General features: G+C 42.7%; 10 protein-coding genes across 15 annotated transcripts in view; 4 read left to right on the top strand and 6 right to left on the bottom strand.

Annotated features, from left to right (window-relative positions):
• The window catches only part of LOC106565441 (timeless circadian clock), a 26441-nt gene extending 2921 nt beyond the window's left edge, over positions 1-23520 (bottom strand). Inside the window, exons 1-24 of the mRNA XM_014132582.3 lie at positions 23355-23520; positions 14997-15134; positions 14583-14736; positions 12470-12584; positions 9625-9687; positions 9379-9480; positions 8905-9060; positions 8517-8650; positions 8086-8173; positions 7707-7883; positions 6380-6597; positions 6130-6233; positions 5842-6011; positions 5422-5547; positions 4859-5010; positions 4483-4580; positions 3393-3510; positions 2973-3174; positions 2380-2525; positions 2192-2274; positions 856-979; positions 587-669; positions 189-349; positions 1-47 (exon numbers count right to left, since the gene is read on the bottom strand). The exon at positions 1-47 is cut by the window's left edge and continues 170 nt beyond it. Coding sequence (XP_013988057.1) covers positions 1-47; positions 189-349; positions 587-669; positions 856-979; positions 2192-2274; positions 2380-2525; positions 2973-3174; positions 3393-3510; positions 4483-4580; positions 4859-5010; positions 5422-5547; positions 5842-6011; positions 6130-6233; positions 6380-6597; positions 7707-7883; positions 8086-8173; positions 8517-8650; positions 8905-9060; positions 9379-9480; positions 9625-9687; positions 12470-12584; positions 14583-14736; positions 14997-15093 — 2918 coding nt within the window. The 5' untranslated portion in view covers positions 15094-15134; positions 23355-23520. The remainder of the gene's footprint in view (positions 48-188; positions 350-586; positions 670-855; positions 980-2191; positions 2275-2379; positions 2526-2972; positions 3175-3392; positions 3511-4482; positions 4581-4858; positions 5011-5421; positions 5548-5841; positions 6012-6129; positions 6234-6379; positions 6598-7706; positions 7884-8085; positions 8174-8516; positions 8651-8904; positions 9061-9378; positions 9481-9624; positions 9688-12469; positions 12585-14582; positions 14737-14996; positions 15135-23354) is intronic.
• Positions 23521-30046: 6526 nt separating this feature from the next.
• Positions 30047-36937, bottom strand: LOC106565440 (plasticin). The gene is made up of 9 exons (XM_014132581.3): positions 36234-36937; positions 33699-33759; positions 32790-32885; positions 32483-32647; positions 32108-32233; positions 31548-31768; positions 31411-31460; positions 31155-31228; positions 30047-30998 (listed from the first exon to the last, which is right to left on the bottom strand). Exons 1-9 carry the CDS (start codon positions 36797-36799, stop codon positions 30900-30902), a joined length of 1458 nt encoding a protein of 485 aa, XP_013988056.1. The 5' UTR covers positions 36800-36937; the 3' UTR covers positions 30047-30899.
• Positions 36938-44876: 7939 nt separating this feature from the next.
• On the bottom strand, positions 44877-48145 carry LOC145850192 (tubulin alpha-1C chain). Its single transcript, XM_014132578.3, has 4 exons — positions 47995-48145; positions 46306-46528; positions 46073-46221; positions 44877-45969 (listed from the first exon to the last, which is right to left on the bottom strand). Exons 1-4 carry the CDS (start codon positions 47995-47997, stop codon positions 44995-44997), a joined length of 1350 nt encoding a protein of 449 aa, XP_013988053.1. The 5' UTR covers positions 47998-48145; the 3' UTR covers positions 44877-44994.
• A 5726-nt stretch (positions 48146-53871) lies between these two features.
• On the bottom strand, positions 53872-57267 carry LOC106565438 (tubulin alpha chain). Its single transcript, XM_014132577.3, has 4 exons — positions 57111-57267; positions 55794-56016; positions 55386-55534; positions 53872-55282 (listed from the first exon to the last, which is right to left on the bottom strand). The coding sequence occupies exons 1-4, from the start codon at positions 57111-57113 to the stop codon at positions 54302-54304; spliced, it is 1356 nt and encodes a 451-aa protein (XP_013988052.1). The 5' UTR covers positions 57114-57267; the 3' UTR covers positions 53872-54301.
• A 3639-nt stretch (positions 57268-60906) lies between these two features.
• On the top strand, positions 60907-77154 carry LOC106565439 (tubulin alpha chain). Its single transcript, XM_014132580.3, has 4 exons — positions 60907-61041; positions 75310-75532; positions 75623-75771; positions 75881-77154. The coding sequence occupies exons 1-4, from the start codon at positions 61039-61041 to the stop codon at positions 76859-76861; spliced, it is 1356 nt and encodes a 451-aa protein (XP_013988055.1). The 5' UTR covers positions 60907-61038; the 3' UTR covers positions 76862-77154.
• A 7899-nt stretch (positions 77155-85053) lies between these two features.
• LOC106565496 (melanocyte protein PMEL) lies at positions 85054-92510 on the bottom strand. The gene is made up of 12 exons (XM_014132714.3): positions 92380-92510; positions 89002-89097; positions 88755-88901; positions 88473-88619; positions 88061-88222; positions 87602-87907; positions 86699-87460; positions 86412-86591; positions 86215-86317; positions 85891-86096; positions 85670-85760; positions 85054-85434 (listed from the first exon to the last, which is right to left on the bottom strand). Exons 1-12 carry the CDS (start codon positions 92435-92437, stop codon positions 85272-85274), a joined length of 2421 nt encoding a protein of 806 aa, XP_013988189.3. The 5' UTR covers positions 92438-92510; the 3' UTR covers positions 85054-85271.
• Positions 92511-113883: 21373 nt separating this feature from the next.
• Positions 113884-130553, top strand: LOC106565437 (cyclin-dependent kinase 2). Of its 2 annotated transcripts, XM_045691601.2 has the most exons (8): positions 113884-114298; positions 118744-118827; positions 120767-120844; positions 120939-121056; positions 121277-121447; positions 121628-121729; positions 121823-122026; positions 130058-130553. In XM_045691601.2, exons 1-8 carry the CDS (start codon positions 114183-114185, stop codon positions 130160-130162), a joined length of 978 nt encoding a protein of 325 aa, XP_045547557.1. In that variant the 5' UTR covers positions 113884-114182; the 3' UTR covers positions 130163-130553. The 2 variants fall into 2 exon arrangements, with proteins under 2 accessions (XP_045547557.1, XP_013988051.1); XM_014132576.3 differs by lacking the exon at positions 118744-118827 and having other exon boundaries at positions 113887-114298.
• Positions 130554-138866: 8313 nt separating this feature from the next.
• sarnp (SAP domain containing ribonucleoprotein) lies at positions 138867-203455 on the top strand. 3 transcript variants are annotated; one of them, XM_014132575.2, is made up of 11 exons: positions 138867-138972; positions 145064-145163; positions 145634-145671; positions 145805-145878; positions 146233-146284; positions 154282-154355; positions 163011-163048; positions 163136-163164; positions 169925-169993; positions 201427-201513; positions 202540-203455. In XM_014132575.2, exons 1-11 carry the CDS (start codon positions 138940-138942, stop codon positions 202579-202581), a joined length of 636 nt encoding a protein of 211 aa, XP_013988050.1. In that variant the 5' UTR covers positions 138867-138939; the 3' UTR covers positions 202582-203455. The 3 variants fall into 3 exon arrangements, with proteins under 3 accessions (XP_013988050.1, XP_013988048.1, XP_045547556.1); XM_014132573.3 differs by having other exon boundaries at positions 145631-145671; XM_045691600.2 differs by lacking the exon at positions 169925-169993 and having other exon boundaries at positions 145631-145671.
• Positions 203456-204936: 1481 nt separating this feature from the next.
• LOC106565435 (growth/differentiation factor 11) lies at positions 204937-259525 on the bottom strand. Of its 2 annotated transcripts, none has more exons than XM_014132571.3 (3): positions 258744-259525; positions 214408-214781; positions 204937-209145 (listed from the first exon to the last, which is right to left on the bottom strand). In XM_014132571.3, the coding sequence occupies exons 1-3, from the start codon at positions 259156-259158 to the stop codon at positions 208765-208767; spliced, it is 1170 nt and encodes a 389-aa protein (XP_013988046.2). In that variant the 5' UTR covers positions 259159-259525; the 3' UTR covers positions 204937-208764. The 2 variants fall into 2 exon arrangements, with proteins under 2 accessions (XP_013988046.2, XP_013988047.2); XM_014132572.3 differs by having other exon boundaries at positions 204937-209142.
• Positions 259526-264682: 5157 nt separating this feature from the next.
• Positions 264683-279580, top strand: LOC106565433 (uncharacterized). Of its 2 annotated transcripts, XM_014132569.3 has the most exons (6): positions 264683-264966; positions 267070-267144; positions 269480-269521; positions 270108-270269; positions 272548-272631; positions 275648-279580. In XM_014132569.3, exons 1-6 carry the CDS (start codon positions 264868-264870, stop codon positions 276311-276313), a joined length of 1128 nt encoding a protein of 375 aa, XP_013988044.1. In that variant the 5' UTR covers positions 264683-264867; the 3' UTR covers positions 276314-279580. The 2 variants fall into 2 exon arrangements, with proteins under 2 accessions (XP_013988044.1, XP_013988045.1); XM_014132570.3 differs by lacking the exon at positions 267070-267144 and having other exon boundaries at positions 264713-264966.
• The last annotated feature ends 8778 nt before the right edge of the window (positions 279581-288358 follow it).

Raw genomic sequence — 288358 nt, 5'->3', positions numbered from 1 at the left:
TCTTCGGTTAGACCTCCAGTGAGGTCAGCCAGGAACTCTTCTTCAGTCTAACAGATTACACACCAATACTTTAATAATAGTGGTGCTAGTTTTATGACATTTCTAGATCGCCAACCTATTCTATAATACTGGACACCCAGTATTACAATAAGAGACCAAAAATAAAAGGTTAAATAAATTCCCGTCACCATTCCCATCGCGGCGCTCTTCCCCGGAGCGTTAGGGTTGCGCCGTCTCTTCTTGTGGAGTTCCCGTCGGTCGGAGACCAGGCCCATGCTGAGCAACTTATCCACCAGGCGGGCCCGGGAACGTTTAGCCGTCACCTTTTTCAGGATGTTCCCCAGCACATCTACGGAAATTTAACAACCACTCAGAACTGGGTTCAAACGATATCTGAATTCAAAATACTTCAGCTTGGCTTTATTGAACTTGTCTGGCACAATGGAATCAATAGAACCGTCACAAAACAGCAAACTCTGAAAGCTTTCCAACACAGGTCTGCAACCATTATCACCACGGAGACAAAAAAATACGGCAACTGTTATCACCATGGTAACATGGTATAGCGTGGGAATAAAGAACGTACCATCGGAGTCTCTGAACTCCTCAAACAGCATCTGTAGCTCTTCTTCCTGCTCCTCTGTCCACAGAACAATACGAGTGCCTTTCCTTCAGGGATGTCAAATCAGAAGCTATAGGTCAGGCTGTGTCCTTTCCATAATCTAACTAGCACTGACCTGTAAACAGTACGTTACATCCACGGACATTAATATGGAATAGGTTCTCTATGGTAAAAGCTATCAGGTGACAGGATGCAGGCTAGATATGAAGCCCCCTTGAATGACACTGACTGACCTCTGTTTCTTCAGGTCTTTTACACTGTCCACCAGTCCCATCGCCACCAACTGGGCCACCACCTGCCGACGCGTAAGGGTGGTGTTGCTAAGCAACGGCAGCAGAGTCTCAACAATGTCTGGCACTGTGATAGAGCGAGAGTCAAAGGTTCAGAGACAATACGGGACAAGCATTCATGAACATACAGTACCAGTCAAAAGTTTAGACTCAATCATTCCAGGGTTTTTCTTTATTTTTACTATTTTCTACATTGTAGAATAATAGTGAAAACATCGAAACTATGAAATAGCACATGGATTTATGTAGTAACCCCCCAAAAAAGTGTTAAACAAATCAAAATATATTTTATATTTGAGATTCTTCAAAGTAGCCACCCTTTAACTTGATGACAGCTTTGCACACTCCTGGCATTCTCTCAACCAGCTTCAATTAACAGGTGTGCCTTGTTAAAAGTTAATTTGTGGAATTTCTTTTAATGCGTTTGAGCCAATCAGTTGTGTTGTGACAAGGTAGCGGTGGTATACAGAAGATAGCCCTACTTAGTAAAAGACCAAGTCCATATTACGGCAAGAACAGCTCAAATAAGCAAAGAGAAACGACAGTCCATCATAACTTCAGGACATGAAGGTTGGTCAATGTGGAAAATATAAAGAACTTTGAACGTTTCTTCAAGTGCAGTCACAAAAACCATCAAGCACTATGATGAAACTGGCTCTCATGAGGACCACCACAGGAAAGGAAGACCCAGAGTTACCTTTGCTGCAGAGGATAAGTTCATTAGAGTTACCAGACTCAGAAATTGCAGCCCAAATAAAATCTTCAGAGTTCAAGTAACAGACACATCTCAACATCAACTATTCAGAGGAGACTGCGTGAATCAGGCCTTTATGTTTCAATTGCTGCAAAGAAACCACTGCCAACCACCAATAAGAAGAAGAGACTTGCTTGGGCCAAGAAACATGAGCAATGGATCTTAAACCGATGGAAATCTGTCCTTTGGTCTGATTCCAGGTGACTACCTCATGAAGCTGGTTGAGAGAATGCCAAGTGTGTTCAAAGCTGTCATCAAGGCAAAGTACTTTGAATCTCAAATATATTTTGGTTTGTTCAACACTTTTTTGGTTACTACATGATTCCATATGCGTTATTTCATAGTTTTGATTCTACAATGTAGAAAATTGTAAAAATAAAGAAAAACCCTTGAATGTGTAAGTGTGTCCAAACCTTTGACTGGTACTGTATGTATGGGATGGCTACGCCATAAAACACCAGATAGATGAAAGGATTGGTGATAAAAGGACAGGAAATGAAGAGGGGAGTGATGTCCTTTGTTTACCTTCAGAGTCGCGGTGCTCCACGTAGAGTGTTCGCAGCTCATCCTCTTCCTCTGGCGTCCATTTTGCTTTCTTAGACCCCTCTCTGAGACGAGCATGAGAACAAAAAATGACTTAAAAATGGACACCTTGAAAAGCATTAAGTAATGGAACACACAGACACTTATTTAATTGACACCCAGGCACACACCCTTCGCCAGGCTTGCTGTAGCCCTCTGTCATCTCACGTACAGCTCCCACACTCTTCCAGAAGAGCAGCTCTACAAAGGCCTTGTTGTTTTTAGCCGCCAGGGCAAAGAAACGGTTCAGCACAAACTTAGCAAAGGTCACCAGCTCCTGTAGGAGGAAGAGAAAAATATTGGAACATGTAAATGGATTAGATTCCATGTGCCTTGGATACAGGATTCTATATCCGAAGGGACTTGATATCAATGAATGTAATTTGAGTTGCATGTGAGTATCTCCGGTAAAGATTCAGATCTTCATTAGCCCGAAGCTGGTCCGCTCGCTTACAAATGCACTCGTCTTTTCAGTTCATCGGTTCATGAATCAACTTCAAAACGGCATCACACTCGTTCCTCCCCTACGTGTGAGATTACACTAGAGAGCTCCCAGGGTGGCACCCATCTACCCCAGTGTTTTGGTGGTTCAGGTTCATTTATTAGTCACAAAACAGACCGAACCAGAGAGGGACTACCTGAACTTGTCTAATAAACACTATTTTTTGTTTTCTGTTGCAACATTTTGCTACGGTGTTCCCTAACGAACGGGACCCTGGTGTACCTTATAGGCAGTGGCGACCGGGTCTCCTAGGATCTTGTTGAAGAGGCAGAAGACAGAAAGCTGGAAGAGCAGGGCGTCCATCTTAAGGTCGACGGCCAGGCGGTGCAGCATGCGCGTGATGCAGTGGTTGGTGTGGGGGGAGTTCTGGGAGTAAGACCGGAGCAGGAGCAGGTAGGGACGTACGATGTTGGGGTTGGCAAACCTGGTAGGCAGGGCACATTGGGCAGTGAAGAGTTAAAACGGTCAGTGTTATCACAGGGCAAATGGAGTGTCTGGGGCTTATTCATTACAGTTTTAACATGTTCTGTTTTATAAAAAATAAAATCACTTGTTCTTCACATTCAGGAGACTGACACGGAGGCCCTGGTGATGCAAATCTGAGATCACGTGCACTGTAAACACTGAATTTGCGTCCCTCACCTCTTGATGAAGTCCAGGAAGTTGAACTCTGTCTCAGACACGCGTACAGACTCCAGCTCTTCCTCCTCCTCCAACTCTCCATCCTCCTCCTCCATCCCAGGTTCAGGGGGAGGTGGCCCTCAAAACAAAACAACAGTGTTTCTTATGTACTTTATTTTTGTAGATATTAATGCATCTGCTACTATACACGTCAGATTAAATCATATTGATCCCATATTTGATAAATTACCACAGACCAGTGATGTAGTGAAGTCACCAAACCTCGAGTCCAAGTCGAGTCCCAAGTACCGAGTGTTTGAGTGTACCGAGTCCTTTATACTCAAGTCACTTGGTAGTACTAAAAGCTGCAGTCCATCCATTTTTAAAGGTAGATTTTGTTACATTGTTGCACATTTGTAAGGCTAACTACACAATACAGCTATATAACATTTACCGCTGTAGCTAGTATGTTTAATTATACAATACAGATATATAACATTTACCGCTGTAGCTAGTATGTTTAATTATACAATACAGCTATATAACATTTACCGCTGTAGCTAGTATGTTTAATTATACAATACAGCTATATAACATTTAACGCTGTAGCTAGTATGTTTAATTATACAATACAGATATATAACATTTACCGCTGTAGCTAGTATGTTTAATTATACAATACAGCTATATAACATTTACCGCTGTAGCTAGTATGTTTAATTATACAATACAGCTATATAACATTTAACGCTGTAGCTAGTATGTTTAATTATACAATACAGATATATAACATTTACCGCTGTAGCTAGTATGTTTAATTATACAATACAGATATATAACATTTACCGCTGTAGCTAGTATGTTTAATTATACAATACAGATATATAACATTTACCGCTGTAGCTAGTATGTTTAATTATAAAAGAGAGATTTTCTGACAAAGTCCCCACTGGTCGAGTCCTAGTCGAGTTACTTGTCGTGAAAATTGTGAATCAAGTCCGAGCCCTGGACTCGAGTACCACAACAGTGCCACAACAGTGCCACAACAGCGCCACAACAGCGCCACAACAGTGCCACAACAGCACCACAACAGCGCCACAGAGACACTCACTGGGCAGGTTGGCAATGAGGATCTGTTTGAGGAGCTCCAGCTCCTCCTCTGGCTCCACATCAGCTGAACCAAACACATCTCCCTCTGGCCACACCTCCCTATGATAGACATAGAAATATAGAAAGAGAATGACAACCATCATTTTTGTTATTGCAAAGTGAATGGCCCAAAAAGTAGTCTCGGATCAAGATGCTGTTTTGACTATTGGTGGATCGACCCATGTGGATGTAGGGCACTTTGAGTTTAAGAAAAGCACTACCAAATGTAAAATTAAAAAAGAATAATAATATTGTAGTGTTCGATGGCAGATGCATCTATAACCGACTTTCCCAAAAGAAGTCTATGGGAGCAGAGTCAGATTGAGTGTGTGACTGACCTCGCGGCTCGTAGCAGGCCCAGAGCCTCAGGGCCCCGCCTGTTGAGCAGGGCATCCTGGACACGCACCATGGCCTCAGTCCTCTGCTCCTCCAGGGGAGTCTCAGACGCGGCGTCAAATGGCACAGCGCCCTCTGTCAGAGCCTCCGACAGCTGCAGCCATACAGACAGACCCAGATTTAGCACTCATACTGACAGCAACACACTAGGGCTGCATCTCAATAGATTAAACAGTCTTCCTCTACTTGTCTCCTGTCCTCCATCTGCACTGATCTACACATACGATAGGGGAAAGCCATATGACATTTGCTTTCACCAGTGAATATTATGTAGGAATCGAGACAAGGAGAGGAAGCCACTTTAGACGACTGAGATGCACCCATGAACTCTTCCCTAGCTGTCTGTTAACAGTGCAATGCTACAACATGAAGCCATGAAAGCACCCAGCAACAATCTGCCTCAGTAAATGGAATGGAGTCTGGTGGTGAGTAGACGAGACAAGCTAGCTGCTCCATGTGTTAACTGTTCCCTGGCTGATCGCTAAGGCTGATCCCCAACAGTGACCTGAAAGCCAGTGGCCCTCAGCTCCTCTGCCACGGCCCCCCACGTCTCCTCCAGTGCCTCGGGGGTGGTCTCTGCTGCAGTCGGATTCTTCCGGCCCTTAGACTTCTTACGCTTCACACGCTTCTTCTGCAGGAGGAGGGAAGCAGAGTTGGATAACAGAAAATAAATCATATGAAGCGGAACTGAATCGACATGTAGCCAGATACCCATGTGTATCTTTGTCGGTCATTTATTTTGTAAATAACGAACTGCAGGGCTGCCATTTGATGCATGTTCAAGTCAACAATAATCCGTTTTCAGAAATATATTTGACGAAAGAAAGTTCAGCAACTTCACTATTTGACAAAATATCACCTTGCACTTATTCCTTTCACCCCTGTAGCGGCCCCTATCTGTCTGTGAGTAGAGAGTGAGGCTCACCTGCACCACCAGGTTGTTGCGTCCCTTGCAGAAGCGCTCCAGCATGCGCAGGAAGAGGTGGGTGGACTCCACCAGGTCCCTGAGGAATGTGCGCGGCTGCTTGGTCTCATCAAACTTCCTCAGCAGGGTCAAGAAGATCTCTCTGTACTCCATCAGGTAGAAAATGTTACCTGTAGGGGGAGACAGAGGATTTAGATGTTTAGTTTAGAAAAATAATGAAAGAGGAAACAAAGAAGAGAAAACGACGAGAGGTGGAGAGAAGAGAGGAAGAGCGGAGAAGCGACTCACTCTTGATGACGTTCGCGCTCTGTCTGATGTTCTCGTCTCGGGAGCGGTCCATCTCGTTCACCGTCAGCAGCAGCTCCTGGTACGCCTTCAGAGCCAGGTGCATCCTGGAAGAAACATGCAAAAATGTATTTCATACACGTTCAAGGTCAGAGATACACAGAAATGTACAAGCCATGTGGGCTCCATATGGTCCACGATGATAACATTGGAATGGCTCCCTTAAAACAATAACCCAGCTTGCCACACCTACCTACGGGACCAGGACGTTGCCTCCTTGCGGTCGGTGAGCATCATCTCGTAGTAATTGGTGATGTTGCGCTCAATGAAGTGGAAGGCACGGATGGACATTGTCTCGGAGACCAGGTCGGCACGGAAACCGTTGCCGCGGTTAAAGGCCATGAAGAAGCTGAGAGCCCATAGGTAGTAGGTCTCGTCGTGCTGCTGCGCCTGTTCCCTGATCAGTCCCTCCTGTGGAACCAGACAGAGAGACCAGCTGTGAGTGATGTAGCAAACTGCACTGAGCTCAGATCTGTTTGCATAGATAGGACTGAGAGTCTAATGTGACCGCTGTGGCTAAACAGGCCTCAAACCACAAGTGTGAAGAACTTTATTCAATCAAAATGTGGTAACTGAGTTTCTGGGAAAAAGGTTTTAAAAAACTACATTATTTCACCATCCAAACACACCTTCTCGCTGTGCAGGAAGAATGTTGCTTTTGACTGGGCCAGGAACCCAGTAACTCAATTTGGAATTAACTGGATTCACAATGTTACACAGCAACTTCCAGGAAAATATGGTTATTTTCAATCTTTCAGAATTACAGTCAGAGTCCCTGTCTACCAATAATCTCTCCTTCCTGAAGTAGGCACTTGTTCACTTCCCTTCAAGGATAAAAAAGAAAGACAGACTGGTATATGGGAACTCCCTCTATGCCAGTCTTATTCAAACTTTAAGCGGGGATGGAATTTAACAAGAATTTCTCGCCCCCCCCCAAAATGAAATTACATTTCTTTAATATAAAAATTATTTTAAAAATATCTATTTTTCCACTGACAAATAACATTCAATTCATTTTTATCTAAAAGAAACCAATAAATACATTTACTCAAAATTGTATTTATTTTCTTTAAAGGTACAATATGCAGAAATCGCTCCTGAATATCTTTTCAAGAACCCCAATGATTGTATTTTCAGCTGTTTGAAGCTGGTGTACAAAACAGAAAGTAAGATCCAAAAACATTTACGAATGGGAAGCATAGAAGTAGAGCACATAAAACAGATCTACCGCGTCAAACTTGCTTTCAACAAGAATGCCAGATTGGTCCAGTCACCCAGAAAGTTACATATCGCAGCTTTAAATCTTGGCGACCCCACTGACCCAGACTTTGAGTACAACTGCTCTAGGCCAGGCCAACACCAATCCAATGCTTTTAAATATGAGGAGTAATGAACGAGTACACACTTCAGGAGGAAGGCGAGATTATTGTGACGCACACCCTATATTGGGCAGTACACCCCCTCCAGTGTGATAGTCTTTTTTTTGGCCATCATGCAGTGTTGTGACCCCTTCTCCTCACCTTGACCAGGTACATGAGGCGATTGTAGCAGTTCTCCAGGAAGTCCACACAGAACTCGCGCAGGAAGAGACGCACGTTGAGGGCCGAGCGGCGTTTGCCCTCCGAGTCTCGAGCGTGCTGCTTCCGCTTGGGGACACGTCTCACCGCCTTGCCTTCATCGTGGGTGTAGTTCTTGAACTAGGACCAAAGACACGTAAGAAGGGACCGGTAGGATAACGAGTAAGGACAGATTTAACTACTTGACATTTCAGCTTGGAAATGCAAATGTTGTTTTTTCCATTCGTTAAAATAGCTTTGACCTTTATCTAGGAAACCTGCTTCAAATGCCAACTCCCTGGTAATACAATTTTGGGGCACTGCTCTAGGATTTCGCACTCACGTTGTGAAGGCCTCGGTGGTAGATCACATCTTTCTCGCCAATGGACTTCAGTCCCTGAACCACATACGAGCCTCCAAAGCGAGAGTGTCTGAAGGAGAGGGAAAGGCATCAGACAATTCTGAAAGTATTTTTTACCTGGCATCTCTCCAGAGCAGTGGAGGCTGCTGAGGGGAGGACGGCTCATAATAATGGCAGGAATGGAGGAAATGGAATAGCGTCAAACACAAGGAAACCATGTATTTGATTCCATTCCACTTATTCCGCTCCAGCCATTATCACAAGCCTGTCCTCCCTAATTAAGGTGCCACCAACCTCCTGTGCTCTAGAGCATATCACACTCTCTTCAACTGCTCTGAGGTCAGTTTGTATCCAATCTACCTCTGAAGAGCATGTCTCGCTGAGAAAAACTGCCCTGAGATCATTGTAGTTACCGGGTTCCTCTCTGGAGGGTGCGGCTGCGTTTCTCCGCTTGCTCTTTCTGTCGTAGTGCCTCCAGCTCCTGGGCATCTCTCTGTTTCTCCTGAGCTGAACGAGCCTGACCCGCACTCACCAGGAGTTCCGGCGTCTGCAGGTAGGGAGAACATAGAATCAGAATCAATAGAATCAATAGAATGGACCCTTTCATTAAAAGTAATATTCTGTGGGGTGTGTATCGGCAGCCATATTGGATGTAGCAGAAGCTGGGATGTTTGATTCATTCTAAGCCATTTAGATCATAATGCATAAGATTACACAGACAGGTACCTAGTCCTAGATCAGCAATCCTACTCTGCGACACGTTATGGATATGGGCCCAGGTGTCTCCCTCTCTGGTCTCACCTGGTCTCTGAACATGAGGGAGATGACCTCCAGCACATGCATGCTCCACTGCTGCTCGCTCTGTGCAGAGGCCAGGAACTTGATCAGGTCGTCCAGACCACTCATGTGGATGGCCCACAGCAACTTGTCATGCACACTGGCATCATCATCCACGTTCTACAGCCATACCAGAGGAGAAAGGAGGGAGGAAGCAGAAAAGGATAGGAGATGGGGAGGAGATAGAGAGAGGAAAAAAGGGGAGAGGTAGGTAGAGAGAGAGAGAAGATACAAGAGAAAGAAAGATGGGGAGTAGTGAAAGGTAGGAAAACAGAAAAGACAGTGAGAAAAAGAGAGAGTTCAATACAGTGAGAGATTGACAGATGAACCAAGGCAAAAAAAATTGAATTCAAATAAAATAAAAAAACTCAGCAGGGGCTGCTGCCTGGGAAAGTACCGAACGGGGTCACAGCACGACCTGACACAGTGAACTCTGACCTTCTCCTCGTAGGGGTCAGCGGGGACATGCAGTACATTCCTGACCAGCAGCAGAATCCTCTCAATCAGCAGGTTGTCCTCCTCCTGCCTCTGGTCCCAGTCCTGACCGACACAGAGACAGATAAAGGGAGAGAGAATAATTTAACGAAGGGCCACTGTTTCTCACTCTTTTGTTTTGGAAAAGACCAGGATTATTTGTGGAGGACTCCATTCTGTGGTGTTGTAGTCTGAAAGTACAACACTCACCAGTTGCAGCAGGGTGTACAGGGTCTCACTCAGAACTCCAAACACCTTTTCATTGGCAAAAGCCTGAGGAAAGGGAGAGACAAGGAGACGAGTCAACCATACAGATCATACTGCTACATACAATCATACCGTATTCCTCCCTCTTCCCCCTTAGAGTGGGCTCAAATAGATCATCACAGAGGATGTGTTCCAAATGGCCCCAATAGAGCTCTGGTAAAAGGTAGTGCACTATAAAAGGGAATACAGTATATCTCTGGGTGTCAGAGATATATTAAATGCAACATGAAACTATTTTTAAGATTTTACTGAGTTACAGTTCATATAAGGAAATCAATCAATTGAAATAAATTCATCAGGCCCTAATCTATGAATTTCACATGACGGGGCAGGGGTGCAGCACCTTGCCAGCCAGGCCTATCCCCTGGGGAGCCAGGCCCAGCCAACCACAAAAGGGCTTTATTACAGACATAATCCTCAGCAGCTCCCCAACCCCCCTCAGACGATCCTGCAGGTGAAGAAGCTGGATGTGGAGGTCCTGGGCTGGCATGGTTACACGTGGTCTGCGGTTGTGAGGCCGGTTGGCAGTACTGCCAAATTCTCTAAAACGACGTTGGAGGCAGCTCATGTTTCATGAGTTGAAATAAATAAAAAAAATTCAGTAATGTTCCATGCGCACAAAATTATTATTTTCAAATTTTGTGCACAAATGTGTTTACATACCTATTTGGAAGCCTTTCTCCTTTGCCAAGATAATCCATCTACCTGACAGGTGTGGCATATCAAGAAGCTGATTAAACAGCATGATCATTACACAGGTGCACCTTGTGCTGAGGACAATGAAAGGCCACTTTAAAATGTGCAGTTTTGTCACACAACACAATGCCACAGATGTCTCAAGTTGAGGGAGTAGGCAATTGGTATGCTGACCTCAGGAACATCCAACAGAGCTGTGGCCAAGGATTTGAATGTTCATTTCCCAACCAATAAACCACCTCGAACTTCGTTTTAGAGAATTTGTCAGTACGTCCAACCGGCCTCACAACCACAAGCCACGTGTATGGCGTTGTGTGGGAGTGTCCCACGGTGGTGGTGGGGTTATGGTATGGGCAGGCATAAACTACGGACAATGAACACAATTGCATTTTATCGATGGCAATTTGAACGCATTGTTGTGCATTAATCCACCGCCATCACCTCATGTTTCAGCATGATAATGCACGACCCCATATCGCAAAGATTTGTACACAATTCCTAAAAGCTGAAAATGTCCCAGTTCTTTCATGGCCTGCATACTCACCAGACATGTCAGCCATTGAGCATGTTTGGGATGCTCTGGATTGACGTGTAAACGACAGCGTGTTCTAGTTCCCGCCAATCTTTTATTTTACCGTTATTTAACTAGGCAAGACAGTTAAGAACAAATTATTATTTACAATGACAGCCTACCGAGGAACAGTGGGTTAACTGACTCGTTCAAGGGCAGAATGACAGATCTTGACCTTGTCAGCTCAGGGATTTAATCCAGCAACCTTTCGGTTACTGGCCCAACGCTCTAACCACTAGGCTACCTGCTGCCCCAATGGCTGTGTCCCAAGTGACACCCTATAATGGCTCGGGTTATATGGGCCAAAAATCATCTCTATTTTTTTTTTTTTTTTTTTTTTTTTTTTTACTTTTGGGTGATTCACAATATATACCAAAAAAAGGTCAATTATACACTGCATTTCAAACAGTCAGGAATAATCTAATGAATTCAGGGCTTGTAAAATTATACGTAGCCTAAATATAAGCCTTCAACCATAAAACCACTAATAATTTAATTATTTTATAAAAAATAGTTTAACCTGCTTTTTTGCAATAGTCATTGATCTGGCTTTCAAGTCTATGAAAATACCCTTTTTGTTACAAATGTAACCAGACCCACGCACAATGCACATCCACTAATACTGACTAACTTCTGGTAGCAGACACTATAGATAAATAACAGGTCTCATAAACAATCTCTCCAACCAAGCCCCCTGCTAGTGAGTAGCCAGCTAATCTTTAGATTTAAAGTCTAGCCTTTTTTAATCTATATGCTTGCTTTCAAGGTAGAACAGTTGAACTGTTATGAATACACCCTCCTGTCCATCTCCAACTGTTGGAACAACACAGCCTGTTGACTTTGTTAACATGTTGAAATCAAGTGGTCTACCTGGATAAGAAAATGCTTATTTCTCAGAATGAGAACGTGTAAGCCAGTTACTTAAACAAATGCGTATTTCTATGCTCCTTGCACATTGTATAAAATAAAGATTAGACAGCTATGCTGAATTTAAATACAAACGCAACATGCAACAATGTTCAAAGATTTTACGCTGTTACAGTTAATATAAGGAAATCAGTCCATTGAAATAAATTCATTAGGCCCTAGTCTATGGATTTCACATGGCTGGGAATACAGATATGCATTTGGTTTTTTTAAAGTAGGGGCATGGATCAGGCAAAACCAGTCAGTATCTGCTGACCATTTGCATCATGCAGTGCAACATCTCCTTCGCATAGAGCTGATCAGGCTGTTGATTGTGGCCTGTGGAATGTTGTCCCTCTCCTCTTCAATGACTGTGCGAAGTTGCTGGAGATCGGGGTGGCAGGTGGTTAGTGGTTAGGGCGTTGGGCCAGTAACCGAAAGGTTGCTAGATCGAATCCCAGAGGTAAAAATCTACAAGGTAAAAATCGGTCCTGCCCCTGAACAAGTTAACCCACTGTTCCTAGGCCGTCATTGTAAATAAGAATTTGTTCTTAACCGACTTGCCTAGTTAAATAAAGGTAAAATAAATTAAAAAAATTTAAAAAACACGCCTACCTCCTTATAGGCCTGTAAATAGGATACCACTTCCAGGAAGTGATGTCTGACAGTGGGGTCATCTGGGACTTTCCCGAAGCAAAGCAGTGCAGGTTGGGTAAGGTTGACCATAAGCCTGTAAGGGAACAGAGACGGCATCAGAACCACACTCCAACCAAAACATGATCCAACATTCATCCAGGCTTCTAACAACCTGTTTAGGGATGAACTACATTACACATGTTCTAGCTATTTAACTTCATGTACCTGATGCAGGCCTGTACTGAGGGTGTGTGCTGCGTAGTGTACCTGATGCAGGCCTGTACTGAGGGTGTGTGCCGCGTAGTGTACCTGATGCAGGCCTGTACTGAGGGTGTGTGCTGCGTAGTGTACCTGATGCAGGCCTGTACTGAGGGTGTGTGCCGCGTAGTGTACCTGATGCAGGCCTGTACTGAGGGTGTGTGCTGCGTAGTGTACCTGATGCAGGCCTGTACTGAGGGTGTGTGCTGCGTAGTGTACCTGATGCAGGCCTGTACTGAGGGTGTGTGCCGCGTAGTGTACCTGATGCAGGCCTGTACTGAGGGTGTGTGCCGCGTAGTGTACCTGATGCAGGCCTGTAGTGAGGGTGTGTGCTGCGTAGTGTACCTGATGCAGGCCTGTACTGACGGTGTGTGCCGCGTAGTGTACCTGATGCAGGCCTGTACTGAGGGTGTGTGCCGCGTAGTGTACCTGATGCAGGCCTGTACTGAGGGTGTGTGCCGCGTAGTGTACCTGATGCAGGCCTGTACTGAGGGTGTGTGCCGCGTAGTGTACCTGATGCAGGCCTGTACTGAGGGTGTGTGCTGCGTAGTGTACCTGATGCAGTATTGAGGGTGTGTGCCGCGTAGTGTACCTGATGCAGGCCTGTACTGAGGGTGTGTGCCGCGTAGTGTACCTGATGCAGTATTGAGGGTGTGTGCTGCGTAGTGTACCTGATGCAGGCCTGTACTGAGGGTGTGTGCCGCGTAGTGTACCTGATGCAGGCCTGTACTGAGGGTGTGTGCTGCGTAGTGTACCTGATGCAGTATTGAGGGTGTGTGCCGCGTAGTGTACCTGATGCAGGCCTGTACTGAGGGTGTGTGCCGCGTAGTGTACCTGATGCAGTATTGAGGGTGTGTGCTGCGTAGTGTACCTGATGCAGGCCTGTACTGAGGGTGTGTGCTGCGTAGTGTACCTGATGCAGGCCTGTACTGAGGGTGTGTGCTGCGTAGTGTACCTGATGCAGGCCTGTACTGAGGGTGTGTGCTGCGTAGTGTACCTGATGCAGTATTTAGGGTGTGTGCTGCGTAGTGTACCTGATGCAGGCCTGTACTGAGGGTGTGTGCTGCGTAGTGTACCTGATGCAGGCCTGTACTGAGGGTGTGTGCTGCGTAGTGTACCTGATGCAGGCCTGTACTGAGGGTGTGTGCTGCGTAGTGTACCTGATGCAGGCCTGTACTGAGGGTGTGTGCTGCGTAGTGTACCTGATGCAGGCCTGTACTGAGGGTGTGTGCTGCGTAGTGTACCTGATGCAGGCCTGTACTGAGGGTGTGAGCTGCGTAGTGTACCAGATGCAGGCCTGTACTGAGGGTGTGTGCCGCGTAGTGTACCTGATGCAGGCCTGTACTGAGGGTGTGTGCCGCGTAGTGTACCTGATGCAGGCCTGTACTGAGGGTGTGTGCCGCGTAGTGTACCTGATGCAGGCCTGTACTGAGGGTGTGTGCTGCGTAGTGTACCTGATGCAGGCCTGTACTGAGGGTGTGTGCTGCGTAGTGTACCTGATGCAGGCCTGTACTGAGGGTGTGTGCTGCGTAGTGTACCTGATGCAGTATTGAGGGTGTGTGCTGCGTAGTGTACCTGATGCAGTATTGAGGGTGTGTGCTGCGTAGTGTACCTGATGCAGTATTGAGGGTGTGTGCTGCGTAGTGTACCTGATGCAGTATTGAGGGTGTGTGCTGCGTAGTGTACCTGATGCAGTATTGAGGGTGTGTGCTGCGTAGTGTACCTGATGCAGTATTGAGGGTGTGTGCTGCGTAGTGTACCTGATGCAGTATTGAGGGTGTGTGCTGTGTAGTGTACCTGATGCAGTATTGAGGGTGTGTGCTGTGTAGTGTACCTGATGCAGGCGTCGAACAGGGCCTTGTCCTGGCTGTGCTGGGTGATTATAGGCAGCAGGTCGTTCTGGAGGATTTGGCCCGCCCCCAGCTGCTGACGGGTGTCCCGCGTGTCATCCTCATGCCGCAGGTACCGGATCAGGTCCTTCACACTCTCTACAGGAACACACACACACAGGGTCAGAGGTTAGAGTGCGTATAAAAGCCCTATACATTAATTACATTACTTATTGAGTGCAGTTCGACCTAGGTCAGATTATTACAAGTAACTTAAGTTGCTTTGACAGTAAATATATTGTAAATCCTCCCTAAACACAGTAGTTCATGTCAAGACTGGGTCCTAGTACACAGTACTACCTTAGGCACTGGGTTTATAGCCCAGGAAGTGTTGTTAGCCAGTGTGTGTAGCAGTTCACCTAGACAGTCAGGTTCTCTGTGGTAGGTGTCTCCTTCCAGGTACCCGAGGGCACTGCACGTTGCTAAAAGCTCACAGTTCATCACGTACAAGTCCATACACCACCTGCCTGGCAGGGGAGGAAGAGGTGATGCTCAACCTGACACACAGCAACCAGGAAATAGAGAGAGAGAGATTTATAATGAGGTGGGGAAGGAAGAAGGCTTATAATATATAGTTCTGGGAAGATTAAAAAAAGTATACACAACACGAAACAAAAATTACTATAATGAATATTGTATGGCAAAACAACAAAAACTACACTGAATAATACACCTGTAGGCTAAAAATCAACTGGATTACATAAGAAAAAGCGAGGTGTTTAGACGTCAGTTCATAGGTCGTTCAAACGTGTAGGAGACCGAGACAGTAAGACATTGTTATACGGCCTTTACCCGTCTACACACTAGAAACAATTCAGTTCAACCGGTATTAGAAAGTCACAGCCGCAAGGAATAATCAACACAAGTGCTAGTGCTTTTCTTGGTATATTACTAACCAATAACAAGTCTGGAATTGCAATCTGCATTTTGTTCAGTGTGAGAGACTAAGAACAGATTGAATAACAAGAGGACATCTGTGCTGCTTGGCTGTATGTCTCAGTTACTCCCTCTCAAACACACACCTGCCCGCACAAAAACACACACCTTTCCTGTGGCAAGATCCAAGTGGACAGTCTTGAGTTGAAAGGCATACTCTCAAATCACACTTACGGACAACTCCAGAGCTATCTGGTCCAGGATTAGCCCAGAGTACAGGACCTAGTGACATTAACCATCTGGAACTCATCTGGCCAGCAGGTCAGTGACTTCAGGTAAACAGAACAGTAACATCATTAGGAAATGGTGTGGATGAGAAGCAGCCTTTTGTTTTGTACACAGAACAGCTCATGCATCCCTGCTCTCCTCTGAATTGTGAGAGGGGCTATGGCCATTTTACAGAGAGATTTTCTTTCAGCCTCTGGCTAACCTGGTTATGTAGGCAAACTGAAAATGGAAATGTAACTGAAAAAGCTATGAACCATGAACAGTGCAACAATTTCTCACAGTTCCACCTTTTTACCGCTACACGGGCATACAAAGAACTACTCCACTTGAAATGAGATTCCCATCAGCTCCTCTCGGCTTCTTCACACACCTAGTACTGCTACAGGCCATAGTAAACACACATGAACCCGATTGACCCGCTCTTATGAGACTGCCAGTAAGAACCTCCGTTCCTCTAAGCACAGTGAGACGAGGGGCAACCCAGGGGAGAACGACTGACCCCTCTCATCGAAGCTACGGGAAGTTTAAACAGGATCCCCCATTATAATGAATGGAAAAATATTGCAATATTTGTGGTCAATCTTCGTGTAAATAAAAATCGAAGACAATCATGGTACCAATTATTGCTTCTTACACCAGATGTGTGTCCTTGAACGTATTATCTTTAAATCACACACAGAAGTAGTTAAGGATAATTTAGTTGCTAAAGGCAGCCAGAAGTAGCCGGGTCGGCATTCACCTTCAGTTACTCAATGAGAGGGGGCAGCACTGAGCTAGCCTGCAACGTCACTTACTGGGCATGTTATGTCTCCGTGAGACGCCATCTTAACCTGCTTCATTTGGCTTCAATGCACTATTGAGGGTTTACATAGGAATGAATGGTGTCACGTGATCGGTGGCTTTGTCCATTCATACAGCACAGAGTATACAAAACATTAAGAACACCTGCTTTTTCCATGGCATAGCCTGACCAGGTTAAACCAGGTGAAAGCTTATCTCCCTTATTGATGTCACTTGTTAAATCCACTTTAAAAATCAGTGTAGATGAAGGGGAGGAGACAGGTTAAAGAACGATTATCAAGCCTTGAGACATGGATTGTGTATGTGTGCCATTCAGGGGGTGAATGGGCAAGATAAAATGTAAGTGCCTTTGAACAGGGTATGGTAGAAGGTGCACCGGTTTGTGTCAAGAACAGCAATGCTGCTGGGGTTTTTCACACTCAACAGTTTCCTGTGTGTATCAAGAATGGTCCACTACCCAAAGGACATCCAGCCAACTATACACTGTGGGAAGTATTGGAGTCAATATGGGCCAGCATACTGGGGGATTCCATGCACTATTAGGAAGGTGTTATGTTTGGTATACTCAGTGTATATACATACAGTTATTGGGGCAACACCATGTCACCCATCTACGATGTAATCACTTGTTCAAATTCAAAATGCAATGTTAAAACCCCATAATAGGCTATATTTGTGTGTGTGGGGGGGGGGCACATACACAACACTAGAAGATCTAGCCCACAATTTCCATATAAATCAATATGGGGAAATGAATCTGGTTCTAACTCAAATCTGTAAACAAAAGCCTCTGAAAGCCATCATCTCCAAGAAGCAGTAACGGTTTACTTCACATAGCCTAAATGTTCTCAGGTGTGGGTGAACCTAGAATTCCACACTTCAAGTCATTCTAGCAAGCCAAGTTCATTCTTCCATACATTGAGTACCAATGCATATTTAAATGTTTCCATTTGCCTACAATCTCACTTCTTGGAACATGAATAGTGTGGACTTAGGCTAAATTGTTTCGGTTAAATGTAGGATACATGTCCATGCGAGCTGTCTAAAGCTGTAATAACCTATCCCAAAAAGTGAATTTAGGATTTTAAAAACACAACATTACCGAAATGTACAGTGCATTCGGAAAATATTACATTACAGCCTTATTCTAAAATTGATTAAATTACAATTTTTCCTCATCAAGGCAAAGATCTGGGTCTTAGTGCTAGAGGTGTCAATACAGACCCTGGTTCGATCTCAGGCTGTATCACAACCGGACGTGATCGGGAGTCCCATAGGGCGGCGCACAATTGGCCCAGCATCGTCCGGGTAAGGGGAGGGTTTGGCCGGGTAAGGGGAGGGTTTGGCCGGGTAAGGGGAGGGTTTGGCCGGGGTAGGCCTTCATTGTAAATAACAATTTGTTCTTAAACTGACTTGCCTAGTAAAATATAAATAAATTAAATAAAAACTACAACAGCCCCCCCACACAGATCAGAAAGCAGACACACGGCCTTCTCAATGAGCAGCAAGACATTTAAGCAGCCTATGAAAGCCCCCCCGTTTTTAAACTCTTCAGAAAATATATGAGCTGTAGTTCTAGTCTAGCTACAAGAATGTGGGCATTCGACACTTTCCTTAGTGCAGAAGAAAGCAAATGCTAGCCTTTAGCCCAACACAGACCTCTAGTCACTCTACCACCATCTTATCAAACCCTTATATCTGCAGCAATCTCACTGATGTGCCAACCTGATACAACACAAGGAACTAGATGGTAACGTGACATTAGAGGTCGACCGATTAATCGGAATGGCCGATTAATTAGGGCCGATTTCAAATGTTCATAACAATCGGTAGTCTGTATTTTTGGCCACCGATTTGTCAGATTTTTTTTTTTTAACTAGGCAAGTCAGATTAAGAACACATTCTTATTTTCAATGACGGCCTAGGAACGGGGGTTAACTGCCTTGTTCAGGGGGGATTCGGGGATTCGTTTTTGCAACCTTACGGTTACTAGTCCAACGCTCTAACGACCTGCCTTACATTGCACTCCACTCTGACTACCTGTTACGCGAGGGCAGCAAGAAGCCAAGGTAAGTTGGTAGCTAGCATTAAACTTATCTTATAAAAAAACTATCAATCTTAACATAATCCCTGGTTAACTACACATGGTTGATATTACTAGTTTATCTAACGTGTCCTGCGTTGCATATAATCGATGCGGTGCCTGTTAATTTCTCATCGAATCACAGCCTACTTCGACAAACGGGTGATGATTTAACAAACGCATTTGCGAAAAAAGCACTGTCGTTGCACCAATGTACCTAACCATAAACATCAATGCCTTTCTTTAAAATCAATACACATGTATATATTTTTAAACCTGCATATTTAGTTAATATTGCCTGCTAACATGAATTTCTTATAACTAGGGAAGTGACGTTGTGTCACTTCTCTTGTGTTCCGTGCAAGCAGTCAGGGTATATGCAGCAGTTTGGGCCGCCTGGCTCATTGCGGACTGTGTGAAGTCCATTTATTCCTAACAAAGGCCGTAATTAATTTGCCAGAATTGAACATAATTATGACATAACATTGAAGGATGTGCAATGTAACAGGAATATTTAGACTTAGGGATGCCACCCGTTAGATAAAATACGGAACGGTTCCGTATTTCACTGAAATAATACACGTTTCGTTTTCGAAATGATCGTTTCCGGATTCGACCATATTAATGACCAAAGGCTCGTATTTCTGTGTGTTATTATGTTATAATTAAGTCTATGATTTGATATTTGATAGAGCAGTCTGAGCGATGGTAGGCAGCAGCAGGCTCGTAAGCATTCATTCAAACAGCACCTTCGTGCGTTTTGCCAGCAGCTCTTCGCAATGCTTCAAGCATTGCGCTGTTGATGACTTCAAGCCTATCAACCCCCGAGATTAGGGTGGTGTAACCGATGTGAAATGGCTAGCTAGTTAGCAGGTGCGCACTAATAGCGTTTCAAACGTCACTCGCTCTGAGACTTGGGAGTGGTTGTTCCCCTTGCTCTACATGGGTAACGCTGCTTCGAGGGTGGCTGTTGTCGATGTGTTCCTGGTTCGAGCCCAGGTAGGAGCGAGGAGAGGGACGGAAGCTATACTGTTACACTGGCAATACTAAAGTGCCTATAAGAACATCCAATAGTCAAAGGTATATGAAATACAAATCGTATAGAGAGAAATAGTCCTATAATTCCTATAATAACTACAACCTAAAACTTCTTACCTGGGAAAATTGAAGACTTATGTTAAAAGGAACCACCAGCTTTCATATGTTCTCATGTTCTGAGCAAGGAACTTAAACGTTAGCTTTTTTACATGGCACATATTGCACTTTTACTTTCTTCTCCAACACTTTGTTTTTGCATTATTTAAACCAAATTGAACATGTTTCATTATTTATTTGAGGCTAAATTGATAGTATTTATGTATTATATTAAGTTAAAATAAGTGTTCATTCAGTATTGTTGTAATTGTCATTATTACAATTAAATAAATAATAATAAATGACCTTTTTTTTTAAAAAACAAATCGGCCGATTAATCGGTATCGGCTTTTTTTTGGGGGGGGGGGGGGGGGGTTCTCCAATAATCAGTATAGGCGTTGAAAAATCATAATCGGCCGACCTCTACTTGACATGAAGAAAAATTGGTGGGACTTGCTTTAACTCTTTACAAGTATTTTTATGGTAGTGGAAGAAGTTTAAAAATGTTTTACTTAAGCAAAGAAGTTAAATATAGTCAAATAATTTGTCTGATTACTTTGAATAGCGGGGCAATTAGATCATATATTTCATCACAAATAACTACTCACTACTACACTTTTATACACTCCTACTAGAATACCACAGTATTTGCAAACTGTAATAATAGAGTACAGTAGACGAGGCATTGTTGAAGTTTAAAATACATTTAAAACCTTCTATACCAAGCATTTATCCCTTACCATACATTAATTTATTAATCAAAATGATAAAGCTGTTAAAAGAAAGTTATGACTTGAATCGATAAATAGCACAGATAAATAAATAAAGTAAGGACACAGGGATGGAAGACCTAATGGATGGAGAGATGAAGGGATAAAAAGGAGGTTAAATTAGGCTGGACACATGACACTTTTAACAATGCTTTTTTTCTGATAAAAACTAGTTCATTGCATCTGCCGTAGAGCCCAGTTTCATAATATTACCATATGTCCCAGCTGCTTGCCGTAGTTTTGAAGTAATCCCGGGGATGACCAGTGAAATATACCTGCTGGAGCGCGTGCTACGGGTGGGTGCTGCTATGGTGACCAGTGAGCTGAGATAAGGCGGGGCTTTACCTAGTAAAGACTTATAGATGACCTGGAGCCTGTGGGTTTGCCGATGAATATGAAGCGAGGGCCAGCCAACAATAGCATACAGGTCGCAGTGGTGGGTAGTATATGGGGCTTTGGTGACAAAACGGACGGCACTGTGATAGACTACATCCAATTTGCTGAGTAGAGTGTGGAAGGCTATTTTGTAAATGACATCACCGAAGTTAAGGATCGGTAGGAGAGTTAGTTTTACGAGGGTGTTTGGCAGCATGAGTGAAGGATGCTTTGTTGTGAAATAGGAAGCCGATTCTAGATTTAATTTTGGATTGGAGATGCTTAATGCGAGTCTGGAAGGAGAGTTTACAGTTTAACCAGACACCTAGGAATTTGTAGTTGTCCACATATTCTAAGTCAGAACCGTAGTGATGCTAGACGGGCGGGTGGGCAGCAATCGGTTGAAGAGCATGCATTTAGTTTTACTAGCATTTAAGAGCAGTTGGAGGCCACGGAAGGAGAGTTGTATGGCATTGAACCTCGTCTGGAGGTTTGTTAACACGGTGTCCAAAGAAGGGCCAGAAGTATACAGAATGGTGTCATCTGCGTAGAGGTGGATCAGAGAATCACCAGCAGCAAAAGCGACATCATTGATGTTACAGAGAAAAGAGTCAGCCTGAGAATTGAACCCCGGGGTAGGGGTAGCCAGGTGGAAAGCACGGCCAGCCATAGAAAAATTATCGACAAACCAGAGGAAAAAAATACCGAGACCCTGGTAACGAGACCCTGGTAACGAGACCCTGGTCATATAACTATGACTGGCCAGAAACTAGTGCTGTGCGACAGGCATTTACGAAACAGAACCAAGCTGTGAGAAGTTACACAAGGGAGACCTGACTTGGATTGAGCAAGGTCATAAGAGACCACTCAACTAGGTCACAAAAGGCAATTTATTGGTGCATTAACGGTTTGAAATCATTAAAAAAAAGAATTGCTTATTTTCTGGCCCAAGACTATTCTGCACTGCAATCAAATGAAGTCATTAACTTTAAAATGGAGATGACTGGCTATGTAACAGCCTAACTATTTACGACAAGGCTTTGATGTACACACCCTGATGGGACCTAACACTTGAGGCAAACGACTAGGCAGCCTAAATTATTTTCATTTGATGTTATCCTTTTGATAGCATTATTCAGTCAAGACATAAGGGCTCCAACGCAAATGCATATATTTTGCCAACCAGCTGACAATGTGCGAGTCTGTTTTCCAAACAACATATTTACTTTTGGAACTTGGCAGTATGAGTCTAAAGATTGGCAGGCCCATGGATAGTGATAGACCCCTGCTAAAACGATAATAATATCAGACACTTAATAATATTATAATAACGCTGCAATGTATTGAAGTACTATTTCTGCTGACAGCAAAGTCGTCACTAGCTAGTTAAGACAGCCACAAAGTGATAAACCCCGCCTATTTATTTATTTTGTATCCGATTTTAAACCATAACCACACTTCCCACCTGGACATTTCTACAACTCAGTCATATTAAATCAAATAATTGTGTATTAAATCAGAGTACAAGTCAAAAAAAATGTATTAGTAAAAAAACGGCAAAAACAGGGACAGCATTTAGTCACCCGATTCAATTCCAATCAGTCAATATAATCGACAACTGTCATCAGAAATCGACGCGATATGAATCAGACAGCGGGGCGCCGCCTGACCCACTAGTTGGTCAGAAGGTCCAAATCAACGTTTCATATCGAGGTGTAGATGTAGTGTAGATCGAATTGCACTCAAGAAATCTTCTTCCCTACTATGGGTCATTTTAGCGGGCTATTCCGGGGTAAAAACACTTTAAAATCCATTAAGTACCTTTGACGAAGGGAAAGGACATCAGAAGATAGTCTAGTTTTTAGTTACAGCACAATAAAAAAAAAAGCATCATTACAGCCTACTCGGAAATTACGATATGAAACGTTGATTTGAACCTTCTGACCAACTAGTGGGTCAGGCAGCGCCCCACTGTCTGTTTTATATCGACTGATTGGTTCTGTATGGGGTGACTTAGCTTCTGAATGTAGGATGATCACAGAATAGCAGTTGTACTTGTAACTGGATGCAACACACATTCAGTGTTTAGTAAACGACTCCTGGCGGGAAGATACAAGCACACAAGTTTGTATAAACTGGACAGGTATGACTTGACCAGCGTGGCTGCCAGGGAACTTTAGCAAAATGAAGCAAATGTTAACGCATTTCACTCCACTGTTATGGAAGATTAAACATGTATGACACGCACACATTATAACATTATTTATAAGTGATTATTAAAAAACAAGCAATTCCATCGTTTGCCGATGCGGTGTTTGCTAAGCTAGCAAAAAATACTAACGTTCGTTTACACAATCGTTCAATCACACAAAGTTGGCAACTATACATACCAGACCGTGGTGATGGTAAAATGGACCTTTGTGTTCTGACTACAGTTATTCCTATATTTCTATAGATATTAGCTAAGTAATGAAAAAGCAATTTTCACAATAAGAAAAGTCCACGCACTGTCCAGTTTAGCGCCTAAACGATTCTAGACGGATGTTCTTCTTCTTCTATGAGGTTTAACGGCGGTTGGCATCCCATTTGCTGCATTACCGCCACCTACTAGACTGGAGTACAACTCCCTTATACTTTGCTTTAAAATAAAAATGTAATAAATAAATACCCTACCGTTTAACAATTTCAAAATTATATAAAATAAAATTAATACCACCCTACTCCACTAACTAAATGTATTTAATCCTACCTCATGCCATCATCCTGAAAGGATGGGACATCACCACTTAACACACCCTGTAAGTCTTCTGATGTCAAGTCTCGCACACCAAAATACCTCTCTGCTACCACCACAACCTACATTTTCTGCGACTTCCGTTCCATCCCTGCAGTACAGTTGATAACCATTGCTATAAATGCCAAAAATCCAATCTTACTGAAACTTATAACTTTTTGGTCTATTCCCCCCCCCCCCCCCCCCTATTCTCCACCCCCTCCAGGTGTGGCCCATCTTCCCCACTTATCCTCTGTGTTTTCGTTCTGTCTGTGCCAGTTCAAGTCAACCAGTGGTTTGTTTCTGCACCTGGGTTTCCACAGTTGTGCGGTTTCTCAGGCGACTGGTTTTTGACCCTTGCCTGTCCTGACCCTGTACCCGTCTGAGCCTGCCTGCACCTCTCCTCCACCTCTGGATTACCGACCTCTGCCTGACCTCAGCCTGCCTGCACCTCTGCTCCACCTCTGGATTACTGACCTGAGCCTGCCTGCCATCCTGTACCTTGGCCTCTCCTCTGGATTATTGATCCCTGCCTGCCTTGACCTGTCGTTTACCTGCCCCTGTTGTTACAATAAACATTGTTACTTCACAGTCTGCACTTGGGTCTTACCTTGATTCCTGATGAACTTAGGTGCACACACAGGTCGAGAGACACATTTGAGGTGACAGACCGTGACATTAATTACCGCCTTGCACACTCTTGCCTGCATCTAACTGATATAGGGTGTAATCATTAGTCCAACAGTATTGGACAAATAAAGGTATGTTTATCTCTGTTTTGTTCCGTTTAAGAAAAGTTAACAGAATTGGTGGAATGAATACACCCCTGATCACGAGTAAACACAGTTCACTCTCATAACAGCCACGTTGTATTCCTTCTGTTCGCTTCGTTTGTGGACTTCAATGCACAACACATCAGCTGCATGTGAACAGGCGAAAAAACCTTTCCACACACAGCCTACATCGTTGTCACCATATTAGCTAAATAAAAGTCACCGCTACAATCATGCAGTAAAGGTAGTGTACACTCAGTAAGTGGTTACACCGGTGGGCCCCGGACAATAAATTAGTAAAACTAAAAGCTTACCATGACTTGGAAGAGTTGTGTTGGAAAGTCATAGCCAGCTAGATAACATAGCATCCCTCTGTTTGAGCAGGGTGTTTCAGTAGGCTTAACTAACTAGCTGTATTTGCTAGCTAAGTAAGTGAAACTGGAAAAAAATTACTCTCTAGCTCTATTTCTTTCTTGCTTCTTCATTTTGTAAGAAATTAATTTGTTCAAAACTGTTCAACTATTGTCTTTCTCTTTGAGTCAACTACTCATCACATTTTATACACTTTAGTGCTAGCTAGCTGTAGCTTGTGCTTTCAGTACTAGATTATTTCTCTTATCCCTTGATTGGGTGGACTACATGTCAGTTCATGCTGCAAGAGCTCTGATAGGCTGGAGGACGTCCTCCGGATGTTTATTTTTATTTTTTATTTAACCTTTATTTAACTAGGCAAGTCAGTAAAGAACAAATTATTATTTACAATGACACCCTACCCCAGCAAAACCCTAACGACACTGGGTCAATTGAGCGCCGCCCTATGGGACTCCCAGTCATGACCGGTTGTGATACAGTCTGGAATCGAACCAGGGTCTGCAGTGACGCCTCTAACACTGAGATGCAGTGCCTTAGACCATTGCATCACTCGGGAGCCCATAAGTTGTCATAATTACTGTGTAAGTCTATGGATGGGGGTGAGAAACATGAGCCTCCTAGGTTTTGTGTTGATGTCAATGTACCCAGAGGAGGATGGACGATAGCTGTCCTCCGGCTATACCATGGTGTTACCCTACAGAGTGCTGTTGAGGCTAATCAGTTATTTGGTGACGTGATTATATTTAGTATAGTTTTATCTAAAAAGGATAACTTTCTTATGTTTTACAATATACATTTTTATGAAATTCACTACGGAGGATGGTCCTCCCCTTTGCTCCTCTGAGGAGCCTCCACTGGTCAATCTTGGTGGGACAAACTAAACTCTTTTTAAGATGCATGCCAGCAATGTCACTACACAACACAATAAACAATACATTAATTGCACTATAAGGGTGACAACAAAACAAAAAACAACCCTCACAATATCAATTGGAATTACATGGGTCTATTACTGAACCTTTTGTTGAAAACTAATATTTCAATGGGAAGAGACTGTCACTGGCAAACATAGTTACAGACCCAACCACATTATACAGTATAGTATCCTCTCCTGGTCAAGAAAAGCAAATTAGCTAATTTATGCAGCAGCATACAATACATTTTTGGACTCAGTGTTGTTGTGCTGTGCTCACTTGAACAGGAAGGCGATGCAGCGGTCCTTCTTGTGGGCAAATTTTGGCATCAAAGGTGCTTTCAAGACAACTGGGAACTCGAAAAAAAAACAAGGTCGTCAGTGATCTTCAGGTCGGAGCTCTAGAAAGAGGCCGAGTTCCCGGTTTGGAATTCCGAGTTGGATGACCGTTCAAGATATATTTTCCCAGTCGGAGCTCATTTTTTTCCAGAGTTCCCAGTTGTCTTGAACTGAAGTCTGAGATTTCCCAGTTCCAAGTTTTCAGTTGTTTTGAAGGTGGCAGAAGTCATGCTGGACACGTGTCCAAGTTGTGGCTAAAAGACGACATTAATAACATACAGCTGGCGGGTTATGCACTCTATCGGCAGGATAGAAAAGCAGCCTCCCTCTGGTAAGACACGGGGTGGTGGCCTATGTATATTTGTAAACAACAACTGGTGCACAATATCTCAAATCAAATCAAATGTTATTAGTCACATGTGCCGAATACAACAGGTGCAGACCTTACAGTGAAATGCTTACTTACGAGCCCTTAACCAACAATGCCGTTTAAAAAAATATGAGTAAGAATAAGAAATAAAAGTAACAAGTAATTAAAGAGCAGCAGTAAAATAACAATAGCGAGACTATATGCAGGGGGGTACCAGTACAGAGTCAATGTGCGGGGGCACCGGTTAGTTGAGGTAATACGTACATGTAGATAGAGTTATTAAAGTGACAATGCATAGATGATAACAACAGAGAGTAGCAGCGGTGTAAAAGAGGGGGGGGGGGGGCAATGCAAATAGTCTGGGTAGCCATTTGACTAGATGTTCAGGAGTCTTATGGCTTGGGGGTAGAAGCTGTTTAGAAGCCTCTTGGACCTGGACTTGGTGCCCCGGTACTGCTTGCCGTGCGGTAGCGGAGAGAACAGTTTATGACTAGGGTGGCTGGAGTCTTTGAATTTTTAGGGTCTTCCTCTGATAACGCCTGGTGTAGAGGTCCTGTATGTCAGGAATGTTGACCTGTTTAAAGGTCTTAATCATATTGGCTGCGGAGAGCTTGATCACACAGTCTTCCGGAACAGCTGGTGCTCTCATGTATGTTTCAGTGTTATTTGCCTCGAAGCGAGCATAGAAGTAGTTTACCTCGTCTGGTAGGCTCGTGTCACTGGACAGCTCTCGGCTGTGCTTCCCTTTGTAGTCTGTAATGGTTTGCAAGCCTTGCCACATCCGACGAGTGTCAGAGACGGTGTAGTACGGTTCGATCTTAGTCCTGTATTGACGCTTTGCCTGTTTGATGGTTCGCTGGAAGGCATAGTGGGATTTATTATAAGCTTCCAGGTTAGAGTCCCGCTCCTTGAAAATGGAGAAGTGGCTTCTGTCTGGCCACTCTACCATGAAGACCTGATTGGTGGAATTCTGCAGAGATGGTTGTCCTTCTGACCATTGGGTTCTTGGTCACCTCCCTGACCAAGGTCCTTCTTCCCCGATTCCTCAGTTTGGCCAGGCGGCCAGCTCTAGGAAGAGTCTTGGTGGTTCCAATCTTCTTCTATTTAAGAATGATGGAGGCCACTGTGTTCTTGGGGACCTCGACACGATCCTGTCTCGGAGCTCTACGGACAATTCCTTTGACATCATGGCTTGGTTTTTGCTCTGACATGCGCTGTCAATTGTGGGACCCTATATAGACAGGTATGTGCCTTTCCAAATCATGTCCAATCAATTGAACTTACCACAATTGGATCACGCTGTAGAAACATCTCAACGATGATCAATGGAATCTTGATATATCTGAGCTCATTTTCGAGCCTCATAGCATGAGATCTGAATACTTATGTAAATTATGTATTTCTGTTTTTATTTTTAATACATTTGCAAAAAATTCTAAAAACCTGTTTTCGCTTTGTCATCATGGGGTATTCTGTGTAGATTGATGAAGATTTGTATTTATTTAATACATTTTAGAATAAGGCTGTAATGTAACAAAATGTGGAAAAAGTCAAGTGGTCTGAATACTTTCCGAATCAACTGTATCCTTTTGAGCTTGGAAAAGAGGCCATTTCAGTCCGATGCTTTAAATCCTTAAACCCAGACTTGGACCACACACCCTCTCCACCGAACAGCAGGCAGGCGAAGCAAAATAGTGATTGCTTTGCAACGCTTGCAGTTAGCCACTGATTACTTCCAAACCACTCACTGTTGAATACGCGATTTTTGACTTGTTGTGTAATGTTTATGTCCAATGGCCGATGAGCACCGATACGTTTATCTATAATTTATTTTCATATGACAAGGATTGAAAAGGATTTGCCAGTAGACTGTTGACGTGATTCATGATGATGACTGCTTGTCTAGCTTGCTAGCTAAGATTTTGAAAGTAACATGATCAGTCCAATCAAAGCTACGGTAGATATAATGTGATTTGACGTCATTTTATCTGTGGCCAATGACGTTGAGCCTTCTTAGATGGACACTTCTAATGTAAATATATGGCAGCACCCAAGGGGACTTGAACTGTCTAGCTCTCCCTGTAGATTCTGCGGTGACCTAGTGTCCCCATGAGTGACAGAACACTGAACCAATCACAGCGCAACTAAAGAAGATTACCAATGCCTACGCTCGGTATATTCCGCTGGCTGCCCCTCTAACCACAGAAACTACTGAGCTAGGCTGAAACAGCTGCCTTTTGGAGCTGCCTTACTCAAGAAAGAGAACGTTTGTATGCAGCATTATTAAGTAAATTTTTTTTACATTGTTTGCAAACTGGTATGTGACATGAATGAATGCCAAAATAACACGCAAAACAGGCAACAACAAAAAAATATACAGTACCAGTCAAATGTTTGGACACACCTACTCATTCAAGGGTTTTTCTTTATTTTTACTATTTTCCACATTGTAGAATAATAGTGAAGACATCAAAATGATAAAATATCACATATGGAATCATGTTGTAACCAAAAAAGTGTTAAACAAATCTAAATCTATTTTATATTTGAGATTCTTCAAAGTAGCCACCCTATGCCTTGATGACAGCTTTGCACACTCTTGGCATTCTCTCAAAATAGCTCTACATAATACTGAAATGCACAGCTGTTGGTTTCTTCCAAGAATCACAATCAAGTTCAGCGTGACCACCGCCGATGCAGCGCTCGTGAATCGTAGCCTTCACTGCTGTTAAATGGTAAATCATGCACTTTAGTGTCATCAGTGGCTGCTAAGAAATAGTTGTCTAGTCCCTCACGCGAATTAGTTTACACCTACTATTGACATTTCTGGACCAATTAGCATAACATCAAAACAAACATTAGGGAATGATTTGTTACATAGACATGTAAAATAGATCATCCACACTTGCATTGCATGTCAACAGGTCAGCCTACAGGTATAATATGCTCTTGTTTTGCAGAAAAAATGTATATTGTCAATGTCTGAGATTAGATTTTTTTTCAAATAATTTGCATAAACATGATATCAGATTACACATGTCAAGCCTTATAAGTGACAACAACCAGGTGGACCTGTTTAGAGTATGTAATGAACGGAAATTGACTATTTCAGTCTGTAGTTGTATTTTGGTCTTTTAAACAGTTGCCCTGTTTAAAAGATAAGTACATTAAGAGATTTCCATTGGGAGCAATGACCAGCCTCTGCATTACTCACCGGAAGTTGCTTGGCTGCATTTTGTCCCACAAGGTGCCAGTCTCCATGGTGACTAACTTGTAACTGATCTATATTTTCTATTTTAAAATAGTACACTTCACACAAAAGAGCACTGGAAATCAGATTTCTTAGTTATTATGAAGTATTACTGTGTAATAAATCAAGTTAATGTTGAACTCATTTCTGCTGTATAATAGTTGTTGATTGATATGTTTCACTTATGCAAATACACATTCATTGCAATTGTCAACCTTATCTCCATTTTATACAGGATTTTGTAGTAGTATGAGAGTATACAATACAAATGAATAAAGATAAACTCCATAGCTCTGTTCCAGATTACTTTATTAGCATTTTCATTTTCTTTTTTTTCTATTGCTGTCAAAAACACACATTCTCATATAATCGCATAGCACATTTCCCTTCTATTTTGAGGTGAGTGTAATGTGAGCAGAGTATGTAGTGCTGCTACTGTGGCCTTTGACTGTTCTGTATGTATCTATAATCAATCCTATTGGTGGTCCCTCTCTGGCAGGATATTTTACATTGAGAGTTCCATGACACTATACAAAGACCCTCTCCTTTTTAAATTGTACTGATTGTTGTCCACTGTCTCTCAAAGCTAAATCAAATAATGTCCTTCGACTGGAGAGAGTACCGTGTCAGAGATGTTTATTTTTTTGTGGATGATCACAAAAAACCTTTTGCTTTGTTTTTGCCACTTTCCATTTACCCATTTTATTGAATGATAAGTTCAGCTACAATTTTTTTTAAAAATATAATTTAACTGTAAATCAAGGCCTCAAGTGGTGTATTGATAAAAAGGTTAAATTTACTGAAGTCTGTGTTCATGCACTGCGTGATAGGACTATCGTGTCTGTGTATGCTCATGTATGGCTGTCTTTGTTTTGTATTTTTTCTTCAATGAGGAATGATCGGTTATTGAAACTAGCACCATGATCACATCCTGTGACTAAGTTTGCTATCTAAAAGAGATTTCATCAACTTTTAACATTGCACAAATATATACTACAGGCTCTCTGCTCTACAGAAAAATTGGATCTTAAAGGGTGAAAGGTGAGCAGCAATTATGGAGTATGTAGCTTTTAACACATTTTTTTCTTATTTTGTATTGTATTGCTACATCTGAATCTGGAACAGGTGATTGGTACCTAACTATTCTAGTCATCGTGGTCATCCCTGCCATGATCCCTGTCATTACTATCATGGTTGCCATCCCTCTCACTCCTCTCCTTCTCCTTCTTTGATTCCTTCACCACCTGGAGGAAGAGAAGAAGAGAAACAGACCTCAGTCAAATTCCACCACTTCCTGCAAATGCTTTCTCGTGAAATTTCACTGTATAATGAATATCAAGGTGGACATGGAAAGTATGGAACACATTTTCTTGATACCAGGGAATATTTGGAATGTTTACCTCTCCATCACGAGTCTCCACTGTCTTAATCACCACAGGCTTCCTGCTAGGGGTGTCTGGGGTATGGTCATAGCCTATGAGGGGATAAGCCAGATTTAGTGACATAGATACTGTGCATGATCATTTATATACATATCATAGATTCTGGATATGTTAAATATAAAGATAATATTGGCAAGTATATGTGTATTTGCATGGAGAGGGAAATAAATTGAGAGATAAAGACTAGTATTATTGGCAATATGATGGAACTCACCCCTATCACCACTACGGCCATACTGGGAGGGATGCATGGGAACAGTAATCCTAAAGAGAAATGAAGCAATAGGTTAGCTCAAGAATGTGTTCATAATCAGCTGCGAGTAAGGATGTCCTAACCCTTATCCTCCTCACCTGCTCTCCTCTCCCTCCAGCAGCTTGCGGTAAGTGGCGATTTCTATGTCCAGGGCCATCTTGACGTTGAGCAGGTCCTGGTACTCCCTCAGGTGTCGGGCCATCTCGTCCTTCAGGTGGTGGATCTCCTCCTCGTGGCGGACCACGTTGTCCTGGTAGTTATTGGCCTCCACGCCAAACTGGTCCTCCATCTCACGCATCTGCCTCAGCAGAGCCTCGTTCTGAAAAATACACACATACATACAGTGAGGGCAGGAGGAAATGGGGGGATTTTATTAAAAGAGTATCTTGCATCTTCAGGATGCCCAGCCCACATGGGCTTATAAAATACTGTATTCCATCCCTGGGGGAAGATTGTGGGAGATTTTTGGGGGGGAGGAAATTATAAGGGATTTTGCTCACTCGCATCATCCTCTACTTACATGCATGACCCACTTGGGTGATTCATGGCTGGCAGTCATTTTGGGTTAAGCCTGAGATCATTGTACTGTTGTTGCTCACTCAGCCAGTGTAAATTGGGGTTGATTACAGACAAATAGGCAAGTTCTATGAGGCCTCACCGTGCTCTTCAGTGCATCAATCTCACAGCTGAGGGACTGCATCTGCCTCCTGTGCTCGTTTTGCTCTTGCTTGGCCTGCCTCATAGCATCAGTGTTACGCTTGGCAGAGTCTGTCAGGTCAGCAAACTGCAGGAGCACAGAACAAACACACAAATAAGAACAGGTGTTACTCTGTGTGTGTGCATTCGTGTGTGTGTGCATGCGTGTGTGCGTGTGTGCGTGTGTGCGTGTGTGTGTGTGTGTGTGTGTGTGTGTGTGTGTGTGTGTGTGTGTGTGTGTGTGTGTGTGTGTGTGTGTGTGTGTGGTGTGTGTGTGTGTGTGTGTGTGAGATTAGGTAGTTCAATTTTGTGTGTGTGTCCATTGTTCCCCCCTCACCTTGGACTTGTACCACTCCTCAGACTCATGCATGTTCTTGGAGGCGATGTTCTCGTACTGGGCCCTGATGTCCTTGAGGGCAGCGGTCAGGTCAGGCCTGGCGGTCTGGTCCACCTCCATCTTCATCTGCTGGGTCTGGAAACTCACCTGCACCTCCTCGATCTCCTGAGAAGACCGCAGAGCAAGTGAGAGGTTCATTGGAAAAAAAGTCCTCTAAATAGCAGGTTGAATCCAAAAAGGTATGATGATGCATGGATCATCATAAAGACCATGATTTGTGGTCGACCATCTCAGCAGCTGCATCTACCTCATCATGTAGTTTCTTGAGGAACTCAATCTCATCCATCAGAGACTCGATCTTCCTCTCCAGCTCCAGGCGAGACAAAGTGGCGTCATCCACATCCTGGTTTCAGATCAAACTGTTATTAGTAAGTATTTCCTCAACCCCCAAACAGGTTAAATAAATCTTATCGGCTTGATCAGATAATCTAACAGTGAGTGGGATGCATATAGTATTATATCAACAATGCAATGCCATCAATATTGTGTTTTGTCATACGTATCTTACTTTGTATTCATTAGCGCACACTGTTAAAACCGTACAACATTTTCTTTTGAATGAAAACAAGCATTTCTTATTAGAGTAGTTCAGATTAGTCCCTCGCCGTTTCGGTCTGTTTGTTTCCATTTGGTTCCTACAGATGTAGGATCTTAATTTGATCCACCTGTTGCAGGGGAACTTGCCTGCAATGCAGGACATTTAAAACTTGTAGTGTATTTGAGATTTAAAAGGCTTCTGAAGTTTGTAATTTCCACTTTGAAATTTTGGACTTGAAAAATGCATCGACCCCTACAAAAATGTCCATTAATTCGAATTCACATAATAATTCACATTTCCTGTTGATGCAGGATTATTTTCCTGATGTAGCAAGCTGGCTCAAATTAAGATCCTACATCTGTAGTGAAAACCCATGATTTCACGATTCTCAGAGTTGTAGTGTAATCATAATAATCAGCCAAACAGAAGATGTCACTGTTATGCAGGGCTATGAGGAAAGGGAAGCTTTGGGTTGGGCTCTGACATCACAACCGGCGAGCCAAATGTGATTATCTAGGCTGAGTGATTCAATCAGACTTTTACCGTCAACTATTGACTCGCTGCCCAATATATTGATTTAGTGTACATTGTGATGGTTTGAGTCTAGGGTGTGTTTACCTTGCGGAAGACAAGCAGGTTGCTCTCAGCCTCAGCTCTCTTCTGATTCTCCTCATCCAGTCTGTAAGAAGAAAATACTTATTACAATCATACATAGGCCCATGGAAATTTATGTTGTAGATTCATATGATCTATTTATGGAACCTCCACCTTAGAGTACATAACTGAATGGAAATTAAATACACAACACAATCATTAAATACACTATGTGACATCATATATTGCAGAACTTTGTAGTTAATAAACACACATTACCCTCTGTAACTCGTTATGGCACTTCAGAACTAATTTTATATCGTTCACAATACTTGGGTTATAGTCTAGGTTTCGTCCAGCACTGGACAAAGGAAGCTGAAGCCTTGGGACAGGACGAAACACAGTGCTAATTGCATAAGTGCTATCTGATTGTTTGTCCCAAATTGCACGCTATTCCCTACATAGGGCTCTGGTCAAAAGTTGTGCACTATAGGGAATAGGGTGCCATTTGGGATGCAGGACCTAGTATGTCTGGCTGGGAGTCATAGGTCTCCTCAGAAAGAAGCATCAGCTGGCAAAAAGCCTCTGGATCAATTTGGTAATTCACTGTCCTGTAAAAGGATTTGGGAGCGTATCCAATGGGGTCAGCAGCTGCTACATCCAACAAATTTGGCTAATTACCACTTCTTGGAGGTCATCTGGACACACCCTGTCTTAAGCCTGACAGCTCTGGGCCTTCTGCCACCAAAGTCTATACTACGTAAGCCTAATAGTATACTGACTGGTCTGACTAAGCCTTCCCTTTCCCAAATGTCAAATATACTTAACGTTTTATTAGCAGATTTCAACCGTAAAGATATAAAGCCTGGTTGAATAGATATTCGATTAGGTTAAAACAGTTTGATAAATCTTTTGGTTTGGTATTAGTCATCATAGGACAGGGTCATAGAACACAGTGTCCCTTCCACTATAGTGATGAGTCATCAAAATGATATCATAATTCCAATGATATCATTCAGTGCACACCATGTCCACTCTGTATCTAACATGGAATCACAGCAGGCTCGCTGGGGATTGGCTGTCTCTGTGGTCAGTCACTTGATTGCTTGGCGTGTGCATGTGTGTGTGTGTGTGGGGGGGGGGGTTACTGCATGTGTGGGGCTTGCTGCCTCACCTCATCTTTAATTCATGCCATGTCGCAGGGGTCCTTTTTTCCTAATGGGGTCCCAGGCATCGTCCCATCACCACAGGGGGACACTGAACATCCCCTAATGGAGCCACTCTCATTGAGTCACATTGATTTTTCCAGATGCTATTTTTCTCCCCACCTACACCTCCCCCTCTTCCTCCCCTACTGCCTCTTCACTCTCTCATCCCCCTCCCTACATCTTTCCTGGCTACATAGTGTTCAGTCTATCCATCCTCCTCTTCTGTCATCTCTCTCCCCCTCTCTGGGGCAGGGAAGGGACATGGGGAGTGTTTGTGCATTTACATGTAGTTAGTGGGTGTCTACAGAAATTGTAACTCAAATGGGGGAAAAAAACTGTTTCCCATAACTGATTGTCTGGTTCTTCTCAAGATTGAGTTTGAAAGAAGAATATTGTGGTTTGGTTTGAAAGGGCTGATGGAACAGCAGTGTAATTTTAAATTAAATGTGTTATTGTCTATATTTACATTCCATGAATTCAGGAAGTTTCATCTTCCGTTTAATGACATTTGTTTGATTTAATAAAACATATTTTATTAAATAATCTGCCTCAACAGTTGCTGAGATGTCCATTGAAAGTTTGTAAATACTGTATAAATGGTCATGTAGAAATGTTCTAATACTGTAGTGCCTTGTTTTCCTTGGTGTCCCATTCATTGCTTGGTTATGATATGCTGAAGCACTTCATCTTGTTTTATGTTGGATCCTTCCTGTCCAATGCCATTACATTTAGCGTGTTTGAGCGCACACACACATACACACACACACACTGCAGTAATGCACAGAGTGCGGTAGTATGCTGCGGTGCTTTTGTGTTCATCCTTCCAAAGTGCCACACCCCAGCCAGCCCACCACTGCTGGTCTGGAGTTTTTGGTTGGAGCCCAAAGACCCCCGGTCCTGTATCAGTGTTTAAAATACAGCCTATACATATTGTGGTGTTATGGTATGTTTAAAGATTAGGGGTGGTGATGGGAGGGTGGTGGTGGTGTGAAAGTCAGACTGTACACAGTCACACACCCTGTCCCCTTCCCGACAGGCTCTGCCCAGAACGTATCTATCAACATCAGAGTCCAAAAAATTGCTAGTCTGCCAAATTCCTGAAATACACTCTCAATCGTTACACCCCCCTTTTCAAACACCACTACCTCCCAAAATCTCTCTACATCACTCATGAACTTCCCAAACAACCGCCCGCCCCTACTTCTTGCTCTCAAAATCTATCTACAGTACGTCACCCATGCACCCATGCACTACCCAAACATCCTACAACCCTCCCTTACCTTAACCCTCACTCCCCAAACATCTTTCACACCCCACCCCTCCCTCCCACTCTCTCCCCCATGTCACCCACCTCTGTTTGATAAGGTTCATGTCTTCGGCCAGGTTGTCCCTCTCCACCTGGTACTGGTCCCTCTCCTTTCCCACGTGGTCCAGCTGGGTCCTCAGCTCCCTCAGCTCCTCCTGGAAGAGCTCGGTGGCCCGGTTGGGCTGTCCCTCCTGCTGCTGACCCTTGAACTGGCTCAGCTCCTGCTGCAACCCGCTGTTCTGCTGCTCCAGGTAGTGCACCTTGTCGATGAAGCTGGCGAAGCGGTCATTGAGGTCCTGCAGCTCCACCTTCTCATTGCTGCGGGTGGCCAGGAACTCGGCGTTGACCGCGTCGGCCAGCTGAAAGTCCACCTTTTCGTAGGTGAGACGTGGCGGCTGGGTGCTGGAGCGCTGCCGCTGCTGGTGGTGGTGGTTGGAGGAGCGAGAGGGTACCACGGGCGACATGGAGCGCATGTAGTGCCCGCTGGACATTGGCATGCGGGAGTATGAAGGCGAATAGGAGGACATCGAGATGGGGTTGGGGCCCCCGAATGTGCGACGGTAGGAGGTGGAGGCGCGTCCTGAAAGGTGGTTCATTGAAGGTTGGCTCATGGTTGATATTTGGCGGCCTGTAATTTTGCTAACTATCTATTTCGAACTATCTATCTCGCCTTACTGTTTCTGTTTGGTGGAGCCGAAGGTGCCTGGGAGCAGGGAGTGAAGCAACAGGATGTCCGACTGAGGAGTGCTGGGGCTTTTATACACACGAGCTGGACATCCCATCTGCCTCACCCCCATCCCCCGCTGCCTCTCTGCAAACACCCCCTCCTCAGCCACACCCTACTTCCCTCCCTCCTAGTCTCCAGAGCCCCTGCCTCCTTCCTCTATCCATCACTCCTCAACATACATGCAGTCTTATGCCACTCCCCGGTCCACAGTAGCAGGCCCTCTTCCCCCTATGTTTTCTCTCTCTATCTCTTCCATCTGCCCCTCCCTTTTGTCCATAGCAGGAGGCCAAACTGTTTCCTACGTTAATGCCTTTATCTCTAAAGATGTCCCCATCGCCAAGCCCACCTCCCCCTCCTCACCTTGACAGCTGATATATCCTTTGTAGGATGCTGTGTCTGCTCCCTGCTTTCTTTGTTTTTAAATCATCTCCTCTGGTTGCTTTGTCCCACTCCTTGTAACTCTATCATCTGTCTTCTCTTTCACTGTTAATATCCTTCATTTATCTGTAATGGTACAGTAGATGTACATAAGTGATATCATCAGCATCAATTATGTAAGACATTGGAAAGTTTTTCAACAAAGTACTTTGTCCAAATAAATCCCAAAACAGACATTTGTTTTATTAATCAGGTTCTTATATCACAAAGCTCATTTGGTTAAGACTGCAGAGCTGAATTTATTTCCTCTTTCTGTCTCTTTCCCTTTATTTCCGCGGTAATGGAATATTATATTGATATTCTGGCAGGCAAGGGCTATGACTGTGAATTGAATCCTGCATGAAAGACTGGTTTAGAGTGATCTCTGTTTGAATCCTGAGGGGTGAGATCTGCTCAAAAGCTCAGCAGATTTCAGAACAACACTTTGTTCTGCTCTTATATTTAAGATCCAGTCATGTCCTCTGAGCTCAGACACAATGACAATGTAAATGTAGTATTTTCATATTTTTGTGGGTGTTTTGTTCAAACTGAGACAAAGGGTTTTTGAAAAAATGTATATTGGTTGACCAGTCTAACTTTTATTGTAACAAAATTAAGGAAATACATAATGCTTATTTTGCAGTACATGGGTAGGCTCTGGACTGAGTAAGCCTTGAGAATCTGAGGGAGAAGCAGCAGGTTTCCAAGGTGATAGACTTCTTCATGTGTTTCTCATGAGTCCAGGGTGTGCTGCTGCAGGACAGAGAATTAGTGGTCTGGTGACAAAGAATTTAGAAAGTGACTAGGAGGAATGCTAGGAGTCCGGTAAGGTGTCATTAGCAAAAAACAACCCCCACTAGTGACAAGGATTCTAAGAAAATAAGTCAAAATTGACATTCCAAACAATTTAGTCATATTCAAAATATACAGAAGCATAATATGTTGATAATGAGTGAAATAATAACTTCTTACTGTATTGAAAATTGTATACTACAGTGCCTATTGCTCAGTTGTTGCTCAGTGTTATTGTACTGCAGTGCATAGCCTCAAAGCAACATGTAAAAAAGTACACTGTGAAGTTCCAGGAAGCCAAAATGCATTTTACTGCAAATTAGTTGCCATCTCTGTATGTTGGGTTGTGTGGGTTAGTGTGCATGTGCACGGAAGACAGCGGCGTACCTGAACTAATTAGCGATTTGCGTCTCTGAACACCTGTCTGTAAAGGGAACACGGACGCCACAAATGGTGTACTGAAAATATTGTCAGGTGCAACTGTGTTAAAACCGGTTAAAACAGTGTACAGTGAGGGTATATTTTTCATTTGTGAAATTATTTTAATGTGATGTGAAAGTAGAAGGCTTTATGTTTCTAGAACCGTACCGCAATTGAGAGTCGATTCACGTTTAGATGGATTATTTGGCTGTTTTGACTGCCAGAGCCAATTCGCCTCTAAACAGAACATGTAAGGTCCTGGTCTATAAGAAGTAACGTTAGGCTCCTTTAGTCCATAGGTGGGCAAGCGAAAGACATTCTACCAATCCATTTTAATGTTGAAGCAATGCAGAGCATGCACCTTGTCTACTGTGGGAGGTTTTCCCTCTCTTTACAGTACATCCCTACCTCAAGGTATCTCTCTCTCTCCCTCCCCCTCTCCTTCTCCCTCCTGCTCTGTGATTTGTTCCCTCCCATTCCTCTTCCATTCATTTTGAGATCCAAAGACACAACTATATTTTTGCTCCCAATTATTCAACAATTTCTTTAAAACATTTCATCCATCAAAGTCTCTCTCTCTATATGTATGGCTGCATGAGTGCAGCAGTACAGCACTTGGCCAGCTGCTACCCATGTCTGGCTTTCTTGGTAATTCATTTCCTGTGTGATGGGCCTTGCACCATGATCTAATCAACCTGCCTTATAGTAAAGAACCTAGTCTTTCGCTCCCTCTCTCTCTCTCCCTGCTTCTGTCTTTCCTTAATGGAAGATTACACACTGCAATTCTTCACTGTTCCTTTTTTCCCGATAAAGGCCAATACTCTCAAATGGCAACTGATCAGGTTTCCCATGACCTGAGTCTTTATCCCCTCCCTTCACACACACACCTCAAAGCTATCGTATCTCTCTGTAAAATCTAGGACACAATCACCTTCTGATGTACAGATATCATATTTCCTGTATTAGTGCTTCCTCCCAGCAGACATACCAAGCAGCATCCATTTCAAAGACATGAGTGAGTTTAGCAGCTCGTAATTAAAGCAACCATGACATGCTTCATTTTTCACTTGGCTACAGCTGCAGTTAACCATCTATCAGCACCGATATACACAGGTCAGACCAGGTAGGTAATGACCGTGTGAAATGTGCATGAAACACATCGTGCCGACAGAGGGTCACCTCGCTTCTAGTCCTTAGGAAACTTTTGCAGTATTTTGGTTTTTATGCATTATTTCTTACATTGTCAGCCCAAAAAATCTTAAGTGTTATTACATACAGCCGGGAAGAACTATAGGATATCAGAGCGACATCAACTTACCAGCACTACGACCAAGAATACGACTTTCCCGAAGCGGATCCTTTGTTCGAACCACCCAAGGCATTCCAACTGATTCCAGAGGCTGACCCAAAACAATGTCACCGCAGAAGAGCTAGATGGAGTGGCCTTCTGGTCAGACTTCGGAGGTGAGCACACCACCCACCGCTTCCGAGTATATTACTCACTAATGTCCAGATTCTAGACAACAAGGTAGACGACATTAGGGCAAGTGTTGCTTTCCAGAGAGATAAAAGGGATTGTAACATACTCTGTTTCACGGAAACATGGCTATATGGGGACATGCTGTCAGAGTCGGTACAGCCACCGGGATTATTTGTGCGTTGCGCCGACAGGAATAGACATCTCTCAGGGAAGAAGAAGGGCGGAGGTCTATGTTTCATAATTAACGACTCATGGTGTAATTGTAAAAACATACAGGAACTCAAGTCCTTTTGTTCACCTGACCTAGAATTCCTCACAATCAAATGCCGACCATATTATCTCCCAAGAGAATTCTCAGCGGTTATTGTCAGTCGTGTATATCCAAATTTCTTCAGCCTTCTTCACCACACTGTCTGTATGGGTGGACCATTTCAGTTTGGCCGTGATGTGTACGCAGAGGAACTAAAAACTTTCCACCTTCTCCACTGCTGTCCCATCGATGTCGATGGGGGGGTGCTCTCTCTGCTGTTTTCTGAAGTCCACGATCATCTCCTTTGTTTGTTGACGTTGAGTCAGAGGTTGTTTTCCTGACATCACATTCCGAGTGCCCTCACCTCCCCCCTATAGGCTGTCTCATCGTTGTTGGTGATCAAGCCTACTACTGTTGTGTCGTCTGCAAACTTGATGATCGAGTTGGAGGCGTGCATGGCCACGCAGTCATGGGTGAACAGGGAATACAGGAGGGGGCTGAGCACTCACCCTTGTGGGGCCCCAGTGTTGAGGATCAGCGAAGTGGAGATGTTGTTTCCTACCTTCACCACCTGGGGTCAGCCCATCAGGAAGTCCAGGACCCGATCACACAGGGCAGGGCTGAGACCCAGGGCCTCAAACTTAATGATGAGCTTGGAGGGTACTATGGTGTTGAATACTGAGCTGTAGTCAATGAACAGCATTCTTACATAGGTATTCCTCTTGTCCAGATGTGATGGCGATTGTATCGTCTGTGGACCTATTGGGGCGGTATGCAAATTGCAGTGGGTCTAGGTGATATGATCCTTGACTAGTCTTTCAAAGCACTTCAAACTGGAAACTGGAAACCACATATCATTAGACTGCATTTATTGTAGTTGGGGATTTTAACAAAGCAAATTTGAGAAAAAGGCTACCGAAATTCTATCAGCATATTGATTGTAGTACCCGGACTGGCAAAACACTGGATCACTGCTACTCTAACTTCTGCAATGCATACAAGGCCCTCCCCGGCCCTCCGTTCGGCAAATCTGACCACGACTCCATTTTGCTCCTCCCCTCCTATAGGCAGAAACTCAAACAGGATGTACCTGTGACAAGGACTATTCAACACTGGTCCGACCAATCAGAATCCATGCTTCAACATTGTTTTGATCACGCAGACTGGGACATGTTCCGGGTAGCCTCAGAGAATAATATAGATTGATACGCTGATTCGATGAGTGAGTTTACAAGGAAGTGCATAGGAGATGTTGTACCCACTGTGACTATTAAAACCTACCTTAACCAGAAACCGTGGATAGATGGCGGCATTCATGCCAAACTGAAAGCGCGAACCACTGCATTTAACCATGGAAAGATGACCGGGAATATGTGTAGTTATTCCCTTTGTAAGGCAATCATACAAGCGAAATGTCAGTATAGGGACAAAGTGGAGTCGCAATTCAACGGCTCAGACATGAGACGTATGCGGCAGGGTCTACAGACAATCACGGACTACAAAAAGAATATCAGCCACGACATCTTGTTCCATACAAACGAAACACCTTCTTTGTCCGCTTTGAGGATAATACAGTGCCACCGATGCGGCCCGCTACCAAGGACTGTGGGCTCCCCTTCTCCATGGCCGACGTGAGTAAGACATTTAAACATGCTAACCCTCGCAAGCCCGCCGGCCCAGACGGCATCCCTAGTCGCGTCCTCAGAGCATGCGCAGATCAGCTAGCTGGTGTGTTTACGGACATATTCAATCTCTTCCTATCCCAGTCTGCTGTCCCCACTTGTTTCAAGATGGCCACCATTGTTCCTGTACCCAAGAAGACAAAGGTAACTGAACTGAATGACTATCGCCCCGTAGCACTCACTTCTGTCATCATGAAGTTCTTTGCGAGACTAGTCAAGGATCATATCACCTCCACTTTACCTGTCACCTAGACCCACTGTAATTTGCTTACCGCGGAATACTGTACCTATGTAAGAATGCTGTTCATTGACTACAGCTCAGTATTCAACATCATAATACCGTCCAAGCTCATCATTAAGCTTGAGGCCCTGGGTCTCAACCCTGCCCTGTGTGATTGGGTCCTGGACTCCCTGACGGGCCGCCTCCAGGTGGTGAAGGAAGGAAACAACATCTCCACTTCGCTGATCCTCAACACTGGGGCCCCACAAGGGTGCGTGCTCAGCCCCCTCCTGTATTCCCTGTTCACCCATGACTGCGTGGCCATGCACGCCTCCAACTCGATCATCAAGTTTGCAGACGACACAACAGTAGTAGGCTTGATCACCAACAACGACGAGACAGCCTATAGGGAGGAGGTGAGGGCACTCGAAGTGTGGTGTCAGGAAAACAACCTCTGACTCAACGTCAACAAAACAAAGGAGATGATCGTGGACTTCAGAAAACAGCAGAGGGAGCACCCCCCATCCACATCGATGGGACAGCAGTGGTAAAGGTGGAAAGTTTTAAGTTCCTCTGCGTACACATCACGGACAAACTGAAATGGTCCACCCACACAGACAGTGTGGTGAAGAAGGGTGAAGAAATTTGGCCAAAACCCTCACAAACTTTTACAGATGTACAATTGAGAGCATCCTGTCTGGCTGGATCACCGCATGGTACGGCAACTGCACCGCCCACAACCGCATGGCTCTCTAGATGGTGGTGCGGTCTGCACAACGCATCACCGGGGGCAAATTACCTGCCCTCCAGGACACCAACAGCACCCGATGTCACAAGAAGGCCAAAAAGAGCCACTGCCTGTTCACCCCGATACCATCCAGAAGGCGAGGTCAGTACAGGTGCATCAAAGCTGGGACCGAGGACTGAAAAATAGCTTCTATCTCAAGGCCATCAGACTGTTAAACAGCCATCACTAACACAGAGAGGCTGCTGTCAACATACAGACTCCAATCATTGGCCACTTTAATAAATGGAACACTAGTCACTTTATTAATGCCACTTTAATAATGAGGTTTACATATCTTGCATTACTCATCGGATATGTATATACTGTATTTTATACCATCTATTGCATCTTGCCTAATCCGCTTGGTCATTGCTCATCCATATATTTATATGTACATATTGTTATTCCATCCCTTTACTTAGATTTGTGTGTATTAGGTAGTTGTTGTGGAATTGTTAGATTACTTGTTGATATTGCTGAAGTCGGAACTAGAAGCGCAAGCATTTCGCTACACTCGCCATAACATCTGCTAACCATGTGTGTGATCAATACCATTTGATTTGGCATGAGGCAACATGCTCTGTATGTTATCATTCTCCTCCTGCTTATCTAACCTCAACAGTCAAGCTCTAAGTTAATGATCTGCAAGTAAGAACAAAAATGATAAATAAAAGTATAATTCATAAAGTAATTGTGTTATAATAGTACCCTAAACCATTCATAAGAAAATGCCATGCTAGGGAGACGCCATTGTATTCTATTATTTTGTCATACATAGACTACTCAATATTTGTACATAATGGAGCTGTTGTCTGGAATGTTAAAAAAATGTGGTCTCAGACTTTGGACACATAGCCGCGGGAAGTTGTTTTGGGGGTAGGTGTACTCTGTCCTCATCTCTGGCATTACAGCCGAGCCAAAGGCCAGGAAAATATCAGCCCATACCTCTATTCAATTCATGATACTTAGAGGATTATTTATTCAGACCCAGACCACTTCCACAAAATACTATTTAAATATTCCAAATCTCAAGGTTTCCAAAATAATTGTGCATGCAGTAGACACTGCAACCTTTACTCTGCACTGAAGACCTTCTATTCAAAGTTCAGGCCTACTTCCTCATTTTACCTCAGCAGTCAATTGCCTGTAAAAGATGAATAGGAAATGCTGTTGTAGCTTATTTTGAACATGTTCACTTCTCACACAGGGAGTTGATGACACTGGTATGAATGTAATACGATGCTACTTTTATAGCTCTGAAGTACAGGTCAGAGGTCTTTAATATTAAACACTGCTAGTAATTCCGAGGACAACTATTTGTAATTGAAGGGTATGTGGATACCATCCAAAAGGCTATATCAAAGTGCCCCTAACTGACAAATTGAGGAAAGGTAGCTAATATACCCACACACACCACATATATACACAGCCTAAGCGCACAATTGATGACAGACAAACTTCCTCTAAACCAAACCAGAATGCTTCAAATGCTCAATCAAGAACAGAGTGGTTTTGCTGAAGAGGATCAAAAGACTGTTGTCCCACATTTCTATTCACCAGTGTTTTAAGTTCTATTCCAACTATACATTTACATTTTAGTCATTTAGCAGACGCTCTTATCCAGAGCGACTTACAGTAGTGAATACATACTTTGATTTTTTTGTACTGGCCCCCCGTGGGAATCGAACCCACAACCCTGGCGTTGCACACACCATGCTTGACCAACTGAGCCACAGGGAAGGCCTCTATATTTGCATAGATTTTATGAAACAGTCCCGATGTTCAGCCTCATTCAGAGCAAGCTGTGATATCCAACAGAACAATCATAGTGAATGCTGTTTTATGAGACATTTTATGTCTATGCCATGTTATTTGATTTTGTATGCAGGGTAATGAACCACAAACAAATTGAATCATTGAAATTGCCTTTTATTGCAATAAAGAGCAAGATTTAAAAGTCAAGGTTACAAAGGGACAGAAAAACATTGTTCCATGAGGAATGTGTTGAGACAGGCTGAAATTGCCTGATACTTAGTACTCTTCTCCCTCATCCTCTCCTTCCACGCTATCTGCTCCCACCTCCTCATAATCTTTCTCCAGGGCAGCCATGTCTTCCCTGGCCTCAGAGAACTCCCCCTCCTCCATACCCTCACCTACGTACCAGTGCACAAATGCACGCTTGGCATACATCAGGTCAAACTTGTGGTCAAGCCGGGCCCAGGCCTCAGCCACCGCAGTGGTGTTACTAAGCATGCACACTGCCCTCTGGACCTTGGCCAGATCTCCACCAGGTACCACAGTTGGGGGCTGGTAGTTGATACCAACCTTGAAACCAGTTGGGCACCAGTCTACAAACTGGATGGAGCGTTTTGTTTTGATGGTGGCAATGGCAGCGTTAACGTCTTTGGGCACAACGTCGCCACGGTACAGCAGACAGCAGGCCATGTACTTGCCGTGACGTGGGTCACATTTCACCATCTGATTACATGGCTCAAAACAGGCATTTGTGATCTCTGAAACAGTCAGCTGCTCATGGTAAGCCTTCTCTGCTGAGATCACTGGGGCATAGGTGGCCAGGGGGAAGTGGATACGGGGATAGGGCACCAAGTTGGTCTGGAACTCTGTCAGATCAACATTGAGGGCACCATCGAATCGGAGGGAAGCAGTGATTGAGGACACAATCTGGCTGATCAACCTGTTCAGGTTGGTGTAGGAAGGACGCTCGATATCGAGGTTCCTACGGCAGATGTCATAGATAGCCTCATTGTCTACCATGAAAGCACAGTCAGAGTGCTCCAGGGTGGTGTGGGTGGTCAGGATTGAGTTGTAGGGCTCAACAACAGCTGTGGACACCTGGGGAGCTGGGTAGATGGAGAACTCAAGCTTGGACTTCTTGCCATAGTCAACAGACAGGCGTTCCATCAACAGGGAAGTGAAACCGGAACCGGTGCCACCTCCAAAGCTGTGGAAGACTAGGAAGCCCTGGAGGCCAGTGCACTGGTCAGCCTGGAGAGAAGGACGAGAGACGTTTCACATTCATTGTTAATTGATTAAAGTAAGCAGGCTGTACCATGTACAATAAGACATCACTAAAGGTTGAGATTCTCACCAGTTTGCGGATCCTGTCCAGAACCAAGTCGATGATCTCTTTGCCGATGGTGTAATGCCCACGGGCGTAGTTGTTGGCTGCATCCTCCTTCCCAGTGATCAGCTGCTCAGGGTGGAAGAGCTGGCGGTAAGTTCCAGATCGAACCTCATCTGGAGAAAGATCAGTTCACTTTTCTGAAGACTAAGGAGATACACATGTTAACAGAACCTCATTGCGTCAAGACAGTATCTTACCAATGACAGTGGGCTCCAGATCCACAAACACAGCCCTAGGGACATGCTTGCCAGCTCCAGTCTCACTGAAGAAAGTGTTGAAGGAGTCGTCACCTCCTCCAATGGTCTTGTCACTGGGCATCTTGCCATCTGGTTGGATCCCATGCTCAAGACAGTACAGCTCCCAGCATGCATTGCCGATCTGGACGCCAGCCTGGCCCACATGGACCGAGATGCACTCACGCTGTGGGAGAATGAACAATCACGTAAAATTGAGTGCTCAGATATTAGTAGTCTTTCCTAAAGATGAGTTCCAGTTATTTAAAAAGCCTTTTAATGAGGAAGCCATTTTGGCTGTATGGGCTTGTGTACCTGTATGTTTAAGTTATGCATAGCTTTGGATCTAGTACAAGCACACCCTGGTCACCTGACTAAGTGATTATATGCGGCTATGAGGGAGACAGACCTGCTCATGTTGGTGCTGCAGAGAAAGCACATGACTACAGGCAGCAGCTTTTGGAGTTGAGTAAGTCTATTCATGGCCCTAAATTATTGAGGGGTTTAGCCTTTTCTAAACGTAATCAAGATTTAGACAGAAATGTAAGGATACACTTCCAGACCATTAAAATACATTTGGGTGATTATTAGTGTATAATTTAGGCTACTACATGTCAATGACTCATTTTATAGATGTATATTTAAATCAATGTGGCCAAATCAAACCATGAGAAAGAATTGACAGGATTTACGTGTTACATCTGTGTTATTGGCTATGGCACTGTCATTCGGTGCTCATGACAATGGGAGCGATTTTAGCTGTCGACTGTGGTAATCCTCGATGTAACGTTACTGAAAATCAGCATGGCAAGGATTAGCCATGTATGGGGCGGCAGAAAATCCCTGATATGACACAATTGACACTAGCCTACTCTGAAGAATGGAGTTGTTTTTCTCAGCGACCCGATTTTTTGGGGGTTTCTCTCGATTGAGCCAAATAGGCTATGCCATTGAATGGGCAACTCCCCTTTCAAACAAAACGAAATGGCGTCGTCTAAAATAAAGTGTACAGGTATATGCCTCTGGAGTTTAAGGGACTACAATAGACTATTATTCTATAGAAGGTCCTGCCCCTCGAAATTCCACCGGCGACAGGCTATAAAAAAATATCTGCTATAAATCACGATCAAGTCATCTCGATGGTGTGTCAGATCATTTCCGATTTTACTGCTTTTGCATTGTAGACTAGTTATGAATATGACCACGACACATGTTCACTACAAACGCGTGCCACTTTCAGCAATGCAACAAAGCAAGAATAGCCTACTATGGTCAAGGAGCGAGGGGGAGAGGAGGAAAGGACTAAACGCCGCCCTACATAAGGAATCAAAGACCTCAATCTGTGGCGCAGTCCTAGAATTGACAGTCACCGTACGTGTTAAAAGGGTTACATTTGAAGCCTAACAAATGAAATCGTATTATGGCATTTTCAAATGTAGACCATTTGTGTCACATCGAATAATGTCTGTCACTGTGGGAAAAAATTAAATCATACAAAATATAAATTTGTTAGACAATAAAAGATATAGGCAACAAGTATTTATTGTGTCATGTTTTATTGATAATCCATCATCTAGTTTTATTACGCGAGCATGACACCACATTTAAAGAAGTCTACATTACAATTCTCGTCATTTTCATATTCAAACTTACCATGTCTAAGATGAGGAGTTTTATAAGAGCAGTAAAGATAAAATAAGAACCCGTAGATTAAAGACCAACTCTCACAGACGGACCTTTAGGAGTCTAATGTGAGAAGTTTCAGTAATGAGTCAGGGTGGGGCTTTATATAAGCTACTGATTATGACGGTCCGCCACATTTGGGCGGGCTTTAGACTGAAATTTACCGCCCACCTGGGAAAAAAATAGGCGTTTTTGCTCGTTCTATTGGACCATTTCAACATGTAGGCCTACGTGAATGGTGAGGACCACGGAAGAAGGAAATGGCGTGAAAGAGTGTTACCTACGACCAACCATATCATGTCTAAATGGATCCATCTTTTGTCAAATTTACTTCAAAAGTTTTTCTGCTATTTTTGCATTTTAGCTAACCATAACCTTTTTCCTAACCTTAACCTAATTGTCCTAACATGCCATGTTAATTCACCTAACCTGCTGCTTAAGCTCTTCTAAACCTGCTACGAAAAGTAAATTCTGACAAAAGCTGGATATGCTCCAGCCATGATCCTACAACCAAAGTACAATGCCGTGAAGATAAGCAAATTCCCACAGCAAGAGTGAGGTTTTACAACTATTTTGATAGCCGATTACTTTGAAAATGATAACAATGTAGACCTAACCTTTGACACCATCTTTTTCTGTCATCTTTAGGTTTTTTATTCGCCCTAGGCTATATGATTTTGCTTTAGATTTAATCATAATTCTTGAGTTGATTGATATAGGCCTATTGCAGCTGAGAATCTTTCTACATTGACTTTGTAACTGTAATTTGGAGGACACATCTGTCATTTTACTGGTCTCAAGGAAGCACTTCTCCCTCTTCTTAAAAACTTTGCTGGGTCATTAAAGAGGGCTATTGCACAAGGTTATTATAGTTTGGGTTTTACATATTAGTTTTAATTTATTTTTGTTTTTCTATTTTAATTTGGAGTTTAGTTTCAGTTAGTTTTCAGACCTGATTAGCTACTTTTTTATTTAGTTTCAGTTATATACAAATATTTATATTTTGTTTTTGTATTATTTAGTTTTAGTGTTATGGACAGAAAGCATACATGGAGCCAGGCTAGGAGCCATTTGTGTTATATAGTTTGTTGTGTATATTTTGGGATGTCACTTCTTGCAGCCTGGGGGCAGTAATACATAATGTGAAGGGTTATAGGTTTTGTTAGGTTTAAAGGTGCAATCAGCAGTTGCTTCATCCATTTTTGGACTTATAAATTAATGATATGTACCCATTGATTCTTGAAGAATATAACTTATAAATGCCTCATGAGCTTAGTTCAACTGTCGTTACCCATTAGAACCCAACATATAAGCTTTTTTTACTCCAACGTTTATAAACAAAGTAAATATAAACAAATATTGTAAAGCCTCAAAACATGGGTGAAACTATAATTCTGGATATCATGGATGGTCAGTCTTTGCATCCATAGCTCTGTCTATGAATTTTAGAGCAGCTACATTTCCCCAGCTCCATCTTTCAGCTTTTTACCAAAACTGCTGATTGGCCCTTTACATTATAAAGTCAATCTCAAAATATCTCAATATCTCAATATGACTTGGATTTAAAAGGAATAGCGCTGAAACGGGTCAAAAAAATATGGTGAAAGGTAACTCTCACCCATGTTTACACCAATCCAATGCTTTTTCACCTCAGTAGGACATGTAAGAATAATCAAGTTATCTACTAGCCGATTCTTCACTGTAAGCTAGTGATGGCTGATAGTGATGTAGTCTCGGATATCCCAGACCTTGGAGCATCGTAAACTAGGCAAGCAACCCGTCTGTCTAGACAGCATAGACTGTAAAAAGAATAGACGGAGCCATCGATGATGTCACCTCATATTTTCCTATGTGAAGTCTTAGTGGCACATTTGAAGATCAGTGTCGCCATCTTGCTTCATGGAGGCGTTTTTGGAAACATTGCATGCACAGTTTGAGCTACTCTAGGACGTGATGTTGCAAGCCTGCTTAGTGCTGCTCCCTCTCATTGAGTATCTCAAGTTGAGGGCCGACCGGGGTACTGCAGGCTGCAAATGATCCTTATAACTTCAAGGACATACTTCTGGTGAAATAGAAGCAAGTATTGATACCATGATTGTGTTCAGATTATTTTTTTATATCCATTAATATTGACCACGATCTTGCTTTTGGAAAACATTGCCTGCAGTACCCCGGTAGGCCTTGAACTTGACGTCCTCACTTAGAGGGGGCAGTTGTTCTCCCCTGGTCAAGAGCGACTAATAGTGATGCACAAACTAAGTCTATTTCAAACATCACCATCTCCTGGCAGCATTTACCCACCAGATTCATTAGCTTGAAAACACCATTTGAAAACCCCATTCGATTTTTGAACATAATTCAGGATGTTTTAAATTTTATTCGAGTTAGTTTTAAAGTCAAGGATAATAGTTTTAGTATAGTTTTAGTTTTTCAAATGGGTTTGTGAATTATTATATTTCAGTTTACTAAATAGATTTTTTTTCATGATTAGTTTCAGTTTACTATAATAACCTTGCTATTGCATGGACAGTGGAGTGGAGTATTTCTGGTACAGTGTAGGCTTACTCAGGAAACAGCAGACACTAGAACCATATCGAACCACAGGAGGGAGCCAGAGTTTTTGATTATGAATCTCATCATAGATATTGTTTATAAAGTCTTGCAGCAGTCCATAGAGAATGATAGAGGCCTCTAGTGGCCAAATATTAGCATGGGCAGTGCCATTGAGGGCTTCCAACATTTTAATGTAGTCAACTGGGTGGGACTTCCAACTTCATTGGCTAATCCCACCTGGTGACCATTGGCTGATCCCACCATGACATGTTGGAGGCATGGGGCAGTAGGTAGCCTAGTGTTTTTTAATATTTATTTAACTAGGCAAGTCAGTTAAGAACAAATTCTTATTTTCAATGACAGCCTAGGAACAGTGGGTTAACTTCCTTGTTCAGGGGCAGAAGAACAGATTTTTTACCTTGTCATCTCGGTGATTCGATCTTGCAACCTTTCGGTTACTAGTCCAACGCTCTAACCACTAGGCTACCTGCCGCCCCTTAAGAGTGTTAAAAGGTTTTAAGAGTGTTGGCCCAGTAACCAAACGGTTGATGTGCCCATGAGTAATGCACTTAACCCTAATTGCTCCTGTAAGTCGCTCTGGGTAAGAGCATTTGCTAAATGACAAAACAAATGTTGTTGTCCTGTTGGAAAGTTAACCTTCGCCCCAGTCTGAGGTCTTGAGAGCTCTGGAGCAGGTTTTCATCAAGGATCTCTGTACTTTGCTCCGTTCGTCTTTGCCTCAATCCTGACTAGTCTCCCAGTCCCTGCCACTGAAAAACATTCCCACAGCATAATTCTACCACCACCATGCTTCACCGTAGGGATGGTGCCAGGTGACGCTTGGCATTCAGGCCAAAGAGTTCAATCTTGGTTTCATCAGACCAGAGAATCTTGTTTCTCATGGTCTAAGAGTCTTTAGGTACCTTTTGGCAAACTCCAAGCAGGGTGTAAGGTGCCTTTTACTGAGGATTGGCTTCCGTCTTGCCGCTACCATAAAGGCCTGATTGGTGGGGTGCTGAAGAGATTGTTATACTTCTGGAATGTTCTCCCATCTCCACAGAGGAACTCAAGAGCTCTGTCAGAGTGACCATCGAGTTCTTGGTCACCTCCCTGACCAAGGCCCTTCTCCCCCAATTGCTCAGTTTGGCCGGGCGGCCAGCTCTAGGAAAAGTCTTGGTGGTTCCAAACTTCTTCCATTTAAGAATGATGGAGGCCACTGTGTTCTTGGGGACCTTCAATGCTGCAGAAATGCTGCAGAAAACCACTTTATTTTAAGAATGTGAAATGTCAGAATAATAGTAGAGAGAATGATTTATTTCAGCTTTTATTTCTTTCATCACATTCCCAGTGACTCAGAAGTTTACATACACTCAATTAGTATTTGGTAGCATTGCCTTTAAATTGTTTAGCTTGGGTCAAACGTTACGGGTAGCCTCCCACAAGCTTCCCACAATAAATTGGGTGAATTTTGGCCCATTCCTCCTGACAGAGCTGGTGTCACTGAGTCGGGTTTGTAGGCCTCCTTGCTCGCACGCGCTTTTTCAGTTCTGCCCACACATTTTCTACAGGATTGAGGTCAGGGCTTTGTGTTGGCCACTCCAATACCTTGACTTTGTTGTCCTTAAGCCATTTTGCCACAACTTTGGAAGTATGCTTGGGGTCAACGTCCATATGGAAAACCCATTTGTGACCAAGCTGTAACTTCCTGACTGATGTCTTGAGATGTTGCTTCAATATATCCACATAATTGTCCTTCCTCATGATGCCATCTATTTTGTGAAGTGCACCAGTCCCTCCTGCAGCAAAGCACCCCCACAACATGATGCTGCCACCCCCGTGCTTCATGGTTGGGATGGTGTTCTTTGGCTTGCAAGCGTCCCCCTTTTTCCTCCAAACATAACGATGGTCATTATGGCCAAACAGTTCTATTTTTGTTTCATCAGCCCAGAGGACATTTCTCCAAAAAGTACGGTCTTTGTCCCCATGTGCAGTTGCAAACCGTAGTCTGGCTTTATTATGGCGGTTTTGGAGCAGTGGCTTCTTCCTTGCTTAGCGGCCTTTCAGGTTATGGCGATATAGGACTCGTTTTACTGTGGATATAGATACTTTTGTACCTGTTTCCTCTAGCATCTTCAAAGGTCTTTTGCTGTTGTTCTGGGATTGATTTGCACTTTTCGGACCAAAGTACGTTCATCTCTAGGAGACAGAACGTGTCTCCTTCCTGAGCGGTATGACGGCTGCGTGGTCCCATGGTGTTTATACTTGCGTACTATTGTTTGTTCAGATGAACGTGGTACCTTCAGGCGTTTGGAAATTGCTCCGAAGGATGAACCAGACTTGTGGAGGTCTACAAATTTTCTTCTGAGGTCTTGGCTGATTTCTTTTGATTTTCCCATAATGTCAAGCAAAGAGTTACTGAGTTTGAAGGTAGGCCTTGAAATACATCCACAGGTACACCTCCAATTGACTCAAATGATGTCAATTAGCCTATCAGAATCTTCTAAAGCCATGACATAATTTTCTGGAATTTCCCAAGCTGTTTAAATGCACAGTCAACTTAGTGTATGTAAACTTCTGACCCACTGGAATAGTGATACAGTGAATTATACGTGAAAAAAATCTGTCTGTAAACAATTGTTGGAACAATTACTTGTGTCATGCACAAAGTAGATGTCCTAACCGACTTGCCAAAACTATAGTTTGTTAACAAGAAATTTGCGGAGTGGTTGAAAAACGAGTTTTAATGACTCCAACCTAATTGTATGTAAACATCCGACTTCAACTGTATGTAAATAAGGTATGTCTGTTTTTATCTTTGTAATAAATTTGCAACAATTTCTAAAAAACAGTTTTCACTTTGTCATTATGGGGTATTGTGTGTAGATTACTGAGATTTTTTATTTATTTAATCCTTTTTAGAACAAGGCTGTAACGTAACAAAACGTGGAAAAAGTAAAGCGATTTGAATACTTTCTGAAGGCACTTTACAAAAATTATAGTCTATCTATCGCTATCTACCAGTCCAACTACATTAGCAAACTGCTGAGGATAACAATATGTAAAATTGCCTGCTGAAGAATATAACATTACAAATGTTTCATCAATATGAAAACTGAGCTTTGCCACATACTGCATAGACAGAGACAGACATGCTTAGTCTTGATAAAAGTAATGTTTGCAAAATAAGTATTTTACTTGGGTATATAAACCTACTGATATCAATTTACTCTGTGGTCACTTATCTGTATGTGACTTAATTGTTACAGGATGTCATAACAGAGACAGAGAACAACCTTTATTGATGATAATTTTATTAGGATCTCGCTACAAAAGCACAGATTAAGCAAGGACATCAGCCTTTGTGAGTGAGCATATTTTAAGCCTTGTAGACTACACTTTACCATCCTGCTACTTCATTAAATTGGTTGTTCAAGGCAGAATCATACACTCTTAGAAAAAAAAGTGCTATCTAGAACTTAAAAGGGTTCTTTGGCTGTCCCTGTAGAACCCTTTGAAGAACCCTTTTTGGTTCACGTTTGAACCCTTTTGGAACTCAAAAGGGTTTTACCTGGAACCAAAAATGATTCACCTGGAAGCAAGAAGGGCTATCCTATGGGGACGGTCGAAGAACCCTTTTGGAACCCTTTTTCTAAGAGTGTAGTGGAAACAATTCAGTCATTCTCAGCTCTGGGTCACATAGGAATGTATGAATTTGGCATAGTATTTAATACTCCTCTCCCTCCTCCTCTCCCTCTCCCTCAATGGAGTCGACACCCACCTCCTCATAATCTTTCTCCAGGGCAGCCATGTCTTCCCTGGCCTCAGAGAACTCCCCCTCCTCCATACCCTCACCTACGTACCAATGCACGAAAGCACGCTTGGCATACATCAGGTCAAACTTGTGGTCAAGGCGGGCCCAGGCCTCTGCAATAGCAGTGGTGTTACTAAGCATGCACACTGCCCTCTGAACCTTGGCCAGATCTCCACCAGGTACCACAGTTGGGGGCTGGTAGTTGATACCAACCTTGAAACCAGTTGGGCACCAGTCTACAAACTGGATGGAGCGTTTTGTTTTGATGGTGGCAATGGCAGCGTTAACGTCTTTGGGCACAACGTCGCCACGGTACAGCAGACAGCAGGCCATGTACTTGCCGTGACGTGGGTCACATTTCACCATCTGATTACATGGCTCAAAGCAAGCATTGGTGATCTCAGACACAGAGAGCTGCTCATGGTAAGCCCTCTCTGCTGAGATCACTGGGGCATAGGTGGCCAGGGGGAAGTGGATACGGGGATAGGGCACCAAGTTGGTCTGGAACTCTGTCAGATCAACATTTAGGGCACCATCGAATCGGAGGGAAGCAGTGATGGAGGACACAATCTGGCCAATCAACCTGTTAAGATTGGTGTAGGAGGGACGCTCAATATCAAGGTTCCTACGGCAGATGTCATAGATAGCCTCATTGTCTACCATGAAAGCACAGTCAGAATGCTCCAGGGTTGTGTGGGTGGTCAGGATGGCGTTGTAGGGCTCAACAACAGCTGTGGACACCTGGGGAGCTGGGTAGATGGAGAACTCAAGCTTGGACTTCTTGCCATAGTCAACAGACAGGCGTTCCATCAACAGGGAAGTGAAACCGGAACCGGTGCCACCTCCAAAGCTATGGAAGACTAGGAAGCCCTGGAGGCCAGTGCACTGGTCAGCCTGGAGAGGAGGAGAGATGTTTCAGATCATTATGGTTGGACAACGACAAGAAATATAAAGGATGTACAATAAGGCATCACTAGAGGTTACTGGAGATTGTCACCAGTTTGCGAGTCCTGTCCAGAACCATGTCTATGATCTCTTTGCCGATGGTGTAATGCCCACGGGCGTAGTTGTTGGCTGCATCCTCCTTCCCAGTGATCAGCTGCTCAGGATGGAAGAGCTGGCGGTAAGTTCCTGTGCGCACCTCATCTGGAACAAAGAAAGAGCTTTTATCTGAAGAAGTCAAGAATGATACACACAAAAAAATGGTTCTATGTGATAATTAAAATGTAGGGCTGGCGGCTGATTATAATATTTGTTCTTTTTGTGCAGCCGTGAGTGAGAGTGTCATTCCAGATTATCTAATCTGTTGTGTTATGCTATTATGTATTTGGCACTATATAGAACCATTTGTTTTTAGTGTGTTGCACAGTGTCATGATCATTGTTTCAAGACAAAGTGATCTTACCAATGACAGTGGGCTCCAGATCCACAAAAACAGCCCTAGGGACATGCTTGCCAGCTCCAGTCTCACTGAAGAAGGTGTTGAAGGAGTCGTCTCCTCCTCCAATGGTCTTGTCACTGGGCATCTGACCATCAGGCTGGATCCCGTGCTCCAGACAGTAGAGTTCCCAGCATGCATTGCCCATCTGGACTCCAGCTTGACCCACGTGTACTGAGATACATTCACGCTGGTTCAAAAAATGTAAAAGTATATAATTAATTTAAAAAATAAATGTAATTTAGGCAAGTGTCCTAACTTCTCATAATCACATTCCAAGAAATGTATAGTAAATTACAACTAGACCATTAAAAAAAAAAGTCATAATGAGACCTTTGGAGTCTAGATGCTTTTGCGCCGGTTTCCCAGACAGTCCTGGACTAAAAAGGTATTACAATGGAGATTCTCCATTGACCATGCTCTGTAATCCAGCACTAGGTTTATCTGAGTCCGGGAAACCTGCCCTTGATGTCTGAATGAGTCACTCTCAATATGCTAGCCTAGCACCTGCTACAAGGGTCATAACTGCTGATATAATTTAAAAAATGCATTTTTGAAATACCAAGTCAGATTTGGTCCCATTCTGCACAGACAAAAACATGCTGATAGACTAAAAATAAATGTACAGTGTGCTAAATGTTGTGGCAGATGCTAGCCTACCTCACTGAGTGCAATATGAATAATTCATGTGAACATTCTGAATTTCAGTAAAGGCTACACTATAAAACATATTTACCTTACATGTATTTCATTTTTCAATAACAGGCTATTTATCTAAATTAGACATAACAGTCTATTATAATTATATTGCACATAGGCATAATTAAACTGTTTGGATTTGGCCAACACATGCTTCAGCTTTTATATGACTGAATTCACACCATTTCCAAATTTCCTTAGGGAGTGGCTTGCTTTGTGTGGCAGAGCAGTCTATTACAATTTGCGTGTCTGTTTCTAAATTAGCCTACACTTGTTTTAATATAGATGCCATTTACGATGTTCCTATAAAAAAACGTGGGTTTGAACACTGCAAACCATTTTTCAACAAAACTGAACATCAACACCAACTCTCTAGGCTACTACTAAACGCGCGTTTAAGAATAATAGAACATTCTCGATCTACAAGACCCGTGCATTCTTTCTAGCCACCCACCCATAATCAAAATGTAATTGCAAATGTACCCTAATCACTGTCTCATTGTATACCCAATTGTAAAAAAAAATTAAAAGAATAATAATGATACAATACAAATGTTTTTTTATAGAATGAAATGAACGGCTCACCATTTTGATTGCTTTATGAGGAAAGGTATGATAGAGGCGCCAGAAAGATGAACAGTGTCTCTTCTCTAGACAGCCTCAATCTCTAGACTGGCCACTGCGGGAGGAGGCGGAGGCGGTGATTTCTCATTCAATGAACCAGACAGCGACACACAGCCACAGCCCAGATTCGCTGACAAAAGACAAAGCATGTTTGCAGATAATTACGTTGTTTTTAGTTTTATTACTATATTATTATCATTTTGAAGTCGAAATGAAATATGTAGGCCTAATAAACATTGTGGATCGAATTTAGCTCAATGAGAGTGAGAAAGTGACAATTGGCGTTGACCAGTCTATGGTGACTGTAAATGATTTATTTATGTGAATATGATTATTTTCAACCGTTATTAGAGTGTCTTTTGTTGGATGACACTGGAGGCCTACATGAGATACTGTAAATCCCATGTAAAAAATAAAGAAATTAAGACAGGCTTGAGTAAGGTGCAGAATGGTCAAATCTAACCCCTTCAAAACAAACACACGCACACGCACACATTGCGCCACATGCACTTTATTTTGTAAGTCAATTAATTATTTAGTCCCAAATCTCTTTGAGCTTTGGGTGCTGAACTAAATTCTGTGCCAACAATACAGCCTTGTTATAAAATGTAGAGCAGAATATCTAGCAGCACGTTAGACATATCGCCTCTGTCATTAGATGCCATTCAAATACAAATGAAATGTATTGAGATGGAGAGGATGCAAACCAGTATGAAATCTCACAAAAGACAGCATGTTCATTCAAGTGCATGAAAAGACTTTCATGCCAATTTAAAATAAAATGGAAAAAAGGTTACCAAAATAGGATTCCATCAAAATAAAATTAAAAAAAATTAAAAGATGAGAGGTTGTAGATGCTTGACAGAAATGTTCAGAGGCCAGACTCTAAAAAGGAGTTAATTCATGTATTAAATTAGAGTATGACTTTGGCTGCACCAACCTCCTCCTTCTAACCCCGCTTCCCCCCTAGTCTGCCTGGCCAGACCTCCGCCCCTCTTTGTTCAAGATTTTGCTGCAGTGACGTCACTCCTCTGCAGTGAATCATGTGACTGATGTGTCACTGTGGTTAGTTACCAGCAAACACATGGCCCCTCAGCTGTCTGCCCTCTCCTCTCCCTGTGAATACCCCTCAAAACACACACACGCACACGCACACGCACACGCACACGCACACTCACACACACTGTGAATACCCCTCGACACTCACACACACACAGTCATCATTTCAATAATATCGGACTTAGGGCGATGGGATAAAGTAAGAGATGAGGGCTGTGTTTGAAAGAGACAGCTGCATCAGATTCTCCTGACTGCCCCTCCCTGCCCGTCTGCCTGACTTGCATCCCATCCCAAATCAACAATCACAGACAGATGGACCACTTATACTTTCCTTCCCTTTAGGATTGGCCGAAACATGGATGAAACCTCGTAAAAAAAATATCAAGATGTTGAGCATGAATGAGTAAATAGTCTAACTGTGTTCTTAGTGTATGTTAGCAGGTGCATACCCATCTTATTTATGGTCAGGAAGAATGCTGTTATGAAGAAACAAATGACAAATATTTTATTTTACTCCTGAAACACAAGTAGACCTATCCCATGAATCTATTGCTGCTACAAGCCTTTGATGATAATCCATGGAAGAATATGACAGGAAAAGTTGAATTTGAATCAATATCCCCATTATGTGTATGAATGCTGAACAAAGAGAAAATGCATTTAGGCCTAAATAGAACAGAAGTCAAACCACATGGCTATATAAAAAAACTAACCAAAACCAAAGTGCTGATTTTTATTTATTTAATTTCACCTTTATTTAACCAGGTAGGCTAGTTGAGAACAAGTTCTCATTTGCAACTGCGACCTGGCCAAGATAAAGCAAACGAGTTCAACACATACAACAACACAGAGTTACACATGGAATAAACAAACATACAATCAATAATACAGTAGAAAAATCTATAAACAGCATGTGCAAATGAGGTAGGATAAGAGAGGTAAGGCAATAAATAGGCCATGGTGGCAGAGTAATTACAGTATAGCAAATAAACTCTGGAATGGTAGGGTGATGATGATGAATGTGTGTTAGTGATTGTTATACATGGTTTGTGTGTGGGGCTCTGCAGGGTGTGTGGCAGACAGTTGGGCCATTGGTAACATGTGCTAGTAGAACCTGAATGTTGAATGTGATTCTCTCTAATAGATCAGCAGGGATCCAGGAGCTGGGTTTCCCTTGATTGCGTTTACTCATGTACTTATCTCTGCAGCAAGATGATTTTAATACTCTACAAAATGAGTCATGCAAGTCTCTAATGGAAGATATTTGAACATCTCAAGTACATGGGATTAAGTCCCATAATCAGTTGCTTAAGTAGGCATACAATACTTATTTGATGTTTGATTGCCGCCATCGATAAAAGACAGAACTGTGCAGTCGTCTTCATCAACCTGGCCAAGGCTTTCGACTCTGTCAATCACCGTATTCTTATCGGCAGAGTCAATAGCCTTGGTTTCTCTAATGACTGCCTCGCCTGGTTCACCAACTACTTCTCAGACAGAGTTCAGTGTGTCAAATCGGAGGGCCTGCTGTCCTGACCTCTGGCAGTCTCTATGGGGGTACCACAGGGTTCAATTCTCGGGCCGACTCTTTTCTCTGTGTATATCAACGATGTCGCTCTTGCTGCGGGTGATTCCCTGATCCACCTCTACGCAGATGACACCATTCTGTATACATCCGGCCCTTCTTTGGACACCGTGTTAACTAACCTCCAAACGAGCTTCAATGCCATACAACACTCCTTCCGTGGCCTCCAACTGCTCTTAAACGCTAGTAAAACCAAATGCATGTTTTTCAACCGTTCGCTGCCTGCACCCGCCCGCCCGTCTAGCATCACTACTCTGGACGGTTCTGATGCTGTGGTTCAAATTTTACTGACTCTAACAAACTAAGAAAGAACTCTGTCATATCACAATAGGCCTACATTTATATGCTGACCGTACTCCAAATGGCACTCGACGGCGAGTGGGTAATCCGCCTCTATCAGTCCTATTAGCCAACTAGCAATCATTGGATAACAAAATGGATGAGCTCCGATTGAGACTATCCTATCAACGGGACATTAAAAACGGTAATATCTTATGTTTCACCGATTCATTGCTGAACGTCGACATGGATAACCAACAGCTGGCTGGGTTTTCCGTGCATCAGTAAGATTGAACAGCTGCCCCCTGTAAGACAAGGAGTGGCGGTCTGTGTCTATTTGTCAATAACAGCTGGTCTCTATGTTTTGCTCGCCTGAGGTAGAGCATATCATGATAAGCTGTAGACCACACTATTTACCAAGAGAGTTTTCATCTATATTTTTCATAGCTGTCTATTTACCACCACAAATCGATGCTGGCTTTAAGACCGCACTCAACAACCTGTATAAGGCTATAAGCAAACAAGAAAATGCTCATCCAGAGGTGGCGCTCCTAGGACCCAGGACTTTAATGCAGGGAAACTTAAATCCATTTTAAATCCATAATGCAGCGAAGCTTAAATACAATTTGATTTGAACTCTTGTTAAAACAACAAACAGGACCAATGCAACTGTTTTCACAAGGTAGGGGGAAATGTACAGTGTTACGTGCTGCATCTCTCCCACCATAGGCCTCACGCCAAGGCCTGCGGTCTTGATCCTCTCCTCTTCCTAATTTATTAATGTATTCATGTATGCTGGATCAGCCCTCCTTGCGATACTACAAATATTAGCGCGCCACGATGTTTGAGTTCAGTTACTACATCGACTCTTAGCTGTCGCATAAAGTAACTTCTCTCTCATCCGAAGACTAAATTGTAGAAACTTTCTTTTGACATATTCCTCTAAAATTCCTCTCCGTCAGTAAAATGGTGAGTACAGTTTACCACAGAAATGTTGAAAGTAGTCTATTGATTTCTTTATGTGGTGTGTGCATCTCTCATTCTACTGATGGTGGTGCTATAGCTACTCATCAATTCCTAACATCTTGTTGCATAATATGTATATGGCTACATTCATATTGTGGCTGGAATTACATTTTATGGCTTAAATCAGTGGTCACTGATTTATTTGACTACCGGAATATGATAGATAGGCTATGCTTCAGACTGTCGAGGAAATACCTTATTGCCCATGGAACCCTATTTTCAATTGTAGGTTTATTACGAAATTATATAGTGAAGGTATATCTTATATAGTGGAGGTGTATCTCATGTCGACTCAATGAAAAAAAAAACATTACATTGTCGCTTTGCTGGAAAATGAAAGCTCATGTGATTGAGGTGAATTGATGCCCGTAACCATTGGCGGCGGGCTACGGATGGAGGACGATAAATAAACTTTGGTTCCAATTAACCCCTATTATCTTATACTTAATTGTCATTTGAATATAATTTGCTATCATAAAATACTGCCACGTTCAAGTTTGACTACCGAATATCTCAATTTGCGTTTAACAAACCTGAGATAGAAATTAGAACATTCCAGATCTCTTTTAATCGCAACCTCTTCTGCCTTGATGGAATTCGGCGTTTTCATGGTCGTGTGACGTGCCCACCTTGAAATGTGTTACGCTCATAAGAGCTTTATTCTAATAGTTAGCATTTTCACCCGTTTTGCCTGTTTAGTAGCTAGTAAGAATACTGTAGCCTATTAATGAGTCTATAATATGCGTTATATAAGCGACTCTTATCTTTGGTGCCTTAGCGCATATGGACGTTTAGGCATTCTGTTGGCATCTCCATCAAATGTATTATGCATAGCCGCGGGAATTTGTTTGTTTGGGGGTGGAGGGTGCTGCTATATTGGTCAGCTAATACAGGACTAATAAAGGCCCAGTGCACTACTTTTGTGAAATGTTTTAAACTAAATGTATTTGAGTCTGATAATTATCTGCACAAAACAGTTCATCTGATAATACTTGTGTAATATAAAAATACTTGCTTGATATATGTTTTCCAGTTTGTTGAAATACTTTGCAAATCCAAATAATTTATATTTGAAAACAGAAACGGTCTATTCATTCCTTTTAATTAGACACTCTTATCCAGAGCAACTTACAGTAGTGTGTGCATACATTTTCATACTGGTCCCCCGTGTGAATTGAACCCACAACCCTAGCATTGCAAGTGCCATGCTCTACCAACTGAGCCACATCATCACATTTCATCATCACATCATCACTTGATGTCTCAATGTACTCAATTACTGTATTTAGCAATGTTTTTCTTCATGGACATGGAAAGTCTACAGGTACAAACATACAGTGCATTCAGAAAGTATTCAGACCCCTTGACTTTTTCCACATTTTGTTACGTTACAGCCTTATTCTATAATTGATTAAATTGTTTTTCCCCTCATCAATCTACACACAATAACTCATAACGGCAAAGCAAAAACAGGTTTGTAGAAATGTTTGCAAATTTATTTCAAAACCCCCCCGTAAATATCACATTTACTTAAGTATTCAGACCCTTTACTCAGTACTTTGTTGAAGCACCTTTGGCAGTGATTACAGCCTCGAGTCTCCTTGGGTATGAAGCTACAAGCTTGGCACACGGTATTTGGGGAGTTTCTCCCATTCTTCTCTGCAGATCCACTCAAGTTCTGTCTGGTTGGATGGGGAGCGTCGCTGCACAGCTAATTTTCAGGTCTCTCAAGAGATGTTCGATCGGGTTCAAGTTCGGGCTCTGGCTGGGTCACTCAAGGACATTCAGAGACTTGTCCCAAAGCTACTCCTCCGTTATATTTGCTTTGTTCTTCGCCCCAGTCTGACATCGTGAGCGCTCTGGAGCAGGTTTTCATCAAGGATCTCTCTGTACTTTGTGCCGTTCATCTTTCTCTTGATCCTGACTAGTCTCACTGTCCCTGCCACTGAAAAAAATCCCCACAGTATGATGCTGTCACCACCATGCTTGTAGGGATGGTGCCAGGTTTCCTCCAGACATGGCGCTTGGCTTTCAGGCCAATGAGTTCAATCTTGGTTTCATCAGACCAGCGAATCTTGTTTCTCATGGTCTGAGAGTCCTTTAGGTGCCTTTTGGCAAACTCCAAGAGGAATGTCATGTGCCTTTTACTGAGGAATGGCTTCCTTCTGGCCACTCTACCATAAAGGCCTGATTGGTGGAGTGCTGCAAAGATGGTTGTCCTTCTGGAAGGTTCTCCCATCTCCTCAGAGGAACTCTGGAGCTCTGTCAGAGTGACCATTGGGTTCTTGGTCACCTCCCTGACCAAGGCCCATCTCCCCTGGTTGCTCAGTTTGGCCGGGCAGCCAGCTCTAGGAAGAGTCTTGGTGGTTCCAAACTTCTTTCATTTAAGAATGATGGAGGCTACTGTGTTCTTGGGGACCTTCAATACTGAAAAAATGTTTTGGTATCCTTCTCCAGATCGGTGCCTCGTCATAATCCTGTCTCTGAGCTCTACGGACAATTCCTTTGACCTCATGTCCTGTTTTTTTCTCTGACATGCACTGTCAACTGTGGGACCTTATATAGGCAGGTATGTGCCTTTCCAAATCATGTCCAATCAATCACAGGTGGACTCCAATAAAGTTGTAGAAACATCTGAAGCATGATCAATGGAAACAGGATGCACCTGAGCTCAATTTTGAGTGTCATAGCATAGGGTCTTATGTACATCGGTATTTCTGTTTTTTATTTGTAATACATTTGCAAAAATGTTTCTAAACCTGGTTTCACTTTGTCATTATGGGGTATTGTGTGTAGATTGATGATGATTTAATCAATTTTAGAATAAGGCTGAAACGTAACAAAATGTGGAAAAAGGGAAGGGGACTGAATACTTTCTGAATGCACTGTAGGTGACCAGCCTATAATACAGTAATGTACATTTACATTAAGTGGTTTGTAAGGATGTTAAATTAATACTGCACAAAAAGTGGTTGTTTTCCATGTTATTTGATCAAGAAAAATATTTAATTCGATTTGGATGTTTTAGGTCTTTGCCCTTAACTTGTAAATGTTTGAGGACAGGGTTTTGTTCTTTCAGGAGCCATTAAAATGACAATCGCAGAGAAACGGACAGGGCCACAGCTCTTACAATTCCAGCTATTGAGTCCTACAAGATACTGTTCTTAATTATACAACTACCTATTTTGCCAAAGCCGAGATCCTGAAGAATTTTTTTTGCCTGTGCTACAGATGTCTATATCGCCGCTAATACCAGTAAAGGCCCTCTTGCGGAAAAATATTTTTTCAACGTATTTTTATTTTTTAAATATATATATTTTTTTAATTCAGATTTTTCAGAGGGTGCTGCAGCACCATCAGCACCCCTACATCCCGCTGTGTCATTATCGGGGTGGCAGGTAGCCTAGCGGTTAGAGCGTTGAACTAATAACCGAAAGGTTGCAAGATCAAATCTCTGAGCGGGCAAGGTAAAAAAATCTGCCGTTCTGCCCCTGAACAAGGCAGTTAACCCACTGTTCCTAGGCTGTCATTGAAAATAAGAATTTGTTCTTAACTGACTTGCCTAGTTAAATAAAAAAAACTGTGCATCCTTCAAGAAATAGGCCTACAAGGCAAAATGAATTAAGTAGACATAAAGTGGATAACATTGACAAAATGTACCCAATGGTTCTAACATAGGAACAAACCAACCCATTACAGTTTCATCCATATTGAAGTTCCAATGGCCATCTTAGATGATCTAACTCTTTCTTTTTGGAGGAAAGTATATACACTATAATATTCATAGGAAAAAAGCAGACTCGGGTGAACCGCGTTCAACACTGAAAGCTGGTGGGGAGCTGCGTCATCCCTAATCTCTGCCGGTGCGTATGGTCTCCAGGATGAGACCTGACAGGGGGAAGGATAAGATCTTTGTCTGAAGTGGTCTTATGCAGATGGATTTGTGTTTAAACCATTGTAACCAGCTGCACCCTTGTCTTTCCATGTTCATGTTTAGTTTAGCCTTCCTGGCAGCTGCTTTCCTACCAGAGACAAGCACATTTGATATAACAGTCACCGCTTCAAGTGTACTCGCTGCACATAAAGGCTACTATTCCTATAATGGCATTACTGTTAAGTCTATGCACTGTAGAATCTGTATAGTCTTCCATTTTGCAACATGAGATGTCCATGATTTGCCCTGAGGGTTGGTGAAAATAAAGCGCCATAGCTTTTGAGCATCACTGGGCAAGTGTACCTCATAGACAAATCTAAATCGAAATGACGTAAATGTAAATCGTTATTTTTTAATGGAAAGTGCACAAACTACCCCCTCCTGTGCAAAACCTCAAACGGTTTCCTGCTAGGGCCAAGTTGCTTAGCAACGGAAATATGCAAGCAAATCCCTTGGTAACAGCAGGGTGAAGCTGGGGCGAAGAAGGGAGGGGGGAAGGGGAGGAGAGAGAGGGCGGAGGTGGGGGGATGGTTGCGTGATTCGTCCTGGTCATGCTGCAGCTTTTGGTCCTCTTGCTCTCCCTCTCCCTCTCTCACCTCCTGCAGACTGCAGTTCAGGGCGGTCCCTCTTCATGGCATAATTCCCACTTTTCCAAATCCATTTGTGCACTCAGAACAGAGGGGATGATTGTGTGGAATAGCTGCAGTGCTGCAGTGTGGGAAAAAATGCAGCCTAACTGTATTTCATCCCAGCCCCAAGCAAATCAAATCAAATGTTATTTTTCACATGCGCTGAATACAACTGGTGTAGCCATTACATGAAAGAATTGCTTACGATCCCTTCCCAATAATGCAGAGTTTACAAATAATAATAGTAACAGAAGAGTAATAAAATAAAAGGTGAAAGAATGGAGCTACTATATACAGGGAGTACCAGTACCAGATCACTGTGGAGCTATATACAGGGAGTACCAGTACCAGATCACTGTGGAGCTATATACAGGGATGTACCAGTACCAGATCAATGTGGAGCTATATACAGGGAGTACCAGTACCAGAGCAATGTGGAGCTATATACAGGGAGTACCAGTACCAGATCAATGTGGAGCTATATACAGGGAGTACCAGTACCAGATCAATGTGGAGCTATATACAGGGAGTACCAGTACCAGATCAATGTGGAGCTATATACAGGGATGTACCAGTACCAGATCAATGTGGAGCTATATACAGGGAGTACCAGTACCAGATCAATGTGGAGCTATATACAGGGAGTACCAGTACCAGATCAATGTGGAGCTATATACAGGGAGTACCAGTACCAGATCAATGTGGAGCTATATACAGGGAGTACCAGTACCAGATCAATGTGGAGCTATATACAGGGAGTACCAGTACCAGATCAATGTGGAGCTATATACAGGGAGTACCAGTACCAGATCAATGTGGAGCTATATACAGGGAGTACCAGTACCAGATCAATGTGGAGCTATATACAGGGAGTACCAGTACCAGATCAATGTGGAGCTATATACAGGGAGTACCAGTACCAGATCAATGTGGAGCTATATACAGGGAGTACCAGTACCAGATCAATGTGGAGCTATATACAGGGAGGACCAGTACCAGGTCAATGTGGAGCTATATACAGGGAGTACCAGTACCAGATCAATGTGGAGCTATATACAGGGAGGACCAGTACCAGATCAATGTGGAGCTATATACAGGGAGTACCAGTACCAGATCAATGTGGAGCTATATACAGGGAGTACCAGTACCAGATCAATGTGGAGCTATATACAGGGAGGACCAGTACCAGGTCAATGTGGAGCTATATACAGGGAGTACCAGTACCAGATCAATGTGGAGCTATATACAGGGAGTACCAGTACCAGATCAATGTGGAGCTATATACAGGGAGGACCAGTACCAGGTCAATGTGGAGCTATATACAGGGAGTACCAGTACCAGATCAATGTGGAGCTATATACAGGGAGTACCAGTACCAGATCAATGTGGAGCTATATACAGGGAGTACCAGTACCAGATCAATGTGGAGCTATATACAGGGAGGACCAGTACCAGGTCAATGTGGAGCTATATACAGGGAGTACCAGTACCAGATCAATGTGGAGCTATATACAGGGAGGACCAGTACCAGGTCAATGTGGAGCTATATACAGGGAGTACCAGTACCAGATCAATGTGGAGCTATATACAGGGAGTACCAGTACCAGATCAATGTGGAGCTATATACAGGGAGGACCAGTACCAGGTCAATGTGGAGCTATATACAGGGAGTACCAGTACCAGATCAATGTGGAGCTATATACAGGGAGTACCAGTACCAGATCAATGTGGAGCTATATACAGGGAGGACCAGTACCAGGTCAATGTGGAGCTATATACAGGGAGTACCAGTACCAGATCAATGTGGAGCTATATACAGGGAGTACCAGTACCAGATCAATGTGGAGCTATATACAGGGAGTACCAGTACCAGATCAATGTGGAGCTATATACAGGGAGTACCAGTACCAGATCAATGTGGAGCTATATACAGGGAGTACCAGTACCAGATCAATGTGGAGCTATATACAGGGAGGACCAGTACCAGGTCAATGTGGAGCTATATACAGGGAGTACCAGTACCAGATCAATGTGGAGCTATATACAGGGAGTACCAGTACCAGATCAATGTGGAGCTATATACAGGGAGTACCAGTACCAGATCAATGTGGAGCTATATACAGGGAGTACCAGTACCAGATCAATGTGGAGCTATATACAGGGAGTACCAGTACCAGATCAATGTGGAGCTATATACAGGGAGTACCAGTACCAGATCAATGTGGAGCTATATACAGGGAGTACCAGTACCAGATCAATGTGGAGCTATATACAGGGAGTACCAGTACCAGATCAATGTGGAGCTATATACAGGGAGTACCAGTACCAGATCAATGTGGAGCTATATACAGGGAGTACCAGTACCAGATCAATGTGGAGCTATATACAGGGAGTACCAGTACCAGATCAATGTGGAGCTATATACAGGGAGTACCAGTACCAGATCAATGTGGAGCTATATACAGGGAGTACCAGTACCAGATCAATGTGGAGCTATATACAGGGAGTACCAGTACCAGATCAATGTGGAGCTATATACAGGGAGTACCAGTACCAGATCAATGTGGAGCTATATACAGGGAGTACCAGTACCAGATCAATGTGGAGCTATATACAGGGAGTACCAGTACCAGATCAATGTGGAGCTATATACAGGGAGTACCAGTACCAGATCAATGTGGAGCTATATACAGGGAGTACCAGTACCAGATCAATGTGGAGCTATATACAGGGAGTACCAGTACCAGATCAATGTGGAGCTATATACAGGGAGTACCAGTACCAGATCAATGTGGAGCTATATACAGGGAGTACCAGTACCAGATCAATGTGGAGCTATATACAGGGAGTACCAGTACCAGATCAATGTGGAGCTATATACAGGGAGTACCAGTACCAGATCAATGTGGAGCTATATACAGGGAGTACCAGTACCAGATCAATGTGGAGCTATATACAGGGATTACCAGTACCAGATCAATGTGGAGCTATATACAGGGAGTACCAGATCAATGTGGAGCTATATACAGGGATTACCAGTACCAGATCAATGTGGAGCTATATACAGGGAGTACCAGTACCAGATCAATGTGGAGCTATATACAGGGATTACCAGTACCAGATCAATGTGGAGCTATATACAGAGAGTACCAGCACCAGATCAATGTGGAGCTATATACAGGGAGTACCAGATCAATGTGGAGCTATATACAGGGAGTACCAGTACCAGATCAATGTGGAGCTATATACAGGGAGTACCAGCACCAGATCAATGTGGAGCTATATACAGGGAGTACCAGTACCAGATCAATGTGGAGCTATATACAGGGAGTACCAGTACCAGATCAATGTGGAGCTATATACAGGGAGTACCAGTACCAGATCAATGTGGAGCTATATACAGGGAGTACCAGTACCAGATCAATGTGGAGCTATATACAGAGAGTACCAGTACCAGATCAATGTGGAGCTATATACAGGGAGTACCAGTACCAGATCAATGTGGAGCTATATACAGGGAGTACCAGTACCAGATCAATGTGGAGCTATATACAGGGAGTACCAGTACCAGATCAATGTGGAGCTATATACAGGGAGTACCAGTACCAGATCAATGTGGAGCTATATACAGGGAGTACCAGTACCAGATCAATGTGGAGCTATATACAGGGAGTACCAGTACCAGATCAATGTGGAGCTATATACAGGGAGTACCAGCACCAGATCAATGTGGAGCTATATACAGGGATTACCAGTACCAGATCAATGTGGAGCTATATACAGGGAGTACCAGCACCAGATCAATGTGGAGCTATATACAGGGAGTACCAGTACCAGATCAATGTGGAGCTATATACAGGGAGTACCAGTACCAGATCAATGTGGAGCTATATACAGGGAGTACCAGTACCAGATCAATGTGGAGCTATATACAGGGAGTACCAGTACCAGATCAATGTGGAGCTATATACAGGGAGTACCAGTACCAGATCAATGTGGAGCTATATACAGGGAGTACCAGTACCAGATCAATGTGGAGCTATATACAGGGAGTACCAGTACCAGATCAATGTGGAGCTATATACAGGGAGTACCAGATCAATGTGGAGCTATATACAGGGAGTACCAGTACCAGATCAATGTGGAGCTATATACAGGGATTACCAGTACCAGATCAATGTGGAGCTATATACAGGGAGTACCAGTACCAGATCAATGTGGAGCTATATACAGGGAGTACCAGTACCAGATCAATGTGGAGCTATATACAGGGAGTACCAGTACCAGATCAATGTGGAGCTATATACAGGGAGTACCAGTACCAGATCAATGTGGAGCTATATACAGGGATTACCAGTACCAGATCAATGTGGAGCTATATACAGGGAGTACCAGTACCAGATCAATGTGGAGCTATATACAGGGAGTACCAGCACCAGATCAATGTGGAGCTATATACAGGGAGTACCAGTACCAGATCAATGTGGAGCTATATACAGGGAGTACCAGCACCAGATCAATGTGGAGCTATATACAGGGAGTACCAGTACCAGATCAATGTGGAGCTATATACAGGGAGTACCAGTACCAGATCAATGTGGAGCTATATACAGGGATTACCAGTACCAGATCAATGTGGAGCTATATACAGGGAGTACCAGTACCAGATCAATGTGGAGCTATATACAGGGAGGACCAGTACCAGATCAATGTGGAGATATATACAGGGAGTACCAGCACCAGATCAATGTGGAGCTATATACAGGGAGTACCAGATCAATGTGGAGCTATATACAGGGAGTACCAGTACCAGATCAATGTGGAGCTATATACAGGGATTACCAGTACCAGATCAATGTGGAGCTATATACAGGGATTACCAGTACCAGATCAATGTGGAGCTATATACAGGGAGTACCAGCACCAGATCAATGTGGAGCTATATACAGGGAGTACCAGCACCAGATCAATGTGGAGCTATATACAGGGATTACCAGTACCAGATCAATGTGGAGCTATATACAGGGAGTACCAGCACCAGATCAATGTGGAGCTATATACAGGGAGTACCAGCACCAGATCAATGTGGAGCTATATACAGGGAGTACCAGTACCAGATCAATGTGGAGCTATATACAGGGAGTACCAGTACCAGATCAATGTGGAGATATATACAGGGAGTACCAGATCAATGTGGAGCTATATACAGAGAGTACCAGTACCAGATCAATGTGGAGCTATATACAGGGGGTACCAGTACCAGGTCAATGTGGAGCTATATACAGGGAGTACCAGTACCAGATCAATGTGGAGCTATATACAGGGAGTACCACTACCAGATCAATGTGGAGCTATATACAGGGAGGACCAGTACCAGATCAATGTGGAGATATATACAGGGAGTACCAGCACCAGATCAATGTGGAGCTATATACAGGGAGTACCAGATCAATGTGGAGCTATATACAGGGGGTACTAGTACCAGATCAATGTGGAGCTATATACAGGGAGTACCAGCACCAGATCAATGTGGAGCTATATACAGGGAGTACCAGATCAATGTGGAGCTATATACAGGAAGTACCAGTACCAGATCAATGTGGAGCTATATACAGGGAGTACCAGATCAATGTGGAGCTATATACAGGGAGTACCAGTACCAGATCAATGTGGAGCTATATACAGGGAGTACCAGATCAATGTGGAGCTATATACAGGGAGTACCAGTACCAGATCAATGTGGAGCTATATACAGGGAGTACCAGTACCAGATCAATGTGGAGCTATATACAGGGAGTACCAGTACCAGATCAATGTGGAGCTATATACAGGGAGTACCAGATCAATGTGGAGCTATATACAGGGAGTACCAGATCAATGTGGAGCTATATACAGGGAGTACCAGTAGCAGATCAATGTGGAGCTATATGCAGGGAGTACCAGATCAATGTGGAGCTATATACAGGGAGTACCAGTACCAGATCAATGTGGAGCTATATACAGAGAGTACCAGTACCAGATCAATGTGGAGCTATATACACTGAGTACCAGCACCAGATCAATGTGCAGAGGTACGAGATATTTGAGGTAGATACTGTGTGTACATTCTTTATATTTTTTAAATGTATTTAACCTTTATTTAACTAGGCAAGTCAGTTAAGAACAAATTCTTATTTCCAACGACGGCCAACCAAAAGACAAAAGGTCGCCTTGCTGGTACGGGGGCCTGGGATTAAAAATACAAATAAATACAATATAAATATAGGACAAAACACACATCACAACAAGAGAGACAACACTACATACAGATAGACCTAAGACAACAGCATAGCAAGGCAGCAACACATGACAACACAGCATGGTAGCAACACAACATAACAACAACATGGTAGCAACACAAAACATGGTACAATCATTATTGGGCACAGACAACAGCACAAAGGGCAAGAAGGTAGAGACAACAATACATCACACAAAGCAGCCCCAACTGTCAGTAAGAGTGTCCATGATTGAGTCTTTGAATGGAGAGATTGAGATAAAACTGTCCAGTTTGAGTGTTTGTTACGGCACATTCCAGTCGCTAGCTGCAGCGAACTGAGGGATGTGTGTGCTTTGGGGACCTTTAACAGAATGTGACTGGCAGAACGGGTGTTGTATGTGGAGGATGAGGGCTGCAGTAGATATCTCAGATATGGGGGAGTGAGGCCTAAGAGCGTTTTATAAATAAGAGCGTTTTATAAATGCGACGGGTATACAGAGATGACCAGTTTACAGAGGAGTATAGAGTGCAGTGATGTGTCCTATAAGGAGCATTGGTGGCAAATCTGATGGCCGAATGGTAAAGAACATCTAGCCGCACGAGAGCACTCTTACCTGCCAATCTATAAATTATGGCTCCGTAATCTAGCATGGGTAGGATGGTCATCTGAATCAGGGTTAGTTTGGCAGCTGGGGTGAAAGAGAAGCGATTACGATAGAGGAAACCAAGTCTAGTTTTAACTTTAGCCTGCAGCTTTGATATGTGCTGAGAGAAGGACAGTGCACTGTCTAGCCATACTCCCAAGTACTTGTATGAGGTGACTACCTCAAGCTCTAAACCCTCAGAGGTAGTAATAACACCTGTGGGAAGGGGGACATTCTTCTTACCAAACCACATGACCTTTGTTTTGGATGTGTTCAGAACAAGGTTAAGGGTAGAGAAAGCTTGTTGGACACTAAGAAAGCTTTGTTGTAGAGCTTTTAACAAAATCCGGGGAGGGGCCAGCTGAGTATAAGTCTGTATCATCTGCATATAAATGGATGAGAGAGCTTCCTACTGCCTGAGCTATGTTGTTGATGTAAATTGAGAAGAGCATGGGGCCTAGGATCGAGCCTTGGTGTACTCCCTTGGTGACAGGCAGTGGCTGAGACAGCAGATTTTCTGACTTTATACACTGCACTCTTTGAGAGAAGTAGTTAGCAAACCAGGCCAAAGACCCCTTAGAGACACCAATACTCCTTAGCCAGCCCACAAGAATGGAATGGTCTACCGTATCAAAAGCTTTGGCCAAGTCAATAAAAATAGCAGCACAATATTGCTTAGAATCAAGGGCAATGGTGACATCATTGAGGACCTTTAAGGTTGCAGTGACACATCCATAACCTGAGTGGAAACCAGATTGCATACCTGAGAGAATACTATAGACATCAAGAAAGCCAGTCAGTTGATTATTGACAAGTTTTTCTAACACTTTTGATAAACAGGGCAAAATAGAAATTGGCCTATAACAGTTAGGATCTGCTTGATCTCCCCCTTTAAATAAAGGACGAACCGTGGCTGCCTTCCAAGCAATGGGAACCTCCCCAGAAAGGAGAGACAGGTTATAAAGGTTGGAGATAGGCTTGGCGATGATAGAGGCAGCAACCTTAAAGAAGAAAGGGTCTAAACCATGTGACCCAGATGTTTTTTGGGGGTCAAGTTTAAGGAGCTCTTTTAGCATCTCGGACTCAGTGACCGCCTACAGGGAGAAACTTTGTAGCGGGGCAGGGGAAAAAGAGGGAGAAGCATCGGGGATAGTCGCATTAGAAGGGGTGGGAGATGAGGAAATGTTGGACGGGCAAGGAGGCATGGCTGAGTCAATAGGATTCCTGACTTAATGAACTGGTGATTAAAGAGCTCAGCCATGTGCTTCTTGTCAGTTACAACCACATCATCAACATTAAGGGACATGGGCAGCTGTGAGGAGGAGGGTTTATTCTCCAGGTCTTTATCTGTTTTCCAGAATTTCTTGGGGTTAGACCCATAGAGAGAGAACTGCTCCTTAAAGTAACTAACTTTGGCCTTCCAGATAGCCTGAGTGCACTTATTTCTCATTTGCCTGAATGATAGCCAGTCAGCCTGAGTATGCGTGTGCCGAGCCTTTCGCCAAATGCAATTCTTAAGGTGGAGTAACTGAAAGATCACAGTTGAACCAGGGGCTGAACCTGTTTTTAATTCTCATTTTCTTTATGGGGGCGTGTTTGTTAACAATACCACTGAAAATATCAAAAAAGAAGGTCCAAGCGTCTTCAACAGAGGGGATCAAGCTGATTCTATACCATTAAAGTAGCAAGCATCTACCCTACATGAAGGCAGGGTAAAGTGACAAATCATCAGGATAGATAATAATATGAGTAAAATAAAGGACAGAGTAGCAGCAGCAAATGATGAGTGTAAAAGTGTGTGTCTGTATGTGTGTGTATGCGTATGTAGTGTATGTGAATGTGTATATAGTCTAGTGAGTATGTGTAGGGTCAGGGCAGATAGTTTGGGCAACCATAAATGGACTATTTAGCAGTCTTATGGCTTGGGAGTAGATGCTGTCTCGGAGCCTGTTGGTCCAAGAGACTATTTTACATTTTTTAATTTTAAACCTTTATTTAACTAGGCAAGCCAGTTAAGAACAGATTCTTGTTTACAATGATGGTCTAGGAACAGTGGGTTAACTGCCTTATTCAGGGGCAGAACGACAAGTTTTTACCTTGTCAGCTTGGGGATTTGATCTAGCAATCTTTCAGTTACTGGCCCAACGCTCTAGGCTACCTGCCGCCCCGATGATCCGGTAGTGTTTGCCGGACAGTAGCAGAGTGAACAGTCTATGGCTTGGATGGCTGGAGTTTTGGCAATTTTTCGGGCCTTCATCTGACACCCCATGATATAGAGATCCCGGATGGCAGGGATGATGTACTGGGCTGTCCGCAACACCCTCTCCTTTGCAGTCGAGGGCGGTGCATTTGCCATACCAAGTGGGGATGCAGCCAGTCAAGTTGCTCTCGATGGTGCAGCTGTAGAACTTCACAAATCTTTTCAGCCTCCTGAGGGGGAAGAAGCTCTACCATGCCCTCTTCAAGACTGTGCGGGTGTGTGTGGACCATGTTAAGTCCTTAGTGATGTGCATTCAATCATGGGGGAAAATGTAGCACAATAGAGTTTGCCCTTCAGATGAAAAGAGTGCAAGAATCTGATTTGCATTGGATTAGATATAATGGAGACCGGATGCCATTTTGAATGTGTGCCCTCTTTCCATTGGCTCTCCTCTCATAAATGCACATGCCAATGCATTGGTGACATCGTTGGACATGTCCTTACAGTGTGATCCAATTAAATTGCGCTCTCTTCTCTTTCTCAAGCGTGAGTGTATCTCCATCCATGTGGGTCAGGCTGGTGTCCAGATTGGCAATGCCTGCTGGGAGCTCTATTGTCTGGAGCATGGGATCCAGCCAGATGGTCAGATGCCCAGTGACAAGACCATTGGAGGAGGAGACGACTCCTTCAACACCTTCTTCAGTGAGACTGGAGCTGGCAAGCATGTCCCAAGGGCTGTTTTTGTGGATCTGGAGCCCACTGTCATTGGTACGATCTCTTTGTCTTCAAACAATGATGATGACACTATGGTATCTCCTTAGTCTTGAGCCCTCAGCTTACAGGTCTTTCTTTTTCCAGATGAGGTGCGAACTGGAACTTACCGCCAGCTCTTCCATCCTGAGCAGCTGATCACTGGGAAGGAGGATGCAGCCAACAACTACGCCCGTGGGCATTACACCATCGGCAAAGAGATCATAGACTTGGTTTTGGACAGGACTCGCAAACTGGTGAGAACTTACATATGATGTCGTATTAACATACACTCTACCCACATCTCTGTAAATTCTGTGTCTTTATCCCTCCATAATGATCTGAAACACCTCTCCTTCTCTCCAGGCTGACCAGTGCACTGGCCTCCAGGGCTTCCTAGTCTTCCATAGCTTTGGAGGTGGCACCGGTTCTGGTTTCACTTCCCTGTTGATGGAACGCCTGTCTGTTGACTATGGCAAGAAGTCCAAGCTTGAGTTCTCCATCTACCCAGCTCCCCAGGTGTCCACAGCTGTTGTTGAGCCCTACAACGCCATCCTGACCACCCACACAACCCTGGAGCATTCTGACTGTGCTTTCATGGTAGACAATGAGGCCATATATGACATCTGCCGTAGGAACCTCGATATCGAGCGTCCCACCTACACTAATCTTAACCGGTTGATCAGCCAGATTGTGTCCTCCATCACTGCTTCCCTCCGATTCGATGGTGCCCTCAATGTTGATCTGACAGAGTTCCAGACCAACTTGGTGCCCTATCCCCGTATCCACTTCCCCCTGGCCACCTATGCCCCAGTGATCTCAGCAGAGAGGGCTTACCATGAGCAGCTCTCTGTGTCTGAGATCACCAATGCTTGCTTTGAGCCATGTAATCAGATGGTGAAATGTGACCCACGTCACGGCAAGTACATGGCCTGCTGTCTGCTGTACCGTGGCGACGTTGTGCCCAAAGACGTTAACGCTGCCATTGCCACCATCAAAACAAAACGCTCCATCCAGTTTGTAGACTGGTGCCCAACTGGTTTCAAGGTTGGTATCAACTACCAGCCCCCAACTGTGGTACCTGGTGGAGATCTGGCCAAGGTCCAGAGGGCAGTGTGCATGCTTAGTAACACCACTGCTATTGCAGAGGCCTGGGCCCGCCTTGACCACAAGTTTGACCTGATGTATGCCAAGCGTGCTTTCGTGCACTGGTACGTAGGTGAGGGTATGGAGGAGGGGGAGTTCTCTGAGGCCAGGGAAGACATGGCTGCCCTGGAGAAAGATTATGAGGAGGTGGGTGTCGACTCCATTGAGGGAGAGGGAGAGGAGGAGGGAGAGGAGTATTAAAGTGAAGTGACTTGATTCACCCTAGTCATATCGCTAGCATGCTTATCACTGGTCAGAAGTTTACATGGCTCAGCTTTCCTTATTAGCGTTGGAAATGGCTTGCAAACACAGTCACACATCATAGATATTCATGCACTCCATTGGCACCGAAGGTTGTTAATGGAATTTGCTGTGGTTGTGTTCAGGGAATGTCATTGTGTTGCAATGGTTTTACTTTTGACGGTTTTATGTTATTTTACACTGCAGCGGTCTGTCCTCTTTTGTCTGTTATATACAATAAATTACTGGAGGAGTTTTGCTTCTTGTCTTTCTTTCTTAATTAATTAATTTGGTTTTTTCTTCACTCACTAAAATTTACCATAGTTTCTCAAGAAGGAATCATTTGATTGTTGCAGGGTAATAACAATGTAGGTAGTAGGTACACATTGTTACGTAGTTCTACAACTACCTGTTTGTGTAATTACACATTGACAATTTATATGTTTATATTTAGCTGAACCTGACCCTAAAATTATTGTTTTATATCCGTGTGCAAATCTTTCAAAGTGCATGTTGCAAGAAGACATAACTATGTAACAATGTGTACCTAAAACACTGTAATTACATTAGGAAATGAACATGGTAATTAACATAACACTTAATGAAAAGTGGTGCAACTTGCTTTCCAGTAGTGCTAATAGCCTACAATATAGCACAACCATCTGCATTCAAATATAGATTTTATTCTTCAGGCATATCTATCTGCAGCAACATTATGCTATTTTCTAGCAACTTTACAAAATATTTTATGCAGAATCCTGAGAAATGTCACCTGAATCAAAACAATCAAGAATGAAATGAACATTTGAATGCAGTAGAGTTGTGCATTTCTTTTTTTATTGACAACTGGTCTCCAGTGGCGAAGCGCAAATTCGGGGCCCGCCCGCAAGGTCCAAGCAAGGGACTTTGTCATGGGGCAGAGAGAAAAATTAAGTTTTATTGCTAATATCTTTGTCACGTCCTGACCAGTAATAGGGGTTATTTGTTATTGTAGTTTGGTCAGGACGTGGCTGGGGGTGTTTGTTTTATGTGGTTCGGGCTATGTATTTAGGTAGAGGGGTGTTTGGTTTATGTTGTCCGGGGTTTGTTAGTCTATGTTCTATGTTAGTGTATTTCTATGTTCTGTCTAGTCTATTGTAGTTCTATGTTTAGTTAATTGGGGTTGGACCTTCAATTGGAGGCAGCTGGTTATTGTTGCCTCTGACTGAAGGTCCTATAATTAGGAGTTTGTTTTTCCATGGGATTTTGTGGGAGATTGTTGCTGTGTATAGCTTTGTGCCTTACCGGCCTGGGCTTTGTCGTCGTGTTTTTGGGATACGTTTTGGTTTTCCTTCTTTGTCCTTTAATAAAAGATGAGTATACATTTTCCCGCTGCATCTTGGTCTAAACCCTACGACAATCTTGCATTTTACACATTTTGCCATGAGGCTGAGAACATGTTGCTGTTTTAAGCTCAGGGATTCTTGAGACAGGACAATCTCAACTTTACTTCCACAAATATTAACAACATTTGAAATATATACAGTACCAGTCTAAAGTTTGGACACACCTACTCATTCCAGGGTTTTTCTTTATTTTTACTACAGTATTTTCTACATTGTAGAATAACTATGAACTAACACATATGGAACACTGACTGACCTCTGTTTCTTCATGTCTTTTACACTGTACACCAGTCCCATCGCCACCAACTGGGCCACCACACGCCGATGCACATGGGTGGCGTTGCTAAGCAACGGCAGCAGAGTCTCAACAATGTCTGGCATTGTGATAGAGCGAGAGTCAAAGGTTCAGAGACAATATGGGACAAGCATTCATAAACATACAGTACCAGTCAAAAGTTTGGACACACCTACTCATTCCAGGGTTTTTCTTTATTTTTAATAATTTCTGCATTGTTGAATAATAAGGAAGACATCAAAACTATGAAATAAAGTGAAAAACAAATCTAAATATATGTTATATTTCAGATTCTTCAAAGTAGCCACCCTTCGCCTTGATGACTGAGGCTCCTGAGCGGTACAGTGGTCTAAGGCACTGCATCGCAGTGCTAGAGGTGTCACTACAGGCCCTGGTTCGATCCTGGACTGTATCACAATCGGCCGTGATCGGGAGTCCCATAGCTATGCACACAATTCGCCCAGCGTCGTCCGGGTTAGGGCAGGGTTTGGCCGGGGTTGGCCATCATTGTAAATAGGAATTTGTTCTAAACTGACTTGCCTAGTTAAATAAAAAAATGACAGCTTTGCACACTCTTGGCATTCTCTCAACCAGCTTCATGAGGTAGTCACCTGGAATGCATTTCAATTAACAGGTGTGTCTTGTTAAAAGTTAAGTTTCAGAATTTTACAGAAGATAGCCCTATTTGGAGAAGACCAAGTCCATATTATGGCAAGAACAGCTCAAATAAGAAAAGAGAAACGACAGTCCATCATTACTTTAAGACACATTTCTTCAAGTGCAGTCGCAAAAACCATCAAGCGCTATGATGAAACTGGCTCTCATGAGGACCGCCACAGGAAAGGAAGACCCAGAGTTACCTCTGCTGCAGAGAATAAGTTAGAGTTACCAGCCTCTTGAATTGCAGCCGAAATAAATGCTTCACAGATTTCAAGTAACAGACACATCTCAACGTCAACTGTTCACAGGAGACTGTAAATCAGGCCTTCATGGTCAAATTGCTGCAAAGAAACCACTACTAAAGGACACCAATGAGAAGAAGAGACTTGCTTTGGCTAAGAAACACTAGCAATGGACATTAGACCGGTGGAAATCTGGAATTTGATTTTGTTGAGTCCAAATTTGAGATTTTTGGTTCCAACTGCCGTGTCTTTCTGAGACGCAGAGTAGGTGAATGGATGGTACCAACCGTGAAGCATGGAGGAGGACATGTGATGGTGGAGGTGGTTTGCTGGTGACACTGTCAGTAATGTATTTAGAATTCAAGGCACACCTAACCAGCATGGCTACGACAGCGTTCTGCAGCGATAAGCCATCCCATCTGGTTTGCACTTAGTGGTACTATAATTTGTTTTTCAACAGGCCAATGACTCAACACACCTCCAGGCTGTGTAAAGGCTATTTGACCAAGAAGGAGAGGGCTGCATCAGATGACCTGGCCTCCACAATCACTCGACTTCAACCCAATTGAGATGGTTTGGGATGAGTTGGACTGCAGAGTGAAGGAAAAGCAGCCAACAAGTGCTCAGCATATGTGAACTTCATTTACTGTCCACAAATGTTTAAAGGCCTTGATTGTTTCATTCTAACATTAGATTATTAAAATATGTAATGCAAATCTCTAAACTTCTTTTTGTTTTGTTTTATAGCACTAATGCTCCAGGGTTAATTTGGTTACCGTTTGGCATGTTTTTCTAGATGTGGAACATTAAACAACGTTTATAAAGCAAACATTAACCATTAGGTCTAGCACAACAAATACTTCAATTGTTTAAGCATATTTACATTTACATTTACATTTACATTTAAGTCATTTAGCAGACGCTCTTATCCAGAGCGACTTACAAAATGGTGCATTCACCTTATGATATCCAGTGGAACAACCACTTCACAATAGTGCATCTAAATCTTTTAGGGGGGGGGGGGGGGGGGGGGGTTAGAAGGATTACTTTATCCTATCCTAGGTATTCCTTAAAGAGGTGGGGTTTCAGGTGTCTCCGGAAGGTGGTGATTGACTCCGCTGTCCTGGCGTCGTGAGGGAGCTTGTTCCACCATTGGGGTGCCAGAGCAGCAAACAGTTTTGACTGGGCTGAGCGGGAACTGTGCTTCCTCAGAGGTAGGGGGGCCAGCAGGCCAGTGGTGGATGAACGCAGTGCCCTTGTTTGGGTGTAGGGCCTGATCAGAGCCTGAAGGTATGGAGGTGCCGTTCCCTTCACAGCTCCGTAGGCAATCATCATGGTCTTGTAGCGGATGCGAGCTTCAACTGGAAGCCAGTGGAGAGAGCGGAGGAGCGGGTATGTTATGTTACAGAACAGTGAAAAAAAATGTTTTCTTCACAATATTGCAGAAAAAAAATATCTTAAGGGGGTTAGCCATCAGTGACAGTTGAAAATCCCCAATAAAAACATAGCCATTCGATCAGATATTTCAGCCCTCTGACAGGGTTGATAAATAAAAAAGAATAATTCTTCACGTAAATGGTATACACAGCAGCAACTTCGTTTTTTTCTCAGTTGCTTTATGACTCTAAAACCTAATTAAATGTAACATATTTGAACCACATTTTTTCACTGTTCTCTAACATATGCTTAAACAATTGAAGTATTTGCTGTGCTAGACGTAATGGATAGTGTTCGCTTTATAAATGTTGTTTAAAAAAGATCTTAAAGGGGTTAGCCATCAGTGACAGTTGAAAATCCCCCCCAAAAAACATAACCATTCGATCAGATATTTCAACACTCTGACAGAGTTGACAAAAATGTTTTCTTCTTCTTCATTCAAGTGGTATACACAGCAGCAACTTTTTTTTCTCAATTGCTTTATGATTCTAAAACCTAATTAAATGTAACATATTTGAACCAAAATGTGTATTCTGTCAGGCAGATGGAGTTTACAGTTTATGGTTGTGAACTTGTGACCATGGTGATTCCAATATTGTTTGTTTAAATCTATCAAAGGTAGAGAACTTTCCAGACCATGAGTGGTCTTGTTGCATTACATGTAATGAGGACAGGAATAAGGGGTCGTTATGGTATACAGTGCTTTCAGAAAGTATTCATACCCCTTCACTTATTCCACATTTTGTTGTTAAAGCCCGAATTCAAATAAAATAAAATACATTCTCACCCATCTACACACAAGACCCCATAATGACAAAGTGAGAACATGTTTTAGAATTTTTCTGCTAATTTATTGACAATGAAATTAAGAAATATCTCACTTACATAAGTATTCACACACCTGAGTCAATACTTTGCAGAAGCAACCTTTGGCGTTGATTACATCTGTGAGTCTTTTTGGTTAAGTCTCTAAGAGCTTTGCACACCTGGATTGTACAACATTTTGCCCATTATTCTTAAAAAAATTATTGAAGCTCTGTCAAGTTAATTGTTGATCATTGCTAGACAATTCTTGAAATAGATTTTTCAAGCCGATTTAAGTAAAAACTGTAACTAAGCCACTCAGTAACATTCAATGTCATCTTGGTAAGCAACTCCAGTGTAGATTTGGCCTTGTGTTTTAGGTTATTTTCCTGCTGAAAGGTGACTTCGTCTCCCAGTGTCTGTTGGAAAGCAGACTGAACCAGATTATCCTGTAGGATTTTGCCTGTGCTGATAGCTGTTTTCTGTTTATTTTTATCCCAAAAAACTCCCCAGTCCGTGCCGATGACAAGTATACCCATAACATGATGCAGCCACCACCATGCTTGAAAATATGAAGAGTGGTACTCAGTGATGTGTTGTGTTGGATTTGCCTCAACATAACACTTTTAATTCAGGACAAAAAGTACATTTATTTGCAACATTTTTTGCAGTATTACATTAGTGCCTTGTTGCAAACAGGATCCATGTTTTGGAATATTTGTATTATGTACAGGCTTGCTTCTTTTCACTCTGTCAATTAGGTTAGTATTGTATAGTAACTACAATGTTGTTGATCCATCCTCAGTTTTCTCATATCACAACCATTAAACTCTAACTATTTTAAAATCACCATTGGCCTCATGGTGAAATCCCTGAGCAACTTCCTTCCTCTCAGGGCGGGGAAGGATGCCTATATCTTTGTTGTGACTGGGTGTATTGATACACTGTCCAAAGCCTAATTAATAACGTCACCATGCTCAAAGGGATATTTAGCGTCTGCTTTTACATTTACATTTAAGTCATTTAGCAGACGCTCTTATCCAGAGCGACTTACAAAATGGTGCATTCACCTTATGATATCCAGTGGAACAACCACTTTACAATAGTGCATCTAAATCTTTTAAGGGGGGGTTAGAAGGATTACTTTATCCTATCCCAGGTATTCCTTAAAGAGGTGGGGTTTCAGGTGTCTCCGGAAGGTGGTGATTGACTCCGCTGTCCTGGCGTCGTGAGGGAGCTTGTTCCACCATTGGGGTGCCAGAGCATTTACATTTTTTTTTAGACATCTACCAATCGGTGCCCTTCTTTGCGAGGCATTGAAAACCTCCCTGGTCTTCGTGGTTGAATCTGTGTTTGAAATTCACTACTACCTTACAGATAATTGTATGTGTGTGGGGTACAGAGATGAGGTAGCTTTCAAAAAACATTTTAACCACTATTATTGAACACGGAATGAGTACCTGGAACTTATTATGCAATATGTTAAGCACATTTTTACTCCTGGACTTATTTGGGTTTGCTATAACAAAGGAGTTGAATACTTATTGACTCAATACAGTTCAGCTGTCATGTCCTGACCATAGAGAGCTCGTATTTTTCTATGGTAGAGTAGGTCAGGGGCGTGACTGGGGGGTTTTGTCGAGTTTATTTAGTTCTATGTTTGGTTCTAGTTTCTTTTTTCTACGTTGGTTTTTTTGTCTAGTTTACATTTTCTATGTTGTGTTCTAGGTTCTTTTTTCTATGTTAGGGTTTTGTCTAGTTTACATTTTCTATGTTGTGTTCTAGGTTATTCTTTCTAGGTTGGGGTTTTCGTATGATTCCCAATTAGAGGCAGCTGGTCATCGTTGTCTCTAATTGGGGATCATATTTAAGTTGTTGTTTTTCCCACTAGTGTTTGTGGGATATTATTTTGAGTTTATGCATGTAGCACCGCTTCGTCACGGTTTGTAGTTTTTGTTTATTGTCTGTCTTGCATAGTTTCACATAGAAATAAAGATGGGGAACGATACGCATGCTGCGCCTTGGTCTCTTTCATACGACAACAGTGACATCAGCTTGACATTTTTTTTAATAAATGTCTAAAATAAAATACTTCCACTTTGACATTATGGGGTATTGTGTGTAGATCAGTGACACATAATCTCAATTTAATACATTTTAAATTCAGACATCTTTTTGGAATCACAGTTTTGATATAGATATACTTTAGTCACAGAGGGCTATTGCTAGAAAACTACAGAAGATAATTTTTCTGTTAAAATCCATAATGGACAGTTTTTAGAACACTTTTTTGGAGAATTTGAAATTGGGATCCTTTGCTCCGGACAAGGGCATTTCCAGGAATAAAGCCTACATGGAAATTAATAATATTGAAACTTTCAAGGAAAGTTTTGCTGTCAGACAAGGATAGTCCCGAAATTCAAGAATCCCTGAGATAATTTCCTTTATAATTTCCTGCTATTCTTTTTTTAAATCTGAAAAATATAACATAAAAGCAATAGCTTGTAATTTATATTTAATGAGCGTTCTGAGAAAAACAATCTTACCTTGGACAGCAACTGGTTTACAATAAGAAGAGGACGCTTCAGTATTGAATGTGATGACAATTAGAGCTCTATTCAGTCTTGAGATAATTTTCCTTAACTTACTTGGACTTAACCTAATTCCTTTCAATGCCTATATTTTCCTTAGACTTCAATCAATTCCTTTTAATGTTACAGTATTTCTACCAAGACACCCTGTGACCAAACCTCTGTGCTACTTCAGGAATGGGTTCCTTCTCTTTATTCGTGGCTATGTAATGATAAAACCCATAATAGTTAAATGTTGAATAGACTTTACATTTCAACAATAAGCCACTTACATATATATATATAAAATAAACCACTCAACCGTAAGGGCATGGAGGACAAAATCAAGGATGCAAGATTAGTTAGGACTAGGAACGTTATAATTGTGAGGTATAGCTGAAAATTCTTACGCCACTGAAATTTAAATACTTCCTTTTGAGGTGACACTAAATATGTTATAAAAACAAAAGTGCTGCGATGTTATTGGCAATTCAAATTAGACCAGTTAGCAAAGCAAATTAATATGTTGGAAGCTTAAAAGACTTATGATTACATTCTAAAGAAGAGTGCGTAACAAGTACACAAAAAGTACAGCATAAATTATAAAAATTTTGACAACTTTAATCCGTTTTTCTTTTTCTTAAATAAAAAAGTATGTGGGTCAAAATAAATATAATATTTTGTCACAAGTAATGCAATGCCAGAAACAAACGTTAATTTTGCCTTTGGGGGTTTCTTTTTTGTTCTATGTTGAAAAACATTAGCAATACATGATGGTTTTTATTAAATTTGCTTTCAGTGTAACAATACAGAATACAACTGCTTTATATTGCTTGTTCTTGTTGCAGTTTGCCTCCGCATTAGGGTGGCTGAGTGTCTGAGTCTGTAAGTGTACAGTATGTGTCTTTATGGGTACACATGCATGCTGAGTGGATGTGTGTGTCTCAGGGATATTTACATGCATGGGTGTGTGCTGTATCAGTGCAGATGGTTCTGAGAGTTCTGAAGCAGTGGGCTTCTTTCTCCTGGTGTCTGTCGGCTCAGAAGATTCCACAGCAGCATCGGCACAGACGTGATTCCAGAGCTGCCCATGCTGCCACCTGTGGAGTCCTCCCTCAGTGGGCGATACTGCTTAAACCGCCTGGTTGGAAAACACAAGTTAGCTGACATTCATTGTAGAGTTTAAAAAAAATAAGATGTGATTTATATAAAAGACTGCACATAATAATAGCATGGGATCTTTTTTTTATAGGACCACTATGGGTCAATCATTTTTGTGGATCAAAAATCAAGTATCAATTTGGAGAAACCAGGAAGTGTGTGACTTTCATTGCATCATGCAACGTTTACGGTGGTTAGAACTGTCTTTCACTCACTTGTAGGTAAAAGCAATGGCACCAACGACACAGACAAGGACCATGACACCCAGAACCGCGGCCACAGTGCCTGCTGTGGAGGAGTTGGAGCCTGCAACCACAACACACAGTATGAGGAAGGTATGGTACAGTACACTCCGCAGATCAGTGAAATGTAATATAAAACCGTTTTTTGAAATTCATAAAGCTTTATGTACGGTTGTTCATTAAATTTCACTCACCCACTGTCACACTGACTTTAGCACTTGCCACAGCCAGACTAACATCATTTGTCAGGGACACATTGATGCAGAACACTCCAGATTCGTTGAAAAACTGGCGAAGTATCATCTGACAATCTGGGGAGGGTGTCACGTTGTTACAAACGGTCTCCACAGGCGTGATGCAGTCTGCGTCCGAGATAATGGTACACACTTCATTGGGCAGGCTAAGTAAAGAGAAGGTGGAGATATGAAGTGCAGGGGATGGCAATGTTCAAAATGCTAATTTCAATAGAATGTGCACGGTCCCTTGGGTCGTGTCTCCACTGCTGGCTGGCTACTCACCTCCCCTGGCAGGTGATGGTCAGGTCCACAGCATTCTGCACCACCTCAGTGGCCAGAGACACCACGTTGGCCACCTGGGTGATCTCCACACTCTCAATACCCTCTGAGAAATGAGATCAACCGTCACCTGCATTTTACATCTCAGCTGCGACTGTATTGAAAACACGTCAACAGTATCTGGACATATGTGGACTTACGGACGACATCCACTGAGGTCGAGAAGGAGCCGTAGCGGTAGATCATACAGTTGTCAGTTGCTGTAAGTTCCGGAACCTGCCTTTTAGCCACAACAAGAACCACCTGTGTCTCTGTGCCTGACTCTATCTCAGCCTCTGCTGCTACCTCACTCTCCACTGGAGCAGTCACTGCTGCTGGCACTGAAGAAAACAAAGACACAGTAAGTTATTAATATTATGAAAAGACATTATTGACTAAGTGTTTTTGTTTATATATAGAATGAGTAAGTAACTAAGTAAGTGATCACCGGCAGTGTCGTCAGCTGCAACCTCATTCACAGTCTCTACGACCTCTGCCTCTAGCGCTGCCTCGGACTCAAGAGCACGTTCAGCTGGCACCACCTCCACCACAGCGGCAGCCTCTGTCTCGGCAGGAACAATGACGTTAGCAGCAGGGGCCACCATCTCAGCCTGGGCCACCTCTGTAGCAGCCACAACCTCCACTCCAGTATCGGCAACCAAGGCCTCCTCCGCCGTGGCGGCAACGGTGGCTACGACTGGGATCTCTGGGAGGACTGTGGCCACCAGGCCCACTATGGCCTCCTCTCCAACTGGAGCTACTGAAGCAGCAGCGTCGATGACGGGAACATCTGCGGCCGTAGCCTCTACCACTTCAGTTGCTGGAGCGACGGGGACAGTTGCGGCTCCCTCCACAGCCAGGACAGCGGCGGGGTCCTCAACGGCTGGAGCAGCCATGTCTTCTGCTGTGGCATCGGCTTCTACTGCAGGGACAGCGGCATTGTCCTCTGTTGCCGGGACAACAGCTGGATCTTCTGCTGCTGGGACAACGGTGGCATCCTCTGCCGCAGGGGCCACTGAGGCAACCACCTCGACTCCCTCTGAGGCTGTGCCTTCGGCAGTGGTTTCGGCTGCATCTGTGTCATCGGCTCCAACTGCATCTGCATCCTCTGCAGGGGCAACGTCAGAGGCGAGTAGATCCAGGGCGATGTCAGCTGGAGCTGCCCCTGGGGTAGAGACCACCACAACCATGGCAGGGGCTCCGGCTAACACTGGTTGAAAACACAAAAACAACACATTTTACTTACAACTGTTACGTATGTCATATGCACAGAATATGAATTGACTTTGGTAAAGGAAATATTGGATCTGATAAATGGATGCGCTGTAAAATAGAAAATAATGTCTCTCACCAGTGGGGTTAGCAGTGGTGGGGTCTGCAGGTGTGTCACAGCCGTTGGGGATGCTTGCCAACAGGACCACCTGAGGCCTGTAGGTGCCAGCGGTGAGGTACATGTGTGTGACCTGGCGCTCCCTGGAGATAAGGGTGCCGCTGTTGTCACCAAAGTCCCAGTTAAAGGTGACGTCTGAGGTGCTGAGGTACTGGCTGGGGTCGTGGAGGCTGATGCTGAAGACAATGGCCTGGTTCTGGATGAAGCTCTGGTCAGCCTGGTTCACATCGTTAATTTGGGTTAGCGACACCGTGAAGGGGATCTGGTCTGGGGAGGCACAAGGCAAAACATGTCAAGTTAATGTTGTGAAAGATTGTGAGACTAAATTCAAAGTCAAATTAGGGTTAATTGATTTGCTGTTTAAAATAATACTTTGTGCATTTAAATTTGGCAAGTGTCTCCTCTTAAACAGCTGCCCACCTGTGATGGAGAAGGTTGTGGAGGCGTAGCCCAGAGGGATGAACTTGTCCTTGCCACGGCAGTGGTAGATGACTACCTCCATGTTGTAAGAGCCTAGGGGCACATTGTCTGTGCCGATGGTGAGAGAAGAGGAGGGCCCACCTGCCACCTGCCAGTAACGTCCTGGGATACAAAGCAGCAGTAGTTAGAAAACACAGCAACGGTTATACAACTTAACTGAATGGCCTGATGATCAAACCTACAGTTGACAAAGCTCAGAGGAACAGCAGCCGCTTTACTACTCCTTTCAACCCTCAAAGGAATGATTTCACAGCGCACACTGCGCACAGCTTTGTCAATACCAGAAAGCATTGAGTTATTGTGTTAGCACTTTCTCACATCAATGTCTGTAAATGAAAGAGCTTGTTTTTACCCCATGTCTTCCACACAAACACGTAGTGGGGTTTCCTGTCTGCTGTCCCAGTGAAGGGGGTGCCATCAGGGAAGACACCACTGTACTCTCCTGAAGGATCAGAGACCTGGTCGGGGTACACAGCCTGGCCCTGACGGTACTGTGTTCCTGTAGGAGAAGAGGATCACACCCAGTGTAACATAAAAGGTTAGGAACACTAGAAAAAGACTGTAGGCCTATACGACAAACAAAAAAAACTGTGGGGTCGATGGTATAGCGGTTGAATTTGAAAGGAGAGCTCACCATTGACAGTGCAGTTACGCACCCACACCACCTGTCCATCAGGACGTGCTGTCTGGTTTGATGGGAGGCGAAGGTCGATGTTAAAGGTTGTCTTTGAGCCAGTTAGGGTGGGTGCATCGTTTTTCACATCAAATGTAACTTCGCCACCTGGTGACAGACAGTGATAAATGCATCAATAGAAAGAGGTAAATGTTTCAATAGAAGTTGATTGGTCTATAAAAAAATGTGCAGTAAAGTGAGAACCCACCAGTCCAACAGTCTCTGTATCGGGAGTCCCCATCTTTCCACACGGGATACATTTGTGAGTTCCATGAGCGGTAGCGTGTGAAATGTGTTTTACGCTCTGAAAAAAGAAAGGGTTGAAGTTTTAGGGTACTTTTTCTTTCGTTCTCCTAATTGAAACAATGTTTTTGTTGATCACACTTTGACATACAGTACCAGTCAAAAGTTTGGACACACGTACTCATTCAAGGGTTTTTCTTTATTTTGACTATTTTCTACATTGTAGATTAATAGTGAAGACATGAAAACTATGAAATAACACACATGGAATCATGTAGTAACCAAAAAAGTGTTAATCAAATAAAAATATATTTGATAATAGATATTCTTCAAAGTAGCCACCCTTTGCCTTGATGACAGCTTTGCACACTCTTGGCATTCTCTCAACCAGCTTCATGAGAAATGCTTTTCCAACAGTCTTGAAGGAGTTCCCACATTTGCTGAGCACTTGTTGGCTGCTTTTCCTTCACTCTGAGGTCCAACTCATCCCAAACCATCTCAATTGGGTTGAGGTCGAGTGGTTGTGGATGCCAGGTCATCTGATGCAGCACTCCATCACTCGCCTTGGTAAAATATCCCTTGCACAGCCTGCAGGTGTGTTTTGGGTCATTGTCCACAGACAGCGTCACCAGCAAAGCATCCCCACACCGTCACACCTCCTCCTCCATGCTTCACGGTGGGAACTACACATGTGGAGATCATCCATTCACCTACTCTGCGTCTCACAAAGACACGGCAGTTGGAACCAAAAATCTCAAATCTGGACTCAAAAAGGACAGATTTCCACCGGTTTAAGGTCCATTGCTCGTGTTTCTTGGCCCAAGCACATCTCTTCTTATTATTGGTTTTCTTTAGTAGTGGTTTCTTTGCAGCAATTCGACCATGAAGGCCTGATTCATGCAGTCTCCTCTGAACAGTTGATGTTGAGATGTGTCTGTTACTTGAACTCTGTGAAGCATTTATTTTGGCTGCAATCTGAGGTGTAGTTAATTGCCGATTTCTGAGGCTGGTAACTCTAATGAACTTATCCTCTGCAGCAGAGGTAACTCTGGGTCTTCCTTTCCTGTGGCGGTCCTCATGAGAGCCAGTTTCATCATAGCACTTGATGGTTTTTGTGACTGCACTTGAAGAAACGTGTCTTAAAGTCTTTCTCTTTGCTTATTTGAGCTGTTCTTGCCATAATATGGACTTGGTCTTTTACCAAATAGGGCTATCTTCTGTATACCACCCCTACCTTGTCACAACACAACTGATTGGCTCAAATGCAATAAGGAAAGAAATTCCACAAATTAATCAAGACACACCTGTTAAGGCACTACCTCATGAAGCTGGTTGAGAGAATGCCAAGTGTGAAAAGTTGTCATCATGGCTACTTTGAAGAATCTCAAATATATTTTGATTTGTTTAACACTTTTTTGGTTACTACATGATTTAATATGTGCCATTTCATAGTTTTGATGTCTTCACTATTATTCTACAATGTAGAAAATAGCAGAAATAAAGAGCAAGGTGGAGGTTCCAGGCGAGTCACACGGCCCCTGCAATCCCCGTCAATCCCTTTCATGTGACTGTCAATTGAGCACAGGCAGCCGTAATCCCAAATGCTGGAAGGAGGAGACCCTCTGTGGAGTTCAGACATCAGGGCGGGCTCACTCTGCTACCGCTGTGTGTGTATTTGTGTGTGCATGTCACACATACGAGTGTGTGCGCACGCTAGTGTGTGTTATATGACTGAAATCGTGATTATGTATCATAAGGTGCAAGTTCAGGATTTAGGAAACCGCAACAACTACATTATCTTCTGTTATTATGAGCCCCTTGTATTCCCCTTGGCATATACAGTACTATCATATTCAGCTTCAACAATCCCAGGAATGCATCTTCTAAAATAACTCACTCATAATGACAAGCCATAATATCATTATCATGTGCAGTCATTAATCACATAGTCACACTTCAAACTGATTGCTAATGAAAAGATCGATATCTCCTACCAAGTGAATTACAGCTTGTGGTTTGGTTTGGATATCCATTAAATGCAACACATTGGTAGATAACACTTTGAACCTCATGATTGATAGTGAAACACCAACTTTAGTACTAATGTTTCCTCAGGGAAAAAATATAGTTATTCTGTTCTATTGTTGAGAGCTGAGAAAATGTTCACCTTACTATTGAAACTACAGGATGCACAGAAGAGTTTTAGGGTTTGGAGACCAACTTGGCATGTGATTGCGCTATTCTTGATTACAAGCATGTAATCTGTGGCCCACCCTGTCAGTAGTTAATAGACATGCTATCCTACTGTATATTACAGAGTGGCGGAATTCTTGCTAATGTGAGATTAATGTAGACAAGGCACGGCAAAAACATTTTTTTCGGTCTACAGAATTTCACATTTGATTAATCCCTAAATGTACTTCCAAAATGAATAGCATGATGAGCTCATGTCGAAGCTTAAAAATTAATGTGAATTGACTCAGGATCTTCTTAATTAAATTCTCCACAGTTTAAAGTTGAACTGCTCAAAATTGTGTTATTTACAAGATTATACCGGTATACTACACTCTTTGAAAATGTTGTAATTTCAGACACTGGTGGTCCTGTATATTCATCAAGTATTGAAACGTTTTACTATATGCAGATATTTTTTGAGTATATATGCAGTATATTGAGGAGGCAGTAATGCATAGATTATTATTAATCCATTTCAATGGCAATACAAAATACAAAGTTCAGGCATTAGAGCTGTTTCTATAAAGACCCTCAGAATAAAGGAAACCAGAGAAAAAACTACGTTCAAGATATGAGGGAGATCACTTACTCACTATTATTTATGTTTGTTGAGCTTGTCCAAGTACCATTAGCGTGTAAACAACCATATAATGAATTGTTATTGTTTCTCATTAATAATATGATGATTGACAGATCCTCAGACAAGTTATATCATATGTATTGATTAGTCAAATGCAATTAGTTTATATTTTGGGGAAATATAGAACAAACATTTCACTACTAGAAGGGAATGTTTGCACAAATGACATTGCTCAGTGAATACATGGGGAGGCAGCGTAGCCTAGTGGTTAGAGCTTTGGACTAGTAACCGAAAGGTTGCAAGTTTGAATCCCCAAGGCAGTTAACCCACTGTTCCTAGGCTGTCATTGAAAATAAGAATTTGTTCTTAACTGACTTGCCTAGCTAAATAAAGGTAAAATAAAACTTAGCAATACTCAGTGAGATTATTTCAATTCATTCTACCTCAGCCCCATCTCCTGTCCAACACTGCACATAACTCAAGAAAGAGGGGATGGAGTAATTTAGAAAGTAATCCATATATACTCACTTGCTTCTAAAGCTGCTGATGAGATAGCCAACACCAGTACTGCTAGTAAAGTCCTCATTGTGCGTGGTTGTGTGTCCTTTCTCTGCCCAGTTCCTTATCCTAGTCTTAAGAACCCAACAACACACCCAGAGAGACTTGTGGTAGGATTCTGATTCCCTATAAAAGAGTCTTGGACCCTTAATTACCATAAACTTGCCTCTCACCTCTGATCATAGGGAGGCTACAAACCAGCCCCTCCCACTATCATCAACTGTGTGAAGAGACTTTGTTAGCAATGCTATTATGTTTTCAAATGTTTTATTGGATAATTACAGTAGCTAAAAAGGATGAACCTTAATGTAGTGTTACCATCAATCCCCCAAAAATATTTCTACATGTATTTTATTTCACCTTTATTTAACCAGGTAGGCAAGTTGAGAACAAGTTCTCATTTACAATTGCGACCTGGCCAAAATAAAGCAAAGCAGTTTGACACATACAACAACACAGTGTTACACATGGAGTAAAACAAACATACAGTCAATAATACAGTAGAAAAATACGTCTATATACAATGTGAGCAAATGAGGTGAGATAAGGGAAGTAAAGGCAAAAAAGGCCATGGTGGCGAAGTACATACAATATAGCAAGTGAACTGAACATGTCAGAATGTATTTTAAAAAAAAAATGCTATCTTTGCACTGGTGCTTGAAAGAAAGATGAGGCATAAAGCTCTTTCATTTCTTTTGAAGAATTTAGGAAATGATCCGATTTCGGACATACAATTGTCTCCAACAAGTACAGAGTGATACTTTTCCCATCTTCATAAGACAGTGGGAACCTTATGGAATTAATGGCTTAGTGGTTGTGGTAGAAAAACTCAATAAATCAAAGTTTATTGGTCGTCTACATAGATTTGCCGATTTTACATTTTGGTCATTTAGCAGACGCTCTTATCCAGAACAACTTACAGGAGCAATTTGGGTTAAGTGCCTTGCTCAAGGGCACGTCCACAGATTTTTCACCCATTAGGCTTGGGGATTCGAACCAGTGATCTTTTGATTACTGTCCCAACGCTCTTAACCTACCAGATGTTATCGCAGGTGCAGCAACATGCTTATGTTTCTAGCTCCAACAGTGCAGTAACATCTAGCAATACAATACATACATAATCCATGAGGATGAGCCATGGCTAGAATAGAGTATATACATATAAAGTGGGTAAAACAGTTTCTCGGTCCCGGCTTTGATACATCTGTATGGTCTCCATCTGCTAGATGGCAGCTGGGTGAACAGAGTGTGCAAAGCTGTCAAGGAAAAGGGTGACTACTTTGAAAAATCTCAAATATATTTTGATTTGTTTAACACTTTTTTGGTTGCTACATGATTCCATATGTGTTATTTCAGTTTTGATGTCTTCAGTATTATTTTACAACGTAGAAAATAGTAAAAATAAAGAGAAACCCTTGAATGAGTAGGTGTGTCCAAACTTTTGACTGGTACTGTATATGCCTAGAAGTATGCTTTGTAATGCTTTTTAATACTTGTAACATAAGCTTTATGCCTTGTATGCGGAGAGGTGAGGTTCTAATCAGGCTCGGGCAGCAAGCAAACCATCCACCAATTCCGATTATTTTAAAGTAGACAAAAGGGACTGTAACAAACTCTGTTTAAGAAAATCATGATTCTCTGCAGATATATTGTCCCCGTCCATACAGCCAGCGGGGTTCTCCATACATCGTGCGCACAGAAAGAACTCTCCGGGAAAAACAAAGGTTGAGGGGTATGTCTCATGATTAACAACTCATGGTGTGAATGTAGTAACGTACAGGAACTCAAGTCCTTTTTCTCTCCCGATCTGGAATACCTCACCATCAAATGCAGACAGCATTACCTCCTGAGATAATTGTCTTTGGTTATTGTCACTGCCATGTACATTGCCGTCAAGCCGACACTGTGACGGCTCTAAATGAACTACACTGGACTTTGCACAAACTGGAAACCGCATATCCTGAGGCCGCATTTATTGTTGCTGGGGAATTTAAAAAAGGAAATCTGAGGAAAACGCTCTCTAAATTCTACCAACACATGTGCTACACGTGGAGCTACACGTGGAGAGAACACGCTTGACCATTGTTACTCTCCATTCCGGTATGGCTACAAGGCCCTCTCCCGGCCCCCTTTTGGCAAATCAGATCACGCCTCCATCCTGCTCCTATAGGCAGAAACTTAAACAGGAATCAACCATGGTAAAGACTGTTCAATGTTGTTCTGACCAATCGGAATGTGTGCTTTAGGATTGTTTTGATCACGGGGACTGGGAAATGTTCTTGGTCGCCTCTGGAATAGTATTGACGTACACACTAACTGGTTTTGTAAAGAAGTGCATAGAGGATGTTGTTCCTACTGTGACGATTAGAACTCACCCAAACAAAAAAACTGTGGATGGATGGCATCATTCACACAAAACTGAATGCGAAAACTACCACATTTAATCACACCAAGGTGACTGGGAACATGTACGTATACAAACAGATCAGTTATGACCTCGGTAAGCCAATCAAAGAGGCAAAACAACAGTACAGGGACAAAGTGGAGTCGCAATTCAACGGCTCAGACACAAGACACATTTGTGGCAGGGACTCCAGAAAATCACGGATTATAAAAGGAAAGCCAGCCATGTCACGGACACCGATGCCTCACTCTCGGACAAGCAAAACACCTTCTTCGCCGGCTTTGAGGAAAACACAGAGACGACGAGCTAGCCCATCACCGCTCACGAGGACAGTATGCTCCCAATCTCTGTGGCCAAAGCGAGTAAGACATTCAAGTGTGTTAACCATCTGGCTTGCAATGCTGCCGGGCCAGACGGCATCCCAAGCCACATCCTAAGAGCATGTGCAGACCAGCTGGCTGGAGTGTTTATGGACATATTCAATCTTTCCCTATCCCAGTCTGTTGTCCCCACTTGCATCAAGATATCCACCATTGTTCCTGTACCCAAGAAAGTGAAGCTAACTGAACTAAATGCCCATCGCCCGCTAGCACTCACTTCTGTCATCAAGAAGTGTTGAGAGGCTAGTTAAGGGCAATATCACCTACACCTTACCTGACACACTACAATTTGCATACTGTTGCAACAGATCCACGGACAACGCAATTGCCATTGCACTGCAAACTGCCCTATCCCACCTGGACAAGATGAATACCTATGTGAGAATCCTGTTCATTGACTACAGCTCAGCCTTCAACACCATAGTGCCCTCCAAGCTCATCACTAAGCTCAGGGTCCTGGGTCTGAAGCCCTCCCTGTGCAACTGGGTCCTTGACTTCCTGACGGGCCAACCCCAGGTGGTGAAGGTAAGCAACAACACCTCTGCCACACTAATTCTCAACACGGGGGCCCCACAGGGGTGTGTTCTCAGCCCTCTCCCGTACATCCATGACTGCATGGCTATGCACGTCTCCAACTCAATATCAAGTTTGCTGATGACAACAGTGGCAGGCCTGATTACCAACAACGCTGAGACAGCCTACAGTGAGGAGGTGAGATCCCTGATGAACCTCTCCCTCAACAAAACAAAGGAGCTGATCGTGGACTACAAGAGAGAGCAGAGAGAGCACGCCCCCATACACATCGATGGGCAACAGTGTAGAGGGTCAAAAGCTTCAAATTCCTCGGCGTGCACATCACTGAGGACCTGAAATGGTCCCTCCACACAGACACCGTGGTGAAGAAGGGGTAACAGCATGTTACAGAATGTTCAACCTCAGCATGTTCAACAGCATGTTCAAGCTCAGGAGGCTGAATACATTTGGCTTGGCCCCTAACACCCTCACAAAAACCTACAGATGCAACATCAAGAGCATTCTGTCGGACTGTATCACCACCTGGTACAGCAACTGCACCGTCCGCAACCGCAGGGCTCTCCAGAGGGTGGTGTGGTCAGCCTAACGCATTACCGGGTGCACACTGCCTGCCCTCCAGGACATCTACAGCACCCAGTGTCACAGGAAGGTCAAGAATATCATCAAGGACCAAAGCCACCCGAGCCACAGCCTGTTCACCCTGCTACAATCTAGCAGGCAAAGACAGTACAGGTAGTATCAAAGCTGGGACAGAGAGAATTAAAAAGCATCTATCTCCAAGCCTTCCGACTGTTGAACAGTCATCACTAGCTGGCATCTGCCCGGTACCCTGCCTTGCACTTTAGACACTGTCACTAGCCGGCTACCACCCGGTATTCTACCCTGGACCTTAGAGACTGCTGCCCTATATACATGTATATTGATCACTGGTCACTTTAATAATGTTTACATAATTTGTATTGTTCTGAAATCGTTTCTGAAGTTAGGAACAGATAAGATTAGCATTCCTGCAACATTATTCTGGAGAAATGTTATTTACATTTACATTTACATTTTAGTCATTTAGCAGACGCTCTTATCCAGAGCGACTTACAGTAGTGAATGCATACATTTCATACATTTCATTTCATTATTTTATTTTTTTGGTACTTTTTTGTCCTTAAACGTCTTTGCTCTGCGAAAGAAGCAGAGAATACAGAAAATGTTATGCCAACATTTAATGATAGAAGAGAAGCTGCATATATCTAACTAGACAAGTTGAATAAAAAATAGCTTACGAAAATGTTGGAAATTGTAAGCAGAAACATATCTAAAAATCTGGCAAAAGAAATCCTGTACCCCGTCAAAGAAAATCATTCTGCCCTCTGACTTGAGCCTGCAGTGCATTTTCTATATTTGCGGGTTAGGGTTGGTTGCAGGCCTCAGATTTTCACTTTATCACATATAGTCGGGCGGTTGCTGATGGGTTATTACCAATTTTGGGCAGGTGCGAGTGAACAAACAGCTGACTACGTACAGTTGACTACTACAGCGTCCCCCTTGGGCCAATCAGTGTAATTTTGCAAATGGCAGATCTCTATGTCAAGACGCATTATTCACCCAAATTTCATAGAAAGTGGGCCTGTGGTGTCAGATATCATGTGGGTTAGCTAGACTCATATCCCTGAGCATGTGTGCCAAATTTCATCACTGAATCAAACAGATCAAAGAGATAAACATATGCCCGTTATAGCGCCACCGTGAGGTCCATATGAATGTTCTTGCATATGTTTAGTCTTGACACTGTTTACAACATGTGAACCAAATTTTGTTACAATACGAATATCCATTTATGCGCCAGACCACGCCCACGGCAAAGTGATATTGGTCAATATTGTTTTAGGTACTAGTCTGGAAAATATTGTGTTGAGAGACCTTTGTCCATACATACCACATATGTGATTCAAAACGGCGCCGGAGAAGACGGCTGACGTATTACGTGCTCCTAACCGATTGTGTTTTATGTTCGGTTTTTGCAACTTATTTTTAAACTTATTTTGTACATAATGTTGCTGCTACCGTCTCTTATGACCGAAAATAACTTCTGGACATCAGAACAGCGATTACTCACAATGAACTGGCAGAAGCTTTTTTTCCCTTTAACGAGTCCGACGTGAAGGACATACTCCTTTCCCGGGAACACGCCCAAATCCCTGTCATATGTGTGAAAAAAAAAAAAAAAAAAAAAAAAAGAGGACGAAGGTCGGGCTGCCTTCTGAGAATTCGTAGGCGATCGAATAAACCCCACCTGCCTTCTGTTCTACTAGCTAATGTGCAATCATTCGAAAATAAAATCGATGACCGACGAGGAAGATTAAACTACCAACGGGGCATTAAAAACTGTAATATCTTATGCTTCACGGAGTCGTGGCTGAACGATGACATTATCAAAATACAGCGTATAACCAGCCAGCTGTATCGGCAGGATTGAACAGTAGCATCTGGTAAAACAAGGGGTGCGGACTTTGCATACACATAAACAACAGCTGGTGCACGATATCTAAGGAAGTCTCTAGGTTTTAATCGCCTGAGGTAGAGTATCTCATGATAAGCTGTAGACCACACTACTTACCTAGAGAGTTTTCATCTGTATTTTTCTTAGCTGTCTATATACTACCACAGACCGATGCTGGCACTAAGACCGCACTCAATGAGCGGTATTCCACCATAAGCAAACAGGAAAATGCTCATTCTGAAGCGGCGCCCCTAGTGGCCCGGGGACTTTAATGCAGGGAAACTAAAATCTGTTTCACCAAATTTCAAATCAGGATGTTTAATGTGCAACCAGAGGGAGAAAAAAAACTAACTCTAGACCACCTTTACTCCACACACAGAGACCCGTACAAAGCTCTCCCTCGCCCTCCATTTGGCAAATCTGACCATAATTCTAACCTCCTGATTCCTGCTTACAAGCAAAAACTAGAGCAGGAGCACAAGTGACTCGGTCAATAAAAAAGTGGTCAGATGAAGCAGATGCTAAGCTACAGGATTGTTTTGCTAGCACAGACTGGAATATGTTCCGGGATTTTTCCTATGGCATTGAGGAGTACACCACATCAGTCACTGGCTTCATCAATAAGTGCATCGATGATGTCGTCCCCACAGTGACCGTACGTACATACCCCAACCAGAAGCCATGGATTACAGGCAACAGCCACACTGAGCTAAAGGCTAGAGCTGCCACTTTCAAGGAGCGGGACTCTAACCAGGAAGCTTATAAGAAATCCCGCTATGCCCTCTGACGAACCATCAAACAGGCAAAGTGTCAATACAGGACTAAGATCGAAATGTACTACACCGGCTCCGACGCTTGTCGGATGTGGCAGGGTTTGCAAACCATTACAGACTATAAAGCGAAGCACAGCCGAGAGCTGCCCAGTGACACGAGCCTACCAGACAAGTTAAATTACTTCTATCTTCGCTTCGAGGTAAAAACACTAACATGCATGAGAGCACCAGCTGTTCCCGATGACTGTGTGATCACGCTCTCCGCAGCCGATGTGAGTAAGACCTTTAAACAGATCAACATTCACAAAGCCGCAGGGCCAGACAGATTACCAGGACGTGTACTGCGAGCATGCGCTAACCAAGTGGCAAGTGTCTTCACTGACATTGTCAACCTCTCCCTGTCGGAGTCTGTAATACCAACATGTTTCAAGCAGACCACCATAGTCCCTGTGCCCAAGAACACTAAGGTAACCTTCCTAAATTACTACCGACGTGTAGCACTCACATCGGTAGCCATAAAGTGATTTGAAAGTCTGGTCATGGCTCACATCAACACCATTATCCCAGAAACCCTAGACCCACTCCAATTTGCATACCACACTAACAGATCCACAGATGATGCAATCTCTATTGCACGCCACACTGCCCTTTCCCACCTGGACAAAAAGAACACCTATGTGAGAATGCTATTCATTGACTACAGCTCAGTGTTCAACACCATATTGCCCTCAAAGCTCATCAATAAGCTAAGGACCCTGGGACTTAACACCTCCCTCTGCAACTGGATCCTGGACTTCCTGACGTGCCACCCCCAGGTGGTAAGGGTTGGTAACAACACATCCGCCATGCTGATCCTCAACACAGGGGCCCCTCAGGGGTGCGTGCTCAGTCCCCTCCTGTACTCCCTGTTCACCCATGACTGCACGGCCAGCCACGACTCCAACACTATATTTAAGTTTGCCGATGACACAACAGTGGTAGGCCTGATCACCAATGAAACAGCCAACAAACTAACATGGTCCAAGCACACCAAGACAGTCGTGAAGAAGGCATGACAAAACCTATTCACAGCCTATAAGGAGGAGGTCAGAGACCTGGCCGTGTGGTGCCAGGACAACAAACTCTCCCTCAACGTGATCAAGACAAAGGAGATGATTGTGGACTACTGGAAAAGGAGGACCAAGCACGCCCCCATTCTCATCGACGGGGCTGTAGTGGAGCAGGTTGAGAGTTTCAAGTACCTTGGTGTCCACATTACCAACAAACTAACATGGTCCAAGCACACCAAGACAGTCGTGAAGAGGGCACAACAAAACCTATTCCCCCTCAGGAGACTGAAAAGATTTGGCATGGGTCCTCAGATCCTCAAAAGGTTCAACAGCTGCTCCATCGAGAGCATTCTGACTGGTTGCATCACTGCCTGGTATGGCAACTGCTCGGCCTCCGACCGCAAGGCACTACAGAGGATAGTGCGCACGGCCCAGTACATCACTGGGGCCAAGCTTCCTGCCATCCAGGACCTCTATACCAGGCGGTATCAGAGGAAGGCACTAAAAATTGTCAAAGACTCCAGCCACTTTAGTCATAGACTGTTCTCTCTGCTACCGCATGGCAAGTGGTATGGGAGCGCCAAGTCTAGGTCCAAAAGGCTTCTAAACAGCTTCTACCCCCAAGCCATAAGACTCCTGAACATCTAATCAAATGGCTATCCAGACTATTGGTACCCCCTGTATAGTCGCGCTATTGTTATTGTACTGCTGCTCTTTAACTACTTGTTACTTTTATTTCTTATTCTTATTTTTTAAACGGCATTGTTGGTTAGGGGCTTTTAAGTACATTTCACTAAGATCTACAACTGTTGTATTCAGTGCATGTGACTAATAACATTTGATTTGATACCAAGTTGATACCAGATTGGTCATTCAGTGCCAGAAGAGTAGCGTTTTAAGTGTTTTCCACAAAATTCTAAATGGCCGAAAATCCTTAACAAATGTTCTCCTTGTGAGGAGGATTATTTGATCTCTGAAAATGTAAACTAATTGTGTATTCACTTTATATGTACATACTGTATTCTCGACATACAGTGCCTTCAGAAAGTATTCATACTCCTTGACTTCTTCCACATTTTGTTGTATTACAGCCTGAATTCATTTTTATACACCAAATACAAACACACACATACGAACAACAACTACATCTCTTTTGCCCAGACTCACATGCTCACACCAGCATCCCTAGTGCCTGTATTATTGTTTGCTGCATTATTGTTTGCCACATGGTCTGAAACTGCACCATTTTGTTTCTCTCCGTAGTCCACGCACTTTCAATATTTAAATAATAAATAAATAGATTTTTCCATTGTGTTAATGATGGCGGATTGATTGATTTCCACGTTTTTTGTATTTGTTTTTTCAAGATGAGTGATGAGGTATCTCACTGCCAGTGGTGGAAAAAGTACACAATTGTCATACTTGAGTAAACATAAAGATACCTTAATAGAAAATGACTCAAGTAAAAGTGAAAGTCACCCAGTAAAATACTACAGTAAAAGTCTAAAAGTATTTGGTTTTAAATATAGTATCAAAAGTAAATGTAATTGCTAAAATATAGTTCAGTATCAAAAGTAATAGTATAAATAATTTATATTAAGCTAACTAGACAGCACAAATCGTGTTTTTGACATTTACGGATAGCCAGGGAGACACACCAACACTCAGACATAATTTACAAACAAAGTATTTGTGTTTAATGAGTATACCAGATCATAGTCAGTAGACATGACCAGGGGTGTTCTCCTGATAAGTGTGTGAATTGGACTATTTTCCTGTCCTGCTAAGCATTCAAAATGGAAGGAGAACTTTTGGGGGTCAGGGCAAATGTATGGAGTAAAAAGTACATTATTTTTATTAGGAATGTAGTGAAGTAAAAGTAAACAGTGTGAAAAATATATATGAAATGAGTAAAGCAGTATGTAAACATTATTAGAGTGACCAGTGATTTCATGTCTATGTATATAGGGCAGTAGTCTCTAAAGGTGCAGGGTTGAGTAACCAGGTGGTAGCCGGCTAGTGATGGCTATTTAACAGTCTGATGGCATTGAGATAGAAGCTTTTTTCAGTCTCTCGGTCCCAGGTTTGATGCACCTGTACTGACCTCGCCTTCTGGATAATAGCGGGGTGAAAAGGCCGTGGCTTTGGTGGTTGATGTCCTTGATGATCTTTTTGGCCTTCCTGTGACATCGGGTGCTGTAGTGATATGTTGGGCAGACCGGACCACCCTCTGGAGAGCCCTGCGGTTGCGGGTGGTGCAGTTGCCGTACCAGGCGGTGATACAGCCCGACAGGATGCTCTCAACTGTGCATCTGTACAAGTTTGTGAGGGTTTTGGCACTGTTGCACCTTCTTCACCACACTGTCTGTGTGTGTGGACCATTTCAGATTGTCAGTGATGTGTACGCCGATGAACTTGAAGGTTTCCACCTTCTCCACTGCTGTCCCGTCAATGTGGATAGGGGAGTGCTCCCTCTGCTTTTTCCTGAAATCCATGATCAGCTCCTTTGTTTTGTTGACGATAAGGGAGAGGTTGTTTTCCTTGCGCCACTCCGCCAGGGCCCTCACCTCCTCCTTGTAGGCTGTCTCGCCATTGTTGGTAACCAGGCCTACTATGGTTATGTCATCTGCAAACTTGATGATTGAGTTGGAGACTTATGTGGCCACGCAGTCATAGGTGAACAGGGAGTACAAGAGGGGGCTGAGCACGCACCCTTGTGGGACCCTGTGTTGAGGATCAATGAAGAGGAGGTGTTTTCTACCTTCACCACCTGGGGGAGGCCCGTCAGGAAGTCCAGGACCCAGTTGCACAGGCTGGGGTTCAGAACCAGGGGCCCAAGCTTGATGATGAGCTTGGAGGGTACTATGGTGTTGAAGGCTGAGCTATGGTCCAGATGGGATAGGGCAATGTGCAATGCAATTGCAATTGCATCGTCTGTGGATGTTTTGGGGCGGTAAGCAAATTGAAGTGGGTCTAGGGTGTCAGGTAAGGTAGAGGTGATATGATCCTTAACTAGCCTCTCAAAGCACTTCAGATGACAGAAGTGAGTGCTCCCGGGCGATAGTCATTTAAATCAGTTACCTTCACTTTCTTGGGTACAGGTACAATGGTGGACATCTTGAAGCATGTGGGGACAGCAGACTGAGATAGGAAGAGATTGAATATGTCCGTAAACACTCCAGCCAGCTGGTCTGTGCATGCTCTGAGGACGCGGCTAGGAATAACGCCTGGGCCGGCAGCCTTGCGAGGGTTAACACGCTTAAATGTCTTACTCACGTCGGCCACGGAGAACGAGAGCCCACAGTCCTTGAGAGCGGACCGTGTCGATGGCACTGTGTTATCCTCAAAGCGGGTGAAGACGTCGGTGGCTGGTTTTCCCTTTATAATCCGGATCGTCTGTAGACCCTGCCACATACGTATCGTGTCTGAGCCGTTGAATTGCGACTGCAATTTGTCTCTTTACTGACGTTTTGCCTGTTTGATTGCCTTACGGAGGGAATAACTACACTGTTTGTATTTCCAGTCACCTTGCCATGGTTAAATGCAGAGGTTCACGCTTTCAGTTTAGGGTGAATGCTGCCATATAGCCACAGTTTCTTGATTACATCAAGCTTATGACTCTACAAACTTGTTGGATGCACTTGCTGTTTGTTTTGGTTGTGTTTCAGAGTATTTTGTGCCCAATATAAATGAATGCTAAATAATGTGTCATTTTGGAGTCACTATATTGTAAATAATAATAGAATGTTTCTAAACAATTCTATATTAATGTGTATGCTGCCATGATTACGGATAATCCTGAATGAATCATTAATGATGAATGAGAAAGAAATCGGTAACAGAATCCCCTCCCCAAAAAACTAATCAGTCACGAAATGTCTGCTGTTGAATTGGCTACAAAGGGAAATCATAGTGGTCACAAACTACAGTTGGGTCACCTGCTACTGTCCTCCCTTCCACTGGCATACTGTTATGTTCAGCTGATAACTGTTTTCTGTCTTTTTCTGTCGTTTGGTGGTTGAAGCAAAAGTGTGAAGTCTGGACAATACTCCCTCTCTCTTCTCTGTCTCTCCAATTAATGTCACATCTCCTGGCACTTGCTGACACCTTACCATGAGCCCCCGCTCTTTCCCTTTACTGTAACCAGAATCCTCACCCACTGAGCACCAACCGACACCAGACGTCCATGGACGTTGAAATTTGGTCAATCTGCCCTGGATTTGATTTCAACATCCACAGACGTTGTTTTTTTCCCCAGTCTGGACCAGCGTTGATTTCAACATCCACAGACGTCTGAACTAGCCTTAATTTGTCCAAAACATAGACATCCATGATTGGTTCAAATTTGGTCCGGCCGGACCAAATCTGATCCAATCCCAGACGTCTATGTTTCACAAGTTTGGATAGCACAGTACAGTAAAGAAAAATAGAGAATAGTTTAGTACAGTAGGCCGTCATTGTAAATAAGAATTTGTTCTTAACTGACTTGCCTAGTTAAATAAATGGTAATATTAAATTTAAAAAATACAGTACAGTCCTGTACAGTATAATATAGTGGAGTAGAGTTCAGTACAGTACACAGTAGAGCACACTAGAGTTGAGTACACTATAATGTACAGTACTGAACTATAGGCTACTGTTCCGTGCTGTGTTCTAATGTGTTATACTTTGATGTCCAAACTTGTGAAACGTAGACGTTTATGATTGGTCTGGAGACCAAATTGTCTTGTTTGGAACTCATTAAAATAATAGGCAGTGTGTAGAATAATACATAAATATACAAAGGATATTGCATATTTCTACCTTTGTGTGCCTATTTAGGGTACATCACCATGAAGAGAACGACATTCATATCCATAATTATGCATTTCTGTGTAGTATAGATCAGGGACCCATGATGAACTTATGTTTCCGCAATTTTGTTATAGGGTGTAAATCCACTTCACTTACTGTAGTTCAATAACCAAAAGCATTTTTTTCAAATTCAAGTGTCATGTCATAGCTGACACCCCATTATTTCTGCAGACATCATTGAATCTTAATTCAGAGCAGATATTTAACAACGTTTTTGGAAAATATGGTCACATTTACCGAAATTCTGTTATCAAACTTTGCATCTGCACAGTTCTTCCAGTAAATGTGTTTTTGTCAAATGTTCTGTGTAAATTGTTAAAAGTAGTTATTGTGCATAGGGTTGTATGGTTTGTTAAACTTTGAAAGCAATGGTTTTTGTTTGGCATACATTATAAGTGAAAGACCTAAATCCTTTACCATGGAATTGCCCTATAGCCTGTGAGCAGGCAGGAAGTTCTTTGCTGATGTTGTCTTATGGAGTTGCAAAGGTCAAAGGTCACTATAAGAACTTGAGAATTGAATCAAGGTGTGTGTCCCAATAATCTCTCATTTCTACCGAAGTGTACACTTCATGATTTTGAAGGGAAATAACTGGTATATGGAAACTATGCCTACACCAATCCAATGCTATTAAATGTGTGGGCAGTAGTGAACAACTGTACACTTCAGAAAGAAGAAGCGATTACTGGGACGCACCCTTGATGTGAAGTCATAGTTATGTATTGGCGTTCGTTACTCCCCCCTCCCAGGAAGGGCCATAAAGAAACAGACTTCTCGATTTCTTCTGTACTCTTATGTTACTAATTTGACCCTTTCAGGTTTAATCTCTTACTTTTTGCATAATGTGTTTGTTCTAATATTGCAATTTCCATGCATAAGTTGAGACTTGTTCCTTTGATGATTTGCCCTACACTTGTTTTAAAGACAATTTTCAGCCAGGTTCCATGACTCCACCATATGCTCGAACGTCGCTCTAACTTCACTTAATTAACTTTTTTCATTAATATCACTTTTCAAATATAAGCACCATCTATCATATTCTGACAGATTTCGAACAAATGTAATTTAATGTACTATACGTAATGTCTGTTCCTTATAGGGATGCCTGGAAGAATTGGCTTAGCTGCAATCCTGCCAGCCCTGACGTCCGACCTTACAGCTGTGCGTGCATGGGAATCACAAGATGAGTGTGTGGGGATGGCAAATCAATAGCATCCTTTTACTCCCCTCTTTCCCCATATTCTCCTTTCAGTGCCATAGGCCTCATACCAAGTCAAATTATCTATGCTCGTAGCAATCCAAATACGCTGGGAAACACTTGTGCCTGCTTTTTAACGCCTCTTCCGCATTCCAGAACGATTCAGTCAAACAGACTAAGACATTATTGAACTAATGGGGTAGAAATAAAGGTCTTAATGGTTCAAAATACCACAACTTTGACCAGTGTGACGGTTCGTGTGGGAAAACATAGTATCATGACGACCTTTGATTGACAAGAACAATTACCTAGCTTTCTAGGAGCAGTGGTAATGTGTCTGGGTCTGGACCCCCAAATCACGTCTCTCAACTTCGTGCTACTCCCATTGTTTCGGTACAGTATTATCAAAAGTTTTAAAGGTTGAATGAATATAAAAAATAAAAAAAATCATTCAGAAAAATACTGAATGTAGTCAAATCAAATTTTATTGGTCACATACACATGGTTAGCAGATGTTAAATCTCTCTGGGGTATGTGGGAGTGACCGTCCCACCTGCGGGACACACTATTCAACAGCCAGTGAAATAGCAGGGCGCCAAATTCAAAACAACAAAAATCTCATAATTCAAATTTCTCAAACATACAACTATTATATCCCATTTTAAAAGATACACTTCTCGTTAATCCAACCACATTGTTCGATTTCAAAAAGGCTTTACGGCGAAAGCATAGCATTAGATTATGTTAGCACATCACCTTGACAAGAAAAATCACACAGCCATTTTCCAAGCAAGGAGAGGCGTCACAAAAACCAGAAATATAGCTAAAATTAAGCACTAACCTTTGATGATTTTCATCAGATGGCACTCATAGGACTTCATGTTACACAATACATGTATGTTTTGCTCGATAAAGTTCATATTTATATCCAAAACCCTCATTTTACATTGGCCCGTAATGTTCAGAAATGTTTTTCCTCCAAAAACTTCCGGTGAATGAGCACATCAATTTATAGAAATACTCATCATAAACGTTGATAAAATATTAAACTGTTTTTCAAAGAATTATAGATAAACATATCCTTAATGCAACCGCTGTGACAGACTTCAAAAAAGCTTCACGGGGAAAGCACACTTTGCAATAATCTGAGTACAGCGCTCAGTAAAGAACATCAGGCAATACAGATACCCGCCATTTTGGAGTCATCTAAAATCATAAATAGCATTATAAATATTCACTTACCTTTGATGATCTTCATCAGAATGCACTCCCAGGAATCCCAGGTCCACAATAAATGTTGTTTTGTTCGATAAAGTCCATAATTTATGTCCAAATACCTCCTTTTTGTTAGCGCGTTCAGTAAGCTACTCCAAATGTAGGAAGTGCGTCGAAAATGTCACGACGAAAAGTAAAAAAAAGTTATATTTACGTTCGTAGAAACATGTCAAATGATGTATAGCATCAATCTTTAGGGCCTTTTTAACATAAATCTTCAATAATATTCCAACCGGACGATTCCAATGTCTTCAAAAATGTAATGGAACACAGCTACCTCTCACGTGAACGCGCGCCACTGAACTCATGTCATTCTCTCAGTGATCTGACTCTTGTTTGCTCGCTGTTCATTGTAGAAGCCTGAAACAACGTTCTAAAGACTGTTGACATCTAGTGGAAGCCTTAGGAAGTGCAAAATGAACCCTAAGTCACTGTATAGGCAATAGGCAATCAATTAAAAAAACTACAACCCTCAGATTTCCCACTTCCTGGTTGGATTTTTTCTCAGGTATTTGCCTGCCATATGAGTTCTGTTATACTCACAGACATCATTCAAACAGTTTTGGAAACTTCAGAGTGTTTTCTATCCAAATAATATGCATATCCTACCTTCTGAGCCTGAGTAGCAGGCAGTTTAATTTGGGCACGCCTTTCATCCGGACGTCAAAATACTGCCCCCTACCCTAGCGAAGTTAATGCGCGTGTAGCGAAAAGCTTGTGCTTCTAGTTCCGACCATGCAGTAATATCTAACAAGTAATCTAACAATCTAACAACTAAACACCATGAAACAAAATAACATGCATGCAACTCAGTATATACTTAAAACTAGGAAAATATTTCAACAAATGTTTCAGTTGATGTATGGACACACAAAGGCAGGGTTCTGTGGAGGCCTCTGCAGCCACAAGTCCTTTTTTATTTTTTTATTAACTTGAGGTGCATTCAATGGTAAGTCTGTGTGTAGCTGACAGAGACATATGATCTTGCCATTCCAATTGCCTTAGGTTGGTGGTGAGATTGTTCAAGCTACACAACATGTGACCACTCATGTGCTAACAACATTGCTCACTAAAGCACACAGAGCACCTGACCGACCACACTGCACAGCACTGAAAGATACCAACACAGAACACTGGCTTAGACAAAGCCCACACAAACCTGATTGAAACTAGCTGGACGGTTATAGTGAGAGAAAAAAATGTTTTCCTCAAATTGAGATTTATGTAAAAGAATGTTTCTGGAGACACATTAAATTGAAGAGTAATTCAACTGTTCCCTTTCAGTCAGTCAACTTGGTACAACACACATATGGGGACTTCGTGCACTAGCTCCCTCCACTGAAGAACATTAGAATCACGCCTGACAAGGCCAATGAACACAGTGCCTCACCGGAATAGTGATAAACCCAAGGCACGGATTAATTCCTTCAATTCCTCCGCTATTCATTTCGATCTGAACAGAACATTTTCACGCATTCTTTAAAATAAACATGGAAATGCGAAATCTAACTGTCCCACTTAAGGAGGGCCTGCCCATCCTTCTGGGCATTGTGTGTTCAAGCCTGGTAAAAGGTTTTGTGAGTTTCCTTCTGAATTTGTTAGTTATTCTTCTGCCGGTTTAGCCTGGCTAACTGAATGATGCTGCGTTTAGACGAGGGACACAAAAACCATCATACCAGCCAGCATAGCGGGACAAGAAAGCAAGAAAGATGGTTACAGCAAAAGCAAGCCAGCACAACGGTATGTGGCACTATGGTGATTTCAGTAAACAATCAGCGCAAATCAACATCTGGAAGAAAACAACGTTACGGCATACGACAAAAGTAGAAATATTTTAACTTTGGCGGTAAGTCCCGTCTACCGTGGCGGCATTCACCGCCAGCCTCAACGGCATATACCGTCATGCTCTCATTATAAACAATGACATCCAGCTTGTCGTCCACCGTGTACCATGTAAACGCGGTATGAGTAAGATGGCTAACGCAACCAAAATGACAAAGGCTAACAAGCTGGGTTCGGGTTCAAAGACCATGAGCAAATAAATTAAAAGATACTAAAGTTTTGCTTTCTGGTATGTCTCGGCCACCCCTGCTCAGGTCAGCTTGTGTGCGGGATGAAGGGACAGTGCCAGTAACAGCGGCTGGCACTGTTCCCCTAGTCCATGGTGCACACAGGTTCCCTTGGAAAACATGTGGAATTCTTATGACTTCCTCTCACGGGTGCCCGTACCTTGGCTGAGTCAGTTACGGAACCCGGGGCTGAATTATCAATTTTGATCCGATAAAATGTCTTGTCACAGTACCGTTTGCTAGCCGATGTCACCCATGCGGCTTCTCAGTCTTGATAAACCATTAGACGAGGGGTGTCTGTTTGTGTGACCAACTTTGTCGGTTTTGCTAATCCGGCTTGTGGTAGAGCACTTTCTAAGCAGCGTCTCTCCCACTGGCTTGTGGAGGCTATTTCTCAGGCATATGACAGCAAAAGGCAAAAATGACCGAATTGTGTACGCGCCCACTCCACCATGGGTCTGGCAGCTTCTTGGGCATTGCTTAAAGGGTTGCCTGTAGGAGATATTTGTGCTGCAGCGAGTTGGGTATCACCATACACTTTTGTGATGTTTTATCGCTCGGATGTCACTGCCCTAAGTGTAGCCCACAGTGTGCTTACAGCTGGGGCAGGAGTGGGTCATTAGGCAGCACGCAGATTACACAATACCCAGGTACTGCAGGTTTTCCTGTCAGGTTAGGACTTTGGGTGGTCTGCCGTGGGCCATTTCATTTGGTGTCTGCTGGGGTCAGCTTGGGGCGACCCCAGTAGACACCATAGCTGTGTTGTATCGTGTTGACCGACTGAAAGGAAACGTGCAGTTATGACTATAACTACGGCTCCCTAAAGGAGGGAAACAAGGTACAACACCTGGTCGGGTCTGGGCTTGGTGAAGAGCAGAGCTGAATTAAAGGAATTAATACGTGCCTCAGGTTTATCACCTGTGGAAAGCGGAGATTCTGGTGAGGCACAGTGTTCATTGGCCTTGTCAGGCGTGATTCTAATCTTCTTCAGTAGAGGGTGCCAGAGCATGAACTCCCCATCGCTGTGTTGTACCTCATTTCCTTCCTTCAGGCAATAATAGTTATAGTCATAACTGTACGTTTCTAACATGGCTTCCTTCAGTTACAGTATTACCATTTACACACACACACGACTTGATGCCATTGAAATGAAGGCAACAAATGATTCATTCTCGTCACATGAAATGTAACTATAGGTAGCTCTCGAGAACCCAAAAGGGGCATCACAGATTCCTGTTCTGTTCTCAGCTGAAGGTATGGACCAAATCTGGCTCCATGTGAACTACAATCCTGACACTCTGTTTAAAAGTTTGGAAATATAAATAATCCTTACCTGCAATATGATATTGGATACATAAAGCCCTCTACTTTCACATCACATCAAAATAATGTAACACTGTTGCAACTGACAGTACTTTTTAGTTGCAACACCATTTTGTCCTTCTTCCGTTACACACAGGTGTTTGGAGATGCTTCGATAGCTAATTAGAACAGGTGGTCGCCTCTGTCTTCTGTAAACAAGCACTGTAACATGGTAATTGTCCCAGACTAGCTACAGAATTATAACAGGATATGTGATGCTCCACTACCTGCTACAGTTTAGCTAGTGTAAAGCCTCGGAAGGAATTTTTCGAACCTCTTCTTGGCGCTACTTTCTTCCTTTTTGATTCAGAAGAAAAGTGTCTCTTCTAATAGTCTATGTCCAGTTGCAGGTGGTTCTCCAAAAACTAGAGAATATATAAATCCACAATTTGCACCGAGTGAGGAGTTTCCTCAACATTTTACTTGCCAGACATCTTGCATTTCTCAATATAGAAGTAGATGACAAAGCGTTACACAGTGTGATCAAAACAAAGATCTTCACACATGCAAGAGGCATTTCTCAGTCGATACAAAACGTGGATGTAATATCTTTCTGAATATTCTCAGTTTTTTGGAGAACCACCTGCAACTGGACATTTAGAAGAGACAGGTAAGTTAAAAAATTCATCCCAGCAGTTTACATTAGCTAAGCTAAAACGGGTAATGGAGCATCACATATCCCGTTACAATGCTGTAGCTAGGCCCAGATTTAGTTCTGGGATACATATTACCCGGACAAACTCCAGGTCTTGACTGTCCTATCTCTCTCTCTCTCTCACACACACACACACACACACACACACACACACACACACACACACACACACACACACACACACACACACACACAACAAAAGGTTGGTCCACTCTGGGAGCAGAGTGGAAGACTGATAAACCTCTGAAAAATGTCAGGAATTTTAACATAATCAGGATCAAGTCAACAGGAAAAAGTGTTCGACTTTCCAAAAGTCCAAAAGTAACAACCTAATGTTGTGTTAGATATTTTTATCTACTTACGTTCTTGTGAACATTGCAAGTTTTGAACTTCTATTTGCTATTTATGGCCTGTAGGCCTCATTGACCTGAGCTCATACAACTAGTTTTTGAGTAAAAAATACATAATGTATGGATTATTTTCACTATAACAAATACTCAGATGAAACATAGTGCTATTTATCACAGACTACTTTTGTGTCAAAGTTTAACAAGGACTCTCTCCTCCTTACCAGTGTCATGATCAAAGATATGATCAAGAGCCTCACATATAGTATATCGTTTGGTCATTGTGCTGCCACAGAATGAATTGTGAGCAAGGCCTCAAAAAAGCTTTATATACCAGAGCTGCGAGAAAAGTTCTACATATTATTGAAACAATGCTGCAATTGTTTGTGAGAATGCCAACAGGTGTGGTTCCCATGGGGAAAGATTATATTGGGGAAAGGTTCCCGTGGGGGTTGCCATGGAAGCCAAGAAGGGGAGTGAGGTATGTGTGTGCTCAAACACACACATGCATGTGGGGGTCTGGGAGAGGAAGTGTGTCCATCTAATGAATGGGCATGTGCCTGAACTCAATTTTATACACTAATTGTAGTCTCACCCATTCATTTCTAATGACCGGAGCACCACAGGTGTACAAAAGTTAAACAAAACACCCAAAATGTAACAAAAATCATCAAAATGTATTTTGTGTGTTCAGATGCCCTGTGTGGACAAAGTCATGGAACCTTATGACAATCAGATTAAATGAAGTACTTTGGGAGGCGCACAATTGCTCCAGCATCATCCGGGTTAGGGTTTGGCCGAGGTAGGCCGTCATTGTAAATAAGAATGTATTCTTAACTGACTTGCCTAGTTAAATAAAAAATAAAAAATTGTGAACAACCACACTTAGGCTTCTACTTCCAGCTCATACAATCTATATAAATTGTATAGGCACAGTCTATTTTACAATAGTTATATTTTGTTTGTTTTTACTCCTGTCCTTCCTCTAACCTCAACCCCTCCCATCTATTTCTTTCACAAAAGTTAACAACCTACATACGTTTTACGGACACAGTTAGTTATCTTGTTGTTATTATTCCCAACCTTCAGCTCCATTCAACCCCTCCCATCTATATCTTAACACCATCCATATTGGATTTTCATTTGCCATATATTTTTCAACTGTGCTGTGATGTTTCACAAAAGTTCTGAACCTTTCTATTCTCATAATTTCTACAGGTTGTAAATTTATTTTATTTTTTTTGCTAAAAGTATTATTATATTATCGATCGATTGACTATGACTTTTCAGATCACCCAGTAGTGCTATCTGCAGAGTTTGTATGAAAGTCTTAATGAGATAATAATGAACCAACACTGTCACGCACCACCCTGTGAAGTTCATAATTTATTTCATCTGTAGCATAATAAACTGTACTGTTTTCCCGAGTCATAGTGGGAGGACCACACACCATATGACTGCAAGTTTAGTTCGATATGATGGTTGTTATATCAATATAAAGGCGTTTCCACTGCCATTTCTTGCATAATTAATTTTACCGGCACAAAAAAGATCCCATCTGGTTAAATGAACAAATTCATTATCTGTCGGCATTTATAAAATTGTACCAAAACGTCCTGTTTCCATCACAGCTGTCGTGATTTTTTTGCATGTGGTATGACTTTACTGAAACCTGAGAGAGCAAGAGGAGGGAGGGTCATTCAATCATTATTTACCGTTTCAAATGGAATGATGACATACGCATCAGCCAAATGCAGGACAGACAGAGTTTACAGGCTTCAAATAAGAGTATATTGTTAGCTACTTAATTGAAATCAATAATTTACAAATATCTGGAGGGAAGATCAACATTTGAATATCAAGGCGGGCGATTATAAGCGCCTCAAATTTGAACCTTTCACAAAAACGCGACTGCCAGAGAAGGTTTTCTAAAGCTAAAATCCATGTTCCAACCATTCTGCGTTTGTTTCTGTGCTGAATGGGCGTGTCAGTCGTATTTTTTATTTTTTTAACCATTGGGCTGTCAGTGATTGGTCGTATATTGAAAAGGTTCGCGTCTCTGTCGTTTTTCCGGGGCGTGGCATACACAACGCGGGACCTGTTACTTTTGGTTTGAGGGGAAAGTGTTACTACTATAGAGTTAATACACCCGGCTCAATTGATCCCTTTTATTTATTGTGGGATATATATATATATATATTTTTTACAGTCTATGGATAATCCTGATGTGTTCCTGCTACAAGTTGTTTTCCCCCCTCCCACAGAATTGACTTAGTTCGCATGCTTACGTTAGTTTGAAGTTGAGCCTAACGTTAACGGTTTTCTTTGTTTTAAAAAACACAACGGTTTGAATCGTTAGCCAAACAGAACTCGTGTGACATGGAATTATTTCAGAAAGTGGAAAAGATTGGAGAAGGGACGTACGGGGTGGTGTACAAGGCAAAGAACAAAGTCACGGGAGAGACTGTTGCCCTCAAGAAAATCAGACTAGACACGTAAGTGGTGTCTGACAGAAAATTAGCTGGCTACCTAAGTGTCGTTAGCCATCTAACGTTAAGTGTAGCCCGGTCAAGCAGCTGACTGACTCCTCACAGTAACATTAGTCCCGATGTGACTGCTTTCAATTTCCACAGTTGCTTGCTAGCTAACCTTGTTAACTATGTCAATACCTTAGCTAGTCATTCGACCTGAATTGATAACCAGTGAGTCTTGAAAGTAGGTAACGTAAGTATAGTTTATAACTAGCGAACAATAAGCTAGCTAGTTGCCTGGAAACCCGACGTTACATTTGCATTGAATTCTACATCGGGCTGAACTTTGCGTTTGAATCAGGGTTCTACTAGCCAGAACGTTGAGTAAAAGGATATTAACATAGCTACTTTACCGGTTGATCTTTTTGGCGGTAGGAATGTGAGTCAAACGTCGAGTTTCCAGGCTGGCTAACTATATAGCTTTGTATGACAAACAAGTAAGTCACTGTATTGACAACTACTGGCACTGCTATAAAATGGCATTGGTCACATTTAAAAAAAAAATGTTTGCCTTTATTTAACTAGGAAAGTCAGTTAAGAACAAATTCGTATTTACAATGACGGTCTACCAAAAGGCCTCCTGCGGGGACAGGGGCCTGGGATTAAAAAAATAAATACAATATAAATGGACACCTGGACATCTCATAAAAAGATTCAGCCAAAGATGATTCAGCAAGCTAGAAGCAGGAAGGAATCATGTTATAATATTTTTTAAATGTCAAATTACAATCAAACTAGAATATTGGATTTCTAGTAAAAATATATTTCATTTGTGGACAGATTTCAAATATGAGTTTTTCTGTATATAACATTTACCAGAGAGAATGAAGAAATTAACGACTAATTCAGTAGTTTGTTTTCATTAAATAATATCTGTCATTGAAAATACATGGGTCTTATTTGGTATTTTATTAGGATCCCCATTAGCTGTTGCAAAAGCAGCAGCTACTCTTCCTGGGGTCCACACGAAATATGACATAATACAGAACATCAATAGACAAGGACAGAACTACATACATTTAAAAAAAAGCCACACAATGCATACACACAAACTATCTAGGTCAAATAGGGGAGTGGTGTGTCTTGATGTGTTGCTTTATCTGTTTTTTTGAAACCAGGTTTGGTGTTTGAGCAATATGAGATGGAAGTTCCATGCAATAAGGGCTCTATATAATACTGTACGCATTCTTGAATTGTTCTGGATTTGGGGACTGTGAAAAGACCCCTGGTGGTATGTCTGGTCTTATTAATTAAATAAAATATGTAATTATCTCGCTCCAAAATAACTGTCACACTCAATGTATAATAGTTTTCCCTTATCACAGAAGAGGCATATGTCCTTGAATTTAGGCAAGTTATTGCAATCCTATTGGAATCACATATATACTGAACAAAAATATAAATGCAACATGCAACAATTTCAAATAAAATCTGAGTTACAGTTCATATGAGGAAATCAGTCAATTGAAATGAATTCATTGGGCCCTAATCTAGCTATGGGCCTCCAGATTTCATCACGGGGCCTCCCGAGTGGCACAGCGGTCTAAGGCACTGCATCACAGTTGTTGGGGCGTCACTACAGATCCGGATTCGATCCCAGGCTGTGTCGCAGCGGTCCGCGACCGGGAGACCCATGAGGCGGCGCACAATGGGCCCAGCGTCGTCCGGGTTAGGGGAGGGTTTGGCCGGCCGGGATGACCTTGTCCCATCACACTCTAGCGACTCTTGTGGTGGGCCCGGCCGCATGCATGCTGACACTGTCGCCAGTTGTACGGTGTTTCCCCCGACACATTGGTGCGGCTGGCTTCCGGGTTAAGCGAGTAATGTCTCAAGAAGCAGTGCGGCCTGGCAGGGTCGTCTTTCGGAGGACGATCTTCCCCTCTCCTGAGTCTGTACGGGAGTTGCAGTGATGGGACAAGACTGTAACTACCAATTGGATATCATGAAATTGGGGAGAAAAAGTAATACAAATAAGAATACAGCATTTTTATGCATTCAAATTGCCATTGATAAAGAGTAATTGTGTTCGTTGTCTGTAGCTTATGCCTGCCCATACGATAACCCCACTGCCACCATGGGGCAGTTGACATCGGCAAACCGCTTTCCCACATGACGCCATACACATGGTCTGCGGTTGTGATGCACTGCCAAACTCTCTAAAACGACATTGGAGGCGGCTTATGGTAGAGAAATTAACATTCAATCCTCTGGCAACAGCTCTGGTGGACATTCCTGCAGTCACCATGCCAATTGCAAGCGCTCTCAACTTGAGACATCCATGGCAGTGTTGTGACAACTGCACATTTTAGTGGCCTTTTATTGTCCCTAGCAGAAGCTGTACCTGTGTAATGATCATGCTGTGTAATCAGCTTCTTGATATGCCACACCTGTCAGGTGGATGGATTATCTTGGCAAAGGAGAAATGCTCACTAACAGGGATGTAAACAAATTTGTGAACAATTTGAGAGAAATGCGCTTCTGTGGGTATGGAACATGTCTGGTATCTTTTATTTCAGCTCATGAAACATGGGACCAACACTTTACATGTTGTGTTAATATTTTTGTTCAGTGTAGATGCATGTAAAAGGGGAGGTATTAGCTGTGCACCATGTGTGACGCACCTGGCTTTCCCACTGTCAGCAGCCAGTATACACATTACACAATCTTGGATGGGCATCTTCTTCAGAGTTTAACAGCGGTTGGCAACCAATATGTTGCATTACTGCCGCCAACTGGATTATATTATAAATCCATTATACTTTGTGATACAAAAGAGGAAAAACAAAAAGGACACCCTTCCAACTAACGGCGTACAATGGCGGCGAGCTTTAAACCACTTCAGCCGGCGCTTGGCATTGCGCATGGTGATCTTAGGCTTGTGTGCGGCTGCTTGGCAATGGAAACCCATTTCATGAAGCTCCCGACGAATAGGTCCTTTGCTGATGTTGCTTCCAAAGACGGTTTGAAACTCGATAGTGAGTGTTGCAACTGAGGACAGATGATTTTTATGCGCTACGTGCTTCAGCACTTGGCGGTCCTGTTCTGTGAACTTGTGTGGCCTACCACTACGCGGCTGAGCCGTTGTTGCTCCTAGACCTTTCCACTTCACAATAACAGCACTTACGGTTGCCCGGGGTATAAATTTGATGAATTGACTTGTTTTGGAAAGGTGGCATCCTATGACAGTGCCACATTTTAAGTCACTTAACTCTTCAGTAAGGCCATTATACTGCCAATGTTTGTCTATAGAGATTGCATGGCTGTGTGCTCGATTTTATACCTGTCAGGAACGTGTGTGGCTGAAATAGCTGAATCCACTAATTTGAAGGGGTGTCCACCAGGGGCGGAAATCGCGGGGGGGACGGGGGGGGACACGACCCCCCCCCCCCCCATCCTGGGAAAAATATGATTTGTCCCCCCCAATATATCACTGAAACATAACTATGTAATTTAAATAATATTAATAATACGCAATGAAAGCAATTGTGCTGAATATAGACACTTAATAGCGCGTTTTTACGTTTTCCTCACAATGGTTTGATCCACTGGCAAGGTAACAGAGGGGTCGTATCTACTGTCTGAAAGGCACTCAATGAACGTAACAGACGTGAGGTTAATCCAGTCAATAGCGCACACACACTAGCTGAATATGCAGAGCTAGCGCACAAATATTAACTATTAAGCTAGCTAGTACCTATTCCATTTATGTGGCCTCGTCAAAGATGGAATCTTTGCTATCGTCAATTTATTCCGAGATCAGCATGCAGATGATGTAAGTTAGTGCTTCAAAGTCCCTGTGATAAGGTTAGCGATAAACTGAAGTCCAAACTGAACAGAACTACACTCTCTTCTACCATTGTCTTAAATATATTTAATGGTCTCGTTGCAAAAGCTAAATTGTCGCAAGGGAACTTTTATTTATTTATTTTATTTAACCCGGGTAGCAAAGATTATAGCAAACACCACTGAAACTGAATTGGTGCTCGCTAGCTTTGCAAATTCAGCTATTGTTGGAAGCCAGCCAATATGAAACAAACTATTAAAATTACAAAAGGTTGCAGCATATGTTGTGTAAATGGTGAACTCATACAGCTGTCAACTCTTGTCATTTTAATCCATTTCACATTTGCTAGCTACCTTTTAGATCGAAGCCCAAATAGAATGATAAAAGATAAGATGATAGAAGCCCATCTCCTACTGTAAATAACCTACACACTGTGTGTGTGTGTAGCCAGCCAGCCAGGTAGAAAAATGGCAGAAAAATAAAAGACGGACATCAGAGTATTTTTCAGTACACCAAAACGCAAAGTAAGAACCCTAGTAGCCTAATATCTCAAAGACTAGTTGATAAAATGTTCATAAGAAAGAAATGAAATTCTAATGGAAATGTTTCACAATGATGTCATTAGGCAGAGCAGGCAACAGATGGCACACAGACAGCAGAGTTGGGGACAGATATGCAGGGACAGACTCGCAGAGACAGGGAGTCTCAGGTAAGTTTGTTGAGTCTTTGTTTGGCAACATTATGAAAGGTTCTCCATTTTTTTGACTTGTAAAATAGGAACATAATTGGAAAATGCCATGGATACCCCCACTCTCAACTTAAACTGGTGACTGAACTAAGATTTGTTAAAGGCAATGGTATTGCTGTTGTGAGTAGTTGTGTAGTTTTGGGTACCGGTAGTTAGGAGTATGGCAAACACCTTATTTCTTTGGTTCCTCAATATACATTTACCATATTACAATGTAGGCTATGTGTTACAGCACTACTTTTGGTGTCCCCCTCAGGAATTGCTCTTGAGAAAATTTCATGTAATTGTCCCCCCCAAAGTTGATATCAGATTTTCGCCCCTGGTTTCCACATACCTTTGTGTACACATCTATTATACAGTGCATTTGAAAAATGTTCAGATTCCATTTTCCACATTTTGTTACGTTACAGCCTTATTCTAAAATATATATTTTTTAAGTCTATCAATCTACACACAATACCCCATAATGACAAAGCAAAAACAGGTATTTGCAAATTTATTTAAAAAAAATGTAATCCGATGCTTTGCTATTCAGCCTGTTTGCTATGAGACTTGAAATTGAGCTCAGGTGCATCCTGTTTCCATTTATCATCCTTGAGATGTTTCTACAACTTGATTGGAGTCCACCTGTGGTAAATTCAATAGATTGGACATGATTTGAAAAGGCACAGACCGGTCTATATAAGGTCCCACAGTTGACAGTGCATGTCAGTGCAAATACCAAGCCATGAGGTCGAAGGAATTGTCTGTAGAGCTCCTAGATAGGATTGTGTCGAGGCACAGATCTGGGGAAGGGTACCAAAACATTTCTGCAGCATTGAAGGTCCCCAAGAACACAGTTGCCTCCATCATTCTTAAGTGGAATACGTTTGGAACCACCAAGACTCTTCCTAGAGCTGGCCGCCCGGCCAAACTGAACAATCGGGGGAGAACTTGGTCACTCTGACAGAACACTAGAGTTTATTGTGGAGATGGGAGAACCTTCCAGAAGGACAACCATCTCTGCAGCACTCCACCAATCAGGCCTTTATGGTAGAGTGGCCAGACGGAAGCCACTCCTCAGTAAAGGGCACATGACAGTTCGCTTGGAGTTTGCCAAAAGGCACCTAAAGGACTCTGACCATGAGAATCAAGGTTCTCTGGTCTGATGAAACCAAGATTGAACTCTGGCCTGAATGCCAAGCATCACGTCTGGAGGAAACCTGGCACCATCCCTATGATGAAGCAAGGTGGTGCCATATACCACACCTCCTTGGGCCTTATTGCTTAATTATATCAAAGTAAACTTGGAGTCACGCAATGACGTGTGGTCCTTCCACTACGACTTGTTGGGAAAGGATGCAGTTTATTAGGCTACAGATATAATCAGTTATGATGAACTTCACAAGGTGGTGAAAGTGCAAAGTGATGAGCTTCATGCTCCTTTCCAATAAATATTAATGGTTCTATTCTGGTGACATGATAATCGATGCTTAATGCCATTTGACAAATACAAATAGTCTCGCTCTTTTGTCCATAATATTTTCATGTAGGCTATACATGCGCTCTAGCCAACAGCGCACGTGCCAATACCAGACTATGTAACACAACATATTTGTGAGAGAACCATCAGTAGAGTTGAAATTGCGATGGAAACCCATTTAACTTGTATTTTTTTTATTCTGTACATGGGAATTTAACAAAGTATTTATGTGCACTATGTCATGATGCACAGCCTTTTATCTGCAACAAGTTCATTTGATGGAAACATCACTGGTGGGAAAATGTGCATATCATTTTTATGTGGATTTTAGAATATTCACATAAATCTGTCACCAATTGGATGGAAACCTAGCTAGTGTCTGTGTGTAAAGGGATGATATTGTGTGACTAATGTCGTAGCTATATGCCTTTTTCTTAGGGAAACGGAGGGAGTACCAAGCACTGCCATCCGAGAGATATCGCTCCTCAAAGAGCTCAGCCACCCAAATATTGTCAAGTATGTACAATTGAGCTACTTGTTATGTTAAACATCAACTGTCTCTGTTAAATTGTGCTTACATTGACATCTCTATGTACATTCACACCGACAGGCTCTGTGATGTCATCCACACAGAGAACAAACTGTACCTGGTTTTTGAGTTCCTTCATCAGGACCTTAAGAAGTTCATGGACTCCTCGGTCTCCGGTATCTCTCTACCACTTGTCAAGGTATGCACAGACTGCACATCCAACGTGTTCAGACTGGGGGGGGGGGGGGGGGGGGGGCTTATAAATAAGTGATATACCCCCCAATGTATGTCAGTGCTACATATATTTTGTCACATTTTTAAATGAAAACAATATGGAAACCTACGAGGTTGTCTGACTGTGTGTCTCTCTTAAGCTAATTAAGTGTGTCTGTTTTGTGTGTGTGTGTGTGTGTGCGCAGAGTTACCTGTTCCAGCTGCTGCAGGGCCTGGCCTTCTGTCACTCCCACAGGGTTCTCCATCGGGACCTGAAGCCCCAGAACCTGCTCATTAACGCCCAGGGGGAGATCAAGCTGGCTGACTTCGGCCTGGCTAGGGCCTTTGGGGTGCCTGTCCGCACCTACACTCATGAGGTGACGCATACACCCACCATACAGAATACATACACCACACTGTAATTTGCTGTGCGGTTTTTAGTAGGCCAATGGCTAGCAACATGAGTCTTTAGTATTTCACTTGTGTTATGCTTCTGTAAGCATCTCAAATAATTTCTGAAACCATGATGGGGAAACTAACATTTTAGCATTTCTCAGGTGGTAACTCTATGGTACCGAGCTCCAGAAATTCTTTTGGGCTGCAAATACTACTCCACAGCGGTTGACATCTGGAGTTTGGGCTGCATCTTTGCTGAAATGGTAAATGTATTCTCTGGCTATACTAATTTGTAGCTTTAACGTTTATAAAGCAAGCTCTCACTTCATGTCCAAACCTTCCAATTCTTCCTTCAGATCACCAGGAGGGCTTTGTTTCCAGGCGACTCAGAGATCGATCAGCTGTTCCGGATCTTCCGTACCCTGGGCACACCGGACGAGGTGGCCTGGCCAGGGGTCACTTCCATGCCTGACTACAAGCCCTCCTTCCCCAAGTGGGCCCGACAGGAGCTGTCCAAAGTGGTTCCCCCACTGGACGAGGATGGGAGAGAGCTGCTCAGGGTGAGAACCCTTTAATTATATATATATATTTTGTATTTTACCCCCTTTTTCTCCCCAATTTCGATCTTGTCTCATCGCTGCAATTCCCCAATGGTCTCAGGAGGCAAAGGTTGAGTCATGCGTCCTCCAAAACATGACCCACCAGACCGTGCTTCTTAAAACCTCTCTGGGCTAGGCGGGACGAATTCGTCCCACCTACCTAACAGCCAGTGTAATCCAGTGGCGCGATTTTCAAATACCTTAAAAATCCTATTACTTCAATTTCTCAAACATATGACTATTTTACAGCTATTTAAAGACAAGACTCTCGTTAATCTAACCACACTGTCCGATTTCAAAAAGGCTTTACAACGAAAGCAAAACATTAGATTATGTCAGCAGAGTACCAAGCCAGAAATAATCAGACACCCATTTTTCAAGCTAGCATATGTCACAAAAACCCAGAAGACAGCTAAATGCAGCACTAACCTTTGATGATCTTCATCAGATGACAACCCTAGGACATTATGTTATACAATACATGCATGTTTGTTCAATCAAGTTCATATTTATATCAAAAACCAGCTTTTTACATTAGCATGTGACGTTCAGAACTAGCATACCCCCCGCAAACTTCCGGCGAATTCACTAACAATTAACTAAATTACTCACGATAAACGTTCACAAAAAGCATAACAATTATTTTAAGAATTATAGATACAGAACTCCTCTATGCACTCGATATGTCCAATTTTAAAATAGCTTTTTGGTGAAAGCACATTTTGCAATATTCTAAGTACATAGCCCAGCCATCACGGGCTAGCTATTTAGACACCCGGCAAGTTTAGCACTCACCAATATCAGATTTACTATTACAAAAGTTTGATTACCTTTTGTTGTCTTCGTCAGAATGCACTCCCAGGACTGCTACTTCAATAACAAATGTTGGTTTGGTCCAAAATAATCCATCGTTATATCCGAATAGCGGCGTTTTGTTCGTGCGTTCCAGAAACGGTAAATCAGGGTCGCGCGCATGGCGCAATTCGTGACAAAAAAAATCTAAATATTCCATTACCGTACTTCGAAGCATGTCAACCGCTGTTTAAAATCCATTTTTATGCCATTTTTCTCGTAAAAAGCGATAATATTCCGACCGGGAATGTCCATTTAGCTAAACAGAGGAAAGAAAACAAAGCTTTCGGGTCGACGCGGGCACGAGCCTGAGTCTCACAGTACTGTAACCAGCCACTACCCAAACGCGCTACTTTGTTTCAGACAGAGCCTGCAAAGCCACGATTCAGCATTTTGCCGCCTTCTGAGAGCCTATGGCAGCCGTAGGAAGTGTCACGGTACAGCTAAGATCCTCACTCTTCAATAAACAGAGACAAGAAGAACGACACCTTGTCAGACAGGCCACTTCCTGCATGAAATCTTCTCAGGTTTTTGCCTGCCATATCAAATCAAATTTATTTTTATATAGCCCTTCGTACATCAGCTGATATTCTCAAAGTGCTGTACAGAAACCCAGCCTAAAACCCCAAACAGCAAGCAAAGCATGTGAAAGAAGCACGGTGGCTAGGAAAAACTCCCTAGAAAGGCCAAAAACCTAGGAAGAAACCTAGAGAGGAACCAGGCTATGAGGGGTGGCCAGTCCTCTTCTGGCTGTGCAGGGTGGATATTATAACAGAACATAGTCAAGATGTTAAAATGTTCATAAATGACCAGCATGGTCAAATAATAATAATCATAGTAGTTGTCGAGGGTGCAACAAGCACGTCCGGTGAACAGGTCAGGGTTCCATAGCCGCTGGCAGAACAGTTGAAACTGGAGCAGCAGCACGGCCAGGTGGACTGGGGACAGCAAGGAGTCATCATACCAGGTAGTCCTGAGGCATGGTCCTAGGGCTCAGGTCCTCCGAGAGAAAGAGAGAATTAGAGAGAGCATATTTAAATACACACAGGACACCGGATAAGACAAGAGAAATACTCCAGATGTAACAGACTGACCCTAGCCCCCCGACACATAAACTACTGCAGCATAAATACTGGAGGCTGAGACAGGAGGGATCAGAAGACACTGTGGCCCCATCCGATGATACCCCCGGACAGGGCCAAACAGGCAGGATATAACCCCACCCACTTTGCCAAAGCACAGCCCCCACACCACTAGAGGGATGTCTCCAACCACCAACTTACCGTCCTAAGACAAGGCCGAGTATAGCCCACAACGATCTCCGCCATGGCACAACCCAAGGGGGGGGGCGCCAACCCAGACAGGAAGACCACGTCAGTGACTCAACCCACTCAAGTGACGCACCCCTCCCATGGACGGCATGGAAGAACACCAGTAGGCCAGTGACTCAGCCCCTGTAAAAGGGTTAGAGGCAGAGAATCCCAGTGGAAAGAGGGGAACCGGCAAGGCAGAGACAGCAAGGGCGGTTCGTTGCTCCAGCCTTTCCGTTCACCTTCACACTCCTGGGCCAGACTATACTTAATCATAGGACCTACTGAAGAGATAAGTCTTCAGTAAAGACTTAAAGGTTGAGACTGAGTCTGCGTCTCTCACATTGGTAGGCAGACCATTCCATAAAAATGGAGCTCTATAGGAGAAAGCCCTACCTCCAGCCGTTTGCTTAGAAATTCTAGGGACAATTAGGAGGCCTGCGTCTTGTGACGGTAGCGTACGTGTAGGTATGTACGGCAGGACCAAATCGGAAAGATGGGTAGGAGCAAGCCCATGTAATGCTTTGTAGGTTAGCAGTAAAACCTTGAAATCAGCCCTTGCCTTAACAGGAAGCCAGTGTAGGGAGGCTAGCACTGGAGTAATATGATCACATTTTTTGGTTCTAGTCAGGATTCTAGCAGCCGTATTTAGCACTAACTGAAGTTTATTTAGTGCTTTATCCCGGTAGCCGGAAAGTAGAGCATTGCAGTAGTCCAGCCTAGAAGTAACAAAAGCATGGATTAATTTTTCTGCGTCATTTTTGGACAGAAAATTTCTGATTTTTGCAATGTTACGTAGATGGAAAAAAGCTGTCCTTGAAACAGTCTTGATATGTTCTTCAAAAGAGAGATCAGGGTCCAGAGTAACGCTGAGGTCCTTCACAGTTTTATTTGAGACGACTGTACAACCATCCAGATTAATTGTCAGATTCAACAGAAGATCTCTTTGTTTCTTGGGACCTAGAACAAGCATCTCTGTTTTGTCCGAGTTTAAAAGTAGAAAGTTTGCAGCCATCCACTTCTTTATGTCTGAAACACAGGCTTCTAGCGAGGGCAATTTTGGGGCTTCACCATGTTTCATTGAAATGTACAGCTGTGTGTCGTCCGCATAGCAGTGAAATTTAACATTATGTTTTCGAATGACATCCCCAAGAGGTAAAATATATAGTGAAAACAATAGTGGTCCTAAAACGAAACCTTGAGGAACACCGAAATTTACAATTGATTTGTCAGAAGACAAACCATTCGCAGAGACAAACTGATATCTTTCCGACAGATAAGATCTAAACCAGGCCAGAACTTGTCCATGTAGACCAATTTGGGTTTCCAATCTCTCCAAAAGAATGTGGTGATCGATGGTATCAAAAGCGGCACTAAGATCTAGGAGCACGAGGACAGATGCAGAGCCTCGGTCTGACGTCATTAAAAGGTCATTTACCACCTTCACAAGTGCAGTCTCAGTGCTATGATGGGGTCTAAAACCAGACTGAAGCGTTTCGTATACATTGTTTGTCTTCAGGAAGGCAGTGAGTTGCTGTGCAACAGCTTTTTCAAAAAATTGAGAGGAATGGAAGATTCGATATAGGCCGATTTAGTTTTTTATAATTTCTGGATCAAGATTCGGCTTTTTCAAGAGAGGCTTTATTACTGCCACTTTTAGTGAGCTTGGTACACATCCGGTGGATAGAGAGCCGTTTATTATGTTCAACATAGGAGGGCCAAGCACAGGAAGCAGCTCTTTCAGTAGTTTAGTTGGAATAGGGTCCAGTATGCAGCTTGAGAGTTTGGAGGCCATGATTATTTTCATCATTGCGTCAAGAGATATAGTACTAAAACACTTTAGTATCTCCCTTGATCCTAGGTCCTGGCAGAGTTGTGTAGACTCAGGACAATGGAGCTTTGGAGGAATACCCAGATTTAAAGAGGAGTCTGTAATTTGCTTTCTAATGATCATGATCTTTTCCTCAAAGAAGTTCATAAATGTATTACTGCTGAAGTGAAAGCCATCCTCCATTTGCGAAGGCTGCTTTTTAGTTAGCTTTGCGACAGTATCAAAAAGAAATTTCGGATTGTTCTTATTTTCCTCAATTAAGTTGGAAAAATAGGATGATCGAGCAGCAGTAAGGGCTCTTCGATACTGCACGGTACTGTCTTTCCAAGCTAGTCGGAAGACTTCCAGTTTGGTGTGGCGCCATTTCCGTTCCAATTTTCTGGAAGCTTGCTTCAGAGCTCGTGTATTTTCTGTATACCAGGGAGCTGGTTTCTTATGACAGATGTTTTTAGTTTTTAGGGGTGCAACTGCATCTAGGGTATTGCGCAAGGTTAAATTGAGTTCCTCGGTTAGGTGGTTAACTGATTTTTGTCCTCTGACGTCCTTGGGTAGGCAGAGGCAGTCTGGAAGGGCATCAAGGAATCTTTGGGTTGTCTGAGAATTTATAGCACGACTTTTAATGCTCCTTGGTTGGGGTCTGAGCAGATTATTTGTTGCAATTGCAAACGTAATAAAATGGTGGTCCGATAGTCCAGGATTATGAGGAAAAACATTTAGATCCACAACATTTATTCCATGGGACAAAACTAGGTCCAGAGTATGACTGTGGCAGTGAGTAGGTCCAGAGACATGTTGGACAAAACCCACTGAGTCGATGATGGCTCCGAAAGCCTTTTGGAGTGGGTCTGTGGACTTTTCCATGTGAATGTTAAAGTCACCAAAAATTTGAATATTATCTGCTATGACTGCAAGATCCGATAAGAATTCAGGGAACTCAGTGAGGAACACTGCATATGGCCCAGGGGGCCTGTAAACAGTAGCTATAAAAAGTGAGTGAGTAGGCTGCATAGATTTCATGACTAGAAGCTCAAAAGACGAAAACGTCATTTTTTTTTTTGTAAATTGAAATTTGCTATCGTAAATGTTAGCAACACCTCCGCCTTTGCTGGATGCACGGGGGGTATGGTCACTAGTGTAACCAGGGGGTGAGGCCTCATTTAACACAGTAAATTCATCAGGCTTAAGCCATGTTTCAGTCAGGCCAATCACATCAAGATTATTATCAGTGATTAGTTCATTGACTATAACTGCCTTGGAAGTGAGGGATCTAACATTAAGTAACCCAATTTTGAGAAATTCAATAATGGCAGGAATGGAGGAGGTCTTTATACTAGTGAGATTGCTAAAGCGAACACCGCCATTTTTAATTTTGCCCAACCTAGATCGAGGCACAGACACGGTCTCAATGGGGAAAGCTGAGCTGACTACGCTGACTGTGCTAGTGGCAGACTCCACTAAGCTGGCAGGCTGGCTAACAGCCTGCTGCCTGGCCTGCACCCTATTTCATTGTGGAGCTAGAGGAGTTAGAGCCCTGTCTATGTTCGTAGATAAGATGAGAGCACCCCTCCAGCTAGGATGGAGTCCGTCACTCCTCAACAGGCCAGGCTTGGTCCTGTTTGTGGGTGAGTCCCAGAAAGAGGGCCAATTATCTACAAATTCTATCTTTTGGGAGGGGCAGAAAACAGTTTTCAACCAGCGATTGAGTTGTGAGACTGCTGTAGAGCTCATCACTCCCCCTAACTGGGAGGGGGCCAGAGACAATGAATCGATGCCGACACATCTTTCTAGCTGATTTACACGCTGAAGCTATGTTGCGCTTGGTGACCTCTGACTGTTTCATCCTAACATCGTTGGTGCCGACGTGGATAACAATATCTCTATACTCTCTACACTCGCCAGTTTTAGCTTTAGCCAGCACCGTCTTTAGATTAGCCTTAACGTCGGTAGCCCTGCCCCCTGGTAAACAGTGTATGATTGCTGGATGATTAGTTTTAAGTCTAATACTGCGGGTAATGGAGTCGCCAATGACTAGGGTTTTCAATTTGTCAGAGCTAATGGTGGGAGCCGTCGGCGTCTCAGACCCCACAACGGGAGGAGTAGAGACCAGAGAAGTCTCGGACTCCGACTCGCTTAATGGGGAGAACCGGTTGAACGTTTCTGTCAGCTGAATAAGCGACACCGGTTGAGCATTCCTACAGCGTTTCCCTCCAGAAGCCATGAGAAAGATGTCCGGCTGCGGGGACCGTGCGAGGGGGTTTATACTAACGTTACTATCTGTACTTACTGGTGGCACAGACGCTGTTTCATCCTTTCCTACAGTGAAATTACCCTTGCCTAACGATCGCGTCTGAAGCTGGGCTTGCAGCACAGCTATCCTTGCCGTAAGGCGATCGTTCTCCTGTATATTATAGGTACAACGACTGCAATTAGAAGGCATCATGTTAATGTTACTTAGCTTCGGCTGTTTGAAGTCCTGACGAACCATGTCCAGATAAAACCTCCAGGGTGAAAAAGTTGAATGAAAAAAGTTGAGTGAGGGGAAAAAGTAAAAATATACGGTAATGAAAAAGTAAAAAACCGTCAGGTAGCAAAGTAAGATCGGCAACAAAACGCACAGCAGCGTAAACAAGTCTGCAAGTTGTGACCGGAAACAGGAAACAGCCTTGAGTTCTGTTATACTCACAGACACCATTCAAACTGTTTTAGAAACTTTAGGGTGTTTTCTATCCAAAGCCAATAAGTATATGCATATTCTAGTTACTGGGCAGGAGTAGTAACCAGATTAAATTGGGTACGTTTTTTATCCAGCTGTGTCAATACTGCCCCCTAGCCCTAACAGGTTAACACCCGCCCGCTTAACCCGGAACCCAGCCACACCAATGTGTCGGAGGAAACACTGTTCAATTGATGACCGTGGCCAGCCTGCATGTGCCTGTCCCGCCGCATGTAGTTGCTAAAGTGCGATGAGCCATGTAAAGCCCTCCCCTAACCCGGACGAATCTGGGCCAATTGTGCACCACCCTATGGGACTCCCGATCACGGCTGGTTGTGATACAGCCTGTGACCGAATCCCGGTCTGTATGGACACCTTAGACCGCTGAGCCACTCAGGAGGCCCAGGGTTAGAACTCTAACAACATTGACCACTTTTTAATTATGTTTTGGTATTAGGCTGGTACCAATAAGGTTAATAATAGGCAGACTCTACTGCACATCCAAAGCTGATTTGTGAAAGTGCTGGAGGCAAAACTGGAGAAACAGGAAAAATGTTCCAGTCAGATGCAAATTAATTTTAATTATAGCTGAACTTTCGGTCAGTCTACCTTCATCAGAGCATGTCTCCACAAATAACAGTGGGACAGATAAGGCCACACTGCGAGCCAGAGGTAATTGCAGACACCTGTGGTAATCTAAAGTACCCAAAAGGGCCACTTGATGTCATAATATCAGATAGAAATACAGGATAGAACAGAACATGTTATAGATTTATTTCTACTAGAACAAAACACAGGGAATGTGGTGTTAGTATAAGGAACCCAGACTCTCAAAGAAAGCAATAAAGACGGCAAAAGGAAAATATATACAACACTATATACAAACGTAGAACCAGGGGAAATCTAATAAAACAACTAGATAAAGGTTAAGGTAACCTGTTGGAAGTATCGGGCCACTAGGGGCATCATGAATACAGGACACAGTAATACCAGGGAAAGTGTGTGTGTGTGTGAAGCTAAGATGATGACAATAGGAATTACAACATGACCCTCATATCAAAATCCTCCTTAAGTCCTTACGGCTGTAGGGTGCCTAAAGTATAAATCCAGAAGTTCTCTCTGGCAGAGTTTACGGTCGTTTTCTTCTCTTTTATTAATAGGGTTAATAAAATCTAATTAATTGAAATTTGTGCTCAGAGCTTCACATTTTGTTTTTACATAGGCCTATGACACATGTAATCGATCTGTCCCTTTTTATGACGTATTTGTTCTTCTTATTTTTCCAGCAAATGCTGAGCTATGACCCAAACAAGAGGATATCTGCCAAAAATGCCCTGGTCCATCGGTTTTTCCGTGATGTCACCATGCCAATGCCACACCTACGACTGTGACATGCAGACTGACAGGAACAATACATAGCCCAGGGTCTTTCCATGAGAGATCCCTGAGCAGAAGGACTGCCCCAGCTCTTATCCACACCTGAATACTACAGTCCAGGAGATGGGAGAGATCACAGTGAAATATGGATGCCTTTCCAAAAATCATTCTAACAACCAAAAACCAGCATTTGTATAAATTGGATGTCCTGTGAGTTTTTTTCTCTACAGCTATGGGTGCCTGTTATGTCATGGAGAATGAACTCTACAGTTGTTTCAGCATTTTATGTGTATTGAATGGGTTAACTTGGTTTGTGTACATTTTAGTCATTTAGCAGATGCAAGCTCTTCATTTGTTCATTGCATAATTTATGATAAAAAGTTGATTAAATTCATTTGAGCTTTATTGTGTGAAAATATTTGAATATTACTAAATTGGCTTGTGTTATAACCTCACTGGCAGTAAATCTTTGCGAGATTTTTAATATAGATTTGACATAGGAAATCGGAATAATTCTGCGTTCGTAACCAAGTGGGAATTTACCACATACGACTGGTAGAAATCCACTAGACGAGCCCTCCAACTAGTAATTATGCTGCATTCGTAACCAAGTGGGAGGTGGGAATTTACTAGTTGGATGCATTCACGTGCTTTGAACTCCATTGAGAAACATCGATATGGCTAACAAGCTGCCTAAACCATAAACTAAAAGTACAGCTATCATGCTTGTTTAAAAAAAACATTCAGAAATTGGATATGGGGACCCATGCCAAGTCTCCTGAGGGAGAAAAAGTGTTGTCATGCCCTCTTCATGACTGTCTTGGTGTGTTTGAACCATGATAGTTTGTTGGTGATGTGGACACCAAGGAACTTGAAACTCTCGACCCGCTCCACTACTGCCCCATTGATGTTAATAGGGGCGTGTTCGGCCCGCCTTTTCCTGTAGTCCATGATCAGCTCCTTTGTCTTGCTCACATTGAGGGAGAGGTTGTTGTCCTGGCACCACACTGCCAGGTCTCAGCCTATAGGGAGGAGGTCAGTCTCATCATTGTCGGGGATCAGGCCTACCACTGTTGTGTCGTCAGCAAAGTTAATGATTGTGTTGGAGTCGTGTTTGGCCACACAGTCGTGGGTGAACAGAGTACAAGGTGGGACTAAGCACACACCCCTGAGGGGCCCCAGTGTTGAGGATCAGTGTGGCAGATGTGTTGTTGCCTACCCTTATCACCTTGGGGTGGCCCGTCAGGAAGTCCAGGATCAAGTTGCAGAGTGAGGTGTTTAGTCCCAGAGTCCTTAGTGTAGTGATGAGCTTTCTGGGCGCTATGGTGTTGAATGCTGAGCTGTAGTCAATGATCAGCATTCTCACATAAGTGTTCCTTTGGCCAGGTGGGAAAGGGCAGTGTGGAGTGCGATTGAGATTGCGTGATCTGTTGGGGTGGTATGCGAGTTGGAGTGGGTCTAGGGTTTCCGGGATGATGGTGTTTATGTGAGCTATGACCAGCCTTTCAAAGCACTTCATGGCTACCGATGTGAGTGCTACGGGGTGGTAATAATTTAGGAAGGTTACCTTCACTTCCTTGGGCACAGGGACTATGGTGGTCTGCTTGAAACATGTAGGTATTACAGACTCGGACAGGGAGAGGTTGAAAATGTCAGTGAAGACACTTGCCAGTTGGTCCGCGCATGCTTAGAGTACACGTCCTGATAATCCTTTTGGCCCCACGGCTTTGTGAATGTTGACCTGTTTAAAGGTCTTGCTCACATCGGCTACCGAGAGTGTGATCACACAGTCGTCCGGAACAGCTGGTGCTCTCATGCATGCTTCAGTGTTGCTTGCCTCGAAGTGAGCATAAAAGGCATTCCGCTTATCTGGTAGGCTCTCGGCTGGGTTTCCCTTTGTAGTCCATAATAGTTTCCCGAGGTCTGCCACATCCGACGAGCGTCAGAGCCGGTGTAGTAGGATTCAATCTTAGTCCTGTATTGATGCTTTGCCTGTTTTGATGGTTTGTCTGAGGGGCGTAGCAGGATTTTTTTATAAGCGTCTGGATTAGCTTCCCGCTCCTTGAAAACGGCAGCTCTAGCCTTTTGTTCGATATGGATGTTGCGTGCAATCCATGGCATCTGGTTGGGATATGTATGTACGCTCACTGTGGGGACGACATTGTCGATGTACTTATTGAGGAAGCCGGTGACTGAGGTGATATACTCCTCAATGCCATTGGATGAATCCTGGAACATATTCCAGTCTGTGCTAGCAAAACAGTAATGTAGCATGGTTTAGATGCAGCTGCACAACATAGCTCTTAAAGGGGCAATGTCTTAACAGGGCAATGACATACTTTGTAATAGAAACAAACAATATTATTTGTGTTTTATTATTAATAATCAGGATGTTGTGTGAAATGGGGTAAATGCAGATGGACAAACCGCATGCTTCAGCCTACAGCATAGGCACTATGCTTCATCAGTTGGCCTACAGGTCATAATGCCTATTGCTAAAAGCACATCTGATAATATAGACTATGCACAGGCTATATGCATGATACAATATGTTAAAATAATTTTTACCAATCTGTTATTGGGCCCATTTCTGGAGGTGGAATTTGTTTTAGATGGTGTCAACATTTTATTAACATTCATTTTGAAGTAGAATGTCCTTTTTAAAAGTCTCCAGAACTGAGCTTATCAGTCCTTCTGCATAAAAATGATCTCTGGGAGGATCCCGGACCCCCTAAGCAAGGGGACTTGAGTTGGTCAAATTCGCTGTTTAATACATGTGCAAAATGATCCTCTTTCCCTAAAAGCATGATGGTCATGGCTTTTATTACATGAAAGGGGAGGTCAACTTAGCGATCTGAGATCGACTTAAGTTTCAGTCATGGGATTTTTGTGTTGTTGCTTTAACCCCTGTGAATGCATCCAACTGGTATTTACAACTTCACAACTGACAAATTCCCACTTTCCACTTGGTTATGAACGCAGCATAAGTCCAAATCAACACCTTAACCCTATGCACTTGAGAGGATTTGATTGATTTATAAGCAATATGGCTAAACTTCCATGTAGCCTATCAGAAGGCGAGGTTATGATTATCATATTGCTTACATATATTGAATCCACTCAGATCTCCACAAAAATGCATAGGGCGGGATTGGGCCTAAATTAGATTTTGGGCTCGATCAATTATGTTCTATTATATTGAGAAGGCAGTCGAGTGACGCTCTAACAATGGAAACGCGTGTCCTCAAATATGAAAGGCAGGTGGGAGGAAGCAAGATCAGGTGGGACCATAGAGTACCACAGAGTGAGTCATAATAGCCATAAAACCTAGCGGTCAAACGGAAACGGTTCCAATTATTTTTCCACCATTTTTCCCTATAGGGGATTTTAGAAACACTTCAAATAAACACGTCAGCCATAAACTTTTTGTTTATGGTTGACGCAGCTGGTAGGCCATTAGCTAACCTAACGTAGCAGGCGTAAAAGAAACACCTGAAACTGTTGGGGGAAGTTCTCTTCTGCACAGCTGAACCAATCCAGTAAATGTGGAGGAGGAGTAAAGATGGAGTGTCGCCTCACTAACGTCCAAAAGCGGAAATCGTGTTACAGGCTGTCTTTCCATTTCCCCTGGAAACTGGAGCATCCGTTTGTTGGGGACTCGGCAGAGGCTATCCATTAGCCAATCAGTGTTTCTCAAGGAGTTCAAAGCATGTGAATGCATCCAACTGGTATTTACGACATCACAACTAAAAACTTTCCCACATGGTTATGAGCGCAGCATCAATATACACTACATGACCAAAAGTATGTGGACACCTGCTTGTCGAACGTCTCCTTCCAAAATCATGGAAATTAATATGGAGTTTGCTCCTATAACAGCATCCACTCTTATGGGAAGGCTTTCCACTAGATGTTTGAACATTGTTGCGGGCACTTCCATTCAGCCATAAGCGCATTAGTGAGGTCGGCACTGATGTTGGGTGATTAGGCCTGACTCGCAGTCGGCGGTTCCAATTCATCCCAAAGGTGTTCAATGGGGTTGAGGTCAGGGCTCTGTGCAGGCCAGTCAAGTTCTTCCACACTGATCTCAACAAACCATTTCTGTATGGACCTTGCTTTGTGCACAGGGCCATTGTCATGCTGTAAGAGGAAAGGGCCTTCCCCAAACTGTTGCCACAAAGTTGGTAGCACAGAATCGTCTAGAATGTCATTGTATGCTGTAGCGTTAAGATTTCCGTTCACTGGAACCAAGGGGCCTAGCTTAATCATGAAAAACCGCCATAGACCATTATTCCTCCTCCACCAAACTTTACAGTTGACACTGTGAATTGGGGCAGGTAGCGTTCTCCTGCGATCCGCCAAACCCAGATTCGCCCGTCAGACTGCCATATGGTGAAGCATGATTCATCACTCCAGAGAATGCGTTTCCACTGCTCCAGTGTCTAATGGCGCCGAACTTTACACTACCCCAGCCGACGCTTGGCATTGCGCATGGTGATCTTAGGCTTGTGTGCGACTGCTTGGCCATAGAAACCCATTTCTGAAGCTCCTGACTAACCGTTCTCGTGCTGACGTTGCTTCCAGAGGCAGTTTGGAACTATATAGTGAGTGTTGCAACCGAGGACAGATCATTTTTATGAGCTTCAGCACTCCACACTCATGTTCTGTGAGCTTGTGTGGCCTACCACTTCCCGGCTGAGCCGTTGTTGCTTCTAGATGTTTCCACTTCACAATAACAGCACTTACAGTTGACTGGGGCAGCTCTAGCAGGGCAGATATTTGATGAACTGACTTGTTGGAAAGGTCGCATCCTATGCCGGTGCCACGTTGAAAGTCACTGTTCAGTAAGGCCATTCTACTGACAATGTTTGTCTATGGAGATTGTATGGCTGTGTGCTCAATTGTATACACCTGTCAGAAACTGTTTTACCTTAAATAGTCGAACCCACTAATTTGAAGGGATGTCCACATACTTTTGTATATATAGTGACCATAATTCTATCTTCCTTATTCCTGTTTACAAGCAAAAACTAAAGCCGGTAGTACCAGTGACTCACTCAATACAGAAGTGGTCAGATGATGCGGATGCTACAGGACTGTTTTGCTAGCACAGAGTGGAATATGTTCCATTATTCATCCAATGGCATTGAGGAGTATACCACCTCAGTCACCAGCTTCATCAATAAGTGCGTCAATGACGTCGTCCCCACATTGACCGTACATACATATCCCAACCAGAAGCCATGGATTACAGGCAACATCTGCACCAAGCTAGAAGCTAGAGCTGCTGCTTTCAAGGAGTGGGGCTCTAATCCAGACGCTTATAAGAAATCCTGCTATGGCCTCAGATCAACCATCAAACAGGCAAAGTATCAATACAGGACTAAGATTGAATCCTACTACACCGGCTCTGACGCTCGTCGGATGTGGCAGGGCTTGCAAACTATTACAAACTACAAAGGGAAACCCAGCCACGAGCCTACCAGACAGGATAAATGCCTTTTATGCTTGCTTCGAGGCAAACAACACTGAAGCATGCATGAGTGCACCAGCTGTTCCGGACAACTGTGTGATCACGCTCGCCGTAGCTGATGTGAGCAAGACCTTTAAACATGTCAACATTCACAAGGCTGCGGGACCAGACGGATTACCAGAACGTGTACTCCGACTATGCGCGGACCAACTGGCAAGTGTCTTCACTGACGTTTTCAACCTCTCCCTGACCGAGTCTGTAATACCTACATGTTTCAAACAGACCACCATAGTCCCTGTGCCCAAGAAAGCGAAGGTAACCTGCCTAAATTATTACCATCCCGTAGCACTCACATTGGTAGCAATGAAGTGCGTTGAAAGGCTGGTCATGGCTCACATCAACACCATCATCCCGGAAACCCTAGGCCCACTCTAATTCGCATACCGCCCCAACAGATCCACAGATTACACAATCTCAATTGCACTCCACACTGCCCTTTCCCACCTGGACAAAAGGAACACTTATGTGAGAATGCTGTGCAGCACGCAGCTCAGTGTTTGACACCATAGTGCCCACAAAGCTCATCATTAAGCTAAGTACCCTGGGACTCAGCAACTGGTTCCTGGACTTCCTGACGGGCCGCCCCCCAGGTGGTAAGGGTAGGCAACAACACATCTGACACACTGATCCTCAACACGAGGGCACCTCAGGGGTGTGTGCTTAGTCCCCTCCTGTACTCCCTGTTCACCCACGACTGCGTGGCCAAGCACGACTCCAACACCATCATTAAGTTTGCTGACGACACAATGGTGGTAGGCCTGATCACTGACAACGATGAGACGGCCTATAGCGAGTAAGTCAGAGACCTGGCAGTGTGGTGCCAGGATATCAACCTCTCCCTCAATGTGAGCAAGACTAAGTCGATTTTTGTGGACTACAGGAAAAGGAGGGCCGAACACGCCCCGATTCACATCGAGTGGGTCAAGAGTTAAGTTTCTTGGTGTCTACATCACCAACAAACTATTGTGGTCCAAACACACCAAGAAAGTTGTGAAGAGGGCACAACAACAATCCTCCACTCCACCCTCTCCGAGCTGGGCATCTCCGGCGCGGCCCACGCTTGGATTGCGTCCTACCTGACAGGTCGCTCCTACCAGGTGGCGTGGCGAGAATCTGTCTCCGCACCACGTGCTCTCACCACTGGTGTCCCCCAGGGCTCTGTTCTAGGCCCTCTCCTATTCTCGCTATACACCAAGTCACTTGGCTCTGTCATATCCTCACATGGTCGCTCCTATCATTGCTATGCAGACGACACACAATTCATCTTCTCCTTTCCCCTTTCTGACAACCAGGTGGCGAATCGCATCTCAGCATGTCTGGCAGACATATCAGTGTGGATGACGGATCACCACCTCAAGCTGAACCTCGGCAAGACGGAGCTGCTCTTCCTCCCGGGGAAGGACTGCCCGTTCCATGATCTCGCCATCACGGTTGACAACTCCCTTGTGTCCTCCTCCCAGAGTGCTAAGAGCCTCGGCGTGACCCTGGACAACACCCTGTCGTTCTCCACTAACATCAAGGCGGTGACCCGATCCTGTAGGTTCATGCTCTACAACATTCGCAGAGTACGACCCTGCCTCACACAGGAAGCGGCGCAGGTCCTAATCCAGGCACTTGTCATCTCCCGTCTGGATTACTGCAACTCGCTGTTGACTGGGCTCCCTGCCTGTGCCATTAAACCCCTACAACTCATCCAGAACGCCGCAGCCCGTCTGGTGTTCAACCTTCCCAAGTTCTCTCACGTCACCCCGCTCCTCCGCTCTCTCCACTGGCTTCCAGTTGAAGCTCGCATCCGCTACAAGACCATGGTGCTTGCCTACGGAGCTGTGAGGGGAACGGCACCTCCGTACCTTCAGGCTCTGATCAGGCCCTACACCCAAACAAGGGCACTGCGTTCATCCACCTGTGGCCTGCTCGCCTCCCTACCTCTGAGGAAGCACAGTTCCCACTCAGCCCAGTCAAAACTGTTCGCTGCTCTGGCACCCCAATGGTGGAACAAGCTCCCTCACGACGCCAGGACAGCGGAGTCAATCACCACCTTCCGGAGACACCTGAAACCCCACCTCTTTAAGGAATACCTGGGATAGGATAAAGTAATCCTTCTAACCCCCCCCCCCCCCCTTAAAAGATTTAGATGCACTATTGTAAAGTGGTTGTTCCACTGGATATTATAAGGTGTAAGTCGCTCTGGATAAGAGCGTCTGCTAAATGACTTAAATGTAAATGTAAACAACGTATTTTTCCCCTCAGGAGACTGAAAAGATTTGGCATGGGTCCCCAGATCCTCAAAAGGTTATAAAGCTGCACAATTGAGAGCATCTTGACTGGTTGTTAACTGCTCGACCTCGACCGTAAGGCGCTACAGACGGTAGTGCATACGACCCAGGACATCACTGGGGCCAAGCTTCCTGCCATTTAGGACCTATATACTAGGCGGTGTCAGAGGAAGGCCCTAAAAATTGGCAAAGACTCCAGTCACCCAAGTCATAGACTGTTCTCTCTGCTACCACACGGCAAGCGGTACCAGAGTTTCAAGTCTTGGTCCAAAAGGCTCCTTGACAGATTCCACCCCCAAGCCATAACACTGCTGAACAATTAATCAAATGGCCAACCGGACTATTTGCATCGACCCCCCCCCCCCCTTTTGTTTTTACACTGCTGCTACTCACTGTTTATTATATATGCATAGTCACTTTACCCCTACCTACATGTACAAATGGCCTTGACTAACCTGTATCCCTACACATTGACTCGGTACCGGTACCCCCTGTATATATTATTGTTATTTTGTTGTTTTATTTTTATTCTTAAGAAAATAGTTAACTACATTGTTGGTTAAGAGCTTTAAGTAAGGATTTCACGGTTATGTGTACACCTGTTGCATGTGAAAAATAAGATTTGATTTGATTTAGTGTAGCTATAAATCACTTAGTTAGCTGTGTTTACACAGGGAGGCCAATTCTGATGTTTTGCCCAATTATTGACAAAAGATCTGTTTGGTCAAAAGACCAATACTTTGGCAAAGGATAAGATATGGGCTGCCAGTGTAAATGCAACCGTAGTTGCTGTGGGAATGACGAAAAAAATTAAGTAAAAAATCTTCAAACATTTTTCGACAGATAGCAGCACCACTGAACATTTCTACCATTTCACGAGTACAAGCAGCGTATAGCCAATCATCGGTCGTTTTATTACGCCTTTCACTAAAACGCATTACCATTGGATAATTTTCTTCCGCGCTTACCCTATACAAACAAGATGGCTGGGGTTGTTGAACTCCAGAAATTGAAGGTGAGAATTATTTAAAAAGGAATAAAATCCAATACATACGTAATTCCTTATAGTCTGGCAACGTGTAAAATGTATAAGTAATTTACGTATTGTACGGTTTACCACTCCACTCACTAGATAATGTAGTTGTACGGTAGTAATACTCCGTGTGATTTGCCTGCAAATGGAAGCTAGCTACCTAAGACAGCTGTATGCCACTGTTAGCTAGCTAACTAACATGCGCACGTTCGTTACTGTAAAACATGAAATAACCGAGAGCGTCGTCATTTGACCAGCTAGTTGCATTAATTAATTTAGCTAATAAACACATTTTACCTAGCAAAGTAATTGTGTTTTTAGCTAGTTCTGGTAGCTACCTAGTTTGATTAATCAGGCTGTAATACACAATTGGTATATTATGCTTTATAGCCGATTTATGCTTGATCTGGCAATGCGAGCGGAAGTTCCGTACGGAGGGTGACACGATTGCGACGCCTCGGGTGGCTTGTGGAGGCCAAATCAAATCAAGTTTATTTGTCACATACACATGGTTAGCAGGTGTTAATGCAAGTGTAGCGAAATGCTTGTGCTTCTAGTTCCGACCATGCAGTAATATCTAACAAGTAATCTACAAATTCCACAACAACTACCTTGTACACACAAGTGTAAAGGAATGAATACGAATATGTACATAAAAATATATAAATGAGTGATGGCCGAACGGCATAGGCAAGATGTAGTAGATGGTTTGGAGTACAGTATATACATATGAGATGAGTAATGTAGGTTATGTAAACATTATCTAATATAAAGTGGCAAGTGAAATTTATTACATCAATTTTCCCATTTATTAAAGTGCCTTGAGTTGAGTCAGTATGTTGGCAGCAGCCACTCGATGTTAGTGATGGCTGTTTAACAGTCTGATGGCCTTGAGATAGAAGCTGTTTTTCAGTCTCTCGGTTCCAGCTTTGATACACCTGTACTGACCTCGCCTTCTGGATGTTAGCGGGGTGAACAGGCAGTGGCTCGGCGGTTGCCGTCCTTGATGATCTTTTTGGCCTTCCTGTGACATCGGGTGGTGTAGGTGTCCTGGAGGGCAGGTAGTTTGCACCCGGTGATGCGTTGTGCAGACCTCACTACCCTCTGGAGAGCCTTCCGAGCTTCGCACGGCGATGCTTCCTCTTCCTCTAGGAGGTTTAACGGCGGTTGGCATCCAATAACTGTTGGATTACTGCCACCTACTAGACTGAACTATAGATCCCTTTAATGTTGCTTGAAAAAAAGCATAATTAATACCATACCATCTAATACTACTCACACACAGAACAAAAACATACTCCACTATTTAAACATATTTAGTCCTACTTCAGACCAACAGTCTGAAAGGATGGAACACCAACACTTAACAGGCTCCGAAGTGGCGCAGGGGTCTAAGGCACTGCATCCTGTATCACTGTATCACATCCGGCTGTGATTGGGAGTCCCATAGGGCGGCGCACAATTGGCCCAACGTCGTCCTGGTTAGGATTTGGCTGGGATAGGCCGTCATTGTAAATAAGAATTTGTTCTAAACTGACTTGCTTGGTTAAATAATAAAATGAACTCCCTGTAACTCTGTCAAGTCTCTCTGCAGCTGCCACCACAACCTCTTTTCCGCAATTTACATTCCATCCCTGCAGTACAGTTGATAACCATTGCTATAAATGCTATAAATGCCAAAAATACAATCTCACTGAAACATATCACTTGTTGGTTTATCCACCTGTACTCGTACAGATCTACTACTCACACCACTCCTCTCAGGATCCCTCCCCGTTGATCCATCTTCCTCTACTTTCTTCACTGCCTCAGCATATGACAACTTATGCATGACTCTAACCCTGGAATCCTCAACCTGCTTCTCTCGCACGGGACATTTCTGATCCCCAGCCCCATGGGCACCCTTACAATTAACACATACAACTACTATCCCCAATGCTACACATTCCTTTGTCTCATGCCCTTCTGGACACTTCTCACACCTAGGAACCTCCCTCCTACACACTGCTGCCACATGCCCATAAGCTTGACACCTGTAACAATGTAATGTATTTGGCACAAAAGCTCGTACAGGATAACTTATATGTCCTAACATCACTTTGTCGGCCAAAGACTCAACATCAAAACTCAAAAGAACAGACTGACTCTTCTGTTTCACCACTCAAGCCACCCTGTCTGTGTCGCACCAAACGACGAGCATCACATACACCGGAATCTTCCCCTCAGTTGGTCAGCTTTCACATTTACCGCTACCCCAGTAATCACTCCTTTCAATGGCAGCCTTTTCTTGAGAGCAAAACAAATCACATCTCTTGCCCCCATTCGTTTAACACGGAGCGCCTGCTACGTCTGACCAGCAGAAACATAATTATCACAAGACCACTTCCGGTTACCCTCACCGATTCCACAGCACCCAACTCTGATTTCACCCACCCTGAAACCACAAATGGATCAGCCAAAAGGCAAGGGTCCATTTTTTTCAAAAACTTCACTCCTACTGTCAAAGACCCTTGGTGCAAGCCTCAGGCTCCGAGAACTTCACCACAACTACAATTTCTCCTCCTGTCTTCAATTCACTCTGCTTACATTTCCTACCATTCTTCTTTAACAAACCATCTCCCTTTTTCTGACATTTTTTCCCAACTCAAGTTCACCCTCTTCCTCCCTCTCTCTCTTAGACCTCCTCTGCCTCTTTTACCCTCCGTATTCCAAGTATACGTCTCCTTCTGATAATACTGCACTTCTCCTGACATACATCTTGTTCTTGCCTTGTCAAGGGATTCCATTTAACCGGCTGTCACCATCTCTGTACAATCAGCACGAACCCCTCGGGATTTTTTTATTTTATTAATTTTTTATTTCACCTTTATTTAACCAGGTAGGCAAGTTGAGAACAAGTTCTCATTTACAATTGCGACCTGGCCTAGATAAAGCAAAGCAGTTCGATAACATACAAAAACACAGAGTTACACATGGAGTAAAACAACATACAATCAATGATGCAGTAGAAAAAAATAAGACTATATACAATGTGAGCAAATGATGTGAGATAAGGGAGGTAAAGGCAAAAAAGGCCATGGTGGCAAAGTAAATAAAGTATAGCATGTAAAACACTGGAATGGTAGATTTGTAGTTTGAAGAAAGTTCAAAGTTAAAATATAAATAATATGGTGCAAAGGAGCAAAATAAATAAAATAAATAAATACAGTAGGGGAAGGGGTAGTAGTTTGGGCTAAATTATAGATGGGCTATGTACAGGTGCAGTGATCTGGGAGCTGCTCTGATAGCTGGTGCTTAAAGCTAGTGAGGGAGATAAGTGTTTCCAGTTTCAGAGATTTTTGTAGTTAGTTCCAGTCATTGGCAGCAGAGAACTGGAAGGGGAGACGACCAAAGGAGGAGTTGGCTTTAGGGGTGACCAGAGAGATATACCTGCTGGAGCGTGTGCTACAGGTGGGTGCTGCTATGGTGATCAGTGAGCGGAGATAAGGGGGGACTTTACCTAGCAGGGTCTTGTAGATGACCTGGAGCCAATGTGTTTGGCGACGATTATGAAGCGAAGGCCAGCCAACGAGAGCGTACAGGTCGCAGTGGTGGGTAGTATATGGGGCTTTGGTGACAAAACGGATGGCACTGTGATAGACTGCATCCAGCTTGTTGAGTAGGGTATTGGAGGCTATTTTGTAAATGACATCGCCGAAGTCGAGGATTGGTAGGATGGTCAGTTTTACGAGGGTATGTTTGGCAGCATGAGTGAAGGATGCTTTGTTGCGAAATAGGAAGCCAATTCTAGATTTAACTTTGGATTGGAGATGATTGATGTGAGTCTGGAAGGAGAGTTTACAGTCTAACCAGACACCTAGGTATTTGTAGTTGTCAACAAATTCTAAGTTAGAACCGTCCAGAGAAGTGATGCTGGACAGGCGGGCAGGTGCAGGCAGCGATCGGTTGAAGAGCATGCATTTAGTTTTACTTGTGTTTAGGAGCAGTTGGAGACCACGGAAGGAGAGTTGAATGGCATTGAAGCTCGTCTGGAGAGTTGTTAACACAGTGTCCAAAGAAGGGCCAGAAGTATACAGAATGGTGTCGTCTGCGTAGAGGTGGATCAGAGATTCACCAGCAGCAAGAGCGACATCATTGATGTATACAGAGAAAAGAGTTGGCCCAAGAATTGAACCCTGTCGTACCCCCATAGAGACTGCCAGAGGTCCGGACAGCAGGCCCTCCGATTTGACACACTGAACTCTGTCAGAGAAGTAGTTGGTGAACTAGGCGACGCAATCGTTTGAGAAACCAAGGCTTCTGAGTCTGCCGATGAGGATGTGGTGATTAACAGAGTCAAAAGCTTTGGCCAGGTCAATGAATACGGCAGCACAGTATTGTTTCTTATCGATGGCGGTTACGATGTCGTTTAGGACCTTGAGCGTGGCTGAGGTGCACCCATGACCAGCTCTGAAACCAGATTGCATAGCGGAGATGGTGCGGTGGGATTCAAAATGGTCGGTAATCTGTTTGTTGACTTGGCTTTCGAAGACCTTAGAAAGGCAGGGTAGGATGGATATAGGTCTGTAGCAATTTGGGTCAACAGTGTCACCACCTTTGAAGAGGGGGATGACAGCAGCTGCTTTCCAATCTATGGGAATCTCAGACGACACGAAAGAGAGATTGAACAGGCTAGTAATAGGGGTTGCAATAATTTCGGCAGATAATTTTAGAAAGAAAGGGTCCAGATTGTCAAGCCCAGCTGATTTGTAGGGGTCCAGATTTTGCAGCTCTTTCAGAACATCAGCTGAATGGATTTGGGAGAAGGAGAAATGGGGGAGGCTTGGGCGAGTAGCTGTGGGGGGTGCAGTGCTGTTGAATGCAGTAGGGGTAGTTGCATTCAACAGTGCATCCCACTTGTAAAGCAGCTGCTTCGTCTTGATGCTCTTCTTTATCAATAGCGACCGCAACGCATTTCAATTTCAAACAAGCGCGCTCTCTTTCTCCCGGATTCCTTGATTTGCTTGTTCAGACTCTGTGCCACACGGTCATGCTCCTTCCCGGAAATCCCGTACGGTGATGTCTTGTCTCCCACATTTTGTAGCAATGTGGAGGGCTCCGTATAGCTCCACATTGACATGATTGTTTGACGGTAGGTGGGTTCGGGAGGGCCTCTATAAACACAAACTCACTTTCTTGACAACAGCTCTGTTACCCAAAGCGCAAGAAGTATGAATGCTCTGGCCAGTGGTGTAAAGTACTTACGTATAAATACTTTAAAGTAATACTTAATTCGTTTTTTGGAGTACTTTACTATGTATATTTTTGACAACTTTTACTTCACTACATTATATTTAAAACCAAATACTTTTATACTTTTACTCAAGTAATATTTTACTGGGTGACTTTTACTTGAGTCATATTCTATTAAGGTATATTTACTTTTACTCAAGTATGACAATTGAGTATTTTTTCCACAACTGACCGTATCGCTATAAATGCTGTATGGCCTTTGCAGAAAACGGATGAACTTTTAATGCCTCATGTCCACCAGATACATCAAAGTCTTTGCAGCGGAAATCATTCATTGTCAATGGTACAGTCCACAATGAGACGTTGGGAGTGCCGCACTAGGCTGTGGTGTTTTCTGTGTACCGCATGCGTTCGATATTTTCAACTAGGGGTTGCTTTACTGTGCGGTGGTACAAACGAAGGTACACACAGACTTTTAGCAAGTTGAAAAGTGAAGAACATGTGCGTCAAGTACGGAAAATGCGGGCTTGACATCCAGCAAAACAAAACTCATATGCACCTGGTGAACATCGGATGTTAGCTCTTGAAAACGGCCTTCTCCCTTGCCTGGAAACTCAATTGCATTGAGTTCTATGTCAGGCAGAAGGTCTGTTGCCAATGGCTGCATTGTTGTGCCAAAACTCTTTACTTATGTGGTAGCCATGTTATTATGACTGATTTAGTACATTTTTTGTAGTTGACCCTTTTTATATAAATGTAATCAATGTTAATTGACAGCTGTATTATATGCATACGCTCTTCACTAAAAGTCTTCTACGTTTGTCGACCCTACCTTCTCCAGTTGGCTGAGCTCAAGCAGGAGTGTGCTGTGAGGGGATTGGCCGTGAAAGGAAACAAAGGTGACCTTATTGGCCGGTTGCAGGCGTACCTTGAGGAGCATGGTATGATGGACATGTCTTTCTTCCACTAACACTTACTCTTTTCTTACCAGCACTGATTGTAAAATGTAGCCTAAATTAGTCCCCCCAAAAAATTGTGTCGTACGAAGGCATAATGTTTCCCTACCCTGTGAATGATGTGATGGGGAGTTCACTTCAGTTCCAACTATTAGCATAATGTATTGTCGTGTTTAGGTGTCGGTATGTCTGTGGTTTCTTATTTTTGCTCAGTAACAAACACTTTCCTTCAGATCGACTTTTTGTCTTGATTTGTTTCTGAACTGTCATGAAATGTCTTGATTTCTCCCATAACGGAACCTTGGTTTGGTAGATGTATGTAGCATTATTCACTCCGACAGATGGGGTATACATTCTCTTCTGTACTATGCTCCGTTAAATATTCTTGTTTTTACAGCCAACTTGTCTTGAAAATGTGTAGAACATTTTGTATTTTACATTTTATGTTCCAGAAGATGAGGTGAATGAAGAGGAGGTTTTGGGAGAGTTGGAGGTAAGAATGTGAAACATGTTTAATAAAAATATTATTGTTTAAAGCTGCCTTCTTTTTTCAGAATATTTTACTCTTACAATATTTCAGAATATTTAAAATTGTGCTGATTTACATGCTTGGTGTATATTTACAGGACAATCCTAAAGAGGAGGAAATCAGTGAAACACCTGCAGAAGTGGCAGTAGAAGAGGCAGCTGTACCTGAAAAGTCAGTACTCTATTTGTTACTCACACCTACCTATTGGATGTTCCATTTCCTAATGACTGATGGTTATTATGTGATTGAAGTGGGCCTAGCCTAATCATTGTTATCGTGATTCTCATGGCAAATTCAGCAGTTTTTCAACATGTTAAGATAAAGCTTGATGTTGGCATCTTCTTTTTTTAGTTTTTGAATGTCAGTCATGATCAATTTATGTTGTCAGACGGTATGTACAAGATGTCTTTGGGGGATTATTTCACTGGACGTGCAGTGGATTATTTTAACCAATAGAGGGCAGGCTAGGTTTATAAAGTTTTCCACTGGAATGTTTATTCAACTTCACATTTTGTCTTGCTTTAGGGATGCTGAGAAGAAAGTTGTAAAGATCACTGCCCCATCAGTTGCAGATGAGGTATGTAGTACAGTATTCTAATTGTATGCATGATGCACACAATAACTGCATTAAATAGCTAGATTTAAAATCTTGTTTTCCACAATGTTCTACTCATCAACTCTGGGTCGTTCCATTTCATTCCAATCAGTTTTGACTCAGCCCATTTGATTTGACTGAAACTTTCTATATATATTTGCCCATTGTCGAAGTGGTCAGAAAGGGACTTTTTGGAACTGAAAGCCAAAACATTTAGTTGGAGGTGCTAAAAATTCACTCATTTTGTATACCCCACCCTACCATGAAACATCCATGTCTTCATCAGTGGAAAAGATAAACAGTTGAGTTTGATATAATTTAAAAGCTTACAAACAGGGTTGTCAAACAATTTAATAATTTCTAGATAAAAAAAATAAAATAAACATTGTCATTGTTTTTCTCCTTTTAACATCAATTATCTAAAAACACCTAAAGTCAGATGTTTTTCATATTCACATATTTTGTAGATTAGACCCTATTTTACGTCATCTCAGGGGTTTGTGTTGTGCCTGCCTTCGGTTGAGACACAGCATACTCTTGAATACAGGGTGGGTGTAATTTAAATAATAGAAGTATAATTCATAGAATGGGCATATCCCTTTAGACTAAGGGCTGTGGCAGTCATGACATTTTTTTCAGCTGGTTATTGTCATTCAAAAGACTGCTGGTCTCATGGTAATTGACAGTTAATGAACATAAACACATTTAGCAGCTCCATGCATACAGCTGCTGATACGCGCCTTTGGAACATCTAGATAAAAAAGTCTAACAAATCAATTTAATATACACCATCACAAAAAAATATTATTTTACACCGGTCTAAAGAAACATTATAATACAAAGAAAATGTATTTCAGAAGTAAATAATGACTTGGCCTACTGTGTGTTATCTGGATATGTGCCATTCCATAGGCTGTAGGCTTGTTCGTTTAGCAGACAAGATATGCTTATAAGTCCCGTGCCATTATTTAATATTATATGATTTTATAGTAGGAATAATATAATTTAACTTAGCAGAATAAAATAGAAAATATATTTTCCCCATTCCAGAGTGCACATATGAAGTGGCTATGTTGATCATTTGAAATAGGTCCTATATGCTAGATTTAAAGTTATTTGGCCACTTTAGTTGTGAATGATACAAACCTTAGAATGTCTTAGAAATCAGAACATACAGTATATGGGCTGCATGGCGCGACTATAGGCTATTGATGATTTCTGAAAGTCCCCCAAAAAGTTTGCGCTTTGTTCTTTGCCTCAAGTTGCATACGCTGTTCTCTCATAAAGTGATCATATACTGGACAAAAATAAGAACGCAACATGCAAAAATGTATGATTTTGTTGAGTTTCAGTTTATATAAGGAAATCAGTCAATTGAAATAAATATATTAGGCCATAATCCATGGATTTCACATGACTGGGCAGGGGGCGCAGCCATGAGTTGGCCTGGGAGGGCATAGGCCCACACACTTGGGAGCCAGGCCCAACCAATCAGAATGAGTTTTACCCCACAAAAGGGATTTATTACAGACAGAATTACTCTTCAGTTTCATCAGCTGTCTGGGTGGCTGGTCAATCCCGCAGGTGAAGAAGCTGAATATGGAGGAGTTGGGCTGGTGTGGTCTGTGGTTTTGAGGCCGGTTGGACGTACTGCCAAATTCTCCAAAATGACTTATGGTAGAAAATGTTATGTTAATTTATCTGGCAACAGCTCTGGTATACATTCCTGCAGTCATCATGCCAATTGCACGCTCCTTCAGAACTTGATACACCTGTGGCATTGTGTTGTGTGACAAAATTGCACATTTTACAGTGGCCTTTTATTGTCCCCAGCACAAGGTGCACCTGTGTAATGATCATGCTGTTTAATCAGCTTCTTGATATGCCACATCTGTCGGGTGGATGGATTATCTTGGCAAAGGAGAAATGCTCACTAACTGAGATGTAAACAAATATGTGCACAAAATTTGAGCACTCGAATAGCGAATGGAGACTGCTTAGTTTTTTTCAATCTGGGTAGCGTACTCCAGTTGTTTTCCCAACAAAACATATTTCACCAAACTATTGACAGCCCCTCTGTGTGCTCGAGAAGGAAATGAAGGAGAGATGGAAATGCACTGTGGTGAGATATTCTGTACCTAAAGGTAATGTGTCAGCCTATTAATTATATATTCAAAAACAAATGTACTATAATTGTAGGCTAACCCTGTAAGCCGACCTGAAAAATCAATAAACTAACAGCATCGCCTAGTCCTAGGCCTACATGTTCTCTCCCAGACTCATGGATAGAACGTTTGGAGGACAGCATAAGGTAGCTAACCAGTCTATCAGATATGCATAAATATACAGTCCACACTCAAAGAAGATTACTAGAATTTGTTTTATTTTGGAGTATAGGCTAGACCAATTATGTAAAGACATCTTAAATCCGTTAAAAAATTATAATAATTTCTGCCATGCGTAATATGCGGTAGGCTAGGTATTGTATAACTTATTTCAGGCTTGAGCTCATGTTATAGGCCTATGGGTATACATAAGATCTAATATGCCTTTTGGGTGTTTTTAATTAATCATCACCTTAGAATGCACTGCCCATTTGGTTGTGTTAGGCTTTGAAACAACATCCACAACGACCATGTTTTCCACTCAGTTTCAACCTGTTGATCAATCTGAACAAAAATTACAATCACACTGAGGTGAGTTTTAAAAGCAAGGAACTGTTTTGATGATGTGTTTGTGATTTATGATTTCATTTACACTGTCAGAGTGGTTAGAGGGACAATAGAGCCCTTAGTACCAGGCCATTAGCGACCTGATGGTCATTAGAGAGTTGGGTACTACCAATGTATGTCATGTGGAATTTTACTGCGGTCATAACTCACATGACCGCAGGTGTGGTGGTAATATGGTCACCGCAACAGCCCTACTGCAATTTAGTTTGTACATCATTAACATTTTAATTGAGTACACATTTTTACTTCTAATTACTACCACAATGATGGCCACCGGTCCACCCACAGTCGAATGTCAACTTAAATGGTAATGTATAATCTGTTATCCGTACAGCTTATTCGGAAAGTATTCAGACCCCTTCACTATTTTGTTACGTTACAGCCTTATTCTAAAATGGATTAAATTGATGAGGGAAAAAACAATCTACACACACAACCCCATAATGACAAAGCAAAAACAGTTTTTTAGAAATGTTTGCAATCAACTGAAATATAACATTTACATAAGTGTTCAGACCTTTCACTCAGTACTTTGTTGAAGCACATTCGGCAGGAATTACAGCCTCGAGTCTTATTAGGTATGACGCTACAGGCTTGGCACACCTGTATTTGGGGAGTTTCTGCCATTCTTCTCTGAAGATCCTCTCAAGCTCTGTCAGGTTGGATGGGGAGCCTTGCTGCACAGCTTTTTTCAGGTCTTTCCATAGATGTTCAATAGGGTTCAAGTCCAGCCTCTGGCTGGGCCACTCAAGGACACTCCTGTGTTGTCTTGGCTGTGTGCTTAGGGTTGTTGTCCTGTTGGAAGGTGAACCTTTCCTGTTGGAAGGAGGTCCTTAGCATTGTGGAGCAGGTTTTCATCAAGGATCTCTCTGTACTTTGCTCCGTTCATCTTTCCCTCGATCCTGACTAGTCTCCCAGTCCCTGCCGCTGAAAAACATCCCCACAGCATGATTCTGCCACCACCATGCTTTACTGTGGGGATGGTTCCAGGTTTCCTCTAGACGTGATGCTTGGCATTCAGGCCAAAGAGTTCAATCTTGGTTTCATCAGACCGGAGAATCTTGAGTCCTTTAGGGGTCTTTTGGCGAACTCCAAGCGGGCTATCAAATCCAAATCAGATTTTATTTGTAACATGCGCCGAATACAATAGGTGTAGACCTTATAATGAAATGCTTACTTACAAGCCCTTAACCAACAATGCTTTAATAAGTTAAGAAGAACAAAGTGTTAAATAGAAAATAAAAGTAACAAATAATTCAACAGCGGAGGTAAAATAACAAACGAGGCTACATACAGGGGTACCGGTACAGAGTCAATGTGCGGGGGCACCGGTTAGTCGAGGTAATTGAGGTAATATGTACATGTAGGTATAAAGTGACTATGCATAGATTATAAACAGAGAGTAGCAGCAGCATAAAAGGGGGTCTGGGTAGCCATTTGATTAGCTGTAGAAGCTGTTAAGAAGCCTTTTGGACCTCGACTTGGAGCTCCGGTACCGCTACCATAAAGGCCTGATTGGTGGAGTGCTGCAGAGATGGTTGTCCTTCTGGAGGGTTCTTCCATCTCGACAGAGGAACTCTGGATCTCTCTGAGTGACCATTCTTGGTCACCTCCCTGACCAAGGCCCTTCTCCCCTGATTGCTCAGTTTGGCCGGGCGGCCAGGTCTAGGAAGAGTCTTGGTGGTTCTAAACTTATTCCATTTAAGAATGATGGAGGCTAATGTGTTCTTGGGGACCTTCAATGCTGCAGAAATGTTTTGGTACCCTTCTCCAGATCGGTGCCTCGACACAATTCTGTCTGAGCTCTACAATTCCTTCGACCTCATGGCTTGGTCAACTGTGGGACCTTTATGTAGACAGGTGTGTGCCTTTCCAAATCATGTCCAATCAGTTGAATTCACCACAGGTGGACTCCAATAAAGTTGTAGAAGCCTCTCAAGGATGATCAATTGAAACAGGATGCTCCTGAGCTCAATTTTGAGTCTCATAGCAAAGGGGCTGAATACTTATGTAAATAAGGTATTTCTGCTTATTTTTTACGAATTTGCAAAAATGTCAACCTGTTTTTGCTTTGTCATTATGGGGTATTGTGTGTAGATTGATTAGATTGAGGAAATCAAACAATTCTATCGATTTTAGAATAAAACTTTAACGTAACAAAATGTGGAAAAAGTGAAGGGGTCTGAATACTTTCTGAATGCACTGTATTTCTATTATTTCAATAGGTTTCCTATGGAGGATTGACAGTATAATTTTTAATAAATGATATTCTCATTCAAGTCAACGTTCTCTGATGTGTGGACCTCCAACCGTCTTTGTGCTACCATTTAAAAGTTGACAGGTCAAAAAACTTTCTCCCATTAGCCAAAACATGACTCCCACCATGTATTCAAGAGCATTCTGTGTCTCAACCAATGGCGTGCGTGCACAACACAAAACACCCGATGATGTAAAGGGTCTAAGCTACAACATATGCGAAAATGAAAATATATACACTGCTCAAAAAAATAAAGGGGACACTTAAACAACACATCCTAGATCTGAATGAAATAAATAATCTTACTAAATACTTTTTTTCTTTACATAGTTGAATGTGCTGACAACAAAATCACACAAAAATAATCAATGGAAATCCAATTTATCAACCCATGGAGGTCTGGACTTGGAGTCACACTCAAAATTAAAGTGGAAAACCACACTACAGGCTGATCCAACTTTGATGTAATGTCCTTAAAACAAGTCAAAATGAGGCTCAGTAGTGTGTGTGGCCTCCACGTGCCTGTATGACCTCCCTACAACGCCTGGGCATGCTCCTGATGAGGTGGCGGATGGTCTCCTGAGGGATCTCCTCCCAGACCTGGACTAAAGCATCCGCCAACTCCTGGACAGTCTGTGGTGCAACGTGGCGTTGGTGGATGGAGCGAGACATGATGTCCCAGATGTGCTCAATTGGATTCAGGTCTGGGGAACGGGCGGGCCAGTCCATAGCATCAATGCCTTCCTCTTGCAGGAACTGCTGACACACTCCAGCCACATGAGGTCTAGCATTGTCTTGCATTAGGGGGAACCCAGGGCCAACTGCACCAGCCTATGGTCTCACAAGGGGTCTGAGGATCTCATCTCGGTACCTAATGGCAGTCAGGCTACCTCTGGCGAGCACATGGAGGGCTGTGCGGCCCCCCAAAGAAATGCCACCCCACACCATGACTGACCCACCGCCAAACCGGTCATGCTGGAGGATGTTGCAGGCAGCAGAACGTTCTCCACGGCGTCTCCAGACTCTGTCACATCTGTCACGTGCTCAGTGTGAACCTGCTTTCATCTGTGAAGAGCACAGGGCGCCAGTGGTGAATTTGCCAATCTTAGTGTTGTCTGGCAAATGCCAAACGTCCTGCACGGTGTTGGGCTGTAAGCACAACCCCCACCTGTGGACGTCGGGCCCTCATACCACCCTCATGGAGTCTGTTTCTGACCGTTTGAGCAGACACATGCACATTTGTGGCCTGCTGGAGGTCATTTTGCAGGGCTCTGGCAGTGCTCCTCCTGCTCCTCCTTGCACAAAGGCGGAGGTAGCGGTCCTGCTGCTGGGTTGTTGCCCTCCTACGGCCTCCTCCACGTCTCCTGATGTACTGGCCTGTCTCCTGGTAGCGCCTCCATGCTCTGGACACTACGCTGACAGACACAGTAAACCTTCTTGCCACAGCTCGCATTGATGTGCCATCCTGGATGAGCTGCCCTACCTGAGCCACTTGTGTGGGTTGTAGACTCCGTCTCATGCTACCACTAGAGTGAAAGCACCGCCAGCATTCAAAAGTGACCAAAACATCAGCCAGGAAGCATAGGAACTGAGAAGTGGTCTGTGGTCTCCACCGGCAGATCCACTCCTTTATTGGGGGTGTCTTGCTTATTGCCTATAATTTCCACCTGTTGTCTATTCCATTTGCACAACAGCATGTGAAAATTATTGTCAATCAGTGTTGCTTCCTAAGTGTACAGTTTGATTTCACAGAAGTGTGATTGACTTGGAGTTACATTGTGTTGTTTAAGTGTTCCCTTTATTTTTTTGAGCAGTATACTTATTTTTTTTTCGATAATTCAAGTTCAACGTTAAAAGAATGACATTTTTAGTAAACTTTTTTTTTCAAGAAATTATCAAATAGTTTGACAACCCTGTTTGTAAGCTTTTAAATGATATCAAACTCAACTGTTTATTTTTTCCAGTGATGAAGACATGGATGTCTCATGGTAGGGTGGGGTATGCAAAATGGGTCAACTTTGACCAACTCTTTCTGTTAAATGTTTTGGCATTCAGGTCCAAAAACTTCTACCATTTGCAAAATGCATAGAATCTTTCATTCAAATCCAAAGAGGTTCGGTCAAAAAGTTATTGAAATCAAATGGATGACCCCTCTTGTAATTCACACTGTGTTGGAATGTGAAACTGATCTATTGTAGGGCTGACGGCAATTAGTCAACTGTTCGATTGTTTGGTCGTTAGGTTGTTGATCGACCAAGATTGTTTTAGTGCTCAACTAAAACAATCTGTCGACTGACAGCCTAACGACCAAACAATTGACCAGTCGACTAATATATACATTACAAGTTTGGACACATCTACTCATTACATGTATAATAATTGTGAAGACATCAAAACTATGTAGTAAACAAAAAAGTGACTACCTGATGAAGCTCAACCAGCTTCATGAGGTAGTCACCTGGAATGCTTTTCCAATAGTCTTGAAGGAGTTCCTACATATGATAAGCACTTGTTAGCTGCTTTTCCTTCACTCTGCGGTTCAACTCATCCCAAACCATCTCAATTGGGTTGAGGTTGGGTGATTGTGGAGGCCAGGTCATCAGATGCAGCACTCCATCACTCTCCTTCTTGGTCAAATAGCCCTTACACAGCCTGGAGGTGTGTTTTGGGTCATTGTCCTGTTGAACAACAAATGATAGTCCCACTAAGCGCAATCCTGATGGGATGGCGTATTTCTGCAGAATGCTGTGGTAGCCATGCTGGTTAAGTGTGCTTTGAATTCTAAATAAATCCCTGACATTGTCACCAGCAATGGAATCCCACTATCACACCACCTCCTGCCCAAGTCAAGCACTGCTTCTTATCCCTTACGCAAATAGCCTACAGCTGTGTCTGTGTGCGGGAAACTCGTAGGGCCCAGAATATTTTATACAATGTTACAAGTTCGCTAGTAGTATGAATATTTAACTTGTATCTATTTGTGTCCACAGAGGCTGCAGAAGAGGGCAGAGCGTTTCAACCTGCCTGCTACTGCTGATAGTAAGAAAGAGGCCCGCGCTGCCAGGTGAGCCCCTGGACCGAATTACACATTATAATGGATCATATGTTGACTTTGGATAAAACTAGGGTTATACATATTTTGGATAAAACAAATGGGTTGTACTACAACCCTGGTTTTACGAATGATGAACAAGAGTTCTTACTATGCTATAAGATGTCTCCAGACAGCACCACTGAATAATAATTTATTACATTTTTTTGTATTTTATTTCCCTTTTTCTCACAAATTTCATTATATACAATTATGAACTTGTCTCATCGCTTCAACTCCCCAACGGGCTCAGGAGAGCCGAAGGTCGAGTAATGCATCCGCCGAAACATGACCCGACAAACCTTGCTCTGTAACACCCGCCTGCTTAATGTGGACCAATGTGTAGGTGAAAACGCAGTTCAACTGACGTCAGCCTGCAGGCGCCTGGCCTGCCACAAGGAGTTGCTAGAGCGCGATGAGCCAAGTAAAGCCCCCCCTGTCCAAACCCTCCCCTAACCCGGATGACGCTGGGCCAATTGTGCCCTGCCCTATTGTACTCCTGATCACGGCCGGTTGTGACACAGCCTGGGATTGAACCCAGGTCTATAGTGACGCCTCAAGCACTGCGATGCAGTGGCTTAGACCGCTGCGCCACTCAGGAGGCCACGACTGAATAATTTTCAACTTTGAAACCACCCAAGTCCTGTTTTGGCCAAGGCAGGCAGTGATTGTCCTGTGCATAACAGGAGTGTCCAAGGCGCTCCGGATACCATGCCTCTGAGGGCCAAAACGGGGCCACCAGTATGAGTTCCAGCCTGTGCTCCATCACTTTGTCCAAGACCTGTTGTAGCAGGGGAATTGGAGGAAATGCATTTTGACGAGCTCAGGGCCATTGGTGGGCCAACGGTGGGTTGTTGTTCAGAATGGAATATCAAAGAGGGCAGTGTGTTGCACTTCGAGATGCGAACAGATCTACGTGCGCTCCTCTGAACTGGCACCAAAACGCCTCTTATCACATGTAAAATGTAAAAGAGCCAGGCGAATTGTTTCCAGCTCCAAAGCATTTGACGATTTTCGGATTCTTCCCACCGACCGTTCGTTATGCGTCCCTCGTAAACTGCCCCGCCATCCCATCAGGGAGGCGTCTGTTGTTATGACAACCAGCAAGGCTACGGGACCCAGCTGGACCCCAGTTGAGAGCATGTTCGGGCTTTGCCAGAAGCATAGGCTGTGGCGACATTGCCACGTAATGGTTATCAGCCGATAAGTCTGTTTGGATGAATGCGTTGGTCTCATGAGTAATAGGCTGTGTGTCTTGTGTGCACGTATACCGGGCGGCTTTTACTGGCAATGGCAATGTGTAGCTAGTCTTCTCTTTCATGTTGCTAACAGGCAGGGAGCGGATTTCTCTGACTGTAAGATACAACACAAAGTCCCTCCCAGGATGCCTCTCAGGCCCTCCATGGTTTCTTCCCTCTGTACACCTGGGCAGCGTGCTGCTGCTGCTGAGGGCAGAAAGAATTACAGTTCCAGCCTCTCGCACCAGCTGCTGGAACGGCACAGGACACCTGTGTGGGTCTGTCCTTGGCCCGGGAAGCACTCACAAAGCGACGGCGAGGTGGCGGGCCTCCCCTGTTTTGGCGAGGCTGGTTGGGATGAGGTCGTGGAGCAGGGAAAGGAGCCCGAGGCCTGCAGAGCATGATAGCCTTGAAGGCTGCAGAGCCTTCCTGTTGCTGCTCAAATTTGTGTGTGATGGTCTCCACGAAAGGCCCGAAGAGCCCAGATACTGTGACAGGAGCATTCAGCAGCATGTTCTTCTCTCATTCTCAAATGAAATGAAATCAAGCTTTTTTTATACAGTACATTTCAGACATGGAATGCAACGCAATGTGCTTTACAGGAAAAAACTAATAAAAAACAATAAAAATAAAAGCGGCAATACGCTACATAACCAAAAGTATTAGGACACCTGCTCCTCGAACATCTCATTCCAAAATCATGGCCATTAATAATAAGGCTGCTATAACAGCCTCCACTCTTCTGGAAAGGCTTTCCACTAGATGTTGGAACATTGCTGTGGGGACTTGTTTCCGTTCAGCCACGAGCATTAGTGAGGTTGAGCCCTGATGTTGGGTGATTAGGCCTGGCTCACTGTCGGCGTTCTAATTCATCCCAAAGGTTTTCGATGGGGTTGAGGTCAGAGCTCTGTGCAGGCCAGTCAAGTTCTTCCACACCAATCTCGACAAACCATTTCTGTATGGACCTCGCTTTGTGCTCGAGGGCATTGTCATGCTGAAATAGGAAAGAGCCTTCCCCAAACTGTTGCCACAAAGTTGGAAGCACAGAATCGTCTAGAATGTCATTGTATGCTGTAGCGTTAAGATTTACCTTCACTGGAACCAAGGGGCCTAGCCCGAACCATAAAATACAGCCCCAGACCATTATTCCTCCTCCACCAAACTTTACAGTTGGTGCTACGCATTCGGGCTGGTAGCGTTCTCCTACCATCCACCAAACCCAGATTGGTCTGTCGGACTACCAGATGATGAAGCGTGATTCATCACTCCAGAGTACGCGTTTCCACTGCTCAAGAGTCCAATGGCCGCAAGTTTTGTTTCCAGAGGCAGTTTGGAACTCGGTAGTGAGTGTTGCAACCAAGGACAGACGATTTTTGCGCGCTGCAAGATTCAGCACTCGGAGGTCCCTATCTGTGAGCTTGTATGGCCTACCACTTCGCGGATGAGCTGTTGTTGCTCCTAGACGTTTCTATTTCATAATAACAGCACTTACAGTTGACCTGGGCAGAAATCTGACGAACTGACTTGTTGGAAAGGTGGTATCCTATGACGGTGTCACGTTGAAAGTCACTGAGCTCTTCAGTAAGGCCATTCTACTGCCAGTGTTTGTCTATGGAGATTGCATGGCTGTGTGGTTGATTTTTATACACCGGCCAGCAACGGTTTGGCTGAAATAGACAAATGCATTCATTTGAAGGAGAGTCCACATACTTTTGCACATATAGTGTATTTACTACATAACAAACATATAACATAAAAAAACAAACTGAATGACTAAAAAGCACCCTAAGGAAAAGCAAAGCTAAAACGATCTATTTTAAGATGTCTTTTAAATATGTCCACAGTTGTGGCCCCCCTTCTATGGCAGGCTTTTCAAGAGGCTGGGGGCATAATACCTAAAGGCTGCCTCTCCATGCCTCTTGGTCCTAGGCTTTGGGATAGTTAAAAGACCAGTGCCAGAGGACCTGAGGGACCTACTGGGTACATAACTCAAAAGCATGACTGACATGTATTGGGGTGCACAATCGTGGATTGATTTAAAAACCAATAGAAGAATCTTAAAATGTATTCTAAAACCCACAGGCAGCCAGTGCAGAGACCTTTAAAATCGGTGCAATGTGTGTTCTCCGTCTGTTCTTGGTCAGTGTCCGTTCTGCAGCATTCTTTATGTTTTTTACATTTGGGTGAGGTTGAGCCACAAGTGGCGGTGTGTCACGACCGAGAATCCCATGATTTTGCCCACATCCTAGGCAGCACACCTCATGTGTAGTGTGCCTTCCTGAGCTCGACGTACATCTCTGGAGTAGCCTGCCATTCCATGTCCAGAAGGACCTGGGCCTGGTAGGCCTGGAGGAGGACCATGGTGTTCAGCATGGCTGCTGACTGGGCGGCTACTTTGAACGACTTCTCTGCCAGGTAAGCGGTCATACGGCATGCTCTGGATGACAGCTGCGGCTTCTCTGCCGCGGAGGCTGTTGAGAGGTGTGAGGCTATGGTTTCTTCGTGCGGGGGCATGGTCAGATTCCCCGGCTCGGGCTCTGTGTCGATCCTGGACCATGAGTTAAAGCTCTGGATGGGAGAGTGTGTCTGTGGCTTCTCCCAGGACTACCTCAACTCATTCCTGACATCTGTGAACAGGGGGCGGGGTCTGTGGGGGCTGGCTGGCTAGCCGGTGGCTAACGGTGGGAAGTAAGCCCCTGCCAGCATGGTTTCAGGGGCTGGTTGTGGATTTGGCCAAGACAGGCCTAGCTTAGTCACAGCCCTGCCCAGGACCTCCATCAGCTCCTTGTTGTAAGGGTCGGCATCTCCTCCTTGTCCTCCTCTATGTCACCCTTCCCTCTGAGCCAGGATCTCCATAGGCGTTCCACTGGCTGGCATGGAAGTCTCTCAGCTCCCGGTGCGCTGCGTCCTCGAAAGAAGCAGCAGTTTGGGGAAGGGCTGAGGTGGAGGTTCTGTCAAGTATTGGAGCGCTACATCTCGGCCACTCGTCCACATGCTCCCGGGGAGCTATATGGGAGGAGCTGGGTTGTGGAGATATATACAGTGAGGGAAAAAAGTATTTGATCCCCTGCTGATTTTGTACGTTTTCCCACTGACAAAGAAATGATCAGTCTATAATTTTAATGGTAGGTTTATTTGAACAGCGAGAGACAGAGTAACAACAAAAAATTCCAGAAAAACGCATGTCAAAAATGTTATAAAATGATTTGCATTTTAATGAGGGAAATAAGTATTTGACCCCTCTGCAAAACATGACTTAGTCAAATACTTATTTCCGTCATTAAAATGCAAATCATTTTATAACATTTTTGACATGTGTTTTTCTGGATTTGTTTGTTGTTATTCTGTCTCTTGCTGTTCAAATAAACCTACCATTAAAATTATAGACTGATCATTTCTTTGTCAGTGGGCAAACGTACAAAATCAGCAGGGGATCAAATACTTTTTTCCCTCATTGTATACATCTCCACAGCCCAGCTCCTCCCATATAGCTCCCCGGGAGCATGTGGCCGAGATGTGGCGCTCCAATACTTGGCAAAAACCCTTGTTGGCAATCACAGAGGTCAGACGTTTCTTGTAGTTGGCCACCAGGTTTGCACACATCTCAGGAGGGATTTTGTCCCACTCCTCTTTGCAGATCTTCTCCAAGTCATTAAGGTTTCGAGGCTGACGTTTGGCAACTTGAACCTTCAGCTCCCTCCACAGATTTTCTATGGGATTAAGGTCTGGAGACTGGCTAGGCCACTCCAGGTCCTTAATGTGCTTCTTCTTGAGCCACTCCTTTGTTGCCTTGGCCGCGTGTTTTGGGTCATTGTCATGCTGGAATATCCATCCACGACCCATTTTCAATGCCATGGCTGAGGGAAGGAGGCTCTCACCCAAGATTTGATGGTACATGGCCCTGTCCATCGTCCCTTTGATGCGGTGAAGTTGTCCTGTCCCCTTAGCAGAAAAACACCCCCAAAGCATAATGTTTCCACCTCCATGTTTGACGGTGGGGATGGTGTTCTTGGGGTCATAGACAGCATTCCTCCTCCTCCAAACACGGCGAGTTGAGTTGATGCCAAAGAGCTCCATTTTGGTCTCATCTGACCACAACACTTTCACCCAGTTGTCCTCTGAATTAGAGGTCGACCGATTAATCGTAATGGCCGATTAATTAGGGCCGATTTTCAAGTTTTCATAACAATCGGAAATCGGTATTTTTGTACGCCGATTTGGCCGATTAATTTTTTTTTTTATAAGACCTTTATTTAACTAGGTAAGTCAGATAAGAACACATTCTTATTTTCAATGACGGCCTAGGAACGGTGGGTTAACTGCCTTGTTCAGGGGCAGAACGACAGATTTTTACCTTGTCAGCTCGGGGATTCAATCTTGCAACCTTACGGTTAACTAGTCCAACGCTCTAACCACCTGCTTTACATTGCACTCCACGAGGAGCCTGCCTGTTACGCGAATGCAGTAAGAAGCCAAGGTAAGTTGCTAGCTAGCATTAAACTTATCTTATAAAAAAAAAACAATCAATCAATCATAATCACTAGTTAACTACACATGGTTGATGATATTACTAGTTTATCTAGCCTGTCCTGCGTTGCATATAATCGCTTACCATAAACATCTATATTTATCTAGCCTGTCCCAACCATAAACATCAATGCCTTTCTTAAAATCAATACACAAGTATATATTTTTAAACCTGCATATTTAGTTAATATTGCCTGCTAACATGAATTTCTTTTAACTAGGGAAAATGTGTCACTTCTCTTGCAAACAGAGTCAGGGTATATGCAGCAGTTTGGGCCGCGTGGCTCGTTGAGAACTGTGAAGACTATTTCTTCCTAACAAAGACAGCCGACTACGCCAAACGGGGGATGATTTAACAAAAGCGCATTTGCAAAAAAAGCACAATCGTTGCACGGCTGTACCTAACCATAAACATCAATGCCTTTCTTAAAATAATACACAGAAGTATATATTTTTAAACCTGCATATTTAGCTAAAAGAAATCCAGGTTAGCAGGCAATATTAACCAGGTGAAATTGTGTCATTTTGCGTTCATTGCACGCAGAGTCAGGGTATATGCAACAGTTTGGGCCGCCTGGCTCGTTGCGAACTAATTTGCCAGAATTTTACGTATTCATGACATAACATTGAAGGTTGTGCAATGTAACAGGAATATTTAGACTTACGGATGCCACTCGTTAGATAAAATACGGAATGGTTCCGTATTTCACTGACAGGAAAAACGTTTTGTTTTCGAGATGATAGTTTCCGGATTCGACCATATTAATGACCAAAGGCTCGTATTTCTGTGTGTTATTATGTTATAATTAAGTCTATGATTTGATAGAGCAGTCTGACTGAGCAGTGGTAGGCAGCAGCAGGCTCGTAAGCATTCATTCAAACAGCAATTTCGTGCGTTTTGCCAGCAGCTCTTTGCTGTGCTTCAAGCATTGCGCTGTTTATGACTTCAAGCCTATCAACTCCCAAGAATAGGCTGGTGTAACCGATGTGAAATGGCTAGCTAGTTGGCCGGGTGCGCGCCAATAGCGTTTCAAACGTCACTCGCTCTGAGACTTGGAGTAGTTGTTCCCCTTGCTCTGCATGGGTAACGCTGCTTCGAGGGTGGCTGTTGTCGATGTGTTCCTGGTTCGAGCCCAGGTAGGAGCGAGGAGAGGGATGGAAGCTATACTGTTACACTGGCAATACTAAAATGCCTATAAGAACATCCAGTAGTCAAAGGTATATGAAATACAAATCGTATAGAGAGAAATAGTCCTATAATAACTACAAACTAAAACTTCTTACCTGGGAATATTGAAGACTCATGTTAAAAGGAACCACCAGCTTTCATATGTTCTCATGTTCTGAGCAAGGAACTTAAACGTTAGCTTTCTTACATGGCACATATTGCACTTTTACTTTCTTCTCCAACACTTTGTTTTTGCATTATTTAAACCAAATTGAACATGTTTTCATTATTTATTTGAGGCTAAATTGATTTTATTGATGTATTATATTAAGTTAAAATAAGTGTTCATTCAGTATTGTTGTAATTGTCATTATTGCAAATAAACAACCAAAAAACGTCCGATTAATCGGGTTCGGGGTTTTTTGGTCCTCCAATAATCGGTATTGGCGCTGAAAAATCATAATCGGTCAACCTCTGCTCTGAATCATTCAGATGTTCATTGGCAAACTTCAGACGGGCATGTATATGTGCTTTCTTGAGCAGGGGGACCTTGCGGGCGCTGCAGGATTTTAGTCCTTCACGGCGTAGTGTGTTACCAATTGTTTTCTTGGTGACTATGGTCCCAGCTGCCTTGGATCATTGACAAGATCCTCCCGTGTAGTTCTGGGCTGATTCCTCACCGTTCTCATGATCATTGCAACTCCACAAGGTGAGCTCTTGCATGGAGCCCCAGGCCGAGGGAGATTGACAGTTCTTTTGTGTTTCTTCCATTTGCGAATAATCGCACCAACTGTTGTCACCTTCTCACCAAGCTGCTTGGCGATGGTCTTGTAGCCCATTCCAGCCTTGTGTAGGTCTACAATCTTGTCCCTGACATACTTGGAGAGCTCTTTGGTCTTGGCCATGGTGAAGAGTTTGGAATCTGATTGATTGCTTCTGTGGACAGGTGTCTTTTATACAGGTAACAAACTGAGATTAGGAGCACTCCCTTTAAGAGTATTAGCTAGCTATATAGCTAGATGGACCATTAGCAAAGAGTGGGTAGCAAGCTAGCTTACTCAGGCTGCTAAACGGACCAATGCCGAAGGAATCTAAATCAAATCTAAAATATCTTCTTCGCTGCACGGTCGAATGCGTAGGCTGTCCGAAATTGAGATGTTTAGACGAAAAATAAGAAAAGATGAATTTACAGGTGGTAAATGGTGGCTTTGATAAACAGTGGTGGCTGAATAAAGCAAGAGTGACACTCTGGATGGGCAGAGTCATAGCCCGGAGGGGCCAATCACTGCCTGCCATGGCCAAGATGGGACTTGGGTGGTTTCAAAGTTGAAAATTATTCAGTGGTGCTGTCAGGAGACAGCTTATAGCATAGTAAGAACTCAAATTCGAAATGAAGTAAAAGCAGTCATGTACTGTTAATCTTGCATGTAGTCAACAGCAATGTTTCACACTTTTATGACCCCTTCATATCCTCAAATGTATGAAATATTGTGCTTGACAATCAAGTTTTGATCATTCCTCAGTGAACAATGTCAGGTAGTTATGTTAAAAGAATATTTAATATATATTATATGTGGCAATAATCTACTCCAGGGTCAACTCATATTGGGCTTTCGAAAGGATAGTAAAAGGGATGTTAAAAACATGTAGGCTGTGAGAGTGAATATTCATTGAATTGATCTGATGTTTTGTCAGATTTGGTTTACCGGCTCCATCACCGGCTTCCAAACCAGGTGAGTTGGATTTTCATAGGTTTTTCAGCATGACCAGTCAAAATTGTATGTTCTAATTCATGTATATTCTTTCTCTTTGTCTATTAGGTGCATCAGTTGCAAATAGTAAACTAACTGTGAGTATCAATGGGGTCATTACAATTTATTTATTTTCCTATTGCGACAGTGCCTGCACATAATCAGCACATTTACTGTAGGTTGCTATGACAATGTTGGTGTTTCCCCTGTATTAATTTGGCAAAATAATATGGAACAGGAAAAAATATAGTGATGGTAGATGGAAAGGCTTTCCCAAAAACCTTCTCAATTAAAGGACCCCCCAGAGGAAGTTGCCCCCGCTATTTCGAAGCAATTTCTTGTCCTAAAGAGGGAATGCACTTTTAGGTTCCACCTCCGAAGAATGACGACGGCTACGTATACATATTCACGAATTGGGTGTGGGAATTTCCATGTGGAGTTGATAAACATCAACAACAAGGCCACTGACAACTGTCAGAGTATCTAGCTAACATGCTAATCTTATCTAGCTAGCTATCCTGCTAATCTTATTTAGCTAGCTAATGTTATCTGTTGTTGTTGCTGGGTTTTACTACACCGTATTCAAAAGATTAGCCAGCTGGCTCTACTGCTGGTTCTGTAGATGGATTTATCATAATTTATTTAGGGAAACCTTTGCCACAGATGGAAACCACTGGACAATCTTTGACTTTGCCATCTATTGTTATTTCCAAAGTTTTGGCGTCTTCCATTTTTTATTTCTCCAAATAGGATAGAAGCCTACACCAGAAATAACTAATATTGATAACCATCTAGATGATACATAGCCTACATACAGTCTACTACTCAATGGGGAGGGCATGAACGGCAACACCGGGACACAGTTCCCTTCGCTCCTGCTTGACAAGCACTACTGTCCAGTAATGGTGTGGGAAGTAGCTACCTAGTAGCCATTAGCCAATATCAGGGTGACAGTCACAGTAAGCACACGCATACAACGAATGAAGTAACAGTACCCCCATCATAAATACTTTTAATCAAAAATAAACAATCGTCTGTTTTATAACTGAAAATGGACAGTTATTTGTGTAAAAGTAATAGTGAAATATGACTCATTCATCCAGTCCACTCTCACGGTATGGTAGCTCAATGTATGGTAGTTGCGTGGTAAGAAATGGAAGAAGAAGTAAACAGCTCAGTCAAAACCGTCTAACCTATAGCAGAGCGCTTTCGACACACCCACTCCATTCCACACGCCCACTATTTTCCTTTCGACACACCCACTCCATTCCACACGCCCACTATTTTCCTTTCGACTCTCCCATGCTCCAGTCGCCATATTGGGATGCAGCTAGCTCCTTCTCTGTAGTGAAGCAAAACTTTGCTGGTCAAACCATTAATCTTGGGGTGACAGGGGGAGCGGGTTTGCAAATTGGTAATATCACACAATTATACCATTTATAAAATGGTCATGTGTATATATATTTACATTTTTTTACAAAATGTTATTATACAGTAGCTAAAACAATATATATATATATATTTTAAAGTGTGAAGTGCAAAAATATAAGTTTGCACGCCCTATTTTAATTTGATCCATGGCTCAGGTGGCCAAGTGGACACGAGGCTGTTTGACTCATCTCAGTCGCGAAGAGTAGTAACTTTGCGTCTGTTTCTGATTAATAAACAATGCCATGCCGGTGGGTAGTAACATTCAAATAAAACGAAACGTAGGCTGAAAATAATTTATACGTCAAATCATAGGAAAATACAAAACAAAGTGGGCAGTTCAGATTTGTCACTTCAAGCCCAAATATATCATACTTTGACTAAATCGTTGTGCAACAAATCAAATCAAATTTTCTTGGTCACACACATGGTTAGCAGATTTTAATGCAAGTGTAGCGAAATGCTTGTGCTTCTAGTTCCGAACTCTAACAAGTAATCTAACAAATTCACAACAACTACCTTATACACACAAATGTAAAGGGATGAATAGAATATGTACATATAAATATATGGATGAGCGATGGCATGCAGTAGATGGTATAGAATACAGTATATACATATGAGATGAGGAATGCAGGATATGTAAGCATTATTAAAGTGGTGTTATTTAAAGTGACTAGTGATACCTTTATTAAGTCCATTTATTTAAGTGGCCAGAGATTTTAGTCTGTATGTTGGCAGCAGCCTCTCTATGTTAGTGATGTTTGTTTAACAGTCTGATGGCCTTGAGATAGAAGCTGTTTTTCAGTCTCTCAGTCCCAGCTTTGATGCACCTGTACTGACCTCGCCTTCTGGATGATAGCGGGGTGAACAGGCAGTGGCTCGGGTGGTTGTTGTCCTTGATGATCTTTTTGACCTTTCTGTGACATCGGGTGCTGTAGGTGTCCTGGAGGGCAGGTAGTTTGCCCCCGGTGATGCGTTGTGCAGACCGCACTACCCTCTGGAGAGCCTTGCGGTTGAGGGCGGCGCAATTTCCGTACCAGGCGGTGATGCAGCCCGACAGGATGCTCTCGGTTGTGCATCTGTAAAAGTTTGAGTGTTTTAGATGACAAGCCAAATTTCTTCATCCTCCTGAGGTTGAAGAGGCGCTGTTGCGGCTCCCTCTGCTGTTTCCTGAAGTCCACGATCATCTCCTTTGTTTTGTTGACGTTGAGTGAGAGGTTATTTTCCTGACACCACACACTGAGGCACCTCACCTCCCTGTAGGCCGTCTCGTCGTTGTTGGTAATCAGGCCAGCACTGTAGTGTCGTCTGCAACCTTGATGATTGAGTTGGAATCGTGCATGGCCACACAGTCATGGGTGAACAGGGAGTACAGGAGAGGGCTGAGAATGCACCCTTGTGGGGCCCCAGTGTTGAGGGTCAGCGGGGTGGAGATGTTTCCTACCTGCTCGTCAGAAAGTCCAGGACCCAGTTGCACAGGGCGGGGTCGAGACCCAGGGTCTCGAGCTTAATGACGAGTTTGGAGGGTACTATGGTGTTAAATGCTGAGCTGTAGTAAATGAATAGCATTCTTACATAGGTATTCCTCTTGTCCAGATGGGATTGTGCAGTGTGAAGGTGATTGCATCGTCATTGGATCTTTTGGGGCGATAAGCAAATTGGAGTGGGTCTAGGGTGTCCGGTAGGGTGGAGGTGATATGATCCTTGGCTAGTCTTTCAAAGCACTTCATGATGACAGAAGTGAGTGCAACGGGGCAATTGTCATTTAGTTCAGTTACCTTGGCTTTCTTGGGAACAGGAACAATGGTGGCCATCTTGAAGCATGTGGGGATAACAGACTGGGATAGGGATTGGTTGAATATCTCTGTAAACACACCTGCCAGCTGGTCTGCGCATGCTCTGAGGACGTGGCCGGGGATGCCGTCTGGGCCGGCAGCCCTGCGAGGGTTAACACGTTTAAATGTTTTACTCACGTCGGCCACGGAGAAGGAGAGCCCGCAGGCTTTGGTAGTGGGCCGTGACAGTGGCACTGTATTGTCCTCAAAGCGAGCAAAGAAGTTGTTTAATTTGTCTGGGAGCAAGATGTTGATGTCCGCCACGGGGCTGGTTTTCTTTTTGTAATCCGTGATCTCCTTGCCATGATTAAAAGCGGTGGTTCGCGCTTTCAGTTTTGCACGAATGCTGCCATTAATCCATGGTTTTTGGTTAGGGAAGGTTTTAATAGTCACAGCGGGTACGACTTCTCCGATGCACTTGCTAATAAACTCACTCACCGAGTCAGCGTATACATCAATGTTGTTGTCTGAGGCTATCCGGAACATATCCCATTCCACGTGATCTTGAAGCGTGGAATCCGATTGGTCAGACCAGTGTTGTATAGACCTGAGCACGGGCGTTTCCTGTTTTAGTTTCTGTCTATAGGCTGGGAGCAACAAAATGGATTCATGGTCAGATTTGCCGAAGCCAAGGCACGGGAGGGCTTTGTGAGCATCGCGGAAGTTCGAGTAGCAATGATCCAGAATTCTGCCAGCTCGTGTCGCGCATTCGATATGCTGATAGAATTTATGGAGTATTGATCTTAGGTTAGCTTTGTTAAAATCCCCAGCTACAATAAATGCAGCCTCGGGATGTATGGTTTCCAGTTTGCATAGAGTCCAGTGAAGTTCTTTCAGGGCCGATGAGGTAACTGCTTAGGGGGGATATACATGGCTGTGACTATAATCGAAGAGAATTCTCTTGGAAGATAATGCGGTCGGCATTTGATTGTAAGGAATTCTAGGTCAGGTGAACAAAAGGACTTGAGTTCCTGTATGTTGTTGTGATTACACCATGAGTCGTTAATCATAAGGCATACACCCCCTCCCTTCTTACCAGGGAGATGTTTCCGTTGGCACGATGCGTGAAGAAACCGGGTGGCTGTACCGACTCTGACAACGTATCCCGAGTGAGCCATGTTTCCGTGAAACAGAGACTGTTACAATCTCTGATGTCTCTCTGGAAGGCAACTCGTGCCCTAATTTCGTCCACCTTGTTATCTAGAGATTGGACGTTGGCGAGTAGTATGTTAGGAAGCGGTGGATGGTGTGCTTGTCTTCTGAGTCTGAGCAGTAGGCCGCTCCGTCTACCTCTCCTGCGGCTGACCGCGTTGTTTTGGGTCGGCCTTTGGGATAAGATCGTATGTCTAGGGTGGAGGTCCGAACAAAGGATCCGCTTTGGGAAAGACATATTCCTGGTCGAAATGATGGTAAGTTGACATCGCTTTTATATCCAATAGTTCTTCCCGGCTGTATGTATTAACGCTTGAGATTTTCTGGCCTAACAATGTAAGAAATAGTGAATAAAAACAAATTACTGCATAGTTTTCTAAGGACCTGAAGTGAGGTGACCATCTCTGTCGGCGCCAACAACATGGTTAAGGTCTGGCCATTATCTTTCAGCTCGAAAAGTTGATTTCTACTGGTGTGGGCGTTTAAATGTTAACTAGCTACAAAGTAGCTTACCTGACAGAATGAGATTGTGATTATTTGCATCAATCCAGTGTACGCTACGGAAACACTGCTAAGCAAAAAACTGTGCTTGGTGCATGCACACTTGAATTAAAGGGTAACTACATAAAAAATGTCAATTTTTCCCAGACCTCAAAAGTGGTCTCCTGGTGTGGTTTTAGCACTGTTGTGTACTTAGAGCATCCAATTTTGTGGTTTTTCTGTAAGAAATGTGTGATTGAAAGATCTAAACCCTGAAAAAAGTGTGAGAGAATCCGAAACCTGAACACTCCCCACCACCCTTCCGACAGCCTTGCAGGCATGCAAACTTGGCATTTTTCGTTGATATTCATCGCTTTGATCTCAAAATAGTCATTCACGTGAACCGTGAAGAGCTGTTAAAAAAACGTGGGGGGTCTGACGAAAAGTGGGCAGACGCAGTGTGTATCACCCACTGAGCTATAAAAGAGAGGCGCAAAAATATCTTCTCCCTGTGTGATCGCTGCCTTCTCTGGCGGCTGTGTCATCACACATTCCACGCAAAAACGTTGTTCCTGACTGGGAAATTTGGAATGCAACTCGAGGTAAGTAATCTGTGTTCGAAAATAATGCTGCGATTATACTTGATGAAAAGCTCATTATAGTTGCATGTATGTTTCAATAGCACAAATTATTACACACAAAGTTAACATTAGCTAGCTGATGTTAGCCGGCTAGCTACGTTAGCAAGCTAACATTACCACCTGCATGCCTCCGCTAACTATGTGTTGCCTCAGCTTACTTCACATGTCTGTCTAATAACCCACGGAACACTTATATGCATTGGAGGAAGCGACGGAGTAACTTTATAAACTTGGTTGCTTTATTACTAAACCTAGCATGGTAGCGCAGGCAGCTGCACAACAACGGTGTATACTGGAGTCATAATGTTCCAATACTTTAACAATGATACCAATGAATAAGTACCGCTGGTGCCGTGTTTGACTACTTACCTTGGGCAAACCCACATTATCACACTATGTGTGGGTAGTCTAGTTATTATGTAGGAAATTAGAAAATCAAATGTACTTATTATTATACTGTGTTGTGTTGTTGGCATCTTTGTATTAAATAGTGTTATTTATGCTATGCTTTCGTTTTCAGAATGAGAGAGTTTTAGGAGAGGGAGTAACTGTCTGAGCTTGAGTCAGGTTTGAGGTTCAAGTGGAGCTGGGCCTGGCTGAAATTAGATGCAAAGACTGATGCCAAGGGATTGCAGCACACCCCTCCCACATTTAAAACAAATAATGTAAAGATAGACAAGCCAGGTCATGCAATTTACAGCCTGTTACTGTTTATTATTTTGAGCATTAAAATAATTTTCGTAAAAATAATGGGGGTTATGAGTCGTGTGTGTGTGTGAATGACAGGTCAGATTATATTAAAATGAGACAGTTGTTTAATGTTGGATTAAAATAATTTAATTATTTAGCAGATACCCTAGACCTTCACCTTACAGTTCTTCATTAAACCCACTGGAAAATACATGTCCTCAACAAGAAAATAAGAAAATCCTAACTCTGTCTGGGGAGACTGAGATGATCATGTCATGATTAACCTTAAACCCAGACCAAAGAGCCCAACCCCCCACTACCGCAGGATACACTTTTCTCTGTCTATTGTGGTTTGGAAAGTTAGGAGTATTGAGATTGTTCAAATAGGTACTTGTTATTCTCTGACAATATGTAAGTAATATGCAAATTGTCACCTTTTTGGACTCTCACCTGTTTGCATCCCTGTTTGTTGGAGAAGAACAAGCCTGTGGTCTTCTGTTTGTAAGAGGATGACAGGATCTGGTTTCCCTCGCTTTTTCAATGTGATGTTATGAATAGGAATTTGTGAACACCTGACTTGTCTTTTATGGAGCACATAAATAACACCTCTCCTCCATCTGTGGCGTTAGGTCAGCGTTGAGGTCCTGAAGAAGCGGGCAGAGCGCTTTGGCATGAACGTCTCCTCTGTCGCCAAAACGGTGAGCTGACTCATGAATTCACTACATAACCAAAAGTATGTGAACACCTGCTCGTCTTCTCTCGATCCCCCTCTTCTCTTCTCTCGATCGCTCTCTTCTCTCTATTGCTCTCTCTCTATCCTGTATGGCGTCGTGTGGGCGAGCGGTTTGCTGATGTCAACGTAGTGAACAGAGTGCCCCATGGTGGCGGTGGGGTTATGGTATGGGCAGGCATAAGCTACGGACAACAAACACGGTTGCATTTTATTGATGGCAATTTGAATGCACAGAGATACCATGATGAGATCCTTTGGCCCATTGTCGTGCTATTCATCTGCTGCCATTACCTCATGTTTCAGCATGATAATGCACGGCCCATGTTGCAAGGATCTGTACACAGTTCCTGGAAGCTAATAATGTCACAGTTCTTCCATTTCCTGCATACTGACTAGACATGTCACCCATTGAGCATGTTTGGGATGCTCTGGATCGACATGTAGGACAGTGTGTTCTAGTTCACGCCAATATCCAGAAACTTCGCACAGCCATTGAAGAGGAGTGGGTCAACATTCCACAGGCCGCAATCAACAGCTTGATCAACTCTATGCAAAGGAGATGTGTCTTGCTGCATGAGGCAAATGGTGATCACACCAGATACTGACTGGTTTTCTGATCCACGCCCTTAACATTTTTTTTTTTAAGGTATCTGTGACCAACAGAGACATACCTTTATTCCCAGTCATGTGAAATCCATAGATTAGAGCCTAATTTTATTTATTTAAATTGACTTGATTGCCCAATGTACTTTACTCAAACCAGTGAATATCACTTATTATGAATGAGATTATTAACTATCAGCTCTTGGAATATCCAGGGCCTATACTGTTTGTATTTTTGTTCTAAAACAGCAAATCCAGAATTTCTTAAATACGTCAAGGGACAGGACATCATAATCCTTCTCGAAACATGGTGACGTGGAGGCATTGATACTCCGTGTCCCTCAGGCTACAGAGAAGGTTTACTACCATCAATCAAACATAAAAACATTAAACAGGGTCAGGACTCCGGTGTAATCATAATTTGGCATAAGCAGGACTTAGCACTGAATGAAATGAAAAAAGGTACTAACCACATCTGGCTAAAACTTAATAAAGGTACAATCGATTTTGACAATGATGTATACATACAGTGCTGTGGAAAAGTATTTCCCCCCTTTCTGATTTTCTCTATTTTTGCATATTAATTAAATATATATATATTTATTATTATTATTATTATTTTTATTTTTTTTAAATAAGTAGACCCAGGAAGCTAGGCATATGTCACTACTTCACAGGAGAGCCATTTGATCAAAATGCGTTTTTTGGTAGAAATGCCTTCTGGAACATGTGAACTTTCATGTGCCTTAATAACAAACTTGAATGCCGTCTGTAAATACGAATACAATTGTTAAATTATGAGCCTAGTTTGTTTATCTACGGAAAAAGTCAGCAACCTTCCCGCTAGCCATGATTGGCTGAGATAATGACTGGGCTGGACATCAAATCAAATTTATTTATATAGCCCTTCGTACGTCAGCTGATATCTCAAAGTGCTGTACAGAAACCCAGCCTAAAACCCCAAACAGCAAGCAATGCATGTGAAAGAAGCACGGTGGCTAGGAAAAACTCCCTCGGAAAATCTCCCTAGAAAGGCCAAAAACCTAGGAAGAAACCTAGAGAGGAACCAGGCTATGAGGGGTGGCCAGTCCTCTTCTGGCTGTGCAGGGTGGATATTATAACAGAACATGGTCAAGATGTTAAAATGTTCATAAATGACCAGCATGGTCAAATAATAATAATCATAGTAGTTGTCGAGGGTGCAACAAGCACGTCCGGTGAACAGGTCAGGGTTCCATAGCCGCAGGCAGAACAGTTGAAACTGGAGCAGCAGCACGGCCAGGTGGACTGGGGACAGCAAGGAGTCATCATACCAGGTAGTCCTGAGGCATGGTCCTAGGGCTCAGGTCCTCCGAGAGAAAGACAGAAAGAGACATGCCGAGAGATGAGTTCGGATTTGTCTGCCATATAGCACACTTCTGTATATAACATGATCTGGTCAGTGTGTGCAGGTAATCCTTTCTAAAGCGTCTTTTTTTGAAAGATTTCACGTAGTAGAACTGCGTAAGTGTTGCTCTCCACTTTCTGGAGGCCCGAGTTTTGAAACCAGTGGAATTAAAGTCTGATAGCTAAGGAGATGGAGAAAATTCTTGCGTTTGATTGCAAATATGCAGACAGAGTCTAAAAGAGAACCCACAAAAGGCTGTGGTATAAAACACCTGTCTCCGGATTACATCATCAAACTAAAGGCAACCATGGCATCCGTGACAGAGAGGGTGAAGCGTCAATCCATGTATATGGGTAAGAGAGCTAGCTACATTTTCAGATATATTACACGTTTCTAATTTTGTCAAAGTCGTTTTAATTTCAAGTTAGTGTACTGTTAGCTAGCTAGGTAACGTTAGCTGGCTGGCTCGCTACCTAACGTTACATGTATGATCTGTGTAATAATATTATTCGTATCTCAGAGCCATTGCTAGTTATAGCCTAATATTAGCTTGCTAACATTGAGCCTAGTTGGTCGGCTACCTGTCGATTCATGCAGGGTAGTAACGTTATGAGTTGGGATTATGGTTCATTGTTTAGCTAGCTAGGTGTTTATGCCACTGAGCTGTACAGAACCAAAAGTTAGGCTTTGAGTAGTACACATACAACCCGGCTGACAGAACCTTCTCTCCCAGAGTTATAGCTACTGCAGTCCCCGTACTGGGCGAAGTAAGCCAAGCACTAAATTCCTAGAATTACTAGTTAGCCCTGTCTCGGACCTACGGGTCCTCAATAGCCATCTGATAAAAGTTAATGTTCCGTATGCTTACGCACAATGTGCTGTCTCGCTCCATTCGTCAAGGCGATTCGTTCACTACTGTCGATCTGCAGGATGCTTATTTTCACAAACATTCTGCCAGCACATAGGCTGTTTCTCAAGTTTGCCTTTCAGGGCATGGCCTATAAGGATCTCACTGGTCCATTTGAACTGTTACTAGCCCCTCAGATTTTCAACAATGTGTGCAGGTGGCATTCAACCCATTGAGGTGCAGGGGGCTCAGAATCTCTGTGTACTGTATATAGACGACTGACTACCTGCTCTGTACCCACACACAGGAGCAAGCAGTTAGAGACACGGCTATCCTCACAATCCACCTCACAGAGCTTGGTCTCAGGATCAATCCGATAAAGAGCTGTTTGGTGCCCACACAGAACAGAATATCTGGGCGTCAGAATAAATAATATTTATTCTCGCGCCACCCAATCAGAGAGGTGAGTCACGTCATTCCGCCTATGCCTCTTTGTGTTCAGGCTGGGGCATACGGTCACACAGAAAGGATCTCTGTATGTTGGAGTTGATGACCTCCACTATCTTACAGTGCTTCTAGCTCTATAGCAATTTCTGTCTTTTATTCAGAATCGTAACGTTCTGATCAGAATGGACAATATGACTGCAGTGGCATACATCAACCGCCAGGGTGGCAACCAAACCCTGCACCTTCACAAACTCCTTCTGTGGAGCAGAGTACAGCTCCTTTCTTTACACGTGACCCATGTCCCAGGCATAATGAATACAGAAGCGGACTTGTTGTCCAGAGGGAATCCCTTGTACAGGTAGTGGGAACCTCACCCCTTTTGTAGTGGCCCAAATATGGGAGAAATACGAACAGGCGTCCGTAGATCTTTTGGCATTGTGCGTAAACGCACGCTGCCCACTGTTCTTTACACTGGCAAGCGGCGATGCGCCACTATGGGGGGACGTGATGGCACACCTATTGCCAAGGGTGCATCTTTACGCTTTCCCCCCTCTGTCTGATCCTTCCCACTCTCTCCAGAGTGAGGGAACGACCAGCCCTGGTAGTTACCGTTATCCTGTTAGGGCTAGGGGGCAGCATTGACACGGCTGGATAAAAAACATACCCGATTTAATCTGGTTACCACTCCTACTCAGTAACTAGAATATGCATATACTTATTACATATGGATAGAAAACACCCTAAATTTTCTAAAACTGTTTGAATGGTGTCTGTGAGTATAACAGAACTCAAATGGCAGGTCAAAACCTGAGAGATTCCTTTACAGGAAGTGGCCTGTCTGACCATTTCTGGAACTTCTTTGCCATCTCTATCATTTACTAAGGATCTCTGCTCTAACGTGACACTTCCCACGTCGTCCATAGGCTCTCATAGCCCGGGAAAAAAGAGAATGTCGTCATTCCAGCCCCAGGCTGAAACACATTATCGCCTTTCTCAAGTGGCCCATCAAGAGACACTAGCTTATGCGCGTGACCCCGACCGCCCCCGCCTTTGGGATTTTTTCCTCTGTTTGCCGAAAAGGAGATTCCCTGTCGGAATTTTACCGCTTTTCTACGAGAAAAATGACGTAAAAATTGATTTTAAACAGCGGTTGACATGCTTCGACGTACGGCAATTGAATACTTTGAATTTTATTGTCAGGAATTGCGCCAAGCGCGCGACACTTCTTTACTATTTCGGATAGTGTCTGGAACGCACGAACAAAACGCCGCTATTCGGATATAACGATGGATTATTTTGGACCAAACCAACATTTGTTATTGAAGTAGACGTCCTGGGTGTGCATTCTGACGAAGACAACAAAAGGTAATGACATTTTTATAATAGTAAATATGATTATGGTGAGTGCTAAACTTGCCGGGTGTCTAAATAGCGAGCCCGTGATGCCTGGGCTATATACTTAGAATATTGCAAAATGTGCTTTCACCAAAAAGCTATTTTAAAATCGGACATATCGAGTGCATAGAGGAGGTCTGTATCTATAATTCTTAAAATAATTGTTATGCTTTTTGTGAACGTTTATCGTGAGTAATTTAGTAAAATGTTAGCGAATTCCCCGTAAGTTTGCGGGGGGTATGCTAGTTCTGAACGTCACATGCTAATGTAAAAAGCTGGTTTTTGATATAAATATGAACTTGATTGAACAAAACATGCATGTATTGTATAACATAATGTCCTAGGGTTGTCATCTGATGAAGATCATCAAAGGTGAGTGCTGCATTTAGCTGTCTTCTGGGTTTTGGTGACATTATATGCTGGCTTGAAAAATGGGTGTCTGATTATTTCTGGCTTGGTACTCTGCTGACATAATCTAATGTTTTGCTTTCGTTGTAAAGCCTTTTTGAAATCGGACAGTGTGGTTAGATTAACGAGAGTCTTATCTTTAAATGGCTGTAAAATAGTCATATGTTTGAGAAATTGAAGTAATAGGATTTTGAAGATTTTGAAAATCGCGCCACAGGCTGGCAGTGGATGTTACGTAGGTGGGACGAATTCGTCCCGCCGGTCCCATAGAGGTTAAGCAGGGATCTGTTGACCCAAGCAAACAGAGATTTTCCGTCCTCTTCCGTACATGCTGGCTCTTTGTGCCTGGCCCGTGAGAGGATGAATCTTCAAGGGCAGCTCTGCCATTTTTCAACCTTATATTCATCATCTCCAGCACCAAACAAGTGTCTACATTAATGAACACAGCGCGTTTCTATCATCTGTAGTTAAAAAGATAAGGAAGGTCTTAAGAAAATGATTCTCTGTGAAATCACAGGTTAGGATTAAAATGAAAAAATAGATTTTTTTCAAAACCTGCAACGAGTTCTAGCCTAAGGGAGGGTATTTGCTTGCTCCACACGTTACCCCGAATCTCAGTGTTTGAAAATCACTATTTTTAAAATGTTATGAACTTATTAGAACTTTTTAACTTTTTAATTTATTTTACAAAATGTGACGTTTTCACATATGTTGACCTGATATTGTGCTGGAGATAATGAAAATGAGGTTAAAAAGTGATGAAGTTGCCCTTTACTGTGACAGGCCTACCCTTTGTGTCGTGGAGACTATTCAGTGCGCTAGGCCCCTTCTACACACTCACTTTATGACAACGAATGGCGTGTGTTTGAGAGATGATGTGAGCGGAAACGGGTTACTCCCTTTCTATGCTCATTTTCAGAGGTACATTGCTTTCTGCGGGACTATCTCTGCCTGCTATATAAGCTTCAACAACGATACAGAGGGGAGACACCCCCTTATCTGCCATTTTATGAAGGGCGGCGTCGCTTTCACTCGCTATCCAAGAAGCTAGTCCCATCCTGGGACCTATCTATTGTGCTTGAGGCCATTTCACAGCCGCCGCTGGAAAGCGGGGAAGTGAGACTTATCTCATTTAAAACTGCTTTACTTTTAGCCATTACATCCGCCTAGCAAGTGGGAGAGCTGCACGCACTGTCTGTCCACCACTCATGCCTGCACTTTGCCCCTGGGTTGTCCAATGTTACCCGACAACCTAACCCCGCTTTTGTGCCTAAAGTAAGTAGTGCTTACAATAGACTCACTTTGGAGCTGTCAGCCTTTCACCCACCGCCCTTTTCCTTTTTGGAGGAATGGCGTCTCCACCGCTTGTGGAGCATCTACATGGACAGGACAAGAGCCCTTAGAAAGAGCGACCAGCTCTTTGTCTCTTGGGCACCTCCCCACGCAGGGAGGCCCATTTCTCGCTGACTCTTATCCCATTGGATAGTGGATGCTATTATAGTGGCCTATAATAGCAAGGGTTTACCACCTTCAGAGGGCCTGAGAGCTCATTCCACTGGAGGTTTGGCTGCGTCATGAGCATTGTTCAAGGGCATCTCTGTTCAAGAGATCTGTAATGTTCCGTGTTGGGGAACCCCCTCGTTAGAGCATACGGTGCTTAGTTTCGGGACTTCTGGGGGTTGATTCTGTCTAGACAACCTGGCTTCGGAGAGTATATGAGAACTACGGGAGTTGGCTATATCCCTATCGTAAAAGAGATCAAGCAAGTATTTTGAAATTAACCTTTGGGTTACTTGACGTAACCCTGTTCTATGATAATGAGTGACGTCTTTCACCACGTTTCCCTTCACGCTTTGCGTAAGGAAGAAAACATATACTTGGAAAGTGAAGCTAGTAGGGGATGACGGAGCCTTATAAAAGATTGGGGGCTTCCAACTATTCGCCGTCGCTCGTGTCTGTCTACAACAGATGTGTGATTGGAGCTTCCTTGAATCACTTACCCATAGTAAGAGACCTCTCTCATATTATCATAGAACCGGTGTAACGTCAAGCAACCAAATGTTTCTTTCTTTAACCGGTGATCCATAATCAAACAACGGGAGAACATCGCTAACTACACATACAGTGCATTCGGAAAGTATTCAGACCCCTTGACTTTTTGAACAAAAAAAATACGTTACAGCCTTATTCTAAAATGGATTAAATGTCTTTTTTTACTCATCAATCTACACACAATACACCATAATGACAAAGCAAAAACATTTTATTTTTTATTTTTGCAAATGTATTAAAAATAAAATGAAATATTACATTACGTAAGTATTCAGACCCTTTACTCAGTACTTTGTTGAAGCACCTTTGGCAGCGATTACAGCCTCGAGTCTTCTTCGGTATGACACTATGAGCTTGGTACACCTGTATTTGGGGAGTTTCTCCCATTCTTCTCTGCAGATCCTCTCAAGCTCTGTCAGGTTGGATGGGGAGCGTCACTGCACAGCTTTTTTCAGGTCTCTCCAGAGATGTTCGATCAGGTTCAAGTCCGGGCTCTGGCTGGGCCACTCAAGGACATTCAGAGACTTGTCCCGAAGACACTCCTACGTTGCCTTGGCTGTGTGCTTTGGGTCGTTGTCCTGTTGGAAGGCGAACCTTCGCCCCCAGCCTGAGATCCTGAGCATTCTGGAGCAGGTTTTCATCAAGGATCTCTCTTTGCTCTGTTAATCTTTCCCTCGATCCTGACTAGTCTCCCAGTCCCTGCCGCTGAAAACATCCACACAGCATGATGCTGCCACCACCATACTTCACCGTAGGGATGGTGCCAGGTTTCCTCCAGAATTGATGCTTGGCATTCAGGCCAAAGAGTTCAGTCTTGGTTTCATCAGACCAAAGAATCTTGTTTCTCATGGTCTGAGTCCTTTAGATGCCTCTTGGCAAACTCCAAGCGGGCTGTCATATGCCTTTTACTGAGGAGTGGCTTCCGTCTGGCCGCTCTACTGTAAAGGCCTGATTTGGTGGAGTGCTGCAGAGATGGTTGTCCTTCTGGAAGGTTCTCCCATCTCAACATAGGAACTCTGGAGCTCTGTCAGAGTGACCATCGGGTTCTTGGTCACCTCCCTGACCAAGGCCCTTCTTCCCCGATTGCTCAGTTTGGCCGGGTGGCCAGCTCTAGGAAGAGTCTTGGTGGTTCTAAACTTCCATTTGCAAAAATGTCTAAATACCTGTTTTTTCTTTGTCATTATGGGGTAATGTGTGTAGATTGCTATTTTTTTTTTATTCAACCCATTTTAGAATAAGGCTGTAAAATGTGGAAAAAGTAAAGGGGTCTGAATACTTTCCGAATGCACTGTACATACAATAAGTGTTTTTCTCATAATAAATCGTTTGCTTAATCAATGTCTAGTTATTCATAAAGGCAAGTCTTTTGATTAAGTGACAGGGCATAGGACAATCGTCACAGGTAACGTATATTTATTAGTTAAAAGATAAGTGAAAAGTACAAAATGTCCATTTTCAGTTGAGGCTTTTTCTTTTTTGGTACACCACTTTTTCTGTTTTATATTGAACTTTATTCTTAAGTTACACATACAGTAGCTTTTGTAGTGTGGTCTTTATCGCCTTATGGAAGATGGTGGCATCTCTGTCAATTGATCTGTTCAGGGATTTTAACTTACATTTTTTGTTATGTGTTGTGAAGATATGGCTGTCGTTAGTAGAATGAAGTCATGTACCGTGCTATTGAGAACACTGTCACCATTGGGCAGTCGATCTGTCAATTTGCAAATCATCTTTTTTTTTCTCACCTTGACGGGAGGTAATCAGTGAACCTGACTTAACCCTTACCTCACCCCTCTGACACATTTGAATCCTTCCTTTGTCTTTTGTGTTGTCGTCCCTCCTGCTACGAGGCTTGCGCTGTGAGGGGAGGGGTGTACATCAGATTTTGGTCAATGCCCCCCACTCGAATCCACTATCCTGTTTGATTGTCCTTGAGAGGCTCTCGCTGGTCAGGGATAATATCTAGTGACAGGATGGAGAAAGGCCCTGGTAGCCACGGTGATTGTTACAGAGAAGGGGTCTGCCACTGCGACCGGCCAGCCACCTGGAGAGAAGAGCTTGCTCGTCCACCTCAGAGCTATTGTGCCGGGGTGGCTAGGCAAGGCCAGGCCAGGCTGGGGAGAGAAGGCAACAACAGTAACACATGGGAGCAGGCTCTAGGGGCAGCAGAGCACAGCATTGTTCTGTCGGGACTGAGGTTCAGTTAGCAGAGCAGGGAGAATGAACTTCTCCCCTTCAAGGGCTCTGTGCTCTATTCTACAGGACCTTTGTGGACTCTTTGTGCTTTGTTGAAACAGCTTTGCTCTGTAACGTCAAGGTGATGTGCTCCTACGCTGTCCATTCTCATCTGCCAAGATAAGATTTTGATGAAATCACCCTCTTGATGTGATTGACGTTATTCCCTCACAGTCAGTTGAACTCTTTTCTTTTAAAATAATTAAATTATTGCTGCTACAGCCTTACAGTTCTGTCAATGGAATGCTACATTTCTTTCCTCCGAATAAGTGCTTTCTCACTCCAATTGAGCTGGTTAAATGTGAAAGCCAGTGAATGGAGCAACCTCAATAGGCGAAAATAAACAATTGCATTGGTCCAGGAATACAGCGGGGGAGAGCCAGGGGGAGGGAGAAAGGCCCCCCTAACAAGCTAAGATTCCCATGGAGACTTACGCACTTAGGCCTCTCTCTGTTTAAAGCAGGTTCTCGTAAAGTACTTCAGCAGTAGATGATTTCTTTTCTTTTAACACATACTCACTCTGACACACACACACACACACACACACACACACACACACACACACACACACACACACACACACACACACACACACACACACATTTGCTCCTCACTTGTCCAGCACTAGCCCTCAGAAAAGCAGTCCATTGTTTGCAAGTGAAAGGCTCTTGTTTCAGCTGTGTAACTAAATCAGGAGCTCCTTCCACACAGAGGCCTGCATAGCCTCACTCCTCCAGATTGTGTCCATTCGAGTGGCCGGGGTATTAACTGTGTTCCCCCATTGTTAGGAGAGCACCCCCACAACCTTAAACAACTTGCCCCACGCCCAATTTCTCCCGTGGTCCAAGTTTATGCCCTCGCCTTTCCTCAAGGTTTCCATTTCAACCCTTTTAGAAAGACAGCAGTGAAGGAGGTTGGTCAGTGATTCTATTTGAAGTGTGTATTCCATTTAGAAAAGGAGGCAATGTATGGTTCTAATTTTAAGTAAATGGATGAAAATGATACATTTCAATCTTTCTTAATTTGAATTGTCAATCTACTACTTGTATGGTCATATTAGAGCCATAGGCTATACCTTTTATGTATCAGTAAGCTTATATCAAGACCACTGACAAAGAATTTATTTCTATTTAATTTGTTGTTTTTTATGGGATAAGGCAAAGCCTGAACACTGTGAGAAGTGCACATGGGATTTACAAGGTTGGGAGAGAGTACGCATGGTTTCCTAAATCTAGGAACTGACCCTCGGGTCAGGTCATTGGTTCCTCTTCCCAGTGCACCCTCTTTGTATGATGTCATTGTGGCAGGCCTCTGCCAGCTAACCCACTTTGCAGCTACACAAGGACATGAGAGGAGCCTTTTTTAAACAGGGTTTGTTTATTCTTGTTTTAATTGGTTAACCATTTAAAGGCCCAATGCAGCCATTTCTATCTCAATATCAAAATATCAAATCCTTTTATGGGTAACAGTTAAGTATGTTACTGTGATTGTTTTCAGTCAAAATGTTCAAAAAGAAACAAATCACTTCTTAGGAAGAGCAATTTCTCAAGCAAGAATTTTGCTAGGATTGTCTGGAAGTGGTCTGAGTGGGGAGGTGGAAAACTGGAAAACTAGCTGTTTGGAACTCTCTTTCTTATTGGTCTATAAAGCCAGACTCAGTAAGTCTCATTTACGTCGTTTACGATTATGAAATATCAAACTGTTGGGGTAACAAAACAAACTCAGGCGAGACGTCATAACATGCTCCATATAAGAGTTCTCATAGCGGCCGCTGGGCCAACCACCCTTCGATCAGTCAGTATCAGACAGCTGTGTTCTGGTTTGCTTGTAGCCTACAACGAGCATGTAGGTTACTCTACTGTATAAAAATTACAATTTACATGTGGAGTCAGCTATGAACGTTACAGCAGTAAAATTGTATTTTACTTTAGTAGACAAGTTCAACGATATAGGCCACCTACTGCAGTGCAACGGTAGCACCATTATCTGCTTGATTTCTTGCAGTGTAAACACTTGCCTGGAAAAGTCCACCCTCAGCAAATATAGGGTTGAATAAATTCACCATCAAAAGGTTGCAATAGTAAACTCCACATCCAAGAGGAAAACAATTAGCCAGCTATCAACTCCAGCAAAGTTTGCAAGTGCATGAAAGTTTATATGGCTGTTGGCTTAATCACCCACCGGTAGGCTATGCACATTTGCAAGCAATGTGTGTGGATCGATCTGTTTCTAGCTAGCTTTCTTCACTTGCATACCAGTAGATAGAGCTGGCTTCGTGATTATTATCCATAGTGTCCAGCATGTCTGTCGAACAGACGGACTGACAGCCGGGAGCCAATATTATTAACCTCTAAGGCATCTGTGTCCCTATACCGGGGCGGTTGTTGCTAACGTGCGCTAATGTCACTAGAATGACGTTGTAAGTAACAGCAAACATTCCAGGACATAGACATGTCTTATATGGGCAGAAGGCTTAAATTATTGTTAATCTAACTGCACTGTCCAATTTACAGTAGCTATTACAGTGAAATAATACCATGCTATTGTTTGAGTGCACAACAACAAAAAACTTTTATCACGACAACTGGTTTGATTACATTCAGTAATCTTGCTCTGATTTGTCATCCTGAGGGTCCCAGAGATAAAATGTATCATAGTTTTGTTTGATAAAATCAATTTTATATTCAAATGTAGGAGCTGGGTTTGTTCATATTATCTATTACCAGATCTAATGTGTTATATTCTCCTACATCAACTTAACAATTCCACAAACTTCAAAGTGTTTCCTTTTCAAATGGTATCAAGAATATGCATATCCTTGCTTCAGGTCCTGAGCTACAGGGAGTTAGATTTGGATATGTAAATTTAGGCGAAAAATGAAAAAAATGGCCCGATCCTTAAGAGGTTTTTAACCATTACGACATGCATTTGTCAGCTAAATTAAGTTTATTCTGTATCACTCAACTCTCATTTCTGAGTCTCATTTGTATTGAGAAGGATATACGTACATGTAGCTAGATATGTATTGTTGATGTGTTGCTGTAGTCATACATGGATCAGAGGGACAGAGAAAGTGCGGAAGAGAAATTATCAATAGGCCTATGCGTTTAAATTACCTGGAGAAATCTGACCTGCAATTTGTAAACAAAGCTGCTGTACTTATAATTAGTAAAACCTTTATTGGTATCACTTTGAAGTGATCCAAATGGCAAATTCATCTTTCATTTATACATTTATTTATATATATATATATATATATATATATATATATATATATATATATATATATATATATTAAGCCAGAAAAAAAGTGAAATTGTATTTAGGACTTACTGAGTCTGGCTTTAAAGATGCACTATGCGGAAATCGCAATGCCATTTCCTGGTTGCTAAAAATCAAATAGTTTGCCTAAATTCCGTTTGTGACAGAGTAAGCAAGTATAGTGTACCATCTAAACTGCTGTGAAATATATTTTCTAAATAATTTGTATTTTCAGTTGTTTGAAGCTGGTGTACAAAACGGAAAGAAAAAAAATCAAAACGGGACGGATAGAAATAGTGCACATTGAACAGCTCTACTGTTTCTTAGACTTGCGTTCAATGAGTGACAGATCTATAACTCACATTTCTATGTTTTAACTAATTTACCGCCTGGAGATGTTCCCATGGGGGACCAGTACGGAGAAAAAAATGTATGAAATGTATGCATTCACTACTGTAAGTCGCTCTGGATAAGAGCGTCTGCTAAATGACTAAAATGTAAATGATGTCACCAGGCAGACCAAAACTCTATCCCACCAAAACAGGCTGAAATTTCAGGTGGTCTTTTATAACAGTTCTTACACTAAAATGGCATTATCAATTTCACAGTATTTTTCTAACCTCATAGTGTTGGAATATGTAAAACACAGACAATTCATGTTTTTGACTGCACTGGGTCTTTAAGTTTTCTTGTTTGGTAAGGCCTTCATACACAATTACTCAATTGCGGTCTGCATGAAAATTTAATCTGCTGTTGCTATTGAATCATCTATTAAATGATCTCTGCCAGCACCCTCATTTGCTTTGCTGTCATTTACTGTCATATTACATCACATTCACTAATGTTTTACATCAGTAAAACAACTTGTACCAATTTGAAAGATAGCCTTTTACTTCGCTTAAAAATATAATACTAATGATAGCCTTCTGGTAATTATGTTACTGTGATTTAGTAGTAACTTGTGGTGATGAATTTCCTCATACAGATCTATAATTTCAGTCAGTTTCAGCCTTTATAATCCCTGTTCCTGAATGAATTATCAACCCAAAACTGCCCTTCTTTCCCTCTCCCCTGCTCGCACGCCATGGTACTGCAGGATGTTCTCCAGCATTATGTAATTGCCCAAAGAAGCCATGTCCCTGAGGTATGCGTGGTTAGGGCTAGGAGAGCTTTAGTTACCAGTGATACCTCACCCCCCACTGCCTTTTCATATCCGAATCTCATTTCCTTGCGGACTTGGTTATGACCGAAGCCTCATTACTCCGCCTCGGCCCCATGCGGAGCGTTCCAGTCCGACCTGGAAAGGAGGGGGTGGTGTCTCTAATGAGGGCTCCCCGGGGATTGGGGGCAGGGACCCGAGAGCGGGTGACCTGCCCGTGGACCTGGCTGTGTTTGGGGAGGCGTGCATGGACTAATGTGATTGTTTAAATGACTAATTAAGAAAGTATTATTGGTGCAGCAATGCTGGCAGCTGGTGTTAGGGAGAGAAGTGAGAAGGTAGAGGTGGATTAGCTGGAGAGAGAAAGAGAACCATTTATAAGGTAAAGAGGCTTGAAGAAACAATCGGTTACAGTGCCTTACGTTGAGATTTTATGTTTTTGTCATTACCAAGCAACTGGAATTTGAATGATTTTATTTTGCTATCTGACCGTGTGTTCTTTAATTGGATCTCTGGGTCAACAACATGGCCTAAATGTAACTATTGTTAAAAAAATATATTGGTTCTCCACTCTTGTTGTGTTCAGACCACTCTTGTTGTGTTCAGACCACTCTTGTTGTGTTCAGACCACTCTTGTTGTGTTCATGTGTTCAGACCACTCTTGTTGTGTTCAGACCACTCTTGTTGTGTTCAGACCACTCTTGTTGTGACGTGTCTCTAATTTACTTCTGCTAATGCTAATACAGGGCTCCAAGCTAATGATGGCTAGCTCCCAAGTAGTCACTGCTGAGTACACTACAGGGATTTTTCTGCCATTGAAATACTTGGGTGGGCTGCCTAAGTATCCAAACAGTGTTAAAAAAATGTATATATGAGAAAAACAACCTGCACTCACTAATTGCATAGTTGAGCAGCAAGATGGTTAAATGCCAAGTTGATTAGTTGGTCAATATTTTCAACTACAGTGCCTTGACTTTTTTCCCTTGACATTTTCCACATTTTGTTGTGTTGGTCTGAATTTAATATAGATTAAATTTAGATTTTGTGTCACTGATCTACACATAATTCCACTTTGACACTATGGTGTATTATGTTTGTACACATTTAATTAAAAATGAAAAGCTGAAATGTCTTGAGTCAATAAGTATTCAACCCTTTTGTTATGGGAAGCCTAAATAAGTTCAGGAGTAAAAATGTGCTTAACAAGTCATGTAATAAGTTGCATGGACTCACTCTGTCTGCAATAATAGTGTCTAACATGATTTGTAAATAACTACCGCATCTCTGTACACCCCACATACAATTATCTGTAAGGTCCCTCAGTCGAGCAGTGAATTTCAAACACAGATTCAATCACAAAGACCAGGGAGGTTTTCCTATGGTTTGCAAAGAAGGGCACCTATAGGTAGATGGGGCCAATGGTGATTTTTAAATGATTACAAAGTTTAATGGCTGTGATGGGAGAAAATTGAGGATGGATCAACAACATTGTAGTTACTCCACAATACTAACATAAATGGCAGAGTAAAAAGGAAGCCTGTACAGAATAAAAATATTCTAAAGCATGCATCCTGTTTGCACTAAGGCATTAAAGTAATAGTGCAAATTAATTTTTTGTCCTGAATACACAGTGTTATGTTTGGGGCAAATGGTGGTGGCTTGCATCATGTTATGGATATTCTTGTCATCGGCAAGGACTAGGGAGTTTTTTAGGATAAAAATAAACGGAATAGAGCTAAACACAGGCAAAATCCTGGAGGAAAACCTGGTTCAGTCTGCTTTCCAACAGACACTGGGAGACAAATTCACCTTTCAGCAGGACAATAACATAAAACACAAAGCCAAATCTACACTGGAGTTGCTAACCAAGAAGACATAGACCCCTTTCTGTGTTTACAAATATTGCCGCACGATGATGATGTGCGCAAGTTGGTGGCAGAACAAGGGGGAGTTCTTATAGAACGGCAGCAAAAGCCTGTATTTGCATGTTGCTTATGAATTCATTTCACACTACTTTTGGATTGTAATTGGATTTTAAGGCTCATATGAATGTCCTGCTTAATGTAATGTTTGTCATCATTGCAAATCAACTGCATTATACTGAAACAACAGTTAAACTTCAACCAGTAAAATGGCTCTATGGCTAGCCTTTACTACAGCCTATATCAATGAGAGTTAGGATTCTAGCTGCTGCATCCAAACTAGTTACACTATTTTGCAAAGATCACAACCAAATATAATCTTAGCGATGGTTCAAGCAAAAATCAAAACGTATGAAAATCCCAAAAAAGGGATTTTGTTTAGAAGTAATAAAAAAGTAAATCTAGGCTATGTTGAATGGGCACAGATGGCCATCGCTTTCTTAATGCCGCCAAAAGTTGCACGTGACGTCAGTGTTTCATGTACTAGAAAATGGTCTTGAATGTTCCGAAGAGGACGAGTTACAGTTTTGACTTAAATCGGCTTGAAAATGTATGGCGTGACTTGAAAATGGTTCTCTAGCAATGCTAGAGAACCAATGGTATTGTGTATATAATTTTCGTTCAGTGAAGTTACAGTTGAAGTCGGAAGTTTACATACACCTTAGCCAAATACATTTGAACTCATTTTTTCACAATTCCTGACATTTAATCCTAGTAAAAATTCCCTATTTTATGTCAGTTAGAATCACCACTTTATTTTAAGAATGTGAAATGTCAGAATAATAGTAGAGAGAATTATTTATTTGCGCTTTTATTTGGGGGTCAGTGAGTCAGAAGTTTACATACACTCAATTAGTATTTGGTAGCATTGCCTTTAAATTGTTTAACTTGGGTCAAACGTTTCGGGTAGCCTTCCACAAGCTTCCCACAATAAGTTGGGTGAATTTTGGCCCATTCCTCCTGACAGAGCTGGTGTAACTGAGTCAGGTTTGCAGGCCTCCTTGCTCGCACACGCTTTTTCAGTTCTGCCCACAAATGGTCTATTGGATTGAGGTCAGGGCGTTGTGATGGCCACTCCAATACCTTGACTTTGTTGTCCTTAAGCCATTTTGCCACAACTTTGGAAGTATGCTTGGGGACATTGTCCATTTGGAAGACCCATTTGCGACCATGCTTTAACTTCCTGACTGATGTCTTGAGATGTTGCTTCAATATATCCACATAATTTTTCTTTCTCACGATGCCATCTATTTTGTGAAGTGCACCAGTCCCTCCTGCAGCAAAGCACCCCCACAACATGATGCTGCCACCCCTGTGCTTCACGGATGGGATGGTGTTCTTCAGCTTGCAAGCCTCCCTCTTTTTCCTCCAAAACATAACAATGGTCATTATGGCCAAACAGTTCTATTTTTGTTTCATCAGACCAGAGGACATTTCTCCAAGAAGTACGATCTTTGTCCCCATGTACAGTTGCAAACCGTAGTCTGGCTTTTTTATGGCGTTTTGGAGCAGTGGCTTCTTCCTTGCTGAGCGGCCTTTCAGGTTATGTTGATGTAGGACTCGTTTTACTATGGATATAGATACTTTTGTACCTGTTTCCTCCAGCATCATCACAAGGTCCTTTGCTGTTCTGAGATTGATTTGCACTTTTTGCACCAAAGTCCGTTCATCTCTAGGAGACAGAACGCGTTGCCTTCCTGAGCGGTATGACAGATGGTGTTTATACTTGAGTACTGTTGTTTGTACAGATGAACGTGGTACCTTCAGGCGTTTGGAAATTGCTCCCAAGGATGAACCAGACTTGTGGAGGTCTACAATTTTTTTCTGAGGTCTTGGCTGATTTCTTTTGATTTTCCCATGATGTCAAGCAAAGAGGCACTGAGTTTGAAGGTAGGCCTTGAAATACATCCACAGTTACACCTCCAATTGACTCAAATGATGTCAGTTAGCCTATCAGCAGCTTCTAAAGCCATGACATAATTTTCTGGAATTTTCCAAGCTGTTTAAAGGCACAGTCAACTTGGTGTATGTAAACTTCTGACCCACTGGAATTGTGATACAGTGAATTATAAGTGAAATAATCTGTCTGTAAACAATTGTTGGAATATGTACTTGTGTCATGCACAAAGTAGGTGTCCTAACTGACTTGCCAAAACTATAGTTTGTTAACAAGAAATTTGTGGAGTGGTTGAAAAACGAGTTTTAATGACTCCAACCTACGTGTATGTAAACTTACTACTTCAACTGTAGATGGGTGAGGCCAAAAATCTATTTAATCAATTTTGAATTCAGGCTGTTACATTAGAAAATGTGGATTAAGTTAAGGGGTGTGAATACTTTCTGAAAGCACTGTACATTAGAAAGACAAGAAGGAGTATTAGCAATGTTATCTGCCAGCTCAAATTGAACACGATTACACCGTTTTACAGTTTCCCAAAAATGTTCTGTGCTCTTCTTAAAAGCTGAGAGGAGTGAGATTGCATAGGGGTGACTTACAAGTACACATTTTAATGGCCTTTGATTTATAGAACTTGGCAGCACATATTGCCTCAGCCTTTTTTCGCCAGACTGTCCCACATTGCTCTGTGGACCTGCTCACATCAGGAGTGTTATGGATAAGTGAGTCAGAGGCCAGGACTCCTAACACCTGAGGAACACAGCACACGGTTTGTGGGGGGTGAGTGCCATCAGAAGACTGAACTCTTTCTCACAGATTTACAAATCCACTCCCTTGATAAGAGACCTGTTAGGTCAAGCTGGTTTGTGACAGGTTTAAGTGTGCGTCTATGTGTAAGGCTGGTTGTGTAGCCTAACCGGGGAAGGCATTTGTCTTGGTTGTTTTCCAAAATGGCTGTGGGAGTTGTAAGTATTGTTGGTGTTGGGGGTAGTGTTGAGGTGAGGTTGAATGTGTCGATGCTGGCGTTTTGATGGGGGTAAATTTGACCTGACAGGGCCCAGGGTCTCCAATGAATCAAATGTGTCAGGAAGGCGCTGGAGATGGAGCGGTGCCCATTGTGGCACTGACACCTATGAGAGGGGCCTTGGCTGCTCTGGGTCAAGTGTGACACCTCATTAGAACAATGTTGATTTAGTGAGGCCACAAGGCACTGGACAGAGAATGAGGCCCACTGCTCTTCATCTGAAGGGTAATCAGCTGACAGCTTGCAAATCAAGCACCTCCAATGCCACCCTGCCCCCTCTTTAAATCAAATGTTATTGGTCACCTACACATATTTAGCAGATGTTATTGGGGGTGTAGCGAAGCGCTCGTGTTTCTAGCTCCAACAGTACATTAGTATCTAACAATTCACAACAATACAACACAAATGTAAAAGTAAAAGAATGCAATTAAGAAATATTTAAATATTAGATTGAGCGATGTCGGAGTGGCATTGACTAAAATACAGTAGAGTAGAATACAGTATATACATATGAGATGAGTAAAGTAGTATGTAAACATTATTTAAACATCATTATTAAAGTGACTAGTGTTCCATTATTAAAGTGGCCAGTGATTCCAAGTCTATGTATATAGGGCAGCAACCTCTAAGGTGCAGGGTTGCGTAACCGGGTGGAAGCCGGCTAGTGATGGCTATTTAACAGTCTGATGGCCATGAGATAGAAGCTGTTTTTCAATCTCTCGGTCTCAGCTTTAATGCACCTGTACTGACCTAGAGCTGCTGGATGGTAGCGGGTTGAACAGGTAGTGGCTTGGGTGGTTGATATCCTTGATTATCTTTTTGGCCTTCCTGTGACATTGGGTGCTGTAGGTGTCCTGGAGGGCAGGTAGTTTACCCCTGGTGATGCGTTGGGCAGACCGCAACACCCTCTGGAGAACCCTGCGGTTACTGGCGGTGCAGTTGCCGTACCAGGTGGTGATACAGCCCAACAGGATGCTCTCGATTGTGCATCTGTAAAAGTAAGTTAGGGTTTTACGTGCCAAGCCAAATTTCTTCATCCTCCTGATGTTGAAGAGACGCTGTTGCGCCTTTTTCACCACACTGTCTGTGTGGGTGGATCATTTCAGATCATCAGTGATGTGTACTTGAACCTTTCCACCTTCTTCACTGTGTTTCCGTCGATGTGGATGGGGGCGTCCTCCCTCTACTGTTTCCTGAAGTCCACGATCAGCTCCTGTATTTAGTTGACGTTGAGTGAGAGGTTATTTTCCTGGCACCACTCTCCCAGGGCACTCACCACCTCCCTGTAGGCTGTCTCATCATTGTTGGTAATCAGACCTACTACTGTTGTCTGCAAACTTGATTGATTTGGAGGCATGCGTGGCCACGCAGTCATGGGTGAACAGGGAATACAGGAGGGGGATAAGCACGTACCCTTTTGGGGTCCCTGTGTTGAGGATCAGCGAAGTGGTGGTGTTGTTTCCTACCTTCACCACCTGGGGGCGACCTGTCGAAGTCCAGGACCCAGTTGTACAGTGCGGGTTTCAGACCCAGGGCCAAGAGTTTAATGATGAGCTTGGAGGGTACTACGGTGTTGAAGGCTGAGCTATAGTCAATGAACAGCATTCTTACATAGGTATTCCTCTTGTCCAGATGGGATAGGGCAGTGTGGAGTGCAATGGCGATTGTGTCGTCTGTGGATCTATTTGGGCGGTAAGCAAATTGAAGTGGGTCTAGCGTGTCAGGTAAGGTAGAGGTGATATGATCCTTAACTAGCCTCTCAAAGCACTTCAGAAGTGAGTGCTACGGTGCGATAGTCATTTAGTTGTGTTACCTTTTCTTTCTTGGGTAAAGGAACAATGGTGGCCATCTTGAAGCAAGTGGTGACAGCAGACTGGGATAGGGAGAGATTATATATGTCCGTAAACACTCCAGCTGGTCTGCGCATGCTCTGAGGATGAGGCTAGGGATGCCGTCTGGGCCGGAAGCCTTGCAAGGGTTAACAAGCTTAAATGTCTCTCTCACATCAGCCACAGAGAAGGAGAGCCCATAGTCCTTGGTAGCGGGCCGCGTCAGTTGCACTGTGTTATCCTCAAATTGGGTGAAGAAGGTGTTTTAGCTTCTCCAGGAGCAAGACGTCGGTGTCCGCGACATGGCTGGTTTTCCCTTTGGTGTCTGAGCTGTTGAATTGCGACTCCACTTTGTCTCTGTACTGACTTTTTGCCTGTTTGATTGCCTTACGGAGGGAATAACTACACTGTTTGTATTCGGCCATATTCCCAGTCACCTTGCCATGGTTAAACGCGGTGGTTCACACTTTCAGTTTTGCGCGAATGCTGCCATCTATCCACAGTTTCTGGTTTGGGTAGGTTTTAAAAGTCACAGTGTGTACAACATCTACTATACACTTCCTGATGAACTCAGTCACCGTATTCGTTGATGTTATTCTCAAAGGCTACTCGGAACATATCCTAGTCCGCATGATAAAAACAATCTTGAAGCATGGATTCCGATTGGTCAGACCAGCGTTGAATAGACCTTAGCACGGGTACTTCCTGTTTGAGTTTGTGCCTATAGGAAGGGAGGAGCAAAATGGAGTCGTGATCAGATTTTCCGAAGGGAGGGCAGGGGAGGAGGGCCTTGTAGGCATTTCGAAGTTAATCATGAAACATACACCCCCGCCTTTCTTCTTCCCGGAGAGTTCTTTATTCCTGTCTGACCGATGTACTGAGAACCCAGCTGGCTGTATGGACGGGGACAGTGTATCCTGAGAGAGCCATGTTACCATGAAACAGAGTATGTTACAATCCCTGATGTCTCTCTGGGAGGAGATCCTCGCCCTGAGCTCGTCTACTTTATTATCCAGAGACTGAACATTAGCTAGTAATATACTCGGAAGTCGGACTGGAAGTCCACTCTGAATACCTCTTCTCCGCCGGCGGTGTTTTGGAGCAGCCTCTGGAATAAGTTCAATTGCCCTGGGGGGTACGAACAAAGGATCCAATTCGAGAAAGTCGTATTCCTGGTTACCGACGCTTTGATATCCTAAAGTTCTTTCTGGCTGTATGTAATAAGAAATTCTGGGCTAATAATAAAAATCTAAATACTGCAAAGTTGCTTAGGAGCTAGAAGCAGAGCTGCCATATCTGTCGGCGCCATCTTACATTTGCACCCTGTCCCTAGATTTATTTTATTTATTTTAAATATTTGTATGTTGAATATATAAGGTAGCTAAGTTCACAACTGTTTTCAGTCACTTGTTTCGTAGTATTTCCTCCCCTCTTTTCTTTTTCTTAAAGAAATGGGTGCAGGTCTGTTTTTGTGACCTCCCTCTATCCTTGTCAGAGTATCCCTGACCTGTCACCTTTTGATCTTTGGGGTTGGATTTGTTCTCAGTAATGTCAAGATTAGTTTTGACAATCTGCAGTTGAGCTTGTAGAGAGGCCTTGCAGGTTTTGGGAATGGGGGTGGGATGGGCAGAACACATTTTCACATTTTATGTCTTCATTTTTTATTGCTCTCCCCCTGAATGATTTGTGGGTACTGGTGGATCATTCCTATTTATTCTGTGATGTCCAACTTACATAGGACCCCCAAAAATCTCTATTTAATACATTCTTAATTCAGGCTGTAACACACCAAATTGTGGAAAAAGTCAAGGGGTGTGAACACTTTCTGAATGATCTGTACATGGCTCCTGCGTGGCGCAGCGGTCTAAGGCACTGAATCTGTGAGAAGGCACATCTGTTAATTGAAATGCATTCCAGGTGACTACCTCATGAAACTGGTTGAGCGAATGCCAAGAGTGTGCAAAGCTGTCATCAAGGCAAAGGGTAGCTATTTGAAGAATATGAAATATAAAATAAATGTTGATTTGTTTAACACTTTTTTGGTTACTGCATGATTCCATATGTGTTATTTCATGGTTTTGATGTCTTAACTATTATTCTACAATGTGGAAAATAGTAAAAAAGAAAGAAAAACCCTTGAATGAGTAGGTGTTCTAAAACTTGACCGGTACTGTATGTGAAGTAGTATGCAATTGTTGGGGACCGTGCGTGCTACTTTCAGAACTACAGGCTAAAAAGTATGCAAAGTACAGGAGAATCTCTATTAATAGCCTACTGAGGCATGGAATTCAATAGTTCGAACATTTCAACCATGTCCTTTGTGTACAACATGAAGTTTGTATGTAAGCTACACCAGATAAAGGCGTCATCGCCAATCAAAGCGGCAGGGGAGCACTGAGCAAGCTGCTATGTAGGCAGCGGAGTGGGAAGCAGCTACATAAAGAAATCTATAACCGCAGCCACTACGTATTTTTGTCTTGAACACGTGTAACCTTTATTTAACTAGGCAAGTCAGTTAAGAACAAATTCTTATTTACAATGACGGCCTACACCAGCCAAAACCGGACGATGCTGGGCCAATTGTGCGCCGCCCTATTGGACTCCCAATCACGGCTGGTTGTGATACAGCCTGGATTCGAACCAGGGTGTCTGTAGTGACGCCTCTAGCACTGAGATGCAGTGCCTTAGAACGCTGCGCCAGTCGGGAGCCCATCCATCTGTCTAAATCGTTACGACAAAGTGTATATTTTGTTCAAATGTTAATATCCTTTCTTCCTTCAACTACCATTGCGCAAAGCAGTTTTCTCCTCTTGTCTTCAATCTTGCAGGCTCGCAGGGCCCTTGCGCGTTGCCATAGAAACTTGACTCACACAGCTTTGAGCTAGAAACCCAATCTCTTCCAGGTTGAACATAGTCAGATAATGCCGTCTGTTTCAAGGATTTTACAACTAGCTAAATACTTCACATGCTGATATTGAATTATGTATTATTGTGTGTTACGTTTTCTAGCTAGCTACCTTGCTACCCATCCAGCCTTTCTAGGGGAAGCATTGTATTGTGGGTTTTGTAGTCAACTGGAGCACTGCAGATTTCCACAATTTTCACGTTGCTTATTATAATGCTGAAATGGCCCAAAAAATCGCAACCTATATTGTTCTCATATATTTACATTATTTAACAATGTAAATCATAGGGATTTGTAGTTTTGAGTGGATTATTCCTTTAAGTCATACAAACCATATCTACCTGTATTTAGAAGCAAATATGTTTGACTAACTCTAACATCATATACACAATTTAAAAATCTCTGTTCTTTTAACTTAAAATCATGAGTGAGCATAAAATCACCAGTCTGATTAATCACCAACTCATTAGAATGTATGGTGGATGGCTGTTATAGAAATTGTGTAAACAAGCCTAGAGTTCAAAACTGTATCCCCCACACCCCCCTTATCCTCTGCTCTCCATTTCTCTTCTGTGTACCCATTTACTGAGGTTACATGTACAGGTGAATGCATATTCTAAGAGTGTGTGCATGCATTGAGTTGAGCTTGTTTTTGCTGACTTCATGGGGTGACAGATGAAAAACAATCTGTTTCCTTTCCATTTGCATTATTCAAGTGTGTTCATTTCTGTGCAGTGGGGAGCTAACATGATGCATCCCAGACTCCCAGTGAGTGCAGTCATTCCCCAGGACAGGCTAGAGCTAGCAATGAGTAAGTGGACCAAGCACTGTGCACTCACGCTATAAGGGGACATAGGCTGCACTGATAGACAGATTTCATCATCTCTCAATCTATTACTGAACCGTTTTTCATGTTATAGTATTGAAATAGTACGGAGGTATCAGGATACAGTGGAACACTAGTGCCTATTACACCGCAAAGCCACTCACTGTCACTGCTATGCTATGAAAGGCTCCCACCAGCACCTAAATCATTGTGGAAATCTTTTTATATCTGCAACGGTTTGAATTTGAGTGGGGTGACACTGATGACTTCCCCCATATGTGATGGCCGGCAATCACTACGCTGTGCCCCCCTCTCCCTACCCTGCATTCCACAAAAGACAATTGAGGAGCCGTTTTCTGCATTACCACATCATGCATACTTTAATTTGAATTGAAGAAAAGCAATGAGCCAAATTTAATTTATCGGTCCTGAGAATGAATGAGTGAATAACTGAATCCCCAGCTTCGGTCATTTATCATTCTCCACACATAGACAAGGCATTTGTCTACTCATTTGAAGGACCATCATTTACATGTGTGATTTTTAAGGAGGAGGCTTGGCCGGACTTTCAGCTCTATCTGCATTTGAATCTGGAATTATAATAGCAATGCCTCCCCCCCCCCCCCCCTCCCCACAAAGTGTATGGAACCACACTCAAATGTACGCACACACTTTTGAATAGAAGTATAGAGGGCCATCTGTCCTATCTGGCCATACATATCTGGGAAAATAAAGAAGGCTTCTTGACATGTCACATAATTTAATGTCCCTCAGAATAGGGGCACAGACGTCAGTTCAACGTCTTGTTTTGATTTACATTTGGTTGAGTTCAAAACAAAGTTTATTAGTCGCTTACACAGTTTAGCAGATGTTATAGCGGGTGCAGCAACATGCTTATGTTACTAGCTCCTGACAATGCAGTAAAATCTCAAACAGGTGTACACAAATAATGAACTTAAACTAAGAACAAGAAATAAAGAAATGTCGGAACGAATCCAATTAACCCATATAGCACTGTAACAGTAATCCAAATGCAATCTATACGCATCTACACCAAATGAATTTACACAAGATATACTAAGAATGATATATACAGCAGGAAATAAATTGGTAGTTCTATTTTATTTTGAACCTCAATCTTAAGCTGTTGGGGGGGATACTAAGCTAACATATGGAATTGTTTTAAGATGGTCATACCATGGATCATTTAGCTTTTGATTTTTAATTTTATGACCCCTTTAGGTATAAAAAAAATCTATATTTAAAAATGATTTGAAACAATATTTAATTTGGCCTTTACTACTGAATAAGGCTTTGAAGTGTCCTATATCTTGGAGATATAAGAAAGCTCAGGAAATGTATATATTTTTTGACACATTTAACCCCTTATTTTTGTTGGCACAAAACTACCTCCATACTTCCATTCGTTTGTATGGGTTACCTTCAGACGAGTCCCCTTTCTATAGAGTGGTCATATTAGTTTGTAAGCTAAAGCGTTCAGACGCTACCGATTTTCAGAAGGCCAACATTGGGTGGATACGGTTGATTGAGACGCAGCCCATGCAAAAAATACATATCTCAAGCTTAAACTGCTGGATTTGGATGGGGATTTGCATGATCGAGAGGGATAGAGAGCAGTTGCTTCGTGAGGTATCTCGTCCTGAAAATACATGATCTAAGTGAACAATAGTTGGCATTCAGCAGTCAAAAAATATGCCTTATTTATTTTAAAGAACCATTTTGTCAGACAGTATAAGGCAGCAGCTCTATAGAGATGAGGTGATGACTTGGAATTAAATAATAGTAATCAAATAAAACAGATACACAACTTAAATTTGATTAAAGTAATGTGAATAAATGATGGTTAATAAGTGATAAGCAGTAATGGTCACTACCATCATGGGACTTTATTCATTGTTTTATTCTGTGTTACAGCATTCAACTCACAGTGCATAGTGCATTTCATCAAAAAAATTATAATAATCGAAACTGAACCGACCTCAAAAACCACTAATCGCTCAGCAATATATATTACAGTGAGCAAGAATCCAGTATATAAATAAATATGCAGTGTGTATAAATGGTAACTAAAATGCTATGTACAGTAGTAGAATTGTCAACTAACGGGAATTCAATGTGAAATCAAAAAAAGATCACATCATTGGATTTAGGTTAAAAAATATATATTTTTATTTACTTTTTGCAAACCCAAATTTAATTTTCCACGTTGATTCAATGTCATCACATAGATTTTGGGGGGTTGAAATTATGTGGAAACAACGTTGATTCAACCAGTTTTTGCCCAGTGGGTGATGTCAAGGTTCAGAGATGATCGAGAGTTCTTTGTCGGTTTCTGTTAATCAGAAATAGCAATGTCTGAAAGCTTTCGTATTTGACTGTTTCTGTGGGCAAGGTTGTGATTTGTGGGAAAAGTGACATCATACGAAAAGTGTTAGACCCGTCATCTCGCCTCTGACCGGTTCATTTTTCCCTCCGTTTTTGCATTTAGCTAAGAATGATAGATTTATGAATGCACTTAGCTACATGCCATGGTCCACTATTGTAGCCTCTGATTTTTTACTCATTAGTCTGAATAATAACTGTCACTAATTCAAGCTGTTCTAGAATGGCTTTGTGAGTAGAGAAAGGAGGAGAGCGAGGAAGAGGGAGAGCAAGAGAGGGAGGATAGAGAGGCCTGAGAGATTAACTCCAGTGAGCTCACTCCGTGAGGCCCAGGAATGGCTGAATATTGTTCTAGGGGTGGGGGGGGATGAACTTGATGATCTCGGGGGGTGGAGGGGGGGATTGCTGTTCCCTGCTCCTGACAATCAAAGTTAGATTGGCCAGCACTGTGTCAACACTGGCCTCTGCTTAAGGCATCACAGGGGCAGGGGGGGACAACCGGTTTTTGAGAGTTTGCCATGTGAACTATGGAGAACCCACAGAGCCTTTCACTGACTGTGCAGGCCTTAAAGAAATGCACAACTCTTTTCATAGGCCAACACTGAAACAACTCTTCCCTCAACTCAATCTTTTGTGACAAACTTATCCTCTCAGTACATGATTATGTTCTTCTGTTCATCAATATCTTGTGAAAATAGTATCAAGTAATTGGAAATGAAAAGACTCTCCACCTCTTCTTCTCATTCCTTCGGCACATCTTCACTGTGAAGGGGCCAAAACGATCCATTCCTGTTGAATAGAAGGGTGGTTGGTGAAGGCAGAGCCAGGAAGAAGTAACACTACATGACCAAAAGTATGTGGACACCTGCTCGTCGAACAACTCATTCCAAAATCATGGCCATTAATATGGAGTTGGTCCCCCTTTTGCTGCTATAACAGCCTCCACTCTTCTAGGGAGGCTTTCCACTAGATGTTGGAACATTGCTGCAGGGACTTGCTTCCAGTCAGCCATGAGCGTTAGTGAGGTAGGGCACAGATGTTGGGTGATTAGGCCTGGCTCGCAGTCGGCGTTCCAATTCATCCCAAAGGTGTTCAATGGGGTTGAGGTCAGGGCTCTGTGCAGGCCAGTCAAGTTCTTCCACACCGTTCTAATAAAAACATGTATGTATGGGCCTACCTTTGTGCACGGCAGCATTGTCATGCTGAAACAGCAAAGGGCCTTCCCCAAACTGTTGCCACGAAGTTGGAAGCACAGAATTGTCTAGAATGTCACTATGCTGTAGTATTAAGATTTCCCTTTACTGAAACTAAGGGGCCTAGCCCAAACCATAAAACACAGCCCCAGAACATTATTCTTCCTCCACCAAACTTTACAGTTGGCACTATGTATTCGGGCAGGTAGCGTTTTCCTGGCATCCACCAAACCCAGATTCGTCCGTCTGACTGCCAGATGGTGAAGCGTGATAAATCACTCCAGAGTACGCGTTTCCATTTCTCCAGAGTCCAATGGAGGCAAGCTTTACAGCACTTCAGCCGACGCTTGGCATTACGCATCTTAGGCTTGTGTGAGGCTACTCAGCCATGGCAACCCATTTCATGAAGTTGCTGACGAACAGTTATTGTGCTGAAGTTGCTTCCAGAAGCAGTTTGGAGCTCTGTAGTGAGTGTTGCAACTGAGGACAGACAATTTTTATGCGCTTCAGCACTCGGCGGTCCCGCTCTGTGAGCTTATGTGGCCTACTACTTCGCTCCTGAGCCGTTGTTGCTCCTAGACATTTCCACTTCACAATAGCAGCTCCAGCAGGGCAGAAATTTGACGAACTGACTTTTTTTGAAAGGTGGCATCCTATGACGGTGCCACGTTGAAAGTTACTGAGCTCTACAGTAAGGACATTCTACTGCCAATGTTTGTCTACTGAGATTGCATGGCTGTGTGCTCGATTTTATACACCTGTCAGCAACGGGTGTGGCTGAAGTAGCCGAATCCACTAATTTGAAGGGGTGTCCACATACTTTTGTATATATAGTGTAGGTCAGACACTTTAGGCACATGGGGTATGGCTTTCCATTCTCTGCATTTGAATGTTGTTCAGACTCACAGCTTCGACGTCCCTTCAAAACCAGAAATGACTGTGGATGTCAGCACGAGGATGGAGAAGCTTGTCATCATAGTGTTTGAGACTGGAGCTACGTGATTGGGTTCTTCAAATCTAGCACTGATGCATGCACAATTCTGGTTTGAGAATCTCGGATCTTCAGAGCCGGCCCCCAACTCGAATGAGACCTGTGGACTTTTCTAATTCAAGAGAGAGGATTTGCAGGCAGCTTTTCAAGGGGACTGCTTTATCACTTTCCAGCGAATGGAGGTCTTCTGGTAAGGAATTTCTCTGGCAGTACTAGAAAAGCAGTATCTTAAATTGAGAATGGTCGGTATCTGGAGAACCAGGGTTTTAAGGGGAAGCTTGGTTGATAGACTGGTATGTGGCTTCAATCAAATCAAATTTTATTTGTCGCATGCGCCGAATACAACCTTACCGTGAAATGCTTACTTATAAGCCCTTAACCAACAATCCAGTTCAAGAAATAGAGTTAAGAAAATATTTACTAAATAAACTAAAGTAAAAAATTATATGAAAAATAACACAATAAAATAACAATACCGAGGCTATATACAGGGGGTACCGGTACCAAGTCAGTATGCGGGGGTACAGTTTAGTCGAGGTAATTTGTACATGTAGGTAGGGGTAAAGTGACTATACATAGATAATAAACAGCGAGTATCAGCAGTAGCAGGGGTGTCAATGTATAGTGTGGGTGGCCATTTGATTAATTGTTCAGCAGTCTTATGGCTTGGAGGTAGAAGCTGTTAAGGAGCCTAGACTAGGCTTGGTGCTCTGGTGCCGCTTGCCGTGCGGTAGTAGAGACAACAGTCTATGACCTGGGTGACTGGAGTCTTTGACAATTTTTTGGGCCTTCCTCTGACATCGCCTAGTATATAGATCCTGGATGGCAGGAAGCTTGGGCCCAGTGATGTACTGGGCTGTACTCACTACCCTGTGTAGCGCCTTACGGTCAGATGCCGAGCAGTTGCCATACCAGGCGGTGATGCAACCGGTCAGGATGCTCTCGGTGGTGCAGCTGTATAACTTTTTGAGGATATGGGGACCAATGACAAATCTTTTCAGCCTATTGATGTGGATGAGGCGATGTCGTGCCCTCTTCACGACTGTGCTGGTTTGTTTGGACCATGATAGAACCTTAGTGATGTGAACACAGAGGAACTTGAAGCTCTGGACCCACTTCACTACAGCCACGTCAATGTGAATTGCGGCGTGCTCGGCCCTCCGTTTCCTCTGTAGTCCATGATCTGCTCCTTTGTCTTACTGACGTTGTGGGAGAGGTTGTTGTCCTGGCACCACACAACCATGTCTCTGACTTCCTCCCTATAGCATGTCTCATCGTTGTCGGTGATCAGGCCTACCACAATCGTGTCGTCGGCAAACTGAATTAATGGGAAACTACACCCCCAACTACACCTTCTTCTGATGTGGTTTAAGCATTGTTGTGGACTTAGAACATCAGATTTTTGTAGTTTTTCTATTAAAAAAAGTGTGAAAACCTGAAAAAAATAGGGAAACCTGGAAAAACTAAATGGGGAAAACTGAATTTACCAAAAGCAGATTTTATAGAGCCCTACAACTGTATATTGACTTCAACATCGCTAACAATAACACACTTTTTGAGATTGCGCAAAGGTTACATTTTTTTTATCTTCAAACAATCAATGTAAATCTGATATTGTCAAGTTAAAATTGTAATATTTGTGTATGGAGGTTAGGTCATTATAGACTATAGGCTACTTGTTCAGCCCGCAAATTAAAGATAACATTTAAATGATGCGTGCAGCATCTGCTTTTCCAGGCAAGTATTCTTTTCATTGGGGGCCAGTAGCTTTCAGTTGGCACTGGCCCGGTGTGCCAATGGCATATTTATCTGAATGTCAAGCCCTGCAAGGGCATTCTAATTTAAAAGATGGCTAGTCATTTTTAGCCTGGTTCTGTATGGAATGCAGGTACATTATGGGCCTCAGGTACCTGCGCAGCGCCAAATCATGTGCTTGTGCCATTAACTGAAAAAACATTATCACCGGTGCCACCAGTGGAAAAAGTTAGTCTAGAAACCTATGGTGAGGAGCGCTTGCTAGGAAGCATTTCACTGTACCGTTTACACCCTGTATCCTGTACACTTGACCAATAAACTTCGATTTGATTATTGCTGAAGTAGCCTATGGCCACAATTGTAAACTTCAGAAAAATATGTAACTTTGACCAACTTATTTTTCTTCTTAATTCAACAATTATGGTGGTAGCGCAACCAAAAGCTCATATTTGCCTTCTTTGTTGGTCTTTAAGCTAGTAATGCTGTATGCGGCGTCCTCACTCTCAGCCCATCCCGCTCCTCACGTTGGTTATGGAATGTGGACGGGGATGGAGCCGACCTCAAGGGTTGTGTTTTGGAGGTTTGACCAGTGACCTGGAATCTGTCAGTTTGTTCTTGTTGGCAATCTCTTGCCAGAACACAGTGTGTGAGGGAAAAGCTTGCTGTGTCCTTGCATAACCTTAACATTATTCGCCAGGCCACCAGAATTTCAGCCCTTTTAATTTACACCCAGAATTTGGGGGTATTTTTCTTCCCCCTTACTCAATGTACTTTTGCATTTCTGTCAGCGGAATGTCATTTATTTGTTGCTTTTCCAAAAGTCTAAGTCTCCTCATCCATTTCTGATGTTGTGTTGCAGGTTGAAGTCGATGAGAAGCTGAAAAAGAGGAAGGAGAGATTTGGGATTCTCACTGCTGCTGCTGTAGTTGGGGCCGAAGATAGCGAGGTACAAAAGGTTTTGTTTTCACGTTCTTGGGCTATGACCTGTTGTTGCCAAAAGAGAGCTGGTGGGACAGATTTGTAAGTAATCAAACACTGTTGTGAGAAACATTCAAAATAAGCGAATGAAATGTTCACATAGTTGTGTTGGGAAGGAGGGTATAAGAATGTTTTGTAAGTTGCTATTAGAATGTTTTAGAACAGAAAAAGAATGAAGAATAGCAAACTTCTGAAAGAAGAATAATTGGGCATTGCCTCAATATTTAGGTGGTGTTTGAAAGAGAAAACCAAAATCAAACATTTTAGTTGATGTTATGAACCTATTTTGAGTCAATAGATGTGTAAAATATGTTGGGTAAATGTAATGTGAGTCATCTTTAACAAGTGTAAATGATTGCTTAATTTCCACATTCCACAATTCATATTCTTGGAAAATGTAATTGTTTCCGAAGTTCATGGGGTATACAGCGTCGAGTTTAACTTTACAGTTCTCAAAGTTTCTACCTTGAGTTTTTTGAAAATGTCTTGAATGATTGATGTTCCCTTGAACATACACACAGGAATTCCAGATGATATCGGAGCATGTCGATGATCTATATAGTCATCCAGCAATGACAAGCAGTTAGTGTTTTGTGCATTGCTTAGTTCTGCTGTTATGATATCTAGCATACAATATGGTTATTAATTATTTTGCATAAATAAGTAATCAAATTACTAAGTCATATATGTAAGGATGATGCTTGCAGTTGTAATGTTGCAGGTATCAGGCCTGCTTGTTTTGATACTGACTTAATACTCTGATGTGATGTTTCTGCTTCCTCACCACCACCCCGTCATTTAAATAATAATTCAGCAATTCTAATCTCACTTGATAAGAAAGATCTATTTATTATTGTTGCACATGCATATTCCACAAATATAAATCCTGAGTCACAATTTACAATTAATTATGTATATGCTCTTCTGTATACATTTGAAACACATGACATTTATGTAGAATGTTCCTTACATGTTCATTTCCCCCCCATTTCAGGCAAAGAAGAGGAAACGTGCAGAACGATTTGGAAATAATTGATTCCATTTTATATTTGTACTTTTTTAATGATTTAATTTTGTATTTTTTTAACTTGTTACTCTTGTTTTACAGTGGTAAAATACCAACCTTTGCTGTTCAGTAAGAAATAATCTTTACAGTATGTAAAAGTTGGGAAATTAAAGATTTTATCCAATTTCCCACAAGTGTCCTAAAAACCCTTGAGTCCTATTGCTGTTGGGAAAAAAGTCTGTGTACCCCATCAGGTGTTAAAGGAACTCCTCCAGGGGAGGGATGGTCCTGATGTATCTGCTCTGCTCTGGAGGGGAGAAGGGGCTGATGTTCCCTGGCAGGGATTTTAATAACTAAACAACATATAACTAAACCTGTCAATAGTCCCCTGCAAACCAGGTGTTATGGTACCACTGCTCCAGGTTTATGACATGTCACTCAGTGGACATGCTGTAACAAGTGTGGAGGCACTAAGCTACTTTTCAGTTGGGAATTCATTGTTATATCAGATATCCACTTCAATAGTTTGCCAGTTTAGATTCCTGGCTGCACACTTAAGCTAACTTCATCATGAGAAATGCATCATCTTACAGTAATTTAATAGTGCTACAAAATACATTTCAGACACTTTGGGATGATTTAGGCATAGCATTTCAAACATTAAGTATTGACTTGGCATTGATTTTTGAACAGAAATGCTAGTTGGCATTTGGTAACGTGAGCCAGGTAAACAAAAGCATTGTTGTGGCTCTGCTTTTCCAAAGACTACTTTCATATTGTTTTCCTTACACTGTGATTTTTAATTTGGGTGAACTATTCCTTTAACACGTTTGCTAAGTGGGTTTGTAAACAGTTAATAATGAATAGATCGTTTCTAGATCTGTAATAAAACATGTGACTGTTATTGGACTTCTGACAAATTGTTCTTAATACATTTCACAATATCATTTAAATCAAACTCCAGCTAAAAGTCTCCTTAACCATATGCTATAGCATCAGCAATACCTACTAACACCACCAATACTGTTTTTTCCCCCTTCATATTTAAACAATTTAACCAACACACTTGAATATTCCCTGAGACAGTAATTTGGGATGGAGGCAATTATCACTTGAAGTTGAAGCGTCCCTGAAATGGGCTGAACTGGACTCTTTCATCCTTCACACAAGTGAACAAGTGTGATTTTTCTTGAACAACCTCCCTCTCTGAACACTGGTCTGTTATTGAGCAGGACACAAAAGTGTTACTGATTACTGTGTTCAGCAATCAATCCTATTGAGTGCTGCCCCCAACTTACCTTCAATGAACTTTTCTTCACTTTATGGCTATTGCTGCAATCATGAACTTCCCAACCCTCTTTCTTGAGAGTTTTGTAAGATTTTAATATTTTTCTTGTTTTCTGCTCGAGTGCATTTAAACAGGTATATTTTATGATTTGTAGCTGTTGTCAGTGGTTTAATGTTTTATGTGTTAAAGTATAGTGACACATTTAGCTGTAATGTTTGTGATAATGTAAATGACTAATGATGATAAGGAGTAGTTCTGGAAGTTGGACAAAGTGTTAGTAGCTAAATAATTGCCACTTTAGCACTTTAACCAGTGCCTGTCACTTGTAGCTTACCTGAGGGGATCTGATTGCCCTTTGGCAGCATGAAGTTGAGAGCTCTCATACCCCCCCTCAAATGATCTGTGCTCTACTAGTTTGACAGTTTTTCATTGAAGACGACATTGACTGAGAACAGGTCCCCTGTGGCTTTTAGTGGTCCATATAGACCAGAAATTAGTTGTGAATATCTATCGATGTGTGCGCATAGGTGAGAGTTTGATTTTCAGTGTGTGTGATTACGGGCAGAGTGTGTGAATGTTTTGTTTGGGAACGTTTTTGTGTGAGCGTGTCGTAAGGTTTATGTCATTGCTGGCGTCAATGTTCTCTTCTCTGGGGTGAGTGGTCTGTGTGCATTTGCATCAGTAAAGAGCTCCGTGTTCAGTCTCATTTGTCCCCCATTGATTCGCTAAATTAGGTTGATGAGAGGCCGTCCTATCAGGTGACATATTAATTGGGTCATGCTAGATCCCGTACGAAATCTAAACAATGGCCTCCCAACACTAAACCTTTCTCTTCGGCCTGTTTCTCTCCTCCTCTCTCTCTTCCACCAATTAGCCTCAGAATTAATATGTCAGTTTCCTGTTACCCTCACCCCTCAACCATCCCAAGAGTCAGGGTGCCACCAGGCAGTCCCTGACCTCTTAAATGCATTTTGTGTGACCCATGACAGGTATGTTTATAAGTTAGGAGCTGGAAATGCTACAAGTAAGGTGTGGCAGTGGGCTAGGGTAGGGGTAGCCAGAGAAACACAGGGAAAGGTCAATCAATCAGCCATGAATTTCGTAAGCTAAATAAATGATTTATTGTACAAAATAAAACAGAAAACAAATAACAAAAAAGAAAAAATAACAATGGAACAATTATTAATATGCACAACCATTAAACTACAATGTTGGGGTGAATTTTATCTACACAACATGATGAACAAATGAAAGCAAAAGAAAGTTGGCAAAAACAGAAGCGGAGAACCTGTCCAAAACATAAAATGTCAACATTTGGGTATTTATTTACATAGAGATTTTTTCCTCTCATATATTTATATATATGAAAACACTTTCTTACACATACCAGTATACAGACAAAAAAATTCAAAATGCAACTTTATCCACAGCATTAACCAGAGTTCAGCCATGGTCCTGGGCACAGCGATTTTCTTCTTCTTTTGTCAGTATACATTACCTTTAGCTATTTGCTTCAGTCACTCTTTTGAACTCAGTTGTCAATTACTCAATCTTGACTTGAGACTAAGGCGACCCTGTGGCTTTAGTCTACTTTTTTGGGTTTACTATCCAGGTTACAAGTTTGCACAGATTAACTCATAACAAAACCTAACTGTCAAATTTATAACAGAATGCTGAAGTGAGGTAGACATACTTTGAAATTCATTGATTTGATCTTAATAAATACAGAGACACTTGACCAGTTGAATTGTTTCCAACCGCTGCCCATACCACGTTTTTTTCTCCCTTTGAAATTGTTTAGCATATATATTCCTGCAGTTACAAAAGTTACAGCACACATCATCCTCTACTTTGGCTAACGATCCCTGGATACTTTTTCCCATTCTAAAATGGGCACTTTCACTCAAAACACACAAAGGCAAAACATGTCTGTGTTAGACCGTCAACACAAGTCGCTCAAATTCAAAAGGACAAAAGTCTCTCAGAGTTGATGACAGATTGATTGAAGTTGACGGAGGGGCATTTCCAGTTTAAAGCGTTCTATGTTCATCGGTCCAGACACTTGTAACACACGACTTATCACCCCGGGAGGCCGACGAGGCCTTTTGGCCGCTGGTCAGTCCAGGTTTCTGAGATGAGTGTAAGAGGAGCGTGAGAATATGGACAGGCCTCCGCTTCAGACGAAAAGGAAGTCAGGAAAGCGTGATGGTAACAAAAGAAGTGATAGGCTCACTAGTCTATCCACATGGTGTATCGCGAGATGCTTGGACCGTTCGTTTTTCAATTGTAAAAGCTCTTGTGCTCGATAAGGTAAAACACAAACACAAACAACACGACTCCTCACGCCATGAACGTCCCATAGTGCAAAATTTATTGTTGGTAAGGTAGTGCCCAGAAAGTATTTTTTGTACCCCTTTTTATTATATACATATATTATTTATATATAATGTCAGAAGGCTCTTCCTTTATCCAACAGCATAGTGCTTTCGTTTTTAACAAAGGGATATCTTCGCTTTGACATCCAGGAGACAAGACAGACTTTCTAATCTACGCTATGTTCAAGCACTTCCAATATTTACTGCATGTTACAGATGCAGTTGAGGTGGGGGTGGGGGCATTGAGATATTAAATCAAAATATATATTCTCTCTAAACTAGAAATGGCATTTCAGCTGTATTCTTGTCCGTATCAATGTTCCTTATTTTCATATGACTCACAATCTAGTTCTTCATCCCTTTACTTACTAGTATGAAGCCCTATGTCAATCAAGCATTTGAGTTTCTTTCCAACACAAGGTTGTCTTCTTTGCCACAACCATTTTAACATTCCCACCATAGCAACTTGTCAGAATAAATTTGGTCCTCTGATCATTAGGTTTGTTTGTGTAAATGGGAATGTTAAATGCAGAGTGAAAATGACAGAAGTATATAAGGCTGCGTTTACACAGGTAGCCCAAGTCTGATCTTTTTTTCCACTAATCTGTCTTCTGATCAATCAGGTCCACTCTGAAAAAGATCTGATGTGATTGGTCAAAAGACCAATTAGTGGGGAAAAGATCAGAATTTGCTTGCCTTTGTAAACACCGCCTAAGTAGGCTATATTCATGTGGACCAGGTTAGTCAATATACTTGTGGGGTTCCCTTTCACTGGGAATTTACTCCATAATCTGACAATTACAGTAGTGTAAACTGGCACCCTTGCATGATTCCCATATTCTTGATTTTTAATTCTTGATTTAGTTGATATGTAATAGATATCCAAAGATGGGCTTTACAAATATCTAACAAGCCAAATCTTGAATTCTAAAATTGTGTGCCCTAGACCAACCAGAAGGTTTTATGAGTGTAGCTTTGACATGTTTGTCTTAGTTCATCTAAACATTTTGCGCAGGTTGATATTGAGGTCATCTGAGCTGTTATGTGAGCTTCTGCAGTAAAACAGGTAGAATGTGTATTTCAACCCTTTCCTGTTCACTTTTAAAGGTCCATTGCAGGTGTTTTTGTCTCAATATCAAATAATTTATTGGTATCAGTTAAGTACCTTACTGTGATTGTTTTCAATTAAAATATTCAAAAGAAACAAAAATAGCTTCTTAGCACAAAGCTATTTCTCAAGAAGGAATTTGAGTGGTCTGAGTGAGGAGCTTAATTGGAGGAGGCTAATGGGAAGGCCATATAACCTGAAAACTTGCTGTTATTGGGCAAGTTCGTTTGGCATGGCCCGGTGCACCGGGTGGCTGGAGATTTCACTTAAGGACCAATGGAATGGTCTAAAATGTACAAACTCTGCCTACACAGGGCACTGGGCCATGCAAAATGAACTTGCCCATTGTCAGAGAGGACGGCAAACTCTGTTATTTGTTTATTAACTCATACCACCTGATGATGTCGCCAGGCGGTCCAAAACCCCACCCTTGCAAAACAAGCTGAAATTTCAGGCGGCTTTTTCAAACAGCTCTTACACTAAAAGGGCATTATCATAATTTTCACAGTATTATTCTAACCTCAGTGTGGTAATAATATAAAACATAGGGAAATCACATTTTTGACTGCACTGCCCCTTTAAAGGTAGTGAAATAACTCCTTTCTTTTCTTATTTTTCTCAATATAACTGTGAAAGGGTTCAGAGGACACAGAGTTTGGCTTTGGATCTCAACACTTTAAACCTTTAGAACATTATTATTTTCATAAACATTTTGGATTCATTTCATAAACTTTTAAGTCTAAAAGTAGACAAGTAAGGGAGATTTGTTTTGTAATGACATAAAGATGCTAAAAGTGAAGCATTGCACAATAGCACTGGTAATTAGAAGATGAAGTCCCCCTCTATTGGCACTGTCTATAAATGTCTTGGTTGTAAATCAAATCCCATTGATAGGAGTATAAATGTGAATAAAGCAATTTTTACACAGATAAAACAGTTTGGCCCCTCACCTCAGAACTGTATTTGCTTGGAAGTAAAGATGTGGTAAAATTATAATATACTGTAACTGCTTAGGAATGTCTCCCTCCATCAGCCTGGATCCACTATCCAGGACATCTCAACAAAGACACCATCTTTTCAAAAAACCTGATAGACATTTTCTTTCAAACATTTCTTTGAAGAAAACCAACCACAAAACAAACAAACACCTAAAACATAGTTTTGTCTTATTTACCATAAGTTTCTCAAGCTGCTCCACAGACACATCCCCTTTATAATATTCAATATATATTTCTACCACAGCCTCAGTCCTATCTTCATTTCATATTTCATTTTTACGTTTGACTAAAATGAATAACTAAGAGAATGTCGGTCCAGTGGGATTTTTTGTGGCGGAGTGAGAAGGGGGAGAAAGTCTGGTGCCAGAGGAGCGCTTAGTCAGGGTTTTGGGTGGAAATGATGTGGAGTTAGGCGTGCACGAGTATGCATGACTTCCGTTGGGTCTAAGAGCAGCCACATCTGTCCACCACCATGCCAGGGATCTTGCCGTGGATGATCTGCTGCTTGTCGTTAAAGTAGAGCATGTTGATGGGCGACATCTTGGTGGGGGTACAGCAGGGCCCTGCTGAGCCTCTGGGGTTGGCGTGTTGTACCAGGTGGGTGTGTGGATACTTCTGCATGAACATGTATTCGCACTGGCCCGAACAGTAGTTGGCCTTGTAGCGCTTGGGAGCGATGATCCAGTCCCAGCCGAAAGCCTCAAAGTCCACCGTTAGCGGGTAGCGGCAGCAGCGGGATTCAGTGGAGTGCTCATCGCAGTCCAGTCCCAGGTTACGTCGGGAACGTTTGGTCGTCTCGAGAACCTTAACCTCCAGGAACGGCTGCTGGAGTCAGGGGAGGGGGAGGGGAAAGGAGCGGGGACAGGAGGAGAATGGAGGTGATTAAGATAGAACTCAACAGTGAGGCGAGTAATGCTTCTAGGAAAAAACCTGGAGTACTGGGACGATTAACGTCACTGGAGAAAAAATGTAATCAATGCACTCCTCTTACTACCTATGGTTTTAACAGGGTTGGAGAGTAACTGATTACATGTAATCAGTTACATGTAATCTGATTACCAAAAAAAACGAACTAATCAGTTACGTTACCAGGAAAAAATATATTGTAATCAGATTACAGATACTTTTTGAAAAACTTGGTTACTTATTGGATTACTTATAAATTCAGAAAGGATGTTTGTGAAAAAATACATTTACACCTTTCTGTTTTCTCAATGACACTCAATCAGCATTGAAAATAGGCACAAATTGAAGTTTGTTCCACCAGAGACCACTGTGATGATACATCAAATACATTTGATGGATATTTTTTGCATTCTTCTAATGCCTCTTAAGGGGAAAGAAATCCAACAGTAACGGAAAGTAATCCCAAAAAATCTAATCAAATTGTATTGGTTGCATACACATATTTTGCAGACGTTATCGCGGGTGTAGTGAAATTCTTATGTTCCTAGCTCCAACAGTGCAGTAATACCTAACAATACACACAAATTCCAAAAATATAAAGAAAGGAATTAAGAAATATATAAATATTAGAACGAGCAATATCAGAGTCCAGAATATAAATACACTGTATATGATGGTGTGGAGACATTATGGACAGTATATGAATAGAAAAGGTGTTTACAGCAGTAGTTATATAGGATGAGCCTGGACTAGAATACAGTATATACTGTACATTATGAAGTAGTTAAAACAGTATGGAAACATTATTAAAGTGACCAGTGTTCAATGACTATGTACATTGGGCAGCAGTCTCTAAGGTGCAGGGTTGAGTACCGGGTGGTAGCCGTGTAGTAACAGTCACTAAAGTTCAGGGCAGGGTACTGGTCGGGGCCGGCTAGTTGTAACTATTTAACAGGCTGATGGCCTGGAGATAGAAGCTGTTTTTCAGCCTCTCGGTCCCAGCTTTGATGCACCTGTACTGTCTCCGACTTCTAGATGGTAGCGGAATGAACAGGCCTTGGCTCGGGTGGCTGAGGTCCTTGATGATCTTGTTGACCTTCCTGTGACCCTGGGTGTGCTGTAGATGTCCTGGAGGGCACTCAGTGTGCCCCGGTGATGATTTGGGCTGACCGCACCACCCTCTCGAGAGCACCGCTGTTGCCAGGCGGTTATACAGCCAGACAGGATGCTCTCAATGGTGCATCTGTAGAAGTTCACTAGGGTCTTATGGGCCAAGTTGAATTTCTTCAGCCTCCTGAGGTTGCAGAGGCACTGTTGCGCTGCCTTCACCACACTATCTGTGTGGATGGACCATTTAAGGTTGTCAGTGATGTGCACGCAGAGGAACTTGAAGCTTTTCACCCTCTCTACTTGGGTTCCGTCGATGTGGATGGGGGCGTTCCCCCTCTGCTGTTCATGATCAGCTCCTTCATTTTGTTGTCTTTGAGGGATAGGTTCTTTTCCTGGCACCACTCCACCAGGGCCCTCACCTCCTCCCTGTAGGCTGTCTCGTCGTTGTTGGTAATCAAGCTTACCACTGTTGTGTCATCTGCAAACTTGATGATTGAGTTGGAGATGTGAGTGGCCACGCAGTCATGGGTGAACAGGGAGTACAGGAGGGCGCTGAGCATGCACCCTTGTGGGGCCCCCGTGTTGAGGATCAGCGTAGCAGAGATGTTGCTTACCCTCAGTTGTACAGTGCGGGGTTCAGACCCAGGGCCCCGAGCTTAGTGATGATTTTGGAGGGCAATATGGTGTTGAAGGCTGAGCTGTAGTCGATGAACAGCATTCTTAAATACGTATTCCTCTTGTCCGGATGGGATAGGGCAGTGTGCAGTGCGATGGCGATTTTCATCCATGGATCTGTTGGGGCGGTATGCAAATTGTAGTGGGTGTCGGGTAAGGTGAAGGTGATATGATGGGGGCAGGTAGACAAATCCCTGAGCCAACTAGGTGAAAATCTGTCTATGTGCCCTTGAGCTAAGCTCCTGTAAGTCGCTCTGGATAAAAAGTGTCTGCTAAATGACAAAACATTTTATCTAACTAGCCTCTCAAAGCACTTCATGATGACAGAAGTGAGGGCTACGGGGCGATAGTCATTTAGTTCAGTTACAGTCGTCATTGTAAATAAGAATTTGTTCTTAACTGACTATCCTAGTTAAATAAAGGCTAAATAAAAACTAAAAACAGTGCCTTTGGAAAATATTCAGGCCCCTTGACTTTTTCAACATTTTGTTGCATTACAACCTTATTCTAAAATGGATTAAATTGTTTTTGTTCCCTCATCATTCTACACACAACACCCCATAATGACAAAGCAAAAACATTTTTTTGAAATTTTTGCTAATTTATTACAAATAAAAAATGGAAATATCACATTTACATAAGTATTCAGACCATTTGCTCAGTACTATGTTGAAGCACATTTGGCAGCAATTACAGCATTGATTCTTCTTGGGTATGACGTTACAAGCTTGGCACACCTGTAGTTGGGGAGTTTCTCCCATTCTTCTCTGCAGATCTTCTCAAGCTCTGTCAGTGTCACGCCTGCCTCCCCATTCCTGGCGCTCGAAGGTGCCAGGCACCCCAGCACTCCTGCCACCATCATTACACACACCTGCCTTCCCCTCGTCACGAGCATCAGCGATTATTGGACTCACCTGGACTCAATCACCTGTTTATTACCTCCCCTATATTTGTCAGTTCCTCATCTCCGGCGTCCCACCTGGGCGAGCCTGAAGGGCCGGCCGAGGCACGGGCACTGGACAAGCCTGCTGGGCCTAAACTCCCGATGAACCGGCAGAGGCATGGGAGTCTGGCGAGCCGGCTGAGGCATCGGAGCCCGACGATCCGGCTGGGATGTGAAAGCCTGTCGATCCCGCTGAGGCATGGGAGTCCGATGATTCGGCGGAGGCGTAGCAGCCTGATGAGCCGGCTGGGCTTAAAAAAACAGACGATCCGGCTGAGGCCCGACGTGGGATGGGTGCCTTCCGAGCCAACCGGGGCAAGAACCTCTCGAGCCAGCTAGGGCGTGACAGCCCAAAGAGCTGGCTTAGGCACCCCCAGTTCCATTGGTAGCGGCCCCCGGACCCGACGTCACCACCAACCGGAATGCCGGCTCTCCCCAATGCTTCGTATGATGGGTGCTGCATTCTGTAACGACCAACGCTGGAGCCGAGAAGCTCAATTTTGAGTCTCATTGCAAAGGGGCTGAATACTTCTGTAAATAAGGTATTTCTGTTTTTTATTTGTAATAAATTTGCAATCATTTCTAAAAAACTTTTTTCACTTTGTCATTAAGGGGTACTGTGTGTAGATTGCTGAGGATTTTTGTATTAATTTAATCCATTTTAGAATAAGGCTGTAATGTAACAAAATGTGGAAAAAGTGAAGGGGTCTGAATACTTTCCAAAGGCACTGTGCTTTTGCTTTTTGTGGTACAGGAACAATGGTGGACATCTTGAAGCAAGTGGGGACAACAGACTGGGATGGGGAGAGATTAAATATGTCCGTAAACATTTCACCCAGCTGGTCTGCACATGCTCTGAAGACGTGGCTAGGGATGTCATCTTAAATGTCTTACTCACGTCGGCCACAGAGAACATAATCTGATTACATTACCTAGTTTGGGTAATCCAAAAGTTAGGTTACTGAGTATGATTTTGGACATGTAAATGTAACGGATTACATTTAAAAAGTGCCCTACCCAACCCTGGGTTTTAAAGACACATAATACTGAGGGGAAGATGTCAGTCGTATCAGTTGATGCTAAGCTGACCTCTAACATAAATTGAATGGCCAACATTCTATACGCTTAGCTTGATCTATGATCTCTGGAGTCATCCACAGGTTACCATAACCTTGACCCTTGGGCATGCGAGAGCAGCGAATATTTTACTTCAGCATGTTTATGTTACAAAGCCCTCATCTCTCCACAGAAATCCCAATTTAGACTTGAGCGTTTTTTTGTGATGCTTTCAACAGAATAAATAAGCAGAGGCCAGAAGGGTCAACCCACATCAGCTTGCGCTTTAGGGCTTTTGTTGCTATGGGGGAAATCAGAAAAATATAGGTTCAGAGGGGAGTTTGCCTCTTTCTTTACTTTTTGTGTTTTGTTTTATTTTTGTACACAGGCCTCTGTCTTTCTTCTTCTCCTTAAGAAAAACAGAGCTTGCTGCTATGCAAGGATTCATTGGCTGAGAGTCCAGAGTCAACCCCTGGGCCATGCTGTGAAGAACTGAACCAAATTAAATTACTAGTGGGTTACCATTTCGTGATGCTTAATGGGGATGAAACTTGACTTACTGTATGTAGTAATTTGGGTTTGAGATTGGCTAGTTGGGGCCCAGCCAAATCTCGCTTAGGGCCCCCAAAAGGCTAGAGCTGGTACTGCCAATGCCTCTCAAGTGATCTTTCCTTGATTCTTCGCTTCCTATCTCCCTGCCTATTTCTCAATCGTATTGGAGGAGAAGGTCCAAGGTCCTTCCCTTTAGACTTTCTTTTCCAATGCATTTTGAGAAAGAGGCATGAAGAGAGGATGCCAGGGATCGAGGAGAGATTCATTTACATTGGGTTTTTCTCATTTGGGCAAAAGACCATCCTCTCCTCCGAGACCCGGAAACCGATAAGTGGTCGAGTGGACGAGGAGTGTCAATTCATTAGTAGGCAAATGGAAGAGTGTCCTCCCCTCCTCGATAACCACCTTTCATCGATGATACTCGTGTGTATCCTACAATGGAAGAGTTTTGAAATCTGCCACACCCCCTTGATAAAGGTTTAACATCAGCCCTTGTTTTGTCAGAGGAGAAAAACATGCACGTTTAAAAACAATATGCTGCTTATTGTTTTATCTATAAATGTCTTGCACAACTGAATTTGTTTTTAACACTTTACACATTTATTTGGGGATCCACCCCGTAAACGTAATTAGCCTAATGACGCGCAAGTGGAGAAGGACCGTCTCAATTCAAGCAAGCGCATTGACATTCACGTTCACTCTCCTCGCCGACTCTCCTCGATTAACTTTGACCTTGTTCAAAAGGAGGTGAGAGAGGACGCAGGAGGTGAGCAAATCTAATTTATAAAAGGCCAAAGTGTCATTGTGTCAGTGGGTAAGGCTGCGACAGGTCTGAGGGTCCTTACCAGCCCTTCCTCCCCCGGTCTTAGCGAGGTCACTGCCAGGTCGTTCCCGCTCTCATCGAAGGCGTTGATGTCGATCCCCCAGTTGGTGTGTGGCTGCTTGAACCAGTTCTGCAGCACGTTTTTGAAGTCGATGCTCTGCCAGTGGCCCACGCGGGAGTTGAGTTCGATCTTCAGCGAGCGGATCCGGATGTGGCGGCTGCCCTGCTCCGTGACGGGCTTCAGCCTGAGGATCTGCAGGTAGATGGTGGACGTCTTCTGCAGTGGCCGTAGGTACACCCACAGCTGAGCCTTCAGAACCTTGGTGAACATGAGCTTGGGGCTGAACTTGAAGAAGCAGCAGCTGGGCTTGCCATCCACCTGCACCAAGGGCTCCGCTGTGGGACAGAGACAGAGAGGGTTTCCACATGAATAAAGGTTTAATATCTGTAAATACAAGTAACTGCCAAAATATGGGGAACACTTGAGTAAATGAGGGATACAAAGTATATTGAAAGCAGGTGCTTCCACACAGGTGTGGTTCCTGAGTTAATTAAGAAATGTACTTCCCACTATGCTTAGTCAAATAAAGGTTAAATAAAAAAATAAATAGGGTCATGGATAAAAACGCTGGGCAGGCCATTATTTTGGCTATCATGGCTACGATCCCATAGGATGGCAATGATAGGCTTCTGATAGGCTAATTGACATCATTTGAGTCAATTGGAGGTGTACCTGTGGATGTATTTCAAGGCCTACCTTCAAACTCAGTGCCTCTTTGCTTGACATTATGGGAAAATCAAAAGAAATCAGCCAAGACCTCAGAAAAAGAATTGTAGACCGCCACAAGTCTGGTTCATCCTTGGGAGCAATTTCAAAATGCCTGAAGGTACCACGTTCATCTGTACAAACAATAGTACACAAGTATAAACACCATGGGACCACGCAGCCATCATACCGCTCAGGAAGGAGACGCGCTCTGTCTCCTACAGATGAACGGTCTTTGATTTTTACTTTTCGCACCAATCTCAGAACAACAGCAAAGGACCTTGTGAAGATGCTGGAGGAAACAGGTACAAAAGTATCTATAGCCACAGTAAAACGAGTCGTATATTGACAAAACCTGAAAGGCCGCTCAGCAAGGAAGAAGCCACTGCTCCAAAACCGCCATAAAAAAAGCCAGACTACGGTTTGCAACTGTACATGGGGACAAAGATCGTACTTTTTGGAGAAATGTCCTCTGGTCTGATGAAACAAAAATAGAACTGTTTGGCCATAGTGACCATTGTTATGTTTGGAGGAAAAAGGAGGAGGCTTACAAGCCAAAGAACACCATCCCAACCGTGAAGCACGGGGATGGCAGCATCATGTTGTGGGGGTGCTTTGCTGCAGGAGGGACTGGTGCACTTCACAAAATAGATAGCATCATGAAGAAGAAAGATTATGTGGATATATTGAAACAACATCTCAAGACATCAGTCAGGAAGTTAAAGCTTGGTCGCAAGTGGGTCTTCCAAATGGACAATGACCTCAAGCATACTTCCAAAGTTGTGGAAAAATGGCTTAAGGACAACAAAGTCAAGGTATTAGAGTGGCCATCACAACGCCCTGACCTCAGCCTATATAAAATTTGTGGGCAGAACTGAAAAAGCGTGTGTGAGCAAGGAGGCCTGCAAACCTGACTCAGTTACACCAGCTCTGTCAGGAGGAATGGGCCAAAATTCACCCAACTTATTGTGGGAAGCTTGTGGAAGGCTACCTGAAACATTTGACCCAAGTTAAACAATTTAAAGGCAATGCAACCAAATACTAATTGAGTGTATGTAAACTTCTGACCCACTGGGAATGTGATGAAAGAAAGAAGCGGAAATAAATCACTCTCTACTATTATTCTGACATTTCACATTCTTAAAATAAAGTGGTGATCCTAACTGACCTAAAACAGGGAAGTTTTACTAGAATTAAATGTCAGGAATTATGAAAAACTGAGTTTAAATGTATTTGGCTAAAGTTTATGTAAATTTCCAACTTCAACTGTACATACGAGATCACAAACAAGGTGTCAGCATATAAATGAAGATCAATGACACTGGACTGGAGCATGGCTTTACAAATATCAGTTTAGCGTTGTATGTTGTCAATATCTTCTTTCATACTTTAAGATGGTTAAAAAGGTATTGCCTTTGAAAAAACGACTTCATAATGAAGATTTCAGATATCATGGTGGAGCACTGGAGCTATTATAATATTGCTTTATACCGGTCCAATCCTTTCAGTTCTACACTGTGCCTGGGGGGGAAGGGGTTTGGGTCGATTTGGAATTGAGCAACTGACTTATGTCACCCAATGCGAGCTTGCCGCTCTCCAAATCCAAGAGCAGCCATTGGTTTTCACCACTAAATAACTGACACAGCATGGAGATCCCACCTAATGTGGGGATCAGGGGTCAAAACCAATCTCCACACAGCTGCCACCAAAATCACAGGCAGGAGGAGGGATGGGGAGTCGGATGGGTGTCTGAAGAGCCAGGAAAACAGCTAAGCAGGACTAGTCATCAAATGGTTAATAGATCCCTTGAGCAAACTCATGATCGAACCGTCAGTTAAACCATCAAAATGATTTGCCGTTTTAGAGCCACTTCTAGTCTAGATCCAGTTAACTAACATTAGTGGAGATTCGAATGGGCTCTGTAGAGCTAAACTGTATGTTATAGTAATTTAGGGACAATACATATTCTCTGTAACACCCAAATTAGAAGTTATAGTTACTGTTGCAGTCTCTGAAGTAAAAAAAAAATGCTGTCAAGATTTATTACCAGATAATCTAAATGACACCATACCAGGTTTTTAAATGACACCATACCAGGTAAAGTATTTTAAATAGAAGCACGCTGTTTTTAAAGGAGGCATGCTTATTTAAAAAAATGCATGTATTTGGATGATGCATTTATTACAATGCATTGAGGGGCCCCTTGCTAAATCCAGTACCAATATTTTATGGAAGAAATGATATACATAAATTGCACCAAATATTATCAATGAGTTACATTCAACATTGACAGCAACCTTCCACAGAATTCACCAGTTGGTAAACTGCAGATAGTTTGGTCTTGAAGCAGACAGTCGAGAGTGTTAATGATCTAGAGACTCAGCTGAATAAGGCTTGTGTTCCCTCTCATTGTTCTCTGCTGAGAAGTGTGTTGCTGCCTCATTTTAACATAAAGTGCAGGGACCTGTCAATCATTACTAAATCTGAGGTTGCTCAGGCAACCTGCCAAGGCTTCCTGGGTCAAAAGGTCATTTTGGCACCTCGGCCTAGTTAAGAAATGAGGTCAGGGGTCAAAACCGTCAGCCTTTTACATCCTCGGGGTGCTGGGGAGGTGCAGTCCTTATAGCCAAATTGAGTTTGAAGGTCAAGGTCGAACCTATGGCGATGGTAATACGTTTTTCTTCACAACAGTCCTTTCATCTATTCACATAGAGAACCCATTTTATATTTCAAAGGTATACAACTTATTCATCCACAATTCTTGTTGTGTTTTGGGCGGGGTTTAAGCAGCCAATGGTGAATTGTTTACCAGACTTCGACTGACTGGAAGAGAACACAGAACAATACTTTTTTTTTTTACACTGAACAAATGTTGTAATTGATTTAGCAGGCATGCATAGAGGAATATGAATTCAATGAGGTAAAGACAGAATCATATCCATTAGAAGAGTCCAGAGGAACATTGAATAAGTGCCAAGCGAGAGACAGACGTGGTCCTTCAGCCTTTATTACAAGGGCCAGTCATTAGTGAGTGTAAATTATACAGTGTCTCACGGTGGACAAACAATATGTCAATGTTCCTTTTGGTGGGTTGCTTGGGTCGCAGCAATTAACGTGTTGTGTTGTTGTTGTGTTTGCTCATCAGCACCAAACCGGGAATGAATGATTCTGCAGTTTTCTCCTGGTTTACTTGAGATTACTATTTGTTGTTGTTTTTCTGATGCATAGTGAATGGTGAAACTTCACCAATACCTTTCCACACTGTACCTTTATCCAAATGAACAACTAACCAACAGCTGAAAGAAAAGACTCCCTTGAAACAACCGGTTTGAGTTGCTTTGGCAATTCACTTTCTTCTATATGTCTTCTGCAATAAGCTGAGACCTAAAGTAGAGTTTTCGACGTAATCTGAGATGCAGGTTTTTCTTGGTCATGCTACATTTAGTGCCATATAACACTAAGTTATTAAACACACCTGCACAACATATGAGCTACATCATGCTAAACAATGCGAGCATTGATTGGTAAAATCAATTTGTGCCTTTATAGAGCTTGAATGGGAAAAAATGTAGGGAAACTCAGTGAAATGTGCATACCTGCAGCCTAATTATGTCATATACCTTGGCAGAACTTTCCACCCATATTAAATGAGGGAGGCTTGTAAAGATCACTCAAAACCAATGGGATTTTAAGCCCCGGCTTGAAATACCTTGATCCCTTTTGCCAGGAAATATTACTGATGAATAGAGTTAAGTATTTTTCTGCCAGTGGTGTCTAGTAACATTTATGTGTCTTCATTTCCTGTACCCATTTCTTTATAACGGAAAACCCCTCCCCGATCCCCCAGTACCCTTACCTCTTTATCCAAACCTGGGGCACAAGCTCAGGTTTTGCATGCAGCACCACCTACCTGTGCAATGACAACTTCTCTACTTTTGTGAATTGATCATTTTATTTTTATATTCAGATTTTTCAGGAGGTGCTGCAGCACCCTCAGCACCCCTATTTCCCACGGCTATGCTCAGAAACATAATTCAACTGTTGACTGAGATATCAACCTTCACCTACTTCTGGCTTTTCTTACAAAGACAACCAAGAAGGACTCATACATGTGAGCAGTGTTTAAAATCAAATATTATTTGTCACATGCTTCGTAAGCAACAGGTGTAGACTAACAGTGAAATGCTTACAGGCCCTTCCCTTCAATGCAGAGAGAAAAATATAGAAAAAATAATAACAAAAGGAATAAATACACAATGAGTAATGATAACTTGGCTATATACACGAGGTACCAGTACCGAGTCGATGTGCAGGAGTACGAGATAATAAAGGTACAGTGCCTTCAGAAGGTATTCATACCCCTTGACTTATTCCACATTTTGTTGTGTTACAGCCTCAATTCAAAATTGATTAAATATATGTTTTTTCTCACCCATCTACACACAATACCCTATAATGACAAAGTGAAAACATGTTTGTAGATTTTTTTTACATTGATTGAAAATGAAATACAGAAATATCTAATTTCATAAGTATTCACACCCGAGTCAATACTTTGTAGAAGCACCTTTGGCAGTGATTACAGCTGTGAGTCTTTCTGGGTAAGTCGAGCTTTCCACACTTGGATTGTCCAACATTTGCCCATTGTTCTTTTCAAAATGGGTGGCTGATCATTGCTAGACAATCATTTTCAGGTCATGCCATAGATTTTCAAGTAGATTTAAGTCAAAACTATAACTCGGCTACTCAGGAACATTCACTGTCTTCTTGGTAAGCAACTCCAGTGTAGATTTGCCCTTGTGATTTAGATTAGCGTCCTGTTGAAAAATGAATTAATCTCCTGGTGTCTGGTTTAAAGGTTTTCCACTAGGATTTTGCATGTGCTTAGCTCCATGCTGACGTTGAGGGAGAGGTTGTTGTCCTGGCACCACTCTGCCAGGTCATTGACCTTCTCTCTATAGGTGGTCTCATCGTCGTCGGTGATACCACCATCGTGTCGTCATGAAACTTAATGATGATGTTGGAGTCGTGCACAGCCACGCAGTCGTTGGTGAACAGGGAGTACAGGAGAGGACTAAGCACGCACCCCTGAGGGGCCCCCGTGTTGAGGGTCAATGTGGTGGATGTGTTGTTGTCTACCTTCACTACCTGGGGCGGCTCGTCAGAAAGTCCAGGATCCATTTGCAGAGGGAGGTGTTCAGTCCCAGGGTCCTGAGCTTAGTGATGAGCTTAGAGGGCACTATGGTGTTGAACACTGAGCTGTAGTCAATGAACAGCATTCTCACATATGTGGATCTATTGGTGTAGTATGCGAATTGGAGGGGGTCCAGGGTGTCTGGGATGATGGTGTTGATGTAAGCCATGACCAGCCTTTCAAAGCATTTCATGGCTACAGATGTGAGCCCTACGAGGCGATAGTCATTTAGACAGGTTACCTTGTCGTCCTAGGGCACAGGGACTGTTGTGGTCTGCTTGAAACATGTAGGTATTACAGAATGAGTCAGGGAGAGGTTGAAAATGTCAATGAAGTCACCCGCCAGCTGGTCAGCGCATGCTCTGAGTATGCGTCCTGTTAACCTGTTATGGCTAGGGGGCAGTATTTTCACGGCCGGATAAAAAACGTACCCGATTTAATCTGATTATTACTCCTGCCCAGAAACTAGAATATGCATATAATTATTAGCTTTGGATAGAAAACACTCCAAAGTTTCTAAAACTGTTTGGATGGTGTCTGTGTATAACAGAACTCATTTGGCAGGCCAAAACCTGAGAAGATTCCTTACAGCAAGTGACCTGTCTGACCATTTCTTGCCCTTCTTGATTATCTCTATCCAATACAGGGGATCTCTGCTGTTACGTGACACTTCCTACGGCTCCCATGGGCTCTCAGTAGGCGGCAAAAAGCTGAATCGTGGCTTTGCAGGCTCTGGCTGAAAAAAAGTAGCGCGTTTGGATAGTGGCCGGTCACAGTACTATGAAACTCAGGCTCGTGCACGAGGGGATCCCATGCTTTTATTTTCTCTCTCTTTGTATGTATACACGCTTTCCCGGTCGGAATATTATCGCTTTTTTACGAGAAAAATTGCATAAAAATTGATTTTAAACAGCGGTTGACATGCTTCGAAGTACGGTAATGGAATATTTCAAAATATTTTGTCACGAAATGCGTCGTGCTCGTGACCCTTATTTACACTTCGGAAAGTGTCTTAAACGCACGAACAAAACGCCGCTATTTGGATATAACAATGGATTATTTTGAACCAAACCAACATTTGTTATTGAAGTAGCAGTCTTGGGAGTGCATTCTGACGAAGAACACCAAAGGTAATCAAACTTTTCTAATAGTAAATCAGAGTTTGGTCAGGGCTAAACTTGGTGGGTGTCAAAATAGCTAGCCGTGATGGCTGGGCTATCTACTCAGAATATTGCAAAATGTGCTTTCACCGAAAAGCTATTTTAAAATCGGACACCACGATTGCACAAAGGAGTTCTGTATCTATAATTCTTAAAATAATTGTTATGTTTTTTTGTCAACGTTTATCGTGAGTAATTTAGTAAATTCACCGGAAGTGTTCGGTGTGATTGCTAGTTCTGAACGTCACATGCTAATGTAAAAAGCTGGTTTTTGATATAAATATGAACTTGATTGAACAAAACATGCATGTATTGTATAACATAATGTCCTAGGCGTGTCATCTGATGAAGATCATCAAAGGTTAGTGCTGCATTTAGCTGTGGTTTTGTTTTTTGTGACATTATATGCTAGCTTGAAAAATGGGTGTCTGATTATTTCTGGCTGGGTACTCTGCTGACATAATCTAATGTTTTGCTTTTGCTGCAAAGCCTTTTTGAAATCGGACAGTGTGGTTAGATAAAGGAGAGTCTTGTCTTTAAAATGCTGTAAAATAGTCATATGTTTGAAAAATTGAAGTTTTTGTATTTTTGAGGAATTTGTAATTCGCGCCACGCCTATCATTGGATATTGGAGCAGGTGTTCCGCTAGCGGAACGTCTTGATGTAAGAGGTTAATCTGTTTGGCCCTGCGGTTAACTTGTTTAGAAGGTCCTACTCAAACATTAGCTATGAAGAACGAGATCACACAGTTGCCCGAACTGCTGGTGCTCTCATGCATGGTTCAGTGTTGCTTGCCTCGAAGCGAACATATAAGACATTTAGCTCGTCTGGTAGGCTTGCGTCACTTGGCAGGTCGCGTCTGGGTTTCCCTTTGTAATCCGTGATAGTTTGCAAGCCTTACCACATCCAACAAGTGTTAGAACTGGCATAGTAGGATTTGATTTTAGTCCTTTATTGACGCTTTGCCTGTTGGATGGCTCGTCAGAGGTCGTAGCGGGATTCCTTAAAAGCGGCAGCTCAAGCCTTAAGTTCAGTGCAGATGTTGCCTGTAATCCATGGCTTTTGGTTGGGATATGTACTGTACTTACGGTCACTGTGGGGACGACGTCGTCAATGCACTTTTTAATGAAGCCAGTGACTGATGTGGTAAACTCCTCAGTGTTATCGGATGAATCCCGGAAGATATTCCAGTCTGTGCTAGCGAATCAGTCCTGTACCTTAGCATCCGCTTCAATGGACCAGTTCCATATTGAGCACTTCACTGGTACTTCCTTTTTGAGTTTTTCCTTGTAAGCAGGGATCATGAGGATAGGAGGGAATATGCGTTTCTGTGTGTGGAGTAAAGGTGATCTAGCGTTTTGTTGTCTCTAGTTGCACAGTTGACATGCTGGTAAACGGGAAGTGCATTTTGGAAGTGCATTTTCTTGTTTGCTTATGGCCCTATACAGCTCGTTGAGTACAGTCATAGTGCCAGCATCAGTTTGTTGTGGTAAATATATAGCTACGAAAAATATAGATGAAAACTCTCTTAGTAAATAGTATGGTCTGCAGCTTATCATGAGATATTCCCTAACATTAGAGATAGCGCACCAGCTGTTGTTAACAAAGAGACACACCCCTCCATCTCTCAGCTTAGCCAAACCTGCCATTGATCTTGACGATGCATGGAAAAGCCAGTGAGGTGTATATTATCCATGTTCTTGTTCAGCCACGACTCCGAGAAACAGAGTATATTATAGTTCATCAGGTCCCGTTGATAGGATAGTCCCGAACGGAGCTCGTCCAATATGTTCTCTAGCGATTGTACTTTTGCCAACAAAACAGAGGGCAATGGCGGTCTACATGCTTGCCGACGTAGTCTAATCATGACGCCACCTCGCTTGCCTCTCTTTTCCCGCCGCTTCCTCTTTAGAGTCCCAGTGATCAGGTCCAGGGTAAGCATAACATCCAGAGCTGCCGACTCATTGAAGTAGAAATATTCATCCAAATCGAGGTTAGTAATCGCTGTTAAGATGTCCAGAAGCTGTTTTCGGTCATAGGATCAGTGTACAAAATAGCAGATTTGGTCAGGAGCCCGTAACACGGCAGCTATCCAATGCAGCGCCATCATAGGACACATGCCTGTTTTGTTCTTCTCTCCTGTTTCCACTATGGCAGTGTAGAGTGCTGCTCTGCTTCATTACTGTAGCAACTTATTTCCCTACGGTGTGATGGGAGCATATGTAGCACATGAATTTTAACTGCCAAGGCACAGCAGGTCTGCAGGTGGGACTACTGAACATCTGGCCCTCTCCCTGGGTACCTGTTTTCCAATGCTAGCTCGGGGCACTCTATGTGTTAATGTAAGGGGAGACTTATAAAGTATAAGGGTTTATTCACCAATTTCATCTGTCCATTCAAATACCTCCGAGGCCATTTCAAAGCATGCTATGTTTTAATAGTTGGCAGTAATACTACCAGGTGGTGGTGCAAGGACGTGGCAAGAGAAGAACAAATGTGATGACCACATTTTTAGGAAATGCTAAATAAATTTTGCACAGCGAGAGAAGAGTGTAGGCTATATTACTCACACCATATGCTATGTTGCACAACACATCAGCACATTGCCGCATGAGCTGACCTCAGAGCGTGGCTTATGTCGTTTCAAAATCTCAAATTAAAATCATGGTGTCCCCGAACCAGACACAAAAAACTAGCCTGACATTAGATTGAAAGGTGGCAAACAGACAATCCCATTGCCTCGTTATGCAGACAGTTCACAATGGAGCCTTCTGCTTGGTCTGATAGGAGGCACATAGAGAATGTAGATTAAGTTGATGGAATATTTGATGGAGACACCACATCCAACCTCTCCAGTCCTATTTGTATGAAGGCAATCTGGGCTGACAGACAGACAGGGTGGTTTGTGTACCCTGCTGTCTGTCAAAAGGCTAATCCTTAGAGGCAACCCTGTATAACTTCACCCAATCAACCCATGCAGACCATTCACTGGTTATAAGGGAAAAGTGCCAATAAGATAGTGTCAGAGACAAGCGAACAACTATGGTTGCCATGGTTGTACATTCACTGAGAATTAATACGTTTATGATACGTCTGTTAGTAAACAATATAGTTGTTCCATGTTGCACTAAGACAGCAAGTTCAATTCAGTGTTCTTCCTGTCTCTTGGATTCCTAAAAATGTAATGATCATGGTTTGAACTTGTATTCAAACAACATTGGTGGTTTTGAAGTCCCCACGTGTGTGTGTGTGTGTGTGTGTGTGTGTGTGTGTGTGTGTGTGTGTGTGTGTGTGTGTGTGTGTGTGTGTGTGTGTGTGTGTGTGCATCCAAATGTGCAGTAAAAAAGGAACAGCATGCCAATCAGGCTCAATAGATAGACTGCCAAAAAAAAGAGCGAAAAAATTCAGAAAACGGTCATCTATTGTGAATGTCCAAAACGATAGTGCATAATGGCATAAATCAAGATGGGGATTGCATTTGCATATATATCTGTATTTTCTTTTCTTAATGGGAAATGCAAATGTGCCATTTTGTGGTGAGTGCACATTTGGGAGCCCTGGCGTTAGATAAATGTGACTCTAGGGTATCCCCGCACACCTCGGCAAATTAATCATTGTGACACGTTCACGACCCTTCTAATAAGACAGAGGCCACAGTGCACCCCCTCAACCATCCCACCCCCACTCCCTCTTTGTCTCTCGGCCTGCCCCAAAGGGGAGGAGAGGAGGGTGGGGGAGGCAGGGGTAGAGGTGGGGGGATGTGAAGTTAGACCCGTCATTCAGACCCCCTCCCCTGGGACAACGGCAGGCACAAGACTCCTATTAGGACTGAGCACAGGAGCCCCCCAGGAGCAACAAAAGACACCTCCTAATACTCCCTGTTCCAACCCAGTGAGCGCACACACATACACACACACATACACAGGGGCCCCAAACAGACTCTCTCCCCAAGACAGGGATAGGGGTCTCTTACAATAATAATAAAACCCTTCCACAGAAAAGAACTGAACCACAGAAATGCATGCAGAACTGTGGGAGAGGGAAAGGGAGAAAGGGAGGGAGGGAGAAAGAGAGAGAGCGCAGTGAGCTGAAATAAGCCGGACAGCTGGACAGCAGGAAACGGGCAGGGTTTTGGGGGTGTTGTGCGTGTCCGTGCATGCGTGCGTGCATGTGTGTGTTCTGATGGATTCTGACCGAGAAGGGATATTATGACCGATTCTGCAAATGTTTTTTTTTTTTATATTGCCAAATCATGTAAACAACACAATGTCCATTCATTTCAACTAAAGTGCCTTCAGAAAGTATTCATAGCCCTTGACTTATTCCACATTTTGAGGCCTGAATTCAAAATGGATTAAATCTATTTTTTCTCACCCATCTACACACAATACCCCCATATTTTTTCATTTACATAAGTATTCAAACCCCTAAATCGTTACATGTTAGAATCACCTTTGGTAGCGATTACAGCTGCTAGTCTTTCTGCATAAGTCTCTAAGAGCTTTGCCCACCTGGATTGTACAATATTTGCACATTATTCTTTAAAAAATTATTCAAGCTCTGTCAAGTTGGTTGTTGATTATCGCTAGACAACCATTTTCAAGGGGGGGTGGGGATTCAACTAAGCTATATGAAATTGTTTTAGGAAGTTCATACAAAGGATCATTTTGCTATTTGATTTAGAATTTTAAGACCCTTTGAAGTATCAAAAGAAAAAAAAATGGCCTTCGCGCTATTAGCCCATACAAACGCATTGAATAACAGATTCACTACATGGAACAACAGATCGTACCTCCAAAGAATCTAAAGGAAGTTTGTCCTGAAGTGTCTGTCATATATCTGAGAGATATAAGAAAGATCAAGAAACACTTGTTAAATATATATATATATATCTTCTTTTTTTTACATGAATTTAACCCCTTTCATAACTTTTTTCAACTGGTACTGGTGGACCTTCAGGCGAATCTTGTGAGGCCTGTGGGCATCCTAGAGTAAAACATCCGACGTACGTGTTTGTGCGAGTCTCACCTTTCCAAACTGTACGTGTTCCTGTGAGTCTCACCTTTCCAAACTGTTCGGACACTACAGACAGAATTTGACAGATCAGCTGTACCGACTTCAGATGACTCCCAAGACACTTGTGGGGTCATAGAGCTAAACGGAGAACACCGTCGTGTCCGTGACAGTCTCATACAGTTAAAGTCGGAAGTTTACATACACTTAGGTTGTCATTAAAACTCGTTTTTCCAACCACTCCACAAATGTATTGTCAACAAACTATACTTTTGGCAGGTTAGAGTTAGGACATCTACTTTGTGCATGACACAAGTAACTTTTCCAACAATTGTTTACAGACAGATTATTTCACTTATAATTCACTGTATCACAATTCCAGTGGGTCATAAGTTTACACACACTAAATTGACTGCACCTTTAAACAGCTTGGAAAATTCCAGAAAATGATGTCATGGCTTTTGAAGCTTCAAATAGGCTAATTGACATCATTTGAGTCAATTGGAGGTGTACCTGTGGATGTATATCAAGGCCTATCTTCAAACTCAGTGCCTCTTTGCTTGACATCATGGGAAAATCAATAGAAATCAGCCAAGACCTCAGAAAAAAAAACTGTAGACCTCCACAAGTTGGGTTCATCCTTGGGAGCAATTTCCAAACGCCTGAAGGTACCACGTTCATCTGTACAAACAATAGTACGCAAGTATAAACACCACGGGACCACGCAGCCGTCATACCGCTCAGGAAGGAGACGCGTGCTGTCTCCTATAGATTAACGGAATTTGGTCCAAAAAGTGCAAATCAATCCCAGAACAACAGCAAAGGACCTTGTGATGATGCTGGAGGAAACGGGTACAAAAGTATCTATATCCACAGTAAAACGAGTCCTATATCGACTTAACCTGAAAGGCCGCTCAGGAAGGAAAAAGCCACTGCTCCAAAACCACCATAAAAAAGCCAGACTACGGTTTGCAACTGCACATGGGGACAAAGATCGTACTTTTTGGAGAAATGTCCTCTGGTCTGATGAAACAAAAATATAACTGTTTGGCCATAATGACCATCGTTATGTTTGGAGGAAAAAGGGGGAGGCTTGCAAGCCGAAGAACACCATCCCAACCGTGAAGCACGGGGGTGCGAGCATCATGTTGTGGGGGTGCTTTGCTGCAAGAGGGATTGGTGCACTTCACAAAATAGATGGCATCATGAGGAGGGAAATTATGTGGATATATTGAAGCAACATCTCAAGACATCAGTCAGGAAGTTAAAGCTTGGTTGCAAATGGGTCTTCCAAATGGACAATGACCCCAAGCATACTTCCAAAGTTGTGGCAAAATGGCTTAAGGACAACAAATTCAAGGTATTGGAGTGGCCATCACAACGCCCTGACCTTAATCCTGTAGAACATTTGTGGGCAGAACTGAAAAAGCGTGTGCGAGCAAGGAGGCCTACAAACCTGACGAAGTTACACCAGCTCTGTCAGGAAGAATGGGCCAAAATTCACACAACTTATTGTGGGAAGCTTGTGGAAACTTTTGACCCTAGTTAAATAATTTTAAGGCAATGCTACCAAATACTAATTGAGTGTATGTAAACGTCTGACCCACTGGGAATCTGATGAAAGAAATGAAAGCTGAAATAAATCTCTCTCTCTACTGTTATTCTGACATTTCACATTCTTACAATAAAGTGGTGAACCTAACTGACCTAAGACAGGGAATTTTTACTAGAATTAAATGTCAGGAATTGTGAAAAACTAAGTTCAAATGTATTTGGCTAAGGTGTATGTAAACTTCCGACTTCAGCTGTATTTCCATGGAGGGGTTAGTAGGCCAAACCGTTCAGATGCCACGGACGATTTGTCACGGACGCTATGTCACCTTTCACTGCAGATGTGGAAGTGCAACATACGCGGATGCGGTGGATTGAGATGCATCCAATGCAAGAAAACTGACATCTCTGGCTTAAACAAACAAATTTGTATGGTGATTTTTTTATTATGCTAATTATATTTCCGTGGGGTTTGGCCTTGTGTTTTAGGTTATTGTCCTGCTGGAAGGTGATTTTGTCTTCCAGTGTTTGATGGAAAGCAGACTGAACCAGGTTTTCCTCTAGGATTTTACCTGTGCTTAGCTCTATTCCGTTTCTTTTTATCCTAAAAAACTTCATAGTCCTTGCCGATGACAAGCATACCCATAACATGATGCAGCCACCACCACAAATATGAAGAGTGGTACTCAGTGATGTGTTGTGTTGGATTTGCCGCAAACATAAGACATTGTATTCAGGACATAAAGTTAATTTCTTTGCCACATTTTGCAGTATTACTTTAGTTTCTTATTGCAAACAGGATGCATGTTCTGTACAGGCTTCCTTCTTTTCACTCTGTCATTTAGGTTAGTATTGTGGATTACAATGTTGTTGATCCATCTTCAGTTTTCTCCTATGACAGCCATTAAACTCTCTAGTTGTTTTAAAGTCACCATTGGCCTCAATTCCTGAGTGGTTTCCTTCCTCTCCAGCAACTAGTGATGAGCAATTAGTGCTTTTTGAGGTCAGTTCGGTTTTGGTTCGATTATTAAAAAGGAATCAAGGTTTTCGATTTTGGTTTTGATTATTTTTTTTATATTAAATGAACGATGCATTATGTGTGTTGAATGATGTGACAACACTGAATAAAGCAATTAATAAAAGTCCCATGATGGTAGTGACTGCCATTTCTGCTTATCACTTATTAACCATCATTTATTCACATTATTTTAATAAAATATTTGTTTTATTTTACGACTTTATTATTTAATTCTAAGTCATTATCTCATCTCTATAGGGCTGAGAGGGTGCAGAGGCCAGAGGGACCCACAAAAGGAAGATGTTTTGATAGGCTGTTTTGTTAGGCCATCATCGAATTTGTTCTTAACTGACTTGCCTAGTTAAATAAAGGTAAAATAAAAAACTTCCACATTGTATGGACAGGAAACGGTTCTAAAGGACAGGGACTCAGAGGATGGGGAACAAGGCCAGGTCACATTGATTTTGTCCACAGTGAAAATCCTTGGCCAAGGCTTTGAGCCTTGAACTTCTATCCTTGGGCTTTGTGCCTTGAGCTTTGAGCCCTGAGCTTTGATCCTTGAACTTTGAGCCTTGGGCTTTGAATGTGCTTCAGGGCTGCCTCAATAGCCCAGTGAGGGCAAACAGAGAGGCCAAACTCACATCATCACCCAAAGACGGGGGAATGGAGGGAGTGCATCATTTTATTTTATATTAAAAAAAAAAGAACCTTTATTTAACTAGGCAAGTCAGTTAAGAACAAATTCTTATTTTCAATGACAGCCTAGGAACAGTGGGTTAACTGCCTTGTTCAGGGGCAGAACGACAGATGTGTACCTTGTCAGCTCAGGGATTCAATCTTGCAACCTTTCGGTTACTAGTCCAACGCTCTAACCACTAGGCTACGCTGCTGTTATTCCATTCCAAATCAGTCACAGCTCTTTTTCTTCCACCAGCACTGTACATTAAAATAATCAAACTTGGCTCCAGGTCTAAATAACATTTGGACGTTTGGACAATGTGTTGCTTCCATATAATTAACTTCCTGAGTTGATCTCGGCTCTCGGCATGCTGAAACGGAAATGCATGCAGCCATAGGCGATGGATGAATACTGTAAGGAGCCAGTCTCAGGGCCACTTAGAAGGGCTCAAATAAAATGTTCATGCAGATATTCATCAGCTGTGGCAGTGGTGATCCACTCAATCCGCACCATCCAAACCTCTTTCAGGCACGTCGAAATCTTGGTGTGATCTGGCATTGTGTCCATGCTGCATTTCCTCTGATCAGAGATGCCTTAATTTAGGATTAATGGGCTCCGCCATAAACGTCTCCGCAGCACCGCCTCCACAGCCCGACTCACCCGTCAGTAATAATCCCCTCAATGATCTCCATTTTATATTTTCTCTCCTCTCCTCTGCCCTCCTCTCCTCTCTTCTGGTCTGTTCCTCCTCTACACAGTGCTTAATTACTGGTGGGAAGTAATTATTTCCTTTTTTAGTGAGACGTAACATCTGTTTCAGGTCTTTTTAAGTGTACCTATAAAAGCCCCTCCATGATTTTGTCCCTTAAGGATAGGACTGGGCTGCTTGTTGCTCCCTGTGGACCCCCTCCCCAACACTCCCCCATGCAGCCTTCCACCACTCTGCATGCCCACGCACTATGGGCCACATACAGCGCAGCAAGCTGGATGCTACAGTAGCGCCCTGAATCCCCTTAACAGGCACTGAGCAGCATACCAGCTTACTACTGGGTACACACACACACACACATGACAGGAGGAAGTGATGCAGTTATTGGTCTGATGATGGTCATCGTAATGTTTTAAGTCTCCCAAGTTTTCCACACCGGGACTGGTTGGTGTGGTGGGGACATGGGGGGAGCGTGGGAATACGGAACGAAAGGTAGAAGGAGTGAGATTCCTGAAAACGCTGGTGAAATTTCGCCCCCTGTATTAATAGGTTTTGGTCCTTAGAAATTCTATTAGCCATAAAATGTACAGTGTGTTCTTCTATTTCAACAGGACTGGCAGTTTCTATAAAGTTAGAATTTCTTCTTAAAAGAATAGTAATGACCCAGCGTCCAAACAAGTCATCACCAAAGTTTATCTTTCCCTTCAGAGGCCCTCTCAGTGGACGGGAGTGACTGAAAAGGGACAGGAACAGGTGTCACCATTAAACATAGCCTTCCATGGAATGAATAAATATATAAAAACCTCACATAGTCATTGACTTCCCACTGGCCAGTGAGCTGAAGACAGTCCGGCTTTTGCTGGCCTGTCCTTTTAGCGCTCTCCCTCTTAATGTTTATGGTTCCTGCACCTTCAGGAAATGACCCTTTTATAGGGTCAACACTATAAAAGACTTGTGGTTTTTTGGTGGGAGTGGTTGGTGTGTGTGTGTGTGTGTGCGTGTGTGTGTGTTTGCGTGCGTGCGTGCTTGTATGGGAGTGGGGGTAATGCTGTGTAAGCTACTACCGGTTCTCCTTTGCTGCCGAAGAAAGAGACCCAATGAGGTTAATTGGATCCTCATCCAATATATCACATAGCTGTGAACTCTGTGACCCTTTTTGTCAATAGGGAGACTTTTGTCCTGTGTGTGTGTGTGTGTGTGTGTGTGTGTGGGGTGTATGTGTGTGTGTGTGGTGTGTGTGTGTGTGTGTGGTGTGTGTGTGTGGTGTGTGGACCAAGTTCCCTATTTTTCTTATGTTTCTCAATTGTTAATTGACACAAATAGAAAGATAACAGAACTAATATGGTAATCCAAGTGTCAAATCAGGTGCTGCAGCTATATTTGCAAAGATTCCCTGTCAATAAGCTCTGATGAAACTGTTGCGTCTTGGTAGCGAGGATGACTGATAAAGAAAAATAACTCCATTTAGATGTTTGATGCACAGATGAGAATGGAAAGAATGAAGAGGATATTTCGTCATATCTACACATACACTGACTCCTGTGTGCATTTTTATTTCTCATGTGTATTTTATCTGAATTAGTGTTGATTCTGTGCTCTTTTAAAAAATCTATTCAGGATTCAACTAAAATCAGCTATCTAGGCTATAGATGGGTTGGTTGTTTAGCAACAGAATCTATGCGTGCACAACTATGGCGCAAAACAGACATGGTTGGCTTAGATTGTTGACAACATGTAAACTATATTTTGTGTCCAAATATTTATTGAAAACAAAAATACATTTGCACAAATACATTGTTACAGTTGTTGGTTAGCTAGCTAGCAAATTTGAGCCATATTAGCATAGACATGACATCAAATCAAATCAAGTTGTATTAGTCACATTCGCTGAATACAACAGGTGTAGACCTTACAGTGAAATGCTTACTTATGAGCCCCTAACCAACAATGCAGTTAAAAAAAATACGGATAAAAATAAGAAATAAAAGTAACAAGTAATTAAAGAGCAGCAGTAAAATAACAATAGCGAGACTATATACAGGGGGGTACCGGTACAGAGTCAATGTGCAGGAGCACCGGTTAGTCGAGGTAACTGAGGTAATATGTACATGTAGGTAGAGTTATTAAAGTGACTATGCATAGATGATAACAACAGAGAGTACCAGCGGTGTAAAAGAGGGGCAGTGGGGAGTGGGCAATGCAAATAGTCTGGGTAGCCATTTGATTAGATGTTCAGGAGTCTTATGGCTTAGGGGTAGAAGCTGTTTAGACATGGTATCAATTACACGATACAACGAGCTGAAACGAGCCACCTATGATTCCCCACAAGGCAGCTTCTTCACATTGTTGATAGCTATCTGACCGTTCAGAATCATAACACACAGCCTTCTGCCTCATCGATGCGCACACATCATTTCTGTGACCTTGCCAGCCAACCTGTCATTAATAACCATAGAGTAAATACACCTCCCACCTCAGACCTTTAGGATTAGGCTGGGGGGCATAGCGTGGTTAAGTATGGGACAGGTGGAGTGTCATGCACTCCGGGGTTAGGAAAGTGATGAAAGTGCAAGATTCTGGGAGAGGGTGATAGGGCTTTCCTCAGGATAGGGGGAGACTTTTTAGGAGAGGGACAATGGAGAACAGTTAGATACATTGTAAATCTCATATACAGTGTCTAGCAGCTTGATCATCATGGTATCTTATGTTAGTAATTTTTCAGGCATGAATTATGGTAAGTATAACTAAAACTTGTATCTCATTATGGTAATTGGTGAAATAAGTATAGCTAGTTATAATTGTAATTATAATCTGTAATAGCAGATAATAAGAAATGATGATAAATCTTTACCTGGCTAAAAGAGATGTAATATTTATTTAACTAGGCAAGTCAGTTAAGAACAAATTCTTATTTACAATGACGGCCTAGGAACAGTGGGTTAACTGCCTTGTTCAGGGGCAGAATGACAGATTTTTTACTTGTCAACTTGGGGATTCGATCTAGCAACCTTTCTGTTACTGACCCAACGCTCTAACCACTAGGCTACCTGCCGCCCCAAATATAATGTATTTGTTGACAGGAAACTCACTCTACATCTACTCGACAGATGAAGTTGTGTGGGAAAAGGATTGGGGGGAGGCAAAATGTACTGTCATGTGCAAAGGGGTGATGATATTATTAGTTAATAATCATTTTGATCAGAGTGTGAAACTATCCAAACAGATCTGCAAGGAAAGTGGATCCTTTCGAATATGCTAGTGGACGATAAACAGATTTGGCTTATTAATCTATATGGTCTGTCCAAATAATGATGATCCACACTTCTTAGAAAAATATTTCTAACACTCTATTGAACTCACAAGCAACGATCTTATTATTATGGTGGGAGACTATAACACGGTTTTAAGTACTTAAATGGACCGTAAAGGAAATCACACCACAAACTATCACCTTCAAGAACTTAAGGAGATCACGAATATCATGGACACATTAGAACTAGTGGAAACAGTGCCTTCAGAAAGTATTCACACCCCTTGACCTTTTCAAAACTGTGTTGTGTTACAAAGTGGGAATAACATTTATTTAATAGTCCTTTTTTTTCAACGATCTATACAAAATACTCTGTAATGTTAAAGTGGAAGAAAAAAAAATACATTTGAAAAAAATTAAAACCATTAATATACTACATGACCAAAAGTATGTGGACACCTGCTCATCCAACATCTCATTCCAAAATCATGGGCATTAATATGGAGTTGGTCCCCACTTTGCTGCTATGACAGCCTCCACTCTTCTGGGAAGGTTTTCCACTAGATGTTGGAACATTTCTGCGGGGACATTAAGCCATAAGAGCATTAGTGAGGTCAGACACTTATGTTGGGCGATTAGGCCTGGCTCGCAGTCAGCGTTCCAATTCATCCCAAAGCTGTTCAATGGGGTTGAGGTCAGGGCTCTGTGCAGGCCACTCAAGTTCTTTCACACTGATCTCGACAAAACAATTCTGTATGGACCTCACTTTGTGCATTGGGGCATTGTCATGCTGAAACAGGAAAGGGCCTCCCCAAACTGTTGCCAAAAAGTTGGAAGCACAGAATCGTCTAGAACGTCTCTGTACGCTGTAGCATGATAATGTACGTTCACTGGAACTACGGGGCCTAGCCCAAACCATGAACAACAGCCCCACACCATTATTCCTCCTCCACCAAACTTGACAGTCGGCACTATGCATTCGGGCAGGTAGCGTTTTCCTGGTATCAGCCAAACCCAGCTTTGTCCGTCGGACTGCCAGATGGTGAAGCGTGATTCATCACTCCAGAGAACGCGTTTCCATTGCTCCAGAGTCCAATGGCGGCGAGCTTTACACCACTCCAGCCGATGCTTGGCATTGCTCATGGTGATCTTAGGCTTGTGTGTGGCTGCTCAGCCATGGAAACCCATTTCATGAAGCTCCCGACGAACAGTTATTGTGCTGATGTTGCTTCCAGAAGCAGTTTGGAACTTGGGAAGAGAGTGTGACAACCGTTCTGTGAGCTTGTGTGGCCTATCACTCCTGTTCCTTGACATTTCCACTTCACAATAGCAGCACTTACAGTTGACCGGGCAGAAATTTGACAAACTGACTTGTTGGAAAGGTGGCATTCTATGACGGTGCCACGTTGAAAGTCACTGAGCTCTTCGATAAGGCCATTCTGTTTGTCTATGGAGATTGCATGGCGGTGTGTTCGATTTTATACACCTGTCAGCAATGGGTGTGGCTGAAATAGCCAAATCCACTAATTTGAAAGGGTGTCCACATACTTTTATATATAGTGTATATCTTGATTAGATAGGTATTCAACCCCCTGAGTCAATCACAAGAGGCTGCTGAGGGGAGGATGGCTCATAATAATGGCTGGAACTGAATAAATGGAATCGCACTAATTGATAACATTCCACTTATTCTGTTCCAGTCATTACCACGAGCCCGCCCTTCCCAATTATGGTGCCACCAACCTCCCGTGGAGTCAATACATACAGTGAGGGAAAAAAGTATTTGATCCCCTGCTGATTTTGTACGTTTGCCCACTGACAAAGAAATTATCAGTCTATCATTTTAATGGTAGGTTTATTTGAACAGTGAGAGACAGAATAACAACAAAAAAATCCAGAAAAACGCATGTTAAAAATGTTATACATTGATTTGCATTTTAATGAGGGAAATAAGTATTTGACCCCCTCTCAATCAGAAAGATTTCTGGCTCCCAGGTGTCTTTTACACAGGTAACGAGCTGAGATTAGGAGCACACTCTTAAAGGGAGTGCCCCTAATCTCAGCTTGTTACCTGTATAAAAGACACCTGTCCACAGACGCAATCAATCAATCAGATTCCAAACTCTCCACCATGGCCAAGACCAAAGAGCTCTCCAAGGATGTCAGGGACAAGATTGTAGACCTACACAAGGCTGGAATGGGCTACAAGACCATCGCCAAGCAGCTTGGTGAGAAGGTGACAACAGTTGATTCGCAAATGGAAGAAACACAAAAGAACTGTGAATCACCCTCGGCCTGGGGCTCCAGGCAAGATCTCACCTCGTGGAGTTGCAATGATCATGAGAACGGTGAGGAATCAGCCCAGAATTACACGGGAGGATCTTGTCAATGATCTCAAGGCAGCTGGGACCATAGTCACCAAGAAAACAATTGGTAACACACTACGCCGTGAAGGACTGAAATCCTGCAGCGCCCGCAAGGTCCCCCTGCTCAAGAAAGCACATAGACGTGCCTGTCTGAAGTTTGCCAATGAACATCTGAATGATTCAGAGGACAACTGGGTGAAAGTGTTGTGATCAGGTGAGACCAAAATGGACCTCTTTGGCATCAACTCAACTCGCCGTGTTTGGTGGAGGAGGAATGTTGCCTATGACCCCAAGAACACCATCCCCACCGTCAAACATGGAGGTGGAAACATTATGCTTTGGGGGTGTTTTTCTGCTAAGGGGACAGGACAACTTCACCGCATCAAAGGGACGATGGACGGGGCCATGTACCGTCAAATCTTGGGTGAGAACCTCCTTCCCTCAGCTAGGGCATTGAAAATGGGTCGTGGATGGGTATTCCAGCATGACAATGGCCCAAAACACACTGCCAAGGCAACAAAGGAGTGGCTCAAGAAGAAGCACATTAAGGTCCTGGAGTGGCCTAGCCCGTTTCCAGACCTTAATCCCATAGAAAATCTGTGGAGGGAGCTGAAGGTTTGAGTTGCCAAACGTCAGCCTCGAAACCTTGATGACTTGGAGAAGATCTGCAAAGAGGAGTGGGACAAAATCCCTCCTGAGATGTGTGCAAACCTGGTGGCCAACTACAAGTAACGTCTGACCTCTGTGATTGCCAACAAGGGTTTTGCCACCAAGTACTAAGTCATGTTTTGCATAGGGGTCAAATACTTATTTCCCTCATTAAAATGCAAATCAATTTATAACATTTTTGACATGCGTTTTTCTGGATTTTTTTGTTGTTATTCTGTCTCTCACTGTTCAAATAAACCTACCATTAAAATTATAGATTGATCATTTCTTTGTCAGTGGGCAAACATATAAAATCAGCAGGGGATCAAATACTTTTTTCCCTCACTGTATTAGAATCACGTTTGGCAGCAATTACAGCTGTGAATATTTCTGGGTAAGTCTCTAAGAAGATTCTACACCTGGATTGTGCAACATTTGCCCATTATTCTTTAAAAAATTCTTCAAGCTCTGTCAAATTAGTTGTTGATCATTGCTAGAAAACCATTTTCAGGTCTTGCTATATATTTCCAAGCAGATTTATGTCAAAACTGTAACACAGCAACTCAGGAACATTAGCATTCAATGTCTACTTGGTAAGCGGATCACCACCTCAAGCTGAACCTCGGCAAGACGGAGCTGCTCTTCCTCCCGGGGAAGGACTGCCCGTTCCATGATCTCGCCATCACGGTTGACAACTCCCTTGTGTCCTCCTCCCAGAGTGCTAAGAGCCTCGGCGTGACCCTGGACAACACCCTGTCGTTCTCCACTAACATCAAGGCGGTGACCCGATCCTGTAGGTTCATGCTCTACAACATTCGCAGAGTACGACCCTGCCTCACACAGGAAGCGGCGCAGGTCCTAATCCAGGCACTTGTCATCTCCCGTCTGGATTACTGCAACTCGTTGTTGGCTGGGCTCCCTGCCTGTGCCATTAAACCCCTACAACTCATCCAGAACGCCGCAGCCCGTCTGGTGTTCAACCTTCCCAAGTTCTCTCACGTCACCCCGCTCCTCCGCTCTCTCCACTGGCTTCCAGTTGAAGCTCGCATCCGCTACAAGACCATGGTGCTTGCCTACGGAGCTGTGAGGGGAACGGCACCTCCGTACCTTCAGGCTCTGATCAGGCCCTACACCCAAACAAGGGCACTGCGTTCATCCACCTCTGGCCTGCTCGCCTCCCTACCTCTGAGGAAGCACAGTTCCCGCTCAGCCCAGTCCAAACTGTTCGCTGCTCTGGCACCCCAATGGTGGAACAAGCTCCCTCACGACGCCAGGACAGCGGAGTCAATCACCACCTTCCGGAGACACCTGAAACTCCACCTCTTCAAGGAATACCTGGGATAGGATAAAGTAATCCTTCTAACCCCCCCTTAAAAGATTTAGATGCACTATTGTAAAGTGGTTGTTCCACTGGATATCATAAGGTGAATGCACCAATTTGTAAGTCGCTCTGGATAAGAGCGTCTGCTAAATGACTTAAATGTAAATGTAAATGTAAGCAACTCCAGTGTAGATTTGGCCTTTTGTTTTAGGTTATTGTCCGGCTGAAAGGTGAATTAATCTCCCAGTGTCTGGTGGAAAGCAGACTGAACCAGGTTTTCCTCTAGGATTTGCCTGTGCTTAGCTCTATTCCGTATCTTTTTTCTTGAAAATCTCCCCAGTTCTTAATGATTACAAGCATACCCACAACATGATGCAGCCACCACAATGCTTGAACATATGGAGGGTGGTACTCAGTAATGTGTTGTATTGGATTTGCCCCAAACATAACACTTTGTATTCAGGACAAAAAGTTAATTGCTTTGCCACATTTTTTGCAGTATTACTTTAGAGCCTTGTTGAAGAAAACTGCATGTTTTGGATTATATTTATTCTGTACAAGCTTCCTTCTTTTCACTCTGTCAATTAGGTTAGTATTGTGGAGTAACTACAATGTTCTTGATCCATCCTCAGTTTTCTCCTATCACAGCCATTAAACTTTGTAACTGTTTTAAAGTCATCATTGCCCTCATGGTGAAAGCCCTGAGCGGTTTCCTTCCTTTCCAGCAACTGAGTTAGGAAGGACGCCTGTATCTTTGTAGTGACTGGGTGTATTGATACATCATCCAAAGTGTAATTAATAACTCTACCATGCTCAGAGGGATATTCAATGTCTGCTTTTTTTATTTTTACTCATCTACCAATAGAGGTATTTGAAAAACTCCATGGTCTTTGTGGTTGAATCTGTGTTTGCAATTCATTACTCGACTGAGGGACCTTACAGATAATTGTATATGTTGGGTACAGAGATGAGGTAGTCCTTCAAAAATCATGTTAAACACTATTATTGCAAACAGAGTCCATGCAACGTATTATGTGACTCGTTAAGCACATTCTTACTCCTGAACTGATTTAGGCTTGCCATAACAAAGGGGTTGAATACTTACTGACTTAAGACATATCAGATTTCATTTTTAATTCAATTGTCAAAATTTCAAAAATACATATTTCCACTTTGATGTTATGGGGTATTGTGTGTAGGCCAGTGACACAAATCTCTATTTAATCTATTTTAAATTCATGCTGTAAGACAACAAAATTTTGAAAAAGTCAAGTGGTGTGAATACTTTCTGAAGCACTGTATGAAGGCTAAAAACCCCTGACCTAGTGAGATATACATGAAGGAGGCTTAATCAAGCTATCTGTCTTGACTACTTTCTTGTGTCATCCTTGCTGGCACCAAAAGTATAAAAAATGGTGATAGGAGACAGAATGCAATCGGACCACCATGGCTGTCAGTCAAAACCCATACAGTGCTGTAAAGCGTAGCGCCTGAGCTCGGATGTAATTTATAGGATGTTACTGTACAGCCACTGCGTTCCAAATTAGGTGCTTATCAGTGGCCAAATCTGCCATTTTCTTTTTATATATATTATTTTCCAATGAAAAAAAAAGACAGATACAAACATTGACATTCCTTGTAGTGTTGAATGGGATGGCAAATTTAGAGGGCAAAACAATACTTAACTCACATATACAAATTTAAGATAAAATTCCTATTAGGTGCTACCTATTAGAAGAAGACAGCATATAGTCATTACAAGCAGTGTAGTTAAACTAAAAATAAATATTGAGTGGAGTACAGCACAGAGTAGCAGCAGATCATCAACCCAGTTATGAAGGGGGAATAGTGTGAGGACAGACACTGGGAGACGAGAAGCAAGTACAGGGAGTGAATATTTAATAAATACCAGACATGAAACAAAACACGGACAGTGTCTGGACAACGGAAACATAACGACATTAATGCTGACATAGGTATCAAACTGAGGAATAGACAGATATAGGGAAGGCAATCAATAAAGTGATGGAGTCCAGGTGAATCCAATGAAGCGCTGATGCGTGTAACGATGGTGACAGGTGTGTGTAATGATGGGCAGCCTGGTGCCCTCGAGCACCAGAGAGGGGGAGCGGGAGCAGGCGTGACTGTACCCCCCCTTTAGGGGCGCCACCCGGCATCCCACCTGGGTGAGCCTGAAGGGCCGGCCGAGGCATGGGAGCCTGACAAGCCGGTTGAGGCGTGGGAGCCTGACGAGCCAGCTGAGGAATCCCCGGTTCCTTCGGCAGCGGCACCTGGACCCGACGTCACCAACCAAAACAAAAACAAACAAAAAACTCCCTGATGCTTCCAATATTGGTGTCAGCATTCTGTGAGTACAGACGCTGGGAGACGAGAAGCAAGTACAGGGAGTGAATATTTAATAAATAAATATTTAAATATAAATAAATATTTAATAAACAGACATGAAACAAAACACGGACAGCTTACGGACAGCGGAAACATAACGACATTAATGCTGACACAGGTATCAAACTGAGGAATAGACAGATATAGAAGAGGCAATCAATAAAGTGATGGAGTCCAGGTGAGTCCAATGAAGCGCTGATGCGTGGAAGATGGTGACAGGTGTGCGTAATGATGGGCAGCCTGGCGCCCTCGAGCGCAAGAGAGGGGGAGCAGAAGCAGGCGTGACAGAATAGACCATTTATCCAGTATTGGCTGCCATATTTTGTAAAACATTGGACTTCTATAAGAGGTATTGTATTGAATATGTTCTATATGCATTACATTCCCTAAATCCCGTAACCACATTTCAAAAGGTAGGTACAGTCTCCAATTTCCAAAATTCCAAAATGAGCCTTTTGGCTAATAGAGTACAAAGAGAGACAGCCTTCCCTTCCTGGTTATTCCAATCAACTGTACCAAACAGAGCAATGAATGGGTCTGGGAAATCTGCCATTTTCAACCTGTATATGGGTACAAGAGTAAAGGGCTATCTAAGACAAAAATAATTATAACTGACTTTTTCCTGCACAACATAGGTACATCATACCCCCTTATTGTATAGGACACTTTCAGAGGCCATTCAATTTCAGAGGCCATTCAATTCAATACTCATCTTTAAAACAAAAGCAGTTTCAGTCAAAAGAGATTAGACTAACAAAGGAACAGTGGTGTAGTAAAAATACTTGAAAGTACTACTTAAGTAGTTTTTTGGGCATTCTGTACTTTACTATTTATATTTTTGACAACTTTTACTTTTACTTCACTACATTCCTAAAGAAAATGATGTGCTTTTTACTCCATATTTTTTCTCTGATGCCCAAAAGTACTCGTTACATTTTAAAACTTAGCAGGACAGGTAAATGGTCTAATTCACACATTTATCAAGAGAACATCCCTGGTCATCCCTACTGCCTCTGATCTGGCGGACTCACTAAACACATGCTTTGTTTGTAAATTATGTCTGAGTCTTGGAGCGTGCCCCAAGCTATCCGTAAATTAAAAAAATAAGAAAATGGTGCCGTCTGGTTTGCTTAATATAAGGAATTTGAAATGATTTATACTTGTACGTTTACTTTTGATGCTTAAGTATATTTTAGCAATAACATTTACTTTTGATACTTAAGTATATTTAAAACCAAATACTTTTAGACTTTTACTCAAATAGGATTTTACTGGGTGACTTTCACTTTTACTTGAGTCATTTTCTATTAAGGTATCTTTACTTTTACTCAAGTACGACAATTGGGTACTTTTTCCACCACTGCAAAGGAAATAGAGGAACTAACAGCACAGGTAGATAGCAATAAAACATTTACTATAATGTAACAGAATGTTAGTGTCACGTCCTGACCATAGAGAGCTCGTATTTTTCTATGGTAGAGTAGGTCAGGGCGTGACTGGGGGGTTTTGTCTAGTTTCATTTTTCTATGTTGGGGTTTTCTTATGATTCCCAATTAGAGGCAGCTGGTCATCGTTGTCTCTAATTGTGGATCATATTTAAGTACTTGTTTTTCCCACTTGTGTTTGTGGAAGATTATTTTGAGTTAGTGCATGTTGCACCTCTTCGTCACGGTTTGTTGTTTTGTTTATAGTTTATTGTATATCTTGCATAGTTTCACATATAAATAAAGATGTGGAAAGATACCCACGCTGCGCCTTGGTTAGAGTGAAAACAAAAAAAACTGGAGGAACTTATTCAAGAACAATCCAGCGAAGTGGATGAATATAGCGAAGTGGATGATTGTAACGGCCGTCGTTCAAATGAGACCAAGGTGCAGCGGAGGATGTGTTCATCTTACAAGATTTTAATAACCGAATGAACACTATACAAAAAGAACCAAAAAAACGACCAGCAACAGTTCTGTCAGGAACAAACTAAACAGAAAACATTCACCCACAAACCCCAAAGGAAAAACAGGCTTCCTATGTATGACTCTCAATCAGCAACAACGATCTACACCTGTTCCTGATTGAGAGCCATACACGGCCGAAACAAAGAAAACCACCAACATAGAAAAAGAAACCTAGAACGCCCACCCATGTCACACCCTGGCCTAACCAAAAATAGAGAACAAAAAACCCTCTCTATGGCCAGGGCGTTACAATGATAAAGAAAATGCAATACATTTTTTTTGAATCTTCAACATAAAAATGCTACCAAAAATGATTTACAGAAACTCGGTAAAAATGACAGTCATCCATGATTCACCAAATTATATTTTAAAAGAGGAAACAAAATATTTTAAGCATGTTTTCTTTTCAGTCTCCTCCATCTCCCCTAAATGGTGTTAACGTGATTGAATAATTTATGTTTTAAGATAATGACTAAAGTGTTCCACCCTGAAACTATAACTGTGTGAAATGTATTAGAATTATAAGACTATAATCCAATAATGTGTGTGTAAGACAAGTTAAGACTAAAACATTGTGTTACTATTTAGCAATAAGAGAAATGTATATTTGAGACATCAAAGGACAACTGAACTGTCTACAGATGACCTTGTGATAACTCTGAAACCAATAACAGGAAAGAGGCCTCCCCAACCTAGGTAGGGGAGTAACTGTTAGAAATGGCTAGGCTTGCAGAAGATAATGAGATGTGTTAGTATAGTGGAAAAATACAGACTATCTGAGCAGGGAGTAGCCTATGACAGGAACTTGTATGTGTGTGTATAAAAGATGGGCTCTGAACTTGAGAGGGCAGAGCTCTCTGAATAAAGGACTGATCTATTGCAGACTGGGTCTTTGAATAATTATTTATTAACCAGAGCATTACAACCTCTGGGAATTATTTAAAGATTGAGTGATAGTTGAGTTCAACCATTGAGATAGCAAAATTCTCGTGACATAACAGTAAGGATTATTTTCCTAATAATGATCAGGTTAAATTAACAAAATGTACAGAAATATCTGTGTGAAGGCCAACTTACAGAAAAGGAAATTAAATCCTTTCAGTCTGGAAAAACCCCAGGGTTTGATGGCATACCAGTAGAGGTATATCAAATATTTTTTGATGTACTCAAAGATCAATTATTTGCATGTTTTAACTACTCCTTTAAAATGGTAGACTATCAGGTATTCAGCAAGAAGGTCTGATTTCACTATTACTGAAACAGGACTCATGTGGTAAGTATAAAGATTCAGTCAATTCAAGCTGGAGGCATCTTACACTTCAAATGTTGTGATGCAAAAACCCTGACTAAATTAATAGCGCATATAATTAAAAAGGTTTTACCAGATATTGTTCATTCTGATCAGACAGGTTTTTTACATGGAAGGAACACTGGAGATAATATACGACAATTACTTGGAACAATAGAACAATATATAACATCAAAGAAACAAGGACTGGTCTTCACAGCAGATTTTGAAAAGGCTTTTGATAAAGTATGACTACAATTTATATATAAATGTTACATTTCGGTGAATCTGTTATACAATGGGTTAAAGTTATCCATAGCAACCCCAGGTGTATAATAGTAAATAATGGTTACTTCTCAGAAAGTATTGAAGTGTCAAGAGGTGTAAAACAAGGCTGTTGTCACGACTTCTACCGAAGTCGGTCCCTCTCCTTGTTCGGGCGGCATTCGACGGTCGACGTCACCAACTTTCTAGCCACCGCCAATCCACTTTTTATTTTCCATTTGTTCTGTCTTTGTCTTACACACCTGGCTTCACTCAACCAATTACTTGTTTATTATTTAACCCTCTGTTCCCCATGTTGTGTTTGTGAGTGATTGTTTATTGTATGCGGTACGTCTTTGTGGGCTCGTGATGTTACTTTGTAAATTTGTCTTTTTGAGTGAAGTACGTTGATTACTCACATCTGCTCTCCTGCGCCTGACACTCTACACCAGCTACACACAGGACCCTTACAGCTGTCCGCTGTCTCCATATCTATTTGTTATGGCAAACGAAATGCTAGCTATTAAAATCTGATCCAACAAGAACATCAAGTGTTTCGAAATCCAGGGCTTAAAAAACAAAATTGTCAATGTATACCGATGACTCAAGTTTTCTATAAGTCTGCAATCTGGATCCCTGCAAGGTCTCATTGAAGATCTAGATAACTTTTCTAGCCTTTCTGAACTAAAACCCAATTATGATCAGTGTACAATATTACATATTACATATTGGATCGTTAAAAGACAACTTTTACATTACTCTGTAGTTTACCAATAAAACTGGCTGATGGTGAAGTAAACATATAGTACCAGTCAAAAGTTTGGGCCACCTACTCATTCAAGGGTTTTTCTTTATTTTTACTATTTTCTACATTGAAGAATAATAGTGAAGACATCAAAACTATGAAATAACACACATGGAATCATGTAGTAATCAAAAAGGTGTTAAACAAATAAAAATATATTTTAGATTTTAGATTCTTCAAAGTAGCCACCCTTTGCCTTGATGAGAGCTTTGCACACTCTTGGCATTCACTCAATCAGCTTCACCTGGAATGCTTTTCCAACAGTCTTGAAGGAGTTCCCACATATGCTGAGTACTTGTGTGAATCAGGCCTTCATGGTCGAATTGCTGCAAAGAAAACACTATTAAAGGACACTAGGAAGAAGAAGAGACTTGCTTGGGCCAAGAAACACATGCAATGAACATTAGACCGGTGGAAATGTGTCCTATTGTCTGAAGTCCCAATTGGAGATTTTTGGATCAAACTGCCATGTCTTTGTGAGATGCGGTGTTGGTGAATGGATGATCTCTGCATGTGTATTTCCCACTGTAAAGCATGGAGGAGGAGGTGATATGGTGTGGGGTTGCTTTGCTGGTGAAACTGTTTGTGACGTATTTAGAATTCAAGGCACACTTAACCAGCATGGCTACCACAGCATTCTGTAGCAATACGCCATCCCTTCTGGCCTCCACAATCACCCAACGACAACCAAATTGAGATGGCTTGGGATGAGGGACTGCATAGTGGGACTGCATAGTGAAGGAAAAGCAGCCAAGAAGTGCTCAGCATAAGTGGGGACTCCTTCAAGACTGTTGGAAAAGCATTCCAGGTGAAGCTGGTTGAGAGAATGCCAAGAGTGTGGAAAGCTGTCATCAAGGCAAATGGTGGCTATTTGAAGAATCTCAAATATAAAATATATTTTGATTTGTTTAATAACATGATTCCATATGTGTTATTTCATAGTTTTGATGTCTTCACTATTATTTTACAATGTAGAAAAATTGTAAAAATAAAGAAAAACCCTAAAATGAGTAGGTGTTCTAAAACGTATGACCGGTAGTGTATATGTAACAAAAAAGCTGTAAAAGCAAAAATGTTAAACAAAGTTACTTTTGTCTTCCGAAGAGGGGATGGATGGGCTGATTTTCTTTTCTTTTTTGCATATCTTTGATTTGATTGTTCTCGAGACAAATGAGAGAACCTGTTTAAATATCAAACTGTTTGCTCTGTGGTTGTGACTTTGAACCCTGCTTTTGTAAAGACTTTGGAAGAGCTTGGCTAGAATCGCAACTCAAACAGATGGTTGACCGCAGGTGTTGGATTTAAGTGGTCAAATTGCAATAAGAAGGGCCGATTACTGAAACAATCCAGAGACAGGGGGGATGACAAATTACCAACAAACGTTTTCCAAATGTACGTAGTTGTGTGCTGGGAGAGAGAGAGAGAGAGAGAGAGAGCATTGATGGGAGAGGAAGGTCTGGTCTCAAAGCCATGGACAGGTGACAAATGAGGGCCTATTGGGGTCAAAACCTCACCCCTCATTGGCCCAGCATCCACCAGCACACACAGACACACACATACAGCCTGTTTGTGCAGGGCTCAGCTCAAGTATAAAATCAGACAGCTTTCTGTGTAACTAGCATATACACACACAGTTTCAAATCATTTTCTATGTGGTATATAATGTTGTGACACAAATGAACCACATAGGACCAGAGCAGTTCCTATGTGTGGAGCTTCACTCCATATACATGGGTAGGGCACTGCATCCATATCCTTGCAACACACCGTATGGGGAGGGAATGCTACAGTACGTTACAGTGCCGCACTGTGATATAAATAGCTTTTCCATGAAATTTTATAGTAATTAGCGACCAGGAAGCATGGACCCTCTCAACCCCTACTGCGGCACCCATGTACCTTGAGCGAATACTAAGAAGCAACTCTGGCATACTAAGAAGTGACGCTGGCACCGGTCCAGTTCAGCGTGTACTGTGTGAACCCGCACGGCCCATCAAAGGCAGTGCACACACCCATGAGAGGGTGATTGGGTTCGAGGTGCGCAGGGAATAGTGTTTGAAGTACTCTCTGGCTCTATCTGAGAGACGGAAAAGGCGCTTTTCATCTTGCGGGATTGCTGAGGTGCCACAGGCGAGATGAGATTCAGTCTTCTCTTCTCAACGTGAAACTGTTCCATGAACACCAGAGGAGAGTGATAACGGAGAGAGAGAGTTCAGAGGGAGAGGAGGAAAGGGGAGAACAGAGAGAGGGGTAGAGAGATGAGGAGTAAAGAGAGAAGAGAGGAAGAAAGAGAAGTGAGAAATTAGAAATGAGAAAGGATCAAACATAGAGTGGGTGGAAGAGGAGAAAACAGAGAAGAAAAAAGAGAGAGAGGGAAAGATGCAAATGCAGCCCCATGGCATCCTGCTAACAGTGCAGAGCAGAGCAGCACAGTACATGTTTCTTGCACCAGTGTCAGTGAGTGCACTCCCATTCATTCAAAACAAAGCAGCAGCTCCCACGCCTGACATTTTAATAGAGATATCTTATGGACCTATCAATAACCAAGGCCCACAACTGTCTAATAAACAGGCCATTAAAGAAACAGAAACATGGGGTTTCCATCCCTCCCATTCAAAGCCCATTCCCCTGCAAAACAAAAGCCTCTCTTCTAAATGCAAGCGTCACTCTTCTTCCAGTCCCATCATATCATATCTGTGCTGCTGATGCAGATGCTGCTTGAGGCCAATTACTTCTCCTCTAATGGACAGGAGCAGTTGTGTCATGTCATGTCCGGCTCGAGGAAGAGTGTTGAAACAGGTTTAACACATCCATGGGGCGACAGAATACAACACTGGACAGGGCATCCTTGAATGGAGGCACCACATCCATATAACCCTCAAACACAAGATACACTGTTACGCAGGCTCTGTCATCAGAAGACACTTTTGCAGTATGTCCCACTAACAACACGCAGAGAGAGAGGGTCGAGAAAGAGGGGAGGAGAGGGAGAGAGATGGAGAACTGCTATGTTGTCAACTGGTGGAGAAAGCTGGACATACTAAGGCTGGAGGAGAGCCTACATTGACCATTCTATGGCCACTTCGTTGACCTCAAAAACCTGGACGATGAGAATCACATCAAATAATCACATCAAAGTCATACATCGTTAGATTGATAAATACTTATCAATAAATAGTATCGTACAACTTTATGATGCTCCACATGAGTCTCATTCTATGTAAACGTGTTCAAAATGTACTAAAGCTCGACAATTGCTCATGTTTTCACCACATCTCCATTCTCTAACATAGACCATAGGCAATACTTGTTCAAAAAACGATTCATAGGAATCATTTTCCATAATGGTAAGCGAGCTGCAAGCCTGCAACAGCAGTCAAGATCTCATGCCTGGCAAGAACAATGATGCATCCCTCAGAGGACCAAAGGCTGAACTTGCTTTGAGGGTTGTCAATAGCAACTGACACTGTGATTTTCATTACCATGGGCCACAGTTGTTTTGGTAGCAGATATTCAAGAATAGGTAATTCATCACAAAGTAGGCCTATGTGCAGAACGAGGATCATTCATGAAAGTTCAGCTACAAAGAAGTTTTGGTGAGTAAAATGGACGATTAATTAACGGAAGAGACAATCTATTAACCCTAATGGATATGGACAATTGAAAGTCATTTCTTGACGTTTTAACAACTCCTTATTTGTAGAACGAACAAATAAACATCAAATGAACGGCACAGGCACTTATTTATCTCTGACAATAATAATCAACTGTAAAAATCATCTCACATGCGTTTGGCACTCACAAACAGATAAACTGGTTAAGTTTATTATGTCACTAAAAGAGAGGGCACAATGTGGGGCTGTATGTCCATTACTTTTAATTTGTATGTTTAGTCTACAAGACCAGACTGCAACCTGGTCAACCTGGGGTAGACGGAGCATAGTAAACATTAAACCCATGACACTCCAATTATTATGATATGTTACATTTCGTATGGTATGTATTCATTTGTGGATGTCCATCATCCATTTCCTATGATATGCAGGGCCGGCTGGAGTCACTAAGCGAGATTTGGTTGGGGGGGGGGGGGGGGGGCGACAGAGAGACTCTTGACGACAGAGAGAGAAATGTAAGTTTTAAAGTTAATTTGCTGCAGTTCTATACATTTTGCCATCGGACAGAGAGAACATTTAGCAATTTTATAACACATTTCATGCAATTCTACAAATATTGCCATGGGGCTGGGAGACATTTTTGCAGTTTTAAGCAGGTTTTTTGCAGTTCTACATGTTTTGCCATGGGGCGGAGAGGGCCATAAGCGACCTCTTATGTTGCTTATGCCTGGAGATACCCTGAAGATATTACAATTAGTATGATACAGTTGCTTAAAATTGATTTTACTGTCTTAATTGTCTATGATATTGTAACGCCCTGGCCATAGAGAGGGGGTTTTGTTCTTTATTTTGGTTAGGCCAGGGTGTTACATTGGGTGGGCGTTCTATGTTAATTTTTCTATGTTTTTGTATTTCTTTGTTTTGGGCCGTGTGTGGCTCCCAATCAGGCACAGCTGTAGTTCGTTGTTGCTGATTGGGAGTCACATATAAGTAGCCTGGTTTTCCTTTGGGTTTTTGTGGGTGATTGTTTTCTGTTTAGTGTGTAACCGGACAGAACTGTTGCTGGTCGTTCTGTTTATTTTATAGTGTTCATGCGATTCATTAAATCCTTTATGATGAACACATCCTCCGCTGCACCGTGGTCTCTTTCTGACGACGGCCGTTACAGATATACACAAAATACTCTGTAATGTCAAAGTGGAAGACAAATTCTAACATTTGTAAAAAAAAAAAAACATGAAAAATAAAGGAATATGTCAAATCAAACTATTTGACACATGCGCCGAACATGTGTAGACCTTACTGTGAAACGATTTACAAGCCCTTAACCAACAGTGTAGTTCAAGAAAGAGTTAAGAAAATATTTATATATAGACAGGGGGTGTGTCAATGTAAATCATCCGGTGGCCATGTCTTGATTAGATAAGTATTCAACCCCCTTATTCAATATATGTTAGAATCACCTTTGGCAGCGATTACAGCTGTGAGTCTTCCTGGGTAAGTGGCTGGAACTGAATTAATGGAATCACATCAATTAATACCATTCCACTTATTCTGATCCAGTCATTACCACGATCCCGTCCTTCACAATTATGGTGCCACCAACCTCCTGTGGAGTCAATAAACATTAGAATCACAATTGGCAGCGATTACAGCTGTGAATATTTCTGGGTAAGTCTCTAAGAGCTTTCCACACCTGAATTGTGCAACATTTGCCCATTATTCTTTTAAAACATTCTTCAAGCTCTGCCAAGTTGGTTGTTGATCATTGCTAGACAACCATTTTCAGGTCATGCCGTACATTTTCAAGCAGATTTAAGTCAAAACTGTAACTCAGCCACTCAGGAACATTCACTGTCTTCTTGGTAAGCAACTCCAGTGTAGATCTGGCCTTGTGTTTTAGGTTATTTTCCTGTTGAAAAGTGAATTCCTCTCCCAGTGTCTGGTGAAAAGCAGACTGAACCAGGTTTTCCTCTAGGATTTGCCTGTGCATAGCTCCATTCCGTTTCTTTTTTATCCTGAAAAACTCCCCAGTCCTTAACCTTTTCACATGCGAGTTCCAAATATCTTTAACGGTCACCCCAGCGTGAGTTGTTTTATGCACGTGATGTCAGAATGCACTCACTGTTCCAAAATGTGATTGTTACGCAACAGGACAGTTAACACGCGCTGCCTGCTAATTATCTATAGGCTATGTTTCAACTTGTCAATTTCAAATTATTTTCTAACAAGTTGTATTTTCTAACAACAGTTTGAATTGAAGTGTGTTCCACCTCCTCATTAATTTACATAGAAGTAGCCCATTTCAGTGTTGCGGACAATTTATGTTTGAAGCTTTATTGAGCTCTTCGAGGAGAGCTCTTCCCCATTTTTTCCGCACATCAAGTATGCAGACATTTGCACAGTCTTGCTGGCATATTTTCCGGCCAGCGCTCTCATTGCCTCCATTGTTGTTTTCCTTACAAATAATAACTTAGGACATGTGTGCCTTATTTTCTGTATATCATGTTGTCGTTTCGACTGTAGCATCCAGTATGTATGTATGAATGTATGGAGCATAATGTATTTACAGTTGTACTCACGTTTTCAAGTATTGGTGACAAATAATGCATTTCGATTATTGCATAGATTGTAATGGACACCTATGATGTGTGTAAAATACTTGTTTGGTATTTTGTTGTACTGATTATAATGAGTTAATGCTAAGCTATTTGCCAGCTATGTGTGGCGCCATGTTTGTTGATATTATGCAGTGCATTCTGGGTGCCATGTAAATGTCTGTCAGACCAAATAAGTTATAATGAGGTGAAGTAATGGTTCACTTGTCTTTCGAGTAAACTTCTGGAAGTGAATGAATGGAAGTAGACAACACACCCCCTTAAACATGCATACTGAAAACAGACCAAATTCATCTTGTCTCTTATTATTTTTGGTTGACACAAAAAAAAAACATGGCGGCGAGCACAAACTACCCATCGTCGGATTACTTTTGATTTCTATAAAGTGTTTTACTCAATTATTTTGATCAATGTTAAGTTCACCCGTGATGTGATGAATTATAAATAGTAATTTCTATTAGCTCATTCATATTGGGGTTTCTGTCAGCCGAGAGTTCTCATATGACCGCTTGTGTTACGTCAATCTTTCCTCAGTTAGCGGTAGGACTAATTTAGCCTACATTTTCCAGTTTGGATGATTGTGTATGCTGTCGCTACTTCTGTGAATGTCTGAATATTGCATCCCAAAATATACTGGTCACATTCAGGACATAACTTTGTAAGGACTGTAAGGTAATTTCACTGTAAGGTTGTATTCGGCGCATGTGAAAAATACAATTTTATTGGATTTGTTTGTGCAAAATGTTTCTGTGAAAAAAACAGTGTGACTAGCTCAAATGCTGACTGTTGTGTAAAGCGAAACTGGACGTTCTAAATAAGCGCTCTAATCACATTGGTTTGAGCTTACACTGCAGGAACCACTGTAAAGTGATCACACGTGTTTGTTGGTACATGTGAAAAGGTTAACGATTAAAAGCATACCCATAACATGATGCAGCCACCACTATGCTTGAAAATATGGAGAGTGGTACTCAATTATGTGTTTTATTGGATTTGCCCCAAACATAACACTTTGTATTCAGAACAACATATTTATTGCTTTGCCACAATTTTTGCAGTTTTATTTTAGTGCCTTGTTGCAAACAGGATACATGTTTTGAAATATGTGTATTCTGTACAGGCTTCCTTCTTTTCACTCTGTCAATTAGGTAACTACAATGTTGTTGATTCAGCCCCAGTTTTCTCCTATCATCAACCCAATCTTCGGGCTACCCAAGAGGAAACGCCGGGGTTACAGAGGCAAGAGAGGGGGGATCCTGGTGAGATTAAGGCGAAAGGAAAACCAGCCACCTCTTCCCTCCATTCTACTGCGAATGTACAGTCACTTGATAATAAGATGGATGACCTCAATTGCGGATTTGCTACCAACGGGACTCTCGGAATTGCAATATTCTTTGCTTTTCAGAAACATGGCTCTGAGACAAGATACACCCCATGGCTATCCAACTTGATGGATTCTCCATTCACCAGGCGGACAGGACAGTGGAGTTGGGGAAATCGAGGGGGGATGGGGTTTGCCTCTTCATCAACTGCAACTGGTGTGCTAATTCCAGCGTGGTGGAAGTGTTGACCCACTGTTCACCCATCTTGGAATACCTTATTGTCAAATGTTGACCCATCTGGCCTCCCGAGTGGCACAGCGGTCTAAGGCACCGCATCGCAATATTGCGGCGCCACTACAGCCTGGGGTTTGATCACAGGCTGTGTCATTGCTGGCCGTGATCGGGAGTCCCATAGGGAGGCACACAATTGGCCCAGCGTCGTCTGGGTTAGGGGAGGGTTTAACCGGGGGGCTTTACTTGGCTCATCGCGCTCTAGCGACTCCTAGTGGTGTGCCGGGTGCCTGCAGGCTGACTTCTGTTGTCAGTTGAACAGTATTTCCTCCGACACATTGGTGCAGCTGGCTTCCGAGTTAAGTGGGCAAGTGTTAGGGAGCACGGTTTGGTGGGTCATGTTTTGGAGGACGCATGACTCGACCTTCACCTCTCCCGAGCCCGTTGGGGAGTTGCAGCGATGATACAAGATCGTAATTGGATCGCAATTGGATATCACAAAATTGGGGAGAAAAAGGGGGTTAAAATACAAAATAATAAAATATTTCAAGGCTGACCCTTCTACCTCCGAAGGGAGTTTACAGCTGTTATCGTGACTGCTGTATACATTCCACCTCAGGACAAGAAAAATAACAAGCTGGTGCTTAATGAGCTAGGCTATAAAAAAGCAGGAAACCCTACACCCAGAGGCTGCCTTTCTGGTTGCCGGCAATTTTAATTTGGCTTCACTAAGACACGTGATGCCCAACTTCCATCAACACGTCTCCAACGCCACTAGGACCTATAAAGTCCTAGACCACTGCAATTCTATCCACAAGCAAACATACAAGGCCCTCACTCGTCTGCCATTCGGCAAATCAGATGATGACTCCGTACTCTTGCTTCCTGTTTACAAGCAGAAGCTGAAACAGGAAGTACCCACGATTAGTTCCGTTGAGAAATGGTCACCAGAATCAGAGGGTATGCTTCAGGACTGCTTTGCTAGCGCTGATCGGAATATGTTTTGAGACTCCTCCGATAACCACCTCCGTCACCGGCTTCAATCGAAAATGCATCGGCGACGTTGTACCCACGTTGAGGGTTCGCTGCTTCCCCAATCAAATGCCCTGGATTTACACCGAGGTTGGCGCTAAACTAAAGAGCGTGGCTACTGCACACAGAGCTATCATAAACAACCCTGATGCTACGGCCGAAGTGTCACGTTCTGACCTGTAAAGGTGTTATTTGTTAGTGTTTAGTTTGGTCAGGACGTGGCAGGGGGTATTTGTTTTATGTGGTTCAGGGTGGTTGTGTGTATGTGTCCATGTAGAGAGGGGTATTTGATTTATTAGTCCAGGGTTTTGGTTATTGTTCTGTTTGTTTATTTCTATGTTCTGTCTAGTCATTTGTATTTCTATGTTTAGTCAATTGGTGTTGCGGCCTTCAGTTGGAGGCAGCTGTCTATCGTTGCCTCTGATTGAAGGTCCTATAATTAGGGGTGTGTTTGTATTGTGGATTGTGGGTAGTTGTATTCTGTTTTGTGCTTGCCACCTGACAGAACTGTTAGTGTCGTTTCTGTTAATTGTATACGTGTTTATTTTGTTTCTCCTTCTTATATATTAAAAAGAGAAGATGAGTATACACTTCCCTGTTGCGTCTTGGTCCTCCACACTCGTTACACGAAGACAGGAATAAGTTCAAGAAAGTCCCGTTATGACCTCCCCAGAGTCATCAAACAAAGAAAAGGACAATATAGGAATAATGTGGAATCATATTACACAGGCTCTGACACCTGCATCATGTGGCAGGGGCTACAGTCTATTACGGATGACAAAGAAAGACCCAACTGTGATCTGCCCAACGATGCCTCTCTACCAGACGAATTCAAAGCAGTTGATGCACGCTTGGACAACAACATTGAGCCAGGTGTGAGGGCCGTCACCGACCCAGAGGACTGGGTGATCTTGCTCTCCGAGGCTGACGTGAGAAGGGTCTTTAATCAGGTCAACACCCGCAAGGCCGATATTCCAGGGTGCATTCTCAGAGCATGGGCAGAACAGCTGGCTGGCATATTCAGTCATTTTCAACCTCTCCTTGTCGCAGTCTGTAATCCCCACATGTTTTAAAATGACCACAATCATGCCTGTTCCTAAGAAATCTAAGGTTTCATGCCACAATGATTACTGCCCTGTAACACTCACTTCTGTAATCATGAAGTGCTTTGAGAGGCTGGTTATGGCACATTAACTCCACCATCCCAGACACCCTGGACCCACTCCAATTTGCATACCGCCCCAACAGATCCATAGATGACTCAATCTCAATTGCTCTCCACACTGCCCTCACCCACCTAAATAAGAGGAATACCTATGTGAGAATGCTGTACATTGACTACAGCTCAGCGTTCAACACCATTATCCCCTCACCAAGCTTTGGACTTTGGGTCTGAACACCTCCCTCTGCAACTGGATCCTGGACTTGAGGGGCCGACCCCAGGTAGTGAGCGTAGGCAACATCACCTACACCACGCTGACCCTTAACACAGGGGTGTGTGCTTAGTCCCCTCCTGTACTCCCTGTTTACCCACGACTCCAACACCATTATCAAGTTCACTGACGACACAACGGTGGTAGGCCTGATTACCAGAAACGATGAGTCAGCCTACAGGGATCAACAACCTCTCACTCAACGTCAGCAAGACCAAGGAGCTGATCGTGGACTACAGGAAATGGGGGGGGGGGTGAGCACGCCTCCATCCACATCGATGGGGAGGCAGTGGAGCAGGTAGACAGCTTCAAGTTCCTCGATGGTCTAATCACTAAAGTCTTAAAATGGTTTAAACACACACACACAGTCCAAACACACACACACACACACACACACACACAACAGTGCCTCTTCCCCCTCAGGAGGTTGAAACAGTTTGGCATGGGCACTGAAATCCTGAAAAGGTTCTACAGCTGTACTATTGAGAGCATATTAACTAGCTGCATCAAATCAAATGTATTTATATAGCCCTTCGTACATCAGCTGATATCTCAAAGTGCTGTACAGAAACCCAGCCTAAAACCCCAAACAGCAAGCAATGCATGTGAAAGAAGCACGGTGGCTAGGAAAAACTCCCTAGGAAAAACTCCCTAGAAAGGCCAAAAACCTAGGAAGAAACCTAGAGAGGAACCAGGCTATGAGGGGTGGCCAGTCCTCTTCTGGCTGTGCCGCGTGGATATTATAACAGAACATGGTCAAGATGTTAAAATGCATCACTGCTTGGTATGGCAATAGCACCACCCTCGATCGCTACAGAGGGTTGTGCGGACAGCCCAGTACATCACTGGGGTCGAGCTCCCTGCCATGCAGGACCCCTATATTTTCTCTGCTGCCGCACGGCAAGAGATACCAGTGCAAGTCTGACACCAACAGGCTCTTGAACAGCTCCTATCCCCAAGCAATACGACTGATAAATAGCTAACAAAATAACTACATGGACAGAGTTTCCCTTGTATCTTTATCAACCTTTTATTTCAATATTTCAGTCTCTATGCACACTCACAGGGCCCAATACACACACAAACACTCACTCACATAATTTTCTCACTCACACATAATATGTACATACATTTATACTGACTCTACACACCCGCACACCCACTCACATGTAACCTGCTGTTACTTTGTTTATCTTATATCCTGTTGCCTAGTCACCTTACCCCTGTACATATCTACCTCCATCACTCCAGTATCCCTGCGTGTAAATATGGTATTGGAACTGACTTTTTAAATATTTTCCTGTATATAGTATGTTTACTTATTTACTTTATTGTGTATTCCATATTTCTTAAACTTATTTCTTGTGTGCTTTTTTCTAGTAATACATTGTTATTGATTATTGCATTGTTGGTTTTGAGTGTGCAAGAAAGGCATTTCACTGTACTTTTTTAAATTTGAAACATTCTATTGCGCACAGAGTGAGTCCATGCAACTTACGCAACAAGTCACATATTTAGGCTTGCCATAACAAAGGGGTTGAATACTTATCGACTCAAGACATTTCAGCTTTACATTTTGTATTCATTTGTAAAAATCACAAAAAACATAATTCCACTTTGACACTATTGGATATTGTGTGTAAGCCAGTGACAAAAAATGTCAATTTAATCAATTTTAAAAATAATGTGAAAGAAGTCAAGGGGTCTGAATGCTTTCTGCAGGCACTGTATGCTATGAATTGCAATTCATACAATATGTTATGAATTTGCTAAATATATGATATGTTACGAATTCCAATTTGTTGTGGCTAACGTTAGCTAAGCTAGGGGTTAGGGTTAAGGTTAAGGTTAGGGTTAAGGTTAGGGTTCGCTTTTGTGCTAAGCAGTTGCAAAGTAGCTAAAAGGTAGTAAGTAGTTGCAAAGTTGCTAATAAGCTAAAGTTGTCCATGATGAGATTTGAACACATTCACACATTACTGTTTTATGTAACCATACCAAACCTAAACTACCATACTAATTTGGACATCCCGGATTTACATTTACTATGCTACGTCTAGTCTATGAGACCAGGCTGGTATGACAATCGAAGGAGAAGTTAAGGGAACACAAACCTATCTTTGTTCCCTCTTGGAAAAAAACGGATTATTTGCATGGCTTTTCGTTCCCTTGTGCGGAATACATTATGTGTGTAAATGTTGTTGAACCACGGCGATTCGCCGCGAAAAGGTCACACACTCCCCTCGACCCCAACTGTTTCTCTCGCTTTGTGTCCTCACAGGGAAAAAACGAGCTGTGCCTATAAACTTCGCATTTAAAAGACAAGTGCGGTCGAGGGGGACTGCTGCATGGGGGAAACAATAGCAGCTTTTTTGGACACACTTTTTCTCACTGCGATGAACAGCAGGGAATCCGGTAGAGCCCTCTTATAAAGAACCATAGAGCACAGCTGCTGGGCTCTATAATTTTAGGGAATGTTGGTGTTTTTTTCTCATTAATAATACGCAAAATCTTCCTGTCCACATTTGAACATGTTATTTTATACTTGTTTATAGGTCATATTAGGCATAAACTGTCCCTCTGCTATTTAAACCATGTCATATTGTAGGCTATATTTTGGCCATACAACTGCAAGATATGCAAAATAAGGGATAATGTGCAAAGGTTCGGCGCAATACATCTGCCTGCCAAATGCTAAATTATCATTAGTGATTTATGCACTCCAAACAGACATTGGCATAGCATTCAAAAGTCTGTCATGCGGCTAATGAAAGTCAAATCACAAAACATGACAGAACAACCGGAAATTGCAAATGATCAGTGACCTAATTTGCAAAAAACTGAAACAACGGTTTCAGAACTGCTATGTATAAGAACATGATACAGAGTTATTTAAAAGTATGTTACATGAAGTCTGGCCTTGAAATGATTCGAAACTAAGAAAATATGCTATAATTTGGGGTAGACTATAGACTTCCGCGGGCACACCCCATAGATGACCTAGGCTAAATCCGCGCACGAGCTGTCAGTACTGGCACTCTAGCCTATAGCACAGCTGTAGCCTAGAAGTCCATCCTCCAAAAAATCCCTTCTCTTCATGTAGGCCTACATAGAAAGACTGAACGAGTTACATTTATGCGTCATATGAATAATAATAATATGAATAATATTAGCCTAATAATAATCATAATAATATTGGCTTGACCAACTCAACGTTAATTACTCTGGTGACCTGTCATAGAGTGATGAGACTCGTTATTGATTTAGTGATTTATCAAGTTCACACTTAATCCATACAGATATTTTTGACAGGCGTAGCAAACAGCTGACCCTGCATCATTGGGGCGGCAGGTAGCCTGGTGGTTAGAGCGTTTAACCAGTAACCGAAAGGTTGCTAGATCGAATCCCCGATCTGACAAGGTAAAATTCTGTCGTTCTGCCCCTGAACATGGCAGTTAACCCACTGTTTCTAAGGCGTCATTGTAAATGAGATGTTGCTCTTAACTTGCCTAGTTAAATGAAATAATTTGTCCTATTTAAACGGTTATGTATTTTAGTAGGCCTATTGATGTTCAAATGTCCAGGATATCCTCTGTCCAAGCATGCCAATAATAACCACAATCACCATACATTTGACAACGACTTGCTGCTCACACCTACTATTGGTTTACAAAGTAATTCATCATTTTCAGCAGCTATGGGACAAAGTTGCATTACTCACGCTCGGAGGCCATAGTGATGACGGACTCCGTAGTGGCGTGATATTCGTCCTCCTCCATAAACTCATCCTGAAAGGACGCGTCTCCCTGGAAATCGTGATGGTCCAGAAGCTGCTGGAGCGGGGGTGCCTTGGGGAGCAGCTGGTTCACTACCTCCCTACTAATGTTAGGAGCCTGCTTGAGCCGCAGCTTGCTCAGGATCTGAGACTTGATGGTCTCCAGCCTCAGGACTTTACTTTGCTCTCGCCAAACGCATGCGGAACATCCATGAGCGCCCGCTTCTTCATCGAGGAGCGAAAGCCCGTCGTCCGTGGGAGTCTCGCTCGTTGGTGGCAAAAAAAGATTAGGCTCGTCACTCCCGGACAGTCCCAGACAAATATAAACCATCAAACACAGCAAAAAGTTATACCTCGGCATGATGATGACTTGTCAGGCTATATAACTTTCTGCTCGCGTTATCCCTTTCTCTACCCTCTCTGAAATGTTGCTTGTCACAACCTGTTTCCTTACCTTGGAAAGGTACCAATGATATGCAACTACTCCAATAGAGTCGCCTCTTAAAACGATTTTATTGTAGGACAGCAATAAACCTAGGAAGGTGAGTCCTAGTGGGTTTTCTCTGTACTTTAGCCTATCTATCGATTTGACGCATAACCCGTTTTCATGCTATAGTTTTGGTTGCCTTATCTGATAACAATTAAGTCCATAGGTGCGAATGTTAAGATGTGTCATTGAAAAGTGTGCAAGTACCTCCTAAAAGGGCTCGTTATATATCTCCGCTCCTCCGTGTCGTAATCCGTCTCCATTGGCTAAGATTTCAACAAAAGGCTTTTAGGTCTGTCACCAAGTCAAGAAAAAGAGGGAGCTAGAGGGAGGGAGCAAGGGAGAATGGATTGGAGAGTAGTTTGTCCAGTTGGCATTTTATTACTGTATTGAGATAAGGTTTCAAGTCATTACATGTCATTAGTGGTATGATTTATTTTCTTTACGTTAAGAAACTAGTGTTGGTAAGCAGTGAATAGAAATTTCAACCACGACTTATCCTCCCCCTTCTCTTCTCTCACGTTTAATATGTCCCTATTATATATATTGAACAAAAATATAAACACAACATGTTTCATTAGCTGAAATAAAAGATTCCAGAAATGTTTCATATGCACAAAAAACGTATTTCTCTGAAATTTTGTGCCGATTTTTTTTACATACCTGTTAGTGAGCATTTCTCCTTTGCCAAGATAATCCATCCACCTGACAGGTGTGGCATATCAACAAGTCGATTAAACTGCATGATTATTGCACAGGTGCACCTTGTGTTGGGGACAATAAAAGGCCACTCTAAAATGTGCAGTTTTGTTACACAGCACAATGCCACATATGTCTCAAGTTTTGAGGGAGCATGCAATTGGGATGCTGACTGCAGGAATGTCCACCAGAGCTGTTGCAAGAGAATTGAATGTTAATTTCTCTACATAAGTCACCTCCAACATTGTTTTAGAGAATTTGGCAGTATGTCCAACCGGCCTCACAACCGCAGACCATGTGTATCCACGCCAGCCCAGGACCTCCACATGCGGCTTCTTCACCTGCCCAATCTTCTGAGAACAGCCATCCAGTAAGCTGATGAAACTGAGGAGTATTTCTCTCTGTAATAAAGCCCTTTTGTGGGAAAAAAAGTTATTCTGATTGGCTGGTCCTGGCTCCCAAGTGGGTGGGCCTATGCCCTCCCAGGCCCACACATGGCTGCGCCCCTGCTCAGTCATTTGAAATCGATAGATTAGGGCCTAATGAATTTATTTCAATTGACTGATTTCCTTGTATGAACTGTAACTGTAAAATTGTTGATATTGTTGCATATTGCGTTTTATATTTTTGTTCAGTAACATTATTTGTAAAATGAGTCAAATGTATGCATAAAATGATACGTTGAACGTGGCCTGCCCCCATAGAATTGTGAAACTTCCAGACTTGACTCATGAGTGACAGGTTGTCCTAAATGGCAGTGGGATAGATAGCATCTTTGTAATTTAAGAAGTATTACGTTGACAATAGTGACACTCATTTTGTGTTAGACTACCTCAAGACTTTTAATGCAATGATTTTACATCGAGATGTGCAAATGCAGCATAAATTGTAATATAGACTGTCAAACATCTAGGCCCTGATGATAAAACCATGCATTCCATAAAAGAGTGGGATATGCCAACAAAGAAAACAATGGCGCAAATGCGTCCCATGACATTTTCAATTGTACCTAACACTTGATTTAAATATATCTATATATCCATAGCGCTCAAGGATTTACATTCCATGAGGGCAACACAACTTTTTCTAAACATGATTTGAAGCTTTAAATAATCTGTTAACAAAGTATTCTATTACATAAAGGCATAAGGGAGTAATATGCTCTTAGTTTTTTTTAATAACCTGGGGAAAATCTCTTGTGAAATTATCAATGTTGGTCAGGCAATTTCTGTTCTATCACTGATTTACAATTATAAAGATTTGCTCTCATACCTTACCATATTTGTTCAATATGACAATCTATGATTGTTTCAACCATTATATGCATGGTCAGTGCATTAGTAACAACTGTTAGATTTCAATACAGTAGCTCAATTTGAGTGACAAATGCCTGTTGGTAATGTTTTGTCTTTCTAAACAATATTCCAAAATAGCAATGAAGCAATTAACCAATAAACTAACCACATGGATCAATTAGTCAACCAATCAACCAATCAATCCATATACTCTAGCCATCATTATTTTAAATGAATCCCTTTTATTATTTCTAAAGTCCTCATCTCCTCAATGAACATTAAAGTTCTATTGTTACTCAAACCTGGAATACACAATTGATAATTAATACTTTATTGAGGCCTCTACGTATGTGAAGCCAACTACAATGCACTTGTAAATGAGGTTCATTACCTCTGCCTTCCATAAATACTTCCAGCTATTACATGCTAAATATTCTGAATCAATGTAATTACTTATTTTGAGATTATCTCTGGCTAATTCCTAATGGTAAGTATTGTTCCAATTATGGTATTGACTGTCCATCAGTTGAGTAGCATACCATGTAGTGTACCGCAGAACTAGCTTACTACTGTCACCTACTGGCTGAATATACAATTGCAGTTTCAGTTAAACAAGGTAGATTTAGAAGTTAGTAATATTCCATATGCAAACTTGTCCTTGGTAGAGCACATCTACCAGTAGTCTCCATTAGAATTTAGGATTTCTGACACTTTAAAGAATTCTACACAATAGCTACTTGGTATGTAATGGTGCCTAGTGGAGCTTGTTTAATGAATCCTAAAGATATCAACAAGTAGTTGATAGGTTAATACTGTGTAATTACCATTTTACCATGTACCTTCTTAGTAAATACATGGTCATTTCTGTATCTTGCGGCCCATTTCTTTTCTCAAAATGGTATTTGGTAATGTCAAAATGTGTTTATTGGTTTGCATGTGAAAGTAGGTTAGGAGTCTGTGGGCCACTGTAGTATGTACATTATGTCAAACTTTGAAACCACAGACCCTTTCCTTGTTTCTAGATGCCAACTCAGCACGAATGTGCATGTTCCAATTGAATCTAGGGTAATCCCATTTTAGAGCAACTGAAATGAAGAAACGGTCGATGGCTGTATTTGATGAAAGTTTTATTATAAAGTATGGATTTCAGCAAACAAAGACAGGCCCGACTTTACACAGGACAAACATTGGTACACGGTAAGGGTTTAAGATTTTACAATTTGACAAGTATCGAATGACAGCGAATCGGAGCTCCAGTCCGCCCATACTTGTCGCCGCTCAATTCCCTTGTACTTGTACGTGGAGTTGAGTAACTTGGCCACAAGAAGTATGAATGGACCATAACAGTTGAACAGATGCACTCTCCCTGCAACCACAGTAGGCCTAGGCCTAACTCCTGTTTTGTCTGTTCCCCCTCAATCACTAGGCTACACTAATGTCAATGAGAGATGCAACAGCTGCAATGTGCTTAGCCTTTGCCGAACATGTCATAGCAGAGCATAGGCAATAAACGAATTATGACTGAATCTTATTTTAGTGCTTTCGAAAGGTGTCAGGACTGTGAGCACATTCATAGAAAATATGAAGCTGTAGGCTTTACTGAGAGTAGGCAGAACTGATGGGATGTAGGATGGAATTACCCATGTCTGTGTGTGTTCCTTTAGTTGTCTTGTGACCCTATGAAGTCTTAGGCCTATTTGTTTTACACCCTAGCCTCAGCTTTTCTACGCCAGCGGTCACCAGGTAGGCAAAATGTTCCCATTTTGAACCATATCATTTGTCTGGAGAACAAAAACTCCACCTACCTGATGGACCGGGAGATCTGTGGTTAAATCGAGTGTGCCATCTTGCACGACCACGGCCCCAGCAAAGTTTAATACTGGCCTACTTGAGATTTCATAATTATTTTAAACCATGACCAGAGAGAGGCTGTCAAAGAATACAGCAAAGAGCTGCTTTTCTTATGAGTGAGTTCATGTCTATATTTTATTCAGCACTGTCAACACTTTTTATTCAACACTATTACAAAACATGAAACGCGCTTCTCTCTAATTCCACTGGCGCTGCAACTGCAATGAATGAGTAGCCAAGTGTATCGATAGTATTAGCAGCTCGTCGTGTCTATTTTAATTTCGAGGAGTATTTCACTTTTTTCTGGTCATAGGAACAACATGAATTTGTGCCTGAGGCAGATGCTGTGCGAGTTTCGCCATCAGGTGGAGACTGTGTCCCCTCTCTCTGGACTGTGTCCCTCCCTCTGCTGAGACTAATGCGGTGTTCAAACAACTGGGAACTGGGAAATCTCCGACTTCTGATTTCAGTGCGTTCAAGACAACTGCGAACTCTGAAAAAAACGAGATCCTACTGGGAATAATAGTTTTGAACTATACTCGGAAATTCGGGCATCTTTCGAGAGCTCCGACTTTCCGACCTGAAGTTCACTGACGTCATGATTTGAACCCCTTCCCAGCTGTCTTGAAAGCACCATGACCATCAGTCCATGATGCAAGTACCATCAGTCCAGTAAAAAAAAGAAAATAAAGTTAATTATTTATATTTATGCTCAGCTGTGCCTCGCAATTGTTACACCAACTTGTCTATTTTGTTATCAAAGCTTGAGTATTGACATAGGTGTTCCTATGTGAGAATGCTGTTCATTGACTACAGCTCAGTGTTCAACACCATAGTGCCCACGAAGCTCATCACTAAGCTAAGGATTCTGGGACTAAACACCTCCCTCTGCAACTGGATCCTGGACATCCTGTCGGGCTGCCCCCAGGTGGTAAGGGTAGGCAACAACACGTCTGCCACGCTGATCCTCAACACTGGGGCCCGGCAGGGGTGTGTACTTAGTCCCCTTCTCTACTCCCTGTTCACCAACGAGCGTGGCCAAACACGACTCCAACACACTTCATACTCGCTGTTTATTATCTATGCATAATCACTTCACCCCTACCTACATGTACAAATGACCTCGACTAACCTGTACCCTCACACATTGACTCGGGAACCGGTACCCCCTGCATATAGCTTCGTTATTGTTATTTTATTGTGTTACTTTTTATACATTTTTACTTCACTTTGTAAATATTTTATAAACTCTTTCTTGAACTGCACTGTTGGTTAAGGGCTTGTAAGTAAGCATTTCACGGTAAGGTCTACACTTGTATTCGGCGCATGTGACAAATAAAGTTTGATTTTATAATATGGTCTGAGGAGAAGAATATTGGCACGGCAGGCATATAGCCAATATGCTGTGATAATGTATTAGGCCTACTGCACAAACCTCATTACTACAGAACTGTTTTGATTAGGTTACTGTTACATTTTCAAGTTGAGCGGTAGATATCGGCTTGCTTTTTGACTGCACACACCCGAGTCATGTTTTGTGTGGTGTGGATGAAGATATCGCGACAGAATGAACTGGCTCCCTGTAACGTGGGCGGAACCTGTTTGTCTCTGTGTTGCCTTTAGGGTTGCCTCCCGAACGTTTTCTGAGTCAAGATAACTTTCGCAGTCTGCACTCATTTAATCTAGTTGTTAAGAACAGTATTAATATTTTTTTTGCGTATCGTAGGCTACTAGAAAAATGCATTCCGGGACATTGGAAAGAGCTGGGTCACCGAGGAAAAGGACGCTTTCTCGGGGAGTGAGCGAGGATGAGTCACTTCGCAACATTATCAAGGAGGTGAGCGTCGAGAAATCACGTCGTCTTTGTTTAATGCGACATTTACATGAGGCATACAGTCTATTTTCTCAATTATCTATTTTTATTGAGTAATTTGAGATTGTAGCATATCCTACTAACATTGAAGTTTAGCCAATTGAAGCTTAGCCTTGGCAACATTACTAGTGGTTACAGTCGAGAAGATTCATCCTCTTACAGTAAGCCACTGCCTGTTTATATTTTTAGGCGTTTGTTTACTTTGTGGTTTTTAACCCTACTGTGCACCCTACTGCTCATTTTCACTCTCATCCCAGTGTTACTGTAGCATGTAGTGTTACATTGAATACGGTTACGTACACACATAATGTGATTATTGTGGATTGTCCGATAAATATAATAGTTCAATTAAAACGTTTTATAAACGATAAATATGGTTTTCAAGAATAATACTTTCCCTCAATCCCGTTTAGTCTACATGGACTCATCTGAAATCAGGCTACTTTATGGCACATTGATAAATGCGGACTAGGTCGGTGCACCGGGACTCTAAATGCGGTGGTCCGGCCCTGATTGTAACCAAACTATGCACATCTGAATAGCCTTATGTTTAGCTTGCTACTTAAATGCCAGAGAAAAATAGCATATTCTCCTGATCTCTGTCTAGTGTCTATCCCATTAGGGCACAAGTAAAAAAACAAAAACAAGTATGGCTGCTTCCTTACGGTGTGCATAGAATAGGGATGACACATTGTATGACCAATCTAGTTAGAATTCAGTCATCAGTAGTTCATCATACGTTTATTTAATTATTTTCTTATTGGTAGACCTACAGTCCATAAGAACTGGACCTAGAGGTTTGCCTAAAATCCATGTTTCTATCCATATGCTCTATGAATGTAAATGATGTGTTGACATGTAGCCTAGGCTATTAAACAGTAGCAATAGCCCACTCATTTGATAGAGCATCATTTATGAATCCATCTGTAAAACAATCCTCCCGCATCATTATCTAGCATTAACCCTAAATATATGTAAGTATGTGATAACATGTAGGCTAATTTTCAATAGCAGGACACTCATTCAATTGAGCATCACTATCTGTAAAATAAACATCCGGCATCATATAGCTTGCTCTTCACTTTGTTTAAAAGGCTTGGGGATGGTATAGATTTTATTGATGGACCTGCTAAACCATCTTAACATATACAAGCTGACTATTGGATGTGGAACAATGTACAAAGGTGCAAACAGTTATTCCCACACGCTTTTGTAAACATACAATTCCGAAATCAGCTGTAACTGTCAATATTGAAACGATTTGAGTGAACCCTGAATAAAGAAAATGTATGGTGAAATTGCGTCCAGACTCGTTAGACTCCTCTTCACCACTCTATAATATCGATTCACGCTCCTTAAATATGATTCATTCGTTTCAGACTGGAGCTCCTGATATCAGTGCATAAAGTCTCCTAAATTAGCCTAGTGCGCCCAGCTGCGTACTAGGGCGGAGCTCGTTTTCCCTGGCTAAACAAGCTGGCTAGCTGAACTATGCTAGTTTGTCCTTATTTCCAAACTTAATAAATACTGCACCCTCAACGTCTAAACAACGTTGCTAGTTATACAATCGTGTTACTAAGAAACGCGAAAATGATTTATCGTTTTATTTTGTTGAATAGTCATGATTGGTTCGAGATATCTGTCATATGACGACGGTGGCGAAGGATATCTGCTAGTTAACGCGGATCGAAGTTCAGTTTTGAGATCAATTGGCGTACGTTTCCGGACGTTTCTGACTGGTCTTGGAACTGTGACAACAGGCATCCTTTCCCCGCTTGGCTCGACTGGATATCTAGTGATTTTGCCAACACAGCCAGATATGCACACAGTCTTGTACCCTTAACCTTTTTAAACTGACTACCGTATTTGGTCATTAAATCAGACATTATTAGTATAATGAGTAATGCAGGAATGTCACAATTTAACTGACACGAGAAAATAGCAACTCTACAGAGCGCCAATGGCTACAATGATTGACTATTTTACTTCCTGGCACGAAGGGTCGTCGGCGCTTCTCCTCGCCACTCTATTATGGCTGCCTGAGATGTATTTTTGTTCCTTTGTCAGACGGAGAGTTCGACCAGGCGTCTGACGCACAGTGACAGCAGAGGGGGGACCCTCAAGAGGAGAAGTGGGAGTCAGGTATAATAAGTGTAATGGATGAAGGGCAATTCCATGCTAACAGAATGATGCAGAGACTCAAGTTTTCACATTTAGATGTATGCCAAACAAAAACCATTGATTGCAAACTTAAACAACCCGTACAACTCTATACACAAGGAGTACACTGAACAAAAATATAAATGCAACATGTAATGTGTTGGTCCCATGTTTCATGAGCTGAAAAGCTTATTTTTCTAAAATTGTGTGCACAAATTCGTTTACATCCCTGTTAGTGAGCATTTCTCCTTTGCCAAGATAATCCATCCACCAGACAGGTGTGGCATATCAAGAAGCTGATTTAATAGCATGATCATTACACAGGTGCACCTTGTGCTGGGGATAATAGAAGGCCACTCTAAAATGTACAGTTTTGTCACACAACACAATGCCACAGATGTCTCAAGTTTTGAGGGAGCGTGCAATTGGCATACTGACAGAAGGAATGCCCATCAAAGTTGTTGATCAACCTTGCTAGATAATTGAATGTTCATTTCTCAACCATAAGCCCCCTCCAACGTTGTTTTAGACAATTTGTCAGTACGTCCAACCAGCCTCACAACCGCAGACCACGTGCATAGCGTTGTGTAGGCGAGTGGTTTTCTCATGTCAATGTTGAACAGAGTGCCCCATGGTGAAGATGTGGTTATGGTATGGGCAGGCATAAGCTACCGACAACAAACACAATTGTATTTTGTCGATGGTAATACCGTGACAAGATCCTGAGGTCCATTGTCATGCCATTCATCACCCATCATCACCTCATGTTTCAGCATGATCATGTACAGCCCCATTTCACTGTATACCTGTTGTATTCGGAGCACGTGACAAATAAACTTTGATTTGATGTCGCAAGGATCTGTACATGTCCCAGTTCTTCCATGGCCTGCATACTCACCAGACATGTCACCCATTGAGCATGTTTGGGATGCTCTGGATCGACGTGTACGACAGCGTGAACCAGTTCCCACAAATATCCGGCAACTTCGCACAGCCCTTGAAGAGGAGTGGGACAACATTCCACAATCAACAGCCTGATCAACTTTATGCGAAGGAGATGTGTTGTGCTGCATGAGGCAAATGGTGGTCACACTAGATACTGAGTGATTTTCTGATCCATGCCCCTACCTTTTTTTAAAGCTTTCTGTGACCAACTGATGCATATCTGTATTCTCAGTCATGTGAAATCCATTACATTAGGGCCTAATGAATTTATTTCAATTGACTGATTTGGCATGGGTTCTCAGATCCTCAAACAGTTCTACAGCTGCACCATCGAGAGCATCCTAACTGGTTGCATCATTGCCTGGTATGGCAACTGCTCGGCCTCAGACCGTAAGGCACTACAGAGGGTAGTGCGTACGGCCCAGTACATCACTGGGGCCAAGCTTCCTGCCATCCAGGACCTCTATACCAGGCAATGTCAGAGGAAGGCCCTAAATATTGTCAAAGACTCTAGCCACCCTAGTTATAGACTGTTCGCTCTGCTACTGCATGGCAAGCGGTACCGAAGCCAAGTCTAGGTCCAAGAGGCTTCTTAACATTTTCTTCCCCCAAGCAATAAGCTAATCAAGTGGCTGCCCAGACTATTTGCATTGCCAATCTGGTGATTGGTTACTACTACTTCTCAACTTCCATGGACCGGTGTCGGTCGGTGCTCATTGGGTGAGTTCGTAAATGGAAAGAGAGTGGCCTCATGGGTAGGTGTCAGTAAGAGCCCGGAGAGGTGACATTAACAGGAGACTAGTGGTGCCTGGAGAATTGAATTAACATTTTTTAAATGTAACCTTTTCTTTAACTAGGCAAGTCGGTTAAGAACAAATTCTTATTTACAATGACGGCCTACCCCGGCCAAACCTGGACGACGCTGGGCCAATTGTGCGCCATCCTATGGGACTCGGCCGGATGTGATACAGCCTGGAATCGAACCAGTGAATGTAGTGATGTCTCTTGCACCGAGATGCAGTGCCTTAGAACACTGGGTAGCTTTCATTTGACACCAAATTTGATGTGCTCCTATGAACTTCACATGTTGGTGCTCATGGATCCTTTTACATGGAAATGGCCTGAAGCTACTGGCATAATTAGGTTTGCGGCCCAAATGCCACCCTATTCCCCATAGGGCTCTGGTCAAAAGTTGTGCACTATATAGGGAATAGGGTGCCATTTCGGACGCTGGCCTACTATGGTCTGTCATTTAAACATAATTACTTCTGATTCTATCACTGTTATTAAATGTACTGAGTATGCTCAAACTTCTCATATATAACTTGTTGATGAGTCTTGTTGACCTTTACCTTTGTCTTGGTCATTTCAGCAGTCTGAGGAAGATCAGGAACTGATGGAACTCCCTGAGATGGTGATTATCTGCACAAGCTGTTTTAATGATGTTTTGCAGGATAACTTTTTTTCATATTTTAGCAGTATAACCAGTTCTACTGGATGTCAAATTAGACATTCTCACAGCCTGTGCTGCATATTCAAAGGGTGCACACTCTTTATGAAGCTAACGCCAAATAACCCAGAAATATATTAGAAATAACTTTGCTCCATTTCTATTATGTGTTGTAATGCCAGTAACTCTGCCATATAAAGAAGACACAAACCCTGGTATGACGCAGATAAGGACGACCATGGGCCAGAAGTAGCTATCAAAACAATGACATCATTATCCAACAGCTGACGAACAAATCACATGTTAATTAAAGCACCGTTGTTGCTAGTGTGATTAGATGAAGCTGCACACTGTCATGCCTAATGTATATTGTTTGTCTGAGATCCAAATGGTACCCTATTCACTTTTGTCAAAGGTAGTACACTATAAAGGGAATAGGATGCCTTTTGGGACAGATGATTTTCCTCTTGGCCATATGAAGCTGATATGCCTGTGTATACATTGCCCAAGCTGCCCACTGATATGACTAATGAATACATCTCTCATGCAGAATGACCTGCAGGCGAGCTACGACGATGTGTTGCAGGAGCTGCGTGGGCTGGAGCTGCAGCGGGAGACTCTGTTGTTCCAGGTGGACATTTTGCAGGACACCCTGGAGGGGGCCGAGGAGATGCTGGCCGAGGCCCAGAGAGAGGCCAGCCACGCCACCATGGTACACCTAGTCATACACACTAGATGCTTCCCAAATGGCACACTGTTCCCTACATTTACTACTTTTGACCAGTGCCTATAGTGAGAGTGCACAATATAGTGAATAGGGTGCCATTTGGGACACACTCACTCCTTTCTAGCCATGAATCAGCTAAAGCCACATTCTGAGAGGCTTAAGGGTGGGGTCATCGCTCTAAAAATAGCTGATAGACAAATTTATTGAGGAATGTTTTCCCTTGCAATAACTGTGATATGTGGTTGTCTTACCAACCTTTAGCGGAATGCACTGACTGTAAGTTTCTCTGGATAAATTGCCAAAATGGAATGTACATATAAAATACAGTGCCTTCGGAAAGTATTCAGACCCCTTGTATTTTTCCACATTTTGTTACGTTACAACCATATTCAAAAAATGTATAAAATAGTTTTCCCCCTCATCAATCTACACAATACTCCATAATGACAAGGAAAAACAGTTTTTTTTTAAATACATTTTTGCACATTTTATAAAAAACAAAAAAATGAAACATCACATTTATGTACACTACCATTCAAAAGTTTGGGGTCACATAGAAATGTCCTTGTTTTTGAAAGAAAAGCTAAAAAGATCTTCAGTTTCCTGGCAATTTGTCGCATGGAATAGACTTGCTGATAATGGGCCTCTATATGCCTATGTAGATATTCCATAAAAAATCAGCCATTTCCAGCTACAATGGTCATTTCTAACATTACCAATGTCTACACTGTATTTCAGATGAATTTCATGTTATTTTAATGAACAAAAAATGTGCTTTTCTTTCAAAAACAAGGTATTTCTAACTGACCCCAAACTTTTTAATGGTAGTTTAAGTATTCAGACCCTTTAGTCAGTACTTTGTTGAAGCACCTTTTGGCGGCGATTACAGGCTAAAGTCTTCTTGGGTATGATGTTACAAGCTTGGCACACCTGTATTTGAGGAGTTTCTCCCATTCTTCTCTGCAGATCCTCATAAGCTCTGTCAGGTTGGATGAGGAGTGTTGCTGCACAGCTATTTTTAGGTCTCTCCAGAGATGTTCGATCTGGTTCGAGTCCGGGGTCTCCCTCGATCCTGACTAGTCTCCCAGTCCCTGCCGCTGAAAAACATTCCCGCAGCATGATGCTGCCACCACCATGCTTCACCGTATGGATGGTGCCAGGGTTCCTCCAGACGTGATGCTTGGCATTCAGGCCAAAGAGTTCAATCTTGGTTTCATCAGACCAGATAATCTTGTTTCTCATGGTCAGAGTCTTTAGGTGCCTTTGGCAAACTCCAAGCAGGCTGTCATGTGCCTTTTACTGAGGAGTGGCTTCCGTCTGGCCACTCTACCATAAAGGCCTGATTGGTGGAGTGCTTCAAAAATGGTTGTTCTTCTGGAAGGTTCTCCCATCTCCACAGAGGAACTCTAGAGCTCTGTCAGAATGACCATCAGGTTCTTGGTTACCTCCCTGACCAAGACCCTTCTCCCCCGATTGCTCAGTTTGGCCGGGCGGCCAGCTCTAGGAAGAGTCTTGGTGGTTCCAAACTTCTTCTATTTAAGAATGATAGAGGCCACTGTGTTCTTGGTGACCTTCAAAGCGGCAAACATTTTTTGGTACCCTTCCGCAGATCTGTGCCTCGACACAATCCTGTCTCGGAGCTCTACGGAACAATTCCTTCGACCTCATGGCTTGTTTTTTTTCTCTGACAAGCACTGTCAACTGTGGGACCTAATATATACAGGTCTGTGCCTTTCCAAATCATGGCCAATCTATTGAATTTACCACGGGTGGACTCCAATCAAGTTGTAGAACCATCTCAAGGATGATCAATGGATACAGAATGCACCTCAACTCAATTTCGAGTCTCATAGCAAAGGGTCTGAATACTTATGTATATAAGGTATTTCTGTTTTTTATTTGTAATTCATTTGCAACAATTTTGAAAAACCTGTTTTTGCTTTGTCATTATGGGGTATTGTGTGTAGATTGCCTAGGGTTTGTATTTATTTAATACATTTTAGAATAAGGCTGTAACAACATAACAAAGTGTGGAAAAAGTCAAGGGGTCTGAATACTTTCCGAAGGCACTGTACATGTAAAAAGGTCCACGTGGAGCAACGCAATGCTCCAGTAGGAATGTCCAATTTCCTGTGACCCAACTGTGGGTCCCAACCCACCGTTTAAGAACCACTGCTCTAAAACACTTCACTACCCTCCGCTGAATTGATCTAAAGGGTCATAAATGGACTGACGCTGCTAACGTGTCTCTCTGCACTTGTAGGAGTTGGAGCGCGAGAGAGAGGCTAAGAGGAAGTTGGAGGACATTGTCAGCTCTCTGATGCAGGAGGTGGAGAGGCTAAAAGAGGTAATGGGGGATGAGCAGGATGGGCTTACATAATCATAGAGAGAGAGACACAATTACAGCAGGCTTCCTGGTTTTGGGCATAAAGAGTGACTAACGGCTTGTTGCTGCATGCCAGCTCTGGTTAGTTGCGTAACTCTTTCGTTTGTCAGGGGAGTGTTCTCTTGTTCTTTCAGCTCAACTGTGCTTTGCTGAACTTTACAGAATGAAGTGTTTCAGCTGCTGGGAAACTCCAGCCTGGGGGACAACCTCCCACCATACCTGTTATTCTCACTCTCAGTGTGTGTGTGTGTGTGTGTGTGTGTGCGCGCATTACCATTCCTAAAGTAGGGCAATTTAAATGATTGACAGATATTTGTTCTGGCCCAAAGCCTATAAAATGAGATGTTTGATAAAGTTGTACTTGCTACGTGTTGACTAAAGTCCTGTGGAGTACATTTTGTACTCTAATCTAAAGAGAGCAGCACACCGCACAATATAAGATGGACAAATTTCCCTCCGGGTTCAACCCGCATCCCTATCCCAGTCCATTTATCTGGTTATCTGCTACTGAGGCTTGAGGCAGATTAGAAGGGAGTTGCCTGTTTGCAATTTAAAGCCCTAAGAAGTGCTCAACAATATATCCTAGCTGCCTCTATATCGTCCTCAGTTTAAGAAACCTCAGTAGATTTTCAAACAAAAACATTTTTGCATTGACTGAGAGACCTTGGTTGTAATAATGTGGTCATCTGATCATCAGCATGGACTTGTGGTTGGGTAAGTCCAGTGTGACCGAAGGTTGTGTGTGTCCCGTCAAATGGCCTTGTACCCAGTGCTTGCTCTGCAGTAGAGGTCGACCGATTAATCGGAATGGCCGATTAATTAGGGCCGATTTCAAGTTTTCATAACAATCGGAAATCGGTATTTTTGGACGCAGATATAAAAAAAAAAAAAAAAACTAGGCAAGTCAGTTAAGAACACATTCTTATTTTCAATGACGGCCTAGGAACGGTGGGTTAACTGCCTTGTTCAGGGGCAGAACGACAGATTTTTACCTTGTCAGCTCAGGGATTCAATCTTGCAACCTTACGGTTAACTAGTCCAACGCTCTAACCACCTGCTTTACATTGCACTCCACGAGGTTACACGAATGCAGTAAGAAGCTAAGGTAAGTTGCTAGCTAGCATTAAACTTATCTTATAAAAATCAATCAATCATAATCACTAGTTAACTACACATGGTTGATGATATTACTAGTTTATCTAGCCTGTCCTGCGTTGCATATAATCGCTTAGGTACACGTTGCTCCAACCATAAACATCAATGCCTTTCTTAAAATCAATACACAAGTATATATTTTTAAACCTGCATATTTAGCTAAAAGAAATCCAGGTTAGCAGGCAATATTAACCAGGTGAAATTGTGTCATTTTGCGTTCATTGCACGCAGAGTCAGTGTATATGCAACAGTTTGGGTCGCCTGGCTCGTTGCGAACTAATTTGCCAGAATTTTACGTAATTATAACATAACATTGAAGATTGTGCAATGTAACAGGAATAACGTTTCGTTTTCGAAGTGATGGTTTCCGGATTCGACCATATTAATGACCTAAGGCTCGTATTTCTGTGTGTTATTATGTTATAATTAAGTCTATGATTTGATAGAGCAGTCTGACTGAGCGGTGGTAGGCAGCAGCAGGCTCGTAAGCATTCATTCAAAATAGCACTTTCGTGCGTTTTGCCAGCAGCTCTTCGCAATGCTTCAAGCATTGCGCTGTTTATCACTTCAAGCCTGTCAACTCCCGAGATTAGGCTGGTGTAACCGATGTGAAATGGCTAGCTAGTTAGCCGAGTGCGCGCTAATAGCGTTTCAAACGTCACTCGCTCTGAGACTTGGAGTAGTTTTTTCCCTTCCTCTGCATGGGTAACGCTGCTTCGAGGGTGGCTGTTGACGATGTGTTCCTGGTTCGAGCCCAGGTAGGAGCGAGGAGAGGGATGGAAGCTATACTGTTACACTGGCAAGACTAAAATGCCTATAAGAACATCCAATAGTCAAAAGTATATGAAATACAAATCGTATAGAGAGAAATAGTCCTATAATTCCTATAATATCTACAACCTAAAACATCTTCCCTGGGAATATTGAAGACTCATGTTAAAAGGAACCACCAGCTTTCATATGTTCTCATGTTCTGAGCAAGGAACTTAAACGTTAGCTTTTTTACATGGCACATATTGCACTTTTACTTTCTTCTCCAACACTTTGTTTTTGCATTATTTAAACCAAATTGAACATGTTTCATTTTTTAGGCTAAATTGATTTTATGTATTATATTAAGTTAAAATAAATGTTCATTCAGTATTGTTGTAATTGTCATTATTACAAAAAAAATGTAAATGAGAAAAAAATGGGGAAAAAACAGCCGATTAATCGGTATCGCCTTTTTTTGGTCCTCCAATAATCGGTATCGGCGTTGAAAAATCATAATCGGTCGACCTCTACTCTGCAGTAGGATGCCCCGTCCCCTGTCCAATTACTGACAGACATGTAGATGCTGCCTGTTTCTTATTGCAATCAGGAAACGGTAACATGACAATTGGCCTGGCTACTTTCCCAGCCAATGCCTCAAGCCATGCAAATAAAGCTATGAATGTATTGATACAGTGTAGCACAAGATGTACCAGAGACGAGGCTGTGCAATGAATTTGACAGAGATTTGGACTCATATTTGTAATAGTAGCAGCATTATATGACTGTACTTGTTGAATCTGGTTTTCATATCACCCACCTCTAGCCTTGACATTTTATATCCGGTTGTACAGTATGAAAATCAAAATGTAAATGTTCTTCCTGTTTCCCTGCTGTACTTAGGTCTATACAGTTCTGTGTCCCAAATGGCACCCTATTCCCTATATATTGCACTACTTTTGACCAGAGCCAGGACAAAAGTAGTACACCATATAGGGAATAGGGTGCCATTTGGGACACAACCCTGATGTGAACATTATTAATATAGCTGTTATATCATACTGTTCCACAGGAGAGGAACACCATATCAGCAGTCCCAGTGTACACACTTGTCAAGGAGCAGGAGAGGGAAGATGAGATGGCTAGACAACAAGCCCAAGAGATGAAAATCAAAAAGGAAGCACAGGAACAAATCAGGGATGCACCAAGGGATGACGACAATTCTCGGCAAGATGCGCCTCTCTCTATTATCCGATTGGACAGTGAGAGCCCCGGGCCCAACAACGGGCTATCATCTGAGACCAGCACTGGGGGGCTGCTCGCTTCCTTCTTCAAAAAGGGGAGGGGGGAGCAGCCGTCTGACAGTCCGACCCGGCCCTCTCCTCTCCACGTTGCCCGGCTGGTGTCCTCTGAGGACGTAGCAGATGGGGCACAGGACAGCTTCACCAAGTTCACAAAGATAGTCAACAAGACCTTTGGGCCGTTGGCACTGGGTAGCCAGACCCCCGGGAGCAATCAGGAGGAGAACGGGCGTGACCTCTCCCCCGACAGGAACAATGACACAGACAGCATCAGCGCCTACGAAGACGCCTGCGCTGACATGCCTGAGCTGGAAGAGGGTGACGGGCCAAAGCTGCCCCATGATGAAGGCTCCCCAGTAGATGATGAGGGAGATCCGTCGAATGGCAACGAACCCAAGAGCATCAAAAACCCCAATGAATCTTGCATTCTGTCGTAAGAGCTGCAGAACTGTTGTGCTACGAAGGATCAAATCTTCTCTGAGATCACTGCTCTCGCTCCGTCTGCCTCTTGTATATGCCATTTAGCAGATGCTTTTATCCGAAGCGGCTTACCTGCATCCATTTTTTCATTACGTCTTATGTTCTTGGACCTGTACTCTCAATTTACACCTATAGAAGGGTAGAGTCAATATTGGGAGTTGTCTTAATGCTACCAGGCAGGGTGGAATTCCAGTCATGTCTACAGACTACTCTAAAGCCAATCTCTCTCCCTCAGCATGTTTGGCACGACTTGCAAGGTTGCACTTACGTGTTCCTTTTGTTGTTGTTTTTTCCCTGCTGTTCGGCACAAAAGGCAAATGACCTCCCTCTGTTTCTTAGTGACTGATAATCACACAGGACTGTTTGCGTACACTGAACAATCAGATATGTCAGACCTCTTGCATTCTAAATAGGCAAACTATGTGATTCTTAGATTAAGACGATTCTAGTTGTTTTTATGCTCTTATAAGTTTAGACGCTGGCAAGATTGTAATCACAATAGCAGGCAGCCAAGGAGCTAGCTGCTATATATTTGAATAATTCCATTTATGGGTATAAAACCATAATGTTTTCACTGCCTTACTGGCCTTCACAGGGACATTTAATTTGATCTACAAGAAGGACTTGGTGCCTTTCCTGGCTCACCTTAATGCATTTTATGAATATGGAAGATTAACCTGAAAGATGTAATACATTTACTGAATTTAATCAAGCTTTAGTACAATACTAGCATGATTGAAAAAGTAACGACATTCCATTTAATAGTAAAACTTTAAGGATACCTGATAATAATGTATATGTACAGTAACAGTACTGCATGCTACTTGTCAGGTCGTGTTTGCACAGTTGCAGTGAAACTACTGAATTGGTAGACCTTACATGTTATTTTGTATCTGGCATTGCTGGACAATGTATCCTTTGTTTTTCTTCTCTCTACCCATAACCATTAACACAAAATCTGAGGATAATCTTTTGACTTGGAAAGAGTTACATAAACATTGCTACCTATTAATCTTCTTAGGAGATTTTTGCATAGTCCCAAAGGCACCTTATTCCCTTTTTAGTGCATTGCTTTTGACCAGGGCAATATAAAGGGAATAGGGTGTAATTTGGGACGCATCCTTTATCAACATTCCTGTCCATGTTTGACAGTAGCGAGGTCAAATGGAATTGATCTGTTTTCCAATCCTCACCTTTTTGAACATTTTCAACAGATACTGCGTTTGTAATGAACTTGGGGGCAAATCTTACAATGCCTTCAACACTAGGTTTTGTGTGTTAGACGTTGTGTATCTCAAGTCAGAATGCAGCTCTTAGTAGTAGGGGTTAAATGGATGTCAAGTTCGAAAGCAGCACACTGAAATAATTCCTAACTTTGATACTTGTGATTTGTGTTTTCTATTCTGTTTCTATTGCCTGAATTTCTGTTTCTGCGGGAGATAGTCTTCAGAAAGTATTCACACACCTTGACTTTTTCCACATTTTGTTGTTACAAAGTGGAATGGATTTAATTGTAATTTATGTTAACGATCTACACAAAATACTCTGTCAAAGTGGGAAAGAATAACATTGTATTACTAGAAAATAAAACACTAAAATATCTAATTTATGTAAGTATTCAACCCCCTGAGTCAATACATGTTAGAATCACCTTTGGCAGCAATTACAGCTGTGAGTTTCTGGGTAAGCCTCTAAGAGATTTGCACACCTGGATTGTACAATATTTGCACATTATTCTTTTTAAAAATTCTTCAAGCTCTGTCAAGTTGGTTGTTGATCATTGCTGTACAGTCATTTTTAAGTCTTGCCATAGACTTTCAAGACGATTTAAGTCAAAACTGTAACAAAGCCACTCAGGAACATTCAATGTTATTTTGGTAAGCAACTCCCATGTATATTTGGCCTTGTGTTTTAGGTAATTGTCCTGCTGAAAGGTGAATTTGTCTCCCAGTGTCTGTTGGAAAGCAGACTGAACCAGGTTTTCCTGGAGGATTTTGCCTGTGCTTAGCTCTATTCCGTTTATTTTATATCCCCCAAAAACTCCCTAGTTTGTTCTGTACAGGCTACCTTCTTTCCACTTTGTCATTTATGTTAGTATTGTGGAGTAACTACAATGTTGTTGATCCATCCTCAGTTATCTCCTATTACAGCCATTAAACTCTGTCACTGTTTTAAAATCACCAATGGCCTCATGGTGAAATCCCTGAGCGGTTTCCTTACTTTCCTTAGGAAGGGCGACTGTACTTTTTTGTAGTGACTGGGTGTATTGATACACCATCCAAAGTGTAATAACTGCACCATGCTCAAAGGGATATTCAATGTCTGCTTTTTTACCCATCTACCAACAGGTGCCCTTTGCGTACCATTGGAAAACCTCCCTGGTCTTTGTGGTTGAATCTGTGCTTCAAATGAATTGCTTGACTGAGCAACCTTACAGATAATTGTATGTGTGGGGTACAGAGATGGGGTAGTCATTTTAAAAATCATGTTGAACACTATTATTGCAAACAGAGTGAGTCCATGCAACTTATTATCTGACTTGTTAAGCACATTTTTAGTCCTGAACTTATTTAGGCTTGCCATAACGAAAGGGTTGAGTAATTATTGACTCGACATTTCAGCTTTTCATTTTTAATTCATTTGTAAAAATGTCTAAAAACATAATTCCAAATTGACATTATGGGGTATTGTGTGTAGATCAGTGACACAATCTCAATTTAATCCATTTTAAATTCAGGCTGTAACGCAACAAAATGTGTAAAAAGTCAATGTGTATGAATACTTTCTGAAGGCACTGTGTGTACTTTACTCGGGAGGTTTCTAAACGTGCAATACTACCTGTTATGTTGATGAACGGTTATGTGTCTTATCTATAATGCTCCTTGATGTCACAATTTATCTTGAACATTTAGGTCTTTTTTTTCTGAAAGCAACTGTGTCTTTGATATAAAAGTAGTTTTTCAGCAGAGTCTTGGCACAAAGTGTGTTATTTCAGCATGCTTCTGCTAATGTAAGTTTGCACTAGTTTTGTGATTTGCACTTCCAAACAGGGTTTGCTGCATCATATTATGTTCTAAAATGGCAAAAAAAAATATGGGGAAAGCGTACGTTCCTGAGTGGTAATGCTTATGCTTTATCATATTTTCATCAAATAGTTAAGATAAGAAAGTATGTATTTTTTGAATGAATTCTATTCTTTTAAAGAATAAATATTTTGTACAGCGCCACGTGTTTCTATTTCATCTTACATTGTTTTCTGTTGTCACGTTAAATAATGATTTATTATCAAACTACACATGAATAGAAAATACAAACAACAAGTAAAGGATTCAATAAGAAAGGAACTTAATTTGTAAACATACAAGACATTTGGACTGCAATACAGGAAATGCATTCATGGGCCAATGCACATTGTGATAAAAAGCTTGATAAAACAAGACTTGAAATGGAATCCAGTGGCCATATAGTGCTTTTTATAATTGTATATTGGAACACCATTAGAAAATGATATAGGCTACTTTGTGTTTATAAAACATAATACACAGAAACAGCGGATTATATGAAACTTTACAACCGTAATATTTGCAGTGAGCCATGTGTCTGTGGTAAAACATGCCTGGTCATGGACGGAAACATAACAAGCAGTGTCGCAGTTGCCAAATTGGATAAAGGACATTGATTTCGTCAAACCACAAGAAATGTGCTTTTCATGGTCTTAGTTCCTCTCTTTTTACCACCCCACTATTTTGTTCAACCATCACCCATGAACAGTCTGTAGCCTTGCAGTTAACTGTGCATGGTTCTATGCATTCTATTTCTAAATGCAACATAAAACTTTATTTCCCTGTAGTATAGGCCAACTGAGAACACCTTAGTATTGCACATTTAGTAAAGGAGATGTGGTCAAAACAATGTCCTTGACATCCTCTTTTAGGGACTACATAATATTGTTGAGAGACTCGGAAACTAAAGCAGAGCTGATAATAGAATAAATGTCCCACTAAGATAAAAGAGGCAAATAAGCTTAAAGATGTGGTAAAAGCTAATTGATATGCAGCCATAGGAGGGACTGCTGGGAGTTTTGACCAAGTGTTCTCGGAGAAACGATCGGTGTGCTTAGTGCAAACACAAATTTGGCCTCCGCCTCTCTTAATCCCTTTGTCCCAGTGTGACCACACCGCTTGAAAGACCGATGTGATGTCACTTCCTTTTTGAGTGTACTCAGATTGACAGCATTTGCCAAGAATTTCATAATCCCACACTATGACATGTGTTCCATTGGCCTTCTATTTGTAGCCTACTGGGAGAACCGCTGAGTGTAAAAATTCATTTTTAAGGTTCTCATTTGTCTGTCTTTGAGCATGGAGTGGCTAGTCACCCCTTCTTTTCCGACCCGTACAAGGTCACTTCCACTCTTCCCACAGCTGCATATGTACTCGTTCCCTTACTTCACCCCCAAAAGTCAAAGCGTTTTAACACTGCACCAAACCATACCCTGGTATAAATAGCTCACACTAGCCAGGTTTCCATCCAACCTTGTTCTGCAAGTAAAGTACATGTTGGGTAAAAAATGTCCTACAGGCCTCTATATTGATATAATAACCATCATATCGAGTCACGCAATGATGTTGTGTGGTCCTCCCGCTACGACTAATCGGGAAAGGATGCAATTTATTAGGCTACGAATGAAGTTATGATGAACTTCACAGGGTGGTGAAAGTTCAAGGTGATGAACTTGATGCTCCTTTCCAATAAATATCAAGTCTTATTCTGACGACATGATCATTGACACATGGCTGCCGTTTGACAAATAAAAATAATCTTGATATTTTTCCCATAATATCATCATGTAGGCTAGTGTTTCCCAACCAGGGGTACTAGGGTACTTGGCCTATCCACGGGGGTACTTGAGAAGACTCATGAGACCATAGGCCTACTGGTAAAATGGTAACTGGTAAAATGCACATAAGGAGGTACACTATATATACAAAAGTATGTGGACACCCCTTCAAATTAGTGGATTCTGCTATTTCAGCCACACCCAGTGCTGACAGGTGTATAAAATCAATGCAATCTCTATAGACAAACATTGGTAGTAGAATGGCCTTAGTGAAGAGCTCAGTGACTTTCAATGTAGTACCGTCATAGGATGCCACATTTCCAACAAGTCAGTTGGTCAAGTGTTTGCCCTGTTAGAGCTGCCCTGTCAACTGTAAGTTGGGCAACAACGGCTCAGCCGCGAAGTGGTAGGCCACACAAGCTCATAGAACGGGACCAGCGAGTGCTGAATCGTGTAACAAATCGTCTGTCCTCGGTTGCAACACTCACTACCGAGTTCCAAGCTACCTCTGGAAGCAATGTTAGTACAAGAACTGTTCGTTGGGAGCTTCATGAAATAGGTTTCCATGGCCGAGCAGCCACACTCAACTCGTGTGGTGTAAAGCTCGCCGCCAGTGGAAACATGTTCTCTGGAGTGATGAATTACCCTTCACCATCTGGCAGTCCGACTGACGAATCTGAGTTTGGTGGATGCCAGGAGATCGCTACCTGCCCGAATGCATAGTGCCAACTGTAAAGTTTGGTGGAGGAGGAATAATAGTCTGGGACTGTTTTTTATGGTTCAGGGTTCAGGCCTCAGGTCCAGTGAAGGGAAATCTTAACGCTACAGCATACAGTGACAATCTAGACAATTCTGTGCTTCCAAATTTGGGGTAGGCCCTTTCCTGTTTCAGCATGACATTGCCCCCATGCACAAAGCAAGGTCCATACAGAAATGGTTTGTCGAGATCTGTGTGGGATAACTTGGCTGGGCTGCACAGAGCCCTGACCTCAACCCCATCGAACACCTTTGGGATGAATTGGAACACTGACTGCAAGCCAGGCCTAATCGCCCAACTTCAGTTTCCGACCTCACTAATGCTCTTCCCCGCAGCAAGTCCTCGCAGCAATGTTCTAATAACATCTAGTGAAAAGCCTTCCTAGAAGAGTGGAAGCTGTTATAGCAGCAAAGTGGGGACCAACTCCATATTAATGCCCATTAATTCTTGCCACTGTAATCTCCTTCCATTCTTACGAAATCTTACGACTTTCCTGAATTATTATCATAATATCAAATAAACCCATGAAAATGTGGAAAGGTTACAGGAGTGTTATAATAATGCGTAAGACTAAAGAGCGTAAGGATCACATTCAGATCATTAGTGTATTTATCAGTGGCTGTCCAGTAGTGTTGACAAAAACACTTTGGAAAGTGATAAGATAGAAGTTAATCTTATTCTAGTGTTTGTTTTCCTCCCATTGCTCTATATATTTGTCCCTTATAATTCCTTTAACTCCCTCTTTCATTTGCATGCTGCACTTCTCTCTCTCACTCTCCCTTCTTTTCTCTGGAAAATCTCTTTAGCCTTCCCTACTCCCTCAGTTGTGAGCTTGCTGTGAAACACCTTCATTTGGTACCGTTGTACACTCCGTTTGCTTCTCCTCTTCTCCCCCCTTCCCTCCTCTGTTTCCACAGCACTGGAGTTGTCTGGGTAGGCTGACTGAGATCCACTGGAGGTCCTCCTCGAACCTGAGCACTACCTGCTACTCCACCCAGTGGCTCACTCTTGGGCAGTTTCTTGGCTAGAAAAAAGACATATCAACATAGAGGACCACATAGAACAATTCTAGTATGTGTTGCTTATAGTTGAGATGGCAACGGTATAAACAAGGTGATTGATAGCTGCTCATATTGTGTGTACCGTGAGGTTTTATCACCCTCTTGTGGATATATAGGGACACTATACCTTAGCGGTGTCATGATGAGGAGAAAACTATCCATGGCAAAAACAAATGCTCTGTCAAAGGAATTCTGATTTGTTTTGGTTGATTTGTTTTGAGGAGTTTTGTCTCATAACATTGAGTATATAACATAGAATATTGAAGTTCTCGAGAAAGAAGGCCACGGTATCATCTCCAGCCCATTTCAACCATATGAATTTGAAGACTGTTGTCAGCAGCTTAGCCCTGAACATCCTCGAAAAACCCTGCAGAAATGTAGACCTGCTACACACACATCACTGCACAAGCCTTTGGCCATTATCTCGCTAACTTGGGTATGAGGTATACACACAGGAGCCTACCGTATACTCCACGGCTCTGTTAGCAGACCGATCGGACTTGTTGCCAGTGGTGTAAAGTACATAAGTAAAAATACTTTAAAGTAAGTCATTTTTTGGGGTATCTGTACTTTACTTTACTATTTATATTTTTGACTACTACTTTTACTTCACTACATTCCTTAAGAAAATAATGTGCTTTTTACTCCATACATTGTCCCTGACACCCAAAAGTACTCGTTACATTTTGAATGCTTAGCAGGACAGGAAAATAGTGAAATTCACGCACATATCAACCAAACATCCCTGGTCATCCCTACTGCCTCTGATCTGTCTGACTCACTAAACACACATGCTTTGTTTGTAAATTATGTCTGAGTGTTGGAGTGTCCCTGGCTTTCCGTAAAAAAAAAAAAATTAAATAAGAAAATGGTGCCATCTGGTTTCTTAATATAAGAATTTTTTTATTATTTATACTTTAACTTTTGATACTTAAGTATATTTTAAACCAAATACTTTTAGACTTTTACTCAAGTAGAATTTTACTGGGTGACTTTTACTTTTACTTGAGTCATTTTCAAGTAAGGCTAGCTTTTTCAAACAGAAATTTGCATCCTGTAGTACTAACTCAAAAAAGTTCTGGGACACTGTAAAGTCCATGGAGAATAAGAGCACTTCCTCCCAGCTGCCCACTGCTCTGAGGCTAGGAAACACTGTTACCACCGATAAATCCACTATAATTGAGAATTTCAATAAGCATTTCTCTACGGCTGGCCATGCTTTCCACCTGGCTACCCCTACCCCGGTCAACTGCCCGGCACCCTCCACAGCAACCCGCCAATGCCCCCACCATTTCTCCTTCACCCAAATCCAGATAGCTGATGTTCTGAAAGAGCTGCAAAATCTGGACCCATACAAATCAGCCGGGCTAGACAATCTGGACCCTCTATTTCTAAAATTATCTGCCGAAATTGTTGCAACCCCTATTACTAGCCTGTTCAACCTCTCTTTCGTATTGTCTGAGATTCCCAAAGATTGGAAAGCTGCCACGGTCATCCCCCTCTTCAAAGGGGGTGACACTCTAGACCCAAACTGCTACAGACCTATATTTACATTTACATTTAAGTCATTTAGCAGACGCTCTTATCCAGAGCGACTTACAAATTGGTGCATTCACCTTATGATATCCAGTGGAACAACCACTTTACAATAGTGCATCTAAATCTTTTAGGGGGGGGGTTAGAAGGATTACTTTATCCTATCCTAGGTATTCCTTAAAGAGGTGGGGTTTCAGGTGTCTCCGGAAGGTGGTGACTGACTCCGCTGTCCTGGCGTCGTGAGGGAGCTTGTTCCACCATTGGGGTGCCAGAGCAGCGAACAGTTTTGACTGGGCTGAGCGGGAACTGTGCTTCCTCAGAGGTAGGGGGGCCAGCAGGCCAGAGGTGGATGAACGCAGTGCCCTTGTTTGGGTGTAGGGCCTGATCAGAGCCTGAAGGTATGGAGGTGCCGTTCCCTTCACAGCTCCGTAGGCAATCACCATGGTCTTGTAGCGGATGCGAGCTTCAACTGGAAGCCAGTGGAGAAAGCGGAGGAGCGGGGTGACGTGAGAGAACTTGGGAAGGTTGAACACCAGACGGGCTGCGGCGTTCTGGATGAGTTGTAGGGGTTTAATGGCACAGGCAGGGAGCCCAGCCAACAGCGAGTTGCAGTAATCCAGACGGGAGATGACAAGTGCCTGGATTAGGACCTGCGCCGCTTCCTGTGTGAGGCAGGGTCGTACTCTGCGAATGTTGTAGAGCATGAACCTACAGGATCGGGTCACCGCCTTGATGTTAGTGGAGAATGACAGGGTGTTGTCCAGGATCACGCCAAGGTTCTTAGCACTCTGGGAGGAGGACACAAGGGAGTTGTCAACCGTGATGGCGAGATCATGGAACGGGCAGTCCTTCCCCGGGAGGAAGAGCAGCTCCGTCTTGCCGAGGTTTAGCTTGAGCTGGTGATCTGTCATCCACACTGATATGTCTGACAGACATGCAGAGATGCGATTCGCCGCCTGGTTATCAGAAGGGGGAAAGGAGAAGATTAATTGTGTGTCGTCTGCATAGCAATGATAGGAGAGACCATGTGAAGATATGACAGAGCCAAGTGACTTGGTGTATAGCGAGAATAGGAGAGGGCCTAGAACAGAGCCCTGGGGGACACCAGTGGTGAGAGCGCATGGTGCGGAGACAGATTCTCGCCACGCCACCTGGTAAGAGCGACTTGTCAGGTAGGACGCAATCCAAGCGTGGGCCGCGCCGGAGATGCCCAACTCGGAGAGGGTGGAGAGGAGGATCTGATGGTTCACAGTATCAAAGGCAGCAGATAGGTCTAGAAGGATGAGAGCAGAGGAGAGAGAGTTAGCTTTAGCAGTGCGGAGAGCCTCCGTGACACAGAGAAGAGCAGTCTCAGTTGAATGCCCAGTCTTGAAACCTGACTGATTAGGATCAAGAAGGTCATTCTGAGAGAGATAGCAGGAGAGCTGGCCAAGGACGGCACGTTCAAGAGTTTTGGAGAGAAAAGAAAGAAGGGATACTGGTCTGTAGTTGTTGACATCGGAGGGATCGAGTGTAGGTTTTTTCAGAAGGGGTGCAACTCTCGCTCTCTTGAAGACGGAAGGGACGTAGCCAGCGGTCAAGGATGAGTTGATGAGCGAGGTGAGGAAGGGGAGAAGGTCTCCGGAAATGGTCTGGAGAAGAGAGGAGGGGATAGGGTCAAGTGGGCAGGTTGTTGGGCGGCCGGCCGTCACAAGACGCGAGATTTCATCTGGAGAGAGAGGGGAGAAAGAGGTCAAAGCACAGGGTAGGGCAGTGTGAGCAGGACCAGCGGTGTCGTTTGACTTAGCAAACGAGGATCGGATATCGTCAACCTTCTTTTCAAAATGGTTGACGAAGTCATCCGCAGAGAGGGAGGAGGGGGGGGGGGAGGGGGAGGAGGATTCAGGAGGGAGGAGAAGGTAGCAAAGAGCTTCCTAGGGTTAGAGGCAGATGCTTGGAATTTAGAGTGGTAGAAAGTGGCTTTAGCAGCAGAGACAGAAGAGGAGAATGTAGAGAGGAGGGAGTGAAAGGATGCCAGGTCCGCAGGGAGGCGAGTTTTCCTCCATTTCCGCTCGGCTGCCCGGAGCCCTGTTCTGTGAGCTCGTAGTGAGTCGTCGAGCCACGGAGCAGGAGGGGAGGACCGAGCCGGCCTGGAGGATAGGGGACAGAGAAAATCAAAGGATGCAGAAAGGGAGGAGAGGAGGGTTGAGGAGGCAGAATCAGGAGATAGGTTGGAGAAGGTTTGAGCAGAGGGAAGAGATGATAGGATGGAAGAGGAGAGAGTAGCGGGAGAGAGAGAGCGAAGGTTGGGACGGCGCAATACCATCCGAGTAGGGGCAGAGTGAGAAGTGTTGGATGAGAGCAAGAGGGAAAAGGATACAAGGTAGTGGTCGGAGATTTGGAGGGGAGTTGCAATGAGATTAGTGGAAGAACAGCATCTAGTAAAGATGAGGTCAAGCGTATTGCCTGCCTTGTGAGTAGGGGGGGAAGGTGAGAGGGTGAGGTCAAAAGAGGAGAGGAGTGGAAAGAAGGAGGCAGAGAGGAATGAGTCAAAGGTAGACGTGGGGAGATTAAAGTCACCCAGAACTGTGAGAGGTGAGCCATCCTCAGGAAAGGAACTTATCAAGGCGTCAAGCTCATTGATGAACTCTCCAAGGGAACCTGGAGGGCGATAAATGATAAGGATGTTAAGCTTGAAAGGGCTGGTAACTGTGACAGCATGGAATTCAAATGAGGAGATAGACAGATGGGTCTGGGGAGAAAGAGAGAATGTCCACTTGGGAGAGATGAGGATTCCAGTGCCACCACCCCGCTGGCTCGATGCTCTAGGGGTATGCGAGAACACGTGTGCAGACGAAGAGAGAGCAGTAGGAGTAGCAGTGTTATCTGTGGTAATCCATGTTTCCGTCAGCGCCAGGAAGTCTAGGGACTGGAGGGTAGCATAGGCTGAGATGAACTCAGCCTTGTTGGCTGAAGACCGGCAGTTCCAGAGGCTGCCGGAGACCTGGAACTCCACGTGGGTCGTGCGCGCTGGGACCACCAGGTTAGAGTGGCAGCGGCCACGCGGTGTGAAGCGTTTGTATGGCCTGTGCAGAGAGGAGAGAACAGGGATAGACAGACACATAGTTGACAAGCTACAGAAGTGTTGTTTCTTGTATTATTGTCTCTTGTGTCTTTAGAGAACTGTTTCACTTTGATATCCTTTTTCTTCTGTCCTGATTTTCTCTTTCTTTTCTTCTGTTAACTAGATATTCTTTGTTGTTCTTCGATGGCTAGCTAGCTTCTACTATATCTATCCTACCCTGTCTTTCTAAGGTCATCGAAAGCCAAGTTAACAAACAGATTACCGACCATTTCGAATCCCACCGTACCTTCTCCGCTATGCAATCTGGTTTCAGAGCTGGTCATGGGTGCACCTCAGCCACGCTCAAGGTCCTAAACAACATCATAACCGCCATCGATAAGAGACATTACTGTGCAGCCGTATTCATCGATCTCGCCAAGGATTTCGACTCTGTCAATCACCACATTCTTATTGGTAGACTCGACAGCCTTGGATTCTCAAATGATTGCCTCGCCTGGTTTACCAACTACTTCTCTGATAGAGTTCAGTGTGTCAAATCGGAGGGCCTGTTGTCCGGACCTCTGGCAGTCTCTATGGGTGTGCCACAGGGTTCAATTCTCAGGCTGACTCTTTTCTCTGTATACATCAATGATGTTGCTCTTGCTGCTGGTGATTCTCTGATCCACCTCTACGCAGACGACATCATTCTGTATACTTCTGGCCCCTCTTTGGACACTGTGTTAACTAACCTCCAGACGAGCTTCA

Source organism: Salmo salar, chromosome 12 (genome assembly GCF_965601325.2).
Source record: "Salmo salar chromosome 12, fSalSal1, whole genome shotgun sequence".
NCBI classification, from domain to species: domain Eukaryota; kingdom Metazoa; phylum Chordata; class Actinopteri; order Salmoniformes; family Salmonidae; genus Salmo; species Salmo salar.
This window is presented reverse-complemented; position numbering and strand designations above follow the sequence as displayed.

Coding starts and splice junctions, on each gene's coding strand:
- LOC106565433 (XM_014132569.3), top strand. CDS start 264,868: ATGCATTCCGGGACATTGGAAAGAGCTGGGTCACCGAGGAAAAGGACG. Junction 264,967..267,069: donor TTCGCAACATTATCAAGGAG/GTGAGCGTCGAG, acceptor TTCCTTTGTCAG/ACGGAGAGTTCGACCAGGCG. Junction 267,145..269,479: donor AGAGGAGAAGTGGGAGTCAG/GTATAATAAGTG, acceptor TGGTCATTTCAG/CAGTCTGAGGAAGATCAGGA.
- LOC106565496 (XM_014132714.3), bottom strand. CDS start 92,437: ATGAGGACTTTACTAGCAGTACTGGTGTTGGCTATCTCATCAGCAGCT. Junction 88,223..88,472: donor GTTTGTGTGGAAGACATGGG/GTAAAAACAAGC, acceptor TTTGTATCCCAG/GACGTTACTGGCAGGTGGCA. Junction 85,435..85,669: donor GCCATTGCTTTTACCTACAA/GTGAGTGAAAGA, acceptor TTTTCCAACCAG/GCGGTTTAAGCAGTATCGCC.
- sarnp (XM_014132573.3), top strand. CDS start 138,940: ATGGCTGGGGTTGTTGAACTCCAGAAATTGAAG. Junction 145,164..145,630: donor GGCGTACCTTGAGGAGCATG/GTATGATGGACA, acceptor TTTATGTTCCAG/AAGATGAGGTGAATGAAGAG. Junction 146,285..154,281: donor CCCCATCAGTTGCAGATGAG/GTATGTAGTACA, acceptor TTGTGTCCACAG/AGGCTGCAGAAGAGGGCAGA.
- LOC106565440 (XM_014132581.3), bottom strand. CDS start 36,799: ATGAGCCAACCTTCAATGAACCACCTTTCAGGACGCGCCTCCACCTCC. Junction 32,234..32,482: donor AGGAGTGGTACAAGTCCAAG/GTGAGGGGGGAA, acceptor GTGCTCCTGCAG/TTTGCTGACCTGACAGACTC. Junction 30,999..31,154: donor TGGAGACTCGTGATGGAGAG/GTAAACATTCCA, acceptor CTCTTCCTCCAG/GTGGTGAAGGAATCAAAGAA.
- LOC106565437 (XM_045691601.2), top strand. CDS start 114,183: ATGGAATTATTTCAGAAAGTGGAAAAGATTGGAGAAGGGACGTACGGG. Junction 120,845..120,938: donor AGCCACCCAAATATTGTCAA/GTATGTACAATT, acceptor TCACACCGACAG/GCTCTGTGATGTCATCCACA. Junction 121,057..121,276: donor TCTCTCTACCACTTGTCAAG/GTATGCACAGAC, acceptor GTGTGTGCGCAG/AGTTACCTGTTCCAGCTGCT.
- LOC106565435 (XM_014132571.3), bottom strand. CDS start 259,158: ATGCCGAGGTATAACTTTTTGCTGTGTTTGATGGTTTATATTTGTCTG. Junction 214,782..258,743: donor CATCACTATGGCCTCCGAGC/GTGAGTAATGCA, acceptor TCTGTCCCACAG/CGGAGCCCTTGGTGCAGGTG. Junction 209,146..214,407: donor GACCGGGGGAGGAAGGGCTG/GTAAGGACCCTC, acceptor CCCTGACTCCAG/CAGCCGTTCCTGGAGGTTAA.
- LOC106565438 (XM_014132577.3), bottom strand. Junction 55,535..55,793: donor TCTGGAGCCCACTGTCATTG/GTAAGATCACTT, acceptor TCTTTGTTCCAG/ATGAGGTGCGCACAGGAACT. Junction 55,283..55,385: donor TGGACAGGACTCGCAAACTG/GTGACAATCTCC, acceptor CCTCCTCTCCAG/GCTGACCAGTGCACTGGCCT.
- LOC145850192 (XM_014132578.3), bottom strand. Junction 46,222..46,305: donor TCTGGAGCCCACTGTCATTG/GTAAGATACTGT, acceptor ATCTTTCTCCAG/ATGAGGTTCGATCTGGAACT. Junction 45,970..46,072: donor TGGACAGGATCCGCAAACTG/GTGAGAATCTCA, acceptor CCTTCTCTCCAG/GCTGACCAGTGCACTGGCCT.
- LOC106565439 (XM_014132580.3), top strand. Junction 75,533..75,622: donor TCTGGAGCCCACTGTCATTG/GTACGATCTCTT, acceptor TTCTTTTTCCAG/ATGAGGTGCGAACTGGAACT. Junction 75,772..75,880: donor TGGACAGGACTCGCAAACTG/GTGAGAACTTAC, acceptor CCTTCTCTCCAG/GCTGACCAGTGCACTGGCCT.